The 288,358-nt window shown below is 38.5% G+C and overlaps 2 protein-coding genes across 5 annotated transcripts; one reads left to right on the top strand and one right to left on the bottom strand.

The window, feature by feature from the left end:
- Positions 1 to 57,577: 57,577 nt before the first annotated feature.
- On the bottom strand, positions 57,578 to 203,344 carry LOC149254374 (protein PIGMENT DEFECTIVE 338, chloroplastic-like). Of its 4 annotated transcripts, none has more exons than XM_089460136.1 (8): positions 202,261 to 203,344; positions 106,085 to 106,159; positions 105,841 to 105,865; positions 105,468 to 105,565; positions 104,815 to 104,912; positions 104,172 to 104,297; positions 58,119 to 58,167; positions 57,578 to 57,837 (listed from the first exon to the last, which is right to left on the bottom strand). In XM_089460136.1, exons 1-8 carry the CDS (start codon positions 203,005 to 203,007, stop codon positions 57,667 to 57,669), a joined length of 1,389 nt encoding a protein of 462 aa, XP_089316262.1. In that variant the 5' UTR covers positions 203,008 to 203,344; the 3' UTR covers positions 57,578 to 57,666. The 4 variants fall into 4 exon arrangements, with proteins under 4 accessions (XP_089316262.1, XP_089316261.1, XP_089316263.1 ...); XM_089460135.1 differs by having other exon boundaries at positions 105,468 to 105,548; positions 105,791 to 105,865; positions 202,261 to 203,342; XM_089460137.1 differs by lacking the exons at positions 105,841 to 105,865; positions 106,085 to 106,159 and having other exon boundaries at positions 105,468 to 105,548.
- A 30,348-nt stretch (positions 203,345 to 233,692) lies between these two features.
- On the top strand, positions 233,693 to 262,757 carry LOC149254373 (uncharacterized). The gene is made up of 2 exons (XM_089460134.1): positions 233,693 to 233,997; positions 262,295 to 262,757. Exons 1-2 carry the CDS (start codon positions 233,805 to 233,807, stop codon positions 262,486 to 262,488), a joined length of 387 nt encoding a protein of 128 aa, XP_089316260.1. The 5' UTR covers positions 233,693 to 233,804; the 3' UTR covers positions 262,489 to 262,757.
- The last annotated feature ends 25,601 nt before the right edge of the window (positions 262,758 to 288,358 follow it).

Genomic DNA, 288,358 nt, shown 5'->3' with positions numbered 1-288,358 from the left:
ATTAGCACCGTTTGACTCACATTCAAACAAAACGACAGTCGACGGAGGCTCCTGTCGGGACATGGGCAGTGGCGGACGTAATGTAGCGATTGACATGGGAGTAAAGTGGGATCTAGTACAGTTGGATGACAACATTGCAGGTGGACGCGGATGGTGGTGTCATGGTCGAGTAAAAAATAATGACGTTCTTCAGATTGCGTTGGACTCTCTCAACTTCCCTGAAATGGCATCTGTCAAGGCGATGGGTGCGAGGAATTTTGTTTGTCTTTGATGTGCTGAGGCTCGAGACAAAACATGACACAAATATAACTAAAATTGGCACCTTCTGTATATTCTGTTTAGTAGATTTGTTTTCTATTCGAGACAAAAAATGACACAAATATCAACTAAAATTGGCACCTTCTGTATATTCTGTTTAGTAGACTCGTTTTCTGTATTTAGAGAGGCATCTAACTCCACCACTCTGACAACATTTTGTTGGCAGTCAACCACCATTGTGGAAATGTTAACCAATTCCAATTCACATTCATTGTTAGAACTCACCAAAATTTATGAAGATATGATATCTTGATTAAGTTTTTGTAACTCTGTTAGGTCAGTGAAATCTTGTTGTTTTTCTCTTTCGAATGAAAATATTTCATTTATGGACTATACACTTCTTTCGCTGATCTAAAATGGTGTGATTCCCTAAATCCTGACCTTGCTTGGCATGTGGAAACCCCTCTTCTTTGGGATATTGAATTTTCTCTCCTATTGTCACATTTTCTTCTTCAAATTCGCATTCCTCTTCTTGTCATATTTTGAACTATAAAAGTTATCTCTTTTATCGGAGTTAATGTTAATGTGGCAATTTGAGTCAACAATAGTAAAGCCATCACTTTTACTGTGAGAGTTTGCAGGACTATATTTCCTCTTTAATTTTAACATTCACTGAATCTTTCTTAAAGTCATTCCCTCTATGTCCTTATCATCTTCTCCAATTAGGGTTGTATGTTGGATATTCTTCATACAACTACAATTGACAACAATATTTTCCGTATTAAAATTTTCATTCTCTTGTCCAAACTTGTCCCTATTGCTTAATGCTGGCAAGCTTATGGTCTTCCTTCGTTTCCGAATTTCATTTTCCAAATCCTCCAAAGATTGGTTGAGTCCCACTGGGTATGGATCGTCTATGGGAGGCAATGCCTTGGAGGTGCGTGTCACATGGTTGTACACCCTTACTACAAGTAGTTGCTTTCTCTTCCAACATTTCTTTCTATTGGAATAAAATTCAGGGCTACTGGTCATTGCCTCCTAGCTTCTGTAAACATCTTTCAAATTATCGTGTATTTCTTCTAGTTCACCAAAAGGAGGTGGTAAAAGGGACTTTGGAATTTGTGTAACATGTAAGAATGTGCACCCTTCATTTCTTTCAAATAGATCCAGATAATTGTATACCTTCCTTAGCTGCATAATAATGTTGATGAGGTTACACATATTGTTCTTGCTAGGACGACCTTGAATGCTATCAAATAATTCAACCACAAAGATCTTATTCTTGATGGCTCGATAAAAATGCTTGTTGACGAAAACTTAAAGTGCAGTTCATAGTAACTTTCCTTTTTGTTATGATATTGTTCATCTTCTTGTTTCTCAAGATAGTTCTCATCCACATCATCTTCTTTCTACCAAAGGAAAAATTGTAATTTTCATTAATTTAGTTGAAAATTACATGCTGTAGATGCTAGAAGCATACGCTATATGTGTGGTCATGCCACTGTCTGTGATGTACTATTAAAAAAAGTATATATCCCAAGGTTGGGACACTGTTAATAATTATATGTCCTTGTAAAATATAAACATGAATATACAGAGCAAAAATGTTTAAATACATCAAAAACCCAGATAAGATAGTAAAATCAAGGCCTGATGTCCCCTTTCTGCTGTTGGTCCTCATATGGTCAATAGTAATACTGTAGAAGTCCTGATCTGACTGTTCTTAAATCATCCAGAGCCCCCATGGATTTTCCGAAGCTTCCTTGGATAGTTGGTCAGAAATTTGATTGCGTTTCTTGTATATATGATGACAAGAGATATAATCAAAATGTGATTTCAGCATCATAGTCTCATCCAAAATATGTTGGAGTGTGTGTATGTGATGTTAGCGCTTGGAATTCACCTAGGCTGAGATAGACAAACTCTCAAGGCTACATCAAACCATTTCACCTCGTAGCTAGCCCTACGAGGTATGAGAAGGCTCTCTCGGGTCAGATTCGATAGATCTTTCAATATGATTAGGCTGACCAATTAATAATAAAGATTTTAGGCTAGTAAATTGATAAGGGGGTTGATTTAATGATTTTTGGGGTTTTTGGTGGCAATTGGTGGAAGTGCAATTCAAGGTGCGGGGATTGAGCACAGTATTCACAGGGGGATCTAAGGGCAAGGTAGGAATGAGTGCTGATGCCTTAATCTGAGATGGATGATCAGAGATGATAGAGGAGAAGCTAAAGAGGGCAAACACACAATTCGAATCCTCTCTAGACAGTAGAAAACATTAAAATTGAACAAACTAAAAAGCTGAGTATGTCAAAACATGAATTCAAACTTTACCACTTCATCTGTCCAATTTAGAAGCATAAGAGAGATGTGAAACACATAAACAAACTTACAAGAACATGTAGAGAACACACCATCAACAATCAGATCCACAAGAATCCTCAAAGATGTCTGTAAAACCCTGGCTTTCCTTGCCTTCAATTGCAGAAATAGATGCACAATATACAATAAAGCTTCCTTACACAAGAGTCCAACCATGAAAATGAGAAGGAGAGAGCATAATATAGACCATCTAGACCATCTAACTCCTTTCCCCACCTCTAGGGGTCGAGCTCAGCTTTCTAGGAGCAGTTTGAACTAATTCTAAACTAAGAACTAGAAAATAGGCAGCCTAACAACTTGCCTCTATTACTTAGCTAACTCATCCATGCATTAATTTTTCACTTTTTACATCATGGAAGCTTCTAGAAGGGTAAAGAAAGATAAAAACTACCAAAGTGCCATGAAAATATTACATTTATCCTTCATCTACAAGTAAAAATAGTCAACCATAGTCAAAACAGTGTTTTTTGACCAAAAATGTGAATTCTGGCAAATCTGGAAGTTCTGGTCGCGCCCCTTCACAGCTGTTTTTGAGTGGGTTCCACTGGTCCAAATCAGGTGCAAGATGGCTCATTGGAAAGCTTGGTCTGTCGACTTTCCATCCCAAGTGGAATTTCTGGATTTGGAGTTGATTTGACCCCTCAAAAGTTGATTCTCCCAAGGTCACTTTCTGCAACTCAAAAAGTGGGCAGAAAGTCATTTTTTAGGTGTATTTTGAGCTTTTGGAGGCTCAAAACTCAAAATCAGGCTTCTCCCAAGTATTGGTAATTTTTCTTTTTGAATTCCCTTTCCAAAAATGCCAAGTTTTCAAAATTCCGAGCAGCCCTTCAAACTGGTCTCACCCGGGGTGAGACCAGTTCTTGGGAAAAACCTGTAAATTGCACAAAAAATTCACAAATGACAAAATTTTCTCCAAATTTCTTGAAATTTGGGCTGGGAGTCCCCAATCAAGTACCATGCTGAGTCAAAGAGGCTTTGGCCAAAGTTTGGAGTGGATCGGGCGTTTTCCTTCGTTTTTGTGCTTTGGCCAACCGTCCTTGGAGCACCTTTGTTCTCGCCGGTATTTTTGACATTTCTCTCAAACCATGACACCTGTGTAAAAAGTGAAAGAGGCTTTTCTTCCTTGGCATGTTGTGGACAAAAACCTCTCTCAGTTTTGCAAAATTCATCTTTGATTGCTCTGGAACATCATTTGAGTGCGACTTGTCTCGATGTGTGAAGCAAGGAATTTTGTCGAAATGGAGCGAGATGAAGGGGATAGGGGGCTTCTAAATTCTTGGGGAAATTTTTGGGAGTGGGGAAGGATGTTAGGAAACAGGGGAAAGTGGAATCTCAGTGATTGAGTGAGGGGAAGGGGTCGAAAAGGGCAAAACACAGGCCAAACCTAGAAAATTGCCAGATTGTAGCTAGAAACTAGGGTTTGTGCAAAAATGAGGAATTTGGCGGATCTAAGGGATGGGAAGTGTTTGATAAGGTACTTTAAGGATAGGGGAAGGTGTATGAACATCAGGAAACAAGTTTTGCCGGTGATTTGACCATCCAAGAAAAATTGCCTTCAAAACCCTACGAGAGGGAAATGACCTTGCCTGGGCGGCAACTGAAGCATGAACAAGGTGTAAAATGACTCATTTGACACTGACATGATAATGACAACCCTATGAATGATGATAAACTCAGCTGAATGATGACATGGACTGACATTTGGGCAAACCCTAGACCTAATGCCTAGTGACCAAATTTTGCTTGAAAACTCTTTGAAATGACAAAATTTGACCTTGACACTTCAAAATCACTATGTAAGAGCACATTTGATCACTGGAGGAAGGCTGTAAACACTGACACTAACATTGGCTCCAATGGGGATGGTAGCTCCTTGGAGGTGCCAAGAACCTTAGACCTCTGGGAGAGCAGACCAGTGCTTTATTCATTGGGCAATGGAGTCATTATTTCGGCAAACGACACAAGACTTTGACTCATTTATTGAATGAAAACTTGACTGAAAACTAACTGAAACTTAACTGGAACTTGACTCAAACCGACTCGATGGCAAACTGAAATAACTTGAAAAAACTCACTCAACAAACCAAACACAAATGACTCATGACTGACTTAACTAAAACAAGAGAAGGGCAGCAGTCCATCAAGATTTGAAATCATGATGACAACCACCTGTGTTTCTTACAAGACAAAATACCATCAAACTATATCAAAATGCCAATGCAACCAATCAAGCAAATGCCTTCTTGACTGATTCTCCCAATCAGATCTCATGATCAACAATAGATACTGGTAACCGGGCATCCAAAAACATAGCTGACCATGATCTCCTTCATCACTGAAGACTGCAATAAACACTATCACTACTGGCTGCAACAAACTTGCTAGAGGATCGTGAAAAACATGAAGATTTGCCACTGCCACCTCCTGCTGAAAGAACAAGGTGTCTTTTGTTTCAAATTCTGATTTGCCTTCCTCATGTGCTACGGTGAAAGTATGCTCATGGGCTTCAAAAAATTCTGAACAAGTAGATGAGCAGATCTCTTCTTGGAAAAACATTTTAGCACATGAAACATATGAAGAATCTGAAAGGTAATCCTATATGCTATAATCTTCGGTGGTCAGACAATATGGTAAGTGATCTTCATATGATATGACAGCCGGATTCTCATTACATTCTTCAATCATAAGGAAAGAAACTTCAGCTGATTCTTGAGGTGCAAAAATGACATTTCTATCATCTACCATAAATTCATCCAAAGGAACTGTTTCACTTACTTGAATGAAGATCTCATCTTGATTTTCATGAACTGACTGAATTACCTCCTCATGCAGGCTTTGCATGCTGTCTTCTTCTGTGGGCAGATCTGAAATGAGCTCTTCTCTTTCACCATCTTCAGCCATATAACAAATTTCAACCTGCTGATCTATAAAGCTGCTTACAAGACTGTCATCCTTTTCAGAAGAGGAAGAAGATCCACCATCATCTTCTTGACCATGTGTGCACTGCAAATCTGCATTAACTTGAGCCGGAGCAAGACCTCTCAAGAGCTGATCTATCTCCTCTTCGGACAAAGGAGATAATGCCTTTTGTTTTCTTCTGCTCAAACAGTGATTGTCTTCATTGATTTCAAGTGAAGGAGTATACAGATTTTCCTCATACTGTTGATCCATTTCATGCAATTTCTGTTGATTGTCAAGAGGCGAAATTTTTTCATTTTCCACCATACTAAGATCTTGGTCCTGCTGCAAATTTTCATGATCGTCTCTATGGGAATCCTCTAGGTTCTCTTCATGTTGCTGAAATGGATTCTCATACAAAGCCTCCATGATCTCAACATCCATAAAATTATCATCTTCATAATACTTCTCAAGGCTTTCAATAAAATTATGTACATGGCTACAACAGTTCTGAACTAAAATCAAAGATGGATATGATTCTTTATACTTTTCAAAGAACACGGTATGAAAATCCCTTAAACAATAAATTGAGGCAGATGGCAAACTTTCATACCAGAATCGGGCTTCATCTTCCAGAGTAGCCATAAACATTTTCATCAAACAGTCCTCAGGAAAATTGATCTTTAACTTGCGAACATGCATATGAAATCTAATCAAATGTAAAGCAGCATCCTTCTTACCATCAGCGTTAAATGTGGGCAGATTCCTTGACCAATCTACCTTGGGCATCTTATTCGGAAAACCTGGAATGTGATCTCGGCTCAATGGAGCATATCTTCTTGCAATCTGATCCATCTTGAAAATCTCAAAGCCACTGATCTATCTGCAGTGAAGTCACCATGAAACATCGATCTCTGGAGTTTCAGTGAAGGAGTCGCCAGTGAATGATTTCAGCCTTTCAAGTGTCTGATCGTTGTCCACTATCAACAATCAGATCTAAACTTGATACATGTACTGGGGTAAAGTGTCAATGAAGCGCTATGTTCACAAATCCCACGGAGATAGACTGAAGCAGCGTTTATCTACTTGCGCTGATGTAAAACAAGAGCGTTTTCGAAGGCTTCTGGCGTAACTTCAGGCTCCGTCTAAGACTTGTGAAATAACACGACAATGAGCAAACGATTAATATGTTCTCCCCAGTATGGTCGCCAATATGTTAGCGCTTGGAATTCACCTAGGCTGAGATAGACAAACTCTCAAGGCTACATCAAACCATTTCACCTCGTAGCTAGCCCTACGAGGTATGAGAAGGCTCTCTCGGGTCAGATTCGATAGATCTTTCAATATGATTAGGCTGACCAATTAATAATAAAGATTTTAGGCTAGTAAATTGATAAGGGGGTTGATTTAATGATTTTTGGGGTTTTTGGTGGCAATTGGTGGAAGTGCAATTCAAGGTGCGGGGATTGAGCACAGTTTTCACAGGGGGATCTAAGGGGCAAGGTAGGAATGAGTGCTGATGCCTTAATCTGAGATGGATGATCAGAGATGATAGAGGAGAAGCTAAAGAGGGCAAACACACAATTCGAATCCTCTCTAGACAGTAGAAAACATTAAAATTGAACAAACTAAAAAGCTGAGCATGTCAAAACATGAATTCAAACTTTACCACTTCATCTGTCCAATTTAGAAGCATAAGAGAGATGTGAAACACATAAACAAACTTACAAGAACATGTAGAGAACACACCATCAACAATCAGATCCACAAGAATCCTCAAAGATGTCTGTAAAACCCTGGCTTTCCTTGCCTTCAATTGCAGAAATAGATGCACAATATACAATAAAGCTTCCTTACACAAGAGTCCAACCATGAAAATGAGAAGGAGAGAGCATAATATAGACCATCTAGACCATCTAACTCCTTTCCCCACCTCTAGGGGTCGAGCTCAGCTTTCTAGGAGCAGTTTGAACTAATTCTAAACTAAGAACTAGAAAATAGGCAGCCTAACAACTTGCCTCTATTACTTAGCTAACTCATCCATGCATTAATTTTTCACTTTTTACATTATGGAAGCTTCTAGAAGGGTAAAGAAAGATAAAAACTACCAAAGTGCCATGAAAATATTACATTTATCCTTCATCTACAAGTAAAAATAGTCAACCATAGTCAAAACAGTGTTTTTTGACCAAAAATGTGAATTCTGGCAAATCTGGAAGTTCTGGTCGCGCCCCTTCACAGCTGTTTTTGAGTGGGTTCCACTGGTCCAAATCAGGTGCAAGATGGCTCATTGGAAAGCTTGGTCTGTCTACTTTCCATCCCAAGTGGAATTTCGGGATTTGGAGTTGATTTGACCCCTCAAAAGTTGATTCTCCCAAGGTCACTTTCTGCAACTCAAAAAGTGGGCAGAAAGTCATTTTTTAGGTGTATTTTGAGCTTTTGGAGGCTCAAAACTCAAAATCAGGCTTCTCCCAAGTATTGGTAATTTTTCTTTTTGAATTCCCTTTCCAAAAATGCCAAGTTTTCAAAATTCCGAGCAGCCCTTCAAACTGGTCTCACCCGGGGTGAGACCAGTTCTTGGGAAAAACCTGTAAATTGCACAAAAAATTCACAAATGACAAAATTTTCTCCAAATTTCTTGAAATTTGGGCTGGGAGTCCCCAATCAAGTACCATGCTGAGTCAAAGAGGCTTTGGCCAAAGTTTGGAGTGGATCGGGCGTTTTCCTTCGTTTTTGTGCTTTGGCCAACCGTCCTTGGAGCACCTTTGTTCTCGCCGGTATTTTTGACATTTCTCTCAAACCATGACACCTGTGTAAAAAGTGAAAGAGGCTTTTCTTCCTTGGCATGTTGTGGACAAAAACCTCTCTCAGTTTTGCAAAATTCATCTTTGATGCGCTGGAACATCATTTGAGTGCGACTTGTCCCGATGTGTGAAGCAAGGAATTTTGTCGAAATGGAGCGAGATGAAGGGGATAGGGGGCTTCTAAATTCTTGGGGAAATTTTTGGGAGTGGGGAAGGATGTTAGGAAACAGGGGAAAGTGGAATCTCAGTGATTGAGTGAGGGGAAGGGGTCGAAAAGGGCAAAACACAGGCCAAACCTAGAAAATTGCCAGATTGTAGCTAGAAACTAGGGTTTGTGCAAAAATGAGGAATTTGGCGGATCTAAGGGATGGGAAGTGTTTGATAAGGTACTTTAAGGATAGGGGAAGGTGTATGAACATCAGGAAACAAGTTTTGCCGGTGATTTGACCATCCAAGAAAAATTGCCTTCAAAACCCTAGGAGAGGGAAATGACCTTGCCTGGGCGGCAACTGAAGCATGAACAAGGTGTAAAATGACTCATTTGACACTGACATGATAATGACAACCCTATGAATGATGATAAACTCAGCTGAATGATGACATGGACTGACATTTGGGCAAACCCTAGACCTAATGCCTAGTGACCAAATTTTGCTTGAAAACTCTTTGAAATGACAAAATTTGACCTTGACACTTCAAAATCACTATGTAAGAGCACATTTGATCACTGGAGGAAGGCTGTAAAGACTGACACTAACATTGGCTCCAATGGGGATGGTAGCTCCTTGGAGGTGCCAAGAACCTTAGACCTCTGGGAGAGCAGACCAGTGCTTTATTCATTGGGCAATGGAGTCATTATTTCGGCAAACGACACAAGACTTTGACTCATTTATTGAATGAAAACTTGACTGAAAACTAACTGAAACTTAACTGGAACTTGACTCAAACCGACTCGATGGCAAACTGAAATAACTTGAAAAAACTCACTCAACAAACCAAACACAAATGACTCATGACTGACTTAACTAAAACAAGAGAAGGGCAGCAGTCCATCAAGATTTGAAATCATGATGACAACCACCTGTGTTTCTTACAAGACAAAATACCATCAAACTATATCAAAATGCCAATGCAACCAATCAAGCAAATGCCTTCTTGACTGATTCTCCCAATCAGATCTCATGATCAACAATAGATACTGGTAACCGGGCATCCAAAAACATAGCTGACCATGATCTCCTTCATCACTGAAGACTGCAATAAACACTATCACTGCTGGCTGCAACAAACTTGCTAGAGGATCGTGAAAAACATGAAGATTTGCCACTGCCACCTCCTGCTGAAAGAACAAGGTGTCTTTTGTTTCAAATTCTGATTTGCCTTCCTCATGTGCTACGGTGAAAGTATGCTCATGGGCTTCAAAAAATTCTGAACAAGTAGATGAGCAGATCTCTTCTTGGAAAAACATTTTAGCACATGAAACATATGAAGAATCTGAAAGGTAATCCTGTATGCTATAATCTTCGGTGGTCAGACAATATGGTAAGTGATCTTCATATGATATGACAGCCGGATTCTCATTACATTCTTCAATCATAAGGAAAGAAACTTCAGCTGATTCTTGAGGTGCAAAAATGACATTTCTATCATCTACCATAAATTCATCCAAAGGAACTGTTTCACTTACTTGAATGAAGATCTCATCTTGATTTTCATGAACTGACTGAATTACCTCCTCATGCAGGCTTTGCATGCTGTCTTCTTCTGTGGGCAGATCTGAAATGAGCTCTTCTCTTTCACCATCTTCAGCCATATAACAAATTTCAACCTGCTGATCTATAAAGCTGCTTACAAGACTGTCATCCTTTTCAGAAGAGGAAGAAGATCCACCATCATCTTCTTGACCATGTGTGCACTGCAAATCTGCATTAACTTGAGCCGGAGCAAGACCTCTCAAGAGCTGATCTATCTCCTCTTCGGACAAAGGAGATAATGCCTTTTGTTTTCTTCTGCTCAAACAGTGATTGTCTTCATTGATTTCAAGTGAAGGAGTATACAGATTTTCCTCATACTGTTGATCCATTTCATGCAATTTCTGTTGATTGTCAAGAGGCGAAATTTTTTCATTTTCCACCATACTAAGATCTTGGTCCTGCTGCAAATTTTCATGATCGTCTCTATGGGAATCCTCTAGGTTCTCTTCATGTTGCTGAAATGGATTCTCATACAAAGCCTCCATGATCTCAACATCCATAAAATTATCATCTTCATAATACTTCTCAAGGCTTTCAATAAAATTATGTACATGGCTACAACAGTTCTGAACTAAAATCAAAGATGGATATGATTCTTTATACTTTTCAAAGAACACGGTATGAAAATCCCTTAAACAATAAATTGAGGCAGATGGCAAACTTTCATACCAGAATCGGGCTTCATCTTCTAGAGTAGCCATAAACATTTTCATCAAACAGTCCTCAGGAAAATTGATCTTTAACTTGCGAACATGCATATGAAATCTAATCAAATGTAAAGCAGCATCCTTCTTACCATCAGCGTTAAATGTGGGCAGATTCCTTGACCAATCTACCTTGGGCATCTTATTCGGAAAACCTGGAATGTGATCTCGGCTCAATGGAGCATATCTTCTTGCAATCTGATCCATCTTGAAAATCTCAAAGCCACTGATCTATCTGCAGTGAAGTCACCATGAAACATCGATCTCTGGAGTTTTCAGTGAAGGAGTCGCCAGTGAATGATTTCAGCCTTTCAAGTGTCTGATCGTTGTCCACTATCAACAATCAGATCTGAACTTGATACATGTACTGGGGTAAAGTGTCAATGAAGCGCTATGTTCACAAATCCCACGGAGATAGACTGAAGCAGCGTTTATCTACTTGCGCTGATGTAAAACAAGAGCGTTTTCGAAGGCTTCTGGCGTAACTTCAGGCTCCGTCTAAGACTTATGAAATAACACGACAATGAGCAAACGATTAATATGTTCTCCCCAGTATGGTCGCCAATATGTTAGCGCTTGGAATTCACCTAGGCTGAGATAGACAAACTCTCAAGGCTACATCAAACCATTTCACCTCGTAGCTAGCCCTACGAGGTATGAGAAGGCTCTCTCGGGTCAGATTCGATAGATCTTTCAATATGATTAGGCTGACCAATTAATAATAAAGATTTTAGGCTAGTAAATTGATAAGGGGGTTGATTTAATGAATTTTGGGGTTTTTGGTGGCAATTGGTGGAAGTGCAATTCAAGGTGCGGGGATTGAGCACAGTTTTCACAGGGGGATCTAAGGGGCAAGGTAGGAATGAGTGCTGATGCCTTAATCTGAGATGGATGATCAGAGATGATAGAGGAGAAGCTAAAGAGGGCAAACACACAATTCGAATCCTCTCTAGACAGTAGAAAACATTAAAATTGAACAAACTAAAAAGCTGAGCATGTCAAAACATGAATTCAAACTTTACCACTTCATCTGTCCAATTTAGAAGCATAAGAGAGATGTGAAACACATAAACAAACTTACAAGAACATGTAGAGAACACACCATCAACAATCAGATCCACAAGAATCCTCAAAGATGTCTGTAAAACCCTGGCTTTCCTTGCCTTCAATTGCAGAAATAGATGCACAATATACAATAAAGCTTCCTTACACAAGAGTCCAACCATGAAAATGAGAAGGAGAGAGCATAATATAGACCATCTAGACCATCTAACTCCTTTCCCCACCTCTAGGGGTCGAGCTCAGCTTTCTAGGAGCAGTTTGAACTAATTCTAAACTAAGAACTAGAAAATAGGCAGCCTAACAACTTGCCTCTATTACTTAGCTAACTCATCCATGCATTAATTTTTCACTTTTTACATCATGGAAGCTTCTAGAAGGGTAAAAAAAGATAAAAACTACCAAAGTGCCATGAAAATATTACATTTATCCTTCATCTACAAGTAAAAATAGTCAACCATAGTCAAAACAGTGTTTTTTGACAAAAAATGTGAATTCTGGCAAATCTGGAAGTTCTGGTCGCGCCCCTTCACAGCTGTTTTTGAGTGGGTTCCACTGGTCCAAATCAGGTGCAAGATGGCTCATTGGAAAGCTTGGTCTGTCTACTTTCCATCCCAAGTGGAATTTCTGGATTTGGAGTTGATTTGACCCCTCAAAAGTTGATTCTCCCAAGGTCACTTTCTGCAACTCAAAAAGTGGGCAGAAAGTCATTTTTTAGGTGTATTTTGAGCTTTTGGAGGCTCAAAACTCAAAATCAGGCTTCTCCCAAGTATTGGTAATTTTTCTTTTTGAATTCCCTTTCCAAAAATGCCAAGTTTTCAAAATTCCGAGCAGCCCTTCAAACTGGTCTCACCCGGGGTGAGACCAGTTCTTGGGAAAAACCTGTAAATTGCACAAAAAATTCACAAATGACAAAATTTTCTCCAAATTTCTTGAAATTTGGGCTGGGAGTCCCCAATCAAGTACCATGCTGAGTCAAAGAGGCTTTGGCCAAAGTTTGGAGTGGATCGGGCGTTTTCCTTCGTTTTTGTGCTTTGGCCAACCGTCCTTGGAGCACCTTTGTTCTCGCCGGTATTTTTGACATTTCTCTCAAACCATGACACCTGTGTAAAAAGTGAAAGAGGTTTTTCTTCCTTGGCATGTTGTGGACAAAAACCTCTCTCAGTTTTGCAAAATTCATCTTTGATTGCTCTGGAACATCATTTGAGTGCGACTTGTCCCGATGTGTGAAGCAAGGAATTTTGTCGAAATGGAGCGAGATGAAGGGGATAGGGGGCTTCTAAATTCTTGGGGAAATTTTTGGGAGTGGGGAGGATGTTAGGAAACAGGGGAAAGTGGAATCTCAGTGATTGAGTGAGGGGAAGGGGTCGAAAAGGGCAAAACACAGGCCAAACCTAGAAAATTGCCAGATTGTAGCTAGAAACTAGGGTTTGTGCAAAAATGAGGAATTTGGCGGATCTAAGGGATGGGAAGTGTTTGATAAGGTACTTTAAGGATAGGGGAAGGTGTATGAACATCAGGAAACAAGTTTTGCCGGTGATTTGACCATCCAAGAAAAATTGCCTTCAAAACCCTAGGAGAGGGAAATGACCTTGCCTGGGCGGCAACTGAAGCATGAACAAGGTGTAAAATGACTCATTTGACACTGACATGATAATGACAACCCTATGAATGATGATAAACTCAGCTGAATGATGACATGGACTGACATTTGGGCAAACCCTAGACCTAATGCCTAGTGACCAAATTTTGCTTGAAAACTCTTTGAAATGACAAAATTTGACCTTGACACTTCAAAATCACTATGTAAGAGCACATTTGATCACTGGAGGAAGGCTGTAAAGACTGACACTAACATTGGCTCCAATGGGGATGGTAGCTCCTTGGAGGTGCCAAGAACCTTAGACCTCTGGGAGAGTAGACCAGTGCTTTATTCATTGGGCAATGGAGTCATTATTTCGGCAAACGACACAAGACTTTGACTCATTTATTGAATGAAAACTTGACTGAAAACTAACTGAAACTTAACTGGAACTTGACTCAAACCGACTCGATGGCAAACTGAAATAACTTGAAAAAACTCACTCAACAAACCAAACACAAATGACTCATGACTGACTTAACTAAAACAAGAGAAGGGCAGCAGTCCATCAAGATTTGAAATCATGATGACAACCACCTGTGTTTCTTACAAGACAAAATACCATCAAACTATATCAAAATGCCAATGCAACCAATCAAGCAAATGCCTTCTTGACTGATTCTCCCAATCAGATCTCATGATCAACAATAGATACTGGTAACCGGGCATCCAAAAACATAGCTGACCATGATCTCCTTCATCACTGAAGACTGCAATAAACACTATCACTGCTGGCTGCAACAAACTTGCTAGAGGATCGTGAAAAACATGAAGATTTGCCACTGCCACCTCCTGCTGAAAGAACAAGGTGTCTTTTGTTTCAAATTCTGATTTGCCTTCCTCATGTGCTACGGTGAAAGTATGCTCATGGGCTTCAAAAAATTCTGAACAAGTAGATGAGCAGATCTCTTCTTGGAAAAACATTTTAGCACATGAAACATATGAAGAATCTGAAAGGTAATCCTGTATGCTATAATCTTCGGTGGTCAGACAATATGGTAAGTGATCTTCATATGATATGACAGCCGGATTCTCATTACATTCTTCAATCATAAGGAAAGAAACTTCAGCTGATTCTTGAGGTGCAAAAATGACATTTCTATCATCTACCATAAATTCATCCAAAGGAACTGTTTCACTTACTTGAATGAAGATCTCATCTTGATTTTCATGAACTGACTGAATTACCTCCTCATGCAGGCTTTGCATGCTGTCTTCTTCTGTGGGCAGATCTGAAATGAGCTCTTCTCTTTCACCATCTTCAGCCATATAACAAATTTCAACCTGCTGATCTATAAAGCTGCTTACAAGACTGTCATCCTTTTCAGAAGAGGAAGAAGATCCACCATCATCTTCTTGACCATGTGTGCACTGCAAATCTGCATTAACTTGAGCCGGAGCAAGACCTCTCAAGAGCTGATCTATCTCCTCTTTGGACAAAGGAGATAATGCCTTTTGTTTTCTTCTGCTCAAACAGTGATTGTCTTCATTGATTTCAAGTGAAGGAGTATACAGATTTTCCTCATACTGTTGATCCATTTCATGCAATTTCTGTTGATTGTCAAGAGGCGAAATTTTTTCATTTTCCACCATACTAAGATCTTGGTCCTGCTGCAAATTTTCATGATCGTCTCTATGGGAATCCTCTAGGTTCTCTTCATGTTGCTGAAATGGATTCTCATACAAAGCCTCCATGATCTCAACATCCATAAAATTATCATCTTCATAATACTTCTCAAGGCTTTCAATAAAATTATGTACATGGCTACAACAGTTCTGAACTAAAATCAAAGATGGATATGATTCTTTATACTTTTCAAAGAACACGGTATGAAAATCCCTTAAACAATAAATTGAGGCAGATGGCAAACTTTCATACCAGAATCGGGCTTCATCTTCCAGAGTAGCCATAAACATTTTCATCAAACAGTCCTCAGGAAAATTGATCTTTAACTTGCGAACATGCATATGAAATCTAATCAAATGTAAAGCAGCATCCTTCTTACCATCAGCGTTAAATGTGGGCAGATTCCTTGACCAATCTACCTTGGGCATCTTATTCGGAAAACCTGGAATGTGATCTCGGCTCAATGGAGCATATCTTCTTGCAATCTGATCCATCTTGAAAATCTCAAAGCCACTGATCTATCTGCAGTGAAGTCACCATGAAACATCGATCTCTGGAGTTTCAGTGAAGGAGTCGCCAGTGAATGATTTCAGCCTTTCAAGTGTCTGATCGTTGTCCACTATCAACAATCAGATCTAAACTTGATACATGTACTGGGGTAAAGTGTCAATGAAGCGCTATGTTCACAAATCCCACGGAGATAGACTGAAGCAGCGTTTATCTACTTGCGCTGATGTAAAACAAGAGCGTTTTCGAAGGCTTCTGGCGTAACTTCAGGCTCCGTCTAAGACTTATGAAATAACACGACAATGAGCAAACGATTAATATGTTCTCCCCAGTATGGTCGCCAATATGTTAGCGCTTGGAATTCACCTAGGCTGAGATAGACAAACTCTCAAGGCTACATCAAACCATTTCACCTCGTAGCTAGCCCTACGAGGTATGAGAAGGCTCTCTCGGGTCAGATTCGATAGATCTTTCAATATGATTAGGCTGACCAATTAATAATAAAGATTTTAGGCTAGTAAATTGATAAGGGGGTTGATTTAATGATTTTTGGGGTTTTTGGTGGCAATTGGTGGAAGTGCAATTCAAGGTGCGGGGATTGAGCACAGTTTTCACAGGGGGATCTAAGGGGCAAGGTAGGAATGAGTGCTGATGCCTTAATCTGAGATAGATGATGAGAGATGATAGAGGAGAAGCTAAAGAGGGCAAACACACAATTCGAATCCTCTCTAGACAGTAGAAAACATTAAAATTGAACAAACTAAAAAGCTGAGCATGTCAAAACATGAATTCAAACTTTACCACTTCATCTGTCCAATTTAGAAGCATAAGAGAGATGTGAAACACATAAACAAACTTACAAGAACATGTAGAGAACACACCATCAACAATCAGATCCACAAGAATCCTCAAAGATGTCTGTAAAACCCTGGCTTTCCTTGCCTTCAATTGCAGAAATAGATGCACAATATACAATAAAGCTTCCTTACACAAGAGTCCAACCATGAAAATGAGAAGGAGAGAGCATAATATAGACCATCTAGACCATCTAACTCCTTTCCCCACCTCTAGGGGTCGAGCTCAGCTTTCTAGGAGCAGTTTGAACTAATTCTAAACTAAGAACTAGAAAATAGGCAGCCTAACAACTTGCCTCTATTACTTAGCTAACTCATCCATGCATTAATTTTTCACTTTTTACATCATGGAAGCTTCTAGAAGGGTAAAGAAAGATAAAAACTACCAAAGTGCCATGAAAATATTACATTTATCCTTCATCTACAAGTAAAAATAGTCAACCATAGTCAAAACAGTGTTTTTTGACCAAAAATGTGAATTCTGGCAAATCTGGAAGTTCTGGTCGCGCCCCTGGAAGTTCTGGTCGCGCCCCTTCATAGCTGTTTTTGAGTGGGTTCCACTGGTCCAAATCAGGTGCAAGATGGCTCATTGGAAAGCTTGGTCTGTCTACTTTCCATCCCAAGTGGAATTTCTGGATTTGGAGTTGATTTGACCCCTCAAAAGTTGATTCTCCCAAGGTCACTTTCTGCAACTCAAAAAGTGGGCAGAAAGTCATTTTTTAGGTGTATTTTGAGCTTTTGGAGGCTCAAAACTCAAAATCAGGCTTCTCCCAAGTTTTGGTAATTTTTCTTTTTGAATTCCCTTTCCAAAAATGCCAAGTTTTCAAAATTCCGAGCAGCCCTTCAAACTGGTCTCACCCGGGGTGAGACCAGTTCTTGGGAAAAACCTGTAAATTGCACAAAAAATTCACAAATGACAAAATTTTCTCCAAATTTCTTGAAATTTGGGCTGGGAGTCCCCAATCAAGTACCATGCTGAGTCAAAGAGGCTTTGGCCAAAGTTTGGAGTGGATCGGGCGTTTTCCTTCGTTTTTGTGCTTTGGCCAACCGTCCTTGGAGCACCTTTGTTCTCGCCGGTATTTTTGACATTTCTCTCAAACCATGACACCTGTGTAAAAAGTGAAAGAGGCTTTTCTTCCTTGGCATGTTGTGGACAAAAACCTCTCTCAATTTTGCAAAATTCATCTTTGATTGCTCTGGAACATCATTTGAGTGCGACTTGTCCCGATGTGTGAAGCAAGGAATTTTGTCGAAATGGAGCGAGATGAAGGGGATAGGGGGCTTCTAAATTCTTGGGGAAATTTTTGGGAGTGGGGAAGGATGTTAGGAAACAGGGGAAAGTGGAATCTCAGTGATTGAGTGAGGGGAAGGGGTCGAAAAGGGCAAAACACAGGCCAAACCTAGAAAATTGCCAGATTGTAGCTAGAAACTAGGGTTTGTGCAAAAATGAGGAATTTGGCGGATCTAAGGGATGGGAAGTGTTTGATAAGGTACTTTAAGGATAGGGGAAGGTGTATGAACATCAGGAAACAAGTTTTGCCGGTGATTTGACCATCCAAGAAAAATTGCCTTCAAAACCCTAGGAGAGGGAAATGACCTTGCCTGGGCGGCAACTGAAGCATGAACAAGGTGTAAAATGACTTATTTGACACTGACATGATAATGACAACCCTATGAATGATGATAAAATCAGCTGAATGATGACATGGACTGACATTTGGGCAAACCCTAGACCTAATGCCTAGTGACTAAATTTTGCTTGAAAACTCTTTGAAATGACAAAATTTGACCTTGACACTTCAAAATCACTATGTAAGAGCACATTTGATCACTGGAGGAAGGCTGTAAAGACTGACACTAACATTGGCTCCAATGGGGATGGTAGCTCCTTGGAGGTGCCAAGAACCTTAGACCTCTGGGAGAGCAGACCAGTGCTTTATTCATTGGGCAATGGAGTCATTATTTCGGCAAACGACACAAGACTTTGACTCATTTATTGAATGAAAACTTGACTGAAAACTAACTGAAACTTAACTGGAACTTGACTCAAACCGACTCGATGGCAAACTGAAATAACTTGAAAAAACTCACTCAACAAACCAAACACAAATGACTCATGACTGACTTAACTAAAACAAGAGAAGGGCATCAGTCCATCAAGATTTGAAATCATGATGACAACCACCTGTGTTTCTTACAAGACAAAATACCATCAAACTATATCAAAATGCCAATGCAACCAATCAAGCAAATGCCTTCTTGACTGATTCTCCCAATCAGATCTCATGATCAACAATAGATACTGGTAACCGGGCATCCAAAAACATAGCTGACCATGATCTCCTTCATCACTGAAGACTGCAATAAACACTATCACTGCTGGCTGCAACAAACTTGCTAGAGGATCGTGAAAAACATGAAGATTTGCCACTGCCACCTCCTGCTGAAAGAACAAGGTGTCTTTTGTTTCAAATTCTGATTTGCCTTCCTCATGTGCTACGGTGAAAGTATGCTCATGGGCTTCAAAAAATTCTGAACAAGTAGATGAGCAGATCTCTTCTTGGAAAAACATTTTAGCACATGAAACATATGAAGAATCTGAAAGGTAATCCTGTATGCTATAATCTTCGGTGGTCAGACAATATGGTAAGTGATCTTCATATGATATGACAGCCGGATTCTCATTACATTCTTCAATCATAAGGAAAGAAACTTCAGCTGATTCTTGAGGTGCAAAAATGACATTTCTATCATCTACCATAAATTCATCCAAAGGAACTGTTTCACTTACTTGAATGAAGATCTCATCTTGATTTTCATGAACTGACTGAATTACCTCCTCATGCAGGCTTTGCATGCTGTCTTCTTCTGTGGGCAGATCTGAAATGAGCTCTTCTCTTTCACCATCTTCAGCCATATAACAAATTTCAACCTGCTGATCTATAAAGCTGCTTACAAGACTGTCATCCTTTTCAGAAGAGGAAGAAGATCCACCATCATCTTCTTGACCATGTGTGCACTGCAAATCTGCATTAACTTGAGCCGGAGCAAGACCTCTCAAGAGCTGATCTATCTCCTCTTCGGACAAAGGAGATAATGCCTTTTGTTTTCTTCTGCTCAAACAGTGATTGTCTTCATTGATTTCAAGTGAAGGAGTATACAGATTTTCCTCATACTGTTGATCCATTTCATGCAATTTCTGTTGATTGTCAAGAGGCGAAATTTTTTCATTTTCCACCATACTAAGATCTTGGTCCTGCTGCAAATTTTCATGATCGTCTCTATGGGAATCCTCTAGGTTCTCTTCATGTTGCTGAAATGGATTCTCATACAAAGCCTCCATGATCTCAACATCCATAAAATTATCATCTTCATAATACTTCTCAAGGCTTTCAATAAAATTATGTACATGGCTACAACAGTTCTGAACTAAAATCAAAGATGGATATGATTCTTTATACTTTTCAAAGAACACGGTATGAAAATCCCTTAAACAATAATTTGAGGCAGATGGCAAACTTTCATACCAGAATCGGGCTTCATCTTCCAGAGTAGCCATAAACATTTTCATCAAACAGTCCTCAGGAAAATTGATCTTTAACTTGCGAACATGCATATGAAATCTAATCAAATGTAAAGCAGCATCCTTCTTACCATCAGCGTTAAATGTGGGCAGATTCCTTGACCAATCTACCTTGGGCATCTTATTCGGAAAACCTGGAATGTGATCTCGGCTCAATGGAGCATATCTTCTTGCAATCTGATCCATCTTGAAAATCTCAAAGCCACTGATCTATCTGCAGTGAAGTCACCATGAAACATCGATCTCTGGAGTTTCAGTGAAGGAGTCGCCAGTGAATGATTTCAGCCTTTCAAGTGTCTGATCGTTGTCCACTATCAACAATCAGATCTAAACTTGATACATGTATTGGGGTAAAGTGTCAATGAAGCGCTATGTTCACAAATCCCACGGAGATAGACTGAAGCAGCGTTTATCTACTTGCGCTGATGTAAAACAAGAGCGTTTTCGAAGGCTTCTGGCGTAACTTCAGGCTCCGTCTAAGACTTATGAAATAACACGACAATGAGCAAACGATTAATATGTTCTCCCCAGTATGGTCGCCAATATGTTAGCGCTTGGAATTCACCTAGGCTGAGATAGACAAACTCTCAAGGCTACATCAAACCATTTCACCTCGTAGCTAGCCCTACGAGGTATGAGAAGGCTCTCTCGGGTCAGATTCGATAGATCTTTCAATATGATTAGGCTGACCAATTAATAATAAAGATTTTAGGCTAGTAAATTGATAAAGGGGTTGATTTAATGATTTTTGGGGTTTTTGGTGGCAATTGGTGGAAGTGCAATTCAAGGTGCGGGGATTGAGCACAGTTTTCACAGGGGGATCTAAGGGGCAAGGTAGGAATGAGTGCTGATGCCTTAATCTGAGATGGATGATCAGAGATGATAGAGGAGAAGCTAAAGAGGGCAAACACACAATTCGAATCCTCTCTAGACAGTAGAAAACATTAAAATTGAACAAACTAAAAAACTGAGCATGTCAAAACATGAATTCAAACTTTACCACTTCATCTGTCCAATTTAGAAGCATAAGAGAGATGTGAAACACATAAACAAACTTACAAGAACATGTAGAGAACACACCATCAACAATCAGATCCACAAGAATCCTCAAAGATGTCTGTAAAACCCTGGCTTTCCTTGCCTTCAATTGCAGAAATAGATGCACAATATACAATAAAGCTTCCTTACACAAGAGTCCAACCATGAAAATGAGAAGGAGAGAGCATAATATAGACCATCTAGACCATCTAACTCCTTTCCCCACCTCTAGGGGTCGAGCTCAGCTTTCTAGGAGCAGTTTGAACTAATTCTAAACTAAGAACTAGAAAATAGGCAGCCTAACAACTTGCCTCTATTACTTAGCTAACTCATCCATGCATTAATTTTTCACTTTTTACATCATGGAAGCTTCTAGAAGGGTAAAGAAAGATAAAAACTACCAAAGTGCCATGAAAATATTACATTTATCCTTCATCTACAAGTAAAAATAGTCAACCATAGTCAAAACAATGTTTTTTGACCAAAAATGTGAATTCTGGCAAATCTGGAAGTTCTGGTCGCGCCCCTGGAAGCTGCTTTTGAGTGGGTTCCACTGGTCCAAATCAGGTGCAAGATGGCTCATTGGAAAGCTTGGTCTGTCTACTTTCCATCCCAAGTGGAATTTCTGGATTTGGAGTTGATTTGACCCCTCAAAAGTTGATTCTCCCAAGGTCACTTTCTGCAACTCAAAAAGTGGGCAGAAAGTCATTTTTTAGGTGTATTTTGAGCTTTTGGAGGCTCAAAACTCAAAATCAGGCTTCTCCCAAGTATTGGTAATTTTTCTTTTTGAATTCCCTTTCCAAAAATGCCAAGTTTTCAAAATTCCGAGCAGCCCTTCAAACTGGTCTCACCCGGGGTGAGACCAGTTCTTGGGAAAAACCTGTAAATTGCACAAAAAATTCACAAATGACAAAATTTTCTCCAAATTTCTTGAAATTTGGGCTGGGAGTCCCCAATCAAGTACCATGCTGAGTCAAAGAGGCTTTGGCCAAAGTTTGGAGTGGATCGGGCGTTTTCCTTCGTTTTTGTGCTTTGGCCAACCGTCCTTGGAGCACCTTTGTTCTCGCCGGTATTTTTGACATTTCTCTCAAACCATGACACCTGTGTAAAAAGTGAAAGAGGCTTTTCTTCCTTGGCATGTTGTGGACAAAAACCTCTCTCAATTTTGCAAAATTCATCTTTGATTGCTCTAGAACATCATTTGAGTGCGACTTGTCCCGATGTGTGAAGCAAAGAATTTTGTCGAAATGGAGCGAGATGAAGGGGATAGGGGGCTTCTAAATTCTTGGGGAAATTTTTGGGAGTGGGGAAGGATGTTAGGAAACAGGGGAAAGTGGAATCTCATTGATTGAGTGAGGGGAAGGGGTCGAAAAGGGCAAAACACAGGCCAAACCTAGAAAATTGCCAGATTGTAGCTAGAAACTAGGGTTTGTGCAAAAATGAGGAATTTGGCGGATCTAAGGGATGGGAAGTGTTTGATAAGGTACTTTAAGGATAGGGGAAGGTGTATGAACATCAGGAAACAAGTTTTGCCGGTGATTTGACCATCCAAGAAAAATTGCCTTCAAAACCCTAGGAGAGGGAAATGACCTTGCCTGGGCGGCAACTGAAGCATGAACAAGGTGTAAAATGACTCATTTGACACTGACATGATAATGACAACCCTATGAATGATGATAAACTCAGCTGAATGATGACATGGACTGACATTTGGGCAAACCCTAGACCTAATGCCTAGTGACCAAATTTTGCTTGAAAACTCTTTGAAATGACAAAATTTGACCTTGACACTTCAAAATCACTATGTAAGAGCACATTTGATCACTGGAGGAAGGCTGTAAAGACTGACACTAACATTGGCTCCAATGGGGATGGTAGCTCCTTGGAGGTGCCAAGAACCTTAGACCTCTGGGAGAGCAGACCAGTGCTTTATTCATTGGGCAATGGAGTCATTATTTCGGCAAATGACACAAGACTTTGACTCATTTATTGAATGAAAACTTGACTGAAAACTAACTGAAACTTAACTGGAACTTGACTCAAACCGACTCGATGGCAAACTGAAATAACTTGAAAAAACTCACTCAACAAACCAAACACAAATGACTCATGACTGACTTAACTAAAACAAGAGAAGGGCAGCAGTCCATCAAGATTTGAAATCATGATGACAACCACCTGTGTTTCTTACAAGACAAAATACCATCAAACTATATCAAAATGCCAATGCAACCAATCAAGCAAATGCCTTCTTGACTGATTCTCCCAATCAGATCTCATGATCAACAATAGATACTGGTGACCGGGCATCCAAAAACATAGCTGACCATGATCTCCTTCATCACTGAAGACTGCAATAAACACTATCACTGCTGGCTGCAACAAACTTGCTAGAGGATCGTGAAAAACATGAAGATTTGCCACTGCCACCTCCTGCTGAAAGAACAAGGTGTCTTTTGTTTCAAATTCTGATTTGCCTTCCTCATGTGCTACGGTGAAAGTATGCTCATGGGCTTCAAAAAATTCTGAACAAGTAGATGAGCAGATCTCTTCTTGGAAAAACATTTTAGCACATGAAACATATGAAGAATCTGAAAGGTAATCCTGTATGCTATAATCTTCGGTGGTCAGACAATATGGTAAGTGATCTTCATATGATATGACAGCCGGATTCTCATTACATTCTTCAATCATAAGGAAAGAAACTTCAGCTGATTCTTGAGGTGCAAAAATGACATTTCTATCATCTACCATAAATTCATCCAAAGGAACTGTTTCACTTACTTGAATGAAGATCTCATCTTGATTTTCATGAACTGACTGAATTACCTCCTCATGCAGGTTTTGCATGCTGTCTTCTTCTGTGGGCAGATCTGAAATGAGCTCTTCTCTTTCACCATCTTCAGCCATATAACAAATTTCAACCTGCTGATCTATAAAGCTGCTTACAAGACTGTCATCCTTTTCAGAAGAGGAAGAAGATCCACCATCATCTTCTTGACCATGTGTGCACTGCAAATCTGCATTAACTTGAGCCGGAGCAAGACCTCTCAAGAGCTGATCTATCTCCTCTTCGGACAAAGGAGATAATGCCTTTTGTTTTCTTCTGCTCAAACAGTGATTGTCTTCATTGATTTCAAGTGAAGGAGTATACAGATTTTCCTCATACTGTTGATCCATTTCATGCAATTTCTGTTGATTGTCAAGAGGCGAAATTTTTTCATTTTCCACCATACTAAGATCTTGGTCCTGCTGCAAATTTTCATGATCGTCTCTATGGGAATCCTCTAGGTTCTCTTCATGTTGCTGAAATGGATTCTCATACAAAGCCTCCATGATCTCAACATCCATAAAATTATCATCTTCATAATACTTCTCAAGGCTTTCAATAAAATTATGTACATGGCTACAACAGTTCTGAACTAAAATCAAAGATGGATATGATTCTTTATACTTTTCAAAGAACACGGTATGAAAATCCCTTAAACAATAAATTGAGGCAGATGGCAAACTTTCATACCAGAATCGGGCTTCATCTTCCAGAGTAGCCATAAACATTTTCATCAAACAGTTCTCAGGAAAATTGATCTTTAACTTGCGAACATGCATATGAAATCTAATCAAATGTAAAGCAGCATCCTTCTTACCATCAGCGTTAAATGTGGGCAGATTCCTTGACCAATCTACCTTGGGCATCTTATTCGGAAAACCTGGAATGTGATCTTGGCTCAATGGAGCATATCTTCTTGCAATCTGATCCATCTTGAAAATCTCAAAGCCACTGATCTATCTGCAGTGAAGTCACCATGAAACATCGATCTCTGGAGTTTCAGTGAAGGAGTCGCCAGTGAATGATTTCAGCCTTTCAAGTGTCTGATCGTTGTCCACTATCAACAATCAGATCTAAACTTGATACATGTACTGGGGTAAAGTGTCAATGAAGCGCTATGTTCACAAATCCCACGGAGATAGACTGAAGCAGCGTTTATCTACTTGCGCTGATGTAAAACAAGAGCGTTTTCGAAGGCTTCTGGCGTAACTTCAGGCTCCGTCTAAGACTTATGAAATAACACGACAATGAGCAAACGATTAATATGTTCTCCCCAGTATGGTCGCCAATATGTTAGCACTTGGAATTCACCTAGGCTGAGATAGACAAACTCTCAAGGCTACATCAAACCATTTCACCTCGTAGCTAGCCCTACGAGGTATGAGAAGGCTCTCTCGGGTCAGATTCGATAGATCTTTCAATATGATTAGGCTGACCAATTAATAATAAAGATTTTAGGCTAGTAAATTGATAAGGGGGTTGATTTAATGATTTTTGGGGTTTTTGGTGGCAATTGGTGGAAGTGCAATTCAAGGTGCGGGGATTGAGCACAGTTTTCACAGGGGGATCTAAGGGGCAAGGTAGGAATGAGTGCTGATGCCTTAATCTGAGATGGATGATCAGAGATGATAGAGGAGAAGCTAAAGAGGGCAAACACACAATTCGAATCCTCTCTAGACAGTAGAAAACATTAAAATTGAACAAACTAAAAAGCTGAGCATGTCAAAACATGAATTCAAACTTTACCACTTCATCTGTCCAATTTAGAAGCATAAGAGAGATGTGAAACACATAAACAAACTTACAAGAACATGTAGAGAACACACAATCAACAATCAGATCCACAAGAATCCTCAAAGATGTCTGTAAAACCCTGGCTTTCCTTGCCTTCAATTGCAGAAATAGATGCACAATATACAATAAAGCTTCCTTACACAAGAGTCCAACCATGAAAATGAGAAGGAGAGAGCATAATATAGACCATCTAGACCATCTAACTCCTTTCCCCACCTCTAGAGGTCGAGCTCAGCTTTCTAGGAGCAGTTTGAACTAATTCTAAACTAAGAACTAGAAAATAGGCAGCCTAACAACTTGCCTCTATTACTTAGCTAACTCATCCATGCATTAATTTTTCACTTTTTACATCATGGAAGCTTCTAGAAGGGTAAAGAAAGATAAAAACTACCAAAGTGCCATGAAAATATTACATTTATCCTTCATCTACAAGTAAAAATAGTCAACCATAGTCAAAACAGTGTTTTTTGACCAAAAATGTGAATTCTGGCAAATCTGGAAGTTCTGGTCGCGCCCCTGGAAGTTCTGGTCGCGCCCTTTCACAGCTGTTTTTGAGTGGGTTCCACTGGTCCAAATCAGGTGCAAGATGGCTCATTGGAAAGCTTGGTCTGTCTACTTTCCATCCCAAGTGGAATTTTTGGATTTGGAGTTGATTTGACCCCTCAAAAGTTGATTCTCCCAAGGTCACTTTCTGCAACTCAAAAAGTGGGCAGAAAGTCATTTTTTAGGTGTATTTTGAGCTTTTGGAGGCTCAAAACTCAAAATCAGGCTTCTCCCAAGTATTGGTAATTTTTCTTTTTGAATTCCCTTTCCAAAAATTCCAAGTTTTCAAAATTCCGAGCAGCCCTTCAAACTGGTCTCACCCGGGGTGAGACCAGTTCTTGGGAAAAACCTGTAAATTGCACAAAAAATTCACAAATGACAAAATTTTCTCCAAATTTCTTGAAATTTGGGCTGGGAGTCCCCAATCAAGTACCATGCTGAGTCAAAGAGGCTTTGGCCAAAGTTTGGAGTGGATCGGGCGTTTTCCTTCGTTTTTGTGCTTTGGCCAACCGTCCTTGGAGCACCTTTGTTCTCGCCGGTATTTTTGACATTTCTCTCAAACCATGACACCTGTGTAAAAAGTGAAAGAGGTTTTTCTTCCTTGGCATGTTGTGGACAAAAACCTCTCTCAGTTTTGCAAAATTCATCTTTGATTGCTCTGGAACATCATTTGAGTGCGACTTGTCCCGATGTGTGAAGCAAGGAATTTTGTCGAAATGGAGCGAGATGAAGGGGATAGGGGGCTTCTAAATTCTTGGGGAAATTTTTGGGAGTGGGGAAGGATGTTAGGAAACAGGGGAAAGTGGAATCTCAGTGATTGAGTGAGGGGAAGGGGTCGAAAAGGGCAAAACACAGGCCAAACCTAGAAAATTGCCAGATTGTAGCTAGAAACTAGGGTTTGTGCAAAAATGAGGAATTTGGCGGATCTGAGGGATGGGAAGTGTTTGATAAGGTACTTTAAGGATAGGGGAAGGTGTATGAACATCAGGAAACAAGTTTTGCCGGTGATTTGACCATCCAAGAAAAATTGCCTTCAAAACCCTAGGAGAGGGAAATGACCTTGCTTGGGCGGCAACTGAAGCATGAACAAGGTGTAAAATGACTCATTTGACACTGACATGATAATGACAACCCTATGAATGATGATAAACTTAGCTGAATGATGACATGGACTGACATTTGGGCAAACCCTAGACCTAATGCCTAGTGACCAAATTTTGCTTGAAAACTCTTTGAAATGACAAAATTTGACCTTGACACTTCAAAATCACTATGTAAGAGCACATTTGATCACTGGAGGAAGGCTGTAAAGACTGACACTAACATGTGACATGCAAATTATTGATTAAACCAGTTTATGATTAGTTTAGAATCTCCAAAAATCTGTAATCGGCGACATCCCTTCTCAAGTGAAAAGTATAATAAATGACGAAGTGTAATGAGTTCAACAAAATTATTTGTCCCATCCCCCAGTCCAATCTCAATCTTATAGAAATGATTATTTATAATGTGAAGTAAGATACCCACGCCAAAACCATGTAGATGTGTCGAGCAATCAAAATATGCCCATGGAGAGTTCCTATCAATAATCTCAGTAGAGATATTGCGAGCTGTGGGGGGTTGGTCTTCCTCCGGGATGCTATGATATGTAGAGATAAGGTGATCAGCAACATGCAGCCAACGAGGTAAGGTACCAGATAAAATGAGTTTATTCCTTTGTATCCAAATAATCCACAAATCAATATGGGAAGGTTTCAAATCCTATGTGTCTGAGCTGCTGACCACCAAAATTGCCATGCTTCCAAAATATCTGCACCTTGCCACCTAGATTGCAGTTGTAGTAGTGTAAGTACCTCTTTACAGAAAGAAATAGTAATAGGACATGTAATAAATAGGTGATCAATAGATCTCGAGGCTTGTTTACAAAGAATACACCAGGTTGGGCCATGATAAGTTCGCTTTTGGAGATTATTCCCGGTAGGTACTTTGTTTCAGAGGATGCACCACATGAATAACTTAGCTCTAGGGATGCACCACATCATCTTCATCTGGATCATCATCTTGATCTATAGCATCCTCATCCACATTAATATCAACTTTATCTGGATCCTCATTCTTATCGATATCGTTTTCATTATCATCATTCTGATTAAAATCTTCTTCTCCTGCTTCATCTTGTTTCATTTCTTCATTGTTGCTATCATCTTCCTTATTATCAATTTCTTTTAGACATGCTGTAACCTCTACATATGATTTTTCCCATTGCCGAAGATGTTCTTGAATTTTATTAATTTGCTCAATGAATTTAGGGCGAAAACTTAATGACGTATTGTGCGGCAAATAATGTTCAAGGACTCACATGGTTATATTGTGCGACATGACTCTGATACCACTGAAGCAACAAAACTTATAGCTTGTTGTCTTTAATGTAAAAATACACAAAATGTATTTTTAATAATAATTTATTATATATAAAAATGTACAAGTGATGAGAAATGTTACAATGAGGACCTGCTTATATACCTAGGCAAGTGTCCTTTCATGATTGGGCATGTCTTTTAGACATGCCTTTTCACTTTAACTAATGACTATTTAACATAATCATTATTTTAGTTATTTATTATTTACATTATTTATTTTTATTTGATTTCATGTAATTTATATTCATAACAGGCTTCTTTAAAGGGTCTACAACTTCTTCTTCAAATTTGCTTAAAGGATAAAGGTCAACTTCAACAACTTCAGTAGGAGTCTCCAACACTCTTCATGTCACACAAATCTTCTATAAAATGACTACTCCATTTAGGGCTTCAATATTGTCTTCAAGACCTTTAGGTCCAAAATTGCTTCTAGAAATGTTTTCCAAAAAACCTTAAAAATGCCTTCAAAAGGGATGCTTAAACATTGCTTCAAAAACTTCCAACTAGGGTTTGCAACTTTTCAAAATATCTTCAAAGAGTATCTCAATCTCTGTACCTCCAATATTATGCTTCAACTTGTTCACGAGAAAAGACTAAAATTAATTCTCTAAGGTCTGCACAAGAAGGCTGAGATCCAAGCCCGAGGTCCTTATCAAGTCTCCAAAAGCCACTTCAATGTTGTCTGCTCCAAATTGATTTGAATGCTTCAATAATGTGTCTTTAATGCATAAGGTTAGGCTTGAAAGGTCTGCTCCAAGTCTTTACAAATATTGTCTTCAAGTTATGCGTAATACATGCCCAATCTTTAAAGTCAGGTGTCACAAGCTTACTTGCACAACTAGTACAACTACAAGTCAAAACCTTGATGTAATAAACTTCAAAATAGTATTCAAAGTAATCTCAAGTTTTGCTCCAAGTCTTTGGAATAGGTCTGATAGTTTTAAGACTATTCCCACAAATATGAACTACACAGTCAATGATATACTATCCTTCAATCCACAGACTAGGCTGAAGCTACATGTGGCACTTCAGATCTTCATTTTACAGTGCTTATTCAATAGATCTGAAAATGTTGATCATAGGTCTGCAATATAGAGAACCTACCACAGATCTGAACTAATTTAATGTTGCATGTATGAGAATGTAGCTACTCTTCAAGTCTAAGGGTGTGTGTATTCTCCTTCTTTGTAGATCAATATTTTCCCAAGGATATTGTCTCTCCTATAGCTCGTCTTATTTGCAGAATCTATAGTGTCTTTATTGACTTATGTACACCATAAAAATAAGCCTCAGACTTCCTTTTATCTCAGGCTCGAATCTTTTATCTCATTGTGCTTGACGAATTTTCTTGCCTAAAATGAGGAGTCAGGGTTTATAATTATACTTGTTTTGTCCAAGTTGAAGAGACATGTCGGTTGACATTAGAGCCAACTTGTATAAAATATATTTAATTTTGTTTTTTTGTAAGGAGAAGCTGACCATCAAATTCTTTCTCTACCTAGGACTTTTTGGAGTTGCAGGCCTACTGCTAAAAAAAATGACCTCATCTTGGAATGCTTTGTTTATCATGGTTTTTTATTATGGTAGTAGGAAACATGATATCAAAATAAATCTGAGATCTTGACCATATTGGATTCCTTTTGTTGTATGTATGCCCTTCTACATTTAAGTGATTCCAATTAATTTTTTTTCCTTAAATCAATTGTGTCCACTTCCTGTGCAATTGTCCATATGCTAGTAGCGCCTTGGTCTATCACCTGATTAAGAGTAGCTCTATAATCTTCTTCAAAAATCTAACCATGTTCTTGCAGATCACATTACTAGTCGCAATGCTTTTAATCGTGTACTTAGGGTTTCATGCATTATTAGCATATACATTTTCTTTATGCTTAGGTCATTTACCTAGCGTTGCTTTCATATATGTTTATTCATCATTGTTCAGCCAACCTTTCTAGGGCTTGCCAACCAAAAATCTTCCAGGGATTGTCAAATTTTCATCACAATGTTAGATCTTCTTCATCCATTGGTCTGCTAGGGATTATGTTAGGGAATCATGTATCTAGGGCTAGCTTTAACAATGCTAGGGTATGGAATCATATTGACATCAATGACAACCTTATCCAACATAAATATGTTGATATTTTTGTAGTGTTACTCTGTGAAAGGCTAAATAATGTATTAGTCTGGCTGGTTTTGAAAGAGGCCAAGCCCTTAGTCAAGTTTTGTGTTTTACTCTTGCTAGTTTTGAAGGAGGCCGAGCCCTAGGCCACAGGTCAAGTTCAATGTTTTTATCCTTGGTTGTTTCTAAATCTTTTTTCTTTCTTAGTACTCATTCTAAGGGGAATCAAGCTTTATCCAGTCCTAATAGAATCCTTGATAATATGACGAAAAAATAAGCATTCACAGGGAAGAATCCATGTGTAGACCATCTTTGAGTCTTGGGTGTCCTGCATACATCTATGCTCCAAAAGACAAGCGAAATAAATTGGATTCTACCATTATAAAAGGGATCTTCGTTGGTTACAGTCTTTCTTCAAAGGTTTATAGAATATACATCAAGGAAGGAATCCAAATTGAAGTTAGCAGGGATGTTATATTTGATGAAAATCATGCCTACAATAGATCCAAGGATATACTAATTGAATCCAATGATGAATATGTACCACTATTTGAAGAAGAAGAGCATCATGACAAGACAATTACAAACCAAGAAGAAGAAGAAGAGGGACCAAATGAGCGTATTCAATCTGTAATCATTCATGAAATAGAGAAGAGGCCAAATTAGTTAAAACCTACACTTGAAGATGTTGAAGGACATGGAGCTACTAAAGGAACTTTGAGAGAAAGAAAAATACCAAAGAGATATTCAAGATATGCAACATACATGAAAAAATTGATAGAAGTTGAACCAACAATATTTAAAGAATCTCCTCATGAAGAAGAATGGAAGAAGGCGATGCAAGAAGAATATCAATCCATCATGAAGAATGGGGTCTGGGAAATCATTCCTAGACCAAGTGACAAATCAATTGTCATCTCAAAATGGATTTACAAAATCAAACATGGTGTTGATGGAAGCATAGACAAATACAGAGCTAGATTTGTTGCAAGGGGTTTCTCACAAAAGGAAGGAATAGACTATGAATAAAATCTTGCTCCGACTGCTAGGTATACTGCTATAAGATCTTTGGTTTCACTAACTGCTACTATGGATGGAATATCCATCAAATGGATGTCAAAAAACCGTTTCTAAATGGAACCATTGACAAAGAAGTATACATTGAACAACCAGAAGGCTTCGAAATAAATCACATAGATACACATATTTGCAGACTCAAGAAATCCCTATAGGGCTTGAATCAAGCTCCTAGGGAAAGGATGGATAAATATCTTTTAAGAATTGGGTTTGTCAAGTGTTCTACCGATGCAAATCTCTACATAAAGGTGATAAAGAATGATCCAATCATTATACTACTATATGTGGATTATTTGTTTATTACAGGTCTGGAGGGAAAAATAGTAGAATGCAAGAAAATGTTGGTAGCTAAATTCGAGATGAAAGATCTTGTTGGAAGAATCACCGCACCTCTATGTAATCTGTAATTTCCACCCTGGGGATCCTAGTTACTGGTTTGGAAAGTTTACCAACACTAGCGGGTTTTGGTGTAACGGAAAACCTCCACATGGTATCAGAGCTTGGACCCAGGTTCGAATCCCCCGAGTTGCATTTGAGGGGGGGGGGGGTGTTGGAAGAATCACCACACCTCTATGGAATCCGTAATTTCCACCCTGGGGATCCTAGTTACTGGTTTGGAAAGTTTACCAACACCTGCGGGTTTTGGTGTAACGGAAAACCTCCACTGTTAGGATATTCCGACACATAGGAAATAGTTAAGTATACCATGGTCTAGTGTAGAGTTAGGTAAAGTGTGTTTCTTTACTATGTACTTTTGTAACTTACAATCCGACGGTTCATTCTATCCTCGGTATTACCGACACTTGATCCGTGGCTTAACACCGATTGGTCCATGATCTCTATTAAAGAGCATGGAGGGTCATTTGTAGGGTAACCGTTCATGAGAGAAGCTTATGTAAATTTTCATTCTTTTATTACTAAATTGCCTGAAGTGGACGCATTGGCTTAGGCCGTGGACTGTTTCCCTCTTTGATGGTTTTAACCACGTCAACAACACTGGTGTATTGATCTGTGATCTGTATGTGAGCGGTGTCCTTTGGTGTTCTGTCTGAGGAACTTACCCTGTAAATTCCTACATGGTATTGGAGCAATTTTAGGGCCGCATCCGTTGGTGATCCAAATTTGAAGTTGGTAGAACTGCATCCGACTGTCGTTTCCTAGATCTACTATTACTGACTGCTTTCGGGCTGAGAGGACTGCTCTATTGTGTTAGGAGCATCTGTTCCAGTGACGAAACTCTTTCGTTTGACGCGAAAAGGTTTCTGGTAGCCATAGCTACGTCATTTTTAAGATTTGGAGGTATACAATGTTTATTTGCAGTTTCTAGTTATTTTCTCTTTGTTTATTTCGGTTTATTTAGCTCTTTATTTTTTTTATTATCGGATCTACACCTTTCATTTCTGCGTATGCTCTTTGCCCCGCAACTCTGTGCGATCTGGGCAAATAAGAAACAGAAAGGAAGGATTTTTCTCATGCGTATGCTCTTTTTCGCCACGCCTTAGTGTGATCTCAGAAAATCAGAAACATAGAGGAAAATATTTAGTTTCCAGCTAAAGCTAACTTCAAGCTGTAAGGTTTGTTTTTTCTTGTATGTCCGTGTTGGGTTTTGTGTTTTTTTTTTTTTTGTAGGCAAAAAAGAGTTTTCTCAAGTAAGCACGCACCCCAAAGCTTTAGTGACTAAAAAAAGACCCCTTCCTCTTTTCCAAAAATTACTAACCTTTTAATCTAGCTCACTTGGTCCAAAGCTACTTTATGAGAATAGAGGTCTTGAGTTCAAGTCTTTCTTTTCGTTGAGCTAATTAAATTAAGTTTGGAAAGGGGGTGGATTTTTTTTAAATATAACATTATCATTCATTTCTGCACATTCCCGCACTTCGTCAGCATCTTCAACAACTTTTCTTCAAAAATCCATAGCTTCTTCATCCGGAAGCCGTTTTTTTTTAATCAACCTAATTTTTTGAGATCTTTCCATTGGAACACTTAATTTCAACATCTATAGCTTCAGTTTCTGTTAAAATGGAAAGTCCATGCCAAGTTATTCTTGACAGCACCAACTACTTCCAATGGTCCTACATTGTGGATTTACTTAGAAGTAAAGGTCTTTAAAGAATAGCCTCAGGCCAAGAAACCAAACCGAAAGATGAAGATAAGGCAGCCAAATGGAGAAATAGGCAAGATCAAGCACGTGGGTTGATAGGGATGTCTATTTCTCCAGACCTTAGATTCCATATCGCAGAACTTGATACTCCTAACGAAGCAATGAAACAGATCACTAAAGTTTTTGGAATTAAAAATGAACTTAGAACCCATCAACTCGAAAATGAGTTGCTTACATTGGACCCCAATAATTTTTCTTCCACTGAAGATTTTTTGTCAAAGTTCAAGACCCTTAGACTTCTCTTGGAAGGTGTTAAGGTTAAGAAAGAAGATGGTAACCTTATCTATTCCATTTTTACCAAGTTGGGACCAGCCTACTCTGTGTTTGTTTCCACCTTCCATTCTACAAGAGAAGCCTTCATTTCTCAAGGACAAGACTACAAGTCCCCTTCCTTTGATGCCCTTTGTAATTCTTTAATAAGAAAATAAGAAAAACTCTTACATCTTAGTCTTCTTAATCTTGGAAACTCTTCTAAGAAAGCCTTAGCCGCCCAACAACAACCAAATTCAAAGAATCCTAGGAAGCTATATCCTAAAAGGAATGGTCCTAAACCAAACAAGGGTCCTAAGCCATTTCAGTCTCAAAATGAAAAATCATTTCAACAAAATGATAAGGCAAATAAAAACAAAGGGAAGAAGATTGATAGACATTGCCACTTTTGTAATCGAGATGGCCACTTAGAATCCAAATGCTTTAAGAAGATGGAAGCCTTGGAAGCAGCAATGAAGAAGCATAACATCTATTTCGAGCACTCAACAACTTCAACTTCATCTTAAGGAATAACACTTTCTGCATGTGGTTGTCAAGCATCTCGGTCTGGATATGCACTAAGTGTATCTTCTTCTTCGCATTCTCATGAGTGGCTCATTGATTCTGGAGCTTCTTATCACATGGCCAAAAACAAAGCCATGTTTTCTTCTTTAAATGATTGCAACACCAAAAATATATATGTTGGTGATGATAGATCTCTTAGTGTTGTAGGGACTGGAACTGTTCATATAGACAATGGTCAATTCAATGATGTATTATGTGTTCCAACCTTATCCTGCAACCTTCTATCTTTATATCAGATAACTCATTTAGGTGAAGGTAAAATCGTTGAATTTTCACCTCACAATGTTGTAATTAAGGACCTAAGAGATCCTAGAAATATTTTAGCTACTGGCATTGCTGATGATTCTACAAGGTTGTATAAGTTTAACAACTTTGGGTCATGAAATCTTCCCTCGGTATTTCTTGCTCATAATGATGAAATGAGCAAAATTTGGCATGAGCGATTTGGTCACTTAAACTATCGCTCCCTTCAGAATCTATGTAAAGAAAATATGGTGATAGGTCTTCCAATGGTATTTTGCAGAGATGGAATCTAAGAGTGAAAAATGTATTTTTGTTGGATATTCTGAAGATGTCAAAGAATACAAAATTATTCCACTTAAGTCCAAAAATGTTATCATTAGAAGAGATGTAAAGTTTGTTGAAAATATATCGACCTACGAGCCTAGTTCGGCGGATATGCCACCTCTCTCTATCCCTTCTACTTCTGAAAATATTTCTTCTTCAGATGATGACAGTGAGGATGACAATCCTCCCCCACCTTCTCAGGATCCTCCTTCAGCTCCTTAGCTTCCAAAATGGGTTCAGGCTAATCGGGATGCAGCAGGTGCTCTTGCCAGTGATCCTATATATTAACAACGTACACGTTCTCAGTTCGATAGAGCCTCTTCTTTACTAGCTCTAGCTTCAGCTAATTATGATCTTGACACCTTTGTAGAAGATTCAGGCCATCCAGATTGGGACATAGCTATGAATGAAGAATATCGTTCATTATTGGCAAATGATACATGGGATCTTGTTCCCCTTCCAAAGGGACAAAAACTTGTTAGATGCAAATGGGTTTACAGAACCAAGTATGGACCAGATGGAAAAGTTGATAAACATAAAGCTCGTCTTGTTGCTAAGGGTTTTTTCACAAGTTGAAGGCATTGACTATACTGAAACCTTCTCCCCTGTTTCCAAAATGAACTCTATCCGCCTTGTTCTTTCCCTTGCTGTCTCTTTCAAATGGGAAGTCCATCAGATGGATGTTAAATATGCCTTCTTGCATGGGGACTTGCATGAAGAAATCTATATGGAACAACCTATTGGCTTTATACAAACAGACTCCAGCCTTGTATTTCGGCTTAAGAAATCCCTTTATAGTCTCAAGCAAGCCCCTCAGGCTTGGTATGCTAAAATGGATAGCTTTCTTTTAGAAACTAGATTTTCTAGGTGTCATTCTGACAATATTGTCTACACCAAGAAAGTGGGCAAGTCTCTTATCATTCTTGTTCTTTATGTTGATGATCTTATCCTTACCGGTAGTGATCCCCACCTTATAAACCATGTGAAGTCTAGCCTTAAAAATAAGTTTGAAATGACAGACTTAGGACACTTGCATTATTTTCTTGGTCTTCAAGTCTTGCAATCCAAGGAAGGTATTTCCCTTTCCCAGTCCAAGTATGCATGTGATCTTCTACACCATTTTCACATGGAAGACTATAAACCAATCCCTTCTCCCTTTCAGTCTGGAGCCAAAATTTCAGTCACTTGTACTTCCCTTGAAGTTGATGCTACCTTATACCATCAACTTGTAGGAAAAATTTTGTATCTGACCCATACTCGTCCTGACCTTTCCTTTGTTGTTGGCCTTATTGCTCGGTTTATGCAAAACCCACATGAAAGTCATTGGAAAGCAGCTAAAAGATAATTCGTTATGTTCAAGGTACAATTCAGTTTGGGATTCATTACAGTGCATCAACATCTCCTCTATTGGTTGGTTTCACTGATTCTGATTGGGCTGGTGACCTTGGTGATCAGAAGTCTATTGCAGGTTATGTGTTCACTCTTGGTTTAGGACCTATTACATGGGCTTGCAAGAAACAAAGTGCCATTTCTCTTTCTTCAATAGAAGCAGAGTATCGTGGTGCCGTAGAAGCTAGTAAGGAAGCCCAGTGGCTTTGTCAGATCCTGTCAGAGTTTGGCTTTCAGCAGCAACATCTACCTACACTTTGGTGTGATAATCAAAGTGCCATTCAACTATGCAAAGATCCAGTCTAACATCAGCGCAACAAACACATTGAACTACACATGCACTTCATCAGAAAGCTCATTCACGACCATGTTCTTGAGGTGCAATATTGTTCAACAAATGATCAAGTTGCAGACATCTTTACAAAGGCTCTCACAGAGGCGAAGTTTACTAAAATTCAATTTATGGTTGGAGTTCAGGAAGTTGTCACTAAGGGGCGATAGGTTCTAATGCCTCCTTCCTTCTCCTATTGTGTCATATTTTTACATCCTTCAATCCTATCCCAAGTTGTTCTTAAAGGGGGATGTTAGGATATTCTGACACATAGGAAATAGTTAAGTATAACTTGGTCTAGTGTAGAGTTAGGTAAAGTGTGTTTCTTTACTATGTACTTTTGTAACTTACAATCTGACAGTCATGATATGTAGTGATCCGACGGTTCATTCTCTCCTCAGTATTACCGACATTTGATCCGTGGCTTAACACCCTATTGGTCTATGATCTCTATTTAAAGAGCATGGAGGGTCATTTGTAGGGTAACCATTCATGAGAGAAGCTTATGTAAATTTTCATTGTTTTATTAATAAATTGCCTGAAGTGGCCGCGTAGGCTCAGGCCGTGGACCGTTTCCCTGTTTGAGGGTTTTAACCACGTCAATAATACTGGTGTATTGATCTGTGATCTATTTGTGAAAGGTGTCCTTTGGTGTTCTGTCTGAGGAACTTACCCTGTAAATTCCTACAGATCTGGGACTCATGGATTGTTACTTAGGCTTGGAAGTCTGGCAGAAACCCGGTGAGATTTATCTAGGTCAAGGTAAATACATAATCAAGATGTTGCAGAAATTCGTATGATGGATTCCAAGCCTATGACTACTCCCATGATCACCAATCTCAAAAATTGAGAAGCTCTAACTCTAGTCTCCTCGATCCTACTAGCTATCGTAAGTTGGTGGGTTCTCTGATGTACTTGTTAAATACAAGATCTGATATATGATTTTCTGTAAATGTTCTTAGTAAATTTTAGTTGGAGCCTTGTCATTATCATTAGACAATCACCAAGCATATTTTGAGATACCTACATGGCACAATACATCTCTGTCTGAAATATGATGGAAAGGAAGTCAAGCTAATAGGTTTTACTAATTCTGATTGGGGTGGTAGTGAGATTGATGGAAGAAGCACTACCAGTGGATGTTTCACTTTGAGATCTACAATGATTTCGTTGATGAGTAGAGAAAAATATCATGTTGTGTTAAGTAGTGATGAAGTAGAATATGTTACTGCATGTGAAGTAGGAAAGGAATTTGTTTGGTTAAGAAAACTCTTGTGAGATTGGTTTGGAAAGCCTTTGGATCATACAATGATAAATTGTGATAATCAAAGCAGCACCACAATGTCTAAAGACCCTGTATTCCATGCAAGAACAAAGAATATCAACAACAAGTACCACTACATTAGGATTTTGGTACAATATGGGGTTGTGAAGCTATAATATATCCTGACAGATGAACAAGTAGTTGATGTGCTGACGAAATCTCTTCCGAATAAAAAGTTTGAATAATTTAGAAGTATGCTTGGGTTGGTTGATGTTACAAATTTAGTTGATAGGGAGAGATGAAGCATCTTGTGGAAATATGCTTGAGAGGACATATGGTCGACCTATGTGTTTATGTATAGATCCCGAAGAGGGAGGGTGGTGTTGGTCATGGATATCCGAACTTAGATACGCACCTAGATCCCTTGGTTGCTGGTAGAGCTTAAAAGCCTAATGGTACCTAGAATGGCTAAATCTTGAATCCGCTTAGGCCCACTCAGATTGAATACCCTGGTCGGGTATCTAATTCACAAAACTGAGTGTGCTAGAACTATTCATAGTTCATTTCATTTTGAAATCTTCCATGTACTCTTATATGTATATAATTATGAATACCTTCCTTGTTAAGAGGGAGTCTTCGATCTCACATTAGAGTCTATGATATCATGATTAACATTTCTTTTGTTCGCATCATGAGTTTCCTTTACTACCTTTTCACCATTAGTAAGTATTTCTTGTAGAAAATTTGTCAAATCTGTCTTCAAATCTGCCATGTCTCTCTTCAAATCTATCTTCAATTCGTCCATCTTAGTTTCCATGCCCTTTATCTTAGCTTCTATTAGCTTTTGTGAGAGTGACATTTGTTACACTTGTTCTTGTAATTTTGATATATCATGTAGCATTTCTTCTTCTTCTTCATGAGTCATGATAGAGCTTTCAGGTTCCTTACTAGGTGTTTGCATTTTCTTTCATCGGGGCATGAGTTACCGATAATAATGCTCTACTATGCCCTTTGAATTCCTTCAAAATAAATTTCAAACCAATCTTAAGCAAAAATTCAAAATAATCTACACACCTTTTTTCACTTTGTAGGAGCTCGATATTGCCTCTGATGTATCTCTATACATTCAAATCATCCAGTTCTAAAATTGTGACCTGCAGTAGCCCTCTGTGTCCTCTTTCCAATGCCACCAGTCTGATCCAAATTGGATTCTCCAAGGAAGAGTTATGCGAAATCTCCCACAGTGACCTGATTATAGACTAGTTCAGTAGAGTGAACTTGTACGACGTTCCACGAGTCACTGTTTCGACCTTTTGTTGTGAAAAATATATACACGAAACTACAGTTCGTCCTCTTTCTATACCTTCTTACGAAATTTCAATCCGATGCTCAGAGAGAAAGTTATGACGATTTTCCCCAAGTCACCTGTTTGGAATGTAATTCAGGAGTCTGCAAAAAGACCAACTTCCTCAGATCATATCTCCGCAAATATAACGCAAAAAGCTCTGAAATTTGGACCTGAGCTTCAGCGCGATGTTTTCTCAAATGGGTTTTTTTTAGCTTCTGAAACGTCGCAGAAAAAAATTATAGCGAAAATGCCACGATGACCTGTTTGGAGCAGCGAAACACTAGAATCCAAAGCTCTGATACCAAATGTTATGAAACCAGTTCAAGAAATAGATAGAAAATATAGATCAACGCCTTAAAATTCAGCCTCTTCGAGGGGGAAGCCTCCTTTACATTACATAAATGAACAATTCTTGGATGATTCAAATGACAAAACCTCCTTTCTATATATAGGAGTCTAAGGAGTCACAATATAACCGAGTCGACCTAACAATAATAATATAAAGCCACGAAAATAACAATAGAGGGATTCTATGGGGCATAGTAATAACAATATGGGGACAATAGGGGCAAAACAATATTAATAAGGGATGCAACTACAATAGTAATGGGGTAATCACTAGTATTATAGGGACCCAACAACTTTGATTTCCCAACACCCCCTCAATATTTCCAACAATTGGTATAAAAGCTGGTTCCTTCAGTCACAACCTAATAGTTGGAAGGTAGACCTTGGAAACAGAGATCCCAAAGTTAAGAGGGCATAACTCCAAACCCTCGAAATAAGTCACCTCCATAGTCATGAATACAAAACCTTTTAAAGAAGATGAAGACCATTAGAAGAGACAATCAAATCTAGAAGAAGGTTACACCATTGAAATAGATTTTGAAGCAAAATTAGTGGATTCTCAAGAAAAAATAGTTAGTGTAAAAACCCTTTTTGCTACCCCCCACTTAGAAGTCACCATGTGTATTTGTTCATGTAAATAAATGTGAAAATCTAAATATTGCTGACTTGAAGGAGTGGACATAGATTCATGGGTTTGAGGAGGGGGAGTTTCTTATGCTTTCTGTAAATCCAAACCAAAGCCATTTAATTTATTTTTACCACCTGTCTCCCTGACGAATTAATGATTTTCTCGTGCAAGCATTGAACTTGTGTATGGGCCGCCTGAGTAAAGGATGATCCCCATACTGTCCTTGTTCTCGTGGAATGTGTTGAGAAAGTCAAAACGTAAGAGAGGGACAAGGGGAGTCGACAACGAGAAAGAAGTGACATAGAAGAAGAGAAAGGAAGCCAAAACACAGTGTATGTAGGATGGAGGAGGATGCGAAAGCGAAGGAATGCTTGGGAGAAACAAAAGAGAAGGGAATACAGGATGGGATGTTGTTCCTATAATCTCTAGTGTGGCTAGTGTTGTTTATCAATTTGTGATGTGTCAGTGAAGACTCAATGGAGATATTGGTTCACTAGTGCTTGTTGTCTCGATTGATAGACTTCTATGTACTTGCCTTGGAGTTGATAAATCACTTAGAGCTTGCGGAATGGGATGATAAACCACTGGAGCATTTGTTAGAAGGATGAGACACTTAGTTGCTTGTTGTCTTGACTGATAAACCTCTAAGTGATTTCCTTGGGGCTGATAAAACACTTAGAGCTTGCCAAATGGGTTGATAAATCACTTGGATAGTGGACTCTAGACTCTTGTAGTGATTTTCTTGAAAATTCAGTTGATAAAACACCCTTAGAGTGAGATTTTTCTCCTGGACTACGTATAAATTCATTAAGACTTAGATGTAACTGAAACTAGAACCATTTTCTTCAAAAGATAACTACTTCTAATGCTCAGTTAGTATTATTTGCATATGCATTATCTAATATCATTAATCAACTATACAAAAGAAAATTCAACCATTAAAACATGAAGAGAGAAGTAGAGATAACAGTGCAACAATGAGACAAGAGACAAAAAATAGGCATGAGGCCAGGGAAAAATCCACAAGGGGAAAACCGAGAAAGCTTTCCTTAAGAGAAAATATTCGGTTCATCAAGCGCATCAATCAAAACCAGAGTACCAAGAAAGATCTAACGAGTAAAGTGTCCTCCCACAAGTGCTAAGTGTTCCTCAAAATTTTGGCGTCCAAACCCTCTTCTTCCTTCACTAGAACATAGATATATTGAGTAAAAACTAGTGCTCAAATAAGGACAAAGTGTGTCCTATATAGTCATCAAGAGGGGGTCGAATGGGTGCCTCAAAGGGGCCTAGCCAACTTGATCAAAGGGGGGAGTCGACTTGACACTTGTGGGTGCAATAAATTCAAATTTATTATTATTTTTTCTTTTAATTTCATTGATGGGAATATTTACCATGGATACAATTTTCCAACATATTTTAATTCATTGACATCCATAGATTTAATTTATTAAACCTAAAACCTAAATTTAAAAATTATGAATCACATAGAAGATCAAGGAAAGAGACACAACATACATGAATTTGGGATCAATTTTCTAAGTACTAAATGATAGATCTAAGAAATGCCTCTGCTGCAACCACAAATTACTAGACAATTTTGCATTAGTGACACACAAAAAGTCAACGTAGAAAGAAATGAATGAATACAATAGTCAAATACAAGAGAAATCTAATTCAATATAAGTGGGTGCTCTCCTTGCTTGAGTTCTCTTCAGTTAACTTGCCTTTGAAATCTCTCACTACTCTCAAGCATCCAAATGGAGGATAGAAACAAACCAATAGATAAGGAAGAGATGCCAAAACTCACTCTAAACTCTTCTGAATGGAAATCCTTGTATACATTTGAGTTTTTCTTCTTGATGGGTGTACCATATAAAAAGAATGAGGCACATCGGGAAAGAAGAATGTATCTCTAGTTGACGAGCGGGGCACATTATTATTAATACAAGAATTTGAGAATAAAAATAGCTATGCAAGTTGAACACGAGAGTTTATTGAAGAATCAAACATCGAATCTCAGTTACTTGTATTACCATAGGGAGATAAGTTGAAAATACGAGTTGAAAAAGTAGTTTTTTTTTTTTTTTAATCATTTTACTTTTTTACTCCAAAAATAGTGAATCACCCCCCATGGTTTATATCATCATCTTGAATCATATTGGTTCTTATAAAGTTAATTTTGGTTGTACATTTTTGTTTTGAGGCCCATTTTAGACTTCAAAATTTCTCTAATGATTTTTTAAGATCTTTCAAGTGATAGTTGGCATGCCCCTTAACTCCTCACGGTCGAGAAGAAATATTTTTTTGAATACATTTAAATATATATTGTGGCCCCAAGTCAAGTTGGCCCATCTCTTAAAGGTTGTTTGAATCCATTGTAAGTCGGCCCCTTGAACCCCCACTTGTCAAGTATAAATAAGGCCACTTGTGTGGCTCACTGAGAGATCAACTGAGTGTTTTTGTGAGGAATATGGTGTAACATAGATCACAAAATATCTGAGTTAAGAAAGAAGAATGCCAAGTTGAAGATCAAAGATTAGAGTGACCAAATCATGATCGAGGAAGGATGCAAAGCTACCAAGGAAGAATTACATACGTAAATTGTTGGAAATACTGAAAGTGGGTGGGGGTGAATCAATATTTCCTTTTACAATTGCTATTTTATACCAGATAAGATCACTTTAAAACATAACAAAATAATGTACAACAAAATAATAATATTATTAACAATAACATATAAAGTACAATGATACTTCAGGGCTACAACCCTAAATGAATACTCTAATATTCAAATCGACAAGGCTCCAACTTGTACTTCACCAAGCACCAACTTGGTCTTCTTGAGGACTACAATCCTCTCTACTGGCTCAGGTTCCAACCTAATCTTCTTGAGGACTCCAATCTTCTAGGGCTCTAGCCTCCAACCCTTCGCTTTTGTTCTTCAAGGTAGGTTCAATAGTTCTTCAAGGCTTCCAATATCTTCTGCAACAAGCCTTGAATGATATTATTTAATAAGGCTCCAAATATGTCTTCAAATGGTCTACAAGATCAAATTCAAAATATCTGTAAGATGTCTTCAATGGACTTCAACAATGCTTCCAACACTGCTTCAACAATATTCCAATTCCTCAATGGTTTCTTCAAAGGGTCTACAACTTCTTCTTCATATTTTCTTAAAGGATAAAGATTAGCTTCAAAAACTTCAGTAGGAGTCTCCAACACTCTTCATGTCACACAAATTTTATACAAAAGGACTACACCATTTAGGGCTTCAATATTGTCTTCAAGATCTTTAGGTCCAAAATTGCTTCTAGAAATGTTTTCTAAAAAGCCTCAAAAATGCCTTCAAAAGGGATGCTCAAACATTGCTTCGAAGCCTTCTAACTAGGGTTTGCAACTTTTCACAATACCTTCAAAGAGTATCTCAATCTCTGTACCTCCAAGATTATGCTTCAATGTGTTCACAAGAAGAGACTAAAATTACTACTCTAAGGTCTGCACAAGAAGTCTGAGATCCAAGCCCAAGGTCCTTATCAAGTCTCCAAAAGCTACTTCAAGGTTGTCTACTCCAAATGGATTTGAATACTTCAACAATGTATCTTTACTGCATAAGGTTAGGCTTGAAAGGTCTGCTCCAAGTTTGTACAAATATTGTCTTCAAGTTATGCCTAAGACACGCCCAATCTTTAAATCTAGGTTTCACAAGCTTGAACAAGTCGCTGATGTGCTGAGGAAATCTCTTCCGAATAAGAAGTTTTAATATTTTAGAAGTATGCTTGGGTTGGTTGATGTTACAAATTTATTTGATAGGGAGAGATGAAGCATCTCGTGGAAAGATTTTTGGGAGAACTTCTAGCTGGCTTATGTGTTGATGTCTAGATCCCAAAGAGGGAGGGTGGCATTGGTCATGGAGCTCCAAACTTAGATACGCACCTGGATCCCTGGGTTGGTGGTACAACTTAAAATCCTGATGGTACCTAAAATGGCTAAATCTTGAGTCCCCTTAGTCCTACCCAGATAGAATATCCTGGTCGGGTATCTAATCCACAACAATGTTTGTGCTAGAACTATTCATAGTTCATTTCATTTTGAAATCTTCGATGTACTCTTATATGTATATAATTATGAATACCTCCCTAGTTAAGAGGGAGTGTTGACTAATATAACTAGTTTCTGTCTTTATTATTAAAGAAGCTGATTTATTAAAACATGGGTTTCATGCTTGGGTCAATGTTTTCTAGGTCAAAGCCTCCACTGAAGGCTTCTCAGTTTTGTCTTGAGTCATTAGCGTCATTTCCATTTTTCTTAGGCCCTTGTTGGGCTTTTGTATCATGCAAAAATAACTATTTTAAAGTCAAAAAAGGTTATTTGTCACCTCCACACAAAGTCAACCCTGTCCCTATGAAGTCAACCTACATTAGGGAAATTTAAACTAGGAGAAAGGTTATATATACAGGCAATTCGACCTATTTGGAGCATTCACTCAACAAGTTCAATCTTCAAGGAAGAAAGGAAGAAAGAGTTCAAAGTAGCTGGATAAGGATGAAATTTTCTGGGAATACTTGCTAGAGTTTTTGGGCTATCTATCTCTCACATGTGCAAAGTTTCTGGGCAATTACAAGGGCCAAAATTCCATGTCTATTGGAGGTCCGAAATTATGTTGCTGGGGGTCAAAGTTCTACTGCTAGGACACTTAAATTTTGGATTGAGGCTATTGTTGGGGAGTTGTCACTTGGAGATTTTGTCAAGGATCATCTTATTAAGGGAAGGAATGAATTGGTGGTTGGAGGTGGTATTTGTCTAGGTATAAGAAGTTTGGAAGTGTCTCATATTGATTTGAATCTATTGAAGGAAAAGTTTGATTGGGTTTTCCCCTTATAGGGGTTTTGTCCTGGCTGAGCGCCTACATCTTGTGTCTCTTGTTCTTGTGATCTTCATATACATATAATTTGTAAATTTATAGATGAAAGATAAACTATTAAATAAATAAAATAAGCCAACATAATTCACAAGTAATTATCAAGAAAGAGGAATCAAATCCTAATTCCTATAAACCTTGATTTCTCAACACCCCCCTTAATATTTCCAACAATTGGTATAAGAGCTAGTTCCTTGAGTCACAACCTAACAGTTGGAAGATAGACCTTGGAAACATAGATCCCAAAGTCAAGAGGGCATAACTCCAAACCCTCAAAAGAAGTCACCTCCATAGTCATGAATACAAAACCTTTTAAAGAAGATGAAGACAATTAAAAGAGACTGTCATGTGAAAATTCTATTACTGCAGCAATTGATTTATTTTACCTACTTATTTTCCAATAAGTTATTTATGAAATCCCTTCAGTAAATATTAAAATAAATTTCATTGTAGATATCACACCATTATATAGAAACAAATACATGCACAAGAATCAAACACATCAACACAGTTATTTTTGGATAATTGTCCCCGAAAAACCCAATGCAAGAAAACCAGTGCAGTAGAGGAGGATTTTATTAATCAACTTTTCTTGAGTACAACTAGGGTGCCAAACTGGCTCACCCAACAGAGATAAATCCTCCGACACTTCCCTTAGGCTCAGCGTCAGTCCATCTAGCCTCTGTGCAACTCCCAGACCCTCTGCGTTAGCGCTCTGCCTCACTGTGTTAGCGCTTGGCCTCTCTGCATCACCCACGCAGGCTCTCCTGTCACTACGCAGTCCAGCTGCATTTGCATCTTCCTGAGTGGCTCTGCGTCTGCCTCTCTAATATTTGCACTGGTCCTCTGGTACTGTCCCATCCTCTTTGTTACGTACTCGCTACCTCTTGCTGCAATCCAGTCTTCTAGTTCGAATTTCTCAGCAAGCCTCGCTCCAGAAATCGAGCTGATTGGTCTCCCTCAATATATATCCAACTAACCCTCAAGCCTTATCTTATACTTTTCTTGTTGATGAATCAATGGTCGAGATTAAGTCCCTGATCAACGGATAAGATTAAAATAGACTTGATCTTCGTCTCTTAGAAGCTTCTCATCCTTATCTTTATTAATACCCATTAATAATTTTATTTTCCTAAGTTTAGACTTAGGAACTAATTAAAAATATTAATTATTTTAATAACTCTTCACCCGGATGGAATTTTCCAAAATTATTTATGGGTCTTGGAGATCTCATGTGCTTTATCCTCTCCACCAATTTTCATGGGTAGATCACATTCGATTCTACCCGAAATAAATAAGTCATATCTAGAAGAAGGTTACACCACTGAAATGGATTTTGAAGCAAAATTAGTGGATGCCCAAAAACAAATAGTTAGTGTAAAAATAATTTTTTCTAACCCCCACATAAAAGTCACCATGTGTATTTGTTCATGTTAATAAATGTGAAAATGAAAATATGGTTGACCTGAAGGAGTGTACATGGATTCATTGGTTTGAGGAGGGGGAGTTGCTTATGCTGTCTATAAAGCCAAACCCAAGCCATTTCATTTATTTTTACCACCTATTTCCTTGACGAATTATTGATCTGCTCGTGCAAGCTTTGAACTTGTGTATGGGCCACTTAAGTAAGGATGAGCCCCATACTATCCATGTTCTCGTGGAACGTGTTGAGAAATTCAACACATAAGAGAGGGACAAAGGGAGTCGACAATGAGAAAGGAGTGACATAGAAGAAGAGAAATGAAGATAAAACATAGTGTATGAAGGATGGAGGAGAGGATGCAAAAGCAAAGGAAATCTTGGGAGAAACAAAAGAGAAGGGAATAAAGGATGGGATGTTGTTCCTATAATCTCTAGCATGGTTAGTGTTGTTTATCGATTTGGGATGTGTCAGTGAAGACTCATTGGAGATATAGATTCACTAGTGCTTGTTGTCTCGACTAATAAAACTGTATGTACTTGCCTTGGAGTTGATAAATCACTTAGAGTTTGCTGAATGAGATGATAAACCACTGGGGTGTTTGTTGGAAGGTTGAGACACTCAGGTGCTTGTTGTCTCGACTAATAAAACTGTATGTACTTGCCTTGGAGTTGATAAATCACTTAGAGTTTGCTGAACGGGATGATAAACCACTGGGGTGTTTGTTGGAAGGTTGAGACACTCAGGTGCTTGTTGTCTTGGTTAATAAACCTCTAAGTGATTTCCTTGGGGATGATAAACCACTTAGAGATTTATGAATGGGTTGATAAATCACCTGGATAATGGACTCTAGACTCTTGCAGTTCTTGTCTTGAAAATTCAGTTGATAAACCACCCTTATAGTGAGATTGTTCTCCTGGACTGAGTATAACTTCACTTAGCCTTAGGTGTAACTGAAACTAGAACCATTTTCTTCAACATATAACTACTTCCAATGCTCAGTTAGTATTAATTGCATATGCATTATCCAATATCATTAATCAACTATACAAAAGAAAATTCAACAATCAAAACATGAAAAGAGAAGTAGAGATAATAATTCAACAATGAGACAAGAGACAACAAAATAGGCTTGAGGCCAGGGAAAACCCCACAAAGGGAAAAATGAGAAAGATTTCCTTAAGAGAAAATATTTGGTTCATCAAGCACATCAACCAGTAAAGTGTCCTCCCACAAGTGCTAATGTTCCTCAAAATTCCGGTCTCAAAACCCTCTTCTTGCTTCACTAGAACATAGATATATTGAGTAAAAATGAGTGCCCAAATGAGGAGAAATTGTCTCCTATATATAGTCATCAAGAGGGGGTCGAATGGGTGCCTCAAAGGGGCCCAACCAACTTGATCAAAGCGGGGAGCCGACTTGACACTTGTGGGTGCAATAAATTCAATTTATTATTATTTTTCTTTTATTTTCATTGATGGAAATACTGACCATGGCTACAATTTTCCAACATATTTTAAGTCATTGACATACATAGATCTAATTTATTAAACCTAAAACCTAAATTTAAAAATTATGAATCACCTACGAAAACAACTTATTTTGGGAAACAAATTCATAGAATGATAGATGAAGGAAAGATACACAACATACATGAATTTTGGATCAATTTTCTAAGCACTAAATGACAGATCTAAGAAACGCCTCTGCCGCAACTACAAAATACTAGACAAGTTTGCATCAGTGACACACAAAAAGTCAAAGTAGCATGAAATGAATGAATGCAATAGTATAGACATCTACTTCAATATAAGTGGGTACTCTCCTTGCTTGAGTTCTCTTATGTTAACTTGCCTTCGAAAACTATCACTACTCTCAACCATCCAAATGGAGTATAGCAACAAACCAATAGATAAGGAAGAGATGCTAAAAATCACTCTAAACTCTTCTAAATGGAAAACCTTGTATACATTTGAGTGTTTCTTTTTGATGGGTGTACCATGTAAAAAGAATGAGGCACACCGGGAAAGAAGAATGTATCTCTAGTTGACAAGTGGGACACATTCTTATTAATACAAGTATCTGAGAATGAAAAAAACTATGCAAGTTGAACACGAGACTTTATTGAAGAATCAAACATCGACTCTGAGTTACTTCTATTACCATAGGAAGATAAGTTGAAAATACGAGTTGAAAAAATAGTTTTTTTTTTACTCCAAAAATAGTGAATCCTCTCCCATGGTTTACATCATTTTATTGAATCCTATTGGTTCTTATAAAATTTATTTTGGTTGTACATTTTTGTTTTCAGTCCCATTTTAGACTTTAAAATTTATCTAATGATTTTTTAAGATCTTTCCAGTGATAGGTGGCACACCCTTTAACTCCTCACAGTTGAGGAGAAATATTTTTTAAAATATATTTAAATATATATTGTGGCCCCAAGTCAGGTTGGACCCTCTCTTAAAAACTGTCTGAATCCATTGTAAGTCAGCCCCTTGAACCCCCACTTGTTAAGTATACATAAGGCCACTTGTGTGGCTCACTGAGACATCAACTTAGTGTTTGTGTGAGGAATATGGTCTACCATAGATCACAAAAGATCCAAGTTAAGGAAGAAGAAGGCCAAGTTGAAGAGAAAAGAGTAGATTGACCAAATCCTAACTGAGGAAGGATGCAAAGCTACCAAGGAAGGATTACATAGGTAAATTGTTGGAAATACTGAAAGTAGGCGGGGGGGAGTTGAAGAGAAAAGAGTAGATTGACCAAATCCTGACCGAGGAAGGATGCAAAGCTACCAAGGAAGGATTACATAGGTAAATTGTTGGAAATACTGAAAGTAGGGGGCGCGGCGGGGGCAGCGCGGTGGGGGGCGGCGCGGCGGGGGTTGAATTAATATTTCCTTTTACAATTGTTATTTTATACCATTTAAGATCACTTTTAAACATAACACAAAAATGTACAACAAAATAATAATTTTATTAACAATAACATATCAAGTACAATGACACTTCAGGGATCCAACCCTAAATGAAGACTCTAATCTTCAAATCGACAAGGCTCCAACCTGTACTTCACCAAGCACCAACTTGGTATTCTTGAGGACTGCAATCCTCTCTATTGGCTCAGGTTCCAATCTAGTCTTCTTGAGGACTCCAATCTTCTAGGGCTCCAACCCTTCGCTTCTGCTCTTCAAAGTGGGTTCAACTGTTCTTCAAGGCTTCCAATATGCAACAAGCCTTGAATGATGTTCTTTAATAAGGCTCCAAAGATGTCTTCAAATGGTCTACAAGATCAACTTCAAAATATTTGCAAGATGTCTTCAATGGATTTCAACAATGCTTCAAGCACTGCTTCGACAATATTCCAATTCCCCAATGGCTTCTAACTATAGACTTAGGCATATTAATAAAGTTTCTTATTGAATTAATCTAAATAATGATTTATTTTTGTATTAATGACTCAAATAATAATTAATTCATTTTAAGGTTCATGCACCTATTATTCACTTCATATTTTTGTCATTCCTTTATTAAAAAAGAATATGTGCTCTTTTCATTTCGAAATCTAATGAGTGTTTTTATCTTCCAATTTCTTTTATATTCTTGATTTCTTTTGTTATATTCATTTTTCTTACATTCAACTGCCTTATAGTGGCATCCCAACCTATTTAGATCAATATCTCAATGCTTTTTGTTTTGTTTTGTTTGGCTTTTATGCTTCAATATTGTTCCTTATATGCAAGGATTCACAAGTTTATGCATTGTTAAGAATGTTTCTCCGATAGTCATTTATTTTTGTTGTTGGGATATGTATATTGTAAAACTCTACTCTGAATCACTAGTAATTTTTGGTTAAAAATTGTTAATGTCTTAGACAAACTTCGAATGCTCCATCCAAAGGGTGTTGTACTAGCTTGGTTGGCCATAATTCACCTCTACTCTTTTGGTAAGTAAACAAATTTTATATTTAAGATACATATAATTTGAAAGTGATCTATGAAGTTGTATGGTAATGAATTGGAATGTGTACTTTAATAACAAAATTTCAATAGTGAACAAGCTTGTTCTTTATACTAACTTGACCTCACTCTTAATTTAAGACCCATGATCTTTTTCTTCAACATTGAATTTACTAATAATAATCATCAAAGTGATCTATGGAGTTTGTTAAAAATGAATTGGAATGCTTATCTCAATAACAACCCAAGTAAACAATGGATAAACTTGATCCTTCTACTAACATGACCTTTTATCTGAATGAGGCCTTGTGTAAATATTTGGTTACTATCACAAAATGGACATCCTTGTTACCTCTTTGTTGGATTGTGTTGTCATTGATGTAGATCATCATTGCAGTGTCATTGATCTTCAAGAAAGTGCACATGTTGCCGTTTATGACAAAGGAAACTATGTAAGTCATTTATTGCAATGTTATTTATGTTAAGTGAGCAAAGCAAGGAATGAGCATATCAAGGTGATCCAAATGTTGTTAGTTGTGACCCTCTTTAAGTTTAAGGAAAAACCCTTGAGAAGGTGTCAAAAGAAAAAGGGAGCAAGAAGGTGAAAAAGGAAAAACGAGGCAAACCCAAAATATTAGAAGTAGAACCCCAAATTTCGGGACATAAAGGAGAAAAACCCTAAATTTGCTAAAGATCGCACAACTTCAAGAGGCAGATCATAAAGCAAGTCAAAATCATCAATCCACATTGATTGTGGATTCCCTCCACTTATTCAACGTTTAATGTGAAGGGGGAATTCGGGCATCCAATTTTCTGAAAAGTTATCTAGGCATTTGGGTGTTCACTAAGGATGTCTTCATCAAAAGGCCCGGATACCATATTCAACTTGTTCCACATTCATACCTATGGGCATCTAGGTGTACAGGTGGTGCCCAATGAGTACACAAGTTGTAGAACGACACAAGACATGTGGCACTAACATGGGAGTCTTAGGGAATGATGTGAAGGAATATTTGATGTCTTTGATTGACCAATGGGGCATGTGGCAGGTGACACATGGCAATGTCAAAGTGTGACATGTGGCCAAGGGACCACGTAGCGAATAGTGATTGGTTCATGATGGAATAACCTCAATTCCATATTCATCTTGAATAATGTGCTCTAAACAATGATTCAGGTATCCGAGTGACATCAAGGGCATCTTGGTTGAGAGATCTAGATTCTGGATTTATCATAGAAATTTGTTTATAATGTGGTCACATCACATGGTTGTGGGTGCCGGGTGGTTTAGCTCGTGGAGCTAAAGGGTCATAAAAAGTCATGGATTGGTAATCTGGGTAATCCAAATATTAGGGGTGTTCCCTAATACTACACGCAAAACAAATCAAATCCAAGTAATATGAATATTTAGGCCTTTTGATGTTTATGATTTGGGGTGCCAATGGTGGTTAAGACCATGGTTTTAGCCCATGTTTTTTAGGCAACTAAAATATTAACCCTAGAAGGGGCTCCAAGACTTCGTGTTGACCCAAATTACATTTAGGCATTTGATGTTTTTTATTTGGGGTGCCAATGCTAGTTAAGACCCTGGTTTTTGGGAAGCTCACAATATTAGCCCTAGAAGGGGCTCCAAGACTTCCTATCAACGCAAATTATATTTCTATGATGTGTCAACCCTGATCAAACCATTGCATATAAATGATTCAACCTAGAAGTTGTAAATATTGAGATTATAAGTGACATGAAGATCATATAATGCAGAGAAGAGCCAAGAAATATGAAGTCTATGGGGTCCAAGTATGAAAAAGTCTAAGGATGAAGTTTGAAGAAGATGTGTAGACTATGCAGGGAAGTTGTCCAAAACAAAGTTCCAAAGTGTGTAGTATGCATAAAGATTTAAGCTTGTAATGTAATATTACACATGAAGTAATGTTGTTTAAATGGATCAGGATGAGGAAAGTTTATGGTTAAGAAAAAAGCCACTATCTGAGGTTGATACGATAAGGTTGAGTGCTAAAATGAAAACGAGTGTTGCATCAAGAGAGAGGAACAATGTTGAATCCATGCAACTAATCAATCTTGTGTAGTGTTGTAAAGTAGAGTAGAGATTAGTATGTAGAACTATGAAGATCAAAGTTAGTGTTGTGTGTATAATTGTGGAGAATATTGTAGAACGGGACTTAGAGTTATTTGAAATCAGGGGATTGATGTCTCCTTTAGGTTAGTGCCTATAAATCATAGAATTGGTTTCTCCTTTTGCTTGGTGCCTACAAGAATATTCATGTCAATACGTTTTGTGGTTTTCTCCCATAATGGGTTTCCACGTACATCTGTGGTTTTCATGTGGTGCTTGTGTAATTAATGTTTATCTAGTTTGAATTGTTTTAAATTGTTAAACTGACCATTATATTGATTCACCCCCATCTCAGTATAATCATAATTCCAACACCCTTGACATGTAAGGGTAACTAGAGGAGATTTTTTCACCTATAGATAGTAGCCCCGTAGATGAGATCTATGGTCTTTCCATGGACACTTGGCTAAAGATGCTTCTTACATTTTCTCAACTCACATTTGATGATTATGCTTATGAGGCTTGATATACATGATGCATATTATTTCATTGTTTCAAATTGGGTGTTATGTACTTGTCATGAAAGTGATGATCGTTGGTTGAGTTGGATAACAAATCATAACACTCTAAATATATGTTACTTGCATTATTTTTCCATAGTGGATCATAGTCATAATTTTGATAAGTGTTTCGACTCTTGGGTTGAGTTGTACTACTAGGGGGCTTTCAAAGGTGTAGCATGTCCATATCCCAATCCATACTTATCAATCTTCATCCTTCATGGTTCCCTTTGTCTCACTTATGGGTTGGTTGTCACATGTCACTTTAAAGGTTCTTGCTTCATAGTCCCATGATAAGAGTCTCATCCTAAAAGATAAATAAGCTCAAGGTAAAGAGGAAAATAAAAAATAAATAAATAAATAAATAAAAATCAAGAGTCAAAATAAAGTTTGAGCAATGTCCCCTCACTATGAGGTCATTGCCCCAAGTCCTATGTGTATAAGCATATCTTAAAAACAATCTGAATGTGATAAATAAAATGAACAAAGTAAAACTAAAAGGGTCAAGTAAAGAGGTAGTGAGAAACCATGTCGAGGAAAGGATAACTCAGTGCATAATTTCTCCCTCGTATTTCAAAAGCACTTGTGTAGATGAATGAAACAACCTCACGTGATTATGCAATACAACTCATGAAGCTACTTACCAAATTATACCATATATCACTTCACATGCTCCTTGATTAGTTTTCCTAGAAACTACTTCTCTTCTTGATTGTTAACACATGTAATAAGGCTTAACCATGTCCCCATCACATCTTAACTTGGCAAGTGATATAAGTTAAATATTTATTGTGAGTTGCATTAGGATTTTAGCACATGTCTTGAGGCAATCAACTTTAGGGGCACTTGTCTTTTGATAGAATGTTAGACATTGCCAGATCAACACCATTAGATGCCAAATGGTGATGGGATTTATGAAATGTGGCCAAATAAAAATGCAACAAAAAATTGATACCATTATCATGCTTTTAAATTTACCACAAGAAGATTATTATGAAATTTTTGATCTCTCGTGGGATGTCTTTGGAGGAGGTCATTGAGCCTTGATTTCTTGTTCACCCCATATGCCCAAAAAAGTCGTAGGGATTGGCTTTTTCTTATCCACTCAATCTTAAACTCAAAATTCCAAATTTTACTTTTGTTTCAAGGTAAATCTAGGATTTTAATAGCTTCTTAATTTTCAGTGATCAAAACCCTAGACAAGGTTTTCTTGCATGTCTTTGCCTTAAAAATTACTTACTGAAAAATCAACCTAGCTGGTTTTTATTGTACCATTTTTAGGGTTGGACATCTTGGTTTTAATGATTTTTATATGATGTAAAAACTTCACAGTTAGCTAGTTTTATTCATTGTTTTAACCCTAAAATTCACTTGTTTATAATATGTTAAAATGGCTCAAGCTTATTGCTGTTATGACTTGTTTACTGCTGTAATTTATCTATTTTTTATTCAAGTTTTATGATAACCTTAAATAATTATTATTTCTGTATAGTTTTGGGATAATTTTGCATTAGGTAATCACTTGATAAACTGTTTAAAACAATGCTAAAACAGATAGATCTAAATCTGAAATTTACTTTGCATAACCACACATTCCCTAACTTGTGCATCATAAAAAATTGGTGGTAACTTAAGTAGGGACCTAGGTATCCTTGGACACTATTTGTCTTGCCTTGGAAACCCTGAGTGCTACTGGGAAAGCCTCCCTTGTGTTCTACTTCTTGTTCATTAAAACAAGAAAAGTACTTATCTATGTAATAATGACAACACTTTGATGTTCCACTCATCTTTACACCTTACTTTGCACCGAAGTGTAAGATTGTGTAATAACACCTCTCAATCATGACACTTAGCAAAAAGTAACTTAATTTAAATAAACACTCAACCAAAGGTATCTAACTTTTACCATTGTAGATCTTCTATGGAATTCTATACCATTATAATTACTAAAAAGTATTTAACAAAATTTTCAACAAATAAACAACTATTGCAAACGAACATAATCATAGAATGAACATCATGAATTTTGAGATACATAATAGATAAGAAAAAAAAAGTTATAACGAGTCTTCTATGTGTCTCTTGACTTTCACTCAATTAATATTTTATTATGTAAAATGTGTTTACCATGCATATCATGCTTTATTTGACATGCTAGCCTTAACCACATGTTTAGCACATTCGGACAAGTGATAAAGATCAAAGAGATTCCATACAAGCAAAACAATATTTCTTCGTACAAATTTTCTGAAGTATGAGGAGACTATCTTTCTTCTTTATCATGTATCTACCTTTTACCATTGTAGATCTTGTATGGAATTCTATACCATTATAATTATTAAAAAGGATTTAACAAATTTTTCAACAAATAAACAAGTATTGCAAGCGAACATAATCATAGAATGAACATCATGAATTTTGAGATACATAATAGATAGGAAAAAAAAGTTATAACGAGTCTCCTATGTGTACCCTGACTTTCACTCAATTAATATTTTATTATGTAAAACGTGTTTACCATGCATATCATGCTTTATTTGACATGCTAGCCTTAACCACATGTTTAGCACATTTAGACAAGTGATGAAGATCAAAGAGATTCCATACAAGCAAAACAATATTTTTTTGTACAAATTTTCTAAAATATGAAGAGACTATATTTCTTCTTTCTAAGAAATGTGGAAAAATGTGGAAACAATAGATTTACAAAATCAAACAAAAACCTTATCATTTTTTTTAATGTGGCTCACCGATACTAGGTGGCCACTACATCTACGCGAAAATTCATGCAGGTCAACCCGAAAGGATCCACCTGCTGGCCAAGCTAGCACGACCTAACCCCAAGAGCATCAAGGAGATTTGACCCTGTGACCTCCTGATTGGCAAGATACTTAATGGAAACTCAACCAATTGAACTATCCCTTGGGACTAAAATTTTATTGCTTTTATACAGCATTGAAAAAACATTTCATACATATAATTAAAACAAATCAAGCCCATTATCATAGCCTTCAATGGACTTAGCTGCAGTAATGAAAAAGACCCCAATCAAAGTCCCGTTAATATTAACAATATATTGGACAAAGTGAACAAATCATCAAATGCACATTTACAGGTCCACACTCAACTCTGCATGCAAAAGTTAATAACCAGATTGGCTATATCATTTGGAAGGTGCTTTAATCTGTCTTGTAAAAAAACTTTATTGGGGAAAATGATAGCAGTATAGTATGGCAAATAGAGTGTAAAACTTCCCAATGAAAATAGATAATTCAAGTTTGAAAAATTATATTATAAACCATAATCATGCCCACAACAAAATAATTTCATAACAGATGTTATCCTCCCGAAAGAGTTATACGTTGTTAAATGAGAATCAATTGTCAATTGCTTATCTCAAAATCCATCCATGTGCGGCTTTATCATGATTTAATCTTCAGTCAAAGTCAATACACTATGTTGTGGTAATCAACAAATGTTGACTTTAAAGTAGAAAAAATAAGAAATGAAGAAAAAGCGATTATCAATGCATATTACCGGATTTCTTGGTAGTATTGTTTATGTGGACTGGACCTTTAACATGCTCTATGTATAACCACGATTACACCATAGGGGAATGGTAGGTTGAAACATATGCGTAACGACAGCTTTACCAAATACGAGCAAGATATGTTAAAAATGTCAAAATTCTTTGATCCAAACTAACTTCTGTTATACAATGCCCTTATCCATTATCCCCTTTTTCCATTTCTGAAACAATCTCATCTCTGCTAGCTGAAACACAATCACAGGAGATATGACTGACATCAAATAGTATTGTAGTTATTTGATAGTGACACGGGGGCATATACATGTTCCCTGAGGAAAATCTCTGTCGGATCTCCTTCTGGATGTCCACATAACATTAATCCACAACAAAGATAAAGTTCAGCATACATCAGTCGAATTTTATCCTTTGGAGTTAGGATAGTCATAGCCTAACATCTTGCTCAAATTTAAACCAGTCCCAATTTGCATAAGACACGTCACTCTCATCATACTTGTCTAAATCATCGGTAGTATCCTCCCTTACGTGCATAAACGAGGCACCTAGTTTACTTCTATAGGCTGCTGCTATCTGTTCTGCTTCTTCAAAAACTCTCTGCATGAGATGTCAACAGACAACACTATATTATGACAAATCAAAATTATTAATTAGGCTTTATGCAAATCAGAACAGAATCTAAACAGTAATCACCCCAAAAAATGTCTTTGAAGGCACTAAAGCCAATGACCTCAAGTCACAATTTTCTCAAAAGAAAGCCAAACGCTTAACTTAATGTAGACCTATTAAAAAATGTAATCTCAGGCAACATAACCTGCCTTCATACCATAAAGCCTGTAAAATGGGGCAGCTAGAAATAAAAAGTAGAGAATAAGTACCTTTTTATTAGTAAGAATCAGTCCTCCCTCACTCTCCAAGTCAGCCGTACTGTCCATAATAGTAAGCTCAATAAATAAGCACATATTCAAGCATATACCGCTCTTCGAAAAACAGAAGATACATAAAAAAATACAGAGTGAAGTAAATGAGGAAATCAATTTGGAATCAGTGTTTTGACTTTTCTTTGCCTCGCGATGCAAAGAGTCAGCATGCAAACATTTGTTTTGCTAAAAAATAGCTGTGGTTTACGTCAGAGACGTAATATGCACAAAGATTAGTCGTTGAAATACAGTAAATTCAAGCTTACAATGTGTAACTAGTAACTACATGTTAAATAAGATCATCGTGGATTGATTTTTCCATAAAAGAAGCTATATGAAGAAAATTTAGGCCATTCAACCCAAAAAAATCCCAGGTCGTCAAAAACAAACTCCAAAGTGCTTTACACAAATTAAACAAACTCCAAAGTACCTCCAAAGCACTTTACACAAATTACTTAACTCCTTTCCATGATTATCTGCGACCTTGCAGATTTTCATCCAGCTTTGAAACTATGCTGCAATTCTGAACTCAATTCTATATGGGAAAGCTGATATTTGATATTCATATGTATCAAGTCGAGCAAACCACTCTTGTATTAGAATGTGTAAGATACCCCCTAGGAATATCTTACAAATTTATGAGTATGTTTAATTTTTTCGCTGAGGTATTTCGTCAAATAGTTTATTTATATATGGATGTAGGTGTTTTTCTTTGTATTTTATTTTTAAATAAACATGCACAGTGATAAATAGATACCCAGAGATACTTCAGAACAGCAACATTCAATTTATAACGAACTCAGAATTTGTACATACCACTGATAAGGATATGCAACAGCAATATGAAGGAAAAGTACATGAATGGATGGCAGCACACTTTCGTCAAACACTTAGGCTGTAGGTGTTAAATACACGCAACAAATTACTCAGCATCACGTCTGATATAGAGAATCTTCCCAAACAGCAGTCCAACTCAGCCTCTGAGGTACAGAACTCAGCCACCAAAGAGTAGTAACCTTGGCCCCCTGAAACAATGGCACACAACTCCTCTGATCTGATATATATGATACACAAATTGACCATTGCACATCAGAACAGCAGTTCTGTGTTAGTGTCCTATATTATAGTGGTCAAAAAATAAGTTTTGGTCTTTTCGATTTATTTTGGCAAATGTGTAAAGATTAGGCTATGATCTTGTAGAGATCAAGCTATTGGTCTTAATGTAGAATAAAGGTTTCATCATGTGAAAGATCATATAAGTAGTTATTAATTTCATAAGAAGTTGAGTGAGTCTAAGGTCATGTCTCACAAAAAGTAGGGTCAATATGGTCAGTTAGAGTGTCAAGTCACATTGTGCCATGACATCACACTAGTACAATGGTTAGGAGATGCACTGCACTTTCATGATTGAAGTTCAAAATTGCAATCATTGCCCTTGAAACGCGAATTTAGCCACCTTGGGAGTTCAAAGGCTTGTTTATCTTCCAAAAATACCACAGAGCCATTCATTTTTCCATCGAGAGCTTGTCATACATTGCTTTGGGTTCACTACGCAAAGGTTGCAGGGTAGGCGCTGCGCTCACAGGTTGGTGCTGTGTTTTCAGACAAGTGCTGTGTTTGGCAAGTCAGTGGTTAACCGCTTATTCCAAGTGCCAATTCCATATTTCCTTGAATCATTAGTCTTGACTGTTGTCAGATTTGTTTCTACCTGTTGAGAAAAACGCATTAAAGACCTTGCAAAACATGAATTTTAAGATCGCTGCATTTCCTGTAAAATACGCTGCATTTTACCTCACTGCTGCTTTTTTATGTTGTCACTTCTTTCAAACACCCAAAGCTTTGTTTGCCACCTATATATTCAAGCTTGACATTCCTTTCAAGTGGTCTGAAGCCTCATATCTTGCTGCTCCTGCCGCCGCCCTTAGAGATCAAGAAATGCTTTGCTTTCATGCGCTGCGCTAATCGCTGCACCTGTGTTTTTATTTTTCCTACTGTGAGTTAGCTGCTGTTTTGGGTTTTGAGAAGTGAATTTTGTTATCCAAGTCTGCTATATAGGGTTTTCCATCCTGAATTGTCATAAAACCCTAATCTAAAGCTCCATTTCATCACTGCCACCCTACTGCTGCGCTAAATTGGTATACACTGAAATTGCACTCAAAAACCCTAGAGTACATCTCTGCTGTGAAAATCATGACAACTCCATATAGAAAGAAACACAAGGGAGGAGACATTGTTAGGTTTGAACCCCAAGACCTCACCTTGATCAACTTAGACCCAACAATCAGAGTTGCATTTGAACAAGTTGGCTGCATTAGATTTTGTGAGAAGATCCAGGGATATAGTGTACAACTTACCAAGGAGTTTGCTTTGAATTTCACTGGGTTGGATGTTAAGATTGGAGAGCTCACTTTCCTGGTGTCAGATGTCACCATCTCAGCTGCAACAGAGATTCCTCTTCAAGGAGAGCAGTGGTTCAAGGGCATGCCTCTTGACATAGCCAACTACAAAGATTTCTTGAAACCAAAGTACAAGAACAAGGGTTATGGAGCCATTGTACCAAGAGAATACCTGCTTGAACCCTACAAACTTTTCAGGCTTTATCAGTGCCATTTCAGGCTTTTGATGCACTTCACAGGAAAGAGCCCTTTGAATCTACCTTTCTATTTGTTCATAAGTCTTAGCAAGATGGCAGACAAGGTGCAAGGCTAAGTCACAGGACACGTCCCTTAAGGTCTCGTGTCCCGTATTTCACGTGTCGGACACGAATACCACCCTCAAACGTGTCGAAAACGTTTTTATTCGTGTCCTCCAATCGAGACACGTATTTTGGACGTGTTGAAAACGTGCCTAACGTTTTTTGTTCTTAGGACACGTGTCCCATGAAAAGTGACATTTAAAACCTACAACATGGTTTATTTTTGGGTTTTTTTTGTCATTGTTCGCCACTGAAGTTGAGTTTGCTCATCGCTAGAATCCAATTTGTTGTGCAGTGTGAGTAATTCCATCAGATTCAAGTGCAATGCTCACAACTTCACATCGACCTAGACATGGAGATGTAGGAGACGAGCGTTCGCATGCTTTGTTGAGAGTTTGGAGCACTTAAATTTCTTGTAAGTTGTGTTATAGCCTATGGAACTTAACTTAATTATACATGAGTGACCACGTATAGATCGTGTGTTGAAATAAAAATCCCAGCTCCCCATCATGTGCTCATTGCTCACTACACCTTCGAGGTCTAAAGGGAGGGAAAGCTCGATTAATGCTCTGGTCAACAATGAAGTTTGAACACATATAAATTTATAGTTCATAAACTACCTTATGTGAAGTTTGAACATGATCAAACTTGTTTGAAGTTAATAACAAAAATTATAACATGAACAATGGACATTGAACTGTGAACATCATTGATGTAGTAAATTAATAAACTAACTAGTAAATTACTAAATACAAAATACTAAATAGTGTATACTAAGTACTAAATAAATATCATCATGATTCATATCTATATGGATCAAGCACTATAGTTCAGTGTTTTTTAATATATATATATATATATATATATATGAAACGTGTCCCTCGTGTCATGTTTCCGGGGTCGCTGCGTTTCGTGTCGAATACTCGTATTTACGTGTCTCGTGTCCTCGTGTCATGTGACTTAGGTGCAAGGTAAGCAAAGCCAAGTGGAACCCAGTCTTCTCCACTTCTCTTTGACTAAGTTGTTGGTGGTAGAAGAACTGAATAAGAGGAATCAAACATGGCAAGCATTTTTAGACTCATCAAATTTGACAGTTGACTTACTGGCTCTTGCAGTAAGGACACACCATCATCTATGGCCAGGGATAAGCAATCACCAGTAGAAAATTCTGTGAAAAGGCCATCAGTTGCAGGGGATTCATTAGAGAAGAAGAAAGGTAAAAAGTTGCAATTTTCTCCTGAAATAGTGGAGTTTTCCAAGAAGCCACTGTAAGGAAAATGCCCTTGGAACATGTTGAAGAATCTAGGGCAGTTAGCATTAGATAGATTCTTCTATACTTGATAACAATTTGTGAAATGCTTTTACTATTTATCTTATCTTGATCTTCTTCTTATTATGAGTGTGTGTGTTTACTTCATCAAACTTCTGCCAAAACAAAGAGACAAGAACACAAGAAGTTGGCATTCTGGCAGGGCCAAAACCTCTCGCACATAATTCTTCTTATAGAGATTCTAATTGATGAACACCAAGACCATTATACTTGACCCTCTATGCCACTCCAAGACCAATACACCAATCCTCTTCCTTTGTTACTACTAAGATCATCATCATAGTTGCTTCAGGACTGCTCTTTTATCGAAATCTTCAATGAGGTTTCCACATATATGACTGATGTTTGTCCTTAACTTCACCGAGATCATAATTGTCTCATGGTTGCACCCTTAACTAAGATTATAGTCGTATGACTGTGTCTTCATTGAGATCACATTATTGCACCCTTGAGACAGAGTATCTTCAAATCAGGTTTATGCTGAGATGGTTTATGCCACTATGGTTTACTTCAACAAAATCTTCTCCTTCACCGAGATTGTGCCTTCAAGGAGGAGTCTCTATGATCATTTCCGAGATCCTGTAAGATATCTCATACAAGTCCAAGATACCGCCTTCACTTAGCTATTCAAGATTTTTTGTCTTACTGTGCCATCAGAAGTCCTGAATACCTCTGAGAACTTCAGAGGTATCCGAGATTTTTTGTCCTATGTTTTTGCGGATACTTCAGCTAGGTATATATAGCAGTTATGACTCCATTTGAGCTGACTTATCCAAGTGAACTGACATGTCATCTTTTAATAATTTAATATTTTTTTATTATGCAAACCGACATAATGTTCTTTTCATTGCTTTGCTTCCAGAATTCTTCTTTGAACGATGTTGCTTGTCCTGGAGGGTTGCTAGACTCTGGGTTAACCCATTTTAATTACAGAGATGCTCAAGTAGAACTCTTCAATATGGTTTTGACACTTTGACTTTCCAGCACTATGGAATGAGAAAGAAACTCATTCATATTATTTATAAAAATAATAATTATTTTTCTTGACAAATTGAAAGATCAAAATTACATTGACAAATACTGAACCTAATTAGACTCTTCTTCAACAGAACAAACATTTGAGCAGCCATTTGAAGCTTTAGAAACCATACCAGACGATGATGTTCCTGATGATAAAGACAAGGAAATTGCAGAGCTACGAGAGCAGTTGAAGAAGGCACACATGGTTATTGCTCAACTACAACATAACAACAGGGAACTGAAGAACACTGTTTTAGAAAGGGCACCTAAAATTGGTGAAACTAAACCAGTAACAAAAGAAGCTCCATCTTTCACCAAGTCTAAAGGCAAGGAGAAGATAGTGAGAGAGAACATTCAAGAGGTACAAGTTCCATCAGCTAGAGTCACCAGGTCTTAAACTAGAAAAATTCAGCTTCAAGAGGAAAAGTCAGTGCAAGAAGAGAAGAAAACTGAGGTAGATGAGGGGCAACATACTTTTAACAGGTTGAGGATGCAGTTGAAGAAAGCCCACCGTGAAATTGCTGAACTTCAGAAGCAAGATGAAAGGGCCAGGAAAAAGATTTATGATCATTCGAACATGTATGAGCTAGCAATGGAAAATGCCAAGTACATGCTGAAAATGACTCTTCCTTTGCATGGGCAGCTCAAAAATATATGCAGAAAGAACCTCACCTTGAGGAAAGAGCTAAGGGCTGCCAAGCAACAGTTACATGAAATACAAGAGAAGGACAGAGGTAAGCTTGATTTGTTGGCTGAAGCAGCCAAAGTCTGAGTATTGGAACAGGTAAATCAAAACAATTTTGGTTTTTGTTTCTTTTTCCTAAGTATGTTGTTTTAATGGGGATGGATAAGGAGGTCATGTTCCGTTTGAAGTTTTTTGGGAGCACAATTAGTCAGATTCTTGGAATTATGAAGCTTTCTCAAAAGGAGCAGTGCACACAGCAATTTTGTATTCTGGCAAAGCATTAGGGTTTTGATGGGAATGAGGAGTTTTATTGTTTTTTTGGTGAGTGAGGACTTGAACAGAGTTATCAGGATTGCCAACATCATCAGCAGGTTGTGTATCTTGTTCACCGACCACAATACAGGTCAAAACCATGAAGGACAGGTTGCGCTGCCCTTTTGGTTGTAGGTAGAGTTTTGATTTGTGAGAGATGGAGGCTCTGCAGAATGCAAGGAGGTCTCTAAAGGGGAAGTTGATAATGTCCAGGCATTTTCACACGTGCATCATTCATTGAGAAATTCAGGGAGTGATCAAAGCTATATCAACCATCAATTTGTTGCGTTTCTCTTGGACTAGGAGGTTGTGTAGCGCTGGCACTGTGCTTCTACACAGTCAGCCTTTTGACCGTGGAATCTATGTCAAAACTTCATGTAATTTATTTTTATGATCATGGTTAATGTTTGGAGGCATCTAAGGACTTTAAAACTCAATTTAGAATTTGTATTTAATTTAAATTTGCTTGAAAAAACCTTGGTCAAACAGTTCCTAGTTTTTAGAAAAACAATTCTATATTCGCTGCATTAGGTAGAAACATAAATCCCTTTAGGGAATTCGGTTCCTAGAGGTGGGAACTGATTTGTTTTGATCTATTTATGTTGTAATTGTGATGAAGCAAAGGGTTGGTCAGGGTTTAGAAGAAGAAACACTGTGTGCATTGTATTTTTCTGATATTTTCCAGTGAATGAAAAGACAAAGGTGTGACTTTACAGGGATTCCTGTGTCAGCTCTTGATGGTGATGTGTTTTTCTTATGTTGTAAGTTTGTCTCTTGTCACTTCCATGCTTTGAATGTATGTCTTCATGTTTGGCTAAACAAGGATTTATCTCAGAATTCGCTTTAAAAGTGCTCTGATATAGTTTGCTAAACAATTTATGTTTTCTTCTTAAATGGCATTTAGAATTCATCCCACAGTTTGATGCTCTATATGTCATTTCCACCATTCTTCTACTCACCCTTCTACAACGAATTAAATTGAAAACACCAACAGGACTGCCTACCTTGCCCCTATCAAAAGATCCCTCATACCTTCATCCCCTCACTGGAAAAGAATCAACTTTATATGACTGTATTGCCCAATGGATTTTCACTCTAACCTAGCAGCAAATTGTTAAAACCTATTTCCTTCTAAGCATCATACCCAGCCTAAGATCTAAGTGACCAAAAAGTTGGTCAGGGAGAGTCCTCTCTGAAGCTGGAAGGGCTAGATTCCAGCTTCTAAGTGGTTTGTGGTTGCCTTTGGATTCCTCTCCTCAACCTGGAGGAATTACGAAGTGCTAAAACTATACACACACTAAACTCGTCCTTTGATAGATGAAAGATATGCCCAGAAAAGCAAGGGTTCTTCGCCAGCGAGAAGGAGGGGATGTTGGGCTCTTTTGATAACACCGCTTAACTTCATTTCTACCATGACCTTATTCTCCATCAACAATGAAGTGCAATGTCAAAATCTAAGTGATTCTGCTCCAATACTAGCTAGGTTGTATAGTCTCAACACCAAAACCGTAGTTTTAAAACTCAGACTCTACTTCGGAACTGGTCGAGGGTCGACTTGGACTCAGTATCAACTCGGCCTAGTTGATTTCAATGACTTGGTCTTTGTAACAAATACATTAAATATTTATTTTTTTATGAAAAAACATATTTTTAAAGATTTTCATTCATGTTTCCAAACTCAAAGCATTAGAATATTTAGAGAAGACAACATATGATCAAAGTATGCTCATGAATATATCTATTATAACAAAATGGCAGCCAATGCTCTGTCCAATACATGTAATATATGGAGATTAGAACAAAAACACATAAACAAGGAGACTCTAAATGGCCTCTACAATAAAACATCACTAGTCACTACTGCTAGAAAAGCCAACATCATTCGGCTCAGACTCTGAATCAGAGTCAGATGGGGAAACCCATGGCTCCTCCTCTTCATCAAGATCTCCAACTACAACTATAGAAGTAGTAGCACTAGCACCAGTTAAATGCTGAGATAGACGAGCTATGTGCCAACATCGTGGCTGAGTAGAGGAAGTGCCTGCAGCTGGAGGACTTGGGGCTCGTACTAGTCGATCTGCATTTAACTAAACAGTCTGTAATGCATCCATCTCTAAATCAATATCAACACCAATATTCTCATTAGGGTCAAACTCTACTAATTGACTCTCCACCACCCAATCTGAGGATGGATCGATATCTTCCAACACAATGGGATATGTATCAGGTCTTTTGTTCAGCAGCTAGTTGCGTCTTAGCTAGAGGTTGTATTGGACGTATACTAGACCATTTAACCATTTTTGTTCTAAACGATTTCTCTTCTTCATGTGAATCCTCTCAAAGACAAACTAATTTCCCTCACACTTAGAAGCACTGCAAGTTTGACTCAAAATACGGATTGCAAACTTCTACAATTGAGGACAATGGCTACCAAATGCCTCCCGCCATTGTGCTGCGAAAAACATAATTGTGTAATGAGTTAGCTCAACAAATTATATCCAACTTTCAAATTATAAACAATTTAACAAAATAAGAATTTGAAAGTTGAAATTGTTTACCTGGCTCATTTGCTTCCCTTGCAATCCTTGCCAGGTTCTTGCCAAAGATACTTGTGGCTCTACTGAAAGAAGTGATCTGTCGGTGTATCTCCAATTGTTCACTCTCATTAAGGACCATGCGCTCAAGGCACTTAATCAATCCATCTCTAACCTCCCCAGTCAAAGCTTCTCCCTCCAGAGCTTTATAATGACTTGGGTTCAGAAAAAACCCAACTGCATGTATAGGGCAATGGAATTGATTGTTCCATCTTTGATCAATGATTTCCCAAACGGGCCCATACTCAGCCACTCTATCCTTATATGTTGTTTTTATTTACTCCTTTGCTTGATCCATAGCCTTAGTTGCCAATTTTAACACCCCCTCTCAACTAGGGAGAACTCCATCTACTAATCCATCTGTCGATCTGTACTATCTCTGCCATCAATGCACTGCTCTGCTTTGCTCTACTGACCCGAAGTCAATCTCAAATAAAAGAAAGTGTCTCATACCACTCTTACTGACCCGAAATCAGTTCCCATTGATCCCAGATCAATATCGATCATCCTAGCATAAGGAGTACGGTAGTACATGATGCGTCCATCAGTAGTACTATGGTCTCATTTCCCTACTCATTGGGCAGATGAGAGGTAATTCCCATGAGTCCCAAATTAAATGGGTAGGATGTCTCAGCAGGAGAAGGATGAACTACTCATCCTACCTACATGTTGCCAAGGGGTATCACAGGGGAATGCTGAACCACTCACCCTGTACACAACAGACCACTAGGGGAAGGTTGAACCACTCACCCTATGGTTGTTCATTGCTCCAAGAAGTACCCCAAGCACCCTAGAGCTCCCAAAGCTCAATGTCCATCTCATACAGGACCCTCATAAGAGGGTCTCTCCACAACTCTAAGTCCTTCTCGGAAGGCCAAGAACTTGACCTTACCCAGGGGCTTTGTCAGAATATTGACGATCTGCTCATCAGTCCCAATGGGATGGAGCCTTATTGCTCCTCGTTGTACAATATCCCAGAGAAAGTGGTAACTGATATGTATATGCTTGGAGCGATCATGAAACATAGGATTCTATGATAATCGAATCCTACTCTAGTTGTCACAGAGGATCACGGTGGTATCCAGCACATGTCCAAACATCTAACTGAAGAGCTTCCTCAACCAGACAGCTTCACAAGAGGCCATACTAGCAGCTATGTATCGGCCTCGGTAGTGCTCAAGGAAACCGATTTATGCTTCCTGCTCATCCAGGATATCGAAGCAGAACCCAAAGAAAAAAATCATCCAGAAGTGCTCTTGCGATCCACCACACTGCCAACCCAATCAGCATCAGAATAACCATGCAACCTCACATCTCCGACAGTGTATCTCAGTCCATGAGTGATTGTGCCCCGAAGATATCTCAGAAGATTCTTGGCACCAATCCAATGTATATGATGAGGCTCAACCATATATTGGCTCAATGTGTTAACTGTAAAACATATGTTCGGATGGGAGTTCACCAAGAACATCAGTGCTCCTATGAGTTGACGATACACAGAAGCAATTCCCAATTCAGGTCCAGCAACACTACCACATAACTTCTTAAAGTTAAGTTCCATCAGAGTAGTCACAGGCTTGCAGCCCACCATCCCAAATCTTTCCAATATCTTCACAACATATTTTCCTTGAGAGAGGAAAATTTCACCTGGCTTTTGCCAGAGCTCCAACCCTAGGAAATAGTGCATTGGTCCAAGGTCATTCATCTCAAATTCAGAAGCCAACTCCCTCTTACATTTGTGAATGAGAGGGTTTGCACTTCCATCAGCTCCATGCTTGATTTTGTAGAGCCACTTAGAGGTGACAACCAATTTGTCCTAGGGTCTAGGGACCACATCCCAGACATCATTTTTCATAATTGACTCGTATTTTTCATTCATAGCATCCTTCCATACTTGATGCTTCACGGCTTCTTCAAATGATGAAGACTCATTTTGAATGATAATGGTCATGGCAGTCAAATATCCTTGATACCTGTTCAGCTTCTTACTTTCACGAAAAGTCCCCCTTGGTGCAATGTGTCTCTCGGCATCTTCGAGAGTCTCCCTAAGCCATGAGGGTCTCCTTTTGGAGGAGGAGGGCTCATGAGGAATAGGATCCATAGGTTCATCAACATCAGGCATCGTTTCGTCTTCTTTTGCACCTTGATTTCCAGTGTCGGCTTGTTTTTCCTTCCTTAGGACATGAAGGTTGTTGATCTTCCTGAGGACCATATCTTCGTCGAAGGTGACAACATGACTTATCTCACCTTCCTTTTGACCAGCCACTTAAATTCTATATCCCTTAGAATTTTCACAATAGCCCACAAAGATTCCTTTCTTCACCCAATTTGCTTCTTTTCTCTTTCGACACATGAAAATATACAGGGCTTCCAAAAATTCTAAAATGAGAGACATTGGGTTTCTTACCAATGAACATTTCTTCGGGAGTCTAGGAGTCCAATGTTTGATGAGGGCATCGGTTTTGAACATACATGGCGGTATTTGTTGCTTCAGCCCATAGAAACTTCGGAAGGCCATGATCATGAAGCATGGCACGAATAGCTTCTACAATAGAACGATTCTTCCTTTCAGCCACACCATTCTGCTTAGGAGTGTATGGCATTGCAATCTCCCACTTAATGCCAGCGTCTCTGCAATAATCTTGGAATTCATTGGATTCGTACTTGGTCCCATTATCAGTCCTCAATATCTTGATTTTCTTCTCGGATTGGTTTTCAATCAAGGCTTTGAAGTGTCGGAACCAAGTGAACACTCCATCCTTCTTCTTCAAGAAGTAGATCCAGGTCTTGCGAGAATAATCATCCGTAAGGTGAGATAATATAAGTATCCTCCCAAAGAGTTTACAGGCATCATACCAGATATGTCAGAATGGATCAATTGCAATATATCTGTGGTCTTACTATTACTTGAGGGGAATGGTTCCCTTGTAAGTTTTCCTCAGCACATCCTGGACATACACCTTCATGCTCTACTTTGAACTCGGGCATACCTGTCACCATCTATCTCACATCATGTAGGGCCTTATATAATGAAGATGGGCAAACCTCTAGTGTCGTAGTTCAGATTGTAGAGATGTGTCGCAAGACATGGCTCCCAATGGACTTTCTCCAACATGATACAAAGTGTCAAACGTGAACCCCAAGAGTAAAAGCATCTTTAAAATTTCTTTTCCAAACACGTACCTTTCCATCGATGATTGCCACCTTCAATCCTTTGTCCTCCATCGCTGAAATGGACTCTAGGTTCTTCTTAAGATCAGGTAGATATAGTACTTCTTGCAAATGACTAGTGTTACCTTGATTCAATTGAAGGGTAACATTCCCTACTCACTTCACAGAATAGGTGGCATCGTCTCCAAGGATGATCTCCAAGTTTGTCTCCTTTTCTATCAAATTAGAGAGGGCTTCCCTGTATCCAGTGAAGTGCCTTGAGGCACCACTATCAATCATTGAATTTCCCATAGTGTCCGAAGGAAAGGCAGTGGAGAGGACCGATATAAGATAGTACTCTTTTTGCTTACTGTTAACAACATTTGATTCTTCATACCTGGAGTTCCTTGATTTCTTGGAGGGTCGACCATTTCCTTGATGTTTCGCATTCCTTTTTCCTTTGCCATTGGACCTGCCATTCCTTTGATCGTTGTTGTTGAAGTTGCCCCTGGAATGATTGTGATCATCATCATGTGATGTGTCCCTTCTATTTGGACACTCCCTTGCATAGTGGCCAAACTTATTGCAAACAAAGCACCTGCACTTCCTTCCTCCCTTATAGATCCAGGCTTTCCATGGAAATGACCTTTAGACCCTACATTATTTCTCCTTTTGGCATGATCAGAGAATGCAGTGGGGTTGCTTCTATTAGAAGGCATTTCTTGCTCCACCATTCTTGTTTCTTCTTGAATGTATCTCGACAACAATTCTTCAAACCCTGGAATTCGATCATTGTTCAGGACAGTGGTTCTAAATACATACCACTCAAGCGGGAGTCCTCCAAGGGTGGTGAGAGTAAGTTCCCTGTCAGGAATGACTTCCCCAATCAAGAGTAGATCATTTTTGACCTCAGTAATCCTCAACAAATAGGATTGAATATCCTCGTCCTTGCCCTTCTTAATATCCTTCAACTTATTCTTGAGAAATAGAATTTGATGAGCATTACTAACCTTGAACATGCCGACCAAGCTGTTGTAGATCTCCTTGGAGGTCTTCAAGTCGGAGATGCAAGCCACCAAATGCTTGTCAATGGAATCCCTAATTATCTTCTTTGCTTTGACTTCAGCCCTATTGTACTTGGTCTTTGCAGCAACCGATGCATTTGAAGGAGGTTCAGGGATTTTACCCTGCACAAAGTCCATCACTTCTTTTTCTTCCAAGGTAAAATCAAGGGACATCTTCCATCCATGATAGTCAGATTTATCATGGAGTTTGTCTTCAGCCGAAAAGTAGGATGAGGAGCCCATTGAGTCTTTTGTCCTTGTCCAACTGTCTTTGGTGATTTCTCTTTCACTCTTGCTTGGGCTTTGTCTTCACCTCAGCTCCGATACCATGTTAATCTTAGGCAACAAAGGGATGTTCTATGCTTAAGAGCAATTTTACTTCAATTTCTTAATTAGCCCAATATCAATATCCAGTTTAGCAATCACATCAACATGATAGTAAAATGCAGATAGAACATAAACATAAACAGTAGAAGACAAGCCAAGACAAGAGGACATAAGATGTGGCACCAGCCAGGGACAAACCCCAATGTGGGGAAACCCTTGATCAATTATTCTTATAGTCTTCAATAGTTCAACAGAGAGAGATAGTATAATTTACAAATCTGATAATTTATAACAACAGCGAAAGAGCCCTAACTAGAAAGTCAATGTTGGTCAACAAGGCAGATTTGACCCTCAACAATTTGGTCAACTTTGGCCTCCAAACAACAAGATGAATCAACCCTCAAAACAATCCAAAATTAGCCAAGTCAACCCTAGCTACAGTCAATGCCGATCAAAGTCAACGTTTGGCCTCGATTTCTGTGCCCAGAAATGCGATCTGCCCAAACAGAAATACCTCACCCAAAAACGCAATCAAACAGGTCAATGTTGCTGGTCAACGCATAGTCAAACTCTCCAGAAATTCCGTCTCCTACAATTTCGGCCTCCTAAAATTTCGCTCTCCTGAAATTTTGAATGTGTGGAGAGAGAGAGACTCAGAAATCCGTACCCAATCCATGAAGAGAGAGAGAGACATGTGAAGTGAGTGTGTCCAAATGAGGCTAAGGCATCATGTATTTATAGAAAATGTTGAGGATGAATAGATGTGACTATTGGGCTTCTGAGCCTACATAAGTTTGTTGGCCGACCTTGACAATTTGTCCATAATCAAAATAAATTCATAACTACATGTGTACATGTCAGAATCAGATGATCTTTAGATCAATCCTACACCTCTCGAAGACAGGAATCCAAGGAAAATATAAATTGTCATAAATAAGATGACCCATGTGGAGTTTGGCCCTAATTGCCCATTTTAACACCTTAATTCATGCATAGTAGGGCCTTTGAAGCCCTTTCCAACAACAAATATGGCATAAAACATAAGTTCAAAATATGGTGAACAAGAAGCATTGAAGGGGATATCAGCATCATACCACCATCTTGTTGGAAAGGGCAACTAAGCTGGTTTTCATAATGACGTGTAATTATGATTTATGTAATTGACGTAAAAATAAAATTATTTTTGTAATGCTTGAATCATGGGTTTCATGATCAAGGAATTTTATTTTTAGTCAAGGCTCCCATTGTGAGCCTTTAGGATGAGTCATCATGTCATAAAAGGTCTATTGAGTCAATGTCATGTATGGAAGATCCTTATTGAGCATGTTACTATGTAAATGAGTCATTAAGAAACCCTCCAAGACTAAGCTCAAGCACCTCCTTCAAGTTGGCCTAAAGATATTTCTAGAAAGGCATGTCGACCTTGTCACTAGGAGAAGTCGACTTATTTACATGGGAAAAACACTATAAATAGATCAGCTCGGCCTCCACTTGAATTACAAATTTCAGTCAAGGAAGAAGAGGCAAAAAGAAGTGTGAAGTTCATAAAGGAAGCCTATAACTAAGCAAAGGAAGGAAGAACATAACCAAGTTTATTTTTGATCTGTTTTGGGTTAATACTCTTCACCCGTGCGGCATATAAGTGCATCAGAAAGAGTCGAGGTATTGCAGTAACATTTGAAGGTTAGAACACGGAGAACGTTAGGGTTATTCTCAAGCCGCATTACCATAAAAGAAGTCTCCATCTAGATCAAAGGAATTCAAAATATCTAACCGAGTCAAATACTGCAACTAGGGTTTCCAAAGTAGCGCTGAAAAGTTGCAAGTTTGATTCAAGAAGTCGAGATCTGAAGGGTAGTCGAGGAAGAAGGGAGAAGCACTCAGTTTGACCATCTTTGACTCAAGTAAGAAGAAGAGGTCAAAATAAGAAGCTTGGTGACTTGGTCTTAGAGAGGTCAAATAAGTCAAGGGTCTTGGTCTTGGTATTCGTCAATTGAAGTCCCTATAAGAAGAAGAATTCGTTTGGGATTTCCTTTCATGTTGGAGAGGTTTTTGCCCTGGTTGATCGCCTATATTTTGTGTCTCTTATCTCTTCATTGTTTATGCTTTGGCAATTGTTTGATGAAGAAGAACACTACAATAATCTAACTAAAGAGAAGATCATAATCTGATGAAGTAAAAAGCATTCACAAGTAGTTGTCATTAGAAGAGAAATCACCTAATTGTTATGCCTTAGATTTCTCAACATGGTGTCAGAGCTAAGGTGACAAAGTCAAGGAAGGGCATTTTATCAAGGGACACTCAAGGATGAAAACTCGAGAAAGACATCAAAGCAAAGCTAAGAAGATCATCTTGGAGTCGAGATCTACAAAGAAGTATCAAAACCCTAGATTGAAGAAGTCTACACCAGTAGAAGTCTTGGGATCCTCAAGTCATCAAAAGGACCACAAAGACCCTACTCAAGATGAAAAGACTTAGAAATCAAGTTTCTTACTAGAGAAGCAAGATCAAGGACGTCGTCATCATCTTCATAAGTTCTAACGTAATTTTCTCTCGTTTAAGCAAGGACCTTACCATTGTAGAAGATCATCTGAGAGGCATCAAGAAGTCATCATTGATCATCATCAACAAGGACATCACCATCAAAGGATCTAAAGTGATCTACCTCTTTGTAGGGTCAAGGATCATTCTTGAAGAGAACTATCTTCATCAAGAAGAAGCTCTCTATTAACTATATCATCATCAAAATCCATGTAGGCAGCAATTGGAAGAAGCATCTTCACAAGTATATTTATGTTTGAATCTGTCAAAATGTCTTTTTACAAGGAAAGCAACAAATTGGTTGGGGCTTCAAACTATCTTGCATGGAAGAAAATGACAGATCTGAATCTCATTGAAAATGAGGTGATGGATCATGTCAAAGGCTCTATCACCAAACCATCGAAGGAAGATGCTCAAGCACTTGCAAAGTTTATGAAAGGGGACGTGAGGGCTCCAAGGATACTCATAGAATCCATCAAGGGTCCCCTCATTCCATATGTATCTAAACTCAACACCTCAAAAGAAATATATGACAAATTGGTAGAGTTGTTTTTCGTAAGCACTGCAGGAGAAGTTCTCTCTCTAAGGCAAGAACTCTAAAAGTTGAAGATATCAAAAGAAGAAGAGATAGCCTCATACTTTATATGAGGATATCTAAAATAAGGGATCAACATCAAGATCTGGGTGAAATAATGTCTGACAACGAAATGACCACTGTAGTACTAAATGCACTACAAAAGGAGTGGGGTAATTTTACTTAATGCACTACCAAAGGAGTGGGGTAATTTTACTTCAAACATTTATGGCAAGAAAGAAGCTACTCCATTCCAGGATATATGGACTCTATATTGAAGAAACCACACTAAAGGCAAAAACTGATGTAGGATCTAGTGAGCAAAATCAAGCATATGCTGCTATGGCAAGGAAAAGTGGAAACTCTGGGAAATTTGGTCCTTAGAAAAAGAAGAAAAACCTGCCTAAGGTTCAATGCTATGGATGTCAAGAATATGGGCATTACAAGAGAGATTGTCTTAAGCTCAAAAAGGACAATAACAAAAGAGGTAGAGAAGAAGCCCATATCACCAAAGAAGTGGAGGAAGTTGAAAAGAAGAAGTCCAAGAAAGAGGAAGAAAGAGATCTCTACTATGATTGAGATAGTCTTCCTCACCTAGTTCTTGTCAAGTTCCTGTTTTAAGTTATGGCTATCATGATTCACTAACGAAAATGATAGGATGCATCATGCCATCATAAAAGTATTAAAAGCAAGAGCTTGTGACATCATCATAGAGAAGCATGAAAGATGGCTGAAATAGAAGTCTATGGAGGGCACATTTGGAAGGATATAGCTCTTGGTAACCTCATTAGAAGCATAAGTGGCGCTTTGGGAAAAGGAAGAAAAAGGTAATCTAGCACAAAGGTCATCATACATCAGTCAAAAGGGAACATTTGCTAGATCAGGATTCTCAAGATCCTCTATTGGAATCTTCATCGGAAGGATCACCAATCTAAAGAAAGCAAGGGTTTCATCAAGAATTCCATTTTAAGGGAATCCATGGGATGATGGTATGATGAAAAAAGAAAATAAGCAAATCAAGGGATTGAAGTTCTTTCAATCAAGGAAGTTGTTGAAAGAAGTCTAGAAGACCTAAAAGAAAAATGAGGTATGTATGCGTGTATTCAATATTGTAGAGTCACGTCATATGGTTGCAGGTAACATGCTCTATCTCGAGAGCATGATCAAAAGAAAGGATCTCCTCCCTTGAAAGGATGTAGGAAGGCATGGGTCACACACTGTCTAGATGAAATCAACATAATATGTCCTCATAAGATACATGAGGTGCTTGACAAAATTGGAGGAACTATGATTGGAAGTTCCTTGAAGGAAGTGTGTGAAGAAATAAAGGAAGAGATCATGAAAAATGCAACTATGGAAAAGGCAATCAACATCCGAGGACTGAGAGATTTGACTAGGATATCTCCATGAAAGATATGAAGACTTTGATAAAGTATGGAAAAAAGAAAGAGACCCTTGACAATATATATATTTTGGAGATGTGTCAATGTGTATGCAGGATGTTGATGCGAACTAGAAGATGTCATGATGAAAGACCATCACAAAGGTAATTTTGATTTAATATTCATTCCTTATTTTTTGAATGATATCTGGATGGGCTTATGCAGGGCTGCCAAGGGAAGAGCTATGGATATCTTCCACCACTGATGTCCATGTAGTAGGATGAAATATCCTTAAGGAAACATGGCATGAAGGAAGGCCAGATATGAATTGATGGATCACTTTCCAATGAAAGGAATAATGACATGACTGACTCATGGATGAAAGTGATGGATGGTTTGTGCCCTACGAAGAAGTCCCAAAACATGAAGACTCCTGAATAAAGAAAAGAAGTTCATGACATCGTGAGGAGGAGTTCTTCAAGTAGCTAGTTGTCCCATAATCTCCACCTAAAGAGTTGTTGTAGGACCCTAATTAGGAGCGAGCCTGGAAACAAGTTTCTAACTTGGTATAAACTTGGAAGCAAACTCCTAAGCCAAGAGGGAGCTTAGGTACATTCCTTCCATAGGAATGAGTACATTCCTTCATTGGAATAGGTATTTCCTCCCTAAGTTGAGAGGGAGAGATAGACACATCATTCTTGTCTTCACTTGGGAAGACAAAATGGAGGATTGGGTAAACATCTGGCATCCGATGCTCTTTGAGGATGAGTTAGGGCATCCAAGATAAGAGTAGTCGTAGAGGACCGATATTCTTTGAGGACTGGGAATCCAAGATAAGAATAGTCCTGGTGGAACATACTCTAAGAGAACCCGGGTGGGGTATGTTCCGAAAGAGACGATGACAAAGGTGTCTATGCATCATTGGTCTCACCAACATTGAGCTTTAATCTTGTGGAGAGATAGAGTTGTTAGTCAAGGCCTTGCTATGCGACAATGTGCCGGTTCATATGATGTTATACAAATGGGTTACCAATCCGACTCTTCTTACAAGAATTCTTCAGATTGAGAATGTCCAAGCACCTTGCATGGATTATGAATACCTCCCTAGTTAAGAGGGAGTGTTGAAAAGTGTAACTAGGTTCGGTCTTCATAATGACATGTGTAATTATGATTTTATGTAATGCTTCAATCATGGGTTTCATTATCAATTTTTAGTCAAGGCTTCCATTGTGAGCCTTAAGGGTGAGTCGTCATGTCATAAAAGTCTCTTGAGTCAATGTCATGTATGGAAGACCCTTATTGAGCATGTTACTATGTAAATGAGTAATTAAGAAACCCTCTAAGACCAAGCTCAAGCACCTCCTTCAAGTCGGCCTAAAGATATTTCTAGAAAGGCATGTCGACCTTGTCACTAGGACAAATCAGCTTATTTACATGGGAAAAACACTATAAATAGGGTAGCTCGATCCCCACTCGAAGTACAAATTTTGGTCAAGGAAGAAGAGGCAGAAAAGTGTGAAGTTCATAAAGAAGGAACCCTATAACTAAGTAAAGGAAGGAAAAACATAACCAAGTTTATTTTTGATCTATTTTGGGTTAATACTCTTCACACGTGTGAGGTATAGGTATTACAGAAGGAGTCGACGTATTGCAGTAACATTTGAAGGTCAGAACATGGAGAACGTTAGGGTGATTCTCAAGCCGCATTACCATAGAAGAAGTCTCCATCTAGATCGAAGGAATTCAAAATATCTAACCAAGTCAAGTACCAACTAGGGTTTCTGAAGTAGGGCCGAAAAGTTGAAGGTCTGATTCAAGAAGCCGAGATCTGAAGGGTAGACGAGGAAGAAGGAAGAAGTAGACAATTTGACCATCATTGACTCAAGTAAGAAGAAGAGGTCAAAATAAGAAGCTCAATGACTTGGTCTTGGAGAGGTCAAATAAGTCAATGGTCTTGGTCTTGGTATTCGTCAATTGAAGTCTCTATAAGAAGAAGAATTCGTTTGGGTTTTCCCCTCAAGTTGGAAAGGTTTTGGCCCTGGATGATCGCCTATATTATGTGTCTCTTATCTCTTTATTGTTTATGCTTTGGTAGTTGTTTGATGAAGAAGAACACTATAATAATCTAACTAAAGAGGATCATAATCTGATGAAGTAAAAAGCATTCACAAGCAGTTATCATTAGATGAAAAATCACCTAATTGCTATGCCTTAGATTTCTCAACACATTTAGCTATGTAATCACAGGTAGTTTCTCTCAATTCTTTCTTCCATTGGTCATCTAAAGTAGGCTACATTTGATCTCTATTAGCTTGACGACCATGTGCATCATCAAAGGGAGAGGAGGGTGTGACTGTGAAATAACTTTTGATATCATCCTTCTTTTTAATTTTGCCCTTACCCTTTTCTTGAATAGACTCCAAAGAGGGAGGAACATAGGGAAATGGGTTGGATGTAGCCATCATGTGTTTTATACTCTTTTTCCTCCCTATTTCAGCCTCTATTTTTTTTTGCCTAGCTTTTTCTTCCTCAAACTTCTCAAATTTTTCTAGCAACTCCTTCCTAATTTCCCCAATCTGTTTTGCTGGTGCTGCACATGGAACAATTTGGCCTCTAATACCAGTGAAGTGTTGTTTCAGCCTGTGAATTCCCCCTCCACCTCCCTTAAATCTTTTATGACAAAATTTGCAATACATTTGATTATCAAACATCTCAACGTATACCCAAGCAACATTTTTCATTCTAGGAGCCATTTTCCGATATTTGGAATTGGAAATGAAAGGACAAAAGTCTGAAAATGAAAAGATAAAATAACATCTCTTCAATGTTGATTTCTTTTAAAAAAATTATTCTTTTCAATTTCCAGATTTGCATAGAAAAAAAAAAAGCAAAGGCAGATTTGAGAAGTGAAAAAAAATTACCTCTAGCGTCCTCAATGTTGCTCCAAAAACCACTCATCAATGCTACTCCAAACTATTTCTCCAATGATTGCCCAAGAACCTCCTCACTGTTGCTCCAAAAACCAACTCCAACTCTTCACAAACTCCTCACAAATGCTCACACAAATGCAATGAGATAGTTGTGAGGAAATGTGAGGGGGTTGGGTCACTTTTATAGGCTTGGGAGGGGTAGATGCATTGAGAAGACAAAAAAAATATTGAGTTTCAAGTCCGAGTTGCCGCTTTTTTTCGCCGCAGACTAGCTCGGCCAGTTCAACAATAGACCAGTTCGTCCGACAGCTTTTTCTACCAAGTCGGCCCGAGCAAGGGTCTAGCTCGATCGACAAGGTCGAATCCAATTCAGACCGACCTGGTTTTAAAACTATGACTAAAACCAACAACCAAAATGAGGGTTTCCAAAAACCCTAGTCTCTCTTCTAAACAACTCTCCAAAATCTATTTTCCAAGTGATCAAATGCAAGAATGAAGAGAGACTAATTATTTCCCTTTTTTTATAACTCGCTTGACACTTTTGTCACATTTTTACTTTTTATTTTAATAGTCACTTTAGTAGGTTTTCTCACTTTATAATTTAAAAGTGACTTTTCGTTAGCCTAAAACCCATGTCTTTCTTTCCACACTTAACTTTTATAATGTTTTATCCTAGGCAAATGGTGTTCTCTTGATTAATTTTTCGATCCTAGCCTTTGGGAACTTAATTAGGCTAGTGGAATCTCCCCCTTATGTCTCCTAAGCAGATGGGGACATTACAGTCCTCCCCGGTCAAGATTGCTTGACCTCAAGCAACTTCAATCCAAGATGTTGGAGTACCTCCTTCCCATGTGGCATCTTTGATAGGTAAATCCTTTCATTTAACCAAGTACTCTTTAATGGTCATGTTCCTTAGCTTTCGTTCCCTTACCTCCAAAATTTCTTCAGGGACCAGAATCAACTGCCCTTCTTCATCCAATGGTAGAAGCTTAGTAGAAGTGACAACGTGCTACCCCAAGGCCTTCTTGAGGAATGAAACATGGAAGATATTATGTATTTTGCACCCCTATGGAAGCTCTAGCTCATATGCCACCTCTCCTATGCGCCTCGAAATCATGTAGCATCCATAGAATCTAGGTTTCAATTTCTCTGTCCCTTTCATTTTAAGTGATGATTGTCCGCAGGGCTGTAGATAAAGATATACCAAGTCTCCTACCTCAAAGCTACGCTCCACTCGATGCCTGTCTACATAAACTTTTTGTTGATTCTAAGTCATCTGCAAATTATCTTTGAGGATTCACAACATGTCCTGGCTCTCCTGAATCCAAACCTTAGCCTTAGGCACCCTACTGTTTCTAAACACTCGATTCACAAATGTTGGTGCATCATAACCCTACAAAGCTCTAAAAGGCATCATCTCTATTACCCACCACTTCATGGGTGATATCTCCAGGAGAATTTTTTTTCTCCATGGTGAGCCTCAGCTGGCAGTTCCTTGATGCCTCCTACTAGCTCGTTGTGTCATTTCTCTGCCACCTGAGCCAGCCATGTGGTCCCTCACCCACCTGTATTGATCGTATGTTTGAAAGAGGGCCTCCCGAATCTAAAGGTATGTCTTGTCATTTGGTAATTGAGTATTGGGTTTACTTATCATGGATACTTCTAGGTATGGATTGATGGGGGGATTTGGCAGAAAGAGTGGGCTTAGTTTGTGCTCCTGTCCCCTTGATCTCTTTTGGTTGTTACCCTTGGATCTTAGTCCCATGGGATCTCCTTTATTGACCATTTGGATCTAGGGTGGTACTACTTGGGAAAGCCCGATTTTGGGTGCGTGGTCCCGCTCCTTTATCCACACATATCACTCCCCTTCCACTCACTATATCCCCATTCATCTTTTCTCCCACCTAAGTCTACATTCCCATTTTGGATCCACATAGGGCTAGCCACCCTATCCCCTTGTCCCCACCTAGGGTCGGGCCTAGAATGATGCCCCAGAGGTTGAAGCAATTAAAAGAAAGAGTGAAAAGCATAATTGTCCACATTTAACAGGGAATTGTACCACAAATGCAAAATATGGTTGAGACAAAATGATCAACACGTGGGCAAAAGCCAATGCATGAGCTCTACCGCAATCCATGGTCATCACCCTGGTTCCATAGGCCATAGATGAGCCTCCTTTATCATTCAAGAACCCATGATTGTCCCAAGCGCAAGAGGGCAATGAACCACCCTACCTAAAAGGGATAATCATTGTTATATCTTATATATCATGCTCTTGTCCTTTGAGCCCCGAGCAGTTAATTAAAGAAATTCACAAAAGGCAAAAAGCATATAGGGACAACTCATGTACCACGATTACTCCCTCCTACACATTACATACCCAGGTGTGAGCTTTCCCTTATCTAGCTACCCCTATGCCCCACTATGTGGCCCAGGATTGCCCCCCTCTCATTCCCTATTTCATTCCACTTATTTGTCACTTGCCACCCCCATTAGAGGGATGTACCTTGGACATACTATCCCCTTTAATGGCTGAAACCATCTAATAAAGTACTTGGCTAACCCCCTTTGGAGCTTGGAGACACTAGCACATGCCAAAGCCCACTACAGAAAGGCATGCCATTATGAAGTTCCCACTTTGTTATCCATGATTTGTAAGCTCTTTTACCCGATTATTTTAATAATTGGTTGTACTAGAAGCCTTGGGGACACATTGGATCTTATGCAAGATTGCAGGTGGTTTCCATTTGGGTTTTTGTCTCCCTATATGGGATCCTAACCCCCAGAGGTCTACATTGGCACATGTAGGGTGTGCATAGAGAGCCACTGGCCTCCATAGCAGCAAACAACACTCCACAAATCTTCATGGATGCTCAGAGATTACTAGTGATCCACTTTTGGGATGATGGTGATATGCTTGGTACATTATGCCCAGCAGGCCCCCACAAAAGCCCACACTCTTGGCAAGGGTCCCAGGTCTTGTACGATGTCATGGAAGCATTCATTCCACCACTTGGACCCTTGCAGAGGACCTACAGACATCTTTGATTCATATGGAGACCCATGGGGTCATTTATGTGCCCTCAAACCCACTGGGAGCACCACATCTCTACTACTTGGAGAACAAGGGGCCATCCCCTTGTCCACCATATTCCGAGGAATTTATTCCTCAATATGGAACTTCATAATATTATCGGGCCTTTAGAGGGCCCTACAACATGCACATGTTATTATTTGGCCCCTTGTGAGGCTTATTTTTACACTTATGAGCTAGTTTGGTGGGCTTGTCACCAATAGGGGTTTTATTTGCACATTATTTTATCATTATGGGCTAATGTAGACCCATAGGCTAATTCAAACTCCTTAGAAGGATATATTGACGTTAGATACACTCATTTGCATCATCACTTGGCTTGGGATCTCTCTAATCATAGAGAATTTTCACACCTTTTCCTTAGTGGATATTTTTGGAGATGGATGAATTTTGATGTATGAAATTGGGCTATTTCTCTTGTCTTGGAGCTTTATTGAGCAAATGAAATGTGGAATTGAGCATGTTTTAACTAATTTAATGTATGTGCCAATATTATATGAATGAAATGTCCTAGAGATTTATTTATCTCGAGAAGCTTGCATCATTTTCTTTGAAGTATAAATGCTTGAAGGTCACTTTTATTTTCTTTCTTTCAACATTGGACAAAGTTGACTTTCAAGTTCTAGGCCTCCTTGATCAAGAAACCAAGTTCTTACTCATCATTATCCTTGACTCCATATCCCAAGTGAACTAGGCATTGATCCCTCAAAACGGGTGATCATTTCAACCCTCTTTTAACAATTTTCCCCTTTTTCCCCAAGTCTAGCCCCATTAGGTCACCTAGGGCATCGATTTCCCGGGCATTGACCCAAAGGCTAGACCTCAATAGGATCAATTCAACCTTTTGAAGAAAGTATTCTTGTTTGGTCCTTTCCCCTCACCTTGTTCAAGATAGGAGCATCATTGATTGCTACATTCCATCCCCAAACCTGGGCTGGGTCCACTTGGCCCCGTGTGGCCTCAATAAAGACTACTATTTGTCAAGGACCATTTGGGAATCCAAGTTTCCCAAGGATTATAGGGACTAAGAAACTTGCTCATAAGCCTATCCTTTCTCCCTCAAACCTCCAATCCTCACCCCTTATCCCTGGTGGACCAAGTCCCTTGCTTAAAGAACAAGTAAGCTCCATTCTTCACTCCATCCTTAGGAAAGGAGTTTCGGGTCACTTCTCACCTATCCATTAACATATACTTTACAAGTGAATCCCTACACTATCGGGACTTCTCCCATCGGTGAAAGTTCGTAAAGAGAAAGCAGACTTAGTTGTGGTGACAGTGGGCTAAGCCTCCACAGTTGCCCTCTTCAAAACCCCTTTAGGTCCCCTGTTGGTTTGAGTGGTAACAATCACAATCAACATGTGATAAGTGGTGTTATAACAATGCTCTCCCAAGTGTAACCACATTATCTAGGCTTTCTACTAGCTCGACACATAGTTTCGCAAATAGCCCTCTAGCCATTTATTGACTATTTTGGTCTGCCCATCTATCTACAGGTGGTAACTAGTACTCGGCGTTAACTCTGTCCCAAGCAACCTAAACAATTCTTGTCGAAATCCTCCCATGAATCTAAAGTCCCTATCGCTGACGATGGTCTTTGGCACTCCACACAATCAGAATATATTTATGAAGAATAACTCTGCAACCTTTGTTGCCAAATATCAGGAAGGTATGGTGAAGAAGTGTTCAAACTTTGTGAGCTTGTCAACCACCACATAAATGTAGTCCTTCCCCTACACCTAAGGTAGCTCTGTAATGAAATCCATTGAAATGTTTCCCATTTTTGCTCTAGAATGGGAAGTGGCCGCAATAACCCTGTTGGATGAGTATGTTCCACTTTATTATGTTGGCAAATGTTGCACTCCCTCACAAATCTCAACACATCCGTCTTAAAGCCCTTCCACGTGAATCTTTCCTTAATTTGCCTGTAAGTTTTCAAGTACCTAGGGTGCCCTGTGGTGAGTTGTGCATTGAATACATGATATTTTCCTTAAGCTAAGATTTTGGCACTAAGTAGATCCCGTCTTTGTAATAAATGATGTCAGCAATAACACAGTACCTATCATCCTGGGTCAGTCCAAGGATCTCACAAGCAAGCTTGTCCTTGGAGTACTCAACTAGCAGGAGAGATTTCCAATCCGCTGAAATCTCCATACAAATATGTAGGTTACAATTACAGACGAGATGCTCACAAGTTATTCGTCTATCGAGGGAAACCTTCCGGCACCTGATTTATCAATCTATCTATTTATCTATTCATCTATTTGGGGTCCATGTCGTGGAACCTATAATTAGAAAACCCATATGGGATAGTGAAGACTATTGACCTTCTCGAGAGTATGATTCCAACTCCCCTCCAAGATCTGTAGATCTAAGGCTCTTCCTAGCCAGATCTATCAATTTTGCACAAGTTATAAAAGATATTTAAAATTTTTAATGAGGTACTAGCCCAGAAACACCCTGCAGAAAAATAGATCATTAGATAAATCCTGAGGCTTTGATCAAGTAGGCTCTTCAGAAATTATGCTTTGAGAGTCAATTGGTCCAACCGAGGACTATCCCCAAACGCTCAATTAAAATTTGAATGATCTTCTGCAAACACTAGATCCAACTATCAGATCAAGTAGAGAAATAAAATAACAATATAATTTTCAAGAACTAGAGATACCTGCTAATTCAATCAAATTAAAATTGTTACCCTAGATCCAATAAACTGAACAAGATACATGTGCACAGATTATTCCACGAGAGCTATTGATTGACAATTTTCAAATAATATTCAGCAGAAAAATTTAAAACAATATTACCATAAATTCGAGAAGAGGAACACCACCATCAATCGAAACCCCAAAGACTTTTGCATTATATTCCAGAAATATTACAAGAGAGCTTCGAGAGCTTAGTACACGATTCAAAGATCGAATAGAATAGACTAACACCGACCTCTAATTTATAGATAAATTCTCCAATGGCTAGTTCGCTTGATCCCCGTCAAAGTAATCTCGACCGTTGAAAAAGATTTAATTATCTTTTAATCTCCTCCGTCAAAATTATTTTATTTTTTAAGGAATTTCGATTTTTTCATTTAGTTGAATTTTAATCAACTCAAAACTAATTATTTTGAGTTGATTTCCTCAAAAAATTGACTTTGACTTAACTACCAAGGGTCCAAAATCTCTTGAAATTTTCAATATTCCCTTGGACGGTGACCTCCATAAACTAATGTCTTTAAAACCCACGAATTTTACCTTTGGAGAATTTAATTTTACCTAGGACACAAAATTAATTAAATTTTTGGCTTAAGATTTTAATTTAATTTTGCCTGAAATTTTCAATATTCCCTTGGACGAGGACCTCCAAAATTGATGTCTTTAAAATCCATGAATTTTACCTTTGGAGAATTTAATTTTACCTAGGACACAAAATTAATTAAAATTCTGGCTTAGGATTTTAATTTAATTTTGCCAGAAAATTTAATTAATTGACTTACGAGGAGATTAACAATTTTTCCAACCCTCTAATATTTAGCCATAGTGTCTAATTATGAGGGACCATGCACTAAATAATTTTTACATGAAGATTTTACAGTTTATTGCATGAAGGGGGAAAACTCGTTCATTATAGACGGTCAACATTTACCCATTTATGCGACATAAAAATATAATCTAGTAGACCAAGTGACTTATAATAAATTAATTTAGCCAATTAGCTAAAATTATTCCCAAGTCACTTTTACAAAGACTCGATCTAAAACACTAGGACTCACCTAAAATCTTGACAACAAAATCCACCCTTGTTTTTCGGGTGAGGGTGGAGAGAAAAACTCTGTCGATCATGTGTCTAGAGACACAGAGGAATTAGTGAGACAAAAAACCTTTTAGAATAGAAATCGTCACCAAAACAATAGGTTTACCTAGGCTATTACATATAGACGTGGTCATACTAGGATTATTTACATTATACATATGCAGAATGGGTTGACATCTAAGTTGCAGGAAATGTTGGAAAAGGGTCCGTTTCCGACTGGAAAAGAAACAGAAACGAGGAAACTCGTACCGTACGGCCTGGAAACTCGTTTTCGGCCGTACTGGCCCGTTTCTCGAGGAGGAAATGTGGCCAGTACGGTCGGAAACACGTTTCCAAGCCGTACAGTGGAGTTTCCACTTCTAACTTGACTTTTTCTTGTTTTTTTTTTTATTTTTTTTGCTTCTAATTTTTTATTGGGCGACTAAAATATCTTCTGGATGCTTGTAGATGCCTCTCAAGTTATAAAAAGGAGGATTCTTTTGGGTGGGGAAAAATAATGTTCAAGCCTATGGCCCTAGTGTTGATATGCAGTTCATGGTAATGTTAAATTCTTAAAGTAAAAGTGACATTCTCCTTTATTTTTCACTTTCATCCTTTTACTTAAATTTTTAACATTACCATGAAATGACTCAAGATGTTTGAGAGTGGTTTCGCCCTCATTGGATTTCATATGGAGAAAGTAGAATTTTAGATCTCGCTCAAAATCTAGCAGACTTATTTGTTTTTCAGGATTTCAGGATTGGAGGGATTGCAATGTTTCCATTGGATTTTGTCATGTACTAGGGTATGGAACTTGTCTTTAATCAAGAGAACCAAACCCTCTATCAAGAGCACGTAGGGTACTAGGGTATGGAACTTGTATTTAATCAAGAGCACTAAGGTCGTTTGACTATGTAGGAGGAGACTCCGAATCAAGCACGAGACAAGAAATTAGAAATTTCAAGTGGCTGATTTTGGATATTGCTATTTTCATTATGTGATCATTCATGAGTAAATGTGATGTAAATTTAGAAACTTGTAGTTTATGCATTTACAATTGACAATTTAATCATAATGTAATAAATTAGAATGTATCATATATGCTTTATGAATGCACATATTTCTTAAATGTCCTAATATATATATATATATATATATATATATATATATATATATTGTGTTTCCCCGTTTCCAAAATTTGGGGGGGTCACATTTCGTACCCATGCCCATTTCGGAAACTCGTACTCGTTTCTCCGTTTCGTGCAACTTAGGTTGACATCTTTACAAAACTACCAACTGATGATGAAATCTGAAAGGCACGAACACTCGAACAAGATAGATCCCTTTTGCGCAAAAAGGGGTGTACTGCTATGGGGTTGTTGACACAAAATGGTCAACATTTGGCTCTACTTGGGGACACGTTGTTTCATCAGAGGAATGTGAGAATCCAGAATTTGCATCCAAGCAACACATAAGATTTTACATAAGTAGCATCCACCCAAAAATCATCATATAACATTAAGCACGTGAAAATAAAAGCTCTTCTACCATTAACTATTCTGCTAACATGAAATGTAAATTTAATCTAACTAGAAATTGAAATGTTAAAATAACAAGGTGTAGGGTTAGAGATACAATACAAAGGATGCCTTGTGGCATTAGATGTGTTCAATATAATGCACACTGAGCATTTGCCTACTTTCTGGCAAATTTGTGGGTTGTTTTTCGAATGTGCCATGCCCGATCCTGCATATCGTAGGACTTTGTCTTATCTGAAAATCGAGTTGCTCTCGGCCATCAGATGCATCAAATCGCTTCCTTCTGCTTTTCTGATTTTTGCTCTTCTTCTGGGTGGGTTGTGATGTCAACAATGAGACCACTATAGATTTCTTGTCCTGATCTTGAAGATGTTTGGACGGAAGATCTGAAGTATGCCCAATCTTATTCTGAATATACTTTGTTTATGGTGATAATAAGCTCGGTCTTCCTTAACCAAGGTCGACTTGTCCTTATTGGGAAAAGTAACCTCCTTACAATGAGATGGGAAATGCTTCAATGGACCGAGAGATTTGTGAGTCATGACAAACCCTTTGTGCTTTGGTCTAACCTTAAGTCTCGGAACTTGTGCGTTTTTCATCATTTGCAGCTTATCCTAAAGAGTGGTCTTTTCGATTCTGATGGCATCAATTTGGTTAGAGTGTTCAACCTTCATAGCATTGATTTCCTTGGCATGGCTTTCCTCCATGGTCAATAATTTATTCTGAAGACATATCTGACTAGCTTCCATATCTTTTATTAATTGCACTTGATTTTCCTCCATGGCTAACAATCTGTTCTGAAGAGAAATCTGACTAGCTTCCATGTTCTTCATCATTGTGTTATGATTTACTTAAATAGTACTCATTTCTTTCTCATGATGATTTTGCATGTCGGTCCTCATAGCCTCCATCTTCTGAGCACACTTTTCTACTACGGTGGCTATGTGATCAGAGTGATTAATTTTCATGATTTCTATCTCCTCATCATGTTTTTCTAGTTTGGTGTACAAAGTTCTCATATCCTTGGCGTAATCAGCTATCAATTTTTCTTGATTAAGTTCCATGTTTTTTACCAGTTGTGTTTGACTAAACTGCATGTCTTTAACCAACTACTTTAGTTCTTTAATAAGATACTTATCAATTTCCCTTTCATTGTCGACACTGATTTGATAACTTGTTCCTATTTTCCACTATCATGGATTTGTCTTGCAATAGTACAATTGGATTCATCGTGAGAACATTCACAATGCCTGCAATATAGCATATTTTGATATGGAGAATTGTCTTGAAATCTTTCGTTGATAGTTGGGTTCTCTACAAGATCACTTTCATCCTTTTGCATGGCACTGGGGGCACAAGGCGAGCCACCTTGATCTCCATATCTATCTTTAAAAGCATCAATGATGTATTGTAAAGAAGCGAAAAAAATATCGGGATAATTATGAAACCAATTTCTAGCATCCCCTTCCAAGGACAAAGAGCCGCATCTTGACATCTTCATAATCATACCGTGAAGGACTACAATATATTAGCATACAACGAGTAAACTTTAAGAGATTTTTGCAGCAGTGATTGCATTATTACCCATGAACAAAGGCAAATTATTAATAGCATCTTCTGGAAAATCATAAAGAAAGTCAGTAAAATGACACAGGGCAAACAAGTCATCCATGATGACTTCCTTAAAGCGAAAAGGAGGGACCAAATGGATGCTAGAGAGAGACCCTTGCTCAAGAAAAGCAAGAGATCCCCAAGAAGCAAGCTTCTAGCAGAAATTCTTGTAAGAAATGAAAGAAGTGGAGTCGCCACTTGAACATGAATCTAGCTCTAAGTTCCAAAGGGCTAAAACCGAAAAGTTAGTCAGGGAGAAGCATAGATGGATACTAGGGAAGGTTTCTTGTCTAAGAAATAATGGATGAATAAGTGGAGTCGCCACCCAAACAGAAAACCAACCGAAATGTCCAAGTGCAAAAGGGAAGATGAAAGGATTAGTGAGATGATGAAAGATAAGGTGACGAAAAGATGAAGAAATATAATGGTGCTAGAAAATGCGACGTTGATGGGATAAGAAATGATAAAAAACTAAAAAGATGAAGATGAATGTTGTAAAGCCAAGGTCCAATAAATTGGTCCATGGCAACAGCACTAAAAAATGTTATCGTTGCCGGCAAAAATGATAAAGATGATATGAGGAGAATGAAAATAAAATGTTGTTGAACCACCGAGAATAAAATATCCCCGACAACGACGCCAAAAAATGTTGTCGTTGCTGGCAAAAATGATAAAGATGATATGAGGAGAATGAAGATAAAATGTTGTTGAACCATCGATAATAAAATATCCCTAACAATGGCACCAAAAAATGTTGTCGCACAAAATGTCTAAGCACCACGACAACAACTCAAATCAGGTGTTGTCACCCTGATCCCCAATCTCTCTGTTTACGTTGTCTCCCAATAGCAGACTAATGGGGGTAGACCCTACAGAAATGGAATGAAGGAGAACTAGTTGGTTAAACAACCAAGTACTTGATTTAGATTGAGCAAGGCTTATAGGATTCAATTAGATTTAGACAATTGACACCAATGCCTTATGGAGTCAAAAACCTTGCTAAGAAATTTAGGACCAAGTAATTGATTAGCAACTGCTGCTTGGATGAATAATTATCTTGTATGAAATGCAGATTCTAAAACGAATGTGAGATGCAGGAATCTTGGTTAATTTTAGTTAAATGTCTATCTAAGTTTTAACCCTTCGATCCTTTCTATATTGAGCCCGATTTCGTAGTAAGTGGCAGAGAGGATAAGTTGAAGCACACTAAAGTGTGATTAACGATACCTCTCCTAAAAATCTAACATACCGATGCCTCCAGCATTGCAAAGAGTTGGCTCTGATAACTGCAAGGTCACAGTCACTGTTTTAAGTACTATTAAAACCAGGCTTCTCAAGCAAAGATGGATGGGTACTTATCTTTCTATCAACCAAGCTTATGCTTGGAAGTAAATTTAATTATGTAGGACTAGGTTATCCTTAATTTGCAAATGCGCGAGATGATCAGAAGATGGAGCGAGATGAAGCTAGGTCAAGGATTGAAAACGCTTATATCACGATTTATTTTTTGAGTTAAATGCCAAAATCAATATCCACTTCACAAAATAATGACTAAAAGATAAACTTCTCAAAAATGTGCTTAAAATATCATAGTATAATGCCCAATTAAATTACAAGCTTATCACTTCAATTTATCTAAATTCTTTCCAATGCAATTATAGTTCAACGAGAAAAAAAACTTCATAATTCTTCAATATCACCCTCAAGATAATGCCAAAAATACTCAATTTAGGAAACGAAAGATATGCAATTTTCCACAAGTCCACAATAGAGTATTCAATAATTACTTGAAAAAATTCTCAAAATTAAATATGCAAGAAATACCCAATAATTTCAGCTAAATAGATCCACACTTAGAGTGATAAAAATTATTTAAAATAATAAAATCTAATGCCAATGATCATGAAACTTATAGAATGCAAAAGACCTGCACACTTAAATTTTGAAAATTAATTACCATGAAAAATCATGAAATTTAAATGTTAATCAAATCAAGTCTTCAAACAATTCCGAAATTAAAATGATTTTCTTAAGTAACTCCAATCCAGAAAATACTTATTGTTTCCTATAGTCAAACTTAGAGATAATTAAAATATATGTGTGTGCGCGTGTCTTGACAATAGAAAAAAAAAAATAGTTTTTTAATTTTACCCCTCAAAAATATTTCAAAGATTTAAAGCCACCAAAAAACTATTATCACAAAATTAAAAAAAAAACAAACAAACAAAACAAAACAACTTAAATCTTGAAATTTTATGTCACACTTTAATGTAATAAAGTTTATCAAAAAAAATTTAAGGGGCAAATGTAAAAAAATAAAGTTAATTAAGAATTTTTTTTTTTTTTTTTTTTTTAGATAATCTTCAGCAAAATCACATAACCAATCTTATGTCGACGCGTTTCGAACCAACCAGTGTGGTTCATCGTCAAGACAAGTTGAAGAACCAATCCGGCTAAACTGAATAAATAGAGTGTGCAGAGACTCCAACGGCTATATTGCCAACTGCTAATTTTGACCTAAGGATCCTAGTCAAACCCCTAACAATACTATAAATAGCTACAACAGGTAAATTTGTTAATTTATATCTAAAATTAAAATCGATTTGATATTTTTTATTTTTATTTTTTTTAGTATATAATATAATATCATATTTACTATAATGGTCATATGTCTATAATTATTATTATTCTAATATTATTTAAATATTATGTCATTCTTAAATTTAGTTATATTAGGTAATTTTTCTATAAAATATACTATTCTACATTATATAATGGTCCATTCGAATAATATAAGTTTATTAATAAATCTATATTTACTAAAAAATTCTTAATTCAATATTAATAAAAACAAACAAATAAAATCCCTATTATCATTCTTAGACTAATATATATGAACATTATTAATTATAAAATTAGTTATATATTTATATTTAATACATATTAAATAAATAATATACACATAAACTATATTGAATTTATATTATATAAAACAAATAAACAAATATATTAATTTTATATAAATTAATTATATTATTATAATATAACAAATATATTAAATCTGCCATATATTTATAATTCGAATGATCTTCTACAAACACTAGATCCAACTATAATTCGAATGATCTTCTACAAACACTAGATCCAACTACCATATCAAGTAGAGAAATAAAATAACAATATAATTTTAAAGAACTAGAGATACCTGCTAATTCAATCAAATCAAAATTGTTACCCTAGATCTAATAAACTGAACAAGATACATGTGCACAGATTATTCCACGAGAGCTATTGATTGACAATTTTCAAATAATATTCAGCAAAAAAATTTAAAACAATATTACCATAAATTCGAGAAGAGAAACACCACCAACAATCGAAACCCCAAAGACTTTTGCATTATATTCCAGAAATATTACAAGAGAGCTTCGAGAACTTAGTACACGATTCAAAGATCGGATAGAATAGACTAACATCGACCTCTAATTTATAGATAAATTTTCCAAGGACTAGTTTGCTTGATCCCTGTCAGTAATCTCGAGCGTTGAAAAAGATTTAATTATCTTTTAATATCTTCCATCGAAATTATTTTATTTTTGAAGAAATTCGAATTTTTCATTTGATAGAATTTTAATCAACTCAAAATTAATTATTTTGAGTTGATTTCCTCAAAAAATTGACTTTGACTTAACTACCAACGCCCAGGGGTCCAAAATCTCTTGAAATTTTCAATATTCCCTTGGTCAGTGACCTCCAAAAATTAATTTCTTTATAACCCACGAATTTTACCTTTGGAGAATTTAATTTTACCTAGGACACAAAATTAATTAAATTTTTGACTTAGGATTTTAATTTAATTTTGCCAGAAAATTTAATTAATTGACTTATGAGGGAATTAATAATTTTTCCAACCCTCTAATATTTAACCATGGTGTCTAATTATGAAAGACCATGCACTAAATATTGTGTACATGAAGAGTTTACATTTCAATACATGAAAGGGGAAACTCGTTTGTTATAGACCCTCAACCTAAGTTGCACGAAACGGGGAAACGGAAACGAGTTTCCGAAACGGGAAGCGAAACGAAACGCGACCTCCCCAAATTTTGGAAACGGGGAAACGCGAATATATATAATAATATATATATATTAGGAAGTTAAGAAATATGTGCAATCATAAAGCATATATGATACATTCTAATTTATTACATTATGATAAAATTGTCAATTGTCAATGCATAGACTATAAGTATCTAAATTAACATCACATTTACTCATGAATAATCACATAATGAAAATAGAAATATCCAAAATCAGCCACGAGAAATTTCTAATTTTTTGTCTCGTGGTTGATTGGGAGTTTCCTCCTACATATTCGAATGACCTTAGTGCTCTTGATTAAATACAAGTTTCATACCCTAGTACCCTACATTCTCTTGATTATTGGGAGTCTCCCCTGCATAGAGGGCTTTGTTCTCTCGATTAAATACAAGTTCCATACCCTAGTACATGATAAAATCCAATGGAAACATTGAAATCCCCCCAATCCTGAAATCCTGAAAAACAGATAAGTCTGCTGGATTTTGAGTAAGATCTAAAATTCTACTTTCTGCATATGAAATCCAATGACGGCGAAACCACTCTCAAACATCCTGAGTCATTTCATGGTAATGTTAAAAATTTAAGTAAAAGGATGAAAATGAAAAATAAAGGAGAATATCACTTTTACTTTAAGAATTTAACATTACCATGAACTGCATATCAACACTAGGGCAAACAAATGTAAGAGATCTACATTAGAAAAAAAAAAATTAAAAAACAAATGTTTTTTTGGGGGAAACGTGGCCCGTACGGCCTGGAAACGCGTTTCCAAGCCGTACGGTACGGGGAAACGCGTTTCGTTTCGTTTCCCCTGGAGAAACGCCCCCTAGGGCCACGTTTCCTGCAACTTAGCCCTCAACATTTCCCTATTTCTGCAACACAAAAAAAAAAAAAAATCTAGTATACCAAGTGACTTGTAATAAAATAATTTAACCAATTAGTTAAAATTATTTCAAAGTCACTTTTACAAAGACTCTATCTAAAACACTAGGACTCGCCTAAAATCTTGACGACAAAATCCACCCTAGCTTTGGGGTGAGGGTGGAGGGAAAAACTATGTCGATCATTTGTGTCTAAAGACACAAATGAATTAGTGAGACAAAAAACCTCCTAGAATGAAAATCATCACCAACAATAGTGTTACCTAGGTTGTGACATACCGACATGGTCATACGAGGATTATTTACATTATACATATGCAAAATGGGTTGACATCTTTACAAAACTGCCGACTAATGATGAAATTTGAAAGATGCGAACACTCTAACACGATAGATCCCTTTTGCGAAAAAAGCAATGCACTGTTATGGGGTCGTTGACACAAAGTGGTCAACAAGCAATGTTTTAAAACTCCAACTCGAACTCCAACTCGGCCGAGGGTCGACTCTGACTCGACTCCGACTCGGTATCAACTCGGCCGACTCGATTTCAATGACTCGGTCGTTGTAAAAAATACATTAAATATTTATTTTTTATAAAAACATATAATTTTAAAGATTTTCATTCATGTTTCCAAACACACAGCATTAGAATATAGATAGAAGACAACATATGATCAAAGTAGGCTCATGAATATATCCATTATATTAAAATGGCACCCAATGCACTGTCCAATACATACACGATGATGATATAGAGATCAAAACAAAAACACATAACCAAGGAGGCTAGAAATGGCCTCTACAACAAAAGTCTGTGACCAGTACTACTGGCTACTGCTAGAGTTTCCAACATCATCTGGCTCAGTGTTACTTGAGAGCGGGAGCGAAAGCGGGGAGCGGGAGCGAAAATGGGAGCAGAAGCGACATTTTCGGAAGCTCCCAGTTTGGGAGCGGAAGCGACATTTTCGGAAGCTCTCAGTGTGGGAGCGAATCCTAGAGGAGTTCGACAACCAATGTCACTAACATCAAGGTACATAGAGGGATTGGTGCTCTTGATTAAATATGAGTTCCATACCCTAATACATGACAAAATTCAATGGAAACATTGCAATCCCCCAATCCTGAAATCCTGAAAAACCAATAAGTCTGCTGGATTTTGAATGAAATCTAAAGTTCTACTTTCTCCATATGAAATCCAATGAGGTCAGAACCACTCTCAAACATCCTGAGTCATTTCATGGTAATGTTAAAAATTTAAGTAAAAGGATGAAAATGAAGATTAAGGAGAATGTCACTTTTACTTTAAAAATTTAACATTACCATGAATAGCATAGCCTTAGTAGGGCAATATGATCAAATACTAGGGTTTGGGAGAGGGGAATGGACCCCAAAGACCAACAAACTAATTCATAAACCCCTTTGGAGTCCCCCACACTTAGAAAAATTAAAAAAAAATCAAAAAAATGTGTGTTTTTATGGTTCACTGGCCACTGTCAGCTACCCGGCCAAGTAGTTACGGATCCAGCCGAGTTGGCCGAGTCATGCTATGACTCGGCCAGGTCAGTCATAACTCGGCCAACCGAACCAAATTTTCTGCCGAGTTGAAATTTTTTTCCCGAAACGGACCAACTCGGCCGAGTCGGTTCCGAGCTGGCCGGATCTTAAAACAATGTCAACAGGTCACATTTGTGGACCAAGTTGTTGATGATCAAACTGTAGAAGTTCGAGAGCCAATAACCTAGTGTATCTTCCAGGTCATTTGATGTAATATACTCCCGAAAATTACAATTTCCATCCTATATATATAAATCAAAGGTGAAGATGACATAGTGATTGTTGGTTCTATATGTTAATCACCACATTATTATAGAGAATAACATGAAAAATGCTTGAGGAACTACGACGTAAACATAAAACCTTTGAAATGACAAATTTAGGCATGCTTCGTTATTGTTTGCAAATGGAAATATGGTAAAGCATCATAGCAATTTCATGTTCCAAACCAAATATGTATAAAACTTACTCGAGAGATTCAAAATGATTGTTTGTAACTCAGTTTGGACTTCTATTGAAACAGGGGTAAAGCTATAAACCCTATAAAACTCAAAGCCATCAAATACAACAATGCATTGGTACTTGGTAGGGAGTCTCGCATATCCTACACTACTAGGCCTGAGTTGAATTATGTCGTTAGCACCATTTCACAGTTCATGGTATGTCCCAGAGATGTTCATTGGAAGATAGAAAAAAAGAGTCTTAAGGAATGAGAAAGGAACATTGCATTGTACCCTTGAATGCATGCCAAATGATAACTTCAAGTTGTTGGACACGTCAACTAAGATTGGGTGTTGATTTCTGGTAGCATTGTATGTGATCTAAGTCTTAAATTTTGCAAGGAGACTTAAACGTGCATGCTACAATACCCAAAAATCGTTTTGGGAAATTCTACCCGGACACAGTTTTATTAAAATAATTAATTATTTTTAATGGGACCCTAAGTCTAAACTTAGGAAATTAAAATAATTAATGGGTACTAATCTAAACTGTGGGTGTAGCTTCTAGAAGAAGGTGGAGATCAAGTCAATATGATCCTAGCCATTGATTAGAATTTAATCTGGGCCATTGATTGATCAACGAGAGGATTATAAAAGAAGGCTTGATGGGCACTTCGAGAACACAACGAGTGAGTTCAAAAGATCGAATTTCTAAAGGAGAGCAGCTGCTAAAGAGAGATTCGAAGTGAGCTTTTGTAGTGAGGGGCAATGAGTATCCGGAAGAAGGAAGTTTTCCTGGGTCGAAGAGTACGAGGTAGCGAGAGAACAGAACGACGTCCACAAAAAGGCAGACGTTGGCCCACGTAGAGTTGACACAATGGCAGCACAGACCTTAGAGGGAGATCGAATTCCTGCTGAGGAAATCGAGTTTCAGTAGCCGGGAGTCGGGATGTGAGACTGGGAGGCAGAGATTCGGATTTTCTAGCCAACAGAGGGTCCAGAGAAGGAGCAGCGTGATACCCAACAAGGGTGACGCAAGAACTGCGTGGGAGTGACGCAGTTTTGCGCAGAGGCTACACAGAGGGTACGCAAAGGCTCCAGTTCAACGTGATCAGATTCAGATTCTCCAGTGACAGGGTGAGAGCACTTCATCATTTGCTTTGTCCAGTTTCTCTCTGTATTGCATTGCTAGTTGAGCATCCAAGAATTGTAGTCAGATTTACTACTACATAATAATAAAACCCTAAAATCTGTTGCACCGAATTTCCCACATAGGGTTTTTCCAGATACATTTGTCCAAAAGTAATGATGTTATTGTGTTGTATTTTCTTTCTTTCTTAGTCTCTTGTTTCCGCATATAAATTAATTAAGTGAAGGCTACAGTGTATGTATTTCAATATTTGCCATAGGAAACTGCAAATAACTTGTTCATGTAAATCTAACAAGTAGGAGAAATATCATCAGTTGTTTCACTAGGGATTCTAGTTTAGGAATTTTCACATGGTATCAGAGCTGCAGGTGGAACAAGAAGAGCAGTGCCACAGAACCTAAAACTGAGCAATAGAGGGATATCAAAAAGCTGCAGGAGGCAGCAATTCGAAACCCCAAAGGGCTTGTGCAGTTCTTAGCCAAAGGGATGAAATTTCGAGGCAGTCTCTCTCAGAGTGAGCCGACGGAGAGAAGGGCTTCCAGATCAAGTTTTTTTTCGGGCAGAGGGAGCAGCGCAGAAGCCTTAGCGTGACGAGAGCTGGTGGGACGAGGATTTTTCTGTAGGTAGTTTGCTAGGCAGAAAATCATCAGAAGAGAGAAGAGAAGCACAGTTGAGGGAATTTCTTCCTTAGAGAATTCCTAGCCAAGGAATTTGAATTCTCTAGAGTTGAGCAGCAGCAAGGGGCAGCAATTTTAGTAGCTCCAGCAAGGAGTGCGTAGGTTAACCCAGCAGCAGCGCAGAGGAGAGAGGAGATTTTCGACAATTGTGGCAGAAATGGCAACCCCTGTCTTAAGGGATCGGGACAGGTTGGATGGAGCATCCAACTACGTCATCTGGAAGGCAAGAATGTCATTCCTTCTAGATGAGCATGTCCTCAAGACATACGTCGACAACGTGGTGGTTGTCCCTACAGATGTAGATCCGTTGAAGAAATACAACGCTGAGATGGTGAAGGCAAAAAGAATGATCCTCGACAGAGTGAAGGATCATGTGGTCTGTCACATCGCTAGCAGAGGGACTGCTAAGGAGATGTAGAACACTTTGTCTACGTTATATTAGGGATCTTCTGAGCAACGAAAGATATACCTTGAACAGAAGCTGAGATCTGCTTAAATGTAGAAAGGGGAGCGTGTAGATCCATTCCTCACGAAGCTTCAGGAGACCTGTGATGAATTGTCTGTTTTGGGGCATGCACCTCAAGATTCAGAGTTGGTTAGACTGGCCCTCAATTATGTCTCGAATGAGTTGCAAGTCTTTGTCCAGAGTATCCTAGGCAGAACAGCGATGTTGAATTGGGATGAGTAGAGACTTAGGTAAGGTTAAACTTGACGGAAGCGACAGCAGTGGGTCGAAGACCAAGGAGGAGGAGGAGAATGCAACTCTTGCATCGAAGGGACAGCAGGAGCAATGGAAACGTAAGAAGGACGTCTCGAAGATAAGGTGCTTCAGGAGTGGTGAGATGGGTCACTAGGCTACTCAGTGTCCTCTCAAGAAGAAGGACAAGGATGAGAAGCACGATCAGAAAGCTGCGCACGCGAAGATCGAGGAAGAGTTCGCCATGACTGTCGAGATACCTCCAGGAGGGAATTGGGCTGATTTAAAGTTGTAGTTCGAAAGAGCTACAGATGGGCAGGATCCTTGAGGAGCCCACCTCTTGGATCAATGCCTTGCTACGGGAGCCCAAATCAAAGGTAGTAGGATGGACTAGTGTCGGATGGTGCTGAGGATTGTCGGAGAGACAGTTGTAGTGGCTAGGAGTGCCAGAGTCTGAACAGCACAGAGCAGAGTTGGCAACAGTGCAGATGGCACAGAGCAGAGGTCAGCAACAGCGCAGTAGATTCAGAGGGTCAGTGCAAAAACTAGCAGCATTTAGGCTCCAACATTCACGTGGTATCATACTGAACACAGTTAGTTCAGTAATTTGGGATGTTTTTCCATTGTTGATGTAGTAGCAACAACAATTTGCAGTAAAGTGGCAGTTGGCAGTGCTAACAACAGCACAGATGCAACATTTGAGAGGGAGTTGTAGTACGGATGCAGTGTTGACAGTGGCACTGTCAGCAGCAGTACAGTTGCAGCAGAAGCGCAGTGGTTGGTGGACAACATGTCAAACATAAGCAACATAGAGGACGATGTTATGAAGTTAGTGTGATGCTTCAAATTGAAGGCATTGCTAGAGCACATTCCTCGCTAAGACGGAGTGTTGACTTCTGGTAGCATCGAATGTGCTCTAAGTCTCAAAATTTGCAAGGAGGCTTAGACACATGCATTCTCCAATGGCCAAAAATCATTTTGGGAAATTCCACTCAGAGACAGTTTTATTAAAATAATTAATTAATTTTAATGGGACCCTAAGTCTAAACTTCGGAAATTAAAATAATTAATGGGTATTAATCTAAACTGTGGGTGTAACTTCTAGAAGAAGGCAGAGATCAAGTCAATATAATCCTAGCCATTTGATTAGAATCTAATTCGTTGATTGATCAACGAGAGGATTATAAGAAAAGGCTTGATGGGCACTTGGAGAACACACTGAGCGAGTTCAGAAGATCGAATTTCTGAAGCAGAGCAACTGCCGGAGAGAGATTCAAAATGAGCTTTTGCAGTGAGGTGCAGTGAGTATCCGAAAGAAGGAAGTTTTCCTGGGCCGGAAAGTACGAGGCAGAGAGAGGCAGAAGTTGGCCCACGCAAAGCTGACACAGTGGCAATGCAAGCCTTAGAGGGAAATCGAATTACTGCTGAGGAAATCAAGTTTCAGTAGCCGGGAGCCGCAGTGTGAGACCGGGAGGCAGAGATTCGGATTTTCGAGCCAGCAGAGGGTCCGGAGAAGGAATAGCGTGATACCTAGCAGGGGTGACGCGGGAACTGCATGGGAGTGATGCAGTTTTGCGCAAAGGCTCCAGTTCAACGTGATCAGACTAATATTCTCCCAATGTTTCCACATATAAATTAATTAAGTAAAAGCTGCAATGTATGTATTTCAATATTTGTCGTAGGGAACTGCAAATAACTTGTTCATGTAAATCTAACAAGTAGGAGAAATATCATCAATTGTTGCAGTAGGGATTCCGGTTTAGGAATTTTCAGATGGTATCAGAGTTGCAGGTGGAACAAGAAGAGCACTGCCAGAGAACACAGCATTGAGCAATAGAGGGAGATCAAAACGCTGCAGGTGGCAGTGGTTCGAAACCCCATAGGGTTTGCGCAGTTCTTAGCCAGAGGGTTGAAATTTCGAGGCAGTCTCTCTCTCAGTGAGTCGACGAAGAGAAGGGCTTCCAAATCGAGTTTTTGTCGGGACAGAGGGAGCAGTGCAGAAGCCTCAGCGTGAGGAGAGCTGGTGCGACGCAGATTTTTCTACACGCAGTTTGTTGGGCAGAAATTTGTGAGAAGAGAGGAGAGAAGCACAGTTGAAGGAATTTCTTCCTCAGAGAATTCCTACCCTCAAAAATTCAAATTCTCTAGAGCTGAGCAGCAGCAAGGGGCAACAGTTTTACTAGCTCTAGTAGGGAGTGTGTAGGCTAGCCCAGCAGCAGCGCAGAGGAGAAAGGAAATTTTTGAAATTTGTGGCAGAAATGGAAACTAGTGGCTTGAGGGATCAGGACAGGTTGGATGGAGCATCCCAACTACGTCATTTGGAAGGCAAGAATGTTGTTCTTTCTATATGAGCATGCCCTCAAGACATATGTCGACAGCGTGGTGGATGTCCCTACATAAGCAGATCCGTTGAAGAAATACATGGCTAAGATGGCAAAGACGAAAAGAATGATCCTTGGCAGAGTGAAGGATCGTGTGGCATGTCACATCACTAGCAGAGGGACTACTAAGGAGATGTAAGATGCTTTGTCTACGTTATATCAGGGATCTTCCAAGCAGCGGAAGATGTACCTTGAACAGAAGTCGATACCTGCTCAGATGCAGAAAGGGGAGCGTGTGGATCCATTCCTCAGGAAGCTTGGAGACCCGTGATGAATTGCCCATTGTGGGGCATACACCTCAAGATTCGGAGTTGGTTAGAGTGGCCCTCAATTCTATCTCAGATGAGTGGCAAGTCCGTGTCTAGAGTATCCTAGGCAGAGTAGCTTTGCTGAATTGGGATGAGTAGAGACTTAGTCAAGGTTAAACTTGACGGAAGTAGCAGCAGTGGGTCAAAGCCCAAGGAGGAGGAGGAGAATGCAGCGCTTGCATCGAAGGGACAGCAAGAGCAGCGGAGACATAAGAAGGATGTCTCGAAGATAAAGTGCTTCAGGTGTGCTGAGATGATCACTGTGCTACTCAGTTTCCTCTCAAGAAGAAGGGCAAGGATGAGAAGCATGATCCGAAGGTTGCGCTTGTGAAGATCGAGGAAGAGGAGTTCCCCATGACTGCTGAGATACCTCCAGGAGTGATGTGGTTTGATTTGGAGTTGTAGTTCGAAAGAGCTAATGATGGGCCTGATCCTTGAGGAGCCCACCTCTTGGATCAATCCCTTGCTAAGAGAGCCCAAATCAGAGGTAGCAGGATGGACTAGTGTCGGATGGTGCCAAGGACTGTCGGAGACACAGTTACAGTGGCTAGGAGCTCTAGAGTTTGAACAGCGCAGAGCAGAGTTGGCAGGAGTGCAGATCGCACGGAGGAGAGGTCAGCAACAGCGCAACAGATTCAAAGGGTCAGCACAGAAACTAGCAGCAGTCAAACTCCAGCGTTCATGTGGTATCATACTGAACACAGTTAGTTCAATGATTTGGGATGTGTTTCAGTTGTTGATGCAGTAGCAGCAACAGTTTGCAGTGCAGTGGCAGTTGGCAGTCGCAGTGCTAACAGCAACATAAATGCAGCACTTGAGAGGGAGTTGTAGTACGAATTCAATGTTGACAGTGGTAGTGTCAGCAACAATACAGTTGCAGCAACAGCGTAGTGGTTGGTGGACAGCATGTCAAACATCAACAACGTAGAGGACGATGTTATGAAGCCATTGTGATGCTTAATATTAAAGGCATTGCTAGAGCACATTCCTCTTTAAGAGGGAGTGTTGATTTTTGGTAGCATCGGATGTACTCTAAGTCTCAAAATTTGCAGGGATGCTTAGACAAGCATTCTCCAATACCCAAAAATCGTTTTGGGAAATTCCACCCGGAGACAGCTTTATTAAAATAATTAATTAATTTTAATGGGACACTAAGTCTAAACTTAGGAAATTAAAATAATTAATGGGTACTAATCTAAATTGTGGGTGTAACTTCTAGAAGAAGGCGGAGATCAAGTCAATATGATCCTAGCCATTGATTAGAATCGAATCTGGATCGTTGATTGATCAACGAGAGGATTATAAGAAAAGGTTTGATGGGCACTTGGAGAACACACCAAGTGAGTTCAGAAGATCAAATTTCTAAAGCAGAGCAGCGGCCGGAGAGAGATTCGAAGTGAGCTTTTGCAATGAGTGGTAGTGCGTATCTAGAAGAAGGAAGTTTTCTTAGGCCGGAGAGTACGAGGCAAAGAGAGGACAGAACGACATCCAGATAGAGTCAGACGCTGGTCCACACAGAGCTACACAGTGGCAGCGCAGGCCTTAGAGGGAGATCGAATTCTTGCTGAGGAAATCGGGTTTCAGTAGTCGGGAGCCGAGGTGTGAGACCGGGAGGCAGAGATTCGGATTTTCCAGCCAACAGAGGGTTTGGAGAAGGAGCAGCGTGATACCCAACAGGGGTGACGGAGGAACTGCGTGGGAGTGACACAGTTCTGCACAGAGGCTCTAGTTCAAAGTGATCAAACTCAAATTCTCCCAGTGAACAGGTGAGAGCACTTCACCATTCGTTTTGTCCAGTTTCTCTCTATATCGGATTGCTAGTTGAGCATCCAAGAATTGTACTTAGATTTACTACTACATAATAATAAAACTCTCAAATCTGTTGCACCAGTTTTCCCACATTGGGTTTTTCCGGGGACATTTGTCCAAAAATAACGTTGTTATTGTGTTGTATTTTCTTTCTTGTCCGATCTCTTGATTCTGCATATAAATTAATTAAGTGAAGGTTGCAGTGTATGTATTTCAATATTTGCCGTAGGAAACTACAAATAACTCGTTCATTTAAATCTAACAAGTAGGAGAAATATCATCAGTCGCTGCACTAGGGATTCCGGTTTAGGAATTTTCACATTGGGCAGGTTGCATAAATGAAAGAAAATCTGCAATACGTTTCTCAGAATGGGTTCAGGAGTGATTTCATGGGATAGAAAAAAAGCAACCAACCACTCTGTAATCCAGTGCCTTCAATAAAAACAAAGTATAAAGCAGTGGTCAGTGGAATTCATGATGTGATATAGCTTGGAGGTGTTATGGGAGATTGAACCCTCCAAAAACTCAAGCCACGCCTCTCTCTTATCACTATTAAAGTGTTATTCAACTCAAAAAATAGTTCCAATGTTTAATGGAAAAACAAACACCGAGTTTCACCACCACCACCTAGGAGAGCAGGTACAAAACAACAAAATTAAAAAGTTATTTTGCACAACCGAAGATCAGCTAGGAGAAATCTTCACAAAAGCATCGAGCAACAGCAGTTTGAAAAGTTTGGGGAGATTTGTGATGGAAAGGAAATCAAAATGGTCATTAAACATAAGGGGAGGGGCTGTTAGAATATTTAATGCCCATTTTATAGAAGGATGGCTTGAAAATAGTATGTGCTTTAAGAGCAAGTACATGCAGAAAGATACAAAACTTAAAAGCCATGCACTTGCAAAATAACTAAAAAGCTATACAAGCTATTTTAAGATAGCACTGTATTTTTTAAAACAATGAATAATTTGATCTTCAGTAACCAATTTGGAAATAATTATATACAAGAGATATATTTTATCGTGTAATAAAAGATATTAAATTGAGAGAGATATTCCTCCTCCCATTTTAGGCCTAGTCTACTATCTCGTGCATGTCTGTTCCGATAAATCTCACAGTTAACAAAGCATTAGCCCTGATAAAGGCCTGGCTGCAGCCATCCCAATCAAAATAGGGAGAAGAAATCACTAACTCTGAGTAACAAAATAAAATCATAGAATGTGCTTTATTAGATTCACTTAGAACTCAACACACAAATTCTTGTATCTAGGTCTCCTAATGATCAAATCATATACAAGTTTATTGAGAGCACAAAAATTCTCTATCAAAAAATAGAATTCCCACTTGACATTTCTTCTCAAATTCACAAGTATCAAACATTACCTAAAAGTGGCCTTATTTTGGAAATTGGAACGGACCACCATAACTTTCACCTTTTCCCCCTCTGCAAACAAGCTGCCTATTGATGAAACTTGAGCACAAGATACGTTTGAAATGTGAAGCAACCCACTGAGAAAAGAAATGTGTGTTAATATTTTTTAGTTCAACTGGAATGAAATAATCTCTAGCAAAAGAATATGAATAAAGATGATAAGAAAATTGTTAAAATTTAAATGCTTCAGATGTTACATCTGAAATTTGAAAAGAGCAGCACTGGCCTCATCATTTAATTATAGATTGAGACATTGATTCAAGTCTATTTCCCTGATGGATGTCCTTATCCTCTCTAATTAGTGTACTGTCTTCCTATCTATAATTTGTCGAAATATATCTAAGTTTCAACAGAACTGAAAGACCTTCTAATAACTAGAGCTTATTTTACAGTACTTGTTCACATAGAACAAATTTAAACACAGCACTAATTAGCATATGCATTGTGGAAACTAATATCATAAATGTGACAACAGAAGAAAGTAAAAATCTATGACATATTCTTTAAAGACAAAGACAATGTGAATTGGATGTAAACACCAAAAACTCAGAAACGACAAATAGAAAATCCTTGAAGAATTGTAATAAACTTCACCTTAAACTTGTTCCATCAATGTTAACTTCTGCACCATATGAAAATAGCCTTTTTATGGTCCCTTGAAGTAAATTCCCTTCATAAAAATTTCTCCTTTTCTACAAAACAATCGACAAGGAAAATTATACATCACTAGAAATATTTCTTCCAATTCTAAAAGACAAATAAATTATGTTCATGTCTTTTCAAAAAGCAAGCATTCTAATACTGGGCAAAATAATTCAACATCAGAACCATTGGGAGTATCATCCATTCTCAGTTCTACATCAGTAGAGCAGAAGCAGATGTGACCTAAAGAATTTGATGTGTTCTTAAATGTAACTGGAGCATACAGACTTAAAAAGAGAAAACTCTAGAAAGTATATCTTAATGCAGTCAACCACATGCCCAGATAAGATTCAGGATATCTGATGTAACATGAATGACAAAGTTTAGCAATAATGGTACAAGCAAATATAGAACACTCAAAAGGAGATGATTAAAAGCATAAACAATTGAATATGGAATAGATCGTGTGCAAGATGCATGAAAATCCAGGACAAGACCATGTGGAAGTGTGAAGGTCACTTGAACTACATTTTGTTGAAACTGTTTCTTCAAACATTGCTAGACATTTAAGTTCAACTTCACACCCAGAGGAACAATCACTTTACCCAAGCTAGTCTTTCACTAACTATTAAGGCTTCTGATGCTTCATTTGCCACTTTAATCAGTACAGACATTTTTTTGCCAACCTGCAAAAATAAGAAAACTAAATTTTCGTTAAAAGAAAGCTATGTTTCATCAACATAAAATCTGTATCCTACTATTGCAATAGTCAATTATCCTAGCAGTTTATATCAACTCAAGTACTTAGATAGCATGAGAAAGAGAAAATGCCAAATATCATCAGAGAATAAAGCAAATCCTGTAGTACTTTCATTTTCATACCCAAACAAAATGTTATCATTAAAAGTTAAAACACAAGCTAGCTTACATTTTCTTTTAAGGCTGCAAAATTATCAAAAGGTATATTCACCATCTCACCTTTGGGAAGGAATGCTCTCAACCCCTGGGAAAAAAAATGGAAATTCAACTTAGATAAGGCTAGCTTATACTTAAATATTTGTACCCTGCAAAAATCAAGTCAGAATGCAGCAAAATAATAAAACCACCCAACGAGAACTCAGAAGTACAAACTGGACTGAAGCATTAAGAAAATATATCGTCATCCTGAAAAAATCAGAATGGGAGCATTTGAAAGTACCAACTAAAAACACTACAATTGTACCTCAATTCTGGAAATAAGGCCACCAGTGTTCCATTCTGAAATGTAAATCTCAATAGGTTCATTTTCTTCATTTATCTGTGAATCACAAGCAACACGAGAGAGTAATCGAATGAATCCACTCTTGAAATGGAATATCGTGTTTGACTTTTATTTATCAACAAACTAACAAATGACAGGCAGCAATATGGAATAGAAGATAAATAGTAAATTCTTCACTTGCACCAGCATTTAACACTATAGAATAGACTAAAGTTTAAACATATTTTCAAAAAATTATTTGATACTTCACTGGGTTGGGCAACTAAAGCTTCAAAAGACCAGACAAAAAGGTCCCATGCTTTATTGTAATGTCCCTTTCTAGCAAAAGGAGGTTGAGTTATAGCCTACTAAAATAAAGGACTATTGACAGCAAAAATAAAGGGGTCACCGTAATAAGATAAGTAATAAAATAAAAGGGATAAAAGTCAAATTCGGGGAATTAAGTGACCCATGCTTTTCGGAGGAGGAAATTATCATTAAAAGGGAGAAGGAAATTGAAGAGGACATGAGAAGAATTATTGGGAAAATTGTCAAGGAGAAGCTCTAGGAGCTGCCGAGTAAAGGGGAATCCTAATATTTACCAGTTTCAGTATTGAGAGACATACACTAGCTGAAGATCGTTGGCTTCAATGTTGGAAGACACACCCTAGCCAATTATTTGTTCTAGCATATTGATTCTACCAGTGCAAAATTGGTGACACATTGAGCGGGTGAGAATCAACATCGAGAAGTTCAATATCAAGGGCCAAGTTTTATCCATCACAGTGTGTTCCTTAAGGCCAAGATTTCTAGCTATAAGGGAAACAAACCTAGTGTCACTCAAGGGCCGAATTGATACTTGTCATGGAGCCGATGTCAAGTTGAAACACGCGTCTTGAAGGAGCCATATTGCTTATTGTCTGGTGATCGAGTTTAATTGCATGAGTAGGGGCCGAGTTCAGTGTCGTTTGCAAGGGCCGAGCCTATTATTTGACAGGGACCGAATTCTTCAAAAAGTGGGGCCAAGATCGCTTTATCTTGAAGACCAAATTTATCCATTTATATGGGCTAGATTTATTATGTTTGCCGAGACGAAGCCTGGGAATTTGTAAGACAAAGCTCATGGGCTTGTGTTGGGTTGATTATCACCTTAATACTGGTCCGAATTGCTCAATTTTGAAGTAGATCCACAAATTGGGAAATTGAAGTGGAGAGGACCAACAACATCCAAGGCGATTAGCCATTTCCGGAGTTTAAACAAGTAAAAGCAAAATTGATAGTCATTGGGCCAAATTCTCATTTTTTCAAAAGTCAAGTTCATTAATTCCTAGGGCACAAATACCCCGACTTAAGGGACAATTTATCAGGTGGATTGAGATCAAAATTTCCTGAGCCCACTGGTGGAAAAATTTCAGGACCAAGGGAAACATAATCAAAGGTCGCGCTATTTTTTTGAACTTACAGTAAAATAAATTCCTAAGCCGCAATGTTTGGTCGAGTTCTCCAGTGGAAGGGACATATGGTTTCACATTTTCGGGCAAGCGAACTCTCTAGAGCTCATTTTCAGGTTCCATCTCCAAGTATTGTGTAAAATTCCTCCTACAATTCCTGCAATAGTAAGTGTTGGAGTTAAAATATTTATTTTTGGGGTTTTGCACATTTTATTCTATCGTTGGTGTTTCCTATTGGTGAAATTGTGTGGGTTTATGAACTTTGTGTGATAAAATTCTCATGGCACAATTTTCTAAAATAAAAACCCTTGAGTTCTTGCAAATTAGATAAAGGGAATATTACAGTGGTATTAGAGCTAGTTTTCTTGTCGGCCTAAGGTTTTGAAGCGTTAACATGTGATGAGACATACAGAAAGAAAAATAAGGTGCAAGAAGACGAAAAAGACTAGATGGGGGATCATGAAAATCAACCCTAGGAGAGCCTCAAATACATCTTGAATTATTTAGCCAGAGGGCAACAAGAGCTACTTCAGGAATTAGACTAATGACGTGAAATGGCCCATATGATGAACAGAGGGCAGCGAGAGGTGGCTCAATCTTTGAAGGAAGTTGCCCATTCCATGGCATCTACCAATCCAATATCCCCATCGATGAAGCAAACTTCATCAATACCAGTCCTACCCAAGTTTTTGGAAGAGCAAGTAGATAACCAGTAGAGGCAAGATGAGAACTTTTTGGATTACATGAGAGAATACCAAGCCATGGGACTAGAATTTCAAGCCCAAATGTCGCTCCAATACTATTGTGTGATCAAGCACAGAAGCATATCGAGGGACTCTAACAAATGGCGGATGAACAATGAAATCCCAAAGAATGCTAGGAAAATAAATATACCCACTTTCAATGGCACTTTTGGAGGTTCAGCTAGAGCTTGGGTGCAGAAGCTCGACACATACTTTCAGCTCAATCCCTTGAATGAATCAAAGGAAATCTATTACGTCACTCTACATCTGGAGGGTGAATCACACGAGTGGTGGTAACACACGCTAACCACACTTGGAAATTCCAACATCAACTCCTATCTAGAGTTTACAAAGAGATTAATCCAAAGGTTTGATAAGAGGGGCATGGAGCTGCATTTTAGGGATCTTGCACAACTAAAACAGATAGGGAGTCTGAAAAGTTTTATTTCAAAATTCCAGGGATTAGTTGTGATGGTTACAGATATAACTTAGGAACAATCGGTGATGTTGTTCACGGCGGGGTTAGCTGAACCATTGCATGGTTGGATCAAGGCTTTTCAGCCTAGCACACTGCAGGAGGCCATTTCCAAGATGAGGGTATGGAAGATGTGGCACCTAAAAAAAAAGTGTCCCTCTTCAGCAAGCTAAAGATAAGCTACCTTCCCGGGAGGAGGAGACTAGAAGAAGTAGGTTGGACCCTGGAACTCAAGATGAGTTACGAAGAAAGAAACTATGTTATAGCTACAAGGAGCCTTGGGAGCTAAAGCACAAATGCAAGGGAAAGGGAAAAGTGCACTACATTGAGGTGCACTCCGAAAGTGAGGGAGAAGATGAAACAAGACCAGTGCAAAATAACAGGCATTCTAGTTCAAAGGAGCAGCCAAGAGTAGAAGCAATAGGTGACACGGACACCATAGCCACATTTTCAGGAGTACCAAGCTACAACACCTTCAGAGTCAAAGGTACCATACAAGGGCATCGGATCATTATCCTAATCGATGGTGGGTCAGCCCACAATTTTATTGACTCGACATTAATAGCTAGAAGGGGTATCCCAACAAAGGACTCTGGAGGCTTTAATGTGGAGATGGTCGGTGATTTCATCATGGCATGCAATCAGACAATCCCAAAGGCAGAGTTAAAGATGGGAAACTACACTATGAATGACAATTTCTAGGGGGTGAAGTTGCCAAATTATGACATAGTGTTGGGTGTCCAATGGCTTATCACTATAGGGAAGCATTAGAAAAATTACTAGACCATGGAGATGTGATGCAATATGAAGGGAGGTTGGAGGTTAGTCTTGAGAGGCATGACTCAAGATCCCCCAAAGTTTGCTACACTCAAACAAATGACGAACAGAAGTAGGTAGGAGCACATGGTGTCATCATAAGATGCTCAACATATTAGCCCCCAATCCACTTTAGATGAATGGGGAAATTTGCAGCCAAGGCCAGGTGTGATGACTCAAACAGAGCCTAAATATGTTGAGAGGCCAATGACAGTAAATCAATACACAAGAAGGTGGTGCGAGCAAAACAAGAAGGGCATCCACAACTAAGAGGAGTCAACAGTAAAGCCAAACAGCATCAGTGGGACAAGGAGGACCAGATCAACGAAGGAAGGGTATTGGGAGAATTCATTCATCTCTAGGAGAGTATGTTAGAGAGAAACCAGTTGCAAGAGTGTAATTGAATGTAGATTTGTGTAAGTAGGTAAAAATGTATTATTAATAAAAATCTACTTGATGATTACAATCCTTCGTGGTGGTGTGCCTATATAGGCATTGACTCACCACGAAGGTGAATGGTCGCACCTTTTGACCTTTTGCCCTTTCATAATTAATGGGCCATTAATTAATTAAATTATTTAATCTATTATTTATATTATTATTTATATTATTATTTAAATATTTTTATTTAATTAATATTATTTATGAATATTTTATTCATAACATTGCCACCCCCTTTAGAGATGCTTTGTCCTCAAAGCATAACAAGGGTTTCCTCTAGTTGAACATGTTGCTTATGGAGTGGCATCTTTATGTTGACTGGTGAAGTCCTCATGAGTGTTTGTACCTTCCTTGAAGCTGGGAGTGTTAACACCATATAATTTATAATGTCATCCTTGCCAATTAAACTCCATAAACTGTTCTTCAAGGTTTGTAGTATAACTTCCCAGTTGTATTAACCATTATGCACCTAGAACTACATCCATTTCTTTGAGTGGTAGGGCAAATAGATTTGTTTGTAGCTCTAGTTCTTGTATCTGGATTGAAACCTTATGGCATTCTCCAATCTCTTTGAACTTTTGCCCAATAGCGACAGACATGGTCAGGTCCTTGATTGGGCATATACAAAGATCAAGTTGTCTAGCAAGATCAATGTTTATACAATTGTGAGTACTACTAGAATCTATAAGTATATTAACATTTCTGCCTCTTATGATCCCTTTAAGCTTTAGGGTTTTAGGGCATAATCTCCTTGTCATGTTTGTTGGTAGAGTAGTAAGCTTAATGTTCTTTTGTCTTGGAGATTGGTTTCTCTGCTTCCGAAGGAGTGGTGGAACATATTTTGCAGTGACTTGTTGTTTTTGACTTTTTGAAGAATTGCTTTCTTCACCCTGATTTTGTTGGACACATGAGATTGTGGCTAATGATGGTTCCTCAGAATCTAAATCCTCACTGTGTGTGACAACGATTTATTCATCATGTTCTTCTACTTCAACTTGCTTCCCATCTACTATTTTATAGTAGCGTACGCATTGTGTCTTCACATTTATGTCCTAGTGTCCAAATTTCTCCACACTTGCCACAATTATTTTTATTTTTACCCTTTTCTCTGACTCATTACTTGAAGTGTCAGATTCCTTCTCAACGTCATAAGTATACAACTTCTTGTTAAGGCATTTGTGTCCTAATGTCCATTTGTCTCCACAATACCTACATTTGTTTGTTTCTTTTTTTCTTGAGTATTGTTGTTGGCCTTCATCTTCCTTGAATGATGACATTCTGAACTTATGTTTTTTCTCAATAATTATTGTTGCATGTCTGGCTTCTTCAATAGTTTTGGGCTTGTATAGCTTCAATTCTGCTTGGATATACTCCTTAAGTCCACATCTATACATTTTTAGCAGTTCTTCATAAAAAAATCCTCTTTTTCTTACAGCTAATACTTCCCTTTTGGTGGGATGTATTCGCTTACAGACCCTTTTTGCTTGAGATGAAAGAATTTTTCATAAACATCATCTTCTTCTTCGTCATGAAACCTTTTTAGCACAACATCCACAAAATTTTCCCAAAGGAATGAACGAGCTTCACATTTGTTGTACCACCATAGGAAACAATCATATGCTTCAGCTTCCAAGTTGTTGGATGCGATCGTGACCTTCTCTCACTCACATATTGGCAGGTTTGACTAAAAAATGGCCTCCATTTTATTAATCCACACAATAGTGCTTCTATTATCTTTACCATCGTACTTAGGTAATTCTCTTTTAATTCGTTGGTAGTTTTCCCCTGGAAGTTGTGTATAGTACTGACTTCCTTGGAAGTGTATTTGCGGCATTTGTAGAATTTCATGCATTTGCGGAATTTTATGATTTAGAAAATCTTCGCCTTCTGGAGTCCTGGGACTTTGTGTTGGTCCTTGAGTAATTAAGGGATTAAAAATTGGATTAAATCCTCCCATTAACTAGGCCTATATGCCCAGCAACATTCTCTCAATGTTATTTACCTTTTTAATATCGTTTTTCATTCCTTCTTGAGTCGCAATTAGCCTATTTTGACCCTCTCCTAATTCTTCCTGCTTCTTTTCGACATTATCGAGGCGTCGTCATACTTTATCGAGTTCTTCTTGATATTTTTTGGTGTCATCTATATTATTCCCCATTTTCACTTTATTTTTCTTCTTGGTGGAACTAATTTTTTTAAATATAATATAATAATATTTTTTATTAAATGTAATTAATTATATAAAAATAATTTAAATATACATATATATATATATATATGAAACTATATAATAAGGTTTGATATTTATGTAGTTTAATAGTAAAAAGCCACTTCAAAAAATCACGACAAACGGTGAGTACATGATCTTGTGGACTTTGACCAAGAAAATGACGGACAAAGACGTGAGGGATAGATCAGTCGGGCCACAGGAGACAAGCGGTGGTATTGTTGCAGGCCGACAGAGTAACAATGGTGGCGGGGAACAACTCAGCGGGACAGACAGAGGAGCACGCGACAGAGGAGGGATGGCATCGATCAGTCACAAAGTCACGTGATAGACGGGGGTTAGATAGAACACAACAAAAATTAGGTGTCAACAGGCAGTCGGGACTACGACTAGCTAGGAAATGACAAGCGTAAGGATGAAACAGACGATGAATAGTGTAGACCAAGCGCGGACAGGCGGAAGTTGGACTAGAGCAAATCCGTTTGATCGAGGAATGTCAGGAGTAGGGGAATGCGTCAACTAGTCGATAAGGTCGGCGTATGGTGTGTCGAGACTGCAGCGACGGGAACCGAAGAATAGAGCATGAGGAATGAGGGTGACGACTGTTGCACACAGGTACGAAGGGGAACAGGAGGCGAGAGAACAAAGATGTCAGGGACACAAGGATGTGATGCAGTGAGGAGCATGGGCAGATAAATGACAAGAGGAATGGTGGCATGGAATAGTGTGAGGAGAACGAACGCAATGGAGATAAGACACGGAACGAGGCACAGCAGAGCAATGAATGGAAGACAAATCTCCGAAGGACCGAAGGCTCTGATACCACTGTTAGAGAGAAACCAGTGGCGAGAGTGTAATTGAATGTTAAATTGTGTATGTAAGTAGATAAAATGTATTATTGATACAAATCTCCATGGTGACTACAATCCTTCGTGGCGGTGTGCCTATATAGGCATTGACTGCCCGCGAAGGTGAATGGTCACATATTTTGACCTTTTGCCCTTTCATAATTAATGGGCCATTAATTAATTAAATTATTTAATCTATTATTTTAATATTGTTATTTAATTATTATTATTTATGAATATTTTATTCATACCAGAGTAGTTGGTTTCCCAAGACAACAGAGTCACTCTTTATAAAAGAGCAACAGGAGATCCAGCAAAAGTATAGAAAACTAGTGAAACAAAGAGGCCATCATGAAGAGTTACGCTCTTCAACCTCGCCACGAGTTTTTATAGGACTGAGGTCACAAAGGTTGCTTCATGGCATGATGATAGGTCGCAGCACTATTGGATTGGGAAACCTTGAGATGACGCAGCAATTGCTGCTAAAGCTTTCAGCCGACTTGTTTGGGATCTTGGTATTGGATGGAATTTGCTTGGGGAAAAGCAAAATTTGGGAAGGGAGGATTGTAATGTCCCTATCTAGCAAATGGAGGTTGATTCATAGCTTATATAGATCCCATGGACTATTAATACGAAAAATAAAGGAGTCACCATGACATAATAAATAATAATTAAATAAAAGGGGTAAAAAACCACTTTTGGGGAATTAAGTGACCCATTGTACTACCCATGATTTTCGGAGGAGGAAATTATTATTAAAAGGAAGAAGGAGATTGAAGGGGACATGAGAAAAATTATTGGGAAAATTGTCAAGGAGCTCTAGGAGTTGCTGAGTAAAGGAGAAACCCTAATATTTACCAATTTCAGTATTAAGAGACATACCCTAGTTGAATATCGGTGGCTTTGGTGTAGGAAAACATGCCCTAGCCAATTATTTGTTGACCCAGGTTGTCATTGATGTCAATATGGCAATATTCTGGATACTAAAGGATGACATGAAGCCAAGGGGAAGCAGAACAGATCCATGAAGAGACGGGAGCAAGCCCATCAGGATAGCCAAGCCATAAGCAAGAGGAGTCACTAGACGAGAGGAGCAGACAGAGCATATCACAGGATATCAGAACAAGAGAGGCGTTCATATATGCAAGGAGGTCTTTGAAAGACACTGCCAAGCTAGAGGAGCAGATGGAGATGAGAGGCCAGAGGAGCAGATGGAGACGAGAGGAGCAGACAGAGCCACCAGAGGAGCAGATGGAGACGAGAGGAGCAATGGATGCATTTAACAGCAAACAATGCCAAAACAGAGCATCAGAGGAAGCAGATTACGCAATCGGGAGCTATCGGAGGCAAAACCCATCTATATATGCATTAACAGCTATCAGAGCAACAATCCAAAGGAAGACCGATCAAAGGAGCATAGAGGAAGAGCGGAGGACACAGCGATAGAGCAAACAGAGCCATGGGACGCAGCAAACACAGCTGTCGGAGCCACAGAGGAAGCAGACACAGCTATCGGGAGCTATCGGGAGCCATATATCCACAGATAACACTATCGGGAGCTATCGGAGGAGTAGAGCTATCACATATGCCAAGAGTAAGGCGCATAAGTGGAGGAGCATATAAACAAAGTTAAAACAACGGAGCAATATATATATAAACAATGGAGCGGGATTATGTATCGGGAGTGGTAAAGGCCCTGCCACATTAAAACCTCCGATTACGATATACAATTGCAGACCCGATGATCCTATTATATCGCGCCTATTGTAATGTCGCGTCTGTCGCTATATCGCAAGCCGTAAAGCCTTGCCACATGAAAGCGCCGATTGCGATAGAACTGTGGACCCGACGGACTTATTATAAACAGTTTAATATAATATCGCATCCGGTATCAGCCATCGGCCATCGGCAATGCTTTAGGCTCGACTTATAGAAGAACCTCCAAAAGTGGCGATTGCGATAATGTATACGGACCCGATGGTCCTATTATATAGCACCCTATTATTATATCGCGTCCGCAGGAGGATCGGCCCATCGACCATCGGCGATGTCATGGGGTCGATATATAAAAGACCCTCGGAAGCCTCATCTCGCCGATTACGATTGTAAGACCGGACTTGATGCAACATTGAAAGGTGGCTTAATGTCTTATCGCGTCCATCGGCCATCAACCATTGGTGACTGCCGATTGCGATTACAAGGCGGACCCGATACATTATAGACTCAGGTGAATTAAAATTGAAGTCCGCCCTTAGCGCTTCACTCGTGTTTCTTCTCTGATTCCCTGTGTATTTGATATTTGCCGTGCACTGGTTTCTGAGGCAAAAATACATTAAGGAACGGTCCCGATAGTTCAGGAGGCTGAATCATGGCAATTATGATTGCGATAGGATGTGGTTGTCCGTTAAATGAAGCAACCCCTGTGTATGCCTTCTATCATGAGAAAACAGGAGCGTTGTTACTGTTTTCTGAATATGTGTCCTCTGCGTATGACTTGGTCCTTGCCATTGAATCAATGTGTCCTGTGAGCACAAATAGACAGAGGAAAGCGAAATCTAGGAAGTTGAAGAAGCAAGCGAGCACAGAGGAAATGACAGCGAGCGTTGAGGAAGTCTAAGAGGCGGTGTAAGAGGAAACGAATGGACAGAGGCATGGGAATGCATAAAACAGTAAAAACAGAGGACTGTGGTGTTGTTTTGTTGCGAAGAACCAGAATATGAGGTAGCAGAAGCAGCAGAGGTGGTTAAGCATTGTATGAAGTTGTTGGTGAACGTTGGTGAAGGCTGCTGCAGCTGTTGAAGCAGTTGGAGAAAACAACAGAACAGAAAGAGGGTCCAGAATAACAGAAAGAGGGCCGCAGGGCTAACAGGACAGCAGACAGTCGAAGGGGAGAAGTAGCTAGCAAAGAACATAAGCTTGAACAAGAAGTTGTTCTTTATGCAGAGCTTAGTGCAGCTAACAGTAGACTGACTAGAGTTGTGTGAAGACATTATCAGAGAGCATGAAGGCTATTGGAGACTATGCATGGGCAGTGTGCAGAGTTGTAAAGACTCATTCATAAGAAGACTGGTTGTCATTGATACTATAGTTTGGAGACTACAGTGAAGCTGTAAATAGACAGAACTCAGCAGAGAAGAGTTCTGAGAGCAGAACATTACTATCAAATGAATCTTGACAAGTAAGAAGGATTGGAGTCCTTGGGGTTGGTGCCTCAGAAGAAAGAAGGATAGGAGTCCTTGGGGCTGGTGCCTCAGAAGCAAGAAGGATAGGAGTCCTTGGGGCTGGTGCCTCAGAAGTAAATAGGATTGGAGTCCTGGGGGTTGATGCCTCAGAAGTAAGAAGGATTGAAGTCCTTCGAAGTTTGTGCTCCTAAGTCTAAGATTGGTGTCTTGGCGAAATAGAGTTGGTGCTCTAGAGGTTGGAGCCTCACCAAAGTCCAAGTTGGAGCTTGGAAACTGATTGTAACCATCTATATATTGTATCTATTTTACTGCACAATTTATATTAATAAAAGCATTTATTCTTGTTGTTCATCTTCTGTTCTAAATATATATGTTTTAATTGGTAAAACAATAGTGGGAAAAAGAAATACTGATTCACCCCCCCTCTCATTATTTCCAACAATTGGTATTAGAGCCAGTACCTTCATTCAAAGCCTAACAGCTTGAAGGTTGAACCTTAGAACACAAATGGCGAAGTCAAGGAAGAAAGTCTCCAATCCTCCTAAGGATGTGTCTCCCTCTACTACTAAAATAGAAGACAATCAATTTGAGGAGGCTCCAAGGCTCAATGGGAACTTTAATATATGGGAAGCAAGAATGAGGAATTTCTTACAAACTCAAGGCATTGAAATCTGGAAATCAGTGATTGATGATAGCAGGATGGATAGAGAATCCAAGGAGTACAATGCAAAGCAATAAAGGCAATCCTAATTCTATAAAGAACAATCTAGGAAAATGTTCATCAGCAAAGGGTATATGGGACAAACTTCATGACCTTCACTCAAAAGGAGCATTGACCATGACCATCAGTCAAGAAGATGATGGAAATCTAGAACCCATCATGGAAGCTGAACATGAGAATGATGATGTCAAGGCTAAAGCAGACTTAGAAGATGAAGAGAATGAAAAAGATTTCGTAGAAGAACTCCTCGCTAAACTTATGACTGCCATGGAAGAGATTAACAATTTGAAAGAGGAAAATGAGGAACTTAAGAAGAGAGCACTAGTTGGTAACCAAGATCAAACAAGGAATGAAGAGCTTGTCAAGCTTAAGAATCAATTGAAAGCAAAGGATGAAGAAATCTTCAAATTAAAATCTAACATCAAGCTTCTTAAGGCTGAAACATGTAAAGCTACAAGGATCAAGGAAGAAATGGAGAGCAGTCAAGCAAAGAACGAAGAAATCTTCAAAATGAAGTCAGATATCATCTCCCTTAAAATAGAAGTAGATGAAGCTACTCGTATCAAGGAAGAAACTGAGAAACAACTTGCTAAGAAGAATAATGAGTGTGAAAGATTGGAAGAAGAGATTGTCTCCCTCAGAACAAAGGTTGAAGGGATGAACAAAATCTTGAAGAGCTCTCAAGCCTTGGATGACATGCTCAGATATCACAGATGTCCATCTGATAAATCAGGTCTCGGGTATGCAGGTGAACCCTCAAACAAGAATGAAAATGCTTTAAACAAAAGAGATGTGAAGAAGCCAGAAAGAAATGGTGATGCTCCCAGTTCCAGCAAAGGCAAGGAGAAAAATCAAGGCTACAATAGAAGAAATCCTATTCCAAGAAGAAATCCTGCTCCAAGAAGAAAACCAGCTCCAAAAAGAAATGTAGATGATGTCAAAGAGGCGAGAGGCAATGGTTATCATCAAAGGATCTCAAGGCAGAAAGGCTTCAGAAGTACATCAAGGAAACCTCCATCTCCCAGGTACCAAAGTTCATTTTTTGGTTATTGTTATTCTTGTTCAAACTTTGGTCACATGGCAAAAGACTGTAAAGCATATCATAAAGATAGATGTTATGGTCTCCAACCATCTCATAGAGATAGATGTTATAGTCTTCGACAACCTCCAAGAAACAACTTTGCAGGAAGAAATCATGAATTCTTATTCATGAACAATGTAGAATGCTTCAAGTGTCATAACATTGGTCATATGGCACGTGATTGTAACTTAACATGGGCTCTTACACAAGCTAGAACCATGCAAAAGAAGAAAGTTATACAAGTATGGAGAAGGAAGGAAATACAATCCAAAAGTCCCTTGAGCTCTTCAGCCAACAACATATGTCATTGGCCTGAATTTTGACAATCTAAGCATTTGATGGGAAGACTCTGCCAAAAGGAGATGATGCATACAGTTAGGGGGAGCCTATGATTCTTGATCATTATTGCTAAAGCTATTAGTGAAAGGGTCCTTATGAAATCCTTGTTGAGCTATATTAACAATCATTCTTTGATGAAGATCATTTCTCAGGAATACTCCATTGAAGAACATGATTCTGTAATAGGGCAAATAATTATGGTGCTGATATTACAGATGCTAAATGTATTGACTCAAGGATTTGATGTGAGAACAGAAATTATGGACACTAATAGAGGCAAGGGAAATAACATGCAGAGATGTGTACAAGAACACAAGGACAAGATGGCAGTAACTTAAGGAACTCAGATCTGAAGAAAGATAGCAAGAAAGACAATCTCAAGGGCATTTTCTCTTGATTCGGACTATGAAGGCCTCTCAATGTTACCTGTGGAGACAGCAATATGGATTGAAGCATAAAAACTTGGACTTGGACACTTGGTGTATGGCCGTTTGCAATCTGAATGAAAGCATTAAAGTAGAGCATCTTTAAGCATTGTTGAAGCCATGATAAAGCAGTTCTGAGACATGAAGAGGGAATAATGTGTTAATTGATGATAAAGCATCAATCCTTCTATCTTGAGTAAAAAGAAGAAGAGCACTATGACAGGGGGAGTCACAGACCCATGAAGATCTACCATTCATGAAGAACAGAAGCAGCTTGATAGGGGGAGTCCCAGAGCACTCCTTTGCCATTGATGTCAAAGGGGGAGAGAAGAAGAATATTGCCATCAATAACAAAGGGGGAGATTGTTGACCTAGGTTGTCATTGATGTCAATATGGCAATATTCTGGATACTAAAGGATGACATGAAGCCAAGGGGAAGCAGAACAGATCCATGAAGAGACAGGAGCAAGGCCATCAGGATAGCCAAGCCATAAGCAAGAGGAGTTACCAGACGAGAGGAGCAGACAGAGCATATCACAGGATATCAAAGCAAGAGAGGCGTTCATATATGCAAGGAGGTCTTTGAAAGACACTGCCAAGCCAGAGGAGCAGATGGAGATGAGAGGCCAGAGGAGCAGATGGAGACGAGAGGAGCAGACAGAGCCACCAGAGGAGTAGATGGAGACGAGAGGAGCAATGGATGCATTTAACAGCAAACAATGCCAAAACAGAGCATCAGAGGAAGCAGATTACGCAATCGGGAGCTATCGAAGGCAAAACCCATCTATATATGCATTAACAGCTATCAGAGCAACAATCCAAAGGAAGACCGATCAAAGGAGCATAGAGGAAGAGCGGAGGACACAGCGATAGAGCAAACAGAGCCATGGGACGCAGCAAACACAGCTGTCGAAGCCACAGAGGAAGCAGACACAGCTATCGAGAGCCATATATCCATAGATAACACTATCGGGAGCTATCGGAGGAGTAGAGCTATCACATATGCCAAGAGTAAGGCGCATAAGTGGAGGAGCATATAAACAAAGTTAAAACAACGGAGCAATATATATATAAACAATGGAGCGGGATTATGTATTGGGAGTGGTAAAGGCCCTGCCACATTAAAACCTCCAATTACGATATACAATTGCAGACCCGATGATCCTATTATATCGCGCCTATTGTAATGTCGCGTCCGTCGCTATATCGCAAGCCGTAAAGCCTTGCCACATGAAAGCACCGATTGCGATAGAACTGTGGACCCGACGGACTTATTATAAACAGTTTAATATAATATCGCATCCGGTATCAGCCATCGGCCATCGGCAATGCTTTAGGCTCGACTTATAGAAGAACCTCCAAAAGTGGCGATTGCGATAATGTATACGGACCCGATGGTCCTATTATATAGCACCCTATTATTATATCGCGTCCGCAGGAGGATCGGCCCATCGGCCATCGGCGATGTCATGGGGTCGATATATAAAAGACCCCCGGAAGCCTCATCTCGCCGATTGCGATTGTAAGACCGGACTTGATGCAACATTGAAAGGTGGCTTAATGTCTTATCGCGTCCATCGGCCATCAGCCATTGGCGACTGCCGATTGCGATTACAAGGCGGACCCGATACATTATAGACTCAGGTGAATTAAAATTGAAGTCCGCCCTTAGCGCTTCACTCGTGTTTCTTCTCTGATTCCCTGTGTATTTGATATTTGCCGTGCACTGGTTTCTGAGGCAAAAATACATTAAGGAACGGTCCCGATAGTTCAGGAGGCTGAATCATGGCAATTATGATTGCGATAGGATGTGGTTGTCCGTTAAATGAAGCAGCCCCTGTGTATGCCTTCTATCATGAGAAAACAGGAGCATTGTTACAGTTTTCTGAATATGTGTCCTCTGCGTATGACTCGGTCCTTGCCATTGAATCAATGTGTCCTGTGAGCACAAATAGACAGAGGAAAGCGAAAGCTAGGAAGCTAAAGAAGCAAGCGAGCACAGAGGAAATGACAGCGAGCACAGAGGAAGTCTAAGAGGCGGTGTAAGAGGAAACGAATGGACAGAGGCATGGGAATGCATAAAACAGTAAAAACAGAGGATTGTGGGGCTGTTGTTGTTGCGAAGAACCAAAATATGAGGTAGCAGAAGTAGCAGAGGTGGTTAAGCATTGTATGAAGTTGTTGGTGAACGCTGGTGAAGGCTGTTGTAGTTGTTGAACACTGTTGAAGCAGTTGGAGAAAACAACAAAACAGAAAGAGGGTCTAGAATAACAGAAAGAGGGCCGCAAGGCTAACAAGACAGCAGACAGTCGAAGGGGAGAAGTAGCTAGCAGAGAACATAAGCTTGAACAAGAAGTTGTTCTTTATGCAAAGCTTAGTGCAACTAACAGTAGACTGACTAGAGCTGTGTGAAGACATTATCAGAGAGCATGAAGGCTATTGGAGACTATGCGTGGGCAGTGTGCAGAGTTGTAAAGACTCATTCATAAGAAGACTGGTTGTCATTGATACTGTAGTTTGGAGACTACAGTGAAGCTGTAAATAGACAGAACTCAGCAGAGAAGAGTTCTGAGAGCAGAACATTACTATCAAATGAATCTTGACAAGTAAGAAGGATTGGAGTCCTTGGGGTTGGTGCCTCAGAAGCAAGAAGGATAGGAGTCCTTGGGGCTGGTGCCTCAGAAGCAAGAAGGATAGGAGTCCTTGGGGTTGGTGCCTCAGAAGTAAGTAGGATTGGAGTCCTTGGGGTTGATGCCTTAGAAGTAGGAAGGATTGAAGTCCTTGGGAGTTTGTGCTCCTAAGTCCAAGATTGGTGTCTTGGCGAAATAGAGTTGGTGCTCTGGAGGTTGGAGCCTCACCAAAGTCCAAGTTGGAGCTTGGCAACTGATTGTAACCATCTATATATTGTATCTATTTTACTGCACAGTTTATATTAATAAAAGCATTTATTCTTGTTGTTCATCTTGTGTTCTGAATATATATGTTTTAACTGGTAAAACAATAGTGGGAAAAAGAATATTGATTCACCCCCCCTCTTAGTATTTCCAACATTATTCATTCTCGCATATTGATTCTACAGGGGCAAAATTGGTGACATATTGAGCAAGTGAGAATCAGCATCAAGAAGTTCAATATCAAGGTCGAGTTTTATCCATCACAGTGTATTCCTGAAGGCAGAGATTTCCACCTATAAGGAAATAGACCTGCTAAAAATCAAGGGTTGAATTGAGACTTGTAAGGCAATCGATGTCAAGCTAAAACATGTGTCTCAGAGCAGTCGTATTGCTTACTGTTCAGTGATCGAGTTTAATTGCATGAGCTGGGGCTGAGTTTAGTGTCGTGCAAGGGTCGAGCCTATTATTTGACAAGGACCAGATTCTTCATATAGCGAGGTCAAGATCGCTTTATATTGAATACCAAAGTTATCCATTCACATGGGTCGGATTTATTATGTTTCCCGAGACCGAGCTTGGGAATTTGTAAGACCGAGCTCGTGGGCTTGCACTGGGTCAGTTTTCACCTTAATGTTGGGCCAAATTGCTCAATTTCGAAGCAGAACTACAAATCGAAAAAATGAACTAGAGATGTCCAATGATATCCAAGGCAGATTAGCCATTTCTAAAGTTTAAACAAGTAAAAGCAAAATGATAGTTGTTAGGATGAATTCTCATTTTGTCAGACTCTTTGAGTTGATTAATTCTTGGGGCACAAATACTCCTACTTAAGGGCCGATTTATCAAGTGGATTGAGGTCGAAATTTCTCGAGCCTATTGTGGGATGAAATTGCTAGACCAAGGGAAGCATAATCAAATGTTGAGCTATGCTTTTGAGCTTAAAGTAATAAAAATTCTTGAGTCCCAGTGTATGGCTAAGTTCTCCAGTGGAAGGGATGTATGGTTTCACATTTTCTAGCAAGCGATCTCTCTAGAGCTCAGTTGTCATGTTCCATCTCCAATTATTCTATAAAATTCCTCCTACAAATTCTTGCAATAAAAATTGTGTTGGAGTTACAATATTCATTTCTGGGTTTTGCACAATTTTATTCTATCATTGGTGTTTCCTATTGGTGAAATTCTGTGGGTTTATGGAATTTTTGTAATAAATTTCACATGGCATAATTTTCTAAATTAACAACCCTTGAGCTCTTGCAAATTAGATAAAAGGAATATTACATTTATATACAATGATTATTCAAGTACAAAGACGTTTCAAATAGAGCAGATATATGCCTGCCACTGCAACATCTACCGCGTTGTCACACAAGTAATTAACATTTAGTGCACATTGAGTATGACTTCTCCCATAAGCTACTACATTATTGGTCCACTGACAGACTAGAGCCAGCCAAAAAGACAATAGAAAAGGATAATGAGTTGTCTATCAGAAAACACTCTTTACAGTTGTCCTTTGGCTAAACGGTTGCACTATGAGGGATGTTTCTATGCCATCAAAGTCACTTAAGACCTGCACCTGTCCTCATGTGCACTGACTCGGGAGGATTTTGACCCCAAGTCTCAAAGTTAATACAAGTTTGATCACCATGCAACTTGTCGATAGCCCACACCCTTGTGTACAATGGCATTAAAAGGTTTTTTTTGGTGTATTTTTATAAATTGTAATCTACAGACCAATCTGGTGTTGATATGAATCTTTGTCCATGTAGTCAAGGCTTGTCACCCTCTATAATTATTGTTAGCGCAAGAAGTGTAAACAAGTTCACTTTTGTCCTAAAAAATTATCCTTTTTGAAATATATTATATATAGGATATTACCATTTGGTGTATTTTGTTTTATGTTGCTTGTCTTATCAGTATTATAATTAGAAAAAAAGCACATTTTATAGGATTTCCCAAGTTTAATTAGGATCAAGATGAGAACATGAGGATTTGGTTAGCAATTTTCTCAACCAATATGAAATTACAATCTATAGATAGGTCCACTCAAATAGTTTGATGTATCAACATGGTACTGTAAATTGACTCATTTTGTCAGTCATGCACATGTTTTCATGCTTATGTTGTGCTTTTATAAATAAAAAACTCTCTTTTCATATTATTTCTAAACAAACTTCTCTTTGTTGTAATCACAAGAGATAGAAGGATCAAATGGAACCACCAACAAACCACATTTAAGCATAGCCTTGGCCATGTGCACAATATCCTCCTTGAAGATGGACTATAGGTTAGGAAGAGAAAGCATTAGATAGCACCTTCCCCCCATAACACGAAGCACAAGCCATTTGAGGCAATGTTATCGAACCAAAAAATCCTGTGAACCAGGAACTAGTCGGAACCAATAAAAAATCCAACCAAAAAACCGATAAACCAAAAACACACAAAATATTCAAATTTTAAAGAAAAACATATATATTCATGTGCACCCGTTTATACGCAAATATGCAAAATTTCTCATTTATATAGAAAATAAGAGTGCATATAACCAAATAGCACTTAGTGCAATACATTTCTGAACCAATAATACATCAACAAAGAGGCTCCAGATGGCATCCAGTGTAAAAAAAAAACACTACGACAAATACCTACATATCATCAAAATCATTGCCTATATCGGTATATTCATCATCAATATCGCCGTTTGTGCATTAAAATAAGAGAGAAAAAGCTTCACGTGTCAAATCGAGATTGTGCTTGAGTGTGGGTACATTTTTATTGGGGTAATGATAGAGGAGTTCAACAGTCAATGCCACTAACACCAAGGTACATAGAGGGCATGGTGCTCTTGATTAAATGTTAGTTCCATACCCTCGTGCATGACAAAATCCAATGGAAAAGTTGCATTCCCCCAATTCCTAAAATCATGAAAATCGTTAAGTCTACTAGATTTTGAATGAGATCTAAAATTCTACTTTCTCCGTATGAAATTTACTGAAGTCAGAACCACTCTCAAACATTCTGAGTCAATTAATGTTAATGTTCAAAATTTAAGTAAAAGGATAGAAATAGTAGGGCCATCGGTTTGAACATTAGGCTACCCCACTCAAAAATTCTTGTTTAAAAAAAAAAGTGTTCAGTACAAAACCGGCAAGCTCAGTTAAAAAAGGTTGGCTCAACACTCAAACAACCAGTTCTGGTTCTAGACCTCGAACAAGACCAGTTTGACCCCTAAACTAGTCAAACCGATTGGTTCCATCTATTCGAATAACACTGATCTAAAGATAGAACCTCCTAAGAAAAGCTAAATAAGGAAGAGGAAGTTTACACCTACTCTAATACAATGTTGAAATCATGAGAGAGAAGGATCAGACGAAACCACCAACAAACCCTAAATCAAGATGAACCATACGAACATCAAAAAAGAGAAGAATGATGAACCCGTGAACAAGAGAAACATAAGATATCGTGCATGTAGGCTAGACAATCAATCACTATGAACCTAAGTTGCATGAAACATAGAAACGCCTAGAAGTTTCCAAAATGGGAACATATGGAATTGTGACCTAGCCAAAATGGAAACGTCGAGGGAAACGATATATATATATATATATATATATATATATATATATAATTTTTTTACAAATAACACATTATTTTGCAAGAAAAAAAAATGAAACACATAAATGACATTTTAGAAGGAAAGCCACATCTATATTAACTTATATTGATGACTATGTGAAGCAACTTCCAAAATTAGCTTTTATAGATGAGGCTATACATCCGAGATTCCAAAATCAGTTTGTATACATGATGCTATACACCCAAAATCATCCTTTATACATGGCTATATGTGCTGAAAAATGAAATAAACACATGAGCTAAAGACGAGCACGGTTACATATCCTAACAATGCTCATCATCAACGACAAAAATAGGAAAAAGTGCTTGTTCAACAGAGCTAGAACATGGATTTATTAGAAATAAATTAGTTTTTTAGAGTGAATAGATAGCATTTTTAGTTATAGAATAAGTCATCTTTGGCCATAAAAGCATCCCATGCCCTTCTTGGGAACTTGAGTGAGTCCACACAAGCAAAAACAGCAGCAGAAAAGGGGCAGAATTGCGCCAAAAAATCGTTGGACATACCTACAATGTTTCCAAATCATAAAATGTCATACAGTAGGGTTGGTGATGTTTCAGCAGTGTTTCAACTTTCCAAGTGTTTCCACTATGGGTACATAAGGTTGGGGGGTTGTTTCCTAGAACACGACTATGAATCAATATGACAAGATAATATAAATCAGAGCTTAAGTTGTGTATTTATAAACAACTCAAGTGAGTTATCCTTTCGAGAAGGGAAACGTAGATTCAAGAGGGGATTATGGGATCACATAAGAAAGGAACACACCCCAAGAGGGTGAAAAGGCCAATCTAGTATCAAAAATTACAATAAAAAGGGCACTTAGCCACAAATGACCACATGTGAATATTACCATCATTTCAACACCCTTAGCTAGGCATATAACATCTAGCTAAACATGTAGTTCTTTATCTTTTCCTATTGTTAGTATTGATCTAGGAGATGCTTTGGCACTTCCACTAGGCACTAATTGCATGTACCTACTTTTGTGGTAATTTGTTGGATATTAACAAAAGTATCTTATCTTATTTTCTCGTAGTTGATCATGAGCTCCAAAAATTTTCAAGTGAATTTCTAAATTTGCAACTTAGAATATGTATGTTTAACATTTATCCCAATGTTGGTTGGCAAAATCTACCAAAACCAAAATAAGTGTAAGGGGTTCCCTCTTCCTCCATCATTGATTGAAGAACTTAAACATGAAGGGGGTGAAGGATAGCCAGTGAATGAAAACCAAGTTTAGTCCATAACTGGGGAGTCCTCAAGGGTTTTAATCACTAGCAAAACTATATGATAGACACTACATTACTGTTAGAGCATGTGACTCTACAATCCTGAAAATGCAATCAAAATTACAATCTTCGCTAAAGAGATCCATGGATTAATGGTAAATGCTCCAAGATTTGTTGAGGAATGCTTTATTCTACAAAGACTATAAACATGTCCTCACTATTAGACTATGAGTCCTTAGAAAATCAGAGGGCCCAAGATCTCCTTTATTATCAGTTGTTACATGTATCTACTAATAAAGTGTTATCATTAGCCATATATAGGTTGTCAATGAGATCTAGATCTAGAGGTAGTCAAATACATGTATTGTAATTGAAATCACAAGATAAATACAAGTGTTGAATATGGCTTAAAGGCTCTTCTGCCAAGTTCTTGTTGTTAGGTATTGTAATGATTTCATAATATTAATAATATAATAATGTTGTAAATAATAAATAACTTACGTTAGTATGTAATTATTTATTATGTGACCAGTTATTAATTAGGTAATCATTTCCTCACGAGAATAATGGAATCTCCTCTATATGTTATGAAGGAGACTTGGAGTGACAACTAAGCCTCGTGAATCGTGCAACAAAGCAGTGCACATAAAAAATTAAATCGACAACGGAAGATTCCATATGGCAACTGAGTAAATTACCATACAACAATTGAGTAAAGTACGACAGTGAATGACTTGCTTTATTGTCAACTTGTTCAAGGATTAATTTATCTTACTACAACCAGACCAGACATAGCTTTTGCAATTAGAACGTTATCAAGATTTTAAATTGTTCCTGAGTAACACATTAGAATGCAACAAAAAGAGTACTTCGATACATCCAAAGTATTTTACAATATGGCATTGTATTGGAAAATAATGATAACTTCATGTTGAAAGTGTTGAAATGTTTTTCAGATGCAAATTGCGCAAGTGATACATATAACAAGAAATCTACAAGAAGTTAAGCTTTTTCCCTTAATAGTGGAGTAATTTCATGGGCAAACAAAAAGAAACATTCAGTAGCAATTTCAACAACAGAAGCAGAAAATAAAGAATCTGTTCCAGCAACTAGTGAAGCAATATGGTTCCAAGGATTTTAAATGACTTGAAGCTTCCACAAATGCAACCTACAACTTTACACTATGACAACCAAAGCACCATCAAGATGACAAAGAATCTCATTTATCGTTTGAAAACAAAGCATGTTGAAATTCACATCATTATACCAAAGAACAGGTGCAGAACAAAAAAATAGAGTTGATTTATTATGGGTCCCAAAATCAAGTAGCAGGCATCATCACAAAAGCACTCAAATAGGAAGATGTTTAAAAAAATTCGAGAAATGTTAGGGGCTATGGAAAATGAAATCATCTTTAAGAGGGCGTTGTTAGATATTATAATGACAACTTCATAATGTAAATTTCCCTAAAGCCTAGCACAAGAATTAGTTCCCAATAAAATTTTATACGTGAATCCTGCAACAAAGCAGTGCACAGTGGCTAAAAAAATTAAATCAGCAACGGAAGATTCCATATGGCAACTGAGTAAATTACCATACAACAATTGAGTAAAGTACGACAATGAATGACTTGATTTATCGTCAACTTGTTCAAGGATTAATTTATCTTACTACAACCAGACCAGACATAGCTTTTGCAATTAGAATGTTATCAAGATTTTCAATTGTCATTGAGTAACACATTAGAATACAACAAAAAGAGTACTTTGATACATCCAAAGTATTTTACAATATGGCATTGTATTGGAAAATAATGATAACTTCATGTTGAAAGTGTTGAAATGTTTTTCAGATGCAAATTGCGCAAGTGATACATATGACAAGAAATCTACAACAATTTATGCTTTTTCCCTTAGTAGTGGAGTAATTTCATGGGAAAACAAAAAGCAACATTCAGTAGCAATTTCAACAACAGAAGCAGAATACAAAGCATTTGTTGCAGCAACTTGTGAAGCAATATTGTTACAAAGGATTTTAAATGACTTGAAGCTTCCACAAATGCAACCTACAACTTTACACTATGACAACCAAAGCACCATCAAGATGACAAAGAATCTAATTTATCATTTGAAAACAAAGCATGTTGAAATTCAACATCATTATATCAAAGAACAGGTGCAGAAAATAAAAATAAACAAAAAAAAATAGAGTTGATTTATCATGGGTCCCAAAATCAAGTAGCAAGCATCATCACAAAAGCACTCAATAGGAAGATGCTTAAAAAAAATCAAGAAATGTTAGGGGCTATGGAAAATGAAATCATCTTTAAGAGAGGGCTGTTAGATATTATAATGACAACTTCATAATATAAATTTCCCTGAGCTTGGCACAAGAATCAGTTCCCAATAAAATTTTATACCCAAAAATAAATTGCAGCAACCAATAAATTCTGATTTGTAAGATAACCACTACTAGGTTCTTCATAAATAAAATGCACAACTGAAGCAATAGGAACAACAATCACATAATTGACACAATTTTACCCTGGAAACCCACAAAGGGGAAAACCAGCAACGAGTTTATTCTTATTGGCTCAGGAAGATTTAGAATTTTGTTACAAAAAACATGGGAGAAATCCCCACAGCAAATACTTAGTCGTACGGCCTCACCAAACCCAACAAAATTTGAACCCTATACAATGCCTACGTCACCCAATTGGTGTGGCATAAGTCACCCAGTTCACGTTGCCTAAGTCACTCAGCTCATGAGGCCTACGTCACTACTCGTGCAAACTGCATCACACAGCTAATGTGGCTTGCATCACACAGCTAATGCGGCCCTATTTCACTTAGCTCAGTTGCTGATAGTTTTCACAAAAATTTACTGCGTCTACCACCAACAAGTCGCTTTCTCACTCTCTACAAATCAATCTGCCCACTTCGCTCTATCTACAAAGTGTGTCTTCACCTCATGGATATCACTTAAATCAAACTCCCTTGAGCCTCGTAATCAAACCCTAGTGCTCCAAAGAGATGCAGGGCTGAGATCATCCCTCATCTCATCTCTTAAGATCAATGGCTCATATTCGATCTTGGTCACTTAAATTATTTATCTCCATAACCTTAGACTTCAGCCCAATAAGTCAACAAAAGAATATAACACATCAAGTGTACTTTTCCTACGTTAAATCTTAGGAAGGAGTTTAATAATCACATACTCCACTTAAGTGAGCATCCATAAGGCTATTTAACGTTCTCCACAAGCTAAGGCACCAAGCTAGTGAAGAATACCTCCCAAGCTCCCACAGATCAACACTCCCTCTTAAAGGAAGGGATTACGAACTATCCCCAACTTATCTCTGAAGTAGATGAATTTCCCTTTCATTAATGCTTTGGTGAGGATGTTAGCAACCTGTTCATCAGTCGGCACATAATGAAGCCTACACAGTCTCGAATGAAGTGATACCTGATGTTGATGTGCTTGGACCTATCATGGAACACTAGATTCTCAAAGAGTTTTATGCAACTCTGACTATCACAATGGATGATGGTTGCATCCATATCATGTCCAAACAATCTAAAGAGTAACCTTTGCATCCATCATGAGGATCAACATTTTAGCATTAGGGGGTACCTCAGAGTATCAAGTAACATGTAAAATCGTCAACGAGGTCATATCTGCTCTTTGAAATGTGTAAAACGGCCTCTAGAGTGTTGCTGAGAAGGATGATAATCATCTCTCAGAAAGCCTCCAATGTTGTAACAATATCACCTGACAAAACCTTACTCAAAATCAAGTGAAATCACCAATCATTAAGGACAATAACCATAACTGCATGATAGTAGACCATTGTTAAATTATGGTATGTTCTATGCTTAGAGCAGTTTACTTCAAGTCTTCTTATTAGTCATTGTTTAGCAATCACATAAACATAAAGTAAAATGCTGATAGAACATTAATGGATCGACAGAAAACAAGCCAAGACAAGAGACACAAGATGTGACGGCTAGCCAGGAACAAACCCCAATGCGGGGAAACCCTTTGATCAATTCTTCTTTAATCTTCAATAGTTCAGCAGAGAGAAATAGTACAATTCAGAAATCTGTAATTTTATAACAGCAGCAGCGAACCCCAAATTAGCAAAGTCAAACTTAGTCAAACAGCCCCAGATTGACCTCTAGTTAACCTTGAAGAACTCAGTCTTCAACAGCAAACTTCAGCAGCCCAAAACAAACCTTGGTCAGCGGTCAAAACAGCAGTCAAAGATCAGCAATCTGCGGTCAGCCCTAACTAGTCAATGTTGGTCAACGCAGCCCTACAAAAGTCAATGCAGGTCAGCCCTTGGTCAACGCATTACAAAATAGCCTTTTGCTTGGTCAACACAGGCCTAGAAAAAGTCAAGGCTGCCCAGAAAGTCAACGCTGCCCTAAAATGAGTCAAAGCTGCCCTAAATAGAAAATGCGTCCTTCTTGCACGTGTGAGAGACGATGCTCCTTTGCTGGCCCAATGAGATGAGGTGAGAGAAGATGAGTTGATAATGACTCAACCTCACTTGTACTTACATGATTTGTTGGGCATGTGTGCTACACATTTAGCTGCTGGCCGACCTTGACAATTTGTCAAGTAAATACAAATAAATTCATATCTCCATAATTACTTGTTGGAATCAGATGATCTTTAGATCAATCCTACACCTCTCAACAAGAAGAATCTAGGAAAAATATCAGCTGCCATAAATAAGGTGACCCACATGGAGTTTGGCCCTAGTTGCCAATTTTAACACTCCCTCTCAACTAGGGAGAACTCCATCTGCTAATCTGTCAGACCGTCGGTACTATCTCTGCCATCAAATGCACTACTTGGCTCTGCTCTGCTTTGCTGAACTATGAAGAAGAAGAAAAGATCGAGGATGTATCATACCACCCTCCACTGACCTGAAATCAGTCTCGGAGTGTGTCATACCACTCTCATTGATCCCAGATCAATGGAGGTCATCTTAGCTTAGGGAGTACAGTAGATACAACGATGCATCCATCAATAGTACTACTAATGGTCCCTAACCCCATTTCCCTACTCGTTGATCAGATGAGAGGTTCTTCCCATGAATCCTAGATTGCATGGGTAGGATGCCTCGACAGGAGAAATAATCATCCTATCCATAGGAGAACGAATCATCATGTCCAACAATCGCCATGGGAGAACTAATCATCTTGTCCCATAGTTGCCACGAGGTGTCATAGAGGAAGGTTGAACCTTTCACCCTGTACATAGCGCACCACCATGCGAGAGTGAGTCGCCCTGTGGTCGCATGTCGCTCCAAGAAGTACCCCGCGGCCCCATGGAGCTCCTAGAGCTCAAAGTATCCATCATACACGACCCTCATAAGAGGGTCTCTGAATGACACCAAGTCATCCTCGGAAAGTCAAGAATTTGACCTTTCCCAGGGGCTTCGTCAAAATGTCGACGACCTGCTCATCTGTACCGATATGTTGGAGCCTTATTGCTCCCTGCTACACCATATCCCAAATATAGTGGTACCTAATATCGATACGCTTGAAGCGATCATGAAATACGGGATTCTCTGATAAATGAATCCCGCTCTGGTTGTCACACAAGATCACGGTAGTATCCAATGTAAATCCAAACAGCTCACTGAAGTGCTTCCGCAACCAGACTGCCTCACAAGAGGCCATACTAGCAGCAATGTACTCTACCTCGGTGGTGCTCAAAGCCACCGACTTCTGCTTCCTGCTCATCCAGGATATTGAGGCAGATCCCAAAGAGAAACATCACCCAGAAGTGCTCTTTCGATCCACCACACTCCCTGCCCAATCAGCATCGGTATATCCATGTAGTCTCACATCTCCGACAGTGTATCTCAACCCATAAGTGATTGTGCTTCGAAGATATCTCAACAGATTCTTGATACCAATCCAATGTGTGTGGTGACGCTCAACCATATGTTGACTCAATGTGTTGACTGCAAAAAATATATCCGGATAGGAGTTCACCAAGAACATCAATGCTCTGATGAGTTGACAATTCTCGATAGCATTTTGTAAAATAGGTTTGGCAGCACTACCGCTTAACTTCTTAAAGTCAAGCTCCATCGGGGTAGTCACGGGCTTGCAGTCCACCATACCGAATCTCTCTAATATCATCAGCACATATTTTCCTTAACATAGGAAAATCTCCCCTGGTTTCTGCCAGACTTCTAGTCCTAGGAAATAGTGCATCAATCCTAGGTCCTTCATCTCAAGCTCAGAAGCCAACTCCCTCTTACATTTGTGAATGAGAGGGTCTGCACTTGTTAGAAAGAGGTCGTCAACGTACAACACCAGTATGAGAGGTTTGTCATCTTCAACCTTAAAGTAAAGGTTAGGGTCGGCTTCACCCCTAATGAATCCCAACTTCATCAAGTAGCTATTGATCCTCTCATACCACACTCGAGGTGCTTGCGTCAGCCCATAGAGGGCTTTCTTCAACTTGCACACATGAGATTCCCAGTCATGAATCTCAAATCCTTCGGGTTGTTCCACATAGACTTCCTCTTTGATCGAACCATGCAAGAATGCGGTCTTGACATCCATCTAATGTAGGTTCCATCCTTGCGAAGCAGTAAGGGCTATGATCGAACGAATGGTGGTATATCAGGCAACAAGTGCAAATATCTCGTCATAGCCTATACCTTCCTTCTAAGAGAAGCCATGAGCGACAAAACGAGCCTTATACTTTTCAGCACTTCCATCAACGCCATGCTTTATCTTGTAAAGCCATTTCGAAGTGACTATTGATTTGTCCTGGGGTCTGGGGACCACATCCCAGACATCGTTCTTCATGATGGACTCATATTCCTCAGTCACAGCATTCTTCCATACTTTGCTTGACAGCTCTTGCGAACGATGAAGGCTCATTTTGAATGATCGTGCTCATGATGGTCAAGTATCCCTGATGCCTGGTCAACTTCTTACTCTCACGGAAAGTCCCTCTGGGTGCAATGTGTACTTCGGCATCATCAAGTGTCCCCCTGAGCCATGAAAGCCTCTTCCTAGAAGAGGAAGGATCTTGCGGAGGGGGATCAATAGGATCCAAAGGTAAGATCCACATCGGGCATCGTCTCATCTTCCTTTTCCTCCGGTTTCCTGGTGTCAACTTCTTTAGATTCCCTTAGAGTAGGAAGATTGTCAACTTTGCTAAGAGCCATATCTTCGTCAAAGGTGACATTATGGCTAATCTCGACTTCCTTTGACTAGCCACATAGATTCTATAGCCCTTAGTATTTTCGCTATAGTCCACAAAGACTCCTTTCTTTCCAGATGCACCCAATTTATTCATTTTCTCTTTTGGCACATGAAAATATACAGGACTTCCAAAAATTCTAAAATGAGATACGTCAGGTTTCTTACCAGTGAACATTTCTTCGAGAGTCTTGGAACCCAATGCTTGATGAGGGCATCGGCTTTGCACATATACGACGGTATTGGCAGCTTCGGCCCATAGAAACTTCGGAAGCCTTTGATAATGGAGCATAGCACGGACAACTTCCACAATCTTACAATTATTCCTTTCCGCCAAACCATTCTGCTCAAGAGTATATGGTGTTGTAGTCTCCCTCTTAATGCCAACCTCTTTGCAAAAGTCATGGAACTCATTGGATTCATACTCAATCCCATTATGAGTCCTTAAGATCATGATCTTCTTTTTGGTTTGATTCTCGATCAAGACTTTGAAGTGACGAAACCAGGAGAACACTTCATCCTTCTTTTTCAAGAAGTATATCCAAGTCTTGTGAGAATAATCATCTGTAAAAGTGAGGTAATATAAATATCCTCCCAAGGAGTTCACAGGCATCATACCAGATACGTCTAAGTGAACCAACTGCAATATATCGAAGGTCTTGCTATGGCTTGAGGGGAATGGTCCCCTTTTGAGCTTTCCTTCGACACATCTCGGACATACACATTCTTGCTCTATTTTGAACTCGACCATCCCTGTCACCATTTGTCTCACATCGGGTAGAGCTTTATAATGAAGGTGAGCAAACCTCCAATGCCATAGTTCGAACTAAAGAGATGTGTCACAAGACATGACACCCAGTGGACTTCCTCCGACCTGATATAATGAATCAACTCGAAACCCAAGAGTGAAAGCATCTTTAAAATTCTTTTTCCATACACGTACCTTGCCATCGATGAAGGCCACCTTGTAGCCTCTGTCTTCCATTGCCAAAATGGACACCAGGTTCCTTTTAAGATGAGGTACATATAGGACTTCTTGCAAATGAATTGTATTACCCTGATTCAATTGAAGAGTGACATTCCCTACGCCTTTCATGGGAATTTTGAGTTGTCCCCAAGAACAATTTCCATGTTGGTCTCCTTCTCTATCAAATTAGAGAGAGCTTCTTTGTATGGATCCTGGATAACCCTCTAAATCTTCAAGTCTTCAAAATATCCTAAAAGGTCAAAACCATCGCAAAAGGAGAAGTTTTGGAAAAGGTGGATAACACTATCGGGCCTTATAAACATGAAGAAAACCATGAAATCGAGCTTATCGGAGGCTTGAACAGTGTTTGCACAGGAGCCATCGGATTTGGCTGATCAACAGTCCAGATCCGATCGGCATATCACATCAGCGGTGACAGGCGGAGGCAATTGAAGGCATAACGTGCGATGGGACCGGGCCGATGCGATACTGCGATCGCTGATATCAGCGAATCGCAATCGGCGTTGACATAAACCATACTATATGGGAAGGCCTCGGGCTTGTGCGATCTGCGATTGCGACTTGTCGCATCGCAATATCACATCGACACATTACAGAGGCGCGGTTATATTATATATGTTATATATGCGATAGCAATGGCCGGACCCGACGGCAATATGAACCGGATTTAATACATTTTGAAATCCGTCAAACGACGATTTTCTTTGTATTTTCATTTTTCATTGGATAAACGAAATACGAAGGAAAAGTGCCCGACCCGATGAAACCGGACCCGAAAGGGTTCCGAAATGAAAACACATAATATTTGAAATCCATCATAAGCCATTTTTTTGCGATATTTGCACAGTTTAACATATTTTTAAAACACAAAGGAACAAGGCCGAAGCGACTTGCAATAGCGATTGAGGACAGACCCGATAGGGAAATAGACTGGATTTAAGGACTTTTGAAGTCTGGATGAACAGTGTTCTCTGCGGATTTTTCCCGTGTTAATGCATTTACCTGTGTAAGCCTAGAATGCCAAAATTTGGGGATTTCAAGCGTCGACTGCCCCTTTCCGTTACAGAATAAGTGGCATCCGTCCCTGAGGGCGTTTAGCAATGATTGCTAACACTCAGGGAAGGGATTTTAGCAGACTGTGGCTGGAAGATAGAGAGCCCGAGAGGGAAAATGAACCAACAGAACCGATTTGGCTTAAAAAGCCACAGAACGACAGGGACAAGGGCAGTTGAGTTTTTAGGCAGTTGCTGAGGCTGTTGTTGGGGTTTTTGTTGCTAAAAGTGAAGCCAAAGCAGGAAGCTGAGGCGAAGGGGGCAGCGCAAAAGCCAACACGTAGCCAAGGGAGTCACTTGGAGTTCAAGTGAAAAGCCCAGAGCGCTGTAAACTGATTGAGGTCAGAAAGAAGTCAGAGCCGAGGAGCCAGAGCCAGAGCCAGAGCCGAAGAGCCAGAGTCAGAGCCAAAGAGCCAGAACCAAGAGCCAAGAGCTAGAGCCAAGAGCCAAAGCTTCAAGAGCCAGGGATAAAGTGGTGTCTGAACCCACTGTTTTTGTGTAGAACAGCAGGACTTGAGCCAAGAACTTGTAAAAAAAAGACTTATGCCATAATCCCAGAGAGCCTAGTTGAATTGACTAGAGCTCACGGAGATGTAGCCCAAGAGTTGTGGGTGAACTCCTAATTAAATTGTTGTTTCTGTGCGATTTTTTATTGCTACTCTATTTTCTGTTACATGTATTTATACATCAGTTTCAGCACATTAATTTACAGCCCATGAACAGTTAAAAATCAATACAAGCATCCCGGATGCGGGTGGCAATAGAGGACGATGAGGTGGCTGCCAACTGGGTTGGCGTGTGGAGAGAGCACATGGCCTCCCACAGGGCGGCACAGAGGTCCAAATATGGCATTAACCATCGCCATAAATGCGCCTCGAATGAACACTGCCACCACTCTGATAACCGACTTCAACCTCGGCTCAAAGTAACGATGGGCTCTTGGGAAAATACCACTTCTGCTCCTGCCATTCCTCCTCTGCAACCTCGGCCCCTACAATGCCTCTGCCCTCATGCAGTGGCGGCGCCCAGCTCCCGCACAACCACTGGGAGACGTTGTAATCTTTATTGCTGCATCGATTTTGGCTCGGGCATCCATTTCACCCACAGCTTGAATTTGCAAATTCTCATCCCCTCGGCCCTGGTAGCTCATCCCTCTGCTGAATTGCCTGTTAGCTCCGCTGCAACGTTGCAGCCCACTGCGCCTAATTCAGACCAAAACTCGCCTCCAATTGCAGAAAGCATGGTGCGCCATAGGATGCGCAGCCGCAGAGGTGGGAACCGAGGGAGCCTGAGTCGCTCCAGGCACTCTTCTGCTTCGGAGACCACCTCCTCTCTGGCTGAGCAGAACACTGGCTACTACCCCAATACGCGTAGTGGCAGAGGTCGTTTCCACTCGAGGGCCTCTGCTACGCCTCCTAGCAGCTTTCCCTCCACTTCCGGCCCTTCTCCCAGAAGCACTCCACCAGCTCCTCAGCCACATTCCCAAAACGCTCAATTCACCTTTCGCTCTGCCCTGAACCAGCCCCTCATCACTGCCACCATTACCATTAGCTTTCATGAGGAGAAGCAAAATTCGGAGGCACAAGACTCTGAGGTTGGCGGTCGACTCATGGCAACTGAGGAACACGGAGCAATGGGTGATGGCCGCACTGAAGCAATGGGGCTCTCAGGCATTGCTGCGGGAGGACGCACCACTGCGGGAAGTAGCCAAACCAAGGCCAAAACAGAACTGGCACAGTCGAGTCTTCAGGGTGCAGGGGAGCGAAGCATAGAGCTGCCAACCAGACGCGCAGGGAAGGAAGTGGAAACGGCTCCGCAGATGAATTGGGTCATCGATGAATACTGCTGCATCATCGAGGAAGAGCAACCAGAGCTGCAGACAGGCGACACGGAGACTACGCCGCTGGCAAGTGGCGACATGGATGAGTACAGATGCTTCATCGTGGAGGAGCACCCTCCGTCACCACCACGTCCCTAGCCGCCACCTCGATGCAGTGTGTTTGCCACCTGGTCTGCCACCTTGCTGCCATTCAACGTGCCACGCGCCTGCCTAGTAGACTGCCACGTGTTTCAGGTTCATTGGGACTTTGTTCTTCAGTTTTTGTTTTTCAATGGCTATTTTCTTGGGGAACACTAAAATATTAGGCTCTTCAGTTGGGTTTACTTTTTTTAGTCTCCTCAGATACAATGATGCAAAACTTGTTAATTTGTTGGTTTGCCCTACGTGGGCAGCAAGATCATATATTTGAGAAACTTCGGTTAAGAACTGGTTTCCCTTCTGGGCAGTTCAAATATAGTTTTTTGCTGGTTAATGCCTTTCCTCAGGCATAGCTAAGTACAGGCTTCGGCCTCAATGTATGGTATTTTTTCTTACCTTAATAGAATTAGCATAACTTAGAAAGAAAAAAAAATCAATACAAGCATACACCATATATTTTCAAGCATTTTTAATTCCGCATTGGTTAATCATAAAGACTTGGGAATATTTAAAGCTTTGGAAGTGGGAGAGGTTCTTGTAAATTAGACAAAAAGCCTAAGAGCCCCACTTTCAAATCATTGTAACCAGTGAAGTGCCTTGAGGCACCAATAAAAATAAGCCAATTTCCCAGCGAGTCCGAGGGCGCAGTAGTGGAGAGGGCCGCTGGTAGATAATATTCATCTTGCTTATTGTTAACAACGTTAGATTCATACCTAGAGTTTCTAGCCTTCTTGGAGGGTTGACCACTTCCTTGATTTCCGGCATTCCTCTTTCCTTTGCCATTGAACCTACCATTCCTTTAATTGCCTCAGGAGTGATTTTGATCATCGTCGTGATGTGAGTCCTTTTATCCAGGCACTCCCTTGCATAGTGGCCCATTTTGTTGCAATTGTAACATCTTTATTTTCTTCCACCCTTCGATCCGGCCTTTCCTTTAGATTTAGCCCTGGAATTGTTTCTCCTTTTAGCATGAGAGGAGAATGCAGTGGGATTGCCTATAAGTGCAGGCATTTCTTGCTCTTCCATCCTTGTTTCTTCTTGAATGCATCTCGCCATTAGTTCCTCAAATCCTAGGATTACATTATTGTTGAGAAGAGTGGTTCTCAATATGTACCATTCAGATGGGAGCCCTCCGAGAGTTGTGATAGTCATTTCCCTAACAAGAACTACTTCCCCAATTGATAGGAGATCATTCTTGATCTCGGTGATCCTTAAGAAGTATGCTTGCATACTCTCATCTTTGCCCTTCTTAATTTCCTTCAGCTTATTTCTAAGGAACAAAACTTGATTTGCATCATTAACTTTAAATAAGCTTACCAGTCTATCGTAGATTTCCTTGGAGGTGGTCAGCTCGGAAAAATAGGCCACCAAGTGCTTGTCGATAGAGTCTCGAATGATCTTCTTTGCTTTGACTTCTCCCCTCGTCCACTTGTTCCTAGCAGTAGCGGATGCATTTGATGGAGGCTCAACGATTCTGCCTCTCACATGGTCCAACACTTCCTGCTCTTCTAATGTCAGATCGAGAGACATCTTCCATCCATGATAGTCAGACTTCTCACGGAGCTTGTCTTCAGCAAGGAAGTGTGATGAGGACCCCATGAAGTCTTTGAGATTGCTTCAACAGCCTTCGGTGATTGCTCTTGCTCTTGCTCTTGCTTGGGCTTTGTCTTCACCTTAGCTCTGATACCATGTTAAATTATGGTATGTTCTATGCTTAGAGCAGTTTACTTCAATTGTTCTTATTAGCCACTGTTTAGCAATCACAAAAACATAAAGTAAAATGTTGATAGAACATTAATGGATCGACAGAAAACAAGCCAAGACAAGAGACACAAGATGTGATGGCTAGCCAGGGACAAACCCCAATGCAAGGAAACCCTTTGATCAATTCTTCCTTAATCTTCAATAGTTCAGCACAGAGAAATAGTACAATTCAGAAATCTGTAATTTTATAACAGCAGCAGCAAACCCTAAATTAGCAAAGTCAAACTTAATCAAACAACCCCGGATTGACCTCTAATCAACCTTGAAGAACTCAGTCTTCAACAGCAAACTTCGGCAGCCCAAAACAGCCCTTGGTCAATGGTCAAAACAGCAGTCTACGGTCAACCCTAACCAGTCAACGCTGGTCAACGCTTTTGTCAACACTGGTCAACACAACCAGAGAAAAGTCAACGTAGGTCAGTGCTTGGTCAACATAGGCCTAGAAAAATTCAAAGCTGCCCAAAAAGTCAACGCTGCCCTAAAATCAATCAAAGTTGCCCTAAACAGAAAATGCGTCCTTCTTGCACGTGTGAGAGAAGTTGCTCCTTCGCTAGCCCAATGAGATGAGGAGAGAGAAGATGAGATGAGTTGATAATGACTCAACCTCACTTGTACTTATATGATTTGTTGGGCATGTGTGCCACACATTTGGTTGTTGGCCGACCTTGACAATTTGTCAAGTAAATACAAATAAATTCATATATCCATAATTACTTGTCGAAATCGGATGATCTTTAGATAAATCCTACACCTCTCGACAAGAGGAATATAGGAAAAGTATCAGCTGCCATATATAAGGTGACCCACATGGAGTTTGGCCCTAGTTGCCAATTTTAACAACCATACTTAATGCTAGGGAAATAATAATACTTCACACAAAGCTCACCTTCAAATGTCTAATTAGATGAAGTCCCGTAAAGAGGTTACCTCCTTATGTTAGGGATGGTTAGATGGATAATCCTATTGGGTGTTTCCAACCCGTAAGGGGAAGTGACATGTTCCAAGTTAGCCCATCAATCCATACTTGTGTGTGAGAATGGTGGTCGCAATATGGGAAATACTTTCGAGCAAGGTGCCAAAGCCAGGTTACTAGTAAAAGGAGGTCCAACATCCTGAGTGTATAGATCTAAAGAACGACCAATTGTGGATGCACGAGTTACCCCTTTCCTCGACCTACTTTTTCCACCCCTCTAATGCGCCTTTTACTTTTTAATAATTTGCTTTGATTTGGGTGCATAGCTTAGGAGCCCAAGCTTGCTTTTGATATTTTCCATTACCCCTTAATGACGAATTAGTTTATCGCTCGTAAAAGTTGGGATAATACAAGAGTTCCTTTTATGGATGAAGCATTATGTGCTTGCGGAACTGTTTGATGACTAATGAGGGGGGTAGAGCTCATGTTAGTCTTTTGTCCACATGATAATCAAATGTCCCAAACATCTTTTGCATTTTTCATTTTTCTTTATTGTGGCTTTCTTATGCTTTGATTTTTCTTTTAGCTGCATCAACCTCCAGGGCAAAAAAAATTGGGCCCAAACTTATGGACAAAGATGAATAACGAGAAAAATGGAAAGAGGTAACTATGGTATAATCATGGACATGTTACTTTAATTAGAGTTTCCCCAGTAGTGCCCTTCCTAAAACCCTAACACCTCAAAGAAGGTTGCACTGGAATAAAGTCAAAGAATAGCCTCCTAGGTTATGTGAGGGAACAAGAATACAAACAAGACCAATCAATCATCCAGTTTTCCCCTTGATCCATATTAATATGCCCATAACATTAAGTGAAAGCACAAGATTGCAAAATGGTTAAAGTACCTACCGATGAAGACCCACCTTCCTTCAAGAACGAATGTCGAATGGGAGAAAGAAATCTTATTGAAGCAAGAAGTGGAGGATCCTAGCATCTTGTCATGTGCTAATCATATAGGGTTGTTGGTTGGCTGGCTATCCAATGAGGAGAAAAATTCTCCTATGGGTTACCCACATTTTGGTGGGTAACAATGTACATATCAAATCTCTCTCTTTGATGTTGCTCAACTAATTGAGATGATGTTGCAGCCCCATCAAGGTTCATCCTTTCAATCCTCTCAATCACATCATCCAATTGAACCTCCTATTTTGATGAGGTGATTAGATCTTCTACATGATAGGGAGATGGCACTTCCAAAGGGGATTCTAGAGATTGATTTAAGATGGGGGGTTCTCGCTTCAAGATGTGGAATCTCATTATCAAACTCATGATGTCTTTACATGGGTGCATCTATCTGGATGATCAAGTTGTCGCTCAATCATCATGTCATTCTTAAAGGATTCAAGAGAGACCACGTCTCTAGAAGGAATGAACTTTTTTGTTTCCTCATAATAAAATGATATGCTTTGGTGGTATTTGAGTACCAAAGGAATATGTAATTTTGACTGCTTGCACCTAGTTTGTTTCTTTGGTCCTTAAGAATTAAGGCATAGCAAGTCAAACCAAAAACCATGAGAGCTCACCAAAGGAATATAATTATACCACATTTCATAAGGAGTCTTCTTTCCAAAAGCATGAGATGGACTTTTGTTTCTCAAATACATTGCACACAAAACTGCATCAACTTCACATTCTTGAAAAATAGCATTGAACATACCATATTCAAGAGTGTTTCTATTCATTCTTTTAGTTACATTATTTTGTTAAGGATTGTATGAAATGGTGGTTTGATGCTTGATCCCATGTTGGTGAAGATAGTTTTCAAAATCATTAGAAGTATATTCGCCTCCATCATTAGTACGAAAAGTGTCAATAAGAGATTGTGCTTCATCTTTAATCCATACATGAAAATTTTTAAAAGTTCAAATGCTTGAGATTTATGTTTCAACAAATAAACCCAACACATCTTGGAGTAATCATCAATAAAAGATACAATATAGGTATTACCAAAAGTAAACGCAATGAGCATGAGGCCACACAAATCTATGTGTATCAACTCTAGCTTTCTACATACTCTCGAAGTGGAACCATGAAGCAGATTCAGGAACTTTAACTTTTTCTTCCTTTTGTTCATGCTTTTCTTCAATCTTTTCCCATGGAAGCTTATATGTTTTTCTTCATGTTTATTCTTGCCATAATAAACACAATGAAAATCAACTGTCACCTTGATTATGCCTACCCCACTACCCTTGAAATTTCATCTTTCCACGCCCTCTCGTACTACCTCCCCATGTGATTGATTCTTCCCTTTTTGAACAAGGCACACAATCACTCCAATGGGATGAAGCTAAATTGTCTTCTTCATGTAAGATTTCTCGCATTCTCCACCAAAGAGTCAAAATTGAGGAACTTCAATTGGATAAGAGCTTGAAGTGATTCAAGATAGTGAGAATATGTGGGTTATAGGACCTTGATGAAGGCCATGAGAGCAATGTCTATCTTCACACTAGTGGTAGCAATGCGTGTTGAGAAATCAATAGGGCTACAATTGAGGTGATTTCTCTTAAACTTGATAACTTCTCGTGATGTTCTTTTACTTTTTCTTGATTATTAGCTTCTTCTTTTATTATTATGTTGTTCTTATCATCAAACAGCTACCAAAACATGAAGATAAATAGTACACAAGGGCACAAGATGTAGGTTTCTAGCCAGGGCCAAAACCTCTCCTCCTGAGAGGAAAATCCACAAATCTCCTCTTCTTATAGATTCTTCAAATGACAAATTCCAAGACCTCTATACCAAGAACAAAACCCTTCCAAGACCAAGTCAAACCTTATGGAGGATGTGTTGCTTCTTACCAAGTCAAACCATGTCAAATCTCTTCCAATTGCAATACTTTGACCCCGAGCTTCAGATTTTCGACCCTCACTACAAGTCTGAAATTTTTCAACCCCTGCAACCGCTGCTACTTTCGCACATGTGGGAAAATTTGGGCTTCTAAGACTTCCTTCGCTTAGGTTGCTTCTTCTTCTAGGACTAGTAGGAGACCAAATTGACTTATCTTCTTCCAACTTCGATCCTTTTCTTTGTTGAGAAATCTAGGGCATGAATCGTTAAAAGATTTCTTTGCTTCGTAATTGATTGTGATGTACTTTTACTTCTTAGCTTATAGTCTTTTCTTCATTATGTTATTATTGAGTTCTCTTCATCAAGACAATTACCAATATGCACAATAAAATACAAGTGACACAGTATGTTGGCTTCTCAGCCAGGGCCAAAACCTCTCACCTTCTGAGAGGAAAACCCGATCAAAATTCTTCTTCTAGATCTTCAATTGATGAGTACCAAGACCATGACACAAACCCTTGACTCTAGTATCCTCCCAAAAACCTTGTCACTAACCTTGATCAAGATAATTACCAATATGCACAATAAAAGACAACTGACACAGTATGTTGGCTTCTCAGCCAAGGCTAGAACCTCTCACCTCTTGAGAGGAAAACCCGATCAAAATTCTTCTTCTAGATATTTAATTGATGAGTACCAAGACCATGACACAAACCCTTGACTCTAGTATCCTCCCAAGAACCTTGTCACTAACCTTGATGCTCTACCTCTTCCCTTTCTCGACTTTCCTCTTGATCTTGAACTGCCTTCCTCGACTCCTTCTAGAGAAACTTGTAGGAATTTACAGGGTAAGTTCCTCAGAAAGAATACCAAAAGGACACCGCTCACAACCAGATCACAGATCAATACACCAGTATTTTTGACGTGGTTAAAACCCTCAAAGAGGGAAACAGTCCACGGCCTGTCCCAACGTGGATACTACAGGCAATTTATTAATCAAAGAATGAAAATTTACATAAGCTTCTCTCATGCACGGATTACCTGAACAATGACCCTCCATGCGCTTTAAATAGAACTCATGGACCAATCGGGTGTCAAGCCACGGATCAAGTGTCGGTAATACCGAGGAGAGAATGAACCGTCGGATTACTACATATCGTGACCGTCGGATTGTAAGTTACAAAATGTACAACGGTAAAGAAACACACTTTACCTAACTCTATACCTAACTCTACACTAGACCAAGTTGAACTTAACTATATCCTATGTGTCGGAATATCCTAACATCCCCCCTTAAGAACAACTTGGGATAGAATTGAAGGATTTACAAATATGACACAATAGGAGAAGGAAGGAGGCACTAGAGCCTATCCCCCCTTAGTGACAACTTTCTGAACTCCAAGCATATATCGAAGTTTAGTGAACTTCGCCTCTGTGAGAGCCTTTGTGAAGATGTCTGCAACCTGATCATCTGTTGGACAATATTGCACTTCAAGAACATGGTCATGAATGAGCCTTCTGATGAAGTGCATGTGTAGTTCAATGTGTTTGCTGCGCTGATGCTGGACTGGATCTTTGCATAGCTGAATGGCACTTTGATTATCACACCAAAGTGTGGTTGGATGCTGCTGCTCAAAGCCAAACTCTGATAGGATCTGACGAAGCCACAAGGCTTCCTTACTAGCTTCCACGGCACCACGATACTCTGCTTTTGCTGACGAAAGAGAAATGGCAGCCTGTTTCTTACAAGCCCATGTAATAGGTCCTGAACCAAGAGTGAAGACATAACCGGCAGTAGACTTCCGATCATCAGGGTCACCAGCCCAATCAGAATCAGTGAAACCAACTAACAGAGGAGCTGTTTTGGCACTGTAATGAATCCCAAACTGTACTGTACCTCGAACATAACGAAGTATTCTTTTAGCTGCTTTCCAATGACTTTCACGGGGGTTTTGCATAAAACGAGCAACAAGGCCAACAACAAAGGAAAGATCAGGACGAGTATGGGTTAAATACAAGAGTTTTCCTACAAGTTGACGGTATAAGGTAGCATCAACTTCAGGAGAAGTACAAGAGACTGAAAGTTTGACTCCAGACTGAAAGGGAGAAGGGGCGGGCTTACAGTCTTCCATGTGAAAATGACAAAGAATATCACAAGCATACTTGGACTGGGAAAGGAAAATACCCTCCTTGGATTGCAAGACTTGAAGACCGAGAAAATAGTGTAAGTGTCCTAAGTCTGTCATTTCAAATTTCTTTTTAAGGCTGGACTTCACATGGTTTATAAGGTTGGGATCACTACCAGTAAGAATAAGATCATCAACATAAAGAACAAGGATGATAAGAGAGTTGCCCACTTTCTTGGTGTAGACAGTATTGTCAGAATGACACCTAGAAAAGCCAGATTCTAAAAGAAAGCTATCCATTTTGGCATACCAAGCCCGAGGAGCTTGCTTGAGGCCATAAAGGGATTTCTTAAGTCGACAAACAAGGCTGGAGTCTGTTTGTATGAAGCCAATGGGTTGTTCCATATAGATTTCTTCCTGCAAGTCCCCATGCAAGAAGGCAGATTTAACATCCATCTGATGGACTTCCCATTTTAAAGAGGCAGCAAGGGAAAGAACAAGGCGGATAGAGTTCATTTTGGCAACAGGGGAGAAGGTTTCAGTGTAGTCAATGCCTTCAACATGTGAAAAGCCCTTAGCAACGAGACGAGCTTTATGTTTATCAACTTTCCCATCTGGTCCATACTTGGTTCTGTAAACCCATTTACATCTAACAAGTTTGCGTCCCTTTGGTAGAGGAACAAGATCCCATGTATCATTTGTCATCAATGAATGATATTCTTCATTCATAGCTGCTTTCCAATGTGGATGGCCTGAAGCTTCTGCAAAAGTGTCAGGATCATGATTTACTGGAGCTTGAGCCAGTAAAGAAGAGGCTCTTTCAAACTGAGAACGTGTACGTCGTTGATCTGTAGGATCACCGGCAAGATCTCCTGTTGCATCCCGAGTAGCACAGACCCATCTTGGAAGTTGAGGATCCTGAGAAGGTGGGGGAGGATTATCATCCTCGCTTTCATCATCTGAAGAAGAAATGTTTTCAAAAGTAGAAGAGATAGGAAGAGGTGGCACATCCGCCGGACTAGGCTCGCAGGCCAATTTATTTTCATCAAATTTTACATCTCTTCTAATGATAACATTTTTGGACTTAAATGGAATAAGTCTATAACCTTTTACATCTTCAGAATATCCAACAAAAGTACATTTCTCACTCTTAGGTTCTAAAGCTTTATGCTTTTCATCTGGAATATGGGCCCATGCTTCACTTCCAAACACACGAAAGTGACTTACATCTGGTTTAATGGAACTCCAAGCTTCTTCTGGAGTGATATTCTCTAGAACCTTAGTAGGAGTGCGATTGATTATATAATTTGCACAATTAATTAAAGTTAAGAAGTACTTGCAGCCAGAGAATGAAGCAACAGGAAGAGGACCACATAAATCACTGTGCACAAGCTGTAAAGGGGCTGAGGCGTGCCAAGAGGCACGTTTATCAAAACTGTCCCGATGATGTTTTCCGAGTACACATCCGGAACAAACACCATCTCTGCAAGATACCATAGGAAGACCTGTCACCATATTTTCTTTACATAGATGCTGAAGGGAGCGATAGTTTAAGTGACCAAATCGCTCATGCCAAAGTTTGCTCACTTCATCATTATGAGCAACAAATACTGAGGGAAGATTTGATGACCCAAAGTTGTGAAACTTATACAACCTTGTGGAATCATCAGCAAGACCAGTAGCTAGAATCTGTTTAGGATCTTTTAGATCCTTGATTACAATATCATGAGGTGAAAATTCAACAATTTTACCTTCACCTGAATGAGTTATCTGATAGACAGATAGAAGGTTGCAGGATAAGGTTGGAACACATAATACATCATTAAACTGACCATTGTCTAGATGAACAGTTCCAGTCCCTACAACATTAAGAGATCTATCATCACCAACATATATATTTTTGGTGTTACAATCATTTAAAGAAGAAAACATGGCTTGGTTTTTGGCCATGTGATAAGAGACTCCAGAATCAATGAGCCACTCATGAGAATGAGAAGAAGAAGAAGATACATTTAATGCATAACCAGACTGAGATGATTGACAACGACATGCAGAAAGTGCCATTCCGGAAGTTGAAGTTGAAGTAGGCTCCACATGGATGTTATGTTTCTTCATTGCGGCTTCCAAGGCTTCCATCTTCTTAAAGCATTTAGATTCTAAGTGGCCATCTCGATTACAAAAGTTACAATGTCTATCAGTCTTCTTCCATTTGTTTTTATTGGTCTTATCATTTTGCTGAAATGATCTTTCATTTTGAGGCTGAGTTGGTTTAGGACCATTCTTTTGAGAATATGACTTCTTAGGATTCTTTGAATTTGGTTGCTGCTGGGCGGCTAACGCTTTCGTGGAAGAGTTTCCAAGATTAAGAAGACCAAGGTGTAAGAGTTTTTCTTGTTCTCTTATTAAGGAATCACAAAAGGAGTCAAAGGAAGGGGCCTTGTAGTCTTTTCCTTGACAAATGAAGGCTTCCCTTGTAGAATGGAAAGTGGAAACAAATACAGAGTAGGCTGGTCCCAACTTAGTAAGGATGGAATAAATAAGGTTACCATCTTCTTTCTTAACTTTAACACCTTCCAAGAGATATCTAAGGGTCTTGAATTTGGACAAGAAATCTTCAATGCAAGAAAAATTATTAGGATCCAAAGTAAGCAACTCATTTTCAAGTTGATGGGCTCTAATTTCATTTTTAATCCCAAAAACTTTAGCGAGTTTTTCTAATGCTTCATGAGGAGTCTCAAGTTCTGCAATGTGGAATCTAAGATCTGGAGAAATAGACATCCCTATCAAACCACGTGCTTGATCTTGTCTATTTTCCCATTTTGCAGCCTTGTCTTCATCTTTTGGTTTCTTCTCTTGGTCTGTGGCTATTCTGAAGAGACCTTTACTTCTAAGTAAATCTTTCATGTAGGCTACCCATTGGAAGTAGTTAGTGCTGTCAAGAATGACTTGGCATGGACTTTCCATTTTTTTTTTAAACTGAAGCTGAAGATGCTGAAAGTAAGTGTTCCAATGGATGGATCTCGAAAAATTAGGCGGTTTTAAAAAAAAACGGCTCTGAAAAAGGCTTCCGGATGAAGAAGTTATGGCTTTTTGAAAAAAAATTGTTGACGTTGCCGGCAAAGTGCGCGAATGTGCGGGAATGAAAAAATCCGCCCCCACAAAATGGAGACTTGAACCCAAGACCTCTACTCTCTTAAAATAGCTTTGAACCAATTGATCTATACAAAAAATTTGAGAGAGAGAGAGAGAGAGGGGGGGGGGCTTGGTTTGCGTGCTTGCCTTGAGAAAGCTCTTTTTCCCTACAAAACACAAAACACAAAACCCAACACGAATATGCGAAGAAAAACGAACCTTGCGGCTCGAAGTTAGCTTTAGCCAAAAAACTAGAAATTTTTAAAAAATCTCAAAGTTAGCTTTAGCCGAAAAACTAAATATTTTTCTCAATGTTTCTGATTTTCCGAGATCACACTAAGGTGCAGGGAAAAGAGCATACGCATGAGAAAAATCCTTCCTTTCTGTTTCTGATTTGCCCAGATCGCACAGAGTCGCAGGGCAAAGAGCATACGCAGAAATGAAAGGTATAGATCCGGTTAAAAAAAAGGCTAAACAAACCGAAACCGAAATAAGCAGAGAGAAAATAACAGTAAACTGCAAAAACACTGTATACCTCCCGATCTGAAAGATGACGCAGCTAGGGCTACCGAAAACCTTTTCGCATGAAACGAAAGGGGGTCCTCACTAGAACAGATGCTCCGAACGCAACAGAGCAGTCCTCTCGGCCCGAAAGCAGTCAGAAACAGCAGATCTAGGAAACGACAGCCGCATGCAGTTCTACCGGCTTCAGATTTGGATCACCAACGGACGCGGCCCTCAAATAGCTCTGATACCATGTAGGAATTTACAGGGTAAGTTCCTCAGAAAGAATACCAAAAGGACACCGCTCACAACCAGATCACAGATCAATACACCAGTATTTTTGACGTGGTTAAAACCCTCAAAGAGGGAAACAGTCCACGGCCTGTCCCAACGTGGGTACTACAGGCAATTTATTAATCAAAGAATGAAAATTTACATAAGCTTCTCTCATGCACGGATTACCCGAACAATGACCCTCCATGCGCTTTAAATAGAACTCATGGACCAATCGGGTGTCAAGCCACGGATCAAGTGTCGGTAATACCAAGGAGAGAATGAACCGTCGGATCACTACATATCGTGACCGTCGGATTGTAAGTTACAAAATGTACAACGGTAAAGAAACACACTTTACCTAACTCTACACTAGACCAAGTTGAACTTAACTATATCCTATGTGTCGGAATATCCTAACAAAACTCGGTCTCTATTCTTCACAATGCTCCTTCTCAGATTCCTCTAGAGAATCTCGGTCTCTAGGCTTTCATTGATCTTCTCTAGAGAAACTCGGTCTCTAGATCTCTATCTCGGTCACCCAGAAGAATCCTTCTTTTGTTGCCCCAGAAGAAACCTCTCCTTCGCTTGCTCTGAAGAAACCTCTTCTTCTCTTTCCTAGAAGAAACCTTTCCTCTTAACTGCCCCAAAAGAATCTCTCTTTCGGCTTGATCCCAAAAGAAACCTCTTCTTCGCTTGCCCAAAAGAAACCTTTCCTCTTCGTTGCCCCAGAAGAATCTCTCCTTTGCTTGATCCCAAAAGAAACCCTACTTCGCAATACCTAGAAGAATCTCCTTCGCTATACTTTCTTCACACTTCTTTTGTTGGACTCTACTTCGCACTTCTTCTTGATCGAATGCTTGTCGAGTTGCTTGCCCTAAGTGAGGCTGAGTGTGGCTTATATATACACCTTTCATCATGTCCTTTAGGCCGACATGATCACTTGTGTTTAGGCCGACTTCTTCTAGCATGTTCTTACATCGTTGTAGGCCAACTTGAAGAGGATATGTGACAAGGTCTTGGAAGATACATTACATAGACAAATTTGACCTTTTACGAAGTTTAACACGACTCCATTACATGACAATGACTATCATTTTATGACTAGTTGATAAATAATTCCTAAAGACTCTCAATGGGAGTCTTGACTTAAAAATAAAATCTCTTTCTCATGAAACCTATGAAGCAAGTAATACAATAAATTTATTTTTCTTGTTTACATCACATTACATAAAATTATAATTACATGTCATTATGAAGACCAAACCTAGTTACACTTTTCAACGCTCCCTCTTAACTTTCATCATGTCCTTTAGGCCGACATGATCACTTCTGATTAGGCCGACTTCTTCTAGCATGTTCTTCCATCGTTGTAGGCTGACTTGAAGAGGATAAGTGACAAGGTCTTGGAGGATACTTTACATAGACAAATTTGACCTTTTACAAAGTGTAACATGAATTCATTACATGACAATGAGACTATCATTTTATGACTAGATGACAAATAATTCCTAAAGACTCTCAATAGGAGTCTGGACTTAAAAATAAAATCTCTAGCTCATAAAACCCATGAAGCAAGTAATACAATAAATTTATTTTTCTTCTTTACATCACATTACATAAAATCATAATTACATGTCATTATGAAGACCGAACCTAGTTACATTTTTCAACACTCCCTCTTTATTAGGGAGTTATTCATAATGGTACTTGGACTTTCTCAATCTGAAGAATTTCTCATAAGAAGAATTTGGATTGGTAACTCATTTGTGTAGCGTCATATCAACCAACATTGTTACATAGCAAGGCCTTGACTAACAGCTCCTTATCTCCACAAGATATGAGCTCAATGCTGGCGAGACCAATGATTTATAATAATCCTCATCATTGTCTCTCTTAGAACATCCCTGCCCGAGTACTCAGGGTGTGTTCCATGAGGACTATTCTTATCTTGGACTCCCTAGTCCTCAAAAAATATCGGTCCTCCATGACTACTCTTCCATTGGATGCCCTGTCTCATCCCCAAAGAGTATCGAATGCCAAATAATTACCCGCTCCTCTATTCTGTCTTCCCAAGTGAAGATCAAAATGACATGTCTATCTCTCCCTCTCAAATAGGGAGGACATATTCCAATAAAGGAATGTACTCATTTCTATCGAAAAGGAATGTACCTAAGCTCCCTCTTAGCTTAGGAATTTCCAAGTTTCTTCTAAGTAAAAAGCGTCTTTTCAGGCTCCCTCTTAACTAGGGACCTATAGCAACTCCTCATGTGGAACAACAAGTTGCCTAAAGAACTCCTCTCTTCTTCGATGTCATCAATTTCTTTTGTCATGGAGTCTTCATCTTTCAGGGACTTCTTCATAGGGCACAGACCATCCATCACTTTCATCCATGAGTTAGTCATGTCCTCATTTCATCAAAAAGTGATCCATCAGTTTTCCATCTGGATTTGCTTTATGTCATTTTGCTTTCATGCCATATTTTCCGGAAGGATCTTACATCCTTCAATATGGTCCTCTTGGAAGTCATCCACAAATCTTCCCTTTGGCAGTCCTACATAAGCCCATCCAGATATTAGTTCAAAAATAAGAGATGAACACTTAAATCAAAATTACCTTTGTGATGGTCTTTCATCATGACATCTTCCTGTAGGTATCAACATCCTACATGCAAATTGACACATTTCCCAAACATATCCAATGTCAAGGGCCTCTATCTTTTTATGAATCATATCAGAGTCTTCTTAACTTTCAGGGAGATATTATAGTCAACTCTTCTTGGACTCAGATGTTGAATGCCTTTTACCTTTGTTGCATACTTTCACGATCTCTTCCTTTCTTTTCACACTTCATTCCCAAGAGCTTCCAATTAGAGTTCCTCAATTGTAGTCAGCTTCCTCATGATTCATATGAGAACATATTATGTTGATTTTATCTAGTGTGACTTATGCCTTTTTGCAATCTTTCAGGGGTGGAGATCCTTTCTTCTTTTGATCATGTTTTCCCAAGATGGAAATAGTGATCCATATTATCTGCAACTATATGACATGAATTTCATAATAATCTATGTAAGCATACATACCTCATCTTTCCTTTTGGTCATCCAGACTTCCTGTAGTAGCTTCATTTGAAAGAACTTTAACCTTTAGACTTGCTATCCTATTATGTCATCATACCAGCATCCCTTGAATCCCACGAGTTGGAATTGGTGATGAAACTCTTGCTTCCTTTCTAAATCGGTGAATCCTTTGATGTGGATTCCATCAAACAAACTTGAGGATCTTTCATATCCTCACCCATCATATGTTTCCTTATTGACTATTTGTATGATGATCTCAGTTGATGATGAACTTTACTTCTTTCTATAAATATTACTAGAGGTTTCAATGAGGTTTCCAAGAGCTCTCATTCTTTGTAAGTAATAGAACTTGATCCAAACATCCTTTCTGCTTTCCATGTCAAGAGTTCTTCTAATGCTTCTATCACGATGCTATTTTCTAATCCGATGCATCCTATTTACATTGCTTCCTATTTACAAGTATAAAGTACCTACTTCGTGAAGAAGATCATCTCAATCATAGTAGAGATCTTTTACTTCTTCATTCTTACACTTCTTTGACTCAGGCTCTTTCACTTCTTCAATAAAGTGGGTTTCTTCCCTATTCCGCTTGTCCTTACTACGTTTAGGATAATCTCTTATATAGTGCCCAAGTTCATGACATCCATAGCTCCTTGTTGAAGGAAATGTAACTAGTTTAGGTCTTCATAAATGTAATTTTGATATTTGTACTTATTCAAGAAAAGAGAAATTATTTTTGAATTATTTGTCAATGAGTTTCTTGTTCATTGAAAATAGGTCAAGCACATTTTGAAGTTCTTTGAGAGAGTCAAAATCAAAATATAATTATGATAAGACCCTTTGAGGGCATGTTACATCATGTAAGTCATCATAAAAGGTCATGTGAACACCTCCAAGCATGGTCAAATCCTCTCCTAGCACCAACGAAGTCTAGAAGCAGCAAAACGACAGGTAAAAATTGAATTATAGTGCAAACTGAAAGTCGACCTTAAAGGCAGTCAAGTCGGCCTAAAGAGGAGGGACAAACCTCTATTTATAGAGGTTGTCCACTCCTCATTCATTGTGGAAAACAAGCTCTAAAATCCGCAAGTAAGAAGGAGACGAGCAAGACAAAGACAAGGCAAGAAGAAGGGTTTGCTAGGACAGCAAAGAAAGAAGGAAGGATAGCGAAGGTGCAAGGTTGTTTTCTAGGGTTTCTGCAGCCACACGTGTGAAGAGATAAGGGACATTCTGCGGCCAGATCAGCAGTGAAGTAACATGGGTATATTCATCATGGTTTGGGACAGTAATTAGGCCTACAAAGGCCTCCTACTCCAACGAAGAAGAAGAACTCTCAAGCGAAGTAAGGAAGCAAAAAGTTGAAGTATGAAGCACTATTTCTAGGGCTAACAGTCACATGTGCGAGGTGCAACAAGGGTATGACAATAGGCAGTCCTTTTGTTTGGGTAAGAGATCAAGCCTCCAAAGGCTCACAAGCCTAGTGAAGGAACCCATCTCTCTAAGGTGAAAAAGACTCTAATTGGAAGACAAAGTGCCGAAAGAAGTGTCGAAAGATGTGCCAGAAGTGACAGTGCAGAAAGAGGAACGATTTGACTTATACTTGGAGGATATCCTAGTCGAGGGTCTAGGGTTTGGCAGTTGTTCAAATAAGAAGCTTCAATAAGAGAAATCTTAAAAAGGGTTTTCCTCTCAAGAGTAGAGAGGGTTTGTCCCTGGCAGAGAGCCAAAAATTTCAGTTCTTGTTATTTTGTTTTGGTAGCAGTGTGATGAAGCACACACACATGCACTAATAAGAAGAAGAAAAAGTAAAAGCTAACTAGAAAAAGTAAAAAGACTTCACAAATTGTTATCAAGTCACAGAGAATCATCACAACACTACTTTGCCCTAGATTCTCTAACATGGTTTCAGAGCTAAGGTGACACATCAAAGAAAGGGCAACTCAAGAACAATCTTCAAGAAGAAGCATCTACAAAGTTGAAGCATCAAGCCGAGAAGTCTCGATCACTTCAAGAATAAAAAGGGTCTACAATCCATGATTCATCAAGAAGGTCTACAAAGCTAGAAAAAGAGCCTTATATAAAGGCACCTACAAAGAAGAGCAGATTGAAGCGGGACCCACATCAAGCAACAAGTCTTCAAGCAAACCTCATCACCAAGCAAGTCCACTTGGAGAAGGCAACTTGAAGAACATCAAGATCCAGGGAAGACAAGCCATTAAGCTTTCAAGGAGGAAGCAAATCCATTACATTTGAATATATTTCTATGTATTTTTGCAAGGAAAGCAATAAATTGGTAAGTACCAATAACTTTCTTGCATGGAACAAGAGGATTGATCTACTGCTCAAGGAGAATGAACTCCTAGAGCATGTCAAAGGGAATATCACTATCCCTGCTAAGGAACAAACTCAAGCCTTAGCCAAGTACAACAAGGATGAGACAAGAGCTCAAAGGATTCTGATAGAATCAATCAAAGACTCTCTCATTCCCTATGTCTCCAAGTTTGAGACATCAAAAGAAATTTATGATAAGCTAGTACAACTATTTTCGGTATCCACAATCGAAGAAGTAATATCTTTGAGGAATGAATTGTACAAGATGAAGATAGGAAAGGAAGGAATAGCTCCCTACTTCATGAAAATCTCTGAAATGAGAGATCAACTTCAAGAGTTTGGGGAAGTCATGTCTGACAGAGAGATGACAATTGTACTACTCAATGCTCTACCTGAGGAGTGGGGAAACTTCACATCTAGCATATATGCCAAGAAGGAAACAACCACTCTCAATGAAATGTGGTCTCTGTGCAAAACAAAAGAAACAAGACTTAAGGCAAAAGAAGATGTGGGATCAAAGGAGCAAGCATTTGCTACCATAGCCAAAAGAAAGGGTAAATTTCACAAGTTTGGTCTATGAAGAACAAACAACAAAGACATGTCCAAGATCTAATGTTTTGGATGCCAGGAATATGGACACTATAAAAGGAATTGTCCTAAGCTTAAGAAGGACAACAATAACAAAAGGAAGAGGGAAGAAGCTCACATAACTCAAGAGATGAAAGAAGAAGGAAAGAAGCAAAAGAAGGAAGATCCTCTGGATCTCTACTATGACTAGGTCAAACTCTTTACTTCTAGACTTCTTTCAAAGTTTTGAGTAGAATATGAGCATGTAGGAATAAATTAAATTGCATGGCTAGAATCACCCTCTAGAATCTAGCAGCATAATGTACATAGAGTCCTAGACACTCATGTAGATGTAGCATTTATGATAAGAAAAAAAATGCATAAGTAGAAATATCTTCTAGAATATAGGCGCATGACAAATATAGCTCAAGATATTCGTGTAGAAGAAGCATACCTAATAGAGGACCTCATATATGATGAAAGAGAATTGATCATGATAAGAATCTTATAAAACCTACATCATCAAAAGGAAGAAAACTTTTGTGAGGTAAGGATCTTTAAAACCCTATGATAGAATCTTCAAAAGAATGTTCATGGACCAAAGCAGATGTCTCATTGGGAATCCCATTCATGGGTTTCAAGAAAAGAATGATATGCAAGCAAACTAAGATGAAGCAAGAAGGGCCACACCAAAGGATGATCAAAGGAGAATCAAGATGAGGTATGTATGCATCAAAGTTTAAAGTCATGTTATCACTTGTATATTATTAAATTCATGGGTATAATTCTATAACATGATCAAGCATGAAGTAATCTCTTTCACCAAGAACATGCTCGAAGGCATGTATCACAATGCAATGAAGGTCAAAAAAAGAACATGCTCAAATAAGGAGCATAAGATTGCTAACTAAGAAGCAAGAAGAAATGCTGACAAATCCAAAAAGCAAGCATCAAAGAAATGCTCTCACAAGAAGCATTAGATGGTTGACCTATCTATCTAAGGAGAAGCAAATGAAGAAAGAGATAGCGCATGTGAAGAACACCGTGATCACCAAGAATCACAATCTAACAAAATGGGACAACTCTAATAAAGGAAGAAAGGACCCTTGACACCTATGAAGGCCTTGGAAATATTAAAGGTGCAGATAATTGATTCTACTCTATGAAGATGTCGTGATGAAGAAGCCATCCAAGAAAAGGAAAAGCAATGTTGGAGCAATATCATGATGAAGTCATAATGGGCTACTAGGTCAAAGCATATAACCTAGCAAGTACGATGGAGCATCCATAAGGAGAGCATTCTGAAGCATGGACAAGATGATAAAAGAGTAGCCAAGATGACAAGAAGAACCTAATAGTCACTTTCCACAAAGCAATGACATGACAAACCAAGAAGGAAAGTGATCAATGGATGGTGCCCTACTTAGAAGAAGCTCGATCGAAGACTTCATGACATCAAGAAAGGAAGAAGATCAAGCAATCTGAAGGACACATGAAGAAGAAGTTGTTGATGAAGGAAAGAGTCCCCAGTTAAGAGGGAGCTCTGACAGGTCCCTGATCAAGAGGGAGTTTTTGGATCACCCCTTATTACAAAGGAGTGACAATTGTATTTTCGATTTCATGGGTCATGCACTAGACCAATACTAACAACCGTAAGTCTAGATGAAGGCCATGAATGGAAATGTAGACACAAGATAGACACAACATTCTTGTCTTCTCTTGGGAAGAAAGAATGGGCGGATTGGGTAATCATCTGGCATCCAATACTCTTTGAGGATGTGTAGGGCATCCAAGACAAGAATAGGCAAGAGGATCGATATTCTTTGAGGGTTGGGAACCCAAGATAAGAATAGTCCTAGAAGGTCATACTCGGAGAACACCCGAGTGGGTATGTACCTTGAGATACAATGATGAAGGTGTCTATAAATCATTAGTCTCGCCAGCATTGTAGCTCATGGTCTCGTAAAGAGATGGAGCTGTTAGTCAAGGCCTTGCACTATGACAATGCTGATGAATATGATGTAGGGTTTGTCCTGATGAATATGATGCTATAACAAATGGATTGCAAATCTGGTTTCTCTTATGTGAATTCTTTAAGATTGAAAATTGCCAAACATCTTGTAATGTTGTATGAATACCTCCCTAGTTAAGAGGAGTGTTGAAGGCAATGTAACTAGATTAGGTCTTCATAAATGTAATTTTGATATTTGTACTTATTCAAGAAAAGAGAAATTATTTTTGGATTATTTGTCAATGAGTTTCTTGCTCATTGAAAATAGGTCAAGCACATTTTGAAGTGCTTCTAGAGAGTCAAAACCAAAATGTAATTATGATAAGACCTTTTGAGGGCATGTTATATCATGTAAGTCATCATACAAGGTCATGGGAACACCTCCAAGCATGGTCAAATCCTCTCCTAGCACCAACGAATTCTACAAGCAGCAAAACAATGGGTAAAAAATGAATTATAGTGCAAACTGTAAGTTGGCCTTAAAGACAGTCAAGTCGGCCTAAAGAGGAACAAACCTCTATTTATAGAGGTTGTCCACTCCTCATTCAATTTGGAAAATAAGCTCTGAAATCCGCAAGTAAGAAGGAGACAAGTAGGACGAAGGCAAGGCAAGAAGAAGGGTCTATTAGGGCAACGAAGAAAGAAGGAAGGACAGCAAAGGTGCAGGGTTGTTTTCTAGGGTTTCTACAGCCACACGTGCGAAGAGATAAGGGACAGTCTGCGGCCAGATCAGCAGTGAAGTAACAAGGGTATATTCTTCATGGTTTGGGCTAGTAATTAGGCCTACAAAGGCCTCCTACTCCAGCGAAGAAGAAGAACTCTCAAGCGAAGTAAGGAAGCAAAAAGTTGAAGTATGAAGGACTGTTTCTAGGGCTAACAGTCACACGTGCGAGGTGCAGCAAGGGTATGACAACAGACAGTCCTTTTGTTTGGGTAAGAGATCAAGCCTCCAAAGGCTCACAAGCCTAGTGAAGGAGCCCATCTCTCTAAGGTGAAAAAGACTCTAATTGGAAGACAAAGTGCTGGAAGACAAAGTGTTGGAAGATGTGCCGGAAGTGACAGTGCAGAAAGAGGAAGGATTTGACTTATGCTTGGAGGATATCCTAGTCAAGGGTCTAGGGTTTGGCAGTTGTTCAAATAAGAAGCTTCAATAAGAGAAATCTTACAAAGGGTTTTCCTCTCAAGAGTGGAGAGGGTTTGTCCCTGGCAGAGAGCCAAAATTTTGTGTTCTTGTTATTTTGTTTTGGTAGTAGTTTGATGAAGCACACACACATGCACTAATAAGAAGAAGAAGAAGTATAAGCTAACTCGAAAAAGTGAAAAGACGTCACAAATTGTTATCAAGTCTCGAAGAATCATCACAACACTACTTTGCCCTAGATTTCTAAAACACCTTACCTTCCTTTTCTTTTGAGGACCAAACTTTCCCTTTTCTTCTTGCCATATATGCTTGATTTTGCTCATTTTGTCCAATACCAACCTTTGCCTTCAGTCTGGTTTCTTCGATCTTACAAAGTGACCATAGATCTTGAAATGGAACAGTGTCTTTCTTTCCATATAAACTTGAAGTGAAGTTACGCCATTCTTCCAGTAGTGCATTTAGTACCACTGTGGTCATCTCTCTATCAGACATGACTTCTCCCAGCTCTTGTAGTTGATCTCGAATTTATGATATCCTCATAAAGTATGAGGCTATTCCATCTTCCTTGGATATCTTTAGTTTGTAGAGTTCTTGCCTTAATGAGATTACTTCTCCTACAGTACTTACGGAAAACAACTCTACCAATTTGTCATATATAGCTTTTGCAGTCTCCAACTTAGATACATATGGGATTAGAGAGTCTTTTATAGATTCTATAAGAATCCTTTGGGCTCTCACTTCTCCCTTCATGAATCTAGCATGTGCTTGAGTATCTTCCTTTGGAGGCTAGGTTATTGATCCCTTGATGTGATCCATGACCTCATTCTCAATAAGATTTAGGTCTGTCCTTTTCTTCGATGCAAGGAAATTTGTAGCCTCAATCAATTTATTGCTTTCCTTGCAAAAAGACATTTTGTTATTATCATATATAGTCATAGACTTACTTGAGAGATTGATGCTTGCTTCCTCCTTAATCTTGATGTTGATAGAGGATTTGCTTCTTGAGAGATTGATGAGAGAGAGCTTGATTCACAATCCTCCTTGAATGATTTAGACTTCCTTCTTTCTTGAAGATGGTTTCAAGACTCTTGTTGGTGTAGATTTCTTTGATCTAGGGTTTTGAAGATCTTGACCATGGTAGCCCTAGAATCTGTTGTGATCCTTCTTTGATGCTTGATGTCTTCTTAATTAAATGGCTTGGAGTTCTTCAACTTGCTTTGATCCTTCTATGAAGCTCGATTCTCGTGTGTCAACTTGCTTTGAATGCCCCTTTCTGACTTCAACACCTAAGCTCTGATAGCATGTTGAGAAACCTAGGGCATGAACAGTTAAAAGTTTTCTCTGCTTGATAATTGTTAGTATCCTCCCAAGAACCTTGTCACTAACCTTGATGCTCTACCTCTTCCCTTTCTTGACTTTCCTCTTGATCTTGCACTGCCTTCCTCGACTCCTTTTAGAGAAACTCGGTCTCTATTCTTCACAATGTTCCTTCTCGGCTTCCTCTAGAAAATCTAGGTCTCTAGGCTTTTGTTGATCTTCTCTAGAGAAACTCGGTCTCTAGATCTCTATCTCAGTCACCCAGAAGAATCCTTCTTTTGCTGCCCCAGAAGAAACCTCTCCTTCGCTTGCTCAAAAGAAGCCTCTTCTTCGCTTGCCTAGAAGAAACCTTTCCTCTTCGTAGCCCCAGAAGAATCTCTCCTTCGCTTGTTCCCAAAAGAAACCTCTTCTTCGCTTGCCTAGAAGAAACCTTTCCTCTTCGCTGCCCCAAAAGAATCTCTCCTTCGCTTGATCCCAAAAAAGACCCTACTCCGCAATACCCAGAAGAATCTCCTCTGCTATACTTTCTTCGCACTTCTTTTGCTAGACTCTACTTCGCACTTCTTCTTGATCGAATGCTTGTCGAGTTGCTTGCCCTAAGTGAGGCCGAGTGTGGCTTATATATACACCTTTCATCATGTCCATTAGGCCAACATGATCACTTGTGGTTAGGCCAACTTCTTCTAGCACGTTCTTCCATGGTTGTAAGCTAACTTGAAGAGGATAAGTGACAAGGTCTTGGAGGATACTTTACAGAGACAAATTTGACGTTTTACAAAGTGTAACATGACTTCATTACATGACAATGACTCTATCATTTTATGACTAGATGACAAATAATTCCTAAAGACTCTAATGGGAGTCTTGACTCAAAAATAAAATCTCTTGCTCACCCATGAAGCAAGTAATACAATAAATTTACTTTTCTTCTTTACATCACATTACATAAAATCATAATTACATGTCATTATGAAGATCATACCTAGTTACACCTTTCAACATCCTTGCTCCTTGAGTAATTCAACCTTGATGCGGAAAAAACATAAAAAACTCGATATTCCTTCTTCCTTCTAGTCCTTTGCTTGTCTTCTTCTTCTTGCCCTTCACTTGAATGATGAGTAAATGAGTGAGTGACAAAATGAGGTCGAATGGTCTCTTATATATAGCCCTTCCAGGAGTTTGAACTTCCCTAAATAGACCTCTTACCCACCATTTTGTGGATGATATCCCTAGGAGAACTTTTTTTGTCCAAGATGGTCCTCAGCCGGCAACCCCTTACAGCCACCAGCTAGCTCATTGTGCCATTTCTCTGCCACCCTCACCCATCTGTCGTGATTGTATGTTTGAAGGTGGGACTCCCAAACCTAAAGGTATGCCTTGTCATTCCGTAATTGAGTATTGTAGTTTGCTTATCATGGACAATTTTGGGCATGGATTAATGGGGGATTCAATGAAAAGAATGGGCTAGGTATATGCTCTTGTCCCCTAGACCCCTTTTGGATATTAACCTTGGATTATAGTCTCGTGGGATATATTTCACTAACCATGTGGCTTTAGGGATGTTATTTCACGGGAAACCCTGATTTTGGTTGCATGGTTCCACTCCCTTGTCTGCATATATTACCCCCTTTCCACTCACTATTACCCCACTCATCATTTCTCCTACCTGGGTCCACATAAGGTTAGCTTACGCCCTTCCCCTTGCCCACACCTTGGGTCAAGCTTGGAATAATGCCCCGGAGGTTGATGTAGTGAAAAAGATGGCCAGGACAAAAGCATATTTAGCCACATTCAACATGAAAATGTAACACAAAATGCAAAAGATCATTGGGACAAACACATTTAGCACATGGGCAAAAGCCAATACATGATCTCCACCGCATCATCATGGTCATCACCCTAGTTCCTACAGGTTCTACGAGCCTCCTTCATCATATAGGAACCTGTGATTGCCACAACCCCTGGTGGGCAATGAACCGGCCTACCTTAAAAGGGGGTATTCACTAATATATCTTATGCATCATGCTCTTACCCCTTCAACCCCGAGCAGTTGATCAAAGAAAATCATAAAAAGGCAAAAGGCATATAAGGCTGGAAAAATCAAGATCAAGGCACCTCATGTACCACGATTGCTCCCTCCTATACATTATAAGACCAAGTGTGGGATTCCCTTTTATTAGCTACCCTTGTACCCCAACATGTGGTCCAAGGTTGCCCCTTCTCATCCCCTACTTCATTCACCTATCTATCACATGCCACCACCTTTTGAAAGATGTACCTTGAACATATTATCCCCTTTAGAAGTAGAAAACCACCTAATAAAATACTTGGTTAACCCCATTTGGAGTTTAAGAGACATTGGCACATCCCAAAAGCCCATTATGGAAGGGCAGGCCATTATGAAGTCTCCACCTGTGGTCCATGGTTAGTAAGCTCATTTACTCGATTTCTCTAATGACTTGTTGTACTGGAAGGCAGGGGACGCATTGGATTTTATGCAGGATTGCAGATGATATCCGTCTTGGGTCCTACGCTGGGTCCTAATCCTCCAAGGGGCTACATTGGCACATGTAGGGTGTGCATTGAGATCCATGGGCCTCCACAGCAGTAGACAGTACTCCATGGATCTCCGAGGATGTTCAGAGATGCTCAAGATTCACCCATTGGACGCGGAAGATGCACCTAGTTCACCTTTTCCCAACTGGCCCCACAGATGTACCATACGCTTGGCAACTGACCCAAGACTTGTGGGATGACGTGGCATCACCTAGACCACCATCAGAGCCCTTGCAGATGATATACAGGCATCTTCGACTTATTAGGAGACCCATGAGGTTATTATTGTGCCCCCACACCCTCTGGGAGCACCACAGGTTTATTGTTTAGAGAACAGGGGTTTAGGGTTTAGGGTTAAAATAAAACTGAGAATAAGGCGTATGCAGAAAATACCGAAACAGAAACAAGATATCGAAATGTTGAAATGCTAAGTGAATAAGCACATAAACAAATAAACTACAAAGGACACTTAAAAATATTATGCAAGAGACACATAATAAACAGGAAATGATATTGTATTATCAAACTAGTTGTCAAAGATTTTCAAAAAGCTTCTAAAGTTTTTCTACGATCCCAATCTCTTGTAGAAAAACTTGAAGCTTTGGAGCAGGATGGTCGGGTGATTCAAAGTTTGATGGTTAAGTCTCCCGGTCTTGTTTCTACAGACCCGGATTCTTCCTATCTTCTCAAGTCTGGATTGGGGAATATTATTGCTGCTTAACGGAAGGAATGCCATTCTTTTTATCTTCGGCATGAAAGAGATGTTGCTACAAAGAATGAGGAAAAGCTCCAAAGGCTTTCCACAAAATTTCACAACAATCTTCGTGAACTTGCTGCTCCATTTGCCAACATCATTCCAGCTCTTCCGGTCCTATTTCTGGACAAATTGTTGCTAATCAATGGATTACTCTTGCTGTTGCTTCTTACAGTCGGCAAGTCAATCAATTCCAAACAGAATTGGTTGAGAGACGGGCTGCTCAAACTGCAGCACAAAATGCCAGAAACATTGCTCGAGAGGACATCTCCAAGCATGCCAATGACATTCCTCGTGAGGAAGCCATCTCTGTTCTGGTGAAAAGAGAAGTTTCTATATCTCTACAGGCCCAGCAACAGAAATTAGATGCAACCCTCAAACCTCTGCAAGATCAGCTGGCTTTTCTTATCAGCCTGCAGACTGACGGTATGGCCTCTTTAGACCCATCTTCAGCAATGCAGCATCAGCAACAGCCCCAGCAGCCAAGGAAACTGCATCAACAGCCCAGGAAACTGCGTCAGCAGCCTCTGCGCAGTCAACCTCAGCAGCCTTCTCAGCAACAACAATCAACCTCTCCAGCAATAGCAGCAGCAGCCTCAGCAGGCTCGACAACCTCTGCCAAAAACCGGGGATAGCCGGGATCGCTACCGCAGAGGAAAGCAGAATCAGAACTTCACTCCATCTGTTGCTGGACAATCAACCTCTCATCTAAACCAGCATTTCCAGAATTCTGGTTTAAATCTGGAGGCTACAGCATTTGCTCCACAACAGTCAAGCAAGCCTCAAAATCATGTTCGATTTCTCGACAGAGGCAAAGCTCCTCTAAACTGAGCAAGCATCGTCATTTGTACTGGTTGCCCTTGGTAAACCCTTTCTCATACTTGCTGCATTTGTTAGGAAAAATGACTCCCTCTAAGTTAGATCATAGGGTTAGCAATCTTGCTATCCACAATCTATCTTCAGTTCATTTACCTTTCAGTCAAGTAAAATTACTGGGTCTAGGGCACAAATACATTCCCAAGCCTCCCCCAATGGCCATAGATGACATTTTGAAAGAATATGTTGTTTTTTCCAGACTTTGCAGGCTCAGGCGGTTCTTTAGACTCTCTGTTGAGAATTCCTATAATCCTTTCAGATTGCCAAACCCTACTTGGGAACCGCCTATTAATGATCCCAATTTAAACCAAGCTCTTCATAATGGTTTAAATATTCTGCATTCTAGACTTAATTCTGTTGCTTTCATCTCTAAACCCAGTTTTTCTAGATCTCAGTTTCTTGCTCTTAGAAGTCTTCACCGACTTCCAATTGTAATAAAACCAGCAGATAAAAATCTAGGTATTGCTATCATTGACAGAGACAAATATCTTGCTGAAGCTCACAGGAAACTATATGATCTTAATGTCTACAGACCAGTTGCAGCAATTCCTTGGGCGTTGATCCTTGTCCATCATTTTGAGGGTCCTATTCCTCATAATGGCACCTATGGACCTCATCAGGCCACTAGGAGGGCCCTATGACATGTATTATTCATCATCTCACCTCTTAAAAGGCATATTATTTCATTTGTGAGCTAGTTTGGTGGGCTTGTCACCAAAAATTAGATTATTAGCACATTATTTTATTTTTGGGGATTATGTAGGCCTAGGAGACTAATTCGAACTCCTCATTAGTGTATAAATAAAAGTGAGATGAGTTCATTTGCTCATCATCACTTTGGATTGGATCTCTTCTCTCTCTTGAGAATTTCGCACTTTTTCTTGGAGGATGAATTGGAGCTTTATGGATAAATTTTGATGTTTGGATTTGGTTTATCTTATCTTGGAGCTTCTATATTGTCAAAGTGTGGATGGTTGGAAATGTTTTATTACATGTAAGTACATGCTTTTAATGTTATTATTGTTTTACTTTGTCATATACATTGGATTGAGATTTTCGCTATTTTTAGGGCTAATTGTTGCATGCATTTACTACTTAAATTGTGGAATTTTGTCTCTATATAGCATCTCTCAATGTATGGGCCATGTAATTTTAATGAAATTTCCTAGGGATAATTTTATCAACGAATTCATCTTGATAAGCCATCACCTTTTGCAAGTCGAAGTATAAAAGTTGTAAGGTTGCTTTCCTTTGCCTTAGAAGGCTAGGGACGCAGTCTCAAGGCCTCCTTGACTAAGAAACAAGGTCCTAATTCATATTTATCATAGACACCATTCTCCCAATACTATGGCACTAGTCTACCAAAGGTGGTCACCCAAAATCAAACATTTTTCACCTTTTTTAGGTCTATCCAAGTTGGGTCACCTAGGGCATCATTTTCCCAACAAAATAGCCCTCCAAAAAGTTCTATCTTCTAGACCCTCCTCCACTAGTGTGTCCTCAAGGCCTCCTCCAATTTTGAAGCTATTTCGACAATGGAGTTGTGAGAAAAGCCAAGCCCTAGCTCTGAGATCAAACTTTGCCCTAGTATCGCCAAGGCTAGTGCCTCTCGGTTAAGAATATCATTGGTTGCTAAATTCTTGCCTCCTAACCTAGGCTGGGTCCACTTGGTCCCGTGTGGTCCTATTCCTTTGAAAAGACAATTCTTCAAGAACCATCCGGGATACCAATTTCAATAAGGATTTTAGGGATTGGGAAACTCTTTCACAAGTCATATCCCCTAAACCTTACCCTCAAGTCCTCCCATCCTTCTCCTAGAAGATATTGTACCTTGCTTAGTAAGCAAGCAAGCTCCATTCTTGACTCTCTTCTAGACAGGGATTGTTTGGGTCACTCTATATCCATTTGTTGCTTTATCCTTCATTTGTGACTCCATATATATCGGGTCTCCTCCCATCGGTGAAAGTCCGTAAATAGTAGGGAACCTTAGCTAAGGTGACAATCGGCTAAGTCTTCATTTGTTTCCCTTAGCCTATCATTTGACCCTTTAGGAAACCCCTTTAGGTCCCTTGCTAGTTTTAGCGGTAACATTTTGGCGTCGTTGTCGAGGACACGAAACGTGTGTTTGTTTCCCATAAGACATACTGACATAACATTATTGGTGACTCCATTGGAAGACAAAGCCCTAGTTCTTCATTGAACTTTAAGGTCGATGCTTATAGGATGAAGGAAGCATTTTTCTAGGCATCTTTAAATTCGTCCTGCGACTCCTATATAATTTTCATGTATATCTCAAATAGGTTGTCTTTCTTTGATAAATTTCCCACTTTGGACATTGCTAGCATCCCCGGGCATCCTAATCATGTCACGAGACGAATGGTACGTGGGGTGCCCATGTTTGATGGTGATCCACTCTCCGCAATGGACCACGTAGAAAGATTTAATGCACATGCTTCAAGAGAGAAGGTTGTTCACCAAGATGTCCTAATGTTATTATTCATGGGATCTCTCGGTGGTCATATCTCATGGCTGCATGATTATGAACCTAGGAGCATCTCATCTATTGAAGAGTTCGTTGATGGCCTTCTTAGACATTTTCAAGTACACCCTTCATTAAGCATCCAAGAGGAAGACTTCATCGAGCATCATCAAGATATTGAGAATCTAAGTAATGAGCAGGAAGGTGAATCCTCCTTGGGTCCACATGATGAAAAGGATGATTTTGAAGACACGTGTTGGGAAGAATGAATCTATGGAGAGTGAAGTTGAGACTAACCTTACCTTTCTCAAGGATAGTACTCCCGATGATTCTCCTTTTGAGAACCTTGAGGAAGGTGATCCCATTAGCCCCTTAGAAGATGACATTGGAGATTATTTCCATATTGAAAAAGAGAAATGGGAAGTTGTTGGCCCTCAATTTGACTGTGCTCCCATTTATGACACCGACAAGGAGGATGAGGTTGAGAGTGGTCCTCCCTTTCTCCCAAGCATTATTTATGAGGACATATCCATCAATACCCTTGGGAAGGAGAATTATCATTTTCCCTTGCATGAAAAGGAGCAATTGGAGATGATTGATTCTCCTTTTTGGGAAGACCTTATCTTTGATACCAACAATGATAGGATTGATAAGGCCCTTGCTCATACCTACCTTCCTTATGATTCCGAGAGTATATTCAAATCACTTGAGCCTCTAGAGTTGGATTTTCAGGAAAAGGGTCCCATTGAGACTTCACCTTCCCCTTTGCCCTTTTCTATTGTTCATCATCTTGAGTCTTCATCAAGTGATTCCCTCACCCCTTATCATATGATCTCTAATGACCGTGAGCCCTTTCTCCCTTCTGAGCATAGTGTTAAGGAAGAGCCCCTTGTTGATTATGCTTTACCTCATTGGACACACCCTCAGGGTTTTGATCACTCCATGACCTCCCCTCTCCAATGTGACCATCACCTTGAGTGACCTATTTATTGCACCCCTTCCTTCCCTCGCCCTTCGTTCCCCTCTCATCACAACCTTATGGCATCTACAAAGCATGATGTTAGAAACAATGATTGTGATAGGGAGTTGTTGAGAGTGATCTTTCATTCCACCATTGCCTACTTAGAGGGAAAGCCCTGCACTTCTAGATTGGTTTATTCTCCTTCTCCTAGGGCTTCCTTTTACCTCGAATGGAGATCATATTTTCCCACCTCCCACCCGCTTCATCCTCCATACAAATGTATATATATCCGCTTCGAGATTTGCTACATGATTAGTCCTATTGGCAGGCGTATGTATATTGATATGATGATATGTTGGTTGCATTGGCTTTATGATTACACTTAGCATTAGCATTATCATATGCATGGTAGAGTAGGTTGTATTGCATGATGATTTTTGCATTAGAAAAAAACGTCATATGATATTTCTCATGGTAGATAGATGCATCCTTGCATATTTTATTTTTCTATTGATTTTATGGCCTAACATTTAGCATGTGCGATCATGAGACATCGTGAAAGCATGTTGCCCTGTGTTCATTTATTATGTGTGTAGGTGACAGTTCTACGATAACCAAGAGATTGTTGGAGTTCTCGTGACCTCCCGTTCGAGTAGCTTCGTCCACTTTGAGAGAGATCACGTCCCAATTGAAGCCAAATGTTACCTGCCATTTTGTGGGTGATATCCTTAGGAGAATTTTTTTTTCTTTGAGATGGTTCTCAGTCGACAGTCACCAACTAGCTCATTGTGCCATTTATCTGCCACATGAGCCAGTCATGTGGTCCCTCACCCATATACCATGATCGTATATTTGAAGGTGGGCCTCCCGAACCTAAAGGTATGCCTTGTCATTCCATAATTGACTATTATAGTTTGCTTATCATGGACACTTATGGGCATGGATTAATGGGGGATTCAGCGGAAAGAATGGCCTAGGCCTGTGCTCTTGTCCTCTAGACCCCTTTTGGATATTAACTTCGGATTCTAGTCTCGTGGGATATCTTTTACTGACCATTTGGCTCTAGGGATGGTATTTCACGGGAAACCCTGATTTTGGTTACGCGGTCCCGCTCCCTTATCTACATATATTACCCCCTTTCCACTCACTATTTCCCCATTCATCATTTATCCCGCCTGGGTCCACATTCCTCCACTGGGTCCACATAAGGTTAGCTCGCCCCTTCCCCTTGCCCACACCTTGGGTCAGGTTTGGAATGATGCCCCGAAGGTTGATGCAACGAAAAAGAAAGATAAAAGCATATTTGGCCACACTCAACAGGAAAATGCACCACAAAATGCAAAAGATGGTCGAGACAAACACATTTAGCACATGGAAAAAAGCCAATACATGAGCTCTACCACATCATCATGGCCATCCCCCTGGTTCCTACAAGTTCTATGAGCCTCCTTCATCATATAGGAACCCATGATTGTCCCAACCCTTGGTGGGCAATGAACCGCCCTACCTTAAAAAGGGGTATTCACTACTATATTGTATGCATCATGCTCTTACCCCTTGAACCCCGAGTAGTTGATCAAAGAAAATCATAAAAAAGCAAAAGGCATATAAGGAAGGGTGGAAAAATCAAGGTCGGGGCACCTCATGTACCACAATTGCTCCCTCCTATACATTATAAACCCAAGTGTGGGCTTCCTTTTTATTAGCTATCCTTGCACCCAATCATGTGACCCAAGGTTGCCCCTTCTCAACCCCTACTTCATTCACCTATCTGTCATATGCCACCACCTTTTGAAGGATGTACCTTGAACACATTATCCCCTTTAGAAGTAGAAAACCACCTAATAGGATACCTGGTTAACCCCATTTGGAGTTTAAGAGACATTGGCACATCCTGAAGCCCATTATGGAAGGGCAGGGCATTATGAAGTCCCCACCTATGGTCCATGGTTGGTAATTTCATTTACTCAATTTCTCTAATGACTTGTTGTATTGGAAGGCTAGGGGACGCATTGGATCTTGTGCAGGATTGCAAATGATGTCCATCTTGGGTTTGGTCTCCCTATACGGGGTCCTAATCCTCAAGAGGGCTACATTGGCACATCTAGGGTGTGTGTTGAGATCCATGGGCCTCTAAAGTAGTAGACAGTACTCCATGGATCCCCAAGAATGTTCAGAGATGCTCGAGATTCACCCATCGGATGAGGAAGATGCACCTGGTTCACCTTTCCCAACCGACCCCACAGATGTACCATACACTTGGCAACTGACCCAAGAACTGTGGGATGACGTGGCATCACCTACACCATCATCAGAGCCCTTGCAGATGATATACATGCATCTTCAACTTATTAGGAGACCCATGAGGTTATTATTGTGCCCCCACATCCACTGGGAGCACAACAGGTTTATTGTTTAGAGAACAAGGGGCCAACCCCTTGTCCATCATTTTGAGGGGTATTCCTCATAATGGCACCTATGGACCTCATCAGGCCACTTGGAGGACCATATGACATGTATTATTCATCATCTCACCTCTTAAAAGGCTTATTATTTCCTTTGTGAGCTAGTTTGGTGGGCTTGTCACCAAAAGTTAGATTATTAGCACATTATTTTATTTTTGGGGCTTATGTAGGCCTAGGAGACTAATTTGAACTCCTCATTAGTGTATAAATACAAGTGAGATGAGTTCATTTGCTCATCATCACTTTGGATTGGATCTCTTCTCTCTCTTGAGAATTTCGCACTTTTTCTTGGAGGATGAATTGGAGTTTTATGGATGAATTTTGATGTTTGGATTCTGTTTATCTTATCTTGGAGTTTCTCTATTGTCAAGGTGTGGATGGTTGGATATGTTCTATTACATGTAAGTACATGCTTTTAATGTTATTCTTGTTTTACTTTGTCATATACATTGGATTGGGATTTTTGCTATTTTTAGGGCTAATTGTTGCATGCATTTACTGCTTAAATTGTGGAATTTTGTCTCTATATAGCATCTCTCAATGTATGGGCCATGTAATTTTAATGACATTCCTAGGGATAATTATATCAACAAATTCATCTTGATAAGCCATCACCTTTTGCAAGTCGAAGTATAAAAGTTGTATGGTTGCTTCCCTTTACCTTAGAAGAGGCTAGCGAGGCAGTCTTAAGGCCTCCTTGACTAAGAAACAAGGTCCTAATTCATATTTATCATAGACTCCATTCTCCCAAGACTAAGGCACTAGTCTACCAATAGGTGGTCACCCAAAATCAAACCTTTGTTACCTTTTCTAGGTCTACCCAAGTTGGGTCACCTAGGGCATCATTTTCCCGACAAAATAGCGCTCCAAAAAGTTCGATCTTTGAGCCCCTCCTGCACTGGTGTGTCCTCAAGGCCTCCTCCAATTTTGAAGCTATTCTGACAATGGAGTTGTGAGAAAAGCCAAACCCTAGCTCCAAGATCAAACTTTGCCCTAGTATCCCCAACGTTAGTGCCTCATAGGATCAATTCAACATATTTAAGTGAAAACCCTTACTTTGATCCTTTCCCCCTCCTTGTCATTGGTTGCTAAATTCTTGCCTCCTAACCTAGGTTGGGTCCACTTGGTCCCGTGTGGTCCCATTCCTTTAAAAAGACAATTCTTCAAGAAACATCCGTGATACCAATTTCAATAAGGATTTTAGGGATTGAGAAACTCTTTCACAAGTCATATCCTCTAAACCCAACCCTCAAATCCTCCCATCCTTCTCCTAGAAGATATTGTACCTTGTTTAGAAAGCAAGCAAGCTCCATTCTTGACTCTCTTCTCGAAAGGGATTGTTTGGTCACTCTATATCCATTTGTTGATTTATCCCTCATTTGTGACTCCATATATACCAGGTCTTCTCCCATCGGTGAAAGTTCGTAAATAGTAGGGAGCCTTGGCTGAGGTGACAGTGGACTAAGTCTTCATTTGTTGCCATTGGCTGTGCATTGACCCTTTAGGAATCCCCTTTAGGTCCCCTGCTAGTTTGAGCGGTAACAAGTCCGCCTTCTGCACTATCAGGCCGACTTGGTCTTGGAAGGGTAATTTGACTCTTTTGACACAAAAATAATTCTCTTGACATGTTACAAGATGCCCAATGGGGTCTTTTACATATGACAATGACTCTTTGACTTCTTGACTCAATGACAAAACCTATAAGCACTCAATGGGTGCTTTGACCTAAAATAAATTGACCTTGAGCATGAAACCCATGCTACAAAAAAATAATAATAATAATTTTCTTTTTCATTTTACAATATACAAGAATCAAGAGTACATATGAAGACTAAACCTAGTTACATATTTTAACATGTCGTGCATGATGGCTTTAATTTCAAGTGCTAAAGCCATCATCGTCCTTATGTAATTGAATTAGCTCCAATTCTAGATGTGAGTCACACAAATCTTTCAACTTCTTCAAGGCACATCTTCACTTACAAAAGAAACAATCAAGGCATATTATTTCTTATCTTTATTCATCCATATGGCAAGCTCTTCAACATATGTAGGTTTGGTAAGTAAAGTATGTCCATTACAAATGCCATCCCAAAATCATTGAAGATCAAAGTATGTTTGTTCTTTCTTGACCATTATAGATAATTTTCTTTGCCACCAAGCACCACACCAACAACCAAGACAACAAAATGCATTCACTTCAACAACACATCTTCTCTTAAGTAGAAGATACAAAGTTGACCTCCTTTTATACAAATCGAAATCAATAAATTTTTACCACTTGTTGCTCCTCACAATACAACACCCTTCGCCACGATCTTGATAGTAACAATCTCATACAACACAATGGAATTATGTGGTGGAGCAACACATTCTCTCTATAAGCACAGCATTTACAATGCCTCTATTCCCTCTATTGACGTGTTTAAATGCTTCCCCAAAATAGTAAATGATCAAAAGTCGTTCAAATGAAACCAATTGAGTTGTTGGTATGCAACAAGGGAAAACAACGATGCCAAGATCTTACCAAGGATTAAAAAGTTGAAGACCAGTTCTAAGACAACTCAAGCTTTCCAACTGATATCTTTTGCATACTCATACAGATTCAAGAACCAAAACCAATAGATTTCATAACTGAAAATGCTAGCAACAAATGTTGGATGCCTTAGAGTAGGCCATATTTTGAACAAAAATTTCAAACTTCCATTTCTTTCCAACGTCACTATTAATGCCTTACCTTCCTATGATGGTAAAGGTGAAATTCAAAAGACCAAGAAGATTGCAAAAGCATGGATGACTTTTGAATGACACTAAGCATAAGAAGTTTAAGAAAAAAAGGGTCTCAGTGGGCTATCAATTCTCTACCTAGAATGAGATTCCAAATGAGCTTGGCACCAATAGGGATTGCGATGACACTCACTATCATTGACTCTGCATGGGATAGCACTATGGGTATCAACTATGGTTGCATAGTGAACAATCTTTTCCCTAGGGATATCGAAAGAAGAGTCGAATGGTATCTCTTATGTAAGCTTCAAAGGTGGATTTTGGCACAAGCAACAACAACAGCTTTCAAAATCACTAATTCACGAAGAGATGGAAAGTAGCTCTAGAGATCATCAAGTTATCAAAAACAACCTCACTCAGATACCACTAACAAGAAGGGCATTGAATAACTCCACGCATTGAATAAATTTTAATAAAGCAAACCATTAAAAATGCCAACAAGGGAAAACAACAATGCCAAGATCTTAGCGAGGACTAAAAAGTTGAAGACCAATTCTAAGACACCTCGACCTTTCCAACTAAGATCTTTTGCATACTCAAGCATATTCAAGAACCAAAACCAATAGATTTCATCACTGAAAATGCTAACAACAAATGTTTGATGTCTTCGAGTAGGCCACATTCTGAACAAAAAATTCAAACTTCCATTCATTCCAATGCCACTATTAATGCCTTACCTTCCTATGATGGTAAAAGTGAAATTCAAAAGATCAAGAAGATTGCAAAAGTCATGGATGACTTTTGAATGACACTAGGCATAAGACGTTTAAGGAAAAAAAAGGGTCTCGGTGGGCTATTAATTCTCTACCTAGAATGAGATTCCAAATGAGCTTGGCACCAATAGGGATTGCGGTGCCACTCATTATCATTGACTATGCATGGGCTAGCATTATGGGTATCAACTATGGTTGCATTAGTGAACAATGTTTTCCCTAGGCATATCAAAAGAAGAGCCTAATGGTATCTCCCTATGTAAGCTTCAAAGGTGGTTTTGGCGCCTACAACAACAACAGCTTTCAAAATCAGTAATTCACCAATGGATGGAAAATAGCACTAGAGATCATCAAGTTATCAAAAACAACCTCTCTGATACCACTAATAAGAAGGGCATTGAATGAATTTTAATAAAGCAACCCATTAAATACAATGAGATGGGACATTTGGTTTCATCTTTCAAGAGGTCTAATGAGTATTCCTATTCAACTATGGGTCTTCATATTTCTCCTAAACTAATTTACAATATACCATAATGCTGAGGATTAGGTATCTCACAATATCCTCATTCTAGATACCAATGCAACCTAGATTTTATTTGATCTCTAAGTTATGTGTGTGTTTGTGTGTGTGTATGTATTGGTGTTCTAATAAAAATTGGGGATTTGCTCTATGTTGAAGAATCTAGGGCACCTGAGTTATAATGAGATTATTCTAGCAATGATAACAATTTGAGAAGTACTTTTACTTTTCTTGCTAACACAATCTTCTTCTTATTATTATTAGTGTATGTTCTCTTACTTCATCCAACAGTTACCAAAATACAAGAGACAAGAACACAAGATGTTGGCCCTCATCCAGGGCAAAACCTCTATCTCTAAGAGAGGAAAACCCTTCTTGAAATCTCTCTTATTGAAGCTTCTATTGATAAATGCCAAACCCTAGACCCTTGAAAAGAAGATCCTCCAAGCAAAAGTCAAGCCTTTGTCCTTCTTCTTCCGGCACTTCGTTCTTCTTCTGGCAACTGATAGCAACCCTAGTTATGCTTGCACTAGAAGAGATATTTTTCTTTGTTCCTTAGTAGACTCCTTCCCTTATGAAGAGTACCTTATCCCTCTTACAATCAACCTCTTCCTTAAGATATAGTTGCAGGTCTGATGTAACAACAGTGTGGCCCTATTTCTTCGCACGTGTGAGGGGATTCCTTCAAGAAACTGATGCTACATTGCTCTCCTTCCTTCACTTGAGTGAGAGGCCTAATAGGCACTCCTTTCTTAGCCCAACCAACGAACTTTTATGATTGTAATAGGAGGGTTGTTATGACAGCAGAGAGAGCCTCCTTTTCGTCGCATGTGTGACTATAATAGGCCCTAAGACAGCCCTATTAACTTCGGTTTCTTCCTTCCTTCTTCCCTACACTAGAAGCTCTTTCTTCATCCTTTTTCGTACCCTATACTTGTCCTTTTCCTTCACTGATTTCAAAGGTAAATTGTTTTGCTTTGGAGGGGTGGAATGACCCTTATATATAGAGTTATGCTCCTTCTTTAGGCTGACTTGACTTCTATGCTTCGGATTGCTTCATTTTGTGATGTCGTTGCATGGAGGAGGCCTGTGACTTGACTTGGAGGTATTTCTTGGACTCTCATACATAAATATACATGGTGTAACATGCCCTTAAGGGTCTTCAACATTTTTTTTACTCTTTGACTTCCCTATAGCACTTTGACATGTGCTAGACCTATGAGCAAGAAACTCATTGATATAAGTAACAAAAATAACATGGTGTAACATGCCCTTAAGGGTCTTCAACATTTTTTTTTACTCTTTGACTTCCCTATAGCACTTTGACATGTGCTAGACCTATGAGCAAGAAACTCATTGATATAAGTAACAAAAATAATATTTCTTTTCTTTTATAAATACAAAGATCAAAATTACATTTATCAAGACCAAACCTAGTTACACTTTCTTCAACACTCCCTCTTAACTAGGGAGGTATTCATAAATCATTACAAGGTGTTTGGCTATTTTCAATTTGAAGAATTCACATAAGAGAAATTGAATTGGAAATTCCTCTGTGATAGCGTCCTAGTAACCAACATTACTGATAGATCGATCTTTCATTAGATCAGAGCACAATGTTGGCAAGACCAATGACTATAGACACCTTCATCATTGTCTCTCAAGGTACATACCCACCCGGGTGTTCACTGAGTATGAATTTCTAGGACTATTCTCATCTTGGGTTCCCAGCCCTCAAAGAATACCGGTCCTTTTGCCTACTCTTGTCTTGGATGCCCTACACATCCTCAAAGAGAATCGTTTGTCAAATGATTACCCAGTCCTCCATTCTTTCTTCCAAAGTGAAGACAAGAATGTTGTGTCTATCTCTCCCTCTCAACTAGGGAAGATATGCCCATTCCTTGAAGGAATGTACCCAAGCTCCCTCTGACCAGGAACTTGCCCAAGCTCCCTTTTAATCAAGAACTTGTTAGAGCTCTCTTTTAGCTAGGGACTCTTCTACACATCAGCAACTTCTTCGTGGGTCCTTCAGCTGCTTGATCAACTTCTCTCCTTGATGTCATGAAATTCAGTTGAGCTTCTTCTTTGTAGGGCATCAGCCATCGATCACTTTCCTTCTTGGTTCGTCATGTCATTCCTTTATGGAAAGTGGCCTTCTTGATACATGTCTGGATCTTCCATCATATAGCTACTTCTTTTTCATCATGCTTCTATCCAGAATATTCATCATATGAATGCTTAGTTGTACTTGCATTTTCAATACTTTGTTCTAGTAGCCCTGCATGACTTCATCCCGATATTACTCAAAAATTAAATGAAATAGTACTTTGCTAGATGGCTTTCCATCATGACATCTTGTTGACTTGAATCAGTATCCTGTATCTTCATATCTCCAAGGCCTTTCTAAGTGTCAAGGGTCATTTGATCTATTTCTTCCCTTGTCAGAGTTCTCGAGCCTTCTTTCAGGAGATGTCTTCAACGAATTTGTCAGATGATGATTCCTAGTGACCATGGTGTCCTTTCAACTTTGATCTCTTTTCTCATATGCTTCTTCATAGGTTGTTTAGTCAACCTCCTCATAGCGAATTTCTTATGTTGACCTTTATTGGTGTGTAAATCATGCCTTCGAGCTTGTTATTAATGAAAGAGATCTTCCTTATTCTTGACCATATTTTTAGAGCCATCCCTCATGCTCATTAATACATATGATGACATGACTTTTAAACTGAAAACATAGATGCATAGATACCTCATATTGACTATTTCCTTAATCATCTTTGCTTCCTTTGATAACTTTTTGAGATTGCCTCTTTGTTTTGCTTCATTTTGTCCTGTCTGCATATCATCCTTTCTTGAATCCCATGAGTGGAATTCCTATCGAGACATCTGCTTTTTTCTGAAAGTTATGAATCTTCTATTGAAGATTCCACCAAAGGATCTGAGTAGTCCTCATCCTACAAATTCTTCTTCTTTGTTGATGATAGTGGCTTTCTAAGATTTTATCATGATCATTTCCTTTTTGCATTGATGAGGTCATTCAATAGCTACATCCTTTCTACATGAATATCTTTATCTGAGCTATCTCTACATTATGCTCCTATATTCCTAAAGATGCCATTTTTCCTAAACCATGCATTTTATCCAACTTTTACATGTCCCCAAAACTTTGAAAGAAGACTTATGTAAAGAAGTTGACTTAGTCATAGTATAGATCTGGAGGGTCCTCCTATTTCTGCTTCTTCTCTTCTTTTTTCACTTCTTGAATAATGTGAGCTTCTTCTCTTTTCCTCTTATTATTGTCCTTCTTAAACTTGGGACAATCCCTTTTGTAGTGTCCATATTCTTGGCAGCCAAAGCATTGGACTTTGGACATATCTCTGTTGTTAGTGATTTCCAAAATGATACTGTGTAACATGTGTAACAGATAACACATGTTACACAGTATCATTCCGAAAATCACTAACAATATGACAAACTGTGGAAGTCTCCAATCACTCATATCTCTGTTACCTGTCCTTCGTGGACCAAACTTGCCAAACTTTCCTTTTCTCTTGGCCATAGCAGCAAATGCTTGCTCCTTTGATCCCACATCATCTTTGGCTTTGAGTCTAGTCTCCTCAATTTTGCATAGAGACCAAAGTTCATTTAGTGGGGTAGCTTCCTTCTTGGCATATATACTTGATGTGAAGTTGCCCCAATCCTCAGGTAGAGCATTGAGTACTACAGTTGTCATTTCTCTGTCAGACATGACTTCTCCTAGCTCTTGTAGTTGATCTCTCATCTCAGAGATTTTCATGAAGTAGGGAGCTATTCCTTCCTTGGATATCTTCATCTTGTACAATTCATTGCGTAATGATATCACTTCTCCAATTGTGCTAACTGAGAATAGCTCTATCAATTTATCATAGATTTCTTTCGATGTTTCAAGTTTGGAAACATAAGGAATGAGAGAGTCCTTGATGGATTCTATTAGAATCCTTTGAGCCCTTGTTTCATCCTTATTATATTTTGCTAGGGCTTGAGTTTGTTCCTTAGCAGGGACAGTGATACTCCCTTTGATGTGTTCTAGAAGTTCATTCTCCTTGAGAAGTAAATCAATCCTCTTTTTCCATGCAAGGAAATTAGCAGTCCCAACCAATTTGTTGTTTTCCTTGAAAAAGACATTGTGATATGTTCAGAAGAGGACATACAAGTACTTACTTGATAGTGTTGATGATGAAGAAGTCTTGCTCCTTCCTTGAAGATTTGATGATTTGCCTTCTTGGATCTTGGTGATCTTCAAATTGCTTCCTTCAAAGAGATTGCTTGGTGATGAAGACTTCTTTGAATTGGAGTGTTTTTCTTTTCTTGAAGATGATGTAACTTGATGTAGATTCTTCTTTGAATGGATCTTCTTGTAGGTGCCTTTATATGAAAGGCTCTTCTTCTTGCTTTGTAGTCTTCCTTGATGGATCTAGAAGAGTAGATGATAGACCTCCTTGTCCTTGATGGATTTGAAACCCTTAGCTTGTAGAGTTGATGCTTCAACCTTGTATGTGTTCTTGAGATGCCCTTCCTTGATGTGTCACCTTACCTCTGATACCATGTTGAAGAATCTAGGGTACCTGAGTTATAATGAGATTCTTCTAGCAATGATAACAATTTATGAAGTACTTTTATTTTTCTTGCTAACACAATCTACTTACTATTATTATTAGTGTAGGTTCTCTTACTCCATCAAACAGTTATCAAAATACAAGAGACAAGAACACAAGATGTTGGCTCTCATCCAGGGCAAAACCTCTCTCTGTTAGAGAGCAAAACCCTTCCTGAAATTTCTCTTATTGAAGCTTCTATTGATAAATTCCAAACCCTAGACCCTTGACAAGAAGATCCTCCAAGCACAAGTCAAGCCTTTTTCCTTCTTCTTCTGGCACTTCGTCCTGCTTCTTCCGACACTTCATTCTTCTTCCAGCAACTGATAGCAGCCCTAGTTATGCTTGCACTAGAAGAGATATTTTTCTTTGTTCCTTAGTAGACTCCTTCCCTTATGAAGAGTACCTTATCCCTCTTACAATCGAGCTCTTCCTTGAGATATAGTTGCAGGTATGATGTAACAGCAGTGTGGCCCTATTTCTTCGCACGTGTGAGGGGATTCCTTCAAGAAACTGATGCTAGATTGCTCTCCTTCCTTCGCTTGTGTGGTATTCTTCTTCGCTTGAGTGAGAGGCCTAATAGGTATTAGGCACTTCTTTCTTAGCCCAACCAACGAACTTTTATGACTATAATATGAGGGCTGTTATGACAGCAGAGAGAGCCTCCTTTTCTTTGCACGTGTAACTGTAATAGGCCCTAAGACAGCCCTATAAACTTCAGTTTTTCTTCCTTCCTTCTTCGCTGCACTAGAGGCTCCTTCTTCGTCCTTTTTCGTACCCTATACTTGTCATTTTCCTTCGCTGATTTCAGAGGTGAATTGTGTTGCTTTGGAGGGATGGAATGACCCTTGTATATAGAGGTCTGCTCCTTCTTTAGGCCGACTTGAGGCCGACTTGACTTCTATGCTTCGGATTGCTTCCCTTTGTGATGTTGTTGCATGGAGGAGGCTTGTGACTTGGCTTGGAGGCATTTCTTGGACTCTCATACATAAATATACATGGTGTAACATGCACTTAAGGGTCGTCAACATTTCTTTTGACTCTCTGACTTCCATATAGCACTTTGACATGTGCTAGACCTGTGCAATGAGCAAGAAACTCATTGATATAAATAACAAAAATAATATTTCTTTTCTTTTATAAATACAAAGATCAAAATTGCATTTATGAAGACCAAACCTAGTTACACTTTCTTCAACACTCTAGCCCTTCCAAAGACTTGTTTCCCTATTCCAGATACCAATTCAACATAGATTTCATATGACCTCTAAATTACATACATTGTCTACAAACAAACAAAAATGGGGGTGTGCTCTAGCCATTCCAAAGACATGTTTCCCCATTATTCTCATAATCTATGAATTGATTGAGTGCACAAACTTTTTTAATATCCTTCTGAAGTAAACTTCTAAAATATTCATCATTGATAGTTGTCATATACTTTCCAAAGCAGCTTAGGGCTCAAAGATAAAAGGAAAGCTGTCCTGCACTAACATTCACTACCTGAGGTCTTCTTTCAGAATTGCATTTCAATTCCTATCTTTTCTAAAAGGCCAAGAAATGTTCAGTTTGGAAGTCTGTCAAAAGTGGAAGTCTGGATTATTCACTTCACAAGTTTTGGATTTTCTTTAAACTCTTTATTAATAGCAGTCCATGCCATCGGTGCTTTATAAAAGCTAAGGCAATGATCCTTACTTGTGGTCTCTTTTACCAACATTAACATTGAGAACTGGAATATGAATCAATTTGGTGCCCCTGCCAATCTATTGTTGATGTTTTCTTGCAGATTTCTCAAACAAGGAAAAAAGTATCAAGGCATTCTCAATGGTGTAAAAAACCCTTAAGTGTAAGCCATGTAGAGCACATTTCGGTATAAAAGATTCTTCTCTTGGGATGAGTATGCTTTATCATAGCTGTTTAGTTGCAAAATTGATATGGTTAAGCCATTTTTCAGGTATGCACTACCAAAAATCGTTTAATCACATCTTCACTACATCTAAGGCATTCTTTTCAATATGCAATACCGACAAGGTTAACTCATTCTCATTCTCAATCTCCATCAATATTCGCTACAAGCTTCACTTTATCTACAAGCTGCAGGAATCTGAAAAGTGCATTATGCCAAAAAAAAATGTCCCCTTTGTCTTAAACTATGCATCAATTATTTAGGAAGGCCTAGGTTGCACCTATAATTGATGGACATTGTGCTTCAATATGAGATAGACACAAGGGTAGATTACTCATATCATTGAAATAATTTAGGTAGGTTAAGAGTTGGGATTCTCCTTTGGGGGATGCTAGAATGGCAGAAGATTTTCTTGGAAGAATGTGTCAATTATGAATTATTGATAAGGAGGCTAATAAAGCTTTAAGATATCATATTTTTCTGTTTATCAATTTTGCTTTCCTGTTTTATGTTCTGTCCACCATCTGACTTCAGTAGGGAACATTTTCAAATATCATTGAAATGACTTCCACTGATAGAAACATTACTGGAAATGTTTTGAGAAGATGCCAAATTTGCTAGCACCAACCTTGAAGTACAGTAAGTGTAGGTATCAAATAATCTATGAAGGTTTAGTTAGTAAGATTTTGGGTTTTATAATCTGTTCTTACAGTTTATCTACATATACAAACTGTAATGCATATTGATGAATGAGATATCCAAAAAATCCATTTTTGAAGCCACAACAATATTGTTACAACTTACACTTCAAGTGAATGTTTCTTTTGCTTTACCGGTACGACCTTCATTCTATCGCGAATTATTTAACCATGAATTAAGAGTTCCAGATGTGAATGTAGAAAGTAAAGGTCTTGAACTCTATTCCATAAACTGTATGAATTTGAAAACATTGAGAATTGTTGCACACATGTGGGTAGGCATTATGTAAAAAAAATGGTTCAAACTACTTAAGTTCTTGGACCCAAGTACAAGTCCCAGTTTCTTCCTAAATATGCCTAAGGCTGAATTGTAAAGGCACCTTAGGTTGATATCCAGATAGATTTGCTCACAAAAGAAGATATCATAATTATCTGAAGGGGAATGGCTATAATGAGACAACCAGAGAGTTGGTATGCCAAATATAATAGTCATAGACAACACCGCTTTGTTGCATTGACAGAACAGTTCCCTCATCATTGAAGGTCACTAAAAAATTAAAATGAAGCAGGGTTTAATTTTCTGTGATTCCAAATGAATAACAACATCCATGAGACCTAATAATATCAGATACTTCAAGTGATATTCTTAGATTCGTATTAAGCATATACAGTACTTTTGGTGTGTACAATAGTATAATAAAGTGCATAGGGGGCAGCCCATAGGATTAGCTCAATCAGTTGGCGTCACTGTTGCCACAACATTGTCACTGATCCAACAGACTCTGCAACTCACCTGTTCAATTCCCAGAGAGTCAAGAGCACTAAGTCTATGCTCCCCACTTTACATTAGTTACCATCGATTTTGGGGAATTATTTCCAAGAAAAAAAGAAGTGCATAGGGGTATTGGCGTGTTAAAATTGGCAACTAGGGCCAAACTCCATGTGGGTCACCTTATTTACGGCAGCTGATATTTTTCCTAGATTCCTCTTGTCGAGAGGTGTAGGATTGATCTAAAGATCATCCGATTCCGACAAGTATTTATGGAGATATGAATTTATTTGTATTTACTTGACAAATTGTCAAGGTCGGCCAGCAGCTAAATGTGTGGCACACATGCCCAGCGAATCGTATAAGTACAAGTGAGGTTGATTCATTATCAACTCATCTCATCTCAACTCGTCTTATTGGGCAAGCAAAGGAGCAGCTTCTCTCACACGTGCAAGAAAAAGGACGAATTAGGGCAGCGTTGACTGAATTAGGACAGCGTTTAGGGCAGCATTGACTTTCTGGGCAGCGTTGACATTTCTAGGGCTGCATTGGCCAAATGCTGGGCTGTTTTATGGAGCGTTGACCAAGCATTGACCAAGGGAAGACCTGCGCTGACCAGCGTTGACTGATTAGGACTGACCGCAGATTGTTGAACTTTGGCTGCTGTTTTGACTGAGTATTGTGGACTGTTTTGGGCTGCTGAAGATAGCTGTTGAAGACCAAGTTCTTCAAGTTGACTAGAAGTCAATCCGGGGCTGTTTTGACCAAGTTTGACTTTGCTGATTTAAGGTTTGTTGTTGTTGTTATAAAATTACAGAATTCTGAATTGTACTATTTCTCTCGGCTGAACTATTGAAGATTAAAAAAGAATTGATCAAAAGGTTTCCCTACATTGGAGTTTGTCCCTGGCTAGCCGCCACATCTTGTGTCTCTTGTCTTGGCTTGTTTTCTGTCGATCGTTTAATGTTCTATCTGCACTTTACTTTATGTTTATGTGATTGCTAATAAAAAGACTTGAATTAAACTGCTCTAAGCATAGAACATACCATAATTTAACATGGCGAGAAAAATTATCAAGCATAAGGATATTCCCAGAACCTTACAAAGGAGATTGTGCTTGCTTTATTATACATGAATTTATGATAGGTACCACCTTGAATTTCTCTTGTCTTTGCTCCATTTAGGACATTGGCTGGTGCTATTGACTCCCAAAGCATTGCAGTTGGTAGCCATATCCAAATGGGGTCCTGACTCCTACAACATCCATTGGGTTCATTGTTGTAACCAGGCATGTTCTATTGCTATTGAGTCTTGTTGATGGAAGAGATTCCCTGAGCATGAGCTCATAACATGTAATCCAAAATGTTTTCATTGCGTGGCACTAACTTTGATTCTTATGTTGTACAAATGACCAAGAAAATGACTAGAGAGTACAACCAGTCATCAACAAACTATGGGAGTGTCCATAACAATCATAGGTGCTAAAAAACTAGCAAAAAAAGGAAAAATACAATTGAGAACAAAAGGGAGATAGAGAGATATAAGCATGTTTGAGAATACAGGAAAATGATCCGTCACTAACATTATTGCTAGTATTAGATGTTGTGTTATCCATAGCATTGTTATACCTTCTCTATTCATTGTAGGTTGGTTATTTATCAGTACATATTTTGGTTATGATGTGTTTGGGAGCCCCTCCACAGATGAGTATTTCACAGAATGCCAACCAGAGGTTCAATTCGTAACTGGTTGTTTAGAATCTAGATACATTAGAGTAACTGAATATTTTTAAGAGGCACTATGTTAAAATTGGCAACTAGGGCCAAATTCCACCTTGGGACAGCTCATTTGATGGAGATGATGATTGCATTGGATTAGTCTTTTCGAGAGGTCCAAGATTGATATAAAGATCATCTCATTCGGACAAGCAGAAGTGTGATTTTGAATTTATGACCACACATGTGCAAATTGTTCAGGTCGGCCTCAGCTAAATGTAGGCTCAAGAAGCCCAATGGATGTGTCTCTTCACCCACAACAAAGTGTATAAATAGAAGAGACCTCACACCTCATTTGGACATCCATCACTCACACATTCTTCTCTCTTTCTTCATCAAATTGGTTCGTACAGCTTGGGCAGCTTCTCTCTCTCTCTCACGTGTGGCTAGGAGGACAGAATTTCTAGGCTAAATCATAGAACTGAAATTGCAAATTTCAGACAGTTTGACCAGCGTTGACCGAGGTTGTTTTGACCAGTTTTGACTGCGGTTTTGAGGGCAGAATTTTGATTTCCTTAGGCCACATTAACTGGCACAGAAATCGAAACTTTTGGGGTTGTTTGACCTGCATTGACTGCGTGCATGTTTGATTGCAGAATTGACCACAGGTTGACCGAGTTTGACCAGAATTTTTGTGACTGTTTTGGGTTGACTTTGACTACTACTAAAAGGTCAAATTTGACTGCCTTTGACTGAGCTTCAAAGGAGGTGTTTTACTGTTGTTTTGACTAAAGTTGACTTTCTGGTTAGGGCTGAAGTTTGACTGCAGTTGACTGCAGAATTTGACAAGGCTGATTTGACTTTGTATTGGGCTAATCAATTTGATTTTTGTACTCTCTCTGCTGAACTATTGAATAATAATAAGAAGATTTGATCAAAGGGTTTTAAGGTCAAATTTGACAGCCTTTGACCGAGCTTCAAAGGAGGTGTTTTATTGTTGTTTTGACTGAAGTTGACTTTCTGGTTAGGGCTGAAGTTTGACTGCAGAATTTGACAAGGCTGATTTGACTTTGTATCGGGCTAATCAATTTGATTTTTGTATTCTCTCTCTACTGAACTATTGAATAATAATAAGAAGATTTGATCAAAGGGTTTTCCCCACATTGGGGTTTTTCCCTGGCATCCGCCAAATCCAGTGTTCTCTTGTCTTGGCTTGCCTTCTGCATTTGTTTTATGTTCTATCTACATTTACTATCAATGTAATTTATGGTTAATGTCATTGCTACTGGAAATAATTGGAAATCGTTATTGGGCTGTTAAAGGAACATTGAAGTAAATTGTGCTAACCATAGAACATAGTAACATACCATTGTTATCTAAAATTAACACACTAATGACTATAAATAGAACGGTTGGTTGTTTATGAGCTAGTTGTCCCTACACTTTTTTCCTTGAGATCAATTTCAGCAATGCAATTCATCCAATGATAAACTTTATCTAAAGAAAGCATGTAAGTATGGCACAATCAAACCAAATGACCAAAATGTTGAATTGAATTGTAACAACCTCCTTTGGGGTTTGCTACTCATTTTTGTGCTTGTTGTTTTCATTCCCTTATTAACTTTTCATTTACGAACAATGAGAATCTTTTCACTCCATCAGAGCCTCATCAATATAAAGGTGTTTACAAGATACCATGCCCTTGTGGCAAACTTTACATTGGAGAGTCGGGTCACTCCATCTATGCAAATATTATGGATATGAAGCCAACTTTCAACATAATAGGGTTTGGGCTACATCTCAAGTAGAACATTCTGACAAGATAAAAACCACAATTGCCTTGAAGATATTGAGGTAGCGAGATAATAAAAACATATCAAGAACTTAAACAAGGGCAAAGGATTGGAGATAAGTAGGAGTTGGGCTTTGTCAATCCAACATCAAAAAATCCTGGAATTAGAGCCAACAACTAGTAAAGATGAAAATGTCATTCTCCCATATGAGAGAACGTTGCTCCAATTACTTAAGTTCATGTGTTGATAAGTAGAATATGACAATTCCTAAAAACTCTACAAATTGTCCTCAAAATGAACCAAGATTCACAATGGTTCAAAATGCCAACTCAAGTCTAATCAATGCAAAGAATCCTATAGAAAATGATAGTAAAAATATTAAAAACCATAAAAATCTGATTGCTAGAAAAACAAAGTGATGAGTATGATGGTACTAAGCTTGCAGTTCCCTCTATGGATGGTTGCCTTGCTGATGTAAAATTGATGAAGCGAAGCTGCACCTTTTCAAATTCCCGCGTGGACCTGTGGGTTATGGGCCCACATATACATCGGAAGCATTATTAGTCAGTGGACTTCTCAACAATAATAAAAACCGAAACTACAATATAACTTTACCAAGTCCGCCAATCCCACTTTGATGAAGCGAAGCTGCACTGATCACATAAATCCGGGATTAAACAATTAAACCCCTATTTAATTAAAACTATCAACCTGATCTCTTGCACGGATCCCAATTTAATTAAACCCCAGTTCAAACCTTCAATTTAGTTATTCTGCTAAAATAGCAGAATTCCTTAATTACCCGGTATATGGCCAAACTACACTTTTTCCACGGAACCGAAAGAAATAAAACCCCCGCTCATAACTTTCTCGGGTCTGGAATTGAAATTAAATCACACGCACCTTTACCACGCGATCACCGTCGAATCGCGTCCCTTCACAACGAACTGCTGTGACCGATCCAAATCTCAACTGGATTGAATCACAATTCATAAGATATCGTGTCCGAAAATAAAATTAACTCCCGTGCATTTTTTTGACGCGATTACCGTCGGATCAGACCCCTTCAAATAGATGGTCCATATTAACTAAGATCTTAACTCAGTTTTATAAATGATCGCGTCCGGTTTTGGAATTAACCTCTACGCTTGTGGGCACGCAATATCTGTTGATCTATTGGATCTGTCGATCAGACGATCCAAATCTACTCCCGAGTTTCTTCGCGAATTCGTCAGGTTTCTTTGTTTCACTAAGTTTATTTAGCCTTTGACCGCTAGGTTTAGTCTATCACTATTATCTCTTTGCGGCTTAATCAATAAACAGTCTGCTTCCACTCACTGTTAACCGATGCCGGAACTCAAGAGATCACCTGATAAGATTAAGGTTCACAATAGACTTGCGGTCCAATTCTAAGGAAAATATGGTGCAGGAAGCTTTTAGTCTTCCATAGTTAAAAGTCCATTATACCAAAGAAACCGAGCTTTCAACATGTAAATCAATTAACTTCAATTATTTCGAAGGGAGAATAAAACCATCCGAGGTTTAACCATCCGTGCGCATAAATTAGAGAAGTGTAGAAAGATATCAAAATTTACATTTAAATCCTTCAATAATTCGGAAATCTACATAAACACACATATAGGCTTTCTTGACAAACTTTGCCAAATTTTAATTTATAATCACACCAGAAACTTACACAATTCACAGGCCTGATATGCAATCGATCGGCTTTCATCATATCCCTCTCACACACACCTCTACTCGCTAACCCTTAGCTCTTCCCTAGCTCTCTCTCTCTCTCTTTTCTAACCTTTAATTATTCAAAAGATCACAATTTATACAAATATGGATTCATAAACCAATTTAGTTCAGATCCAGCGATCTCTCACTTTCTCTTAAAGTATCTCTTCAGCTCCACTCTTTTCTCAAACAAAATCCTAAATGAAGCTTTTAAATCCCTCAAATCCTCACTCTTCCTAGGATTACTCAATTGTCTCTAAGATCTCTTCATTCACGACATATTCTCCACAATTTGAATTTACAATTTAAAATTTCCTCAAACTCAACTAAACTTACGAAAATAAATAAAATGATTAAGGGAACCCACTCCCTTTAGTAAATGTGAAATAAGACTTATGGGTCTTATAAGCTTCGATGGATGCTCCTGCATCAGACTCCCTGAGTTGAAATAATTCATGGACTCCTATTCATGAGTCACTCAACTGCTCCTGTTGTAAACTTCGTCAAATTTCATCTTCCAACTGGTTGTCTGACTTCTTTCAATTGCTGGTGCATTTGCTGCCTTCTCTCTTTCTCCTAGATGCCAAACCTTACTTTGTAACTTGCCATCTCTTTCATCATGTTGTTGCTCCATTTTTTTTGCCACTGTTGCTTTAGTCCTTCCAGGTTTCCAAATCTTATGTTGTTGTTGTCCTCTCTCTTTGTTGATGCAAATTTCTTTTGTTAATTTCTCTTCTTTGTTAGTTCTCTTCTTCACTGACTTCTTGATCCACAATTTCTCAATTTTCTCTTTACACTTTGCAACCTTTCCCAAACACATGGACCTTAGTTGAACTCCACTGTCAACTAACTGTTGTACATTCTCTTTTGCCATAGAAACTATGAAATTTTTGTCCAATTTTACTTCATCTCTTTCTTTGACAACCTGTTGGTTGCACTTTACAACTTCCCCTTCATTGCTATGAAAGACAATCTTTTCCTCTATGTCATCAGGTTCACTTAATAACTTTCCCAGCAAATTAAATCTTCCTTCATATTCAATAAGCATGTCATTTACATATGGCTCCTCTTTCCTGTATAAAACAGAATTTCCATCACAATTGTCAGATTTAAAATTACTATGCTTTCCATTCTCCACAGATAATTCTGTCATCAAGTCTTTATGCTGATTTTCTACAAAATTTATGAAACTGTCAGCAAATTTTATTTCAGCACTTTCCTCTGCATTACACAGTGTTCCTTGTTCTGATACAAGACTATCATTCAACAATTCAATAGCTAGAATTTCTTGGAGCATATCATTATGAAGTATCCTTTCATCTTCTGTACTTATACCATTGCAACAAAATGATGTTGTTTCATCTTCATATATAACAGAAACAAAACTCTGTTTTTCTAAAGCTTCTTCATGGTTTACAGACTCAATAAAATAATCAATTTCAAAATCACGAATTTCCTGAATTTCTGTATCTATCAACGTCATCATATATTCTTTCACATTTTCCATAATAATTCTATCTTGATTCTCTACTAAAGATGCTTCATTCTGGTTACAAACTCTCATTTTCTTGTCTTCAGCTTCTTGAATTATGACAAATTCCCTGCCAATGCCATTATTCTCAAAGTTATTAAATACATGCTCAAAATACTTTTCTAATCTACCCATTTCTTCCAGTAATCTCACTTGTTCATCAACATGCATAAGCACATTGACTAATTGTTGTTCATTACCTATCAAACCTGAAAACATACACAACATATCAGTTTCAAAAATACAAGGCTCTTCATTTGAATCCTCAGTGATCAGATCTTCATGATTCTCTGAACTATTCTACACAATTCTCTCCATCACTCAATTTATCCAAGTAAGAAAATATTGTCTTTCTCTCTTCTATGATAAGACTTTGATCCTTCAAAGTTTTCCTTGACTTAACTTTTTGAGTTGAGTTCTTTGTGTCAGCTTCTCTTCTCTTCACTTCACAAATCTGCAATGCATTTGTTTCCTTTTCCCTGTACATTTTCCATTAGGTTTCTATCCATGTTAATATTCCTTCAGACATGATCCAATAAGCTTTTAATAAGAGAAGGCACAACCATTCACTTATACCTTTTAATTTTCTCCACCAATTGAAGTCTTGAAATTCTTTATGAATCTCCTTTTGTGTTTTTCATGTCTCTGCCTCTTTCACTTTTTCATGCACAGGCTCAAATTCATTAGGTTTCATACCTGCAAATTTACACTCACACAAATAATTAATTCCAAAAATATGAGACTCCCTTGTTTGTGAAGATGCTACCAGTACCTTTCTCTTATGCTCATCTATATAGATCATCTCTTCATCAATGTCTCTTTCTCCAAGGAGTGGTCCTTTCTCTAGTTCACAAATGTGGATTCTATTCTTTCATTCTCAACTGTTTGGAGTATTAATTTCTCAGCAAATAATTCCCTGACAAGCCACTTAACTCTTTTTCCCACATAAAATCCTTGTTTCCATTCTTTTTTGTATCAGCTTCCTCAAATGACTGAGTTATGTCTTTCTCTCAGCCACCTCTATGTCAATTTCTTCCTTATTCTTTTGAGTCCAACTCCTTTGGCACTCTTTTCTCTCTATTTGTGACTTTCCTTTGTACCCCTGTTATGACTAACAATAGTCAAATTCATTGTTTCCTTTGGTGAACTTTCCTTGTTCATTGGTGAGTTGCAACTAGCCCTTCTCTCTTCTGTAACAAGTCTGTTAGTTGTTACCCATACCAAATCATCCTTTTCGTATCCTTTCTTTTCCAAGTTCTCTGCACTAGAACCCTTTCTTCTCCTTAAGCACTCCGGCTCAGCTTCTAAAGATGTTGGTTGTTGCATCTTCAATTGCTCACTTCCCTTTTCCTTCAGTAATTTCATTTTACAGTTGGGTACTATCACCTTTTATTCATCTGAGAGTTCTTCTTGCTTCATCTTCTTTAACATAGCTCATGTGCTATGATGTTGCTATAACTCATTCTATCTTTCAGCAATTTTACTGCTTCTCTTCGCCTGCATAATCTTACCTCAAGATTCATCAAATATCCTTCCAAACCTGCCAATAATGAACACTAATTCCCATCTTACTTTTCATAAAGAACACTTCAGCTTTCAAGATCAATTAAGATTCTCTCTGAACTTCAACAATATTTATAAATTTCATGGCAGACACTACAAATTCCTTCTGACTCTATTTTTGTAAGCAAATCTTGTCTTGCTTCTACAAATTTCACATTCCAATCCTTGTAGTGGCTCTTCTTTCAGATCTATCGAATCCAGTCTTCAGTCTAACTGTTCCTTCAACCATCAATATCATTGTCTTTAACAATACTTAAATAATCTTCATTCATTCTTCAATTTTCCACAAAATTCTTCAAATCATTTAAATGACTTCAATGCTACAACAAACCACTCTTCTATTTGACTTTAAATTCAAAACCAATAATTCAATCAACTTACATTTAAACATTACTAAGCACTGACTTCAAATATGGAAATTTCAACTGCCTGTGAGGAAAACATCTTCTCCTCTGAAATTTCACTCCCTTGTTGTTTTCAGACATTCAAAACAAGTCTCTGCAAAAATCATCCAAATAAAAATTCTTACCAGACCTTTGCCAAAAGATTCATTGTTTCCTCATTCTAATCTCAGTATCCTTTGTGCTCTGATTTTGCTTTAATTGTTCTAACATGTTGGTATCTCAAATGTCTTTCTAATCATTCCAAAGACTTTTTCTAGCTCTGATACCACTTTGATGAAGCGAAGCTGCATCTTTTCAAATTCTCGTGTGGACCTATGGGTTATGGGCCCACATATACATCGGAAGCATTATTAGTCAGCAGACTTCTCAACAATAATAAAAATCGAAACCACAATATAACTTTACCAAGTCCGTCAATCCCAGTTTGATGAAGCGAAGCTGCGCCAATCACATAAATCCGGGATTAAACAATTAAACCCTTGTTTAATTAAAACTATCAACCCGATCTCTTACGTGGATCCCAATTTAATTAAACCCCAGTTCAAACCTTCAATTTAGTCATTCTGCTAAAATAGCATAATTCCTTAATTACCCAGTATATGGCCAAACTACACTTTTCCCACAGAACCGAAAGAAATAAAACCCCCGCTCATAACTTTCTCGGGTTCGGAATTGAAATTAGATCACGCACACCTTTACCACGCAATCATTGTTGGATCGCGTCCCTTCACAACGAACGGTGCAGATTAACTAAGCTCTTAACTCAGTTTTATAAATGATCGCGTCCGGTTTTGGAATTAACCTCTACGCTTGTGGGCACGAGATATTCGTTGATCTGTTGGATCTGTCAATTGGACGATCCAAATCTACTCTCGGGTTTCTTCGCAAATTCGTCAGGTTTCTTTGTTCCGCTAAGTTTATTTGGCCTTTCATCACTAAGTTTAGTCTGTCACTATTATCTCTTTGCGGCTTAATCAATAAACAGTCTGCTTCCACTCACTGTTAACCAATGTCGGAACTCAAGAGATCACCTGATAAGATTAAGGTTCACAATAGACTTGTGGTCCAACTCTAAGGAAAATATGGTGCAAGAAGCTTTTAGTCTTCCACAATTAAAAGTTCGTTATACCAAAGAAACCGAGCTTTCAGCATGTAAATCAATTACCTTCAATTATTTCGAAGGGAGAATAAAACCATCCGGGGTTTGACCATCCGTGCGCATAAATTAGAGAAGTGTAGAAAGATATCAAAATTTACATTTAAATCCTTCAATAATTTGGAAATCTACATAAACACACATACAGGCTTTCTTGACAAACTCTGCCAAATTTTAATTTATAATCACACCATAAACTTACACAATTCATAGGCTTGATGTGCAATCAATTGGCCTTCATCATATCCCTCTCACACACACCTCTACTCGCTAACCTCTAGCTCTCTCCTAGCTCTCTCTCTCTCTCTTTTCTAACCTTTAATTATTCAAAAGATCACAATTTATACAAATACGAATTCATGAACCAATTTAGTTCAGATCTAGCAATCTCTCACTTTCTCCTAAAGTATCTCTTCAACTCCACTCTTTTCTCAAACAAAATCCTAAATGAAGCTTTTAAATCCCTCAAATCCTCACTCTTCCTAGGATTACTCAACTGTCTCTGAGATCTCTTCATTCACGACATATTCTCCACAATTTGAATTTACAATTTAAAATTTCCTCAAACTCAACTAAACTTCGGAAAATAAATAAAATGATTAAGGGAACCCACTCCCTTTAGTAAATATGAAATAAGACTCATGGGTCTTATAAGCTTTGATGGATGCTCCTGCATCAAAAATGCAAGGCATCTCTAGTCAGGGTAGTAAAAGAAAATCACATGGGAACCTCCTAAGTCCTTAAACAAGCAGTGGAACCTCCCCTCGAATCTCATAGTAGATAGAACATCTGAAAAAAGGTTCTTCAAACTCCATCTCCTTGAGATAATACAGTTGGTAAAATACTCTTAGATCATCGCTTGTGATGATCTAAACCCACTGTTGGCCAAAGGGGTTCTTGAGGCCATAAACCCAATAGTGTCGAATGTAGTCAAGGAAAACAATGAGGCCACATCTTGCAATTGCATAAAGTGTTCATAATAAGAGGTGTTGGACACCTGATCTGCTAAGGATTGGTGTGGAAGACGAATAGTCACTGGAGTCCAAGAGACCACTTGGTATATGAAGACCAAGGATCACAAGGAAATGTATAAATATGTAAATCTTTGTGAATAAATGAGAAGTCACGATTTATCTTGTATATCTTGCCTATTCATGTGTGTGTTTAACATGGTATTAGAGCGGGTGATTTCCTACACTGCTCAAATCTGAGCCACTATTTTGTGGTCATTCTCTATACACTAGTCTGTCAACCATAATAATGTCTTGCTCATATGCTCACTCAGGGAACTGTGTCTGGCTATCCTGTCATGTCGATGCTCTGTAGGTTCTCCTAGTCTCTCTGCTAGTCAATTTTGTCTTTCTGACCTATCATTAAATGGCGCAGTGTAACGCCACACTCTCAGCATTTTGACAAATGAATTTTGCACCTGGGCAATTCGCTTTCCTTGTTTAGCTACTAAAACCTACCTCATTGTCCGTTTTTGCCCTAAATTTGAACCAAACCTATCTATTCAATCATATTTTCTATCAATCATGTTTATGCGCCCACTCTACCATTCTGGGCACCATCTACACATGTCATATATGTTGTTGCGTGTAATCTTTAGCCTAGAAAGACATTTCAACTGCCATCCTACACTCGCTTGATATTTCTACTAAACGCAAGCCAAGTTTTGGCTGACCTATGAGCCCAAAATACAAAATAGGACACATTTCAATATAGAACAAACGACTTGCTCTTTTGTTATGTCGTTTAGGCATAATGTTTCATTCCCATTGTGCCCGCATTTAATGTCCATATTTCTGTTACTTTCCTTCTCTATTTTCTTGTACTTCCAGCAATGCACTTGCTAAACGTTGCTCTTAGGGTCCCTACACCTACCCAAAGCTTTCATCAATCCGTGAACTACCTTTCTCAAATTGTTTCTATATAGGAAAGAAGCCCATTGCCACTTGGGTCCCATCTAGTTTATTAGGGATTGTACACAACCATCACCCTGTAGAATTCTTTTAAAATTCCTGGTACTAAGAAATTGGGTTACTCATATGAGAAATGGAACTTGTAGGCGCGTATATGTCGTTGAATGTAGAAACCAGAAGTCGTTGAAGTGTAATAAACAAATGCTCGAGGGTAAATTTGTACCACTGCTCTTTTGAAGTAGAAGAGTCGCGAACAGAGTGACTATAGAGTCGTTGTAAGTCAATGTGTTGCGTTATTGTAAGTTAGTGCTACTGTATTGGTTTTCTTTTGTGTGTCATGAACGTAAGAAGCCAACTGGTGCTACCATGACTTATCACAAGTAACTTTCTTCACACTTGTGGCTACTGTGAAGTGTAAGCGTTGAGAAGTCATAAGCGTTGGAGTAAGAGAAGGTCTAAGAGTTGGGAAGTCATTTTCACGAGTTGCTGAGAAATATAGCGATAGTGTATCTACTAGATCTACAGTCAACACAAGACCATCTCATTTTTTTGCAGACACATTCCATCGACTTTACTGTACGTCTATGGGGTCGAAATCTATATGCTCATCATGCACGTACGGCATTAGTTCCAACTGCAACTTGGCTTAGGAAGAATGAGGACGATCTCCAAATGTGTTGAACTTTTGGAAGTGTGTTAAAATCTCTTGAAAATTGTGCCTTGTATGTTGCGTTGAGTACTATATGTACATTGGTACCTTATGTGTGCATTATATGTGCATTGAATTGCCTTAGGCGTTGGGCTCATGAAATTTATACATAGTGTCGTTTATATATATGGGACTCAGTTCACATATATTTGAGTTGAATTGCTCCATATATTATGTGTGTGTGTGTGTGTCAGTGAGTTTATATACACAAGTTGCTATAATAGAGTTGTTGTTCGAGATCGTGAGTTGTTCTTTGGACTTTATATAAAAGCAGTCCTTTGTGAAGGAGAGAAGACTTTTGCATTAGATTCCTTAAGATTTATCGCACATTTGTTGATGTTGTTGATTGTAACATTGGTGCATTTGTTGTGAAATGGATCGAATGGGTAATATATTAGAATTATTGAATACTTTAATACATGTCAATGTTGATGGGATGATAAATATTAGCAAGGACATTCTTTTCGACATTAAAATTTGTCTACAATATTAACAATAAAACATTGAATTTTTGCAACTTGAGTCAGTTACAGTAAGATGAGTTACAACAGCGTAAGCATCATTTTGAACTTGTTTTTGTTCAGAACAATCCCATTTTTGAATCTGAAGTTGACTCCCATCAACGGCAAAAAATTGATCAAATGATCGAGCCCATTTCAGGAGCAAATTTGCATGCAGATGCAAAAGTTGAGTCTACACTTCCCAAGCCCATCATCAAATCTTGGGAAGAGCTCGTCAACAACAGGAACAGAATTGGTCTTGGATATGACAAGGATGTGTCTTTTCATAATCCAAACTATTCCAAGCCCATTCAGTTTCAAAGTTTAGGTTCCTTCAAGACGGTTCATCTTCATTTGTCCCTGCTCCTCCTCCAAAACAACAGATTGTCAAATGCCAACATTGTGATAGAGTTGGCCATGTGAAAGATCATTGTTTTGATCTTCATCCATGTGATCATTGTGATCAACACAATCATCATTCAAACAAATGCTTCAAAAACAAGCCTCCTGCAAGAACAAAGATTCACCTTGGATGGATCGCTTCTTGGAAATGGGCTTCAACAGCCAAGAAGATATTTAAGTCACACCACAGATTTTGTTCTCGAATATTGAAAAGTCTTGCAGTTGAGATCTCTTCATCTTCTCACCTTGTATTTGACAGAGGGGGAATTGATGGTAATCTACAAGTTTCAAAAATAAATCAAGCGAGCCTCAGCCATAGCCTGAACATGTTGCCTGAACCTATAGCCAAAGACAACCATACCCAAATTCAGAGTTGTAGCTAGAGACAAAGAAGCCCCTAAGCATGCCTTTGGTTGGTGGCCTTCCTTAAACCACTGCAGGTTGAGGTTCTCCCTTTTTCAGGTTGATGGTCTCCCTCTCTAAAGCATTAAGGAGCACTTCCTCTAGCAAAAGACTTCAACTTTTAGCCAAATTTGGAAGAGTCCCAGGAACTGCACTAAGCGTTCAAGTGTTGTTGATCATCCTTAAACCACCGTCGATTGAGACCTCGAGTTCTCCCACCTTATGCCATCATTTTAGAGAGCACATTCAGCCTAGTGCTGCCATGCATTTTTTTGCACATTTTGTATTAAAGTTATCTTCTTGGACTCGTGTAAACCCCTTCAGATTAAGGGGGGGAATGTTGGACACCTGATCCACTAAGGGTTGGTTTGGAAGACGAATAGTCACTGGAGTCCAAAAGACCACTTGGTATATGAAGACCAAGGGTCACAAGGAAATGTATAAATGTGTAAATCTTTGTGAAAAAATGAGAAGTCACGATTTATCTTTTATATCTTGCCTATGTATAATTGCTTAATGATGAATGTGACACAAGATAAAATAATAAATAAATCGTTGGAAGATTTTATCAGTCTAGAAAATCATGAAAAGTCAACACGGTATCAGAACTATGGTGAAGTAGCAGCCTTGAAGAAGCCAACTTGTTACCAAAAATTCTAAGATCATCCCTAGAGGAAGCCCTAGTCCAAACTTTGATTGTGATTACTCTGGTTCAGATCACCATCTATCCGTTCACAAGTGTGAGTAAGGAAACCATCTGAGGCAAAATTTGAAGGACAATTCATGCTTGCTCTGAAGTAAAATTTGAAGCACAAATTTATTTGTTTTTAGGAGGCCGAAAAGCCTCAAGTCTGTTGCTTGTTTTATCTTTTGTGTTAGGGCAAAAGCCCTAGAAAGTTCGAGACCTTGCTCTTATCTTTTGTGGTGAGCAGAAGCCCTAAAGGAACCAAGATCTTGTCTTATGAAGGGTCGAAGCACCTAAGATCTGTATGTTTAAGGATGTATCTGCTAGATCAAAGTTCAAGATATGCCCCAAAGTTATTATACCCAAAAACCTCGGTCTGAAAGTCCTCAAAGGTTTAAGAGCAATTTTGAAGTTTGTAGCCGAGATTTTGTTGATAGCCTCAACCCTAATTACAAGAGGGTTGAAGATCAAGGTAACCTCAGTTCGGAGAGCATAAGAAGATCAAATACTTCAAACCTGTGAAGAGGTCACAAAAAAGAGTAATTGACTGATACCTTGAAAATAAGTTGTACCACTAAGGTGTCATTCATTCATGCCAAATGGATTGGAAGTTTGTTTGATTCAAGATTCCAGAGGGAGCTAATCCTTAGTTCCTAATTCTCAAATTAACACCTATCATTATTTGAAGAAGGAGAAGCTTGGAGCATTGGCTATATACATTGTTGTCTCATGTTTTGATGTTGATCATGCACAAATCATAATAGTTGAAAGGGCATTCTTAAAGAAGAGGTCGAGTTCCTCATTAAGTTTGGAGACCAAAGTTCCCTTGTAAAGACTGAGTCATTTGCAGAACTAGAAGTTGTCCTATCACTACTGTAGCTTTGAGCAGGCCAAGGATATTCATAAGTATAAGCTCGTAATGGTTTTGAAGGTCATACCTTGCAAGGGTCAAATGGTTCTCCATGGATATAAAATCAGTGATCCCTCAAATGTGATGTTGATCCAATGGCATGGGACTCCATACCACATTTTTGTCCTCTTTAGGTTTGGATGAACTGTTCCATCTATATTGACTACAACAAGAAAATTTGCACATGACAGATTTGATGACTTAGGGTTTGTAAACCCTAGAAGATCTAAAAGGTATGTCTTGAATAAGGATGTTGCATACTGCTACCCAGGAAGATGTTGTAAGATGACTGCCTCACAACCAATGTATGTACAACTATTGTTCTATAGTCTTGCAATAATGACAACATCCCAGTTTTGAATTTGGACTATGGTTCAAAGTTCGATAAGGCCTAAAGGCAAAATATGGCCTGCAAAGGAGGATGGACCAAGTGTGTTCCATACACTTGTGACAAGATAGCAAGGCATCCTAAAATGTGATACGTTGATTGAAGTTCTAGCATAAAGCTGTAGCAGGATGTTGTTGCAGAGAGCTAAGCCTCTAGAATACTAATGCCATATACCTTGTACTATTATGGAAGTATCTTGTATGACTGAATAAAGGCTCTTGTCAAGTATGAAGGAGATCCTTGTGTTGTACTGATGTGATCATGATAGTACTAAGTGAGGTATGTTGTTGGTACTAGGGTGCCATTGCCTAATTCTGGTTGTTGTTAAGCATCTGGGATATGATGAATTTGATTTGATTCAAGAAAGAGCCGAGAAAGAAAGGCTCTCACACATAGAGAAAAAGAAGTCATAACACTACGGCTATGAGCCCTTCTTGGAAAGCCTTAAGGGTTTGTGAACAAAAACCTAAAGCTAGACTTGAAATATCGAAAGTTGATGATTTTACTAAAAGAAGAAACCTTAGCTTAGGGAAGAAAAGGAAAACAACATGTTGATAATGAGGACAAGGATGATGAATCAAGAGGGAGATTCTCTACAATCCTCAAAAGATAAGTGTTGTATATCTCTCTTCCTTAATTATTATTGTTTTGTTATTAGTTAGCCTCTTGTTTTTGTTTCTTTTGTTGGGTTATAATCATTCTTCCATGGGTCTCCTAGTGAGGATTGCCAAGGCTCTGGCAACAGGTAGAAGTATTGGAAGAACGAAGCAAAAATTATGGCAAGAGGATTCTCCCAGGGTCAGTGATTTGTGGAGGGAGAAATTGTACTGACATCTATAATCGTACCCGGTGACCAAAAAAGCTCCTAGTTCAAAGGGAGCAGGCAGGCCAACAAGTTTGAAGGATGTCATCGTGCCGAGATCTGTGGAAAGTCAATGATGACCTCAATGCGGACTTACACGATCAAGCATTTGGTAGATGGCAGCATAGAGAAGTACAAAGTAAGGATTCTCCCAAGAAGAGGGAGAGGACTATGAGGAGACATTTGCTCCAGTTGTCAGGAACAAGAAGTGTGCAAGGAAAAACCTCTGGACTTTGAGGTACATGAGAGGGGATCTCATGTTTGCAGATTGGAGAAAGCTTTGTATGAACCTCGGGCTTGGTATGGATATCTAAGAAATCTTGGTTGATCTTGTTTCTGATGAGAGTGGAAGGACTCACTTGTCAGAGGGAGCAGCAGTGGCATGAAGATTTACTTTTGTGATAAAGGGAGAAGTCATTGCAAAGGGAGTTGATCTCTAGGATCGAGATGAAGTATCTTGGTTGGATATATTACTTCTTGTGACTAGAAGTGTGGCAGAAGTCGAGTGAGATCTTATTTGGTCAAAAGGAAGTGTATTATTATGATCCGTCAGAGATTTGGGATGATCAAATGATGGTCGACAAGTCCATGGCCATTCCCGTGGTATCCAATCTAATGAAGCTAAGCGGCAGAGGAAGCAACCTGGATTGTCTCAACAGAATTTGTTTCAACGTTAGAGGGAGCACCCAATCAAGGTGATTAGAAAGCAACTATGGTGATGGATTCAAGCTGGTCAATTTATGGTTGAGTCAAGGCATGTGGCACAACATGTGTTGAGGTACTAGCATGGTATATTTGGATGTGGATTGAGATTTCTCATACAACTGCAAGGATTCACAGATTCAGATTGGGCTAAGAATGCAGAAGACGGGAAAAGTACATTAAGATGATGATTTAGCTTGGGGTCTACTATGATGAGCAGGAAGCTTAAGCACTATTGAAGCAAAGTATATTGCAGTTTGTTTGGCAAGTCATGAAGGAGTGTTGCTTCGAAAGCTACTTGCAGAATTGTTTGATCAAGTGCGAGAGGCAACTGTGATGACAAGTTAAAGCATGTGGTACAAAAAGAGAAGTGAGGCTCCTATGTATTTCTATAATCAAGTTGGTTGCTGACATTCTCACAAAGCTTCTATCCCTAGATGCAGTTGGCATATTTCCGGGACAAGCTTGGAGTGATTGAGAATGCTTCCCTTGGTTAAAGGGAGTGTTGATGTTGTAACATCAAGGGGGGGATAATCTCCCTTAGGTCATGGGTATTGACCGGGAAGCCATGTAATATGGCAGCGGAGATCGGCCATGTAGCATCAAGGCCTGGATTGCTCCCCCAGTCAAGGGTTATCTGGCCATATTGCCCTGGGTTTTGGCTATTGGGTTGAGTTTGTGCTCTATAGCATCAGGCAAGTATTTTTACCATTCAATAGCATGTGACGACATGTGGGAATGGTAAATGGGCCCCGGGTTTCACCATGGGTCAGGTGGGTTCCTGACAAGACTCCAAGTGACGACTTGGTAGATTGGTGACCCAAGGACTAGTCTTGTGTCAGGGGGTGCCTAACCTGCCAATGGGTATTTGGCTTGTGTTTGACTAGATCCTTTGCAAAGGAGATGTGACTAGTGGGTTACTAGATCCCTTTGCATGATGTTGATGCAGGACACTTTCTACATGTAGTGGATGGATTCATCAACATAGTTGAGCTCATTCAACCTTTTCTTGGGATAGAGAATTTTTTATTCAACAATAGAACATTTGAGAAAGTCATAATGAAAACCTCCCTAACTAAGAGGGAGTGTTGGATTTTTGTAGCTATGGTGGGTCTTCATGATAAATACAAATGTAAAATTCAAGTCGGCTTCAAAAGAGGGAAATTCAATTTTTGAAAATTGAATTAACTATCTCCACAAGGTCAAGTCGACTCCAACTACTCAAGTCAACTCAACCAAACAGACACACCAAGTGGGGCACCTTCAATCATCTATATAAAGGCTACTCGTCCTCCTCCCCAAAGCATCAATTCGGATCACAATACATTTGTTCCTCTGTTCATTTATACAAAGAAGAGACAAAAGAAGTATGAAGTTTGACAAGTTTGTTTAGCTTTCACCAAGCCTTTGTTTGACTTCGCACATGTGGAAGGAGGCCGAAGTTTTTCTATGCAATTTTCTAAGCAACAAACCAAATTCTATGGAGGAGCATGAGGCCGAAATTCAGCCTATTCTTGAGCAGTTTGACCTCAGTTGACTGAGGCTACTTGTCAGTAGTTTGACTAGGATTGACTTGGATTTGGTTACTAGTTAGTTTGACTTTATTTTGATTGGAAAGTTCAGATTGTATCTCTTGTTGAATTGAATAACTTTCTCTGAAAAAAGGTGTTGGGTTTTTCCCTATAAGAGGGTTTTCCTAGGGTAAAATTTGTGTCTCTTTTTTTTGGTTGTCTCTTCATGAACCTATTATCATCATTGATTTTACTGTTGAAGATTTTCTATTTATAATTGCTTAATGATGAATGTGACACAAGATAAACTAATAAAAATATCAATGGAAGTAATTATCAGTCTAGAAAATCAAGAAAAATCAACAATGATCTCCCTAATAGCTTTGTCAATCTCTCCACTAGTGGGGAGGAGATGATCAGAGGCATCCAAAGAGTAATTGGAAGAAGAGAGACACTTTGTAGAAATGCCAAGGCTCTAGATAAGTGAAGTGACCTCAAAGAACAAGCTCCATCAACACCCATAAAGGGCAATCTTCCTAGAAAAGAAAAGCAGTGAGGGAGAGAACTGTATCTATCTTGGCCAAAAGCAATGTCCCCTAGAGTCAGACCTTATGAAGAAAGGAAACAATGACATTTGTGGGCATCAAAATTAATGCATGTCAAAGCACATCGATAGCATTAAGACATTGTTTCCTTATTTATTGCTTGTGAGGCTAAGGAAATTGGGTTCAATCAAATTTCGGTAAGGCATCAAGGAAAAAAATATGCCACCGAGGTGTTAGTTCATCGATGAGGGTTGACATGGTATTAAAATCCGTAGAAGTTCCATTCTCGTTGTGGTCTGCCTCACCAATATGGCATGACTCATGAGTTTCAAGAGGATGAAATCGAGTACAAATAATGAGCAAATTTAGCAAAAAAGATACACCAGACACAACACCTACGCAATTGGGAATTGAGTTTCAAGGAGAGGAAACATATGCAAGTTCCGAGCAATTATAACAGAATAGATACGCCTCAAAGTTGGCACCTAAACCAAAGGAAGATAGGTTTCAAAGCAATGAGGCGAGTGCAAGTCCCAAGTGATAGGTTTCAAAGCAATGAGGCGAGTGCAAGTCCCAAGTGATTTTGAAGGAATAGCTTTCCCTCGGCAGCAAAACCAAAGGTAGTCCACTCTTTGCAGTGCAAACCTTAAGGGCAAGTTTCTTGAAGCACTTCTAAAAAAAAGACTAATAAAAGAATAAATAAAATACACACGTGCACACTGCAATTCCTATTTCCCAAAATTAATTTAGCTTGATACCAAAAACCCAAAAACAAAGCCATAAACGACCCAACAAAAATATTTCAGAAGTAGAGAAAAACCTGCTTCACTCGCTGCCAAGCAACCCTTCTAGCAAACCGCCTAGACGAAAGCAAGGGCTCCCCACTTAGAGTCCTCCCAAGAACCTGAGCATACAGAATAGTTCCCTCTTCAATAGGCGAAGTTCCTGTCCTCGTCCATCCATCACCAATTGCCCTCTTCTCCTTCAGAATACCCATCATGCCTTTTCCGAATAAGTTACAGCCATTACCATCAGCAGCAGCAGCATAGTTCGCTCCTGTATAACTATCAGTGCGCAATTCACACAAAATTCGGTCCATCTGGGACTGGTTACTGGGAAGAACTTCATTCAAATACATCCTAGCGAGGCCTGCCGACCCAATATTAATCTCAAGCCTATTCTCATTGCCCGACATGACAACCCCAATAACAAAATCCCCTACTTTGGGCTCATAATACTCCAATTCTTCTATTGATTCTTCGTCAGTTGGGCTGTCGGGTTTGGGAATTTCTCCTGCTGAATAAGGTTTCGCGGAGCTTCCTTCAATGATGACCGGTTTCTCCAGTAACTTGAGCTTTTTGGGATGTGTAGCATGGTTTCCTGCGATCAAATGAACCCTGGCGACGCCATTTTTAACCGATTTATTCGTGCTGTAGCTCAGGATTTTGCAGAATTTCTCTGTTGTTAAGTTGAACGCAGGCTTCTGTTGAAGGCTTCGAAGAGGGAACAAAACGTGGGGTGCGGACAAGATCTCTAGAAAGGCGACTGGGGATGCCCGTCCAGGCATCTTTTCATCTGAAGACACTCGACAACTTCAATCTGGGGCTTCCAACAAGGGTTTAGGGTTTAAGAAGATTTCAAAGGCGGCAGGAGATGAATTGAACGTTGAAGACTGATTTTAAATTGTAACCTTTTGGGTTTGGACCATAAACCATGTTACGAAACGGGAAATTCTGCATTCATCTATTGCAGAGTTTGATAGTTTGATAATCTTGAGATTGTCTTTTAAATTGTGAAACGTTGTATTGATTACGAGTTACAATCCAACAGGGAGAGACTGAGATATTGATCTAGTTTGATCATTTTGAGATTGTCGGTTTAATTGTGAAACGTTGCATTGATTATTTGTTCCTGTCTCATGACGTTGTTAATTATGAGTTCCGCACTTACGCCTGGTCACACTATTTTATAGTCAATTATATAGCTAATGGTTAGATATACTTGAGGATATCTAAAAAAAATTCTACATATTTATTTGAACACTGGATTTATTAAGTTTCTACATATTTATTTGAACACTGGATTTATTAAGTTTCAAGAGATCAATGTTTGTTTGTTTTTTTTTTGGGGGATCTATTAAGTTTCTAGAGAATTTTTTCACTTTAAAAAAGTATGCATCTCAGATTCGATCTTTCTAGTGTTTTGATAAATTAGGAATTAAGACGAATCAAAACTAGCTTAATTATTAATAATTAATAATTATAAATATCAATTTTATTTTATGTAATTTGAGGTTGTCATAAAGTTTTAGTTAATAATTTAATTATTAATTTTATTTTTATTGTTACGTAATTTGACAAAGTCAAAATGTTTACATAATATAACATAACATAACTTAACCTTACAACATCTCTTTAATATTGGGCTAGAGAGTGTCTTTCAGAGCCAAAAATAATAAAATAATACTTTTATGCTAAGAGGCGTTCTCTAGCTCAATATGGTAGGGATGTTAGTAATGTAATTACGTTGTAAGGCAATCCCCTTTGAAAACAACTCCCCATCTACCACTCTACACCGGTTTGCACCATTTGATTGAATGTTGGACGATTGAAGAATATTGTGTCATCGGATTGATACAGTTTCAACTATTTCAAATTGATACAGTTACAAGGTCCATGGGGTCTTGGATAGACGATGATCGAGTGCTTTGTTAAGGCACTCCTTGATGTGAAGTCACTAGTTCAATTCCCCGCCCCAATCGGGGTGATATATTGGACATGATGAAGATGTAGTCCTGCCAAGCTTACAAAAAAATGATACAGTTACAAAACATGCCATATAACCCTGACGCTGGTGAGCTTGACCTTTGCATTTGCGGGGAGATAGTGAAGGGGGTTGATTAGCAGAGATGGCAACACCAATGAACCTTGGTTTAAGAGGAGAGAATGGGAATAAGGCTTCTTTTGGAGGATCGGCGACTTTAATACATCGACAAAGGCAACCAAACTTAGAAATATGTATGATAGCCAATGTCTCCAGACATCAAGATTTATTCACTGAATATTGATAATGCCCCTTAACCCGGTGGGGTGCTAGGTTTATGGACCCAAGCTCGCGCAGTGGACCGGAAACAAGATCAAAACCCTTGCAACATCACCATCTTAGAACTCAAAGGCGTGATCATGGACCAGAGACAATATCAAAACCCCTGCAACATCACCATGTCGGAGCTCAAAGGCGTGACCTGCAATAATTATAGGGTTTTCAAGCTCGGCATCATGGGATTTAGCCTCAGCGGAGCAATCTTGCCTTTCATTTCCAACTGCACCAATTGACACTACCTTGACTTGTCAGCAAATAGTTTAGCCAGCGAAATACCGACGTAGCTCCAGTATCTAGTCATTCTTGTAGTCTAATTCCCTCGTCGTAAATCCTTTGTGCTTATCTTAAATGTCAAAGAGCTCCACGATAACAGCCTCACAACCAAAGGTGGCATACTGGACCCACTCTTGATCAAACTCATGTAAGTACTGCAATGAAAGGTAGTTTTGGGTACCTTGATCCTGAATACTTCATAAGGCATCAATTGCAAGATAAATTTGATATTTATTCTTTTGGAGTAGTGTTATTGGAGGTCTTGTCTACAACACCAACTCTTAATCTTGTTCTGCCCAAAGAACAAGTCAATATAGCACAGTGGGTAATGCACTAGCAGAAAAAGGGCAAGCTTGAAAAAATCATTGACCCTCACCTTGTTGGGACCATCAACCCTGGTTCTCTGAAAAAGCTTAGGGAGATTACCGAAAAGTGCTTGGAAGAGTAGGGCATCGATAGGCCTGCCATGGGAGATCTTCTATGGAACTTAGAATATGCATTTCAACTCTAGGAGACAACCATGCAAAATGATCCATATGAGAATGGTACAAATCATATCACATATGTTCCTTTGCGCTACCCAGAGCCTGAGCCTTTTGGTCCAAGTTTAGTGTGACTTCAAGTCTTGTATGAAAGTTCTCAATTTATAGGTTTCATTAATGAGTGTGTGGAATTTTGGAGTTCTCAACATCCCACGGAGGGATACTTGTGAGAATTTACCTCTTGTTTGGAACATGTTCTTCTTCAGTGGATATGACACATAGTGGATCCATACCTTGGCGCAACAGTTCCTTACCTCAAGATGTTTGCACAGGATTCATGGCAAAGTGAGACGCAACACTAGTGCCTTTGGTTTGGGAGGAGAGCTACAGTTATGTAGAAGAGATTGAGGGCACATGCATTATGTTCCTTTGTGCTACCCAGAGCCTAAGACTTTTGATACTAGTGTTATTGGCAGAGGTGTTGGTGGAAGTGATTGATGATTTAGAAGATGCAACCACAAGTGTTGTGTTCTCACAATTGGTGAATCCTCATGGGAGGTGATCACAAAATAATTTAAATTCAAAATGCAACTAACTGGATGCAGATTACTACACTACTTTGTAGTTGGCTCCATGAATGCAGGTGCCCTGTCCTATCTCCTGGTTACATCAAACACCAGAACCAAACTTTATGTTGCAAAGTTCAAGCTTCAAAGGGAGCTATATCCATGCTATTTGATTTTTCATATTTTTTCCTCTCTCTGCTTGGTGTTTCAATATTATATTATTTCAACTTTTTAAATGTTTATTTTTGATGACTTATTTTAAATTTCAAGCATGTCAAACATATTGTAGCTTGCCTTGGGAAACTGTAAAATATCCCATGTCTAAGTTGCATTTCACTTTTAGACTTTATATGCTCTTTTTGCCTCTTTATGAACGATCCATTGGGTGGAAATAAAAATTTGATGATATTTGATGATGTTTGCGGTGTTTTTTTTTTGGGTATTCATAGTATGGGTTAAATTTTGACCCCTTCTCCAAGGTAGCTAATTACAACTACCACACTTAGACCCATCTTCCAAGTACTTGCTTTAAACTTTATAAAGATACGATCATTGATATTACATGTCCTTGTTGAGGATGTTTAACATTCAAGAGTGTGTAACTTTTTCCCTCTATTTCTTTCTTCAATCTTTCCAGTCAGTGGAAGGGTGCAAGATTGGTTGAAGGTCCACTGAAAATAACCATGGAACTCCTAGTTTTATTTGTTGCTCTGAGTCCGTTTTCTAGAAGCTCCTTTGTTTTCTCTCTACACAAGTCTTAGAGTGTTAGTAAGAGAGACAAAAATGTGAGCTCTTGTTTCAAGTTAAATTATGGAGTTTTGAGTGTTGTACATTTCTGCTTTTCGATTCATATATTCAATTAGCTACGTGTTCTTTGATCTAACATACAAACAACAATTTTGAGAGTTCATGGAATTTCCAAGGTGTAGGGTCTGTAATTTGTAGATTTTCTTACCATATAATGGAATTTTAACAGGAACTTCCTAAAAATTGGTCATAAGGACTATTTCCCTTTCTGAACTGAGTTATGTAACCACTTTATCCCCACTAAGGGGTTGTCAGCCAAACTAATCAACATAGGAAGATGTGATAATATAGAATGAATGAGGCAGAAGTTGATTGCGAATGCAACTTAATGACATCTTGTTGTCGTAGTCCGTATTAAGGCCTTAAGTGAGTCTGGCTCTCACAATGATTTAACGTGTATGTTAATAATGGTGCCAACTAACTGCTCAATTAAGAATATCATTGGGAATCAATTACTTGGACTAACTGCTCAAGTAGGAACATCATATTGCAATTTTGAGCCAACAATGTTGTTCACCATAAGTTGTCACTTCCCTAGCAAATACAAAAAGATGTCCCCTACCATCACTCACACACTCCTTAAATTTAATATTTGTAGCTCCCATCATTAGGAATCCAAGCTAGCAGGCAGAGCAAAATCTCATCACATCCTTCTCAAGGGCAATGCACAAGATCTATTTATAGTCGGTAGTTGATGGGGGAGATTGTACGTTTTCCAGAAGCCCATTGCATCACTAAAAATGAATTTTAGAGTTAAGAATCTCTATTAGCAAGAAGTTTTTTCTTCTTTTCTGCATGTTATGTTGGGTGGGCAGTAAATTGTTTGTGAAGGAAAAAAACATATAAGGGAAAAATATAGGTAAAAACAAGTCAAAGATTATGAAATTCATTGTAGAAATATTTTATTTGTTTGTGGTATTTCCTGTAACCCCATAGCTCTTCCTAGTTCTATTGCATCCCAGTATATAATTGATTGTGCCAACATCCTTTGCTAATTAAAATCCATGAATGTGCATGAAATTTACGTCACAACTTAATATAAAATTATGCTTAATACACTAAAGCAACCTTGAAGCTATAAAAGGCCCATTAGAATAGAGTCTTCAATAGGTTTCAGAAACCGTAGAATCCCTAGTAAAAATAATGTTGGTAATAATTTGATGAGAACAACAATGTCCCTTGTGCACATCCATTACATTTTGAAGTATTGAGTGACGTTAAGTTTGAGTTTCTATAACATAAACGATTTTTTGTTAAAATATGTGGCCTTTCAAATCACCAAAAGTGGTAAGAGACACTTTGGACTAGAACTAAATCCAAAAGTAGCAAGGGACTTCAGTGTAGTTGGAAAACTACCATAGTGGTTGTTCAATTATCCAAACAAACTACAATTTGTCAGTATTGAAAAATCTTTGATTTCTTTGGAATTTTTGAAAACAACTAGGTGGCCAAGTTTTCCAAGTTTTTCAGGTCTGAGTTTATGCTTGCCAAGTTTGGCCAATTCTTTCGTGATTTTGTTGATTTCCCGAGTTGATGGCCCCTCCAATTTTTTTCCAATGACAAGTTTTGCAACACTGATTTATATAGATGGCAGTAATTGCATATATGTTATCTCCAAGAATTTAGCCATATTTTTCTATGCAGTATATCTTGCATTTTTTTCTCTTTCACACTCTTTCCTCTTTCAACAAGCAATTTATGTCTCTATAGTTATAAATAATTCTTCTACATCTTTTTCCTAAAAACTTGTCACACCTAAAATTATCTTTTAGTTTATTAATGCAAATTCCTTCTCTCCTTTTCTTATCCATGCTATTTTTCTCCATGATTCCTTCTCTTCATTACTGAAGTCTGATAGTTTAGATGGATCAATAATTAAATATCCAGAAACAGGGACCCTTGAATTGATTTTAAGATTGTTTTCTTGGAATATTCATGAACAACTAGTATGGTTTTATATGCAAAATCATCTATGTTACAAAAGAAACAATTTTGAATGGCTCAAGATTTCAACCATAAGTCACTTGGGACTTCGATTGGTTTCTTTCATGAAGCTCTTAACATGCAATTGTTGAACTAATATTGTTCTTAGGGGCTACTTGAAATGAAATGGACATAATTGAGGACATGTGATTTGAATGACATCATGGTGGATTCTTTAAGACGTGATTTTTCTTTCCATTCTAATCTTACCTAGACCATTGCATTCACATTGTGTCACGGTCTCTCATTTTGTGAGATTTCACTCCTAACTTGTGATGCTTAGAGCTCCCCTTGGCCAAAGGCAACTAGAAGAGACTATCTTTTGGACCTAAAATAACGCTTGGGTTTGAACATAGCTTATAAACCTTGATTGTTAATTCCTCTTCTTAATGTTGAAAATAAAGCCCTCTTGTCTATTATATTGTCTTTCTTAATTTGTTATGGGAGTCCTTTAATTTAGGACATGGACTTCAATACTAATGTGTCTTACTTTTCATTAGGGAGTTGTGGTATTAATGTGTCTATTGGTTTACCCCCTAGATCAAGCTTGGAAATGAATCTTGTCTTTTGAAATACAACAATGTTGGTGTTAAATGACACCCTTAAGTATTAAATATCCTTTTTGTTCTTTTAACTCTTTTGTCTAAAGCTATATTTTCTTGCTTCAATCCTCGACACCAATGCTTTAGAGTTATCCGCAGAATCAATCCATTTTTGGTTTGTTCCTTTTACAAGTGTTTGGGTTGTTAGGCGAGAAATGGAAAACAAAGTAAAAATATTATTGTTCCCATACAACTAAAAATAGTTACTAGGAATGATGGTCACAATATGTATATGGACATCCTACTTGTTTTTGTAGTGCTAGAGGAAAGTGTTTTTTTGTTCATTGCATAATGAAAATTTACAATGAAGTTTTTTCAAGTGAGACCTCCTTTTCAGATGATGAGTTGGAACATGGGATGGCATGGTTGGCTAACTAAATTCATAAACTACTTTCAACGGTCTCTTTGAGCAATAAGATAACAAGATCAATGTGCCTTGAGCTTTTCTATTCTGAAAAACATTGTTCTAAGTCGTTTTCCTTGAGTTGTTTTAATTACATGTGCTTCTTTTGAATTGATTGTGTTACCATGCATGTGTATAGTAAGTGAGAGATGCAATGCTATAATTGAATGAGAGAGGCATAATTCTAGAACAATTCAATTAGTTTTAAAAATATATATACTTGTTTGTATCATGTTTCCCTAGTATATTAAAGTTTAATGTGTGATGACCTCATGTCAAACAAGCGTGTGTTATTTCCTTTATTCATACTTTGATACTTATATTTTTTACTAGGAGGATTTAGTATGGCATATATATATCATGTATATAGGAGCTGGTAAAAGGTTGATTGTTGATTACCATTGCAGGAGAAATGCATATAGATAATGAAGAAGAAGAGCTCAAATCATTTTTCAGAGTCTCGAGGAAGACATTTGACTAGATCCACTCCCTGGTAAAACCAGATTCGTCATCAAAGCCATTATCTGTTATTACAACAGTAGAAGGCAAGGTGCTAACAATTTAAATAAAGTTGTTATTGCTTTAAGAAGCTTGGCTTTAGGTGAATCTCAATATAATGTAAGAGAATCATTCAATGTAGTTAAATTACGTAATCCATTTGTTGTAGCTTGCAAATTGCTCATAGCATATCTTATTGAAGCTTTATAGGTTGGTAGATTACCCCTGCTTCTCAAAATAGAGAAACATGTAGAGAAAAAAGGGCTTATTACACTAGGAAGCTTAAAATCTTACAGTGTAGGGAATTTGTATTGAGTATTATGTGCAAATTGTATACAGAAATGGAGCAAGGGGTTGTTTAGACCATTCTTCTGGGTCAGATAGATTTTAGAAGAGATCCATGGCCAAAATTTTATGAGCATGCCAAGAGTCTTGTCCGACAGGTGCTTGAACTTGATCCTAAGATTTGGTTAACTGCTCAACAAGTGGTTGGTATGTTGCTTTTTGTCATAACTAAATTCTAGCTTGAGGCCTACAGGGTGCAGTTTTAGCTTGCAGGATTGAGTTTAGTTTATAAAAGTAATTAAACAGGAGAGAAATTTTCAAATTATTTATATGAATTAAGTTTAACTACCACATTTAAATATCCTTAGCAGAAATGAAGTATACATAATAATGGAAGAAAAGCATGAAACTATATTTTGTTGGTTAAAGGAGTCCAATTAACTTGGTAAAGTTACAGTTAATGGTGAAGTGGGCCCTTCATCACTTGTACATTTGAATGAAGATCCATGTTTGTTAAGGGAATTTGGTTTGTAGTGTTTAGGGAAGTATGATTTTGTTAGAGCTTGTAATGTTGCATAGTTACAAAGTTTTTTAACATCTTTATTTGAAAGCCCATAAGCACTCCAACATCTACATAGTACAATATAAAGGAAATAACTCCAAAGAGTGCTCTTAGCGAAAATTTCAATCATAGGCTCTTCGTTCAATAGGCATGATCTCCTTGTGTATCATCCCCTTTTATAACGTCTTCAAGCGCTACCACTTCCTCCAATGTGATTGAACTTTCTCACTCATAAGCAAATAAAACCACAGCTAGATACAGATGTTGGGGGTGATTGAATTACGCGCAAACAACTAAAGTGGGAATAACAACCATATGTGGATGGGTGCAATCCCTGGCTTGATTAACAGGGATCACAAAAAATTCAAGCTTCAATATTTGCAACCTAAAGGAGACATTCCCAAACAATGCTCTTCATAAAGAAATCAATCATAAACTATTCACTCTACAGGCATGAACTCCTCGTGTATCATGCACAACCACTCCCTCCATGCACTTGAACTTTCTCCCAGATGACCAAATAAACCCACTATTAGACACATGTTGGGGGTGATTGTGTTAGGTGCGGACAAGTAGAGTAGGAATAGAAACCATCTGTGCATGGGTGGAATACCTTGCTTCATTGAACTTGACATTTATAAAATTTCAAGCTTCAACACTACAACATAAAGGGAGGCAATCTCAAACAATGCTCTTAACAACACAATCAATCGTAAATAGGCCAACTTACATCTGCAAAGCTACTAAGATATCTCATTGTTGCCACAGAGGTTGATGTTAAATTATTATCTCCCTAAAATCATGAATAATCTCCACAAGCACAAAATCCATCATTGAAAAGATGAATGGCAGTTAGCGCAAATGTGAAGGTTCTTGAATATCCAGCCATGAGAAGTATTAATAAGCCTAAATGCAATGGCCAACTTTTCACTGTGATAAGATAAAGCATGCTTCTTCTACTCCTCATCCACATCATGCAACAAAATTTTTGGGTTAGGCGCATAACCTCTCTCCATATCTTCATCCAATTACTCCAATTGCACATAAATATTTGGTGTTGGTGAGTGTATTCAGTCTCCTACTTGGAATGAATATACCTTGTTACTGATCTCAATCCAGTTATGCCCTGATATTGTTTCCACCTTCTGGTCTTTCATAAAATTTCTTACTTTTTCTACCTCATCCCACCTGTTAAACTCTGCATATATGTTTGACAACATCATATAATGTGCAGAATTTTGGGGGTTTGACTCAAAAAGCCAGTTTGTTGCATGTCTAGAAAGCTCTATATTGTTATGGATTCTGCATGCACTAAGAAAAGATCCCCATACAATTGCATCAGGTTCTAATGGCATGTTGTTGATAAAATGTTGTGCCTCGTAAAGGTGCCCAACACGGGCTCGAAGATCAACCATACAACAATAATGCTCTATTGTAAGGATGCTATTGTAATCTTGATTCATGGAATATAAGTATTTCCAACCATGGTCTACTAAACCCGCATGGCCACATGTAAACAAAACACCAACAAATTGGACATGATTGGGTTTTATGCCAGAGTGTTGCATCTGTTGAAATAGTTGAAGGGCTTCCTTGCCAAATCTATGAATAATATATCTTACAATAATAGAATTCCAAGAGACAACATCTCGTTTAGAAATTTTATTGAACATTTTATGTGCATCACCATCTGCAAAAAGAGCTCCATAACCTTATCAAGATAACCCTTAAGCACATATCCAACAAGTATTGTAGTCCATGAAACCACGTCCCATTCAGGCATTTGAAGAAAAAAATTCATGGCCTCATCTACGTTCCCATCCTTTACATACCTTGATATCATAACATTTCAAGATAGTACATTTCATTTAGGCATTTTGTCAAACACTTATTGTGCATACTCTATGCAACCACATTTAGCATACATATTTACAATAGCACTCCCCACAATGACATTACACTGCAGTCCACTAGCAATTATGTCATGGTGGACTCCTTTGCCATTTTCCAGATCTACCAAATTAGCACATGCAGAGAGAACACTGGTGAATGTGAAATGGTTAGGTTGGGTACCTGTTTTTTGCATATCACAGTAAAAGGCCAGTGCCTCCTTGTAAAATCACCGCCTCGCATAATCAAACACCATTGCAGACGATGACACCATATTTGGTTTAGACATTTACTTAGGTAGGTAGGGTGCCCCTATCTCCCATCTCCCTATAAAGTACTATGGTCACATCTTTTTTCTTTTATGATACTAGTTCCTATGTTATTGCCTTACGGCGTTTCCTTTGCAACATCTAGTGTAATTTCTAGTGTTTAACATTTTGAATAACTCAAACTACATAAAAATAAATAAACCAACCTAGATCCATCTTAACTTTGGATCTATCAAGCACCAAAGGATCAAATTTATTTTTACTCTAAAAGAAGTTTGCACCTCAATAGATTTGATCCCTCTCTGTGCTTGGTAGATCCAGAGTTAAGATGAATCTAGACTGGTAGTGTGCGTGTGTGTATTATTCTTATATACGAATATCATGGGCAAAACCAAGCGTTGTCAAACTCTGGAGCCAAAAAACCACTAAAGGTAAATTGATTATTTTACTCATTTTTATTTTAATTATTATTATTATTATTATTATTTATTTTAATTTCATTTTTGTTTTTATGTAATTTCACTAAGTCAAAACGTTTATAGGACAAGGCATTACAACATATCTAGCATATTGGGCTGGAGAGTACCCCTCGATGCAATAAATAAAAATTAAATTAAATAAAAATATTAATGTAATGTAGTGTAAACCTTTGAAATCAAGCAAAATAAAATAAAACAAATTAAAAGTGACCCTATGAAATAAAATAATAATATAAATAAAAATGACCCATGGTATTCATGTGGAATATATCTTATTTAAAGGGGGGAAATTAAACAGCCTAGATCCATCTTAACTCTTGATCTACAAAGCATCGAGAAGGATCAAATCTCTTGAGATGCAAACCTCTTTTGGAGTGTAAATATATTTGATCTCTCTCAATACTGGGTAGATACAAGGTTAAGATGGATACAAGGTTAAGATGGATCTAGGTCAGAGTTACCAAGTTAAAAAATAGTAATCATAAAAAAATGTGTATGTCATAAATTAAATGTTATCACGTAATATTACATTTAAAAATAATAAAATAATACTCACATTAATAAATTAAAAAATTAGTAATGACAAAAAAAACCAGTATTCATCATAAATAAATTACTTCAATTTCTATCTTAATTTTAGACCAACTTAGTAATTTAAAGTTCATAAAAAAAGCATATGAGAGAGATATATAATTTAATCACTACTTAACATGGAGTTGACAAATGGCATGTAAAATTAATATTATTGATTTTCCATGATGCCTATGCATTCTATGTTTAGGTGACATTAATACTTAAAACAAAAATATACTAGCAATTGCCCCTAAAAGGTGCAAAGGAACACCGAAGGAATCAGGGCATCCGCATTAGTGAGAGTTCTACGAAGAGATCAACATGTTGGGCAAGTTTTACCAACAAAGTCTTATTGCAATCCTTGGGTATTGCATTGAGAATGATCAAAGGTTGCTCGTATATGATTTCACGCCTCAGAGCACACTAAGCCAACACTTTTTCCATTCGGAGCAGAATGGGCTCAAGCCTCTCAATTTGTATAATCAGATGCTTATTGCTTTAGATGTAGTTCATGGGATGCAGTACTTACATAACTGAGGGTACTAAATTTTCATTCACATGGACTTGAAGCCTTCAAATATTCTTCTAGATGACAAGCTGCAAGAAAAAAAAGAGCCACTTCTCAAAAATCTCATGGACAGGTTAGCAATAATAAGTTAAGAACATGCAATATGTTTTTACAATCAAAAGCATGAATCTATATGGTCCAGACTATAAACTTGTACTGAGTTGTGAAAATTTAAATATGGGATTTAGGTACATTTAAAGAATTTTACAATATATTCACAGGTTTGATGAGGCTTAGCTTTTATTTTTCCTATGGTGTAGCATGTTTTTTTATGTCGATTAACCTATTGTGATTTGAACTTATGTGAACAGAATTATAAACTCAACACACTTACCCATTCCTTTAATAAAAAAATTTGACTAATAAATTATTTAAACAAAAAAATTAAACTAATAAATTATTTAAACACAAAAACACGTGATTCAGAACTCGAGTATTTTTTCTAGACTATTGGTTCAAAAGAGTTTGCATTGTTGGTGAAAAAGACTAGTAAACACTATATATTTTACAGCGAGACAACTAAATTAATTTGTTGGCCCCCAACATATATATGTAAATGTATATAAAATAAAAAACAATATATCTTTTCAGAAGTCGGTTATGTATCTAAGATTGATTTGCTATTTGAGTCTTACGTAATAAATATTGTGTCTCTACGCTATAAAATTAATCCATGACATCCTAACTAGTTTAGTCTGGTAATTATTGACAACTAAGCCCAATTTGCAAATTCTGTTATTAGAAAACACGTGTCTGAGATTCCATGAACTTTTTTTCTCTTTCATAATCTAGGAAAGCTTCTAGAAATTTGAAAGCCTTTTATAGAAAAGGAAAAGCCATGTAATTGTAATTTCTCTTTCCATTAACTGGATCAAGACACTTATAGTAGTGAACAAGCAAAGTTGATGTATACAAGGTTATATAAGCAAAAACAATCAAGACTGCAGGTCCACCGATCCATCCCTATTGAGCCATAGACCATGTCAATGTATGCCATTGACAGAACTCCAGAGCCAATAACTGCCGCTCATGACTCGAATAGGGTGAATCAAGCTCTCAGTAACCAAAAATTGCTATGGACGAAGGGCATTCCATAAGTTTAATTTCATCGATGTCGGAAGTCACCATTAATATACCCGTGAGGCCTAAAAACCTCTGAAACACAAAACATTAATTCTTGCACAGTGGAATCGAGCTTTGAGGAACCAAAACCTGTCGTGGACAAAGAGCCCTCCACCACTGTAATCTCATCATTGAAATATGCCATTGATATCTCTGTGAGGCCTGAAAAAAATAAGCGTGCTTGCAGAGTGGATCACAAAGTGCACTCCGTTCATTAAAGAGAACATTAAGCAGAGGCAGAGAGGGGAGGGTGGAAAACAGGTGAGCTTGCACAGTGGACTGCGTTATTTTCACTAAAGATAATTTTAAGCAGAGGCAAAGAGGGGAGGGTTTTCCTTGATGCTCTGCAAGATCATGGCTCAATCGCAGACGCAATGCTAACATAACTTTCCTGAACCTCCATTTTCGACAACTAAGGCGAACATTGTTAATGGAAACTGATTTCGCCATTTCATTTCATTTTTGTTTCACTTTTCAGTGGCTGGTTTTTTTTAAGATAATTATTATTGATTAATATTTTTAATTGTAATATGAGAAGGGTAAAAAATGCCTGTCCTAATTAATTTCAAAAAAAGAAACACTTTCAGTGTAATTAATAGTAGTAAAAAAATATTTTAGTGTTGCCCATAAATAAAGTATTTCAATGTTCATATTAAACAAATGCTAAACCGTAGTTTCTCTTTGCCCTTTGTAAAAGAATAGTGAAATTATCTTATCATCATTGTCATATATTAAAAGAATTAGCAACTATGATTTGTAAATGTAGCTGTAAAATGTATCTTTGGGGCGTTTCAATCTATTTCATAATCTTGAAAATTAGGAAAAGTTTTCTGGAAGAAATCACATAAGAGAAATTTTTGGCCGATGCGTTTTGAACCAACTGTGTGGTTCATCATCTTGAAAATTATCATTTAATATGCATCTCAACTTAAAAAATTAAAAAATAATACAATATATTATTTACAAATAGTTAATTGTAGTATATAGTTTATTTTGGATGTGGAAAAAATATTAAATGATCTTTGAAATATTAAATGTTATAACTATATTAAGTAAATATAGAATGGTAAACATATTTAGTGACCATAAACATATAAATTTGAAAATATAAAGAAGTTAATTAATTAATTAATTAATTTTATTATTATTATTTTATGGAGATTGCAAAATTAGCTTACGAAATTATTATTAGACATTTTTCATCTTAATTATAATATGTGTAAATGACATATGTATAATAATACACTTTCATGTTCAATCCTAATTGAGAATAATATTGCATAGTTGTGCAAGTTACATGATAATAAGTTATTGGTTCGTGCAATGCAAATATCTGGTCAATGCAAAACTCAATGCAACATATCTTGCCTATGGTAGTTGGTATAATAAAGCTGGGAAGTAAAATACAATTAAAAATTTATAATAAATTTATTGCAATGTAAAACTAATTTTGATAAGTTTATTATAATTTAATTAATTTTAAATATTATTAAAAACAAATTATAGAAATTGTAAGCATCATTCCTTTTGTACAGTAAATATATGTTTCCATACCAATTCAGAATTTGACTAATAAAAATTATAAAGGTGTATATATTTTATTGTTATAGAATAAATTTTAAATGCCAATAGAATATATTTTAAATGCCAATAAAATATATTGTGGAAAATGGACTTTTTCTTTTCTAAAATTATATTTTGTTAAATTGAAAAGGAATATTGTCACTAATTTAATAAACAATCAACAAATACCCATGTATAATACTTGCTTAAAAATAAAGATAATAAGACCATCAATAGTAAACCAGGCACTAAACCTTTATGCATAAGAATAATAAAAAGTTAACTAACACACTAAACACAAGTATTTAGTGAGTACAATAGAAGTGCAAACGTATTTCTGGCCAACACACCAAAGCCAAGTATTTAGCTAGTACACCAAAAGTCAAATTTGTTTCTTTGTTTTGTTTGACACTTCAATAAAAAATAGTCTCCATCATTCGATCTACAAATCGAGAGACATGAGGCAAAAGGCACCACATGACACTTTGAAGAAAAAGAAAAGAAAAAAAAAAGGGTTATTATTGTCGGTTGTGTCCTGAGACCATATGCCACATATGTCTTGTTTCTCATACTTTTCAGCTTTTTATTCGTTCCATTATTGTACTTTAAATAAGATTATGTCAAATAGGTTAAAATATTCCATGGCTTGCTCTTTTTATATACATATTTTTTTATGAAATCTAATTTCAAAAAAAAGTTGATGGAACTTGGCTTGTTATTTGAGGCATTGGGCAATAACATGTCCAAATTAACAATCAATCCAATGAGAGATAAATACCAATAAAATAAATTACAGAAAATAAATAAATATTTTTTAAAGTTGCACTTTGTAAAATTGAAAAATATTTGTCATATTTGACTAAACTAATAGACAGTCAACAAAAACCCAATGCGAGCAGGGATAGTAAAATAATTTTATATCAACTTTATATAAAGAAAAATAAAGTATTTTAAATTAAATAAAAAATAAAATCTTATATCTTTACTTTTCATTCTGAAGCAAATGTGTAATTTATTTCATTCTTAACATGAAGTTGACATATAACACTTAGAAAAGAATAATAACAAAAAAAACGTTTAATGCATATTATAAATCAAATATTTCAATATGCATGTTCAGTGAAATAGTTTAACATCGTGTGTGTAGAGAGAGAGAGAGAGGGGGTTGCTTTCTAATTCAAGGTATGAAGGATATTTGTAATCCCTTCAATGCTTGATGTGGAGTTGACATGTAACATTTAAAAAAAAGTAATAATGCGCACACACATATATATCCAAAGAGGGAGAGAGAGGTTTTCTACTTCTGACTATTAGGGGGCACGTATTAACATTTTAATGTGGATAATGTGGGTTCAATGGTTAAGAGTATGTGTTTCCTCCTAAGAGGTCACAAGTTCAAAGCTAGAGGGGGATAAAGTATGTATGCATTCAAAGGCTTTAACAGTCAAATCACTGCACGGAGATGGGTCCCTTGTCCCATAAACAAGGGGTCACATACACCAATTTGGTGTCTAGCTTGGTTGTGACCTTAAAATTGGATTATTATTATTGTTCAGTCAAATATGGCAAATATTTTTCAATTTTACATAGTGAAACTTTAAAAAATATTTATTTATTTTCTGCAATTATACACACACCCACCCACATAAAGAGAGAGAGAAAGAGCATTTTATTAGTGTGTTACTCAAAACCAACATAAATACATCTCAACTCGAATCTACGGAGAGCCTTTAGGTACCAAATATCTCAAGGTACAAACCTTTCCTCAAGTATTGTAGTGAAAATGAAGTTTGCATCTTGAGAGATTTGAACCCTCTCTGCACTTGGTAGATCTAAATTTAAGAAGGATTTATGCTAGCATATGGATATTGAAGGGCATTTTTTAAAAATTAGGAATTTATTTAAATTTTGATTAGATAAGAATAATTTCTTATGAGTTTCAAAATGAATGGGTGTCGATCAATTCTCAAAACACCACGACATGAAAAAGACTATCACCTTTGTGATACTAAAAGTTTGCCATCTTTTTCTTATATTGTCCATCTTATATTCACATTCCATTGTTTTTTAAAATATTTGTCACATTGCTAACCTTCGTGGCCTTTAAGTCGACAACTATGAGGATTTTGGAATGCTTTCCTTAACGTTTTCAAGCATAGAAATAAAATGTTAAAGGATTCAGAGTAATCTCTAGGATGTTTCTCTTAATGTTTTTTCGAGTATAGAAATAAGAAGCTAAATAATTTGAATGAGCTCTACCAAGGTTAGGGTTTGATCCTATAGATTTTTTTTGCAATCTTTTCTCACTTTTGACAGCAAGCGTCATCTAGCATGGAGACATTTTAGATTTGGATACCATCACTTCATCCATATTTGATTTACTTAGTGAGTAGCCAGAAGGGAGGGGCGTGAGCCCCTCCTACAAAAACGTTGTGGCTGGAGAAAATCAGTTTGGCATGAAAGGGTCTAAAGCTACACCTAGAGAAGGAGATACTCAAGACAATATGATTCTTGGAGCGCAATGGTAATCTTGTTTCAAGAGAAAATGTCTGCCCAAAGCAGCAACAAGCCCCAAATATGAGGTACGTCCAACAAACTGGAAAGATATAGACAATATATGAAAGGTTATGCCCTCATCTGTAAGTTTACTGGGATGTGACCTTTAGAGAAGGACTTGGTAAAATGGATCTATAATAAATGGCAACCAAAAGGTCAAATTGATATGGAACTAGGGGCCAAAGGCTTATTTATGGTAATCTTCACTATCCTGAGAGATAGGGCCAAAGGGTTTGAAAATGGTCCTTATTTTTACAAGAATGCAAGCCTATTCATGAGATTTTGGGAGGAACGATATAACCCTCAAAAGGAGTAATTTTTAGTGGCACTATTATGAGTGAGACTTGTTTCTCTACTCAAAGAATTTTGGGACATAAAGATTCTAGAAGGAACTAGAAATTCGATTGGATCTTTTGTCAAGATTGAGAAGTCACTAGACGTAAGGGGTTCACCTCATATGCCAGAATATGTGTATACATGAATATATCCCAGCTTTTGTTGGACTCCATTAAAATTTCCTACCGAGACAAAGTTTGGTGTCAACCTATGGACTACGAACAAGTCCCTTTGCAGTGCCAGAGAAGTCATGAGCATGGCCAGTTAATCAAAATTTTCCTAATTCATCAAGCATAAATACAGGAAGAAATTAAAAAGGGTAATTCTGAAGGTTTTCAAAAAACTACAACAAGAAAGAGAAACCTTAAAATTCAATCTGCACAACTGGAGTCCAACTCAAAACCTACTAAAACTAAATATTCAACTCTTACAAATTAGGATGATTATATCGAGTTGCCTATATACCTAATGAATTTAGAATCAAAGGTGGAGGATCCCCCCAAAATCCCAATCAGGAGGAGATAACCATGCCATGTGTGGTAAGAATGAAGGCATAGGAGGATAATGAAATCTTGAATACTCACGAGCAAATCTTGCTAAATCTTCTTGAAGAATGGAAAAATAAATACCCAACCATCATTTTGGACCACCAAAAAAGCAATATCATCGTATTTAGTTTATAGTGAAGGATTTGTCGATGGAAGCAAATGGGGAGGTTAGAGCGATAGTTAAGGGTTTGGGAGTACTCAGACAAAGTAAGAAAGGAAAAGCCAAAATACACAGGGAATTCAAAAAAAGGGGCAGGAGGATTAGCAAAGCCTCGATCCAAATAGTTGAGGAACACTTGGTGAATATGTGTTCGATGACCATGTTATCAAAGGTGTTTCCCTCTTCCAAACATTCTACTCAATGAAGATTATCTCCTATAATATTCAAGGTCTCAATAACCGAGGTGAATAAAGATATCTTAGAGATCATATTAAAAAGGAAAACTCGTCTACTTTTATGATGTAGGAAATAAAAGTCTCAAGTGAAAAGGTTAAGGAAATCATCGATAGATGTTGGAGAGGATGTGAAGCAATTACTTTGGATGCTAAAGGAAGTGTTGAGGGTCTTGCCATTCTCCGGAATCCTTTCTAAGTATCATTCCAGGAATGGATTGCATTAGCATTACCTCAGGGTGACTTCATTATGTAGGAGCTAAGGAGTCTGACTTCCTAACAACAGTTTATGGCTGACACATTCCCATGGAAAAATTGGCTTTTCTGACAGACATTAAAACAATCATATTTATCCATTAAGACGAGATTTGGGTCATTGGTAGAGATTTCAACCTTATTAAATCCATGTAGGAAAATAAGAGGGGATTAAGAGGCTTGATCCAGAGGCCCAACAATTTTCAAACCTTCGTTGATCCGGATTTAAACAGGAACGCAACAAATTACAGAGATAACCATAAACACAGAGATGCAGCAGAAATAATACTTCATTTCATTAATGTAAAATACTGAAATATGCTTACAAATAGAAATGGAAATAAACCAGCTAGGGCGATGGTAGCTTATCTCTGAGAAGAGATGTGGTGGCTATGTGCCTCTGAACTGTGTTACAATGAGGCTCGAAGGCCTATTTATTGTTGATAAACAATGGAAAACCCTTAACATCCCAAAACCTAACCCTAGAAGATGAAACGCCAAATTGTGGGCCCCGTTTTGGGTAAGTTGGTACATCAACTTCCCGGGGTTGTAACTTTGGCACCTGATCTTCGTTTGACGCATACAATAGCTCGTTAGAAAGATCTATCCGAGCACTACAACTTTGGGAAAAGTAACATCGATACATGGACCCATGTTACTCCCAGATTTCCCAAAAAACGTTGTTTAGGGCCTTAAAACGACTCCGGAAGTTCAAAACCCGAAAAACTGCTAAAAATAGTAAATTGTGCTACAATTACGAAAACTGAAAAACTGAAAGAGACAATTGTGGGGGTCCAAATGGGATAGGTGGGTGGCCACCAACATCCACCTGGATCATTCCTCCCCCCTTAGGAAGCAATGGTCCCCATTGCGTTGAGTTCCTCCATCTGCTAAACTTGGTCCCTCGTGAGCTGTTCTGCAATCTCTGATGTGTCCAGTAATGGTGGGAAGCATGGTCAAGGGCGTTCCACATTGAACACTCAATGCAAGCGAAAGAATGGAGGAATGTTGTGCTCCAAAGAATTATTTCCCACAACCTTGGTAATGGTGTAAGGACCATGTCGACGTGGTTAGAGCTTCTGATGGGCTCTTATAAGGCGTTCTTTCTGCAAATGCAACTAGACTTTGTTGCCCACCTTAAACTTGTGTGGTACCCCTGTGATGAGGAGAAGTTGTTCCTGTGTTCTTTCATGACCGTATCCCTCTGTTGCTGTTGCTACTACGTGGAGGAGCCCTTTGAGGGGGTCATGGATGTGGCGATGATCTTCCCCTTACTTTGGGAGCGAACCAAACAGATGAATTTCCTAGTCTGGGAGATGAGCTTGTTGCCTTTCTTGGCAGTGATCAAAGAGGTGGCGATAGGTGGGGCTACCTCCGGTATCCTATATAATGAATCACCCAACGTAATAATAACAGCGCGAGGCCTTGACTCATACACAACATGTTGCCTCCACAAGTATGGTTGGCCAAATAGTACATCACAAACATCCAGAGGTGCAACATCACACAATACCTCGTCTGTGAAGGGTTTGATGCTGTAGGGAAGGCGACACTGTTGGTGAACTCAAAGATCTCGTCCTTGGTGAAGCCACCCAATATTGTACGGCTGCGGGTGTGGTGTAGTTGGTAGGCCCAACCGCTTCACGACCTCTGCTGAAATGAGGTTCTTTTGGCTGCCACTGTCGACAATGAATTGCAGCGGCGAACCCTTCACCCACATCTGTGAGTGGAAAAAACGCTCCCCTTCCTCTGGATCTTCGAGCTCATTCTTCTAGATCTTGGCGGTGGCAACAATAACACTGGGCTCCGCATAAATGATCTGCTTCCCTTTTGCCATTCCCCTTGTCGGGTTTTGACTTAGGGTCGGAACATGCATCTGATTCGGAAGCCTTCAACTCAACTGCCAACGACTGCTTGGTCCGACACTCACTTGTGTTGTGAGTGGGGCTCTTATGGAACTCACAACACTTTCCTGTGTCCTTCTTTAACTTTGTGGTGTTGTTCTTTTCTTGCGGCTTCAACGGGTTGTCTTGGGTCACCCTGCCTTGTCTTTGTCCTTTGGTCTTCGGATTTGCAGATCCAAAGTCTCGCTTCTTTTGTTTAAACTTCTGCTCAATCTTGACAGCGTATCGGTATGCTATGCCGAGCGGGGAAATGTTTAGGAACTCCATCTCTTCCGGGATGTATTTGTGTAGGCAGCCACGGTATTTGAGTATTAAATGCAGCTCAGAATCTTTGATACCCAACTGTGTGTGAAGGGTATGAAAAAATTTTGTGAACTCCGGCACATCTTGGTCCCGTTCCTGCCGCATAGTGGTCCACTTTATGTATTTGTCCTCATAGCTTTTGACAGGGTAGTACTGCTCCTTGATGGCATCTCAGAAGGAATTCCAAGTGGGTGCGGATGAGAACAATGAGTCCGTACTTTCATCCTTCTGCTCACAGTAGGTTTCCCACCAGTCCTTGATGTGGGGGGTTGCATTGAGAAGAGCGAAAATAATCTTTTCCTGATTGGAAAAATCATGAACAGAAAAATAACTCTCTAACAGATTTAACCATTTATCGACAACATCTGCGTCTATCTGACACTCGAATATGGGGATTTCAAAATTAACTTGTACCTTAAATGGTGTGGTGTCTCCAGAGTAGTTGTTGGAAGTCGATGCCTCGCCCCTAGGTAGTCGTTGAAGGATTTGGGCAAAGTTGTCCATCATTGCATTCCTTTGTCGCTCAAGGGCTTCTTCGAACAAGATTTTGATAGGATCTCCTACCCCCTCGTCTTTCTTTTCATCCGCCATGGGAGGCCGTCCGGATTGGCGAGGCTGGTCTTGCAAAGGTTCGACCAGTTCAAGCCCTAACTCCTTATATCCCGACCTCGTGGGGGACATGCAAAGAAAAACAGAGAAAAAGCAGACCGCTCTGATACCACTAGTCTGGATTTAAACAGGAATGCAACAAATTACAGAGATAACCATAAACACAGAGATGCAGTGGAAATAGTACTTCATTTCATTAATGTAAAATACTGAAATATGCTTACAAACAAAACTGGAAATAAACCAGCTAGGGAGATGGTAGCTTATCTCCGAGAAGAGATGTGGTGGCTACATGCCTCTGAACTGTGTTACAATGAGGCTCAAAGGCCTATTTATTGTTGAGAAACAATGGAAAACCCTTAACATCCCAAAACCTAACCCTAGAAGATGAAACGCCAAATTGTGGGCCCCATTTTGGGTAAGTTAGTACATCAACTTCCCGGGGTCGTAACTTTGGCACCCGATCTTCGTTTGACGCATACAATAGCTCATTAGAAAGATCTATCCCAGATTTCCAAAAAAATGTCATTTAGGGCCTCAAAACGGCTCCGGAAGTTCAATACCCGAAAAAAATGCTAAAAATAGTAAATTGTGCTACAATTACGGAAACTAAAAAACTGAAAGAGAAAGTTGTGGGGGTCCAAATGGGATAGGCGGGTGGCCACCAACATCCACCTAGATCATTCTTCATCAACTCCAAGTAGTTGATATAAATGTTATCAATGGGATTTACACTTGGAATAATCGAAAATGAGGAAGGCACCAAGTAGCTAGTAGATTGAACCAATTTGTAGTATATGAAGCCTTATTCGAACGTGATCTATTTGCTGAAACTGTTATACTACCAAGCATTAGCTCTAGCTGTTGACCAAATCGCTTAGATTTATACTTGAAAGTGATCCATTGGAACTGATCTGTACTATATGAAGCCTCGTTGGAAAGTGATCTCTCTGTTGAAACTATTATTCTACCAAGAATTGACTCTAACCATTGGCCAAATTGCTTGGAATTATACTTGAAAGTGACCCCTCACAATTGAACCTTCATATTCAAAGGATAATGGTTACAAGATCCTAACTACCTATCCAAACCCAAAAGCCGATGGGATAAATTGCAGGCCCAAGGTTAAAATCGCATGCATACCTTCCAACTCAAGCTTAAGGAATTTAAAGTCAGACTCAAAGAATGGAACAAAAAGGAATTCAAGCATATCTCCATAGAAAAAATAGGTCCTAGAGATATGCATGTAGCAGATACAAAAACAAATTATTTCGGATGAGTGTACACATGATTTGATTAAGGAAGAAGAATAATTGATTAACCAATTAGAGTAACAACGGAAACAAAAGGAGACCCTTTGGAATTAGAAATTTGGTATGCAATGGTTGAAGGAAGGAGAGAGGAACTCAAAACTTCCCCATAATGTTGTGATAAAACATCAATGTATTAATATGGTATTCTCTCTTTCTTCTAATGGCAAGCAACACTTGGAGAAACATGCGGGGATGGAATAGGAACTTGTATCATACTATCATTCCTTGCTTAAGGATCCTACACCCAATAGATAAGTCATTATTTAATTAATTACCTTGCATAATCTCGACCTTATTCATCCTAGCCATAATGAGACCCTGATGAGAGAAGTATCATTTGTAGAAGTGGAAGAGGTGGTGATGGCGATGCCTAAAAATAAAGCTCCAAGACTCAACGACTTCACAAAAAACTTATTTCAGGCTTCATGTCTCTTCATGGGCTCTGAAGTTCTTACACTAGTTGAGGAATCCCACCACTCCCAAAAGGTATGCTTAGGTCTTAATGCTACTTTTATTATAGTAATTTCCAAATCTGGCAAAGTAGATAACCCTAGTGGTTTTCGGCCAATTTCCCATTGTAATGTTGTGTACAAGAGTATATCATCGTCATTGTGAACCACCTAAAACCTTTGTTGAATAACATCATTTCTCTAGAGTAGAAAGGTTTTGTGGAAGTCTGCCAAATCCTTGATGGGATTGTGGGAGCCCATGAGGCTATCCACTCTCTAAAGAGATCCAATTGGGTCGACATGCTTATAAAATTGGACCTATAAATCATATGATCGATTAAATTGGGATTTTCTACACCAAAATCTCCATGGTTTTGGGTTCTCATCTCAGTGGATCGCCTAGATCAAGTCCCTAATCTCAACTCCCTTCTTCTCTATTCTTCTGAATGGTTCTCCAACCATGAGTTTTAGTCCCTCCAAATGTCTTCGTCAGGGTGACCCTATCTCCCCCTTTTTATTTATCTTGGCATTTGAGGGATTGAGAAGATATCTCAAAGATGTTGGGTGTCAAGATATTATTAAGCGTCCCTGCCTTTATGTTAATGATCTATTAATCACCCATCAACCATTTGTTGGTGACATCATGCTCTTTGGCATGCCCATTGTAGGGGAGACCAGGGCTTTGAAAACTATCCTCAATGATTTCATGGAGGCTTCGGTTACAGTGACAAATATATAAGAATCAAGTATATATTTCTTTAACACTAATGTGATTGTTCAGAGACACCTAGCATGCATCATGCACTTTCAAATAGGAAAAATTCACTCTAAATACACGGGAGATCCATTGGTAGAGAACTCTTTGAGATCAACTTATTGGAAGGGAATTATTCAAAAGATATCTAAAAATCTAAACAGTTGGGCATTCTAGTCTCTTAATTTGGAAAGTAGGCTAGTCCTTCTTAGGTCTGACCTTCAAGCCCTTCCAATGTAACAACTGTCACACCTAACCACTCCTAAAATGATCTTCAAATGCATCATTTCCCTCTACAGATCTTTCCTTTGGAGAGGAGCAAAGAAGGGAGAAAAAATGGTTGCTAGTTTCCTGGGAGAAGCTTTATATCCCAAATTTGAAGAGGATTAGGTCTTAGAGACTCAAAAATCCTGAATAAGGCACTGGGAGCTAAACTATGTTGGTGATGCCTTTAAGTAGCAAATGAACTTTGGAAACAAATTTGGGACAAGAAATATTGCTATGCCTTCTCTCAGTAAAATAAAAAATAAAAATATCCCTTAGGCTCCTCTATATGGAATTTGGCACAAGCCAACTAGAGTCTAATCCAAAATCATACCTTTTGGGAGATTAGGAATGGATGCACTACCCTCTTATGGAAATATGCTTGGCAACAAATGCCATGGTTGGGGGACCATGAGGAACTCAGAGAAATGAAAGCGTTTATCCGACAAACAGTGCACGACAATATAATATTTTTGGAAGCCGATGCATGATTCTATATTGTGGAGAGGATGGAAAATGATTGAGGTTTGGTCGACACATCTTGTTATGCAACCAACTCACAAAATATAATAAGAGATAGATCATAGACTTCAAAATTAGTCTCTTCGAGGGGGCAACCTCCTTTACATTACACAAATGAACAATTCTTGGATGATACAAATGAAAAAACCTCCTTTATGTATATATGACTCTAAGGGGTCACAATATAATCAGAGCTCGCATAACAATAATAATGTAAGGGCACAACAATAACAATAATGGGCTTTATGGGGCACAATAATAATAATATGGGGACAAAAGGGGCACAACAATAATGATAAGGGGCTACAATGACAATAATAATGGGGGAATACACTAGTATTATAGGGACCTAACATGCCCTTCTCCTTCAAAAAAGTGTTGTCCTTAACACTTGAGTAGTTTTGGATGCTTATGTATAAAATTATCATTCTCCCATGTGGAATTTTCAGCGAGTAAGTTCTTCCACTTTATGAGATACTCTAAAATTGATCGATTTTGTAGTTGTCAATTTCTTGTTTCTATGACTGCTTCAGTTTCCAATATGATTTTTCCTTCCTCGTCAAGTTCTGGAAATATCGTTTGAATTGGGAGCTTGTCACCTATAACCTTCTTTAAGCATGAAACTTGGAAAACTGGGTACGCTTGGGAAGATGCAAGAAGTTCCAATTTGTATGCCATAGTACCAATCTTTTGCAACACCTTGTATGGACCATAATACTTTGGTGATAATTTATTATCCTTCTTAGTTTGCTCGAGGGACATTTCTTTGTATGGTTGTAGTCATAGAAATACCCATTCACCTACATCAAAACTTATTTTGCTACGATGTTGATTTGCCTATTGTTTCATTCTACTATGCACCAAAGTGAGGTTATCCTTTAAGAGTTGGAGAACTTGTTGTTGATGCTCGACGTGATCTTCCACTGCTTGAACCTTAGAATTTTCTCTCAAATATGATGTGATGGACGATGAATGATATCCATAAAGTGTTATAAATGCGGTCATTTTTGCTTGAGTATGGAAGGAAGTTTTATACCACCATTCAACTAGAGGCAACCACTTGACCCATTGTGTCTATTTATCAGATACAAAGCAACAAAGATATCCTTCCAAACATTTGTTCCCTATCTTAGTTTGCCCATCATATTGAGGATGATAAGATGAGCTATGAACTAGTTGAGTACCCAGACAAGAAAATAATTTCATCCAAAAATTTCCAGTAGAAATGAGATATCTGTCGCTTACAATAATCTTTGGATTTCCATGTAGCTTTTGAATTGTTTCCATAAATGAAGTAGCAACTGTACTGGCTTTAAATGGATGAGATAATGCACAAAAGTGTGCATACTTGGTAAGTATATCAACTACCACCATGATGACACTCTTTCCTTTGGACTTGGGTAAACTTGTGATAAAATCCATTGAAACCTCTTCCCAACGTTGACTTGGAATGGATAAAGGTTGTAATAGAAATGAGGGCTTAATTGTCTCAACTTTATTTTGTTGGCAAACCAAACATTCCTCCACAAACTTTTGAATATCAGATTTAAGGCCATCCCAAAAAAATTCCTTCTTAACCCTATGGTAAGTTTTTAAAAATCCTGAGTGCCCTCCTAAGGGAGAGGTGTGCAATTCTAGAAGAATCTTTTGTTTGAGTTGGGAATTCTTACAGAAGTATAAGCGATCTTTGTACCATAACAAATCAGTTTTTCATTTAAATGTATCAGATGTACTGGGATCTTGCTGCAACTTTTGAATGAGTGCCCACACTTATTCGTCATTCTTCCAGTTATCCCTTGCTTCGTTTATCCAATCTGGTTGGATGATAGAAATGGCACAAAGCAATTCTTTCACATCCTTGTCCTTTCTTAAGAGTGCATACACAATGACATTTTGCTTCCCTTTTTTGTAGTGATTTCAAAGTCATAACCCAACATCTTTGTGACCCATTTTTGCTACTCTTCTGAAGATAATATTTGTTCTAAAAAGTATTTAAGACTATCATGATTTGTTTTTACCTTGAAGTGTCTTCCCATTAGGTAAGGTCGCCATTTATTATGTGCATGTAGTATTGCCAACATTCTTCTCATAAATAGTTTTGTGTAAAAACTTTCCTTTGATTGGATGACTTTCAAAAGCAATGGTTCTTCCTTCTTGCATTAAAACAACACCAATTCCATTTCCTGAGGCATCACATTCCACAATAAAGGTTTTTGTGAAGTTTGGCGTAGCTAAGACCGGTGCTTGGCACATTGCCTATTTAAGATGTTAAAAGGTCTTCATTGCTTCTGGAGTCCAAGAAAAATGCATCTTTATTTAGTAATGTTGTTAGAGGTGCTGCTATTCTCCCATAATCTTAACAAACTTGCGATAATACCATGTCAACCCAAGAAATCCTCGCAGATGCTTTTTGGATGTGGGGACTTTCCATTCCTTAATGGATTTAATTTTCTAGCGTCTACCTTAACACCTTCATGAGATACAATATAACCCAGATATTCCACCTCATGTACTCCAAAGAAACATATCACCCCACACTTTTCTTCTATTTCCCTAGGCCAAATCAACCACCCACAAAAAATGACCCTCATTTGAAATTTTGACTACCATCGCCCAACGTTCCCAATCCGAAGAGCTCTGGACTTGGGGCAAGGTCCCAAAAAAACTCAAACACGAAAGGAATGGGCTATAAAAAAGACTAAACATGAGTACCACCATTGAGCACTAGTAGATCGACCCTCTTCCAGGTCCCCAAACTCTTGTCAATTGCATCAGAGAGTTGCCTATGGAATTACAATTCTCTGCTATATATCCCAACACACAGAGAATGTCTTTTGAATTTACAATGTTTATAGGCTTGTACCCCACGTGAGGTCTGCACAAAGGCCAATTCTTAGAAGAAAATCCTGTCAGGGGAGTACATAAACATAGGCATACCCCATATACCAACCATAAACTTACCCAAAGCAACAAAAAAAACCTTCAGAAACCACAATGCCTTCGCCTACCAAGAGAACATACAACAATTTCAACATGGAACAAGAGTCTTACTCGATGGTCCACTTGACTTGTTGTTAGGGATGTTTGGAAGTGTTGAACCAGAGCTTAGATCAACTCCTCCACTCGCCCCTCCTCTTCAATGCCACGAAGAATGCCTGAGTCCCAAATATAAGTGAAACTCACACACTCCTTTAGCCAAGGGTCACTCTCCATAAACAAATGCTCCACTGTGCTACCCTTAGTCTTATTATGTGAATCATAGCCAATCACAGATCTTCCCTCCACCCATGGAATTGCAGAAGGGTTACTCGTTTTTGCTTTCACAAGAAAACCCATACAAATCCTGCAAGAACTCAACCGCTATCTTCTTGAGCCTTCATCCGCTAACTTGCACTCAGACATGCTAGTAATTAAGGAGACCATCATATCGCTTGAAGATTGGGTGGCATGCCACCCTTTTTGCATCATATAAAGGGTCAATGGGTTGGCAAACTCCTTCCCGAATCCCTACACCCTCCACATTTGTCATCCCCAGCGGGGTTAATCTTGATACATGTTTTTTTTAAATGTATATATGTTTAGTTTATATACTAATTATTTTTATTAGTAATAATAATAATAATAATAATAATAATTATTATTATTATTATTATTATTATTTTTTGTAAGTCGAAATTTCTATTAATCAGAAGGAATATACATGGATATAAAAAAGCATGTGGTCTCACCCCGACTAGGTTTGTTGACCAATGTAATGACCATACAACATACAAGAAGCAAAATTGCCAGATGAGAGGTCCAGAGTGTGAGAGGTCTAACATTCCAGAAAACTAACAAAACAAGGAATACACCAGTGAACATATTCAGTTGCCGGATGTGATGGAAATGGGGTTGTTTGGCCTAGTACCTGGGGGAGGTGGTAGATGATACATGTAATTGACATGGTTCTCGAAGTGAGAAAGCCAGGTTATGAGCTTTTCCACCTTTTTAGTTAGCAAGTTCTGGTCGTGCCAAACCACTGCCGCCCTCTCATGAACACGACACTGAAAGTATTGGAGCTGCTCCAATTTTGCCATGACAACCTCATGTTCCTCTCTATGAGCTTGATCACGGGAGTCGAGACGAGTAGAAATGAAGTGAAGCAACTCAAGAATTGACGAGGAGGGACCAGTCCTCCCTGAAGACGTCCTACTTGTGGAACCAGAGCGACCTTGGCTGGAACGACCTTACGTTTCCGAGCCCCAGAGATGTCCATGCCTAGACCACCCACTCTTGCATCACAACTGAGATGCAAGACCGTTTGCCGGTGATCGCTTGCCCTAGATGCAACGCCCGCGACTAGAGCCTCTCTCTCCCCTCCTGGAGCTACCTTCCTGAACATCAACAAAATCACCCCAAGCCCCGACAGGAGGGGAAGCACCTTCCGGCTTCGCTGAAGCAATTAGGTGTGAGGAGCGGGGAGAGGGCTTCATTGTGGAGCACCAAAGGGACTTGCAGAATCAGAGAGGAGGGACTCCTCCAGATATACCACCAGCCACCGAGAACCAACTGAGACCAACTACAGACAAGAGAGAAAAGAAGAAACATTGCTAAGAGCTCTGCCACCCTAAATTCGTCACCTAAGGGATATCAACCACCCAGAACCAACTGAGACCGGCGTGGACCAGAGAAAAAAGGGGAACCAATGCCAAGAACCTTGTCCCCTTGAGCTCGCCGCCAAAGAATAGCTAGGTCGGGCAAGAGAGGATAGAAGTCCATGGGGTGGAAGTCGAGCAGAAAGAAGCAGATGCCTGAGATAAGATTGAACGACAGTAGAAAGCTAACACTAGAGATGAAGCAGAATAAATAGGGGAGAGCTAAAACTAAAGTCCCCAGTTAACAGGAGCGAGAATGCAAGAAAGCCCAAAGACCATCGACACCCTAAACCTAGAGTCATCACCCCAAGAACAACAACACTTCTGGCATGCCCAAAATTGCGAAGGTAAGAAGCATAAATTCAACATTAATCACTCTAGAAATTTCCCTGAAGCGACCAAGGTGAAGAACCGCAAGAGCAGAGGGACATTAAGAAGGGGGCCGACCAAAACCAACGAAGGAGTGTCCACTAGAGAGTCCTAGGGATGGAAGTTTCTTGGAAAGCTAGAACGAGTGAGAGGGCGATAGTTGAGGCACACCTGTGGCAAACTGAACATACCACCACCCTGGAGCAGATGTCGAGGAGGATGCGACCAGAAAGGGAGACATAACACATAAAAGAGCATTTGACAACCTGGGGGAATTATCATTGGTGGGATATATAGCCAGAGGAGGAATGGAGCCATCACGTTGGAGCAAATGCAGACGAGAGGGACATAACTGTTCACACACGCGAACATAAACATAATAGCTATGGTGTGGTGGAGGGGCTGCTGCCCTGACCTCTCCCGCCTTATACCTTTTACACTTGTCATCTGTCACGTAATGGGTGACTACCTTTGTTGACACCCCATCGAGGAATCATTATTATTATTTTAAATAAAATTATAATTTCATTATTTTTTTTAATAAATTTAATAGTTTAAGATGTAAGATGAAATAAATCTTTTAATATTTACTATGAATGGATAGCTATTAACATTTATTAACTATTTAATTTATACCTCCATGGTGTAAATTAAAATTTTGTCCTTTTTTCTAAAGAAGAAAGGGAGTTTTGTTACCCATTTTATTTTGTATATCATCGTTGTTAGGGCTAATTTAAAAATAAAAATAGTTATAAGAAAGAACTATAAAGAGTTTTGTTACTTATTTTTTTTGTTTATCTTCTTCGCAATGAAATCAATTTAAAAGTCGCTAAAAATACGACAATATAATAATATTGTTTAGCCTTGAGAAACAAACAACAAAATAATGTTGTCTGGCCTTGATTTAAATACAAACACATGGAAATAAAAAGTAAGGATAATTTAAAAATATATTGGCATTGTGCTATTTCTACACACTTCTACTTCTTGCACATCTTTTTCTACACGCTTCTACATTATCTTTGCACGAAAAAAGAGGCAAATTTGTACTGCGCGAAAGTAGAAGATGGGATTACATAAGAGAGTCGGTTGTGAAACTCATCATATTTTGTACGAACAGACGTTGAAATGGCGCCCAGGAGGAACCCAGGTATCAAAGAATTCTACTCACAGAAGAAGAAGAATACCCCTCTCGTCAAGTCCAAGGATCGAACACCGGCAACCAAGAAACAAATTGATGTTAGGCCGTCTACTGGAACACTAGGTGCGGATTCTGTGCAGCCGGCAGCTCTCGTTGCTAAAGGCCGTAGAGATTACAATGGTTTGTTTCCTCTCCTTCTCGTTTCTGCACTCTGATAGTTGTATTGGCCAACATGTAAAGAAAACAATAAGCATCAAATCATAATTATCTGTTCAAGACAATTTATCAGATAATTTGGGAGTATAAATCATAGGCGGTTGATTGGTTGGGTTCGGAAGGTCTAATGAATTAGGGTCTATGGTGGAAAAAGCAGTTCCATTTGAGTAGGGCTTTTAAGGGTTCTAGAAACCCCCAAAATTGGGAAAGAGCAATAAAAATCAGATACGAGTACGCTGGCTGCTTCGAATTGTTTATATTTCTCTATATTCTTCGTGATATATATAGAGCCGTGATTATAGAGACTACTCTTCCCTATATATGCAAGGAGAGCCAGCATTTCCTCCTTGACATTGGTATTAGGAAAACTTATATCTATTTCCATAAATGCCAATTTTATGAAAACTGGGCTGCCAACTGCTAAAATTGTATCTGAGATAGGTGTCTCCGCATATGCTTTGTGTTTAGCCATATATAAGATATCATAATTAGTTTAACTAGTTATTATTGATTTTATAACTCCGATTTCTAAATTTTATAATTTTGACAAAATTAAAGCAAGCGATAAGATCAAATTTTGGCTTTTGGCTTTTGATCTTTTCTTTGAAGATCTCAAAGAGGAGATAGGGTTACCAGAAAAATTATAAATTGTTGGAATGCGTAGGTGAAGAATACATTATAGATCACATTGAGTCATTGAGTGAGAGAGAAGAGGGCCATTTGGGTGAGAAGAAGAAAGGTCGAGTAGCTGAGAGAAGAGGGTCAATTTGGGTGAGAAGAAGAAAGGTGAGTAGCTGAGAGAAAGGGCCATCTTGTTTAGAGAAAGAGGGGTCGTAGCCCGGCCGTACTAAGGAACGAGAGAGGGGCTGAACCCTAGGTAGTGTTTGCCGCAAAGAGATGCCAAGTATTGAGGCCGAGTTTTCTCATAGAGGAGAGGCCAAACACTGAGCCGAGATTTGCCGAAGAAAAGGGGCCATATTTTGCTAGAGAGGCTACACTTTAGGCCGTAGCATTGCAGAGGAGGGAGGGTCAATTTCTGTAGCCTTTTTTGGTTGTACATTCCCTTGATATGTTGCTCTAATTATTTATTGTTTATTTTCTTTGAAGCTTAATAAAATCTCTTTGCTAGTTTTTTCCTACGCTGGGGTTTTCCATGCTAAAAGCCGTCTAAAAAATTGATGTGCTTGGATTTTTTGTTTTTACTATGCCTAATTTGTTAGAAGCTCAACTGTGTTAATTGTATGTAGATTTCAAATTTGAGTATTGTGGGTTTCCAGTAAAATTAAAATTTTGGTTATAAAAAATCTACTGTCATGTTAAGCATTTTGTTGGGTTTAGAGAAAACTAACATGGTATCAGAGCAAAGCCTTTGAAATAAATTCAAGCATTTTACTGGTTCAAGCTCAAAGGGGTTTGTTGTCTTTCTAGGGTTTTCAACAAATAGTTATTTAGGGCAAATCAATTCTTCTGGTGGAAGTGATGAATAATAACATGAACAACATCATTCACAAAATCAAAATTGGAGTGAAATATATGAGAAACCAAACACATAATTGACACAAGTATTTTTGGACAATTGTCCTTGGAAAAACGTCAATGTGGAGGAAACTAGTGTTCAGATTTGAGGGTTTATAACTTTATATTATTATCTTCAACAAAAATTTCTATTGAGAAATTACAACTGCTTATCTTCACCTTTGCTAATCAAATCAACTTGAAGAAACCCCACGGCTTCCTGTTCTGCAATTCGCACTGCCTCTAACAACTCGCACTGGTCTTCTAGCAATTCACATTCTCTGCTGGCAAACTCACCCTGCCCTTTGGAAACTTGATTTCCCTCTTGGAAAACTCGAGCTGCCTTACTAGCAATTCACACCTTCTCTGACAAACTCGCACTTGCTTCTGGAAGACTCGCATTGCCTCCCAGAAATAATCTCATCCTCTACTCCTGCAAATTTATTGAGCAACTTGGCCTCCTTCTGAAGCTCACAACCTCACTGGAAAAAGTCAGTCTCCCGCATAAAATAACTGATAGCAAAAACCTCAGGAAATTCTTGTCCCAATTACTGCTGCTAAAAACCCTCTTGGTGTCTGTGTTAAAATTGGCAACTAGGGCCAAACTCCACAAGGGTCATATTATTTATGACCACTGGTATTTTTATTAGATTCCTTTCTCAGAGAGGTGTAGGATTGATCTAAAGATCATCCCATTCTGACATGTACAAATGAAGTTATGAACTTATTTTGATCAAATAGTCAAGGTTGGCCAACAAACTCATGTAGGCTCAAAAGCCCAACAGTGACGTCTATTCATCCTCAACGTTTGCCTATAAATACATGATGCTGCCTCCTCATTTGGACACACTTCACTTCTCACACATCTCTCTCTCCTCACATGATTGGGTACGGATTTTTGGGCAGCCTCTCCACACATGCGAAGAAGAAGATAGTCATTTTCTGTTTTGGGCGTTGACCGAATTTCAAGAAGGGTTTTGACCAACGTTGACCTGTTTGACTGCGTTTTTGTGAGGGAAATTTCTGTTTGGGCAGGCTACATTTTTGGGCACAGAAATCGAGGCATTCTGTATTGTTTGACCAGCGTTGACTGCAGAGAATTGACTGCAGGTTTGACTTCTGTGTTGACCAAGTTTGACTGTGATCTTCGGGACTGCTTTGGGCTGATTTAGAGGACTGTTGGAGGCCGAAGTTCATTGTGTTTGACCGAGTTGAATTGAGGAAGAAAATTTGCCCTTTTGACCAACATTGACTTTTCTGCTTAGGTGTCTATTGCTGCTGTTATAAATTATTAGAATTTGTAAATTGTACTATCTCTCTCTGTTGAACTATTGAAGACTAAAAGAAGATTTGATCAAGGGTTTCCCCACATTAGGGTTTGTCCCTGGCTAGGGCCACATCTTGTGTCCTTTTGTCTTGGCTTGTCTTCTACTGTTTATGTTTATGTTCTATCAACATTTTACTTGAATGTTTGTGTGATTGCTAAATTGATATTGATATTGGGCTCATAAAGAAATTGAAGTAAAATTGCTCTAAAACATAGAACATACCATTGTTGCCTAAAATTATTAGTCTCATTGGAAATCACCCAATCGATGTGCCTCCATCGATTCCCTTTATAATCTCTCATTTAGAAATGAATGGCCACGATTAGAAGTACACGATCCAATCGATGGCTAAGATCATCTTAGAAACTTTTTATAAGCTTCTAGAGGTAAATTGATCTTATCCCAACTAATGTTAATTAATTATCTACTTTCCCTAAGTTTAGATCGAGGAAATATTAAAAAAAACACTAATTGACATAATTAAGATATTTTCCTTAGGTGAAACTTAGTAAAAATTACATAGGCTTGGAGATAATTAATTCCTCTATGTTCCTAGCCTCAGTGACACCTCTCAAGGCTAGAACACCTGTCTGAGCTACAATATTTAAGGTGTTCTCCACAACACCTGACTTATCCTAGAAGAAAACAAACTTTCCTACATTCAAGGCCTTTGTTAGAATGATAGGCACCTGCTGATATGTAGGAACATACTGTAGTCGAACTAATCCATGCTCTACATAGTCCCTAATGAAATGGTATTTGATGTCGATATGTTTCGACCTATCATGAAATACTATATTCGTAGATAAGTTGAATCTACTCTGATTATTACAGTGGATAATGGTCGACTCCATCCTTTGACGAAATAGTGCCACTTACAACTTTCGAAGCCATATGGCCTCACATGTAGCCATGCTCGCTGCCATGTACTTTGCTTTTGCAGAGCTTAATGCAACTGACTTCTGCTTCCTGTTTTTTTCCCCTTGGAAAAATCGTAATTTTATTCAAAGACAAAGTTACATGTTGTAGATGCTAAAAAGCATATGCATACGGTCTGTTCCTATTTTCACAGAAAACATAAAAAAAATAAAAAATAAAAACTATTCTTTTCTCCCTTTCTATTTTTCCACCTTTCGCCAACCTTTAGTGTTGGGAGTGGCAGTTACAATGGATAGCTGTTTTGTATTTATGGGAGAGTCTTTGTCAGAATCAGATCCTTTTGATCCATGTTTTCGCTTTTTGCAAGATATTTCCATTCCTGTTAGTTGGGATTCTTGTTGTTGCAAAGGGTTGCTGGGGTCTTCCTCCTTTGGTGTGCTGTTTGGGCCTTTTGGACATCCATTTATGCTTTATATTCTGCTGTTTCTGCTTTTTCTGCTTCTTCATCCAAGGGGGCTGTGTATTGCCATCCTTTTGGCTTTTTCTGTTGCTTCTTGTTCCATTTGGGGATTTGTTTTGCTTGTGGAAAGACACTGTGGAGGTGGCCTGTTTATAGACATCCACGGCAACAAAAAGCTGTATTTTCGTAATCTAAAGGCCGAGTCCACTATGTATTATTGAAATTTAATGTAATGCTGTCTGGTAGTCCCTGGCTAAGATCTACTTCAACGCAGATCCTGGAAAAAGTAAATATTCCCCTTGTAAGTTTGTCCTCGTCAATCTTAAGGAACTTTCCATGTAATGGAAGGTTGTGCAACCTGACCCAAACTGGCATCTTTGTTAGTACCATTGTGTTGGCATCGAATTCTAGAAACCAAGGGGTCATGAAGAATCCTACATTGCCCCAGAACCATGGACCCTTATTGAGGATATGTTCCCTTTCCTGTACTGTTCTGAATCTGACTATAAAAAACCCCTTGGGGCATAAGTATATTTCACAATTTGGTGACCATGCAGCATATATCCATTGGTGCAAAACATCATATTTTGGCCAAAAACCATTAAATCTGCATATAACTGCTTTGGAATAGAGATCTGAGTACAAATCAGTTACCTCAGGCATTGCAATGGTGAGAGCAGGATTCTCAGATTTTTGTTCTACAATGTAGGTGTTATGAAACCAGCTCACAAAAAGATAGAAAAGATAGATTAATGCCTTAGAATTCAGCCTCTTCGAGGGGGTAACCTCCTTTACATTACACAAATGAACAATTCTTTGATGATTCAAATGACAAAATCTCCTTTCTATATATAGGAGTCTAAGGGGTCACAATATAACCAAGGCGACCTAATAATAATAATAATATAAAGGCACAAAAATAACAATAGAGGGATTCTATGGGGCACAATAATAACAAGATGGGGACAATAGGGGCACAACAATAACAATAAGGGATACAACGATAATAGATATAGCTTAGGCAGTGTTGCTGGTTTGGTTTGTGCTTTGTCCTTACCTTTAACTGCATCCTTGAAAGAGCCTGTGCTTTTTGAGTTGGTTCCAGAACATCCACCCTGCAGACGCAGGTTGATCATTATGGTCGAGTCTGTGGTAATGCCATAATCTTGACCTGAGTAGATCAAATTTTGCCTGCATGCTGGTATACCGAGGTGGTTCTGTATTTTAAGCCTTAAATCCTGGATCCTCCACCCCTTCCAGAGTCTCCAACAAATATGCCTGCCTTCCAGTGTTTTAATGAATATTTGTATCAGATCCGCCTCAATAGCGTGTGGGTCTGTCTGAGAAGGGGCTTGGTCTGTTGCCCATGTGCCCGGATCTGATGTATCTAAGCATATCAGTGCTCTATCTAGTTCTCGCTTCTCTAGATCTGGGCTATCTGGTGGATTTGTGCATTTCAGTGCGTTGTCTAGTTCTTGCCTTAGCATATCTAGACTAGTATGCCTGGCATTGCCTTTTGTCAAATACCCGCCTGCTGGATCCAGGAGACCTTCCGGGTGTGGCACTTCCCATCCCAGTGTTGTGTCCATGCGAATCTTGCCTTCATAGGGATCCTGTTCTCAGTTGGGTGGTAGATCTGAGTGAAGAGCGCCCGGACGGAAGCCCCATACCCTCTCCTGCGCTGCCATGACCATCGAGGAGGATTTCCTCTTAAAGTCTGCTAGCCGATAGGAAACAGAGGAAAAAGGTTTGCAGCCTACCGGATTTGGCCAGCGCATGAGCTGATCCGCCATTTGTCTGCTCATAACGAAGATTCCCAGTCTTGATCTACAAGGAATGCCTCGTTTCAGGTAGGGAGAGGTCGTCCATGGCCGTTGTGGGGGTCGATCTGCCTTTGGGGGTTCAAACCCAGGTGCACAATGCCACCAAACTATTGGCTGCTTTGCTTCCTTGTCTTGCATATCTTTTGGTCTTTTGCGTGCTCCATTGATGCCTAGATTGGTGGGCAAGAGCGACGTCGGCGTGATCAACTTTTCAAATATCCTTGCAATTTTTGAACTCCAGGTTTGAGTATCCTTCTCGTTGTCTCTGTTGATAAACCCTGTGCGCAAGCGCCATTCTTGAACGCTTTTGGGGTTTTGATGTGGTCATTCGGTCGTTTCCATCGAGATACCTGAAGGAGCGAGCCTTTTCCCATCCGTCAAGATAGCCAGAACTAGCTGTAGTCTATAAGCAGGGTTGTTAAGGGTTGCTGTGTCGCGATCTATCAGTGTGGCGATGACTTGCTCGACGCCTGAAGGCTGACAAACCCTAGCAATGCACGCCATTCTCCATTCCCAAATTTCTTCATCCTGCTTCTTGTTGTACCAAGAGACAACCCCTAATCCTATGCTGAAGCAACACCCTTAAGTGTTTTTTTGGTTCATTGCATTACCTGCCTAGTCTGCATCAGTATATCCCATTAACTTGACACCATCTCCCTGAGTATATCTCAACCCATGCCCACGGGGCCTTGGATTGACGGTGAATGGGTGCGCTGTTAAGGCACTCCTTGCGATAGGTCACCAGTTCAAATCCCCCGTGGGTACTTAGGTTAGTCTAATAGATAAAAAAAAAAGTATATCTCAACCCATACTCAACGACACCTCGTAGATTTTGCAACACATGCTTTGTTGTTGTCTATGCGCTCTCTTTCGCTCCACCATGAACTAATTAAGAGTGTTGACCGCAAAGCAAATGTTCAACCTTATGTTGACCAGATAAATGAGACAACCAATAAGTTGTCTATATAAGGCGGGGTCCATTGCCTCCTGTTTTGATGCATCAATTTTCCTCCAACTGGTTATATCATAGGTGTAGACATGGGTCTATTGCCTAACATCCCAAATTTTTTCAAGATCTCTAAAGTATATCTCCCTTGACCAAGGAAGATTTCCCCATTTGTCTGCCACACTTGGAGTCTTAGAAAATAGTACACCAACCTCAAGTCCGTTATCTCGAACTCTGTTGCTAAATCCCTCTTGTAGTTCTCTATGAGTCCTGACGACCTAGTCAAAAATAGATCATCCACATATAACACGAGAATGAGTGGTTCAACTCCAACCATAAAATAGTAGAGGTTTGAATTGGCCTCACTCTTCACAAAGCCCTTCTACTGCAAGTAACTGTCAATGTGACAATACCATTCTCTGGGAGCTTGCTTGAGTCCGTATAACTCTCTCTTCAACCCGCATACACAAAGTCTCTCTCCCATGCATCTCAAAACCCTTTGGCTATTTGATGTACACCTCTTTTATAACTCTGTTTAGGAACACCGTCTTGACATCCATTTGATGGATCTGCCATCCCATCTGTGTTGCAAGTGAGATCACGGCCCAAATGGAAGTATACCTGGCCATAGGAGCAACGTCTTCTCATAATCTATTCCCTCTTTCTGAGAGAACCCCTTGGCCATGAACCTTGCCTTGAACTTTTTTACACTGCCATTTGCAGTGTGCTTGATCTTGTAGATCCAGTGGGAACCAACCACTGCTCTGTCTAACATTCTAGGAAACACCTCCCGATCATTGTTCAACATGATGGAGTTGTACTTCTCCAACATAGCGTCTTGTCATACTTGATGCTGTGCAACCTCCCAATAATTGGAAGGCACACTGTCAATGAGCTCACTCATCAATGCCTTGTACTCGAAATATCTCTCTGATGGTCTCCTGGCTCTAGTGCTCGATTTAGGAGGTCCCACAAACTCTTGTGCATCTCTTAATGTTTGAACTTTGAAGCACCTCGCAATTCCTTCTCCCACTTGTGGTGGGTGGAGCTTCAAGCTTCTCAACATGCTATTGCTTCGATGCTGCAAACTCTCCTCACCATCTGTACCTGTGGCCATTGTATTGGTACTCGTGCCCTAAGCTTGAGATTCTTGTTCAACCCTTGGAGCTTTTGCTTGTTGACTCTGATCAACCACTGGCAACTCACGAGATCTTCTGAAGGCTTTCTCCTCCTAGAATTTGACGTCTTGTCTCACAATGATTTTCCTTGTCCTAGAATATAGATCCTATATGCGTTGGACATTTTGTTGTAACCAACGAAATATCCCTTCTCTACAGTCTACACTAGTTTCGTGTGGTTCTCATTTAGAATGTGACAATAAGCAATACTACCAGAAATCCTGAAATGGCCAACTTCTGGCTTCTTTCTTGTAAATGCCTCCTCGGGTGTCATCTTTCCCAACACCTTGTGCGATACCCTATTTTAAATGTAAATTGTTGTGCTACATGCTTCTGCCCAAAGATATCTAGCCATATCATGATCAAATAACATGGCCCTTGTTGCTCCAGTGATTATTTTGTTCATTTGTTCTGCAACCCATTTGCCGTGGGTTGTATGGAGCTCTTTATTTTCTTTTGATTCCCTCAACGCATAAATACTTGAAATCTTTCTCGATATACTTGCCCTCTTTATTTGCGCGAAGAACCTTAATTTTCTTGCCTGTCGAATTCTCCACAAGAGCCTTTAACTCTTGAAAGCGATTGAAGACTTCATCTCTTATCTAACGGGTTTTTATAGAAGGAAGGGATTGACTATGATGAGACCTTTGCCCTAGTAGCCAGATACTCATCCATTAGGGAAATAATTTCTATTGCAACACAGATGTGTTGGAAGATTCATTAGATGGCATGAAGATGACCTTCCTCAATGGTGTGGTTGAAGAACAGATTTACATTGAGTAGTCACAAGGCTTTGAGGTGCGTGGGAGGGATTCCCATGTGTGCAAATTGAAGAGAGCGCTATATGCACTTGAGCAGGCTCCCAAGGCGTGGTATGCTAGGATTAACAACTACTTGTAGGGCATGGGCTTCACCAAGAGTGTGGCGGACCCAAAATTATATTACATTCAGGTCAAGGGTGAGCCTCTTATTTTGGTGGTGTATGTAGATGACTTATTTTTCATAGGTTGCGAGAGGCTCATAGCAAAAGATGTTGAGATTATTTTCCGGGCTTGGAGATGTGGCAAAAGGATGGAGAGATCTTCATCAGGCAAGGGAAGTATATAGTTGAGATCCTGAAGGGATTCAGGGTGATGGACTGTAGATCCATGTCTACGCTACTAGTGACCAACTGGAAGAAGATTGATGCTTCCAGATTAGAGGTAGTGGACCCTACATTATATAGACAACTCATTGGGACTCTCATGTACTTGGTCAATACCAGACCAAACATCTGTTTTGCAGTCAATATACTCAGTCTATTCATGGTAGAGCCAAAGTGAGTTCACTCGATGGCTTCAAAACATGTGTTGATATACCTTCGAGGCACAATTGATTATGGATTGAGATATACTTAGATGGATGGAGTGAAGCTAGAGGGGTACATCGATGTCGATTGGGTAGGAAATACTGCTAGCAAAAAGAACACTTCTCGGTGTTGTTTCAGGTTGGAATTGAGAGCAGTTTCCTAGTTTAATAGAAAGCAGAAGCCAGTTGCCCCGAGCTCTGTTGAGGTTGAGATCAAGGCTGCTAGCTTGGAAGCTTGAGGCAATTTGCCTTCGGAAACTTCTCGTGGGGCTATTTGATCAGGAGATGGAGTCGACTTTGATTCATTGTGACAATCAGAGTTGTATCAAGCTCTCGAAGAATTTGGTGTTTCATGACAAATCAAAATACATTCAGATTAGGTACCACTTCATTTGAGATTATGTGAAGAAGGGGTTAATAAAGCTACATTGTGTACCAACAAATGAGTAGGTAGCAAACATTCTGACCAAGGTTTTTATGAAGGAAAAATTTGTAATCTTCATAGATAAGCCGGGGGTGGTGCAGAACACCTTCCTTGCTAAGAGGGAGTGTTGAAAATGTAGCTTGGAAGGTGATTTTGCATTGATCAAGTGCCATGACATGTAGTGAATCACCAAAATTCTCTCACGGCAGAATTAATTAAATATTTCCTAAGTTTGGACCTTAGGCATAGAATCAATAATTTAATTTTTTATTTTATTGGCCACTTTTTTTATAAATTTAAGAGCTCACAAGAGACTATATCGCGACTATTGATCCCAAGTGTGGAGGTGCAATCTCAACCCTCCATCACTTTGGAGATTAGGTCAAACAATTATAAAAATGGGAAATGGGCTGTTGGATAGATTAGTTCGATTTGGCATAAGAGTTGGGCATTCAATAGAGACAGGAAGTTGAAGTCACAACAAAGTGTGATTGACACATAGGCGATCATGAGGGGCAATGAGTAGGCTTGAGAAGGCCAAATTATCCAGGTTGTACAGGTTGATTTAGAGGAGTAGAAACAAACCGATTTGAGAGGGCTGAGTTGGGCTAATCAATTGGGTTAAAGGGGGCCTAGTTGTCAGGTCGTACAAGTCAATTTCCAATGAGCTGAACAGATCTATTTGGCTGGGCTCTACAACTAATTTGTTGGGTTGAAGGGCTAAAGATTTCTAGGTAAATTGTTTTTGTAAATTCCTAATGAATTATTTGCTGTAATCAATTTTCTGAAGCTGAATAAAGAGCCCAAGGTTGTTGGTTTCCCTACATTGGGGTTTCAATGTATTGATTTTTTGAGTGCAACTATACAAACACTTTATTTTTGAAACTTGATAATTACTTCCAATGTAGATGTTTATTTAGCAGTTCAATGTATCATTAAGCAATTACACATTCAAGAATTCAACCATAAAGACAATGAAGTAGTAGAAATCACAATACACCAGAGGGACACAATGTTTACCCTTGGAAAACCCACTTGGGGGAAACACAACCTTCTTCTTAGAGAAATATTCAATTCAACAGGAGATACATCAAAGTCAAGGTCACTTTAAGCAACAAGACAACCACAAAGATGCCAAGTCAGACCTCCTTGACTTTGTCCACAAAATCATCATTGAGCAGCTTGGTCAAGGTATGTAGTAGGGCTGCGTTTCAGCCTGCTTCTCTTCACGTGAAGGTTTGGATTTTATGGCAGTCTTCTCTCTTGATCACATACTGCTTTCCACCTAAATCTTTGGCTTGATCACAGACTTTACTTCATAGAAATTCTGGCTAGTTCACAGGGTTTGCTCCACAGGAAATTAGGGCTAGATTACAGACTTCACTTCTTAGAAAACTCGGTCCTGTCCACAGAGTTGAACCACAGGAATCTTGGTCTTGTACACTGAGATAAACCATAGGAATTCGGCTCCTTCTCACAGGGAATTCACCACAGGGAACTTGGTCCTTTCACAGATATTTTCCACAAAATATTTTGGCCTTTTCCACAGGAAATAATCACAGATACCTGGGCTCCTTCCACACAGAATCGATCTGCTCCTCAGATGCTTTGATCAGCTCCATAATCACTTCAGTCTGCTCCTGAGACTCCTTTGTATGGACAGAGGATGTTTTATGATGATGATCTGAATTGCACTTTTGTTGGAGGTCGAATGACTTTATTTATATCAGTGTTGTGAACATCTTGATAACATCCTGATTTTATCTTGAAATCACGATTTTTTGGCCTAGCCGATTTTTACCAATATTTGGATGGTATCTTAATTTTGCCGATGTTTATCAATATTTTCCCTTTTTTTGGTTTTTTGGACCCTTGCCGATTTTATCCCGATACTGATGTTCGCAACATTGATTTATATACATCTGGAGGGTCCGAAGAACATCGACTCTTGGGGTAGAGTCGACTTGATCAATAGATGGGCTGACTTGGTATCTTGTGGTAAAAGATTCAAGTTTGAAAATTCATTTTCCCTCTTTTGAAAAGGCCATGAAGGACATGCCTTATAAAAATGTTCTTTTGACAAATAAATAAATTTTCTTTTATCACAAGCATGAAGAACATGCTTAATATAATTTTTCTTTCATCATAAATATAATTTATATTTTATCTTTACAATTACAAATTGTACATTATGAAGACCGACCATAGCTACAAAATTCAACACCAGGGTAAAAATTGTGTCAAATATTTTTATTTACCTGGTTTATTGTTTGGTTATTTTTACTGTGCTTACCGAGTTAGGAACTTAGGAGTATTTCTTGTTATAAAATTTCACATCTGAGGAAATTAATTCTATTTATGTTTTGAGAAATTTTATTGAACATTAAATCTGATCTGGGTTCAAGAAATCTAAGAGTTCGAGACCCTCGAAAACTTTTTAGTTTTATCAGCTTTATCCTACTGTTCTTCATGACGTAAACTTTCATGCAATCGATGATCCTGGATGATTCCAACTTCTTTGATTACTTTGCATGACTGACAATATTGCTCGAATTGCATTTGAATTCTTATGACCAGATACTATTTTATCTTTTCTTTGAGTGTGGCTGGATAAGTAGCCTAAGTTTGATGATCCTTTGAGTCCCCTTCTACTATTCTACATTTGAATGGTGTGATGATCCTCTTGCTTGTAAGGACCTTACTGAAGTGCCTTTGTTTATTGTTATAGCTTGTTTGTGGTGTTTTCCTTCGATAACCATGGATGATCCATGAATGGTTTCTTTCAATGGCATGTTGATTGTGTGTAGTGAAGTAGTAAAAGTATCCATGCTTAAGAATCAAATGCATAGTAATCAAAGCATACATAAACATGCATTAGAATCAAGGGTTTTTTTATTGGCTCTGTTGTCCCACAAAGTGTCTAGGGCCTAGGCACTGCGACAACGCTCAGAGTAAAGGCTGTCACTCTAATCCTTACTTTGTTTAGACTCTCTGCGTCAAGAGGGGTAGTCCCTAAGGTGAATGAATGAGAATAACTTGTGAAACACAGGCTCTAGGAGACTTAAAGATGGACAACTTGATGAATTTAGAACAAATCCTGGTCAACTGAGATGGATAGGTTAAACAATTAATACAAATAAGACACAATCACAAGAAATAAATGATTTTAGACCAGTGCCTTAATATTCAATTAACCATAAACTAAATGAGAACAAGTTACCCACAGCAATTTATAAATGTAGCAAAGCAATGATCATGAATAATTAAATGTCAACAACCAAAATTTTATCATGCAAGAGTTTCTAGCAATTAGATTCTGTGAAGAATTATGAAATTTAAATGCTAAGCAATGATTCCAGATTTTAAGTGATTTTCATTAATATCTCAGATCTAGAATAATTTATCATTCTCCAATAGTCAATAATTTTAAAACATTAATCACACCTGACAATAGAGAAATCACTACCACGAAAAGACACCAAGGAACTTTAGATTAACAATTTAACTATTCCCTAGGCAATTAATTTAATGTGGTAAATGAAGAAATTAATTTTTTAATGTGACTGGAAATCAAATCAAAAGACCTTAGTCAAATTTAAATTTTTATGGGTCGTAGGCCACATAAAAAATACAAATTTATAGAGTGTAAAAGCTCAAATTCTTTTGATATAATTCATTCGCAATTTCAAAGTCACCAAATTTTAATTTTTTTGTTTGTTAGATTTTATTATATTTTTAAAATAAAATCAAAATAATGAAAAAAAAACTAGAGTCATAATAAAAAAAATCAAAACAAAAAAAAGACAAAAAAGGAAGGGAATGGAGAACAACCAAAACAAAAAATCAATTTTAAAATAAAAATGAATCTAGAAGTTGACTAAAGTAAAAATAAAAATAAAAATAAAAACAAAATAAAAAAGAAACTAACTAAACCCTAACCGCATACTACAAATGAATAAAAAAAAGGTCGAATGCTTTGCTTTGTTGTGTAGGTCGAGACGGTAGCGACAAGGAGCTTGAAGGCAGGTCGAGGGAGAAAGCAATGGAAAGCCGCGAGAGGCGCTGTGAGGGTTGCAATTCGACGAGGAGAAAGGCGACGGAGAAGCAGAGAAAGACAGTGATTGAGCCACAGTAATGGAGGAATAAGGGGTTTAAAAAAATTCGAAATTTGCAGAGAATAGAAAAACCCAGTTAGCAGATCGGAAAACTCAGTCAACAGATAAATGGTAGCCAGAAAACCCTTTAAAACATTTCCAGAAGTTTTAATTAAAATGTTGAATCTACTTGCTTCAGATTTATCCCTAAAACCCTCATGAAAATTTCCAGATCTAAGAATTTTACAACCCTTGGACTGCAAAAATTTGAATAATATTTCTGCAAAATTATGTTGATAAACCTCAGAGATCCAGATCTTACCCTCCAGGGCCTTGATCTGGACTCTACACAAATTTCTTCCTCAGATCTGTAGCTGCACATCAACAAGAAAACACCCAAATGGTATATATACAATGATAAAAAAACTAAAACCCCGAAAAACCCATGTCTGAAAACTAAAAATAAATTACAGATCTATGCACAAGAATGGTAGATCTATAAGATCTAGGGAAAATGAGTCCAGCTTTGTTGCTCCTAGATCTGATAATCGAAGGCTCTCAATAACCAGATCTATCAATTTCCCGCATAAAAATTAAATATTTTAAATTTTAAGGAGGTGCTAACTCGAAACCCTTCATGCATCACCCCAAAAAATCTTATGATAAGCCCGAGATTAATTCTAGTGGGCTCCTCAAAAAACACGATCGGGAGTTGGCTGGTCCAACTGAAAACTTCCCCTAATGCCTGAGGATCTAAAAATCAAGTTTTCCATGCAAAACTCAATCCAATGATTAAAATAGAGCGAGAAAATGATAATAAAATTAAGACAAATAGAGATATCTGCTATTACGTTCAGAATTTAGATTATTATTCAAATTCCAGCGACTGAGAAAGATACCTGTACTCAAATCACTCTTTAGAAGCTATCATCAATGGCTTTAGAAAAAATCATGCATGAAAACAACACATCTTACAGTATTTCCATGAAGAGTAACACCAACAAAACTTAACCCCAAAGTCTTCCTTTATTATTCAGAAAAAAGATTACACGAGCTTCTTGCTAAGCACACGACTCAAAGGTCGGATGAATCAACTAACAAATGACTTCCTATTTAAAGATAAATCCTCCAATGGCTAGTTCGAGTGATCCTCGTCAAAGCAATCTTGACCATTGATGAAGATTAAAATTTCTTTTAATCTCATTCGTCGAAATATTTTAATATTTGGGGAAACTTGAAATTTTTCATTAAATGCATTTTAACAAAATAATTAATTTACCTTAATCCCCAGACTTTTTAAATTTTAATTTTTTGGGACCCATGAATTTTTCCTTTGGAGAATTTAAATTCATTTAGGACAGCTTAGGATTTAAATCATTTTTTGGCCATAAAATTTAATTAATTAACCTATGAGAGTATAAATTATTTTTCCAACCCTGAAGACATTTTACATCATGATTTTCATATTTTTTACATTATAAGGGGGAAAACCCATTTGTAATGGACCCTCACAGACTGCCCATTTCTGCGACACGTAATCCAACAGACCAAGCAATTTGTAATAAAATAACCTAACCAAATAGTTTTTTTTTTTTGACAGAAACAGTTATGGGGTATTTGTATTCATCTTGGCTTGAAAGCTGAAAATCTGATTACATTGAAGACTTCCATGTCTTGTTGCATCTCTCTGATAAGAGTGAGAACGCTGATAAAACATGAAGACTTCTTCCTTAATAAGGATTCTAAATTTTCAATTTCAGAGATATTCCCCCATTTGAAGATACAAACAAATTTGTTTAGAAGCAGGCAGAAAAACATGACAGTGAACAACTTATGGAATGGGTTCCCATGATTCTTTTTCGTCTTTTATCTTGACCCTGGCAAATAGAAGGGCAGCTTTGTTGGCTTCCATGTCTGCCTGATTATTATGGATTCTCAAAACATGAAAGTAATTCAGCTTCTGAAAAGCGTTTCCCAGTCCTTTGATTCTGGATATTAGTCTGGCTAGATTAAGATCCAGCGCTGGGGTGTTGGAGATCATTGCATTTATAATGACTTGGGAGTCGCCTATCACAATAGCTTCTCTTATGTTTAGTTCTTTGAGGATCTTTAGGCCTTGGAAGAGGGCCAAAGCCTCAGCTTGAATGCTGGAAGCATGGCCAAGTCCCCAAGCAAAGGAATGAATTTTCTCCCCAAGTGGATTTACAACTACACCTCCTGCTCCTGCTGTGCCCGGGTTGCCCTTTGTTGCTCCATCAAAGAAGAGAGTGTGTCTTGAATGCGATTTGAGCCAGTCTTGGAAGTCAGTTTCAGGTCTCCTTATTTGCCAGTCTTTGAGAGGAGGAGCGTTTCTGACTGTGGGTTGAAATTGCAGATCTAGAAATGATCCCCAGTCAATCTCTTGTTGGTTGAGGTTGGAGTCATCTTTTATATCTGTCAAGCACTCCTTTATGTGGCATTTAATTTTGATTACTAAGACCTTGTGATTCTGGTTAGTATTTTTGAAAATTCTTCTATTCCGTTCTAGCCATATCTGCCAACAAATGATCTTTGGAAGGATAGCCCATGCAGATTTGATTACCTGATTTTTGGGGGGCTGACCAGGATATCTGCTTGCCCAATTTGAGAAAAGATCCACAATGGAGCTAGGCAGAAGGAGGTTGGGATCCAAGTTGTGGATAAAGGAGATCCAGATCTGCTTAGAAAAATTGCACTCAAGCATTAAGTGAACTGCTGTTTCTGCGTTTTCTGTGCACAACGAGCATCTGGAGGGTCCATGGAAGCCTTTCCTCTGTAAAATGTCATATGTTAGAATTCTACCATGGCAAAGGAGCCAAGCGAAGAAATTGACCTTGGGCCAAGAAGGAACATGCCAGACTCCTTGCCAAGGTGTTGGGTTAGGTGGGAAGTGAGGCTTCTCGATCATCTTGGAGTAGCCTTTAGAGACAGCGTATCCACTTTCCTTCAGCCCCCATCCTTTCGTGTCTTTTTTCTTCATGTGCGTGGGAGCCAAGCCGTGGAGAAGATCCAACAGCGAGGTCCATTCATTAATCAACTGAGCCGGTACCTCGATTCTTTTCCAGCCTGCCCATATGAAGTCGCTCCAATGGGAAATGTCCCACAATGAGCTCATCCCCTCTCTATCCATCCAGCATCGCAAATCTCTAAGGGAGGCTCTGTCTTTAATTGGGTCCTTGTTCAAAATTCTATCAGTCCATATATTGATTTTTTTTCCCATTTCCTGGGATCCAGTAGGAGTGCTCTTTGATTAAGGAAGCAGCTTTAGCATACAATTTGAGGAAAGATGAGTTTGGCAGATGAATCACGTTGTCTAAGCAGCTTGTACGTGGGCCTCTGAAATACTTTTTCCAGAGAGCCAATTGGGCCCAGCCAGGCTTGGGCGCAATGATCCTCCAGACAATCTTGGCTGCCATAGCCACATTCTGCTGACTGAGATTTTTGAAATTTAGTCCACCCTCCCACAGTGGCTTGGAGATGGTTTCCCAGCTGATAAGGGGAATCTTTTTTTCATTCTGTTTTCCGCCCTTCCAAAAGAACTTGCGCATGAATTCTTCCATCTTTTTTAATATGGATGCCGGAGCGAGAAGCCCAGTAAATTGAAATAGAGGTAGGCTGGAGAGCACAGATTTTATTAGGACAACTTTGCTAGCAACGTTGAGCCAGGAATAGCCCCAAGCTTGGCTTTTGGACTTGAATTTCATGCTGCGGAAGCCAATCTTTGGTTGAATGTCTCTTATGAAAAACAGGAAGGCCCAAATATTTGAACGAGGTCCAAGAAGAGGAGGCTGCATAGCCCAAACATCTAGAAATAGCAGAGAGCAATCTGGGCGTAGTATTCCAGCTGAAGATGTGACATTTATTCTTATTTACAATGCTGCCTGAGGCCTCACTAAATTTATCCAACACAACTTTAAATTTGGAGGCAGAGGAAAGAGAGGCGTTGCCTAAAAGAAGAGTGTCATCCGCAAATAAGGCGTGGTTTATGTTTTTAATCCCTCTTGCAATACACAGCCCATTAATTTCTTGATCTTGCATCTTTTTATCTAGCAGGAAGCTGAGGACAGAGGCTTGGATGACAAATAACAGGGGGGAAAGAGGACACCCCTGCCTAAGTCCTCTCGAAGCTTTGAAAAAGTCAGTAGCTCTTCCATTAACAAGAGGGGCAATCCATGGCTGTGAGATGCATGCCCGAACCCATTTAATGAAGATTTCCCCAAAACCAAACTTGCTCATGACTTTTAAGAGAAAACTATGATTTACTCGATCAAAGGCATTTGCTAAATCAAGTTTAATCACCATACCTTGTTCTTTTCGATGATAGCTGGAATGGATTGCCTCTTGGACGAGGGTGAAGTTGTCCACGATCTGCCTCCCTTGGATGAAGCCTCCTTGGTTCTCTGGAATTATTCTGGGAAGAATGGTCTTCAGTCTATTTGCAATTACTTTGGTGATTAACTTGTGCCCAGTGTTGCATAAAGAAATCGGACGAAATCTGTTGAAATTGCCGGCGCCTTTTTCCTTGGGTATGAGGGCTAAGAAGGCGGAGTTTGTACTGCCTCCTATTTTCTGAGTGTTTTGAGACTTTTGTATCATTTTGAGAAGATCTTTTTCGACAATCGGCCAGCAAACTTGAAGGAATCTGGCAGAGAAACCATCCGGGCCCGGGGCCTTGTTTGGATCCATATCAAAGAGGGCCTTTTTGACTTCTTCCTTAGTGATTTTGGCCTCAAGTAACTTGTTCATGCGCGGGGAAATTGATGAGGGGATGACGTCTAACAGATCTGAATATTGAGGCGTATCCTTATCTTCGCTGTACAGATTTTGGAAGTGAGAATAAGCCGCTTTTTTGATGTCTGCAAAGTCCTTATGAATGTCATTGTCCTCCTTGATCTCAGCTATAGTGTTAAAACATTTCCTGGCCTGGGCTTGCTTGTGAAAAAAAGCAGTGTTCCTATCCCCTGCTTTGAGCCAGAGACTTCGAGATTTTAACCTCCAGTATTCTTCTTCAGCTAGGCAGGCCTTATGCAAGCTCTGTTGCAGCTGAGTTTCTTTCTCTAACAGCTCCTCTGTAACTGTGGCGTTCTCCATGAGAGATTGATGAGAGGCTTTAATGGCTTTCCTTTCAGTGGCTGGATTAGACAGGGATTTGCCCAACGTTTTAGGTCTCTTTCTACCCTTCTAAGCTTTTCTTCCCATATGAAAAAAGGAGATCCTTTGACGGGCTGACTCCAACTATCCTTGACTATTTGCACGAAGTTTGGTTCCTTGACCCAGAGGGGACTAAATCGAAATGGAATAGGGCCCAGATCTAGGTGGGCAATGAGATCTAATTTTAAGGGCTTGTGATCCGAGACACTGCTAGCAATGATGTGCATTCTAGGTTCTAAACCTAGGAGCAGATAGGAACTTTGAATGAGAAATTTGTCTAATCTGGCAGCGATGTGGCCAGGGTCTACTTTTTTGTTGGACCAAGAGAACCTACCGGAAGATGGTTTAATGTCCAGCAAGTCCCAATCTTGCATTAGATCTTCCACCCATTCTCTTGCCGGATCTCTGACTGCGCTGCCTCCCCTTTTTTCAGTCGAGTGCAGAGTGAGATTGAGGTCTCCAGTAATGATTATGTTTTCCAGATCTATCATGTCTGCTTGATGCCTTATAGAATCCCAGCAATCCTTTTTTTCCCAATGTTGACTGGAGAATATACATTGAAGAGGCAAAAGCTTTCCTTAGTTTCTAGGTTCTGCATTTTCAGCAGCAACCAGTGGGTATTGCTTGCTTCGAGTATGACTGTAAATTTGCCAGCGTTCCATAGAGTACCAATCCCTCCCGAGGCTCCCCGGGCAGAGATTGCTCTTGCTTCACTTTTAGACCAAATTTTCTTGCTTGCTTGCAGGAAGACAGTGTCTTCCAGCTTGGTCTCCTGGACGAGAAGTATGTCTGGGGTTTCAGATCTTATTAGGCTTCTCATGGCTTCTTCCTTGACTTTGCTCCCCATACCTCTACAATTCCAGGAGATGACCTTCATTATTTATGTTTCTGGTGGGCTCCCTTGGAGCCTTGGGGCTGATTTTTCGACATCTTAGGCTTTGAGGCTAGAAGTTTTTCCAAAGTTGGCTGGCTGCCTTGTAGCTTATCTTTATAGGTCTCCAGCTCTCTTTTTTCCCTGTCAGTTTTGCGCCCTCTTGTAGATCTTCTTACCGAGGCCTGGGACTCTCCTATTTCTCCTTCCTCCTCTGACTCGTCCGATTCCTGCTCTTCTTCCTCAGCTTCTGAAGTCATACCTTTAGGATCTTCAGCTCCTTTGATGGAGGCTGAGGGAGTGCCTTTGCTTGGAGAAGCTTGTTTTTGGGTCTCGGTCTCCTGAGTGTCTTCTGTCTGCTGGCTTAATGGATCAAATTTGTTTTCTTGCGCCTTTTTGGGAGGGGGACGTTGAACATTAGCCTGGAGAGAGCCTTTTCCAGTGGGTCCTCCCGGTTTCTGCCCTTTGTGGTGGGTTTTTGCTCGCTTGACTTGATTCCAGCCCTCTTCGTTCCCTTTCTCTGGCTCTACGTTGGACGGGCAGTTTCTAGCAAAGTGTCCATGAACATGACATTTCCTGCATTTGAATGGCAATTGCTCATAATCTAAGATCTGCACATGAGACCAACTGCCGACTTTAATTTTGATTGCCTCTGGGAGACCCACCTCCAGATCTACTTCTACGCAGATCCTAGCACAGTCATACTGATCCTTGTTATTTGCCCGATCTATGAATTTCCCGAGAGAGTTGCCAATGTGCTTCAGGGAATCCCAGTTCCAGCAGTGAACTGGAAGATTTGGAAGACGAACCCACACCGGAACAACTTTGGGAACATCTACTGCCAGATCAAAGTCTGGAGTCCATTTGTTCAAATAGAGGCCCTGAGGACCCATGAAATACGGCCCATTTTGGAATATCAGATCTTTGTCTTCCTTGGAGGTGAATTCGAAGAGGAAGTATCCTCGCCCAAGAAAGTAAGAGGTAATACTTTGCTTGATTAGGGGAGCCTAATTCCTGTTAAGTTTTAACCCATTGCTTGGTGGTTTTTGGAGAGGGCCATAGTCCCGTGAATTGGCCGATGAGGCCACGCTCAGCCAGTGATAATGCTACTTGAATGGGTGTCTCTAGAGGCAACGAGATCTCAGGAATCTCATCAAGCTTCTTAACGAATTTTGAAGCTTCACTTCTTTTCCTCGGAGGCAGATCGGCCAGGAGCTGGTTGAAAGCATCAAAGGCAGGAGCCGAAGGCGGATCCTTGGAATGGCCCTGCATCTCCATAGGATCGGGCCTGAGGCCGGCCGCCGCAGGGGCAGCCACGCAGCAGGAGCCCAACCCTAGCCTCAAGTCCGGGACGACCGCAGGAAGGAGCCAAGCCCTCTGCGGGCACACCCGCAGGTGTCAGTTGAGCAGGAAGCGGGCACGGCTGCGGATATCAGAGCCCGCGAAGAGCGGATCTCGCTGCAGGCCGAGGCTCGCAGGTTGCAACCTAACCAAATAGTTAAGATTATTCCCAAATCACTTTTACACAGACTCGATCTAGAACACTAGGATTCGCCTAAAATCCTAGCGACAAAATCCATTCCATCTTTGGGGTAAGACTGGAGGAAAACTCTGTTGACAATCTGAGAATGGATCGGTGAGACAAAAAACCTCCCAAAATGGAGATTGTCACTAGAAAAGTAGGTTTACTTAGGTCGTTACATACATGACACGGTTCTGCTGAGATTATTTACATTATATACATGCAGAAAGAGTTTACATAACATCTTGGAAGTCAAGCTGATGATAATATCTGGACGACACAGACACATTGATCAAGTGCTATCACTTTTGCGAAAAAAGGGGGTGTACTGCTATGGGTCGTTGACACGTAGTGGTCAATAGACTCTATTATGTAAATAGTTGTTAATCATGTTACTATTAATTAAGTGCTTTAGCATTGATGGTTGTTGCACATATCATTAGACTGGGATGATTACCACTTGTGTGATGAGAACAATGAATACATAGCTTCCAATCATACACACTTATACCTATTGTTAAGAGATATACTTATTCAATGCGAGAACAAAGGGAAAATAAAGTAGGGAACAAGTCTAACGTGAGGAGATTTGAGCAATAAAGATGCATGTTGTTCAATTTCTTTCAACAACTATCGACTTCCCATCTTATCAAATGTAGTGTTGGTTCTTAGAACAAAACATCTATTTTTGCAAAGCAAATAGAGAAATAAAAGGCCTCTTTTCCCTTTCCAAAGCAAGCATGATAACTTAGATTGGTATGTTGCTCTTGCAACTGCACAAACACTTCGGGTGGTTTGTATACAATCTTAATAAGTTTAGATTACGTTCATGGTTGGTAAGATCATGTTTTCTTGACCCGTCATTTCTTCTTACAGGTCTATTAATGCATTTGCGAGTAAATGGTTGGGCAAATAATGAGCTTTTAGAAGTTAAGTATAGGATTTGAGCTTTTGAATAACTTCTCCAATGATTGTAAACTAGTTATAGTGTCGATTATGCATCTTGGTAGTTGCATTTCATTCAAGAAACTCTCAAGCAATGTATGAATCAATGGTTCACCCTTGGGCAATGATGAGCTTTGGGTGATTTCACTAAGTCTATGTAAGGGTTCTATACAGCACAATGGAGCATCATTAAATTAGCAAAGATGGAGTGGACTTCCAAGAACTAAATTGCATCACTAAGATTGCAATTGGATGTTTCAAAGGAGAATGGAAGCAGTGAAGACTCAGGCGGGTGATCCAACTCAACCTAACATCTTGTCGATTCATAGAGTAGTCATAATGAATGATAGAAGCTTAAATACCAATATTTTCATTCAAGAAGCCCCTAGTGAAGCAAGGAAGTGCCGGGTATTTGGAGATAAATTTGGATGATGACAAATACTTTTCAGGCAACAAATTGCTTCTCTAATCCTTTAGGCACAACATTTTATTTCAACAGATGTTTTGATTCAACATTAGCTTTCCCCGTGACCCATTTGGCCTCTAGACATTCCAGAGTAGTTGAAAACACATTAGCAAGGCTAAACAAACTTGACAAAGGGATGCAACAAGAAATTGGAGCAAGCAGTGATGCATTTTGCCTCTTAAGGAAAAAATTCATTGGTGATATAATTGTAGTAGCAAAGTAAGATGGTATGTGATGCTTTTTGCCCTTTTGAGCTATGTTGAACCTCGAAGAGAGCTAAAAATACTTTAAGAGGCAAAACACATGGCAAAGAGAGCTGCAATGCTGATTCAGAGCATAAAGTGATTAGTTTTTCTTATAGATGCTCCACTAGACCCTGTGATGAGTCAAAACATGCACTAGAAGATAAAACACACCTCTAAAAAGGATGTAGCAGTTTCCTAGAGCAATAAATAGTTTATTTTATTCTTAGAGGCTTTGTAGAACCTAGCCAAGAGTCAAATAGTGCTTTAGGAGGTAGAACACATCGTTAAAAAGGGTGTAAGAGTTGCCTGGAGCAGCAAGTAGTGTGTTTTAGCCTTAGAGGCTTTGCTGAACCTTGACAAAAATTAAACAGCGCATGCAATGTTGAAAATAGTTGCGGGAAAGGTCCTCCTTTGACTTGTGTCTTAGTCAAAGAGACCACAACCACTTTTTCCTTGGCATGTATGAGTTCCTAAACGTTAGGGCGAGTTCCTATAAGTTAGGACAGTTCATGAAGCAGTTTGACTAATGTGCTGGAGTGGGAGGCTTAGTTTGTTGTCTCCTAGTGTGAGTTAGTTTTGAAAATTGACATGTGAAGTTCTAAATTGAGACTAGACGAGTTACAAGAGTCAGTTTGACCCAGTTAACTCGTCAGTCACTGATGTGCTGGAGTGGGAGGCTCAGTTTGTTGTCTCCTAGTGTGAGTTAGTTTTGGAAATTGCCATGTGAAGTTCTAAATTGAGACTAGAGTTACAAGAGTCAGTTTGACCCAGTTAAACCATCAATCACTAGTTCGACTTCCAAAAATAAAACTTTCCAAATTTAGCCTATTCGATTTGCTTATAAGGAGGACAAAGGCACTCATTGTATCATTGTTTTATCATTGTTTTGTGAGCATGAGAGACAAGGCAATAGAGAGCACAAATTTGTGTGCAGAAGCTTGTGTTTGGGAAGGGCGTACTAAGGAGAAACATGTGCACAGTTGATAGATGAGAATTTCCTTGGGGTTTGCAAAAGGAAATAGGGAAGCAGGATCAGGGTTCTTGCAAGGTGTTTTAACTTAGGACAATCAGGGAGAACAATCATGTTTTTCTATTGAAACAAGGTTGTATTGTAAGAGAATTGTAAGGTTCTCCTTGCTCCTCACTCTCACCCTCTCTCAATCTCACTCTCACTCTCACTCATTACAATGATGAAATGAAATGAGGGAGGGTCTATTTAACCCTCCCTCCCTCCCTCACTTTATTTCCACAATTTTTTATTTTTTATTTTTTTGTTTATAATTAATTTGTTTGTTCAATTCTTGGTTGTTGTTTCTTTTGTTTTCAGGTTTGTTCTTTATTGTTGGTTGTACTTTAATCTATTGGTTTGTTCGTTGTTTGATTGTGTTTTCTTTGGTTGTTATTCCTTTCTTGGTTGATATATTGTTTGTCTGCGCGTCTCCGCTCCCGTCGCTTGCTCCGGGAGCGATTTTTATAACCTGGGAGCAGTCGGGAGCGAATTTGCACTCCCTGCCTATTTTCGGAGCGAAGCAGGGAGCGTCGCTCCCTCCGGGAGCGACGGGAGTGACGCTCCCTGCTTTGCTCAAGGAGTGCAAATTTTTTTACTGGAGCGCACCCCCGAGTCGCTCCCGCCCAGAGCGCGGATTGGGAGCGGGATCGAGGGGGGGGGGCTCCAATGCAACACTGCAAAAAACACTTGCTAGGGAGCTATGGTTGCAGAACAAGAGAGTAGATGATGTGTTTTAGACTTAGAGGTTGTGTTGAACCTTGCCACAAGCTAAAAAATGCTTGCTATGCTAAAACACATTACTAGGGAGGCTACAATAATGGAACTGTGTTTTCCCTTTAGGGCTTTACTAGACCTTGCCACGAGCTTGCACCAATGAAACAAGTGAGAGAGTTATGCGTTTTTCCTTTTGGAGCATTATTGGACCCCTGCCATATGTAGGGAAATGCATAGTGAGCCAAAATGTACTTTTGGGGAGCTGCAACAGTGGAATAGATAAGAGAGTGACATGTTTTGCCCTTTGGGGCTGGTTTGTGCAATGTTTTCCTTTCTGGCAACTTTGAGTGCGACGATCTTGTCAGTATATTTTAGATCACCAGTGCTTAAGGGTAGACACACCTCTCCATGTTTAACACTATCATTTCTTGCTGTATCTTTGTGTACGCGCTTATTTTTGTTTACTAATTGTTATTAGTGTGTTATAGGCAAAAGTGTTGTTCACAGCCGATACAGAGCGTCAAGTTATAGATGAGAATTAAGCCTAGGGTTATGTTCCTTGTGGTCAATTACCTATTGACTGATCACAAGTCATACTCGATTGCCAATTCATTGTTGTTATGTTTTATTTGAAGTTGACAGGAGTTTTAATCTAAAAACAAGGTTTTTAATTTGGTTTGGGGGAAAACTGCAAAATCATTGTACTATGCTTTAAAAACCTTGCCAACCACTAGCTGTTGTACATTGTTGTTTTCTTGTTTCTTGTCTGAATGCCCATATTTTCCTATTTGTGCTTGCTGGTGTCATTTCTGTGCACATTACTGAAACCATTTGGTACCCGGTTTGGGGTTCACTCCACTCTGCAATGTATGCCCCTTTACTGCAATCAAATCTGCCTTTTCATTTATTTGTCCCTTTCACTGCATTCCCTTTCTTCTAAATGCATAGTGTTCTTCTTAGCTTCTCGTGCTCACAAACACCCTCTCACATTTCAACCTCCCACTTTCCCACTATTTTTATTCTTAGTTTGCTTCAATATTATTATAGTTCTATAGGCAGATTTGAAAGGGCTCCTTTCCTGTCTTTCAACATTATGGCTGCCTCGCCAACTGCTCCTATACCATGTTGTCAGAGTTCAAGCATAGAATCACAAAATAACAATTCAAGATCTTGAACATGAGAGAAAATAAGTGACAATTTTATTTAAACGATGATCATTGGAGGTGCATCAATACAGATAGAAGAAATATTTACGAGTGCAAATGACTTTCTTTCGACTCCCGAGACTCCTAATGCTCTATAATGCTCTATCATTTCCAGTTTACTTATACATATATTCGTGACATAGATTTGGCAACACATCTTATTTTGTTATCTGTGGACTTTCTAAAAAACACATGAATGCACACAAATGTATATAAATCACATACCATGCATGTGACATATCGTGATAAACGCATGCACAACTCAACAGAGATGGAAGCTGGAGTCATGAAATCCACATCATACGAATTCTTTAAAAATAAGTGTAAATTACACGTTCAGTTGGGGGATTGACCACCTATCATTATTACTATTTACAGGACGTCTCAGTAAATAATTCCACTAGTAATATAGTATCCCTGCTGTATGCTCGTGCTGTTTCTTCATTATGAAGAGATTGGTTTGGCCAGCAGGAGATTATATTTGATCGTGTACATTTCCTAGTTCCTATAATAATTTCAAATTTCATTTTTCTGATAATGTTTTGAAACCTCAAGAGCAATACATGAAGGATCAAAATGTGAGAAAATATAGAAAATAGAAAGAACAAAAGTGAAAAGGATAATTTCAGTCTAGGGTTAAATTTGTGAGCTTCATCAATCTTTTATTTCTTCTATAGAAGATTCTTATGCATTCTTGTAAAACATCCCTGGAAATTTTTTATTAATTGCAAAAACTGTCCAGTATTTAATGGACAACATTTTGGGATATGGTTTTCCAGGACTGGGCTGATTTGACAAAAATAACATCTTTGATAGAGTTTCCTGCAAATTACATTGCAGTTCACCAACATGTGATGTTTGTAGATCGACAATTTGGATGGAGAACTTTAAGAGATTCTGGGGAGAGATGTAATATCAGTACGGTCCTACAGTTATTTTCACTTAAAAAAGAATAATCCCCTCTAACACTCTTATTGAATTTTTGTTTGATCTTCACCATTTCATTTCTCGAATCTAGATGAAGAGACTTCATCTCTGTTAACTCTGGGGTTAAATGGAGCCCACAACGACCAAACATGTTGTGTTTCACGAGTAGACTTATTGTTTGCCTCAGTTCAGTGTGTATTGTTATATGTTACACCTAGTCTTGTGTTTTCTGTAAGTTCTCATGTATATAACTTGTAGATGTTTTTGGACATTTTCCGAGTGATTTACTGTTGTCCAATTACCATCCATAATACTATAATTTCACATTAAACTCTGCTGACCGTTGACCTAGTTTTGATTCTCACTACATATTTTCCCCTGTTTACAGCATGCTGTTTGTGGAACTTTATTAGTACTGCAAAATGTTCATATCGCTTGTTGCACTGGCTAAGTCCCTAATACAGTGGAGAACTGGGAATATAATAGTGACTGATGTTTCCCCTTGCTGGCTTCAGCCTCGTAGGTGTTTTTTCCAAATTAAATTTTTGGTCTTTATTTGCTGTATATCAAGTAAAAGACTTCTTGTCTTGTATTTTTTGTGCATAGCAATACTTTATGCAGCACTGGTGTCCTGGCTCATTGCATGTAGATCTGACATGTCAACCTATTAGTCTATGCTTTCCATAGTTTGGCTATAATGTCCTGATTTCGATAATGAGTTGGACTTGCAAACATAGCATGTAATTATGTTCAGAAAACAAATGACTGTTTTATTGTTCCATAATGAAATACGTTACCCTTACCTGAACAGGTTTTGCTTGGCTATGGTTGATACTGATTTGGATGTGGAATCATTTATTTTTCTTTGATGACCAGCTATCAGAATGATGGCAAAAATAATGATAATGGGTACCTTGCTGAAGACACCAGTCTGGTCTTTTGATCAAGGATCCATAGCCATATCTAAGAAGTTTCGAGTTTAAATGCATCTTCATTTTTGGTTCATTGTGAATGTCATGCATATTTGGTACTTCTATAAGGTTGGCAAAATAGCTTTTATTATTGGAGATAGGTTAGTGAGTGAGCTCTTGGTTCCTTCAGCAATCATATCTAATTTTCTTTGTTAAGCATTCGATATATCAAGTTCAATTTTGATGTTTTTCTTTTCCTAATTATGGATCATGGTCTTTGTAGATGACATTGATGACATAGAAGAGGTCTTGCGGCAGTTTGATATGAACATGAAATATGGACCATGCATTGGAGTTCCTAGGCTGGAACGTTGGGAGCGAGCGTCCAAACTTGGTTTAGATCCTCCACAGCAAGTGAAGTTATTTTTGGAAAGAGCTGGTGGCATATCTGATTGCCTTTGGGAGGGACGAGTGTAAGTCAACATCTTTTTTGATCAGCCTTCCCACAATAACCGTGTGAAATGTTTGTTAATTGGGAATAACACAAAGTCTTACAAATCTTGACAATTGGAGCATGTTTGTAATATTTCTGCCTTTTCAGTAATGTACATTCCTTAAAACATGCAATATACACTTAATTTTGGAGTGTACAGTGCTATTGAAAATGACATTTGTGTAGTTGATACAAACTAGAAATTGTAACCCCTTGTTACTAATGGGTGGTGTAAAGTTTCTCTCTTTCCTTCTCTCGGGAGTGTGAATTTCACCAAGTGAGGTTTATAAAATCGTCCTATGTTGAGGTTGTAAGATCATATTATTGAAAAGAACATGAAAGATCTCACGTGTCTTTCACTTTATTTTGTATATTTATCAAGAGTTAAGTAGGACAAGGTAGCTAACGAGGCCTTACCTACAAGTGAGCTTAACGAAATATTAAGCGACACTATGCTCTCTGATGATGGTTTGTGCTTAGGTGTTGCTTCAGCATCACATCAATACCTCTGTCCCTAGGCTAGCTAGGTCAAGGGTTAGAATATGATACAGAAAAAGAAAGATAAAGATCAACCTACTTAAGTCCGTCGTTTAGAGATTGGACTACTTTAATGATGCTGAAAATAAAATAAGAAATTCTCCCCTTATATATATATATATATATATTATGTCTCGCATATTTATTTGTTACTAAAAATAAATGGGAACCTTAGCACTTATAAAAATCTGATTAATTAATTATAAAGTGGCATTGAATTATCAATTAACAACTAAATGCAAGGTAATGTGATCCCATTGTTATAAATGAATTAGGGCATCATACTGTTCCTTGTACCAATGCTTAACATAGCGTTGTTCGTGGATTTTTGATTCGTTAAATTAATGAAAGTGAAAAAATGTAATTGTCATGCTTGTATATTTAATTTGTCGTACACAACTTTTTAAAATTGTCAGAATTTGTCAAAATTGTAAAAATGAGATTATATTGTGAAAGTGATGATCATTGTAAAAAGTAAGTTAAATAATGTGAACAAAATTAAGTAAATTAGAAGTAAGTTAAATCCTTAAAGAAAATGTGAACAAAATTAAGTAAATTAGAAAAAGATTATTGTAAAGAATTAGTGGTTAGTTTTTTTGTGTTTCTTTGTGTTGAATATTTACAAAGGCATGTGAAAATTAAAAATAAAAAAGTTAATTTTGTCTTTTTGTATTGTCATTTTATATTTTTTTTGGTGATATATTTTAACAAAATTTAAAAATAAACTAAATAAATGAAATAAATTATATACATTTATAACATTAAAAGAAATTAAAGGTGGACAGTAAAAAAAAGAGATTTAGATAGAATTCTAGAATTGAAGTAAAAGTAGGTTTAAATTAAACAAAGAGAGAGGAAGGGATTAAAACTAGTGGACGAGTGAGTAAATCTTTATTGCTCTCAATACGTTATTGCAAAGCATTACAAACAGATTAAACGTTAGGACAAAAGAGTGATTGTGCCATTTTAATTGAACCGGTTGCCAAGCACAGGTTGAAGGAGAACTTGAATCGGTTGCCACGCAGGGTTGAGGGAGCACTCCTCCACTTCTTCAACCAACTTAAGGGGTTTGTGTAGTTCAACCACTATAATTTTTTCTTTTCTTTTTTGTCCAAAACTATCCATAATTTATAATTTTTCTCTATTTTTTTATTATGTTAAGCAATGTATCTGGTTGTCATTTGCGTACTGCATATATAAATTTTCAAAGTAACTATTTTTAAAGTGCACATACCAAAAGTATAGATATAGATATTAATCAAATCGAAGCCATGGACTCATTCACATTTCTGGAATCTCAGATGAGTGGTGGATGAAATGAGATAATTTCTGTCATGCCCAAAATATCTTTCATTGTCATCCTTTCCATATTTCCATATAACTTGATAAAATCAAGGAATCCATCTTTTTTATTATTATTTGATAACCTTATTTCTCGCATTTGGCATGAGAAAGTGCAATGCACAGTATATGTAGTGCATTCCTTTCCATGGTAATTTGAAGATGAAGTGAGCCTTTGAAACGAAATGTAAGGGCCTCATTTGGTTGTGAATAGAAAGTGACCATATACATACATTTCTTTTTTAAAGTAAATAAGAAAAATCCCACATTGATCGTGGGAGAGTGCAACATGCCATATATATGCTGCTTTCAATGCCTCTTCATTTCGATGACATGGGACCATCCAATGACATGTAGGTCCTAGAACATGTGGAAAGAAAATATAATATTTGATGGATAGTGAGAAACAAGAATGTGAATATGTGAAGACCCCCTTTTTTGACTTTTCTTGTTTCGGTAGCATTAACTTTATAAACATTGCAAAGAAAGGGAATTTTCCCATTTCTTTCAACTTCGTGAAGGATCCAAATGAACAAAATTATGTGACATTCATATAGATGACTCTGAAGATGGGAAGACTACACCCACAATGGCTTGCAAAACCTTTGAAACTATTGAGATGTGTCAACATTTGGTGATTCCACTGAGAGGTCCGCATATTGTGAACTCTGTAGAAGACTCTAGAGATATGATGGAACTAAGAAAGGGAAAAGTAAACTCTAGAGATATGATGGAACTAAGAAAGGGAAAAGTAAACAAGGTTAATGGAGTGAAGTAGCGGGACAAGGTAGGAAATATCAAGGGTAAGAATAAGTGGCAGAAGATGAGTCTTCAACAAGCCACACAATGTATGCAAGATCACTTGAGAATGTAAATTAGATGGGGGAAGCAGATTAAATATAAAGACATAAGAGTGATCTTGTCAATTTAATTGAACCAATGGTTCAGTGGCTCAAAGATAAACAATACCCTATGCTAAACACTGGTTCAAGGAGCATTGCTTCACTTTTTCGACCAACTTGAGAAGTAGTCTTGGGTAGGAAAGAGGTTGGAGAACCTCTTGTTATGGAAAATCCTCCCTTTTGCATTCACGCACATACAATTTTATAATGGTCTTCATGTTCATTTGGGTTGGGTCTTTGTGTGAAACTGATTCCCAACGATTTTGTGCAGTTAAACCACTCAATTTGTTCTTCGTTTCGTTGATTATATACATTGATATTTTAGTTTGTCAAGGGATTATAATTTATTCTTTTCTTTTTTGTCCAAAACTATCCATAATTTACATTCTCTCTCATGTCTTTAATATATATTTTCAATCATTATGTATCCCATTGTCATTTGCATACTGCATGTATAAATATTCAAAGTAACTACTTTTAATGTGCACATACCAAAAACATAGATATTAATCAACTCAAAGCCATGGGCTCATTCACATTTTTGGAAATATTCAAAGTAATTACTTTTAATGTGCACATACCAAAAACATAGATATTAATCAACTCAAAGCCATGGGTTCATTCACATTTTTGGAATCTCAAATTAGTGGTGGATGAAATTCCATGCAACTTTCCTTGATAAAATCAAGAAATCCCTCTTTTTTATTATTATTTGATAACCTTATTTTCCACATTTGGCATGATGAAGTGCAATGCACAGTTTATGTGGTGCATTCTTTTTCATAGTAATTTGAAGATGAAGTGAGCCTTTGAAACAAAATGTAAGGGGCTTATTTGGTTATGAATATGAAGAGGCCATATATATATATATTTTTTTAAAAATAATAATAAATATCCCACATTCACTGTGGGAAAGTGCAACATGCCATATCCTTTTCATTTTGATAACATGGGACCATCCAACAACAGGGAGGTCTTGGAACACGTGGAAAGAAAATAAAATATTTTATGGATAGTGAGAAACAAAAATGTGAATATGTAAAGACCCCCCTTTTTTACTTTTCTTCTTTTGGTAGCATCAAATTTATGAACATTGCAAAGAGAGGGAAACTTCCCTCTTCTTTCAACTTTGTGAAGGATCGAAATGAACAAAATTATGCAACATTTATATGGATGAAATTGTTGAAATGTACACTTTACCTTATGAATATGTCAAGAAAATGGATGAGGTGAATATCAAGTCCCATATGAGTTTGAATTTGTAGACATCTAGCAATAAGAAATTTGCTATGTGGTGCTATCAATGACTTATAAGAAGTTTATGTTATGTGGTGCAACCCAGTGCTTTGAGGGAGGGTGTGTTGTTCAAAGCAACTCCTCAAAAATGGACATAGTTTTTAATGCAATGATAATTTTTTTTGGTAAAAAATTGATAGATGCATTTCTGTGAGTTGAAAAATATAAATATTTTTTATGGCAACTTGTGAGGAAGTTCAATTGAATTTTATTATTATTTCAATTCATAGCACATTAGTTTCATCACATGTAACCGCTAAATCTTTGAAAGCGTCATCATATGGTTTTTGAACCTAATAAAAATAGACTCCATGGACCATTTTAGGCTTCATAGAATTTTGAAGTTAAAATAGACCATTTTATTTGAAAGTAGTGAGATTGTGTTTATATCAAGGTGAAAGTTGCATGAATCTTTTGATTTATTTGGAGGTGCATTTTATAGCTTAGTATGAAGGAGATTTAGTGGGAGAAGCTTTCTATAGCTTAGTATGAGGGAGATGTGTAATTACTTTTGTGTTTAATTTGCAATTGACATGTTCTTTTTAAAATAAAAATAAAATATCACTAAATAAAAAATAATGTCAAATATATTTTTGATTAGTTTTAATTAGAAGTATTAAATATTGATAACCTTATTCTCATTGTGCTAGTTTGGTTCAATTGTTTGTTATTGATTAGTATTATAATCTAGTATGAAGGAAATGTGTAATTATGTATGTGTTAAACATAGAGTTGGCATATAATATTTTCAAAAAAATGTTAATAACAAAAAAATCTCTCATCCATAAGTAAAATATTGTGTGTTTATATTAACATACTTTTATATTAATTCTATAGAGAGGAGGATATAATAATTCTCTATATAGAAACAAAATAATTGAATATTAATTGAAAATAATGTTTATATATATGTGTGAAGAAGATATGTAATTCTTTTTAAATAATCTTTTAATGCAAAATTTAAATACAAATTTGAATATATATATATATATATATATATATATATATATATATATAGATAAAAGGAGGTGTATTTTAATCAATTTTTAATATGAAGTTGATATGTGATATTTAAAAATGATCATTAACCAATTTTTTTTTCAATGTGGATCATAAACAAAGTGTTTCTATGCTATAATAATTTTTCAATTCATAAGGGGTAAAGTAATTGAAAGGAAAAAAATGACATTTCTACTTTTGAATGTGAGGAGGATGTATAAATCTTTTACATTCTATAAACATTTCAGTGCAAAATTTAAATATACTTTTTGAACATCCATGTTAACTTGTATTTTTTAATATGAACTTTATATATATTTATACGTTAAGATAAAAAATAAGAAAAATATTTTAATGTTTTTTTTTGTTTGCTAAATGTGTCTTAAGATGATTGCATGTTTATCATTTAGCTTGAGAAACTGCTACCCAAGACCATCTAAGTCATCAAAATCACTTGGGGATTGCACTTAGCTTAGGCCACACCAACCCTTAACATGGTTGGATTTTTTCCCGTGAAGTTTCGAATTGGTGCCTTAATATTACACCCCATCATCGTCTATTCTATGCCTTATGGGCGAAGAAAATATTTTAATGTTAAATGTAACTATCAAGAAGGATTAAATCTTTTGAGGTTCCAAGTTCTTTTAAGGCACAAAAATTGAAGAAAGGTTTGCACCTCGAGATTTGTTCTCTCTTAGTACTTGATAAATCTAAGGTTAAAATGGGTCTACTTGAATAAAGGATGTGACCAACATACCAATCACTAATAAAATTATTTTAATTATTGTGAAGTGATGAAGTTGGAGATATATCAATTCTTTTTAGATAATGGATAATTAACATAGTTAAAAACTTCATGAGAAACTCTACACCTATAAGAGGCCTCCTTTATGTGGGGTTTTCATCTTTGAATTGAGAATTAAGGCTATGTTGTTGGGCTTTATAGTGATTAAACACATTGCACTCATATGTTGTAAGTAGCAAGTGTCCTTAAGAGAGTTCAAGGAAACATGTGAGGCCATTGACCAAGTTGTGAAAGCTAATATTGTATTTTTTATTTTTCTTTTCTAATAGGACACTCATTGTAACAAATTTTTGTATTTCTGATTTTTTTGTCCATAATTTTCTATTTTATTTGTGCAACTTTACCATAATTTAATTTGATTTCATGCGAGGATAGCAACATTGTAGATTCCAATTTTTGCAACTTGTATTCAAACTACAATAGATATAATTTCCAATTTAACAATAGTTGACTAGACAATAAAATACCTCTCACTTTGGTTGCTTAAGTCCCTTGAAACAATGTAAACTTTGAAACGGGAACTGATACTGTTACCCGTTTTGTAGAGGTGGCAAAAAAATGACCCGATTTTCAAAAGTGGTGATGCAGAATACACATGTTTTTTTTAGAACATGGTTTTTGGAACTTTAATTTTTTTCATGTGCATTAAGTTTTAGAATGGTAGTGAATGGTAGTGATTTTCATCCTGATTTTAAAAAGTGAGTATTCTGCATCACACCCTTTTTTTAAAAGACCTATTTTTTGACTTTAAATTTTCTAGTGTGTGAAATGTAAAAAATTATTTTCTAAATTTGATAGTTTTTGAAGTGGTCATTTTATTCATATTTTCTTGTTCTCTATCTTAATTTTTTTTTTTTTTTTAGTGGGGTTTTTATTGTTTTGCGTTTTTAAATTAGAAAGTCGATAGTTTGAATTTTAGATAATCTACATATTTATACATCCTTAATTAATTTTTCAATCCACATGAAATACTTGTTTCTAAAAAACAACATTTTTTGACAATGGACATAAAAATAACCATTTTTAACATAAATATAACAAAAAAACTAAACGTTTTGATAATTTTTTGCTAGAATTAACATGTCAAAATCACAATTTTTATACAAAAATATTAACTAAAAATGGTCAAATAATAGTTTTTTTTATGAATTTCATGTCAAAAAAATAATAATAACAACTTTTTTTTTCAAAAAATAATAATTACTTAAAAATCAATGTGAAAATCACAGTTGTGCTCTCAAATGATATAGTCATTAGACAATTCATTTCTTAACCTCTTAGTTAATAAGACCATATAGCACTATGCCTTGAATCTTAGTTCAGGATAATGCAAATTTATAAACACAACTCTTGTATATACATTTATCCTTAAGCCCGTTGATTTTGCTAAAACAAGAACCTCACAACTGTGAAGTTGTAATGTGCAATTTGATCATTGACCAGTATATCAACAGGCATCATGCTATTAAAGCATGTCCTTTTAGCTCAATTCATATGAAAGTATAAGAAAAATGACACACCATTATAAAAAATGAAAAAATCAAGAATAATACAATTCATCAAACACAAAAAACACATTTGACTCTCAAAATTATAACACAAAAGGATTTTTCTAAATGTCCCATTTCAAAACAAAATGAAAATGCACTGAATAAAGACTTGCCAATATACTAATTTTTCTGTTCTCTTTTTAGATCTAGCAATTTTTAAAATTGAACTTATTTTCATCTTATCTTAGAAAACATACAAATTCCTCGAGTAAATCTTGATGATGGTAAAACAGTGTTTCCACTTGAATACAAACAAATAAAATTAAATCAGTTCATAAATAACATAGCTAAAGAGGATTTGAAAAAAATAACATTTATATTCCTATTTTGTAAAAACAATTGAAAGTACCTCTTTGTGGACTTCATCCACGGATTTGCTCCCATTCCTATACATTCTTAATATATCCAAAAAGTTGTTGTATACTTGTGTATCATTTTCAAACCTTTTCTGAAAACAATAAACTAAAAATTTAAGTAAAACAGTTCCTAGTTTTGAATTTTCGAAATATGAATGTTCTGACGACGACTCTCATACCAGTTCACCAGTTTCGAAACAAAATCTGGTTATAATAAATTAGGTTTTAAATAGAACATAGCTTTCCAATATCAAAGAACTAATACATCATCATCTGCATTATATTTGTCTTATTAACATAATGGCTCATCTGCATTACCTTGATCTTACCAACGTAATCGATTGCTTGGTTAAAGTCAACTGTTTTTCTGAAGGAAATGTAATTTCATAACCTTCGGGCAGAAAGGTATTAAAACCCAAAATAAGGGAATGATGGACCGATAGCAGATTGCATTAATTTGTCTTCAGAAACGTAAATTCTGTAAACTTATCCTTACCATTCTCCCCAGACGCCATTGTTGTCTATTTTTTTCTGTACAGTCAAATTATTGTTGGGTTTGAGGTTATAAGAAACATCTACAACAAGCGTTGTAGATACTTCCTCTTCGGTTCAAGGTTAGAGACGACTGTAACACTTGCGGTCAATCAAGCTTTCTCTCCGATCCTTAGCAGATCTTACCTACCCTATCTCGATAATATTTTTATTGGAAATTATATACAAATTTGTTTGCGAGGATATACCCTTTTTGCATCTACATAAATTCATTGCATTTGTCGAGTGTTAAACATTGCAGGTATATACTTTCGAAAACAAAACCAAAGGCGAATCATTTAAAAAAGGATGACTCAACGGCTACGACACTTTATTGTCCGCATTTTATTGTAGAAGGGTTTACAATATATGTAGCATACTAGATACTAGCAATTGTCCCAAAAGGTACAAAGAGAGGCCGATAGGATTATTAAATTGGAATTGTTGAATTTTTCTAAAATAGTTAATTGGTTTGTGGAAAACTTTATCAATTTCAAAGACCAGAAACCAAAATTAGTAATAAAACTTGCTTTCTTATTGTTTATATTCTCCTCCAAAACACATTAAAAAATACAACACAGCACAACGCATTGATACAATTGCAACATGGCACATTGATGGAGCGTTCCACCACCCAGTCCCATCTTAGCTTTCAATGAGACTGCCTGATACAACTTTACATTAGACTGCCTGAGAGAGAAAGAGAACCAATACGCTACCACAGTCCAGATATCCCTGTTTAACTTGCTCTATAAACAGAAAAACCATTTTTTTTCAGATCGCCCCATATATCTCAAGAATAAATTACCAAAAACAAACAAATTAAAGAAACAGAAAATTACCAAATAGATTGTTTATGAGCTATCAGTGTCCATAAGTGATTAAATTGTTGAATCCCAGTGTCTTCCATACGAAGCCGTGCTAAAGCTAACGGAGTAGTACCAAATCTATGGGAATCTATGATAAATGGGAAAAATGTGAAGGAGGACACGAAAATGCTCTCGGATAGCCACACATCTGAATTCCAAGAGGCTGAAAAACAAACTGTAGCACTGTTAAATCAAGACTCAACTGGCATTCACTGGATCCGGCCATTGTTCCGAGCGAATGGTATGATATAAAGGGCTGCTGGTCCGGTTCGGCAACGTTACTGCCCGGAGATAAGCCTATAATTCTTTATATTGGATGGGCCAATTCATCCCAACAGGTGCAAAACGTGGTTGTTTCTAATAATATCTCCGATCCTCTTTTGAGGGAATGGGTGAAGATACCTCAAAATCTTATTCTGATTCCAAGCGATGGAATTGATGTGAATTTCTTTAGGGATCCCACCACTGGATGGCTGGACACGGACGGCAAATTGAGGATTGTAGTTGGAAATAAGAGTAACCGCATGGGGTGGCTCTGCTATACGAAAGTATAGTGACATGTATTGCCAATGTGATGCCTTGATCTCCATGTCTAGAAATATCTTGCGCGATGTGCTGTAATAGCTGTTTCGAATTAGAGTCAGTGAAATGTAGATATTTTTAATATGGGAATCCGATGCTGGCAGAGAATGAAAGGAATGTTTCCAATTTTAATGTTGCAGGTACACAAAGTTCTAAGATCAGATATTTCTTATCGAATGTTTCCAACTTTATTGTTGCATGTATGCAAACTGCAAAACCAATTAATATTTGGAAAAAGCAGTGACACTTTAAATCCACGGTTGAAAGTGTCTTACCTGATCTAACGGAGGAGAGTAAAAGTGTTGACAATTTGTTGATGCATAGGAAAAAGCTATCGACCTAAAAATAACATAAATTTGAAAATTTTCCCATTTCAAAAAAATAAAAATTATTTAAATTGCAAACCTGATGTTATTATTAATTAATGATTTCACCGAGTATATATTATTCATTTTCCTATTTTGATTTGTTTTAAATTCTTTATACTAGTTTTATCTTAAAGCATACCATCATTTTAAAGTGTACCTTCATTTTTATATATTAAAAATTCTATATTATTTTTTATTTATATAATATCATATACTTGATGTATTATTTAAGATGAAACTATAAGGGGTCAATAATGTCTTTTCATGTATTTAGTTGTCTTTGGATTGCATTCGACCTAATAACCATGATAGATTTAAAAAATATCATCCTCCTTTGGGACTCAACATTTTCATCGCCTTTATGTGGTAATCAACCGTTTACGAAGTTGTTGGTTTTGGAATATATATATACACACGAGGAGTTTATGTAGCAATTTTTGCCTCCATAAAATATTTTTGTTGAGGTGTTTTTGGGTGTTGGATTAATAGTTTAAGTGCTAACTGCCTCACTAGTGTTTGATTGTCACACTAGAAAGTGCAGAGAAGGAACACCGCAAATATATATGCACAGCTGCACTGCCAATTCATGTTATGGAATAAAAATATATTGAATTTTCTTACGTGGGATAGCTCTGCACATTGCGATATTATACCCGCGACTATGGGTTTATTTAAAAAACTTACAACCAGCCGTGTCAAACCGTTTTAACTAATAGAAGAAACGCCAAAACAAAACTGTCCCTGGTAGCAGAATACGCAAATACTTTAAAAAGTACATTAAATACGCATACCACTTTTGACTTGAAGGACCTGATTGGAGGACTTTATTGGAAGCTTCACTGTGTATTACAATTTCCAAGGAAAGGTGAAAGTGGTTTTCATTGGTGTTTCTCTAGGTGGTGCCGACGAGAGATCGTGAACGGAGATATCAAAATTCAAGTCCGCATTTTATTGTAGAAGGGTTTACAATATATGTAGCATACTAGATAATATACGTGTCAAGGCATTTCGCATATAGAGGAGGACCAGTCCACATCGGTTTTATTTGTATGTTGGACTCACAAGCTGCAGAATTATGGAGAAAAATTAACAGGGTATACATGCTGTTGATTAGGGTAGAAGAGCCCAAAGTGCTGCTCCGTTCCGGCGGGCTTTTTGTTCTCGTTGAAGAGAGCGAAGATATAGGTCTCAATGCTCGTCCCCGGCCTCTTTGGTGTCCCTTCATTCGATAAGACATGGCGGATGAGATTGTTGTTATAAGTACGAGCATTGTCAACTGTGGCCACATCCGCCCCAGCAGAAGGCCAATGAGTCTGGAACTTCAATTCCGGGATTCAATGAGTCTGGAACTTCAATTTGTTCAGCCGGTGTATAAAAAAATTTTAGATTATTATTTGTTCTAATAGAGATAGTGTGCATTTTTTAAGTGAAGCCGGTACGGGTCGATTCCGCCGCCGGTCGGGCGGGGCGGGGCGGCCCGGGGGTGGCGCTGCGCCGGCGCAGCGCCACCCCCTGGCCGCCCCGCCCCGCCCGACCGGCGGCGGGTCGATTCCGGGAATCGACCCGTACCGGCTTCACTTAAAAAATGATCGTGATAAACATAATTTGCGGTTTTTCCATACTACCTGGAGAGGGCTGAGAGCCTCTCATCCTCCAAGAGATCGTTGTTCCTCCCTCTGCATGCTGCTGTTGATGGTGAACACCGGAATGAGATCCGAGAGGGCCCTCGTGGTTTACTTCATCTTGCAGGCAAGAACAATCCTTCTTCAATTCCAACAGTTTCTGGCGACCCAACACCAACAACATAACACTGCAGCCAGAGAATGCTATGATAGTTATAAGCCCAATTCCGTGAGAGCTCAGCATCATGGCAGCACCGCAAGGATCATGGCCACCACAGCTAGCAGGAGGAAGGCATACGGAGGAGAAGAAGCATATGCAGTGGCGGGGAGGGCAGCAGTAGCCATGGCTTGAACCTCTGATCTCAGAATATGTAGCAGATCAACTACTGAGAGCCGACGAGATATGGGGCATGAAACCCAGCCTGCAACGCGTATGATGGAAGGTGTTACGAAAATCTACAGGCTTGTGCCTAGAAATTCACCCATGACATATATCACATGCGGTTTGTTGTTAATACCTGAATTCGGCCATATACATTGAAATTTTGGATTATGGAATTGTTATTTTTATATAAAAATAAATTTAATGACTTTGGATTTTCGAGGCACTTTTATTATAATTACACGGTAAAATATTCATATTCAATATTTACAATTTGATTAATAAGAAATAGTTATTTCTTAATTTTTAGGTTAAAGTAGTTATTATATATTATTTCATTTAATCCATTCAAAATAATTATTATTTATTTTTATATTAAGAATATGTGTTTTTATTATTTTGAATTATAAAATGATAATTTCTAAAAACAAATTAATAATACATTTAGAAGAATATATTTTATATTTAAAAAAAATTGAATTGTAGGTTCAAACACATCTAATTGATATTAATTTATTATTACATACATATGTATTTTAATTAAGATATAATATTGTTTTCTAAATTGTATGGTAGGAATATTATATTAAAAAAAGTTGTAACAAAGTATTAACAAACATACATACATCATAGTTATGTTTGGGAAAAATATATGTAAGACTATTACTTTATAGACAAACCACCATCCTTTGCTATTACTTTATGTTGAAATGTGTACATGTTTTGAGGGTATGTCCGTGGAAGGGGGCAGGGGTCCGGGAAGGGGGCGGTGGCGGGGGATGTGTAAGGCCTCCGAGAGATGAACGACGGGCGCAAGGCGGGCGCGGAGTAAACGACGAAGGCATGTGTGAGAATGCGCGCGGTTGTGGAGTGCGCTCGCCCACTTATAAGGCGGACAGGCAGCTCGCCTTATGAACGAGCCGACGAAGGTATGCACAGAGCGTTGGGGTAAGCCGACGGAGTTTTGCATGATCGTTGGGCGTTACAACTATGGAAACGAAGGACGGCCGCGTGAAGGGAGCATACACGAAAATTGGCTAAGTGTCATCGCTTGAACGAGGGCGCACCAAGAGTTTATATGCGTGGGAACGTTGGGCATAAAACATACCCAAGCCGACACCATGAAACATAACTTGGGGGCGTTCACCATAATATTTGAAGGGTCGGCCCAAGGTGATACGCACAAGTGAAGTGCGTATATATAAGGGAAGGTTGCGGTCCATTTGACAAGCAACTTAGCACTTCCAATCAACGCACAGGGGTAAAACAGCTGCGCAGGGGTAAAAGGGGAATACGCATAGGATATGTGTAGTTCTCCCCTTGTGCAGAAATGGAGTTTTGATCCGGGTTGAGAAGTGAAGGTTCGGTATTGTGTGCAGGACTTGATAAAGAGGGATAGGTGGCTCGGGTGAGCACTCCTCTTTGTGCAAGGGTGCACATGATTGTAAAAGGCTGTTCTATGCCTTGATTGTAAAATTATTCTAAGTATTGGCTTGGAGCTTGCCAAGCATTACTTGTTGTAATATTGAAGAAGCTGTTATAATATATTGTTGGGCAGACTTTCTGGGAGTTGCCCCTCCCTTTATACTTGCTTATTGTTGATGTTCTCGGTTAATTGTATATGGTTAATGATTGAGAATGGACTTCACTAAAGTATAAATGATAATGCTTTTATTTGGTTACAAAACATAGACTAAGTATGTTAATGTTGGAATAGGCATAGTCCACGAATGTTAGTATTGTTAAAAAGAACGCGTTCGGTGGTGCCGCACCTTGCTACAAGCGGTTGAAAGACTACCGCAGGTGTAGGGGCGTGACAGTTGGTATCAGAGCTCGGTCAGGAGCTGGTGGAGCAAGTGTGAGGACACTTGGAAATTGATGACAGGTGAAGCCGATGCAGATAAGGTTATGGAGAAATCATGGATGAATAGTCTGGGTTTCTTAGACTTGATGGTTCATGGCAAGACCATTCAAGCTCTGGTAGACACAGGTGCTACACATAACTTTATGACAACATGGTTAGCAAAAGAGGTTGGGCTGACATCTAATATGGAGGTCAAGGCAGTAAACTCTAGAGCTAAGGTGGCAGGTTTGGTACACGATGTACCTGTACAGATGAAAGAATGGAAGGGTCAGTTGGATTTCATAGTGATGGAGATGAATGACTTCGATGTGATACTTGGACAAGAATTCTTGAAGGGCAACAAGGCTATTGTTGTCCCCTTATGTGATGAATATGTTGCAAACACGACTATGATGGAGGATGAACTTGAGGTTGATCAAGTTGAACCAGGGTCGTGCAGTTTGTCAACATGGATGGATGAGGTCACTCACATGGAGGAGCCTCATGATGATGAAGTAAGTATTGATACTTGTGTTTCATTTGGGCATTTGGAAGATGGACCATGTGCAGGGAAGGGCAAAGCCAGTTTGCCAAGGCAAGAGGACATCTTACCATGGATGACTATGATGGAACCTTGTATGGAAGAGCAAGGATTGTCAGTTGTTGGAAAGCTTGTTGGGGTTACTTGTGACCTTATGATGAAAGGTGCAAGGACCCGGGACAAGGGTGGAACTTGATGATCGTTGTGGAAGAATGAGTCATGCTTTAGCCACATGAATTGGCTAAGTGCCCGGCATGACTCATGGACAGATTGAGGAGGGCACACACTTGTGATGTTTTGGGTGGACTTCTCATGGCCGAGACCAAGAGCAAGTCTTGGTGGACACTTTGGTGGAGGAGCTATGGTGAAGGAACTCATGACATGATGATGATGAGATGGTTGGGTGACCGAGTTCACTAAACCGAAGATCGAAGACTTGGATGAGATGACCAGATGTTGTGATGTGTCTACTTGGTTGGACTACATGGGCAGCTTAGTCATGGACATCAGGTTGGAGACTTGAAGACATGAAGCACGACAGACCTATGCAAGGACATTGTGTGGAAGCACTTGTAGAGATGTCAAGGGACATCCAAAGAGGAGTGCTAAGGCAGGAATGTTATGCAGGAGGACTTGCTAGTGTAACATGGGAACTTGAGGATGGCACATTGCAGATGATGAAGAGGACTTCATGGACCTGAATGGGGCACATCAAGAGTTGGTAAGATTGAAGACTTGAATGGACTTGTGAGCAGCTATGGAGCATTCCTACTACATGGGGAGCTGAGGCATCTTGTATGCTTGCTAAGATGTTGGTTGGGGATGGGTTATGGAGCTCATGAGGACATGAGATTGTTGTGACTTTTAGGGACTTCATGTATGGTGGACTTTGAGGATCTAATGCATTGAGGAGCTGAGGTCTGGAGACTTTGATGCAGTATGAGATGCATACTTTCAAAGTATATGTATGGGCATGGCTTGGAAGAATGACTTGATGTAGAGGATCAGTATAAGGCACTTCGGAGTGATGGAGTTACAACGATGGTGATGATGATGCTTTGGTGATACACTTGAGCATGGGTTGAGCCGAGACTCAACTACTTTCTATACATGAGAGCTGATTTGGTCGAGGATCATGGGCAGCACATGGATAGGTGAGACAAGTGCATACTTGTTTCTATGAAGACTTGAGGATGGCACATTGCAGATGATGAAGAGAGCTTCATGGACCTGAATGGGGCACATCAAGAGTCGGTTTGAGGAGATGTTCTCTTCACTTGGAGGAGACACACATATGGGCAACATGTTGCAGATGAGATGGATGGAGTTTCCATGGACCTGAGCATGGATTATGGAGATACATACTTTGGTATGGTGAGCTTGGTGGCAGCGGTCACTAGGCCGGGACATAGTGGAGAAAGAGTCTCTACATATGTTGCAAGGATGTTTGCCTTGTGTAGAAAGGTCGACATCGTGGATGAATGATGATCTTGGTGGAGAGCTACCAGGATGATATGTTGTCGAGGACGACAACGATTTCAGGTGGAGGAGAATGTAAGGCCTCCGAGAGATGAACGACGGGCGCAAGGCGGGCGCGGAGTAAACGACGAAGGCATGTGTGAGAATGCGCGCGGTTGTGGAGTGCGCTCGCCCACTTATAAGGCGGACAGGCAGCTCGCCTTATGAACGAGCCGACGAAGGTATGCACAGAGCGTTGGGGTAAGCCGACGGAGTTTTGAATGATCGTTGGGTGTTACAACTATGGAAACGAAGGACGGCCGCGTGAAGGGAGCATACATGAAAATTGGCTAAGTGTCATCGCTTGAACGAGGGCGCACCAAGAGTTTATATGTGTGGGAACGTTGGGCATAAAACATACCCAAGCCGACACCATGAAACATAACTTGGGGGCGTTCACCATAATATTTGAAGGGTCGGCCCAAGGTGATACACACAAGTGAAGTGCGTATATATAAGGGAAGGCTGCGGTCCATTTGACAAGCAACTTAGCACTTCCAATCAACGCACAGGGGTAAAACAGCTGCGCAGGGGTAAAAGGGGAATACGCATAGGATATGTGTAGTTCTCCCCTTGTGCAGAAATGGAGTTTTGATCCGGGTTGAGAAGTGAAGGTTCTGTATTGTGTGCAGGACTTGATAAAGAGGGATAGGTGGCTCGGGTGAGCACTCCTCTTTGTGCAAGGGTGCACATGATTGTAAAAGGCTGTTCTATGCCTTGATTGTAAAATTATTCTAAGTATTGGCTTGGCGCTTGCCAAGCATTACTTGTTGTAATATTGAAGAAGCTGTTATAATATATTGTTGGGCAGACTTTCTGGGAGTTGCCCCTCCCTTTATACTTGCTTATTGTTGATGTTCTCGGTTAATTGTATATGGTTAATGATTGAGAATGGACTTCACTAAAGTATAAAGGATAATGCTTTTCTTTGGTTACAAAACACAGACTAAGTATGTTAATGTTGGAATAGGCGTAGTCCACGAATGTTAGTATTGTTAAAAAGAACGCGTTCGGTGGTGCCGCACCTTGCTACAAGCGGTTGAAAGACTACTGCAGGTGTAGGGGCGTGACAGGATGGGTCGTTAGTACTTGGGTCATCATTCCAAATGAGAAATTGGGGGGGTGGGCGGAGTTGGATTATGTCTTAAGTATGATAAATTTTATTGTTTAAATATCTACAATGCAATATCAAATTAGAGATATAATGTCTGTTTTACTCAGTATACAAATAAAGACTTTTGAATTCATTCAGTGATATAATTTGTTCATAATGTCATGTTTTTTTAATTTTATAGTTAAAAAAATTTCAATTTCTTTTGTATCTAGCATGTTGTGGTTGAAAACATGTTAAATTTATACTTAGGAAAGAAAAATGATATTCTACCAGAAACATTAATGTGTTTTTTCCTTAAAATTTAACTTTGTTTGAGACATAAAAATTTGGTTTTATTAGCATTTTTTAAAAAGTTTGAAAATTGACCCTAAAAAAAAAATCATTATTCCAGTATCAACACTTTCGTTTTGAAGCTATATTTTGCAGGAAAATTTCGTAGAAAATTTCGTAGTCACTGCCATTTTTAAAACACGTTCAAAATTTACGCCTAAAAAAAAAACATCGTTCCAGTATACACACTTTTCGTTTTTAGCACTGTTTTTGTGGTTTTTTTGGGGTTTTTGGGCCAGAGTTCCCGTTTTGAGTTTATAGTTCCCGTTTCAAAGTTTACATTGTTTTGAAGTCATTTGAGATAGATAAGTTGAGTTGTCTCTTCCCCTTGTCACATACCTAAGTGGGTCATTAACCTTTTAGCCAGTTAGGACCAATTTGTTTGGCTCCCTAACTCTAGGAAATCTCCAAAAAATTTCTAACACTCCATGCTCAAAGCCCTCAGAACCATTGCCAGCTAAGTACACCTAAAGTCACAAAGTCAAATCCAACTTCCAATGCTCACCCCTCATAGTCTCATGACAATATTTTTCTTTGATTTGTTTTCTTGTTCTCTGAAAAAAATCAATGTAATGAAACCTCCATCTCTTCAAATCTCATCCTTGTTTAAAGCTTTTTCTATTGCTTGCTTAAGACTCCCTCAGGTCAAGCCTAAGAAGGTCAAAACTAGGATAAAATGAATTTTTAGTACCTATGCACATTTAATGCGATGATACTTATATCATTTCTTTTAATTAAAACACAAGTAAATTAATTTAATCGAGTTAGATTTCACTTCCTATATATATATATATTTTGAATTTGAAGTCTAAAAATTCTATTGATCAATCATAAATGGATTACATAACATTTTTTAGCTTAGTTTACCATATACTGATGTTAACAAAGCTGAGATGTATGATATTGGGAATAATAAAGGAAACCTAGAGGAGCAGAAGAAACAATTAGAGAGGGTAATCACCCAAATTAGGGCTAATCCTCAAGATGACATTTCTTTCCTCAATTTCAAAAAAATGACCCAACTATTTGAAGGCGGATTTATCAAAGCCGTCTGTAGATTATCATTGTACGTTGAAGGAGATTCCTTATCAAAATTTGAAGCTGACTCGTGAGCTCGTTTTAATAAAACCGAAGAAGCATTATTATGTCGAAGGAGCATGGTTCACAATAGGAGCCTCAAGAGATGATTGAGGACTCGAGGACTGGACCTTGTCCCCCAAATGGATTTAGTCGTCAGATCCTTCATCATCCTTTTTCGAAGAAGAATATGCCTTGGATAGGAGGGTTGCAACTCTTCCAACTTTTAGATATGGAATTTTGGATGTTCTGCTTCTGTTGAGACTTGAATATCAGGTAAGAATTCTATAAATGGTCCATTTGATGACATAAGTGGTAACGAAAAGTAGTATTCTCATAGTCTAGAGCTTAGGTCCAATGAAACTCTCCTATTTTTAAATTGATTTGATTTGGAAGCCTTTTACTGATATCGATTTCAACACAAATTCTACCATAGGCGTATACTCTAAGTTGTCCATGAGAAGCATCAATAGTAAGAGACGACCCATGGAGTCTCCAATGCCCTGAAAGATTTAATGCCACAAGTGAGCAGACAAATTAGGAAGATAGACCCATATTGGCATCTTGGTAATAACAATTGTGGAAGAGTCAAAATTTAGAAACCAAAGGGTTATGAACAATTCAACATTGCCCCAAAACCAAGGCCCTTTAGATAATTTTTTTATGATAATCTTTCGATTCCCCAAATAACGCAATAAAAAATCCTTTTGAGTAGAAAATAACCTTGTAATTCTTGGTCCATGAAAAATGGATCCATTATTAAAGATCAACCATGCGGAGCCATGAGCCATTAAAATGACAAATTAGCCCTGAATCTTAATAAAGCTAGTGGAGATCCTCCAAATCAGGGTGACAGATTTCTAGGAATGGAACTTCCTCAAAATTTTCAACCAAAAATGGCCTAGGAGTTGCTTGGGGTTGATTTGCATTGGTGGGGGTGGGGGGGATGAGCATGGACAATATCTTTATAAAAAAACACTCGAGAGGAGGAAGGCTTACCCCCAACCACCCCTCGTAAATGAAGAGCCATAAAAACAGTGACATCTTTACCAATGCTATAGGTCGAGAGAGGGGAAGCATCATCTAGCTGCTTACCTTAAAAAAATGTGTTGCATGACACAGGGAATACTCACTCGGATCTCCAAGGAAAACTTGAGGTCTCAAACTAGATCTGAGGAAGAAACCCCAATGAGCAGTGAATGCCCAAAAATATGCTTGACAAAGATTTGATAACAAGTTTTTGAATCTTACATAGGGTCTTGGTGACATGTGAGGAAGGAGTGTAATAGGTGTTCCTCGGTTCACCGCTCTACTTGAGCCATTGTTTTCCTTCAATTGGACAACTTCTAATGGTAGATCACCATAGTTTATGGCTAAGGAATTAGGTTCCTCCATCCCTACGACAGTCACAATTGTCATGGCCATTTGCTGCTTCTGTAGCCTTACTACCTTCCCAACTTCCTTTTTTGCAGCGGTTTTGCTCACAAACTTGTTGCCTGAGGATTCGAGATAATTTCAACGTATTTTGCTTTGTTCAAAGCATGTTTAGTGCCTTTAATTACCATTTTAATTCCTTTAGCCCCATTTTTAATGATTTTAGAGGCACTCCCGGCTACACTTTGAGCAAGATTGCACTGTTTTGTATTCTCCATCACCATTGATAGGGTTTCACATCCTGATTTATTCTTTTAAATACTACTAAAATAAATTAACATTAAGATTAGATTTCAACATAAACATCATCAATCAATTATTAATATTGGTATTAATTTTTTTCTACCAACATCAGACACAATCACACAAATAATATTATACTAATTAATATCTATTATAAATAATACTAGCATGATCCGAATGTAGGTGTTTAAATTGCAATCCCATCATATTTATGAGGATAGACATATGTATTAGTAGTGTGAATTTATACATGGAGGAAATTGGAATGTTAATGAATGATATGAGCACTGTTGGCAATATTTGGCATGAGTTGGGTGCCACGAGGATGGTAGTCACACTCATCAAGCTCACAGTGGTAATTACGAAGACTTTCTTTCAGTTAGTGGGTAGATGTTTCTGTTATGAGCTCAGGGCAAGTGAGTCTCTCTCCATGCGTGAAGGATTTAATTGCTTGGGTTTATGGGGATTTCCATGCCACATGATGTCTCAATATGACATTCTCCCCCTTGGTTCTCTTGCACAATCAAGTAATTGGTTTTTTCTTTTGGCTTTCTTTTGTTTTGTCTTGTGGTGGTGGCCTTCCACGTAGGGGCTTTAGGTGCAGAACGACAGGAACCTTGGGCTCCTTCTAGGCATCTAGCTAGGGGATGGTATTAAGTAATCAATCTTAGTCCTCTAGTGAAACTTCCCTTTAGATCAAAATTGGAGGATGGGATCAGAGACACCTATTTTCTTCAAGTCTTTATTAGAGTGCTCACTCCCTCAGTCACAATGAGAGAGAGTGTGTGCGCACAGAGGCATAATGGTAGAGGAGGTTTGGGAGGTGGTCACTTCCAGCATGTGAAAACTTTTTCCCTGAAGCACCCTAATGCATTGTGAGCCACTTTCGATCCACTAAGGTAGAGGAAAATTAGGGTATTATGCTAGGAGGAGGCCACAACAATTCAAAGGTAAATGTCTCCTCCTAGGCATCCATGCAACATTTATTTATCTTATTGGAACAAATAATCTTGCAGGGAATAAAAGAAACTAAGGAGGAATTGATAACAAGGTTTTACAAGTTGGACGAGAGGGTCTCAACCCTGAGCAAGAAGTATGATCTAATTTCATCTTAGCTTCAAGTGTTAGTATAGGAGCTTGAAGATGAACTTGATTCGGATGAGCCCACTCCTGCCCCTCTCTATGGAAGTCCCATTCAGATTAAAGGAAAGTAAGGATAAACTCATCAATTCCACGTCTTGATTTTTTGTAATGTCCTATGCAAACTTGGACATGAAGCATATATATATATATATATATATATATATATTAGCATGGTATATATGTGTAGTTAGTACATGTACTAATGGTAACAATCAACATATTTAAAGCATAATTCTTATATATTCACAACCAAACAAATAATACAATAAATATTGTAAGACATTAATTGGTAACATATATTAACATTAATGGTTTGCAGATTTTTGTGGTGTGCTTTTTGAGGTTCCGAATTCAAATATTCCACAACCTTCATTTTCATGTTGTCTACGTTTCGAGTCTAGAACAAGACTCATCATCAGAACTGATTTACAAAGAAGAGAAACACAAGTTATAAATATGATCAAGTGAGTTGTAAAGTAAATCTGACTAGTTCAAGATTGTTTATTTTATTTTAATTATTTATTATTATCTTCTTAATAAAATATCTATTTATTTATCTAATCTATGTTTAATGCAGGCAAAAGACGGAGTTAGATTGGAATCGCGACACTGTTTAAGGAAGGCTAGATCGGATTCCCTTCTTTGTATCTTAACCCTTGTCTTTTCGAGATCACGGACCTCCTTCCAGGTTTCCCCTCCATATAGGGTAATAATATATTAACATGTCAACAATCATTTATCAATCATAACAATTCAATAAATTAAACATTAGAACTATATTTTCACAATTGACTTAGGCATTTTACACACAAACTAGAATAACTTAGACACTACGATTACCAATCTAGAACTCAATAACACTTTCAACTATTTCAAACACCTCACCTCCATAAACTACTTCCATGTGTATATTCTATCAATTCTTAACTAGATTATCTTGGAGCATCAACTATGTTGACCTAAATCCAAATAGAAATGTCCATTGCATTGACCAAGCTTCCCTAGCAAGCAACTAAAACTTGTTATCACGCAACAAAGGGGGATTTGACTTAACATTGTTTTCCCATGACTCTAAGTTTTAGAGGATAAATGGTGGGAACCTCCACCCCTTTTGATATAACTAAGGTCAATACCTTATTATGGATCATATTGTGGCTGGTTTTGGGTGTTTTTTCAAATTGAATTCTTTAGTTAGATAACCACGCTAACTGAAAAACTTGCACTTGCTAAAGATCATAATAGTGCATATCAATCAATATAAATTAGCATAATTACAAGTTTTTTATCTTACCATTTTTCATTTGACATCATTGACACCGACCACTTACTATTTCATTTCTTTGACTATTATATGGCTTATACAATTTGCGGGTTAATTTACAATATGAATTCATGCATAACATTATATTATTGATGTGATTGAATTTAAAACATATCATTAGACTTTGTATCCAAGTATCAAGATGTTTTAATAAACACTTTGCATCCTAAAAGTAAATTATACATCTATCTTTAACAAAATAACAACAATTGGTTATAGTGTTTACATATACGTAGATCCATAAGTCCATAATTTGAAATGAAAAATGTTAAATAATGTTTTGTAGATAGTGCCAATAAAAATACAATTAAATTCTATAAATAAATGTAATGAACCCAAATGATTAAAAAATATAAACCACTTTCGTAGGGACAAAACATAAAAATCTTATTATAATTATTATGTTGATTAACAAGGGTAATAGTTTCAAAGTAGCTAGTCCCTCTTTTTAGACTATGATTTGTGATTTTGTTTTGAAATCCCAAAAGAGAAAAAGAAGCTAGGTTACAATTTGTTCAATCAATCATAGGATTTCAAAATTCGATTAAATAGTAATACAATGTAAAAAATTACATTGCACAAGCAAAGACGACATAATACATTGAGCCAGCTAAAAAGTTATTTATAGAGTTCATGCACCTAAAAACATGGAAAAAGAAACAAAATATGTGGAAGAAAAACATGGCGTACTAAACATAAAGGTAACTTTCATGGTTTTACTTGATAAAAATTAAAAAAGAATTTATACTTATGAGATAAAATTTTCATTCCTGGAAACAAGATTTATTAATTCCATTACCAGAAATGTGTATGTGCATATATTAATGTCTATAGGCTTGTGTGATAAGTCTCCTAACTTTAAAAATCTTAGTAAGTCTAAGATTGGTGGAAGTAAGGCATGTGTAGAGTTAAACACTGTGTGGAAGCAAGACATGTGTAGAGCTAAAGTTTGTGCAGAGGTAAAAGGGTAAGTATCATTTGACTCCTTTCGTAATGTTCTAGAAGCATGGAGAATTCATAATATTTAATGTTTTATTTTACTTGATTTGTTCTCACACTTAATATATTTGGAGAAGTTAATGCATATTATGGATATGTTCAGGAATTAATAGATATCGTGGTTATATGATTTATCTAGTTGTAGAATTCCTTTTTGGGTTACGTGGAGAGAAAAGAAACTACTTTGATGCATGCAAGGCAAAGGTAGAGCTTAAAGTAGTAATTTTGGTTTAAATTCACATTAACTATTTGATTGGAAGAATTTATTAAAATTGATATAGTACACGCATAAATATATCCAATGACATTTATATGAAAACTAAGCGTAAAATGAGTAATGACGCTCTCCCTCATTTGGTGGAAATCTTTCCTTTTTCCGCTATATTTTTGGCGGTCTAGAGCTATTCCATGTGAAAGAAGATAGTATGTCCAAATGTAATCTTTGTGTTTTAACTTGGTAAGAATTGGAGATGAATTTATATTTGCAAGATAAAATTTTATTGGAAAGAAGATTTATTAATTCCATTAACGGAAATATTTATATGCATGTATTAATGTCTATAGGCCTGTGTGATAAGTTTACTTGCTTGAAAAATCTTACAAGTCTAAAATTGGTGGAAGTAAGAGATCTGTAGAGGTAATGCATGTGCGGAGTTAAAGACTGTGCGAAAGCAAGGCATGTGCAGAGCTAAAGTCTATGCGGAAGTAAAGTATGCGCAGAGGTAAAGCATGTGTAGAGGTAAAATGGAAAGTATCATTTGAATCCTTCCGTAATATTCCAGAAGCATGAAGAAGACAAAATATCTAAAATTTTATTTTACTTGATTTGGTCTCGCATCTAATATATTGGGAGAATTTAGCACATATTATGGATATGTTAAGATAGTAATAAATATCATGGTTATAACAAAACTGCTCTGCAACAACGTGCACGATTCTGCTGAGGAGTTTAGGTCTGCGCTGTAGGTCGCGGCAGCCTGCCGCTGATCGCCTTGGATGGGCCTTACCCAAGATCGCCCGCCTCCATGGAGGTGCTGGGTTCTCCTCAGGGGCCACCCATCTCCCCTCCTCTGCCTTCTGCCTCTGAAGCATTCAACTCTCTGCTTGCTTCCTTGCCTAAGAAGAAGAAAGTCGAAGCTGCAAAGTTTGTGAAGAAACTAGATGACATCCCCGAGATTTCTCTCCCGCCAGAAGGGTCGATCCAAGTCACTCTGTCTCTAGCAGATCGAGCCCTTGTCGGCCAGTTCACAGGGCTTTGGCCTTCCCCTAAATCCACAAAGAACTGGGTCGCCAAGAACTGGGCACCCTTGATAAAAAACAGAGTAACCTCATACTTTCTCGGGAGAGGCTACTTTCTGTTTGAGTTCACTGCAAAAGAGGACAAGGATCTGATTTTTCGAAATGGACCTTACTTCATGGGCCCTCAGGGATTGTATCTAAATAAATGGACGCCAGACTTCGATCCGGCAGTGGATGTTCCCACAGCAGTCCCGGTGTGGGTGAGACTCCCTAACCTTCTAGTGCACTGTTGGAATTGGGATTCACTGAAGCACATAGGCAACACTCTAGGCAAATTTATAGATCGGGCTAACAACAAAGACTAGTACGACTGTGCCAGAATCTGCGTGGAGGTAGATCTAGAGGTGGGGCTTCCGGAAGCCATCAAAATCATCGTAGGTCCCTGGACTCATCTGCAAAAACTTGACTATGAGCAGCTGCCCTTCAAATGTCGGAAATGCCACGTCTACGGCCATTTTGCCAGAGGCTGTCCGTCCAATGGGGCGGAAGAAAAAGGGAAAGAAGAAGGCTGGAACCAGGTCAAGCGCACCAAGACCTCTCTCAAGAAGACTGCAAATGCAAATGTTAAAGCCCCTCAGACGGCTCCTGCTCAGCAACCAACCATGGAAGGACAAGGGAACAAATTCGAACTCCTAAGATCTGAAACCGTGACCTCCCAAGAGGTTGAGATCCCAAAGGAAATTTCTCCTGCCAAAGCTTCCCCCTCCGTCTCGATCAAAGATGGAAGTGCCGCAGAGAGATCCAAAGGGAAGCTCTCAGAAGAGGAGGAGGAAGTCCAAGAATCTGAGGAATCAGAAGAAGGAGAAATAGGAGACTCTCAATCCTCTCCCAGAAGATCCACAAGAGGACGCA

The sequence above is a fragment of the Pinus tabuliformis genome, chromosome 7 (assembly GCF_031772625.1).
Source record: "Pinus tabuliformis cultivar Carrire ecotype Pingquan chromosome 7, CPIR1, whole genome shotgun sequence".
Classification (NCBI taxonomy): domain Eukaryota; kingdom Viridiplantae; phylum Streptophyta; class Pinopsida; order Pinales; family Pinaceae; genus Pinus; species Pinus tabuliformis.
This window is presented reverse-complemented; position numbering and strand designations above follow the sequence as displayed.

Coding starts and splice junctions, on each gene's coding strand:
- LOC149254374 (XM_089460135.1), bottom strand. CDS start 203,007: ATGCCTGGACGGGCATCCCCAGTCGCCTTTCTAGAGATCTTGTCCGCA. Junction 104,913..105,467: donor TTAGTGAAAGACTAGCTTGG/GTAAAGTGATTG, acceptor ATTGTTTTGTAG/AAAAGGAGAAATTTTTATGA. Junction 104,298..104,814: donor ATTGATGGAACAAGTTTAAG/GTGAAGTTTATT, acceptor TTCTTTTCTCAG/TGGGTTGCTTCACATTTCAA.
- LOC149254373 (XM_089460134.1), top strand. CDS start 233,805: ATGGCGCCCAGGAGGAACCCAGGTATCAAAGAATTCTACTCACAGAAG. Junction 233,998..262,294: donor AGGCCGTAGAGATTACAATG/GTTTGTTTCCTC, acceptor TGGTCTTTGTAG/ATGACATTGATGACATAGAA.